The sequence below is a fragment of the Myiozetetes cayanensis genome, unplaced genomic scaffold, assembly GCF_022539395.1.
Source record: "Myiozetetes cayanensis isolate MyiCay16 unplaced genomic scaffold, myiCay2020 scf10, whole genome shotgun sequence".
In the NCBI taxonomy this organism is placed as follows: Eukaryota; Metazoa; Chordata; class Aves; order Passeriformes; family Tyrannidae; genus Myiozetetes; species Myiozetetes cayanensis.
In genome coordinates this window covers 1,514,722-1,803,079 of record NW_026086605.1, presented here as the reverse complement: position 1 = coordinate 1,803,079, position 288,358 = coordinate 1,514,722, and the positions used below count along the sequence as shown (strand labels likewise).

The 288,358-nt window shown below is 43.6% G+C and overlaps 6 protein-coding genes across 13 annotated transcripts; 3 read left to right on the top strand and 3 right to left on the bottom strand.

The window, feature by feature from the left end:
- Positions 1–122,517: 122,517 nt before the first annotated feature.
- SEC23IP (SEC23 interacting protein) lies at positions 122,518–144,526 on the bottom strand. Its single transcript, XM_050334491.1, is given in 21 exon segments — positions 122,518–123,650; positions 125,823–125,923; positions 127,830–127,992; positions 128,933–129,118; positions 129,784–129,886; positions 130,528–130,683; positions 131,159–131,365; positions 131,545–131,640; positions 132,006–132,176; positions 132,765–132,883; positions 133,505–133,713; positions 134,318–134,459; positions 135,096–135,185; positions 135,464–135,584; positions 136,664–136,753; positions 137,072–137,265; positions 138,252–138,441; positions 139,704–140,230; positions 144,111–144,299; positions 144,302–144,496; positions 144,499–144,526. Coding segments are annotated over 20 exon segments (3,243 nt in total). The 5' UTR covers positions 144,512–144,526; the 3' UTR covers positions 122,518–123,650; positions 125,823–125,841.
- Positions 144,401–158,382, top strand: MCMBP (minichromosome maintenance complex binding protein). The gene is made up of 16 exons (XM_050334496.1): positions 144,401–144,567; positions 145,200–145,285; positions 146,332–146,472; positions 146,782–146,823; positions 147,261–147,362; positions 147,872–148,001; positions 149,345–149,496; positions 150,190–150,290; positions 152,063–152,232; positions 153,132–153,255; positions 153,953–154,070; positions 154,783–154,948; positions 156,104–156,237; positions 156,728–156,892; positions 157,223–157,311; positions 158,008–158,382. The coding sequence occupies exons 1-16, from the start codon at positions 144,510–144,512 to the stop codon at positions 158,132–158,134; spliced, it is 1,905 nt and encodes a 634-aa protein (XP_050190453.1). The 5' UTR covers positions 144,401–144,509; the 3' UTR covers positions 158,135–158,382.
- A 1,150-nt stretch (positions 158,383–159,532) lies between these two features.
- Positions 159,533–196,827, bottom strand: INPP5F (inositol polyphosphate-5-phosphatase F). Of its 3 annotated transcripts, XM_050334465.1 has the most exons (20): positions 196,665–196,827; positions 184,266–184,346; positions 177,644–177,780; positions 176,894–177,022; positions 176,035–176,202; positions 175,711–175,767; positions 174,294–174,492; positions 173,114–173,293; positions 172,676–172,743; positions 172,125–172,249; positions 170,759–170,836; positions 169,891–170,011; positions 168,374–168,502; positions 166,867–166,984; positions 166,186–166,384; positions 165,165–165,236; positions 165,002–165,075; positions 163,603–163,731; positions 162,770–162,857; positions 159,533–162,107 (listed from the first exon to the last, which is right to left on the bottom strand). In XM_050334465.1, the coding sequence occupies exons 1-20, from the start codon at positions 196,759–196,761 to the stop codon at positions 160,958–160,960; spliced, it is 3,399 nt and encodes a 1,132-aa protein (XP_050190422.1). In that variant the 5' UTR covers positions 196,762–196,827; the 3' UTR covers positions 159,533–160,957. The 3 variants fall into 3 exon arrangements, with proteins under 3 accessions (XP_050190422.1, XP_050190436.1, XP_050190429.1); XM_050334479.1 differs by lacking the exons at positions 184,266–184,346; positions 196,665–196,827 and adding an exon at positions 183,020–183,113; XM_050334472.1 differs by lacking the exons at positions 184,266–184,346; positions 196,665–196,827 and adding an exon at positions 180,196–180,540.
- A 16,722-nt stretch (positions 196,828–213,549) lies between these two features.
- On the bottom strand, positions 213,550–230,761 carry BAG3 (BAG cochaperone 3). Its single transcript, XM_050340801.1, is given in 6 exon segments — positions 213,550–214,857; positions 216,448–216,548; positions 216,551–216,827; positions 218,849–219,145; positions 230,592–230,695; positions 230,698–230,761. Coding segments are annotated over 6 exon segments (1,614 nt in total). The 3' UTR covers positions 213,550–214,086.
- An 11,805-nt stretch (positions 230,762–242,566) lies between these two features.
- Positions 242,567–262,270, top strand: TIAL1 (TIA1 cytotoxic granule associated RNA binding protein like 1). Of its 5 annotated transcripts, none has more exons than XM_050336756.1 (12): positions 242,567–242,771; positions 249,012–249,108; positions 251,929–252,078; positions 252,373–252,427; positions 252,738–252,825; positions 254,719–254,794; positions 256,187–256,295; positions 256,588–256,683; positions 256,769–256,853; positions 257,131–257,254; positions 257,726–257,865; positions 258,703–262,270. In XM_050336756.1, the coding sequence occupies exons 1-12, from the start codon at positions 242,743–242,745 to the stop codon at positions 258,818–258,820; spliced, it is 1,167 nt and encodes a 388-aa protein (XP_050192713.1). In that variant the 5' UTR covers positions 242,567–242,742; the 3' UTR covers positions 258,821–262,270. The 5 variants fall into 5 exon arrangements, with proteins under 5 accessions (XP_050192713.1, XP_050192728.1, XP_050192746.1 ...); XM_050336764.1 differs by having other exon boundaries at positions 242,591–242,771; positions 251,980–252,078; XM_050336771.1 differs by lacking the exons at positions 257,726–257,865; positions 258,703–262,270 and adding an exon at positions 257,376–257,719.
- A 6,862-nt stretch (positions 262,271–269,132) lies between these two features.
- Positions 269,133–286,900, top strand: RGS10 (regulator of G protein signaling 10). 2 transcript variants are annotated; one of them, XM_050305236.1, is made up of 5 exons: positions 269,133–269,223; positions 273,782–273,900; positions 275,329–275,415; positions 280,186–280,329; positions 283,539–286,900. In XM_050305236.1, exons 1-5 carry the CDS (start codon positions 269,175–269,177, stop codon positions 283,683–283,685), a joined length of 546 nt encoding a protein of 181 aa, XP_050161193.1. In that variant the 5' UTR covers positions 269,133–269,174; the 3' UTR covers positions 283,686–286,900. The 2 variants fall into 2 exon arrangements, with proteins under 2 accessions (XP_050161193.1, XP_050161194.1); XM_050305237.1 differs by lacking the exon at positions 269,133–269,223 and adding an exon at positions 269,945–270,205.
- Positions 286,901–288,358: the final 1,458 nt, after the last annotated feature.

The window sequence follows — 288,358 nt, the reverse complement described above, 5'->3', positions numbered from 1 at the left end:
GACAATTGAAAAATACACATTTTTCTTTTCAAAATCAGAGCTAACAGAGGGATTTAACTTACTCTAATTTAAAAGGGAGGATTAAAAAGAAGGCCACATGATGTGACCACCACAGATCTGTGAACCACAAGTCCAGGTTTCTGAAGTAACCAACATGCAAAGGCCCTCCCAAAATTGTCTCAGAAGACCACAAGAAGCCAATCTAAGCCTGCTCTGTTACCAGAAGGGACTGTCCCATCCTTCCTCTTGATCCTTCTTCAAGAAAAGAAAAACCCCTCGAGATGACAAACCCAGTTATGAAACTGCACCCTGATATTCCCAAAAATGCCTTTATTCTGAGTAGCAGAGCTTTGAAATGTTGTGCATAGCAATTTCATATCCACAGAAAATTTCAGCTAAGTAATTTCTAAAGAGAAGAGATTTTAACACAGAAATTAAACCATTATGTCTTTCATTAAAGGAGTGATAGGGTGTTCTGCCCTGGATCACCTCACATCAGAGTCAGCCATAAAACTTACAGCTGTATATTCCAATTCAGGAAGCATTTAAAATTGTTATGTAGCTTAATTACTGCTAAAAAAATATTATGATGGACATACTGGCTGATTTTGTTTATGCAACAGCTGTGTAAACTCCCTGGGAGATGATCACAATAAATAAACCAATGCAAGGACCAAGACAATTTCCTGAAATGCAGTGAAAAAAATAAAAATAATATTTTGAGGCAAATCTTTGCTTTCCAGCCTTAACTCTATTGCAGATAAAGAAAAATACAATAGCTGCTGTAGCACGTTCAAGATTCCTGTACTCTGAGAGCAGCTCTGAAATATTCACTTTTCTACTGGCAGCTAAAATGTTTCAAGGTTCCCCTGCAGCACCGTGGCATTGTAGACTGCTCCACTTTTCTGCTGCTCAAATTAAAGTAAAGAATTTAATGCAGCCAACTTGGCCCTCAACAGTGACACCACCCTGCTTTGGTCCCACAGAAATGAAATCACTTTTTGGGTTACTGGAAGTCCGTGCTCTATAAAAAATACAACTAATGTGGATTAATCTCTATGAAGAAAAGATGAAAGTGTGTATATATTATTTTCACAATGAGAGATAAATGATGCTTGACAATAACAATAAAAGGGAAAGTGAATCTCACAGTCAAAGTTCACTGGTTAAATTCCAGGACAATATTCTATATTATATATATAGAGCTAACAACTTATAAGGTTAAACCCACATGTAATTTAATATGACTAAAGTAATTAGAATTTTATTTATTAACAAACTGCATAGTTTACTAAATATGTATTCAAAGCCTTATTGTTGTACACACAAATTAATGCAGTTACAGAATGTAGATTTAGTCTCCTGTAGTCCTTGTCAGGTGATCAGGCTGCTCAAAGCAAGAAATGAGACCCAAAATCAGAAAGGACAAGAATTATTATTGAAATCCCATTATGTTTAGAGTTAATCAGGTCCTTGAAATGCATGACCTCTGATAAATTGACTGCTATTTGCCTGTTCCCATTTTGAAAATCCCTCCATACCTTCTGATACCATTTCTCTCTTGTTCAAATGAATGATCCAGCTCTGCAAAGATTTTCTTGTAACACGCACTTTTCCAGTGGCTGTAGATCTCCCTGACTCAAGAGAGATGGTTTGTAGCATCTGTTTCTAAGCTGCAGATTCTTTTGAGCCCTGGCAGGAATGGGGGACATCACAGTAGCTCAGCAGAGCAAACAGATCTTCCAGTCCCTGAACCCAGGCTTGCCTGTCTGGCTTTTGCAGAATAAAAGCAAAGCACCTGAGAAAAAGACAGCAATTCAAGAGGTGCTACAGCATCTGTGATACACAGCAAATTATACAGGGGGGATCTCAGTAAAGATTTCTCATTTGAATTCTTTGCAGACTTCCCTGGCAACTCCTTCAGCCCTGCAGTTCATCTCTCCTGGTGCCTTTGCCCCTCCGAATCCCACCTGGCTCAGTATTTGCTGATTTTCTGGGAAAATTTTGACTGAGCTCCTCACAGATCAGATCAGATCAGATCAGATCAGATCAAATCAGATCTTCAGAATTCTCTCCCTTGATTTCCTGCTTACAAACATGTGCCTTCTTCCAACCCCATTTTCTGTTAATCTGGCAACACCTCTTGCTTTATCCCTTTGCCACTTCTTGTACTTTCTCATTTCAAAGACTCTGCATGTGGGCCCTGTTTTTCTTCAGAAGCTGTCTAACCATCATTTTCTTTTGGGTTTGAGGGGGTTTGTTTGTTGTTTTTTTGGTTCAATTATTCTAACCTTAATTTTTTTTAATGCAGTTTTGATTTATCACAGCCCTTTTGGGAGGATTCCTACCTGCAGTCTGAATTTTAAGATTTGATTACACTGCTGACTGTTTCATTTCCATCCATCTCAGTGTCTTCAACCTGACTCTTATGCTCTGAAACCCAGTAAAATTCTATATTTAACTATGTATTTTAATGCCCTTTGACACCTTGGAGTAAACTTTACCACCTTTGTTTTGTACTTCTCTCTTTTTGACTGACTTGCAGTTCCACTGCAGAGCCTGTCAAGACCTACACAAAGCACATGCATTTTGTGAATTAATATTTATAAAGACAGGCAGTGGAATGTGATTTTCATGAAAAAGGTTTCATGCTAAATGCAAAATATTTTTTGTGTTAAATTGCCCATCAACAGAGAGCTAATGCATCCAAGAATGACCTTTACTTGTTCATCTATGCCATCAGTCTTAATTTAGAGACCCAGCAACACCCTTAAACAGGATAATTACCAAGTTAACCTCACACATAAATCTTCGGTGTAAAAACCAGGCATATGGGCTGAGTGATATTTTAGCTTTCAATTTTCATTCTCCAGCATTTTGTTAGGCCAGCAGGAAACCAAGGAATGGCTTGTCAATTCAGGGGGTGTCATCCTGAGTCCTCGCTTGAATTCAAATCAAGGCCGAAAAATCTGGGACAGAAATACCTCACTTTATTTCCTCAATTTTGCAGAAGTCTGAATATGGTTTTAGTGAAGGTTCATTGCCTGTTCTTGTGCTTTAGAGAGCCTGGGACTGAGGGCATCAGTTCCCATCTCCCAGTACCAATTCTGGCATTCCTGTATCCACCCTTGAGGAAAGAAGGACTGATTATGCTTCCCTACAGCAATAAAATTTCCTGAAAAAGGGAATCTACAAGCAGAAGGGGCTCCTTAAAACAGCGTGTAAATGTTGTAGGTGTGTAACATTTGATGTTTCTACCCTAAAGAATGAGATTGTTACTTGTAAAATATCTCCCTAAATACACATCACTTCCCTACGTGCACTCCACAGAAGCCGCTGTGGATGTGCCAAGGCACGGGCTGTTTGTCCAGGGAATCCCTGGCAGCTGAAGGATTGGAATTCCTCAGTGGTTCACTCAGGGTTATGTCAGTAAAACCGAACTTCATTAGCAGAAATCAAGGTGCTGTCCTGTGCTGCCACGATTTACAACTTATGTTAGAATAGAAAAGCTAGCAAGATGCAGAAATAGCTTTAAATCGCTTTCCCCATCCTTTTATTTGGTGAGGAACCAACGTGGATTTTTTTTTGCTGTAATTACAACCTAAAATAAGTTTAAAAAATTGCCCTAAAACCAGCTGTCCTTTCTGAAAGGTTGTGTGACAGCCAGGGACTGGCAGGATGCAATTTTAATACATCCACACAGAACAATACCACAGGAGCTACTGTCCTGAGAAGATTCCTTTCCTTTCAAAACACACCTGGATAATCTTTCCCAGCTGCTCAGTATTTATGCAGTGATTTCCATTCTCGTGGCTGTGCCTTTTCCTCTTGCCCAAAAGGATCTGTCCATCCTTTGTGAAGGGATTCAGAAATCATTCCAGAGGTGGTGTTTTAACTACAGGCTCAGGATTTTCACCTGTTGCTGCAGGTATTTCCTTCAGCTGCCTTTCCTCTTCAGTAAACTTTAAGAATTTTAGTTTCAACCTTCACATTCTGAATGAGCTGGTTCTGGGGGACTGGACAAATGTTAGCTCTGCAGTGACTCTAAGCTGATAAATTGCTTTTAACAGTAAAAACTTGCTCTTTTCATGCCACAAAGAGTAATATCCTTCCTTGCCCAGCTGAAGCAATAACATCAATACAATCCTACCTGGACTGATTATGATGTTCCTGTGATTATGAAAGGCTGCATTCTGTGGAGCATCACACGATAATCAAGGCAAGGAACTCCCTAAGGGTTAGACAGATTCCCTGTTTTTCTGGGAGTAAACACAAACACATATTCCTTTTAACTCATCAGTGCAAATCCCATTAGATTCCAAAGAAAGCCTGTGCTCCACCTGCACGTTGTGCTGTCCTGCACAGATCCAGCTCCTCCTTTCAGGCAGCAGATTTAATCAGTGAAGATAAATCACTCAGGAATTATCTCCGTGGGAAAAGCTGGCTCAAAAGTGGATCAGTTCTGTTGTTTCAGAAAGCTGGTGAATGGATGGCTTTTCCCTGACAGACCCACGTGTCAGAGGGATGTTGGCTGTGATGGAGCAGGTTCAATCACTCATGTCTTTATAGGATGGGCAGGTTTGTCACCATGAGAGGGGGATAAAACAGGTGAGCTGTGGAACCTGTGAGGGGTCATCTATCAAAATGCACTGGGTAACTTTCCCTTACGTCTTTGATTAAGGGCTTTTCTTCTGAAACTTGATAAATGCTGGAGTATAAATATTCATCAACTTGAAGACAGAGAACACGCTCCAAAATAGGAATTGGGCAGTATATCTAGAGAGAAAACTTCAAGCTTTCAGGAAGAGAAAAAAAAAAGGGAAAAAAAAAAAATTGCCCACGAGGGAGAAGGAAGAGAGAAAGAGAGTTAGTTGTAGCAATGCCGTTATCAGAAGGTTGTAAAAGCCTTGTAGGAAAAAGGTAATTTATTTTAAGATTGCTAAATTAAGCAAAGGATGTAACAAGAAAATGATTTTAGTAGTTGAAATCTGGGGAGTTCCAGCAGCCCATAATATAAATAGGGACCCAATCTGTTTAACAAAGATATCTGCTGTAACTCTGATATTTTCCCCTCTGATTTTGTGTAGCAAATGTCTGCAGCATTATTTAATGTAACAACATGTTGTTTGCCAAAGATTCATACTCTTTTAAAGAGGGCCCTGTAGGCATATTTGGAAAAGTTCCACAAACTGATTGCTGGTTTGTGCTTTTACTCCAGAAACAGAGGTAACCTGAGTGCTGACAATCCTTGTGTTTGGAAAATAAACTGGTTTAGTTAAACAAAACAGAACACAGAGAGATGAGGGATCGAGATTGCAGAAAAACAAGGTCTTGGAACCAGAACTGATACTATAAAAGTCCCCAAATCAGATGGGACCTGCTTTGCTAAAGCCTCGTGCAGAGCTGAATGACACCAGTGGAAAGATTCATTGAGATTTTGGCAGGGTTTGTATTTCATCTCCTGCCCGTCCATAGAGACATCTTGACTTCTTCTTCTGGCTCAAGAAACAACTTCGGAATTTCTACCAGAGAAAACTATTCTCACACAAGTCCCAAAATTTCAGAGTTATTCCTTCCAAATAAACTCCTGACTGTGCCAGTTCTAACTGTTGAGCCTTGTACAACCCATTAAATTTCTCATTTCTTGTCATTACAGTGGCTTTCTTTTTATTTTCTGTTCATTATGTATATATTGTTTAGAAGATAACACTTAAACCTTCCCCTCATTTCTGATAGCTCAGCCAAGCTTTTCCAGTGCAAACTTGATTTAATTTCTTACCGAGGGCCACAGGGAAGTTGAGGAGGTGCTCTTCATTAGCCTCTCTTGTAATGATGTTTCTAAGTCTGCTTTCTAAAATAGCTCTTACATGTCCCTGGTGCTGGGACTGTTTTGAATCTGATCAGTGTCTCATTATATATTTTTTTAAACTGCTGAAACAGGTAGACTGGCCTAACCTGGACACTGCTCACTGGGATTTTAAGTGGGAAAAGGTGCAAGGCAATGGATTCAGTGACTGATTAGTTTTCTGGTACATGAGGGAGACTGAGCTTTGCTGCTGTCCTATGCTTCAAATATAATCGGATTTACCTAAATAAGAAATTCCAGTACTCTTCAAGCCAATCATAAAACTGGATCTTCACTGGTTTTATGCCATAACCATGGCATCCAAAAAAACCCTCCATTCAACAGTGAAAAGGATCAGAATACCCCAACACAAGGCCATTAATTTATGTCAGATTTGATAACTGTACTTGTAAGAAAGGCACCTATTAAGTCAGTGATGACAGTGCTGTAGACAGAAGAGCCTGAGACTATTCCAGGCTTGTTAATAGCCTTGTCAGAAACAGGGTGTGGTAATAGCTGAATATTTGATATGTGTGAAGTTGAGTATAAAATAACTTCTTTAGTCACAGAAACTGTTACAACAACATGCAGAAGATGAGAGGGTTTTTTGGATGTCTGGTGGTAGCATGTACTACATCAGTTCAGTGATGTCAGTTCAGGGGTCCTATTTTTTGTATGACCTTTGAACTTACAGACCCTTCTTTTCAGTCTCATAATGAGGATTTACAAACTCAAATCTTTACATGTGTCTAAGCTACATATTTCTCAGCTGTCTAGGGTGAAATAGTTCTTCAATCAATTAACAAATGTTCTGGTTAAACAATGCAGCTTTACTTGCCCTTCCATTTGAGTTTCTTTCCTGACAAAGGATTTTGATAAACCCATTTGAGGTTTTTCCTCTCCTGATCCCACCTCCCCTGGCCTGACAAATTGGGGCTGCTCTCCCAGAAATACAGAGCAGGGAAAGCATGTGATGCTTGTATGATTCTGTGCAATTTGGACTGCAGCATTTTTCTTAAACTAGCACAGATTTCCAGTCTTCCCTTTGAACATAACCCCTTGGAAAAGGATTGTATTCCCCATTGATGAGCAAATCCAACTTAGGAGAGTGTATCAGGGCAGAAATTCCTGTATGGATGCATAGGGAGATGACTGGCATTAGCAGTAAACTCCCTTTAAGGAAGAGTTCATTGCTGCCCAGGGGACTTCAAACTAGAGAAAAGGAAAAGCAAATGTGAGCTCTTGATCTTCCTTCTCTCCTGGGCTGGTGGAGAGTCCTCTCAGTCAATGCCCCAAGGGTCCTGAGCAATATTTAAGCCTGGCAAGCCCTCAGTCTCCATTTGGCCATGACACAGATTGGATCACTGTCAACTTTCCTATTTCCAAATGAATAGACTTTGCTCTCTGAACCTGCCCAACCTCACGTGATGGTAAAATTGAGGGAGGAGGCAGGGGGTGATCAGTGCTCACATTTTTCTTGAGGTAATCATCAAAACTGGCATTTATCTGTCTCCCTTTGTGACCCTTTCTGTAAATGGCAAATCTCCTACAATCAGAAACTGGGCTGAGAACAATATTACATTCTGCCTTGAGGTGAATCTGTCAGATTAACACCTCCTATAAAAAGGACAGTAGCTCCTGAGCTTACTAACTGCAGGCTTTGCACAAAATGCAGCTCTCCAGGCAGACCTGACTTTTGGTGACCAGTGGTGTAGAATAAATGCAGGGTGCAGCAGTGAGTGTCCAGGTAGTACCTGCTGGCATTTACAAAGACTGTCTTTACATCTGCTTCAGCAGTAAATGATACTGTCCCTCCCCTTGGCTCGTGTTTTCTCCTCTACCTCATCTGACCCGAACTCTCTGACATGAGAAAACTGTGGGTTAAAGAGTAGAGTGAATTAGGTATATCCTATTTTGTTTTCTGCTGGAACTTTTCCACATTCTGATTCAATATTCCCTCTATCTTTGAGATGCATCTCAGGCTCAACTCTCTGCCGTGCCATCCAACCTCTAAGCTGTAAACTTAATTGTGGATATCTTTATTTCGTTCCAAATCAGCGAGCACTTAATTAATTTTAGAAAACCCTGCAGCTATGGCAAAGTGAGCTCTCTGCAATCATGACCTACAACCCTCTGAAAGCAACTTCTTGGGAGGTGTGAAGTGTGGGGTAGACCCTTTTTTCATCTATATTAGAGGAAGACCTTCTCTCATACCTCAAAGAAGTGTTTTAAGAAATATGCCACTTAAGAAAAGGCAGAGGGTCCAGTGTCCCTTTTGACACTCTTTAATGAGTAAACTACACAGAAAGAATGACTCAAGTGCTCACAATCACTTCTGCACTTTCTCCCCATGTCCTGACCCTTTACTCTCATCCCACCAGTTGTATCTCCAAGCCTTGTCATTCCATTGCACTTCTTTCCCAGTTGCTGCACCCATCAGCAATGGGAATGCTAGGAAATCACTGGACTTTGAATTGGACAAGCAGGCTCACATCAACCCTGCAAAATACCCCAACCTGGACCTCAGACCTTCTACCTGTTACAGTCAAACACAGTGAAGGGGGTGATCAGCCCATGGGCTGTAACTGCTGGTTCACCCACACCTGGAGTCTGCTCATTGGTCTCTGTGAGTGAATTTGGACCTCAGCAAAACAAGCACATGTCTCAAAATGCTTTTTTCTACTCCACCAGACAGGTGAATGAATCATCTCAACCCAATCATAGCCAAGAAGATTCTCCCATGTTGATTGCCACAAAAAGGTAGTACCTTTTAATCTCAAAAGGGACATCTATTATTAATTCATCTCCTTCAACTTGTTTTTTGCCTTTTCTTCCACTGGAGGCCTATTAAGTCTTTTATCCAAGTCTCAAACTGCTGTGCTGTTTCCTATCAGCTGGACCTCTGTGTTTCACCATCTGCTCTTCCACATCCTTACAGGACCCAGCCATGCTGCTGAAATGCTGTTCCAGCTGCTGCCTCCAGACTGCTTGGAAATCTGCAGCAAGAATTTTCCTGTCTGGTTACCAGTAGAAGCCTCCCTAAACTCCTGCTAATTTATTCATCCAGCACAAAGTGAAACTTTCTACCACACTGGGTCATAAATATATTTTGGAATTTAAAATGCTTGTGGAAAGGGAATTTTCACGACAAGCTCTCCTGAGTATGCTCTGACATTTCAGATCCAGAGGGGAACAGATACCCAAAATGTGCAAAAACAATCCCACTTCTGCAACTGGAGACAAATTTGGATGTCTTCCTTGTTCTGAAAATTCTGAGAAGTGCAGTTTAATGTGAGTGTCATTTGTGTCTCTCTTGGGTCATCTCAGCTTTTTCAGCTTTTACTTAGCAATGCACAGCACATACTCATTTACAGACATCTCTGGCTTTGGATCAGCAAGAATCTCTTCAAGGGGATTGAATTTATGTTCATCAAATAAAGCAATTAAGTAAAAGCAAAGCATGATTAAGGACAAAGAGCAAAATACAAGGATGGAAGCAACAGAAACAGAAATAATGCAAATGCCCTGTTCAGTCCTCAAAACCTCTTGCCTGTGGCGCTCACTTTTTCCCCCCAGGATTGCCCTCACTTTCCTGTTCTTGGCAAAATCTGTGTTCATGTTTTCATCCAGATGTTAATGTATCAGAATTTATGCCAAGAGCACTCCAGTGGGATAACATGACATGTTAATGCATGAATCCCAAAGGAATTAACCCCTCTCTAGCCACTGAAAACAGAGGGATTCTCCCCAGGATGGAGTGGGCAATGGGAGGGTCAGGATGGATTCCTTGCAGGTGGAGTAAAGGGATGTGAGATTTGTTTGAGTGGAATCCCAGGATGAGGTGCTGGAGGTGCTGCTGTCACCCTGCCACGCTGGATAATGAAACACATCCATCAGCACTCCCTGCTTTGGGGAGCATGAGGGAAGGATGTGCTGACAGTTTGAGAACAGCAAGCATCCCCTTTAATATTTTACATATTTGCCAAACAAGTGATTAAGCTGGTTTGTAAATGTGCTGTAATAACAATAAATATCCAGTGGAAGGACTCAGGTAATGAGAGCCCTGCTAAGATTTAGTGAGTTGTAGATTAAGTCTCTAGAATTCTCTCACTGTGTAAGGGACTGGCAGCTCTGAAATTTGTGTCCTCACGGTGAGAAAGTGGAACAGCATCCTTTACACTCCCCCTCCACAGCCTCCCTTTTCCTGTGTTTCTCAGAAGGTAATTAAATATTTCAGAGGTTAGTCACATTCCACAAGCTCTCTGCAGTTCCTGGTGCTTTCCTGGGAGGTTAACACCTTTGACTGTGCTCTCAGGAATACATTCTTGAATATTTGATGTGCTTGAATGTAACTTTGAGTCACAGCTACATATGTTTTGAAGAGGAGAGACATTTTCAAGACAAAGATCTAACAAAGCTCATTTGAGAAAAGAGGCAGGAGCCCCTGCAGTCAGGAATTCAGAATTGAATGAATGCAGATGCCTCTCTAAATAAAACTGAATTTACTGAAGCAAATCTATGGATAGAGCCCTTGAATATTTCTTGTTGTCTGGAAAAAAAGTCAGCCTGAATAGGATTTGGCAGATGGAGAAGAAAAGGGCTACATGCAAAAGCCATTGATTAAAAGAAGTTCAAAACATGGTAGGGAATAGAATTAATGAAATAATGCCCCCAGTGTGCGAGCTGTTAATATTATTTTAAACAAAAGCATCGTATAAAACATTCATTAGCATACAGAAAAATTCAGTAAGATAGCATCTAACTGATCTATTTACCCTCTAAATGACTAATTAACCTTATTAATATAGTCAACATTTGATGATAGATAAGGGAAATTAACTGCAGTTATTTCCCTTTCTCTGTTTAGGGACAACTGTGGAGTCTTAGAAAGCACAGATATTTTAAATAATCAGCTTTTCTCTGTGTTTGGATATTTCTGTCTTGGTGAAAATGTTAAGAGCAGCACTTGCCTGCAAGTACAAGGAATGGACAGCACAGACAGAGCAAGTTCAGTTTTCCTATGGATTTATTACCTTATTATTGGAGAGGTCTGGAGCCAAAGATACGGCTTCGAGCTTATAAAAGCCAATTGGTTTTCATACTTTCCTTCTCCTATTTATTAAATGGTGATTCTTTACCTGTTTTTCTGGCTCTCCTTCAGTTCTGCTGTGTTTCCAAATAGTTGAAGCTCATGGTCTTGCAGTGCAGCCCAGTCAGAAAAGAGACACAAGTCAGGGTTTAACAGCCCTGACCATCACGTAGGAGATGCTGTTTGGTAATGATTATAAGGAATAAAAAAAAAAAGTCAAAAATAAAATCAGAGCTCCACTAAGAATATATATACTTTTTTTTTTTGGTAAGCAATTTAAAAGTTAGAAATAAAATGTGTTGAAACAAGATATCACAAATCAGCTCAATGAGGTGCCATAAATAAGTATGTGCCATGTAAAGACAGCTACCCAGTGGTTACCTTTGTCAACAGCAGCCCTGTGCTGATACCTTTGAAAATAAGCAGTTGATTCAAAGGAGGATTTGAATGAAAACTAGATGCAGTACCAAACTTGAAATGTCTTTTTACACACCAAAAACTTCACAAACTTCATTCCAGTTTCCCATTTCCTGAGTCATTATGGGAGAAGGACTGCCTTAGGCAAGAAACTTCACAGTTCTCAGGATTTTTCAATATTCTTTAACTCCTCAAAGGTGCTGATTTGGCAAAACAGACGGGATATGAAAAATTCCACAATTCAAAATACTTTCTATTATAACAAATTCCTGCTTTATAATTATCCCTAAAAGTGCTTGGTGTTCATTGTATGCCCTAAAAGAGCCCTTGTTAAAGTTTAGATAATTTCTCATTCTGGGGAGTAAAGAAAGAAATACATTCTGTTAGATGTAATCCAAAATCAATGCCAAAATTTGCCCTCATTGTCTATGGTTTAAATACATTCAGCCATTTCATTGCCTCCAGTGGTGAAAGTATTGTCCTGCTCTAGATGGAATTAATTCCCACAGAGCCTGGGAAGGGATTTGGTTTCCTTGAATACCCTGTGGCTGATGCAAAAGGAAAAGGCAGAACGATGTTGTGTCCCTAAGAATCAGCAGCTCAGGACATGATCCTGTCCCATCCAAATGGTTTTCTAATGGTGCAAAAAAAGTTCCTGCACAATTTCAGCTTCAATAAAAATAAAACTTCGAGCAAGGAATGTTGTAAGTGACTTCAGTGGATTGTTAACTGCCTGAATTAATCTGAGTTAATAGACTTTTTTTGGATCAAAGCCTTAAAAATTTCGACACACTCCTCTCTCTGTAGGAAGAAAACCTGGATTAGCTAATGTACCCTTGTTCTATTAAAAATACAGCTATTAAGAGTTTTAAATTAAACATGATTAGTCAGCTCTGATTTAGACCTCAGCATTTGTAGAGTTTTAATTATAGTACAGTCTGTGAAACCCATATGCAGGTTTTGTTAAGGATGCTCAGGGGCCATAAGTGTCAAAAAACACGAAATGGGCCTCTCTCCTCATGTAAATACTCCAGGAAACTAAACCAGTAACAAATTAAACTAGTAAAATCGTCTCATTATTGACCTCTAATGTAATTAAAACAAAGTAGAACCTCTCACATGTCAGCAAATCTGCCCTCCTTTCTCCAGCAAGGGAATATTTTCTGCATCTCTAAAGTTATATCAGTTCCAAAATTCAAATTCAGGAGGTTCTAGCAAGGTCTGAAGAATCAAAGAGGCAGAAACACTTCCCAGGAAGCTCCATCTGTTGTCAGTCTGCAGGGGAATTTGTAAATTGTGAAAACATGGGAGTGCTGTCTGAAAGGGGGCTGCCTGTGCTGCCTGCTCCCTGTTTCCAAACCCTGCCTGTGAGCATTTCACCTTCCTCTGGGAAGCAATTCCTAATGGATTGTGGGCTGCCCTTGCCAGCAGGGATGCAGAGAGCTGCTGACAGAGGAAAACAGAGGCTCAGCTGTTAACTGCTCCTTCACTGCTCTATGGTGAGAAAACTCAAACATACAGGACAAAGCAACTAATTATAATATTTCTAGCAGGAAATAATAAATAAATTAGCATAAATAATAAGTTAGGTTTTGAGTAAATACCAATAGTGCTTAAAGATACAGTGAAAACTCATTAATGAGATGCCAAACAAGAGCTCCCCAAGGCAGGTACCAAAAGCAGAACCAATATTTTAAGGCAGAGGACTGAGATGGGCCATCAAGGTGGCAGTGGCTGGAGATGAGCGTCATCCAAGAGTTGGAATGAGCTGATTTGGAAAGAACCTATGAAAACCTGCAGGAAAATACCGAGGTGTAGACAAGGGCAAACAAGCAGAACAAGGCCAGCTTTTCAAAATCTTTCCTTCATGCACAAAGAGCCTGTGGCTGAACTAACTTGTTTACAAGGATTTATTTTTTACAGTCGTCCTAATCAGCAACTGCCACAAGTTCCTAGAAACAGGAATGCCTCAATGCCCAGAAATACTCATAAATATTGTGAGTTCATTGGTTTGACAGAGGAGAGAGGGGTTTATTACAATTAGGCTTTTTTACCAAGGGTTGAAGCTACAACCAGAGCTGAAATCCCTGTGCCACATCCATCCCCTCAGGTATATCAGTTTTACATTTTCCATTAACTTCACTGGCACAGGTTTGGGTGGAACAAGGGTTTCTTGGCATTGGAATATAAAACACACTGCGTTGAAAAGATCTCTCTGTGCAGCTCTCAGACACTTCACCACAACCATAAACACCTGAAAACGTCAGTCCCCTCCTGCCCACGAGCCAGGAGGGATTTCAATTTGCCAGTACAACCTGCTCTGTCTCTGCTCCCCTGTCCTTGCACCCTGAGCAGCCACCCTGGTGCCAAAGTGCAGGCTGAGCGGAGCCAATAAAAACATTGTGTTAGGGAAAGATAGTTGGGTTTTACTGGGTGTAATTTCGCTGACATTCATGTAATTACCTCTGATTTACTCTGGTAAAAGGATACAGAACTGTGTGGAAGAGAAAGATAGGAAGCCTCCAAATTAGCACACGAGCCTTTCAGATAAAGCAAAAGGCAACTGAACTATTTCCTTGCTCGTTTTAGGCTGCACATTTTAATAGCAGCTCATGAATATTTATGAAGTTCGTTAAAATACACATCATATTTGGGCATTAATTGTTTAAGGACATTAAAACTTAATTTTAATAGATGCAATATAATTTCTGAATTCTTAGTGTTACCAGCTCTCAAGACTTTTAAAACTTAATGGCAATGATGGGGTTTTGAATTGTGGGGTCAGAGGCATTGGAAAATGTAATTTTCCAGACCCATCTAAAATATCATTAATTCTGCTCTGTGCATATAAAACAATCTCAGTTATCAGAGCCACAGTTTGTTTAACATATGGCAAGTCCTTTAGACTTTCTTCTTAGATTCCTCAAATCAGCTTTTTCAAGTTGACACAGACAATTAAACTGGGACAGCACAAAGAAACTACATTGAAAATTATAAATGAGGTTAATATTTTATCATATTAATGGTTTCATTAAACACTGATAAACACTGGCATGTTTTATCATACACATTAAGGGAACTTATTCTGCCAGATTCCAAACCAAAAGCCATTTTGCCAGTTTTTGTCATTTTATATTTACAGAACTCAACTACCTATTTACCTGCCTGTGCTGCTCTTGAAAGTCAGTGGATTCTCTTCAATTCTTTCTGGGAAAATAGGTCTGTTGTGGTTTATTTATTCAACTGGAGTGGGTGGAAGAAATTTTGATGCCTTGGCTGTATTTTATTTCTGCCAGCAGTTAAAGAAATACGTTCCCTGACTACTTTGGAAAGCTTTTATTGCAGCTGGTTCAAAGAGTTTTAGAGGTGCCGTTACTTCAATGTGCTGTTCCCACAACAGTAAAACAATACAGAGCTATTTCTACCTTTTTTGTTGTTGTTCTTTTGTGGTGCAAAGAGGGACAACATTTGGCAAACTCATTTCAGTGAAGAGTTTCAGTGAAGGAACCCTCCCAGCAGGACTCTCTTGCCCTTGAAAGAAAACAGGAGCAGTGTTTATCCCAAATATTCCACCTGTGTCCCCCAGATGCAGCAGGTTGTACCACAGCCCTGCTAGGATAGCCACCTTTTAAAAATCACTTTGCACTGCCTTTGAACAGTGGTGTCTTTGGAATTTGGTCTTCCTTCTAAAGTAGATCCTTCCACCTCCTTAGTGGGCATTTTTTCTGGACAAATTCTTATTGAAATCACCTATATCTTCTTAGAACCTGTTAAGATCTCTTGGCTGGTCTTTAAATAACCCATGAAAACCTAAAAATGTAGATCTGTCATAAGAGTGATGGCTGTAATTGGAACACAGCTAGGACAGAAATAGTGCTGGCAGTGACATTATGAGTTCTGGAGGATGGTTATATATTAACACCCTAATGTTAATGAGTACATTACTAATTAAGTAACCTACAGCCATTAAAATAATATTGGTAATCCAAACAGCATCTGACTACGAGGGGGAGGCAGAGAGAACTCCTGAGCAGGCAGTGTAGTGAAACTAAGTTTTCCTGACTATGACTTCCTAAATATAGTGCAATGCACAGTTCTGCCTCGCAGATCATTTACCATTGCCACTGTCACAGGGGGGATTGTCCTGCAGCCAGAATCCAAGTCACACCTGCCAGGATGATCACAGCTGAGTCAAGATTCCCTCTCAGCACCAGCCTCCAGGCATAATAAATGTTGAGCCCAAGAAGTGACAGCCCCGAGTGGCACTTTTGGAACACTTTGTTAAGATTTTTTTAAGTAGGAAAGGTGGATGTTGCATAATTAAAAGTGAAGCTGAAATTTTCAGGATATTTTTAAAATTTCTTAATAAATTTAAATTGTAACAAAACTTTTTTCAAAAAAATTAAGATCTCTGTTTCAGTGTTTTCTAGATGAAACAATTTTATTTTCAGTTGAAAGCTGTGCTATGATTTAGAAACTGACAAAATGAAGAGTCAAATGTAGAAACGTCAGTTTAGTTTCAAATCTATTTCTCACCTTTTTAAGGGAAAATTATTATCCCCAAAGTGGTGAATCCACTATTGATACAAATGCACTCCTGATCCAAAATTTAAAGTCTATCAAGCTACACTTCAAGGTTCCAGGAGATCTCTAAGACTCCCAAAAATCTTTTATTACCAGGGTTGTATCATCTGCAATCTCCTGTTTCATCCTCTTTCTGTGAGTGTGATTTTTGTACGTCTGAAAAAGACTGAATATGAGTCAATGACTGTAATGGGAAATTGTTTCCCTAAATTGTAACGAGCTTTCTCCCTTTCAGAACAGATTTTCAGTGTGATTTTACTGGTGCTGTGCAGATTTGTGGGCTCGTTTCTATCTCACACGCTGCACAAGGATTTGAGGGCAGCTCATCTTTGGGAAAACACGGGAACAAGGATCCTCAGGAAGGAGAAATCCAGGTCAAAAAGACAAAGGCAGTGATTTTGGAGCTGAGCCCTGAGCCAGTGCCCCCGACTCCACAGATAACCACTTATTTCTACATCCAGCCAGTAATTGTTGGGCCACAGAACTGCCTGTTCTGAAAGCAGGTAAACCTCATCCTGCTTCTAAAATGGCATTACAGCAGCTTTGATTCTGTGCTGAAGGGCCAGTGTAATTCAGGGTGATGTCTGGCTGACAGATAAGAAATGAAGCAAGACAGATACAGCCCTGAAAAGTAACAACCATGATTATTTTAATGGAGCATTTAAAATCTAAAAAAAAGAAAAAAAAAAGTATTCAGTCTTTACTATAATGGAGCTGCTTCACTAAATGTATTCAGTGGTTGTGTTTAATTGAACTCTTAGGATTTGTCTGCATTTGGAAGTTTACCAAAATAGCTAGTCAAGAATAATTACCATGCTAGGCTCTCTAATTGAGCTTAAAAATGTCTTTTTTCCTGTTTAGTATAACCTATACTGGAACTATGCCTGAAGAGCTGTTTTGGAAGAATTCTGAGAGCAGATAAATCCTGATAATTATGAAAGAGCCACATGATATAATACACAAGGGCCAGGCAAAGAACATCCATCCCAGAAAAGAAATCTCAGATTTGTTCTAAAGAGTCAAACAGGAGCTGTGAGTTAAAAGCAAAACTGAGCTGTGGCATCTCACAAATCTCAGGTCTCTAAAGAAGTTCTTAAAGTCTATGAGTTTTGATTTAATTTACATTTATAAGACTTCATTAATACATGGTAATTACCTTATGATGACACGGCTTTCACTTTATCTGCTGTTCCCTTTATTCAGTTTGGCTGCTGAAGTTCATTTCTTGGCCTGTGTTAAATCAAATACCTTAAAAGATTCATAGGCCATTTTTAAATGACTAAGGCAGTGTTACATCACTGACAAAGAAATAAGTTGGATTAGAAGCCACCCCTTGATGTCTCCTGGAGGCAGAAGAGCAGAGGCCGTTGCTGGCTCGTGCTCAGGTGGAAGCCTCAGACTTATAAAAAATTATAAAAATAGAGACTTTTTTGGGGGGATTCATGTGGCACAAGTCAGATTGGGCACAGAAAAACACAGCCAAGGTAGATTAGAAAAAAAAAAAAGTCAGAAGGACTCAAGTCCATGAAGAAGTTGGAAGACAAGCATAGGTCTCGTGTGTTTATTCCTTGGCTCAGTGAAGGAATAAGAATATTGGCTGCACAGAGGAGCCAGTGCAGGAGAGAAGGATGCTTAATGGAATGCTTAATGCTGCTAAAACTACTGAGGGGAACAGCTTTAGAGCATTTCCCTCCAGTATCACTCATCTGGATCTTCTGTTGGTGCTGTTGGACACCAAGGGGAGTCACCCCCCCTCTCTTGTCCTCGAGAGCTCCAGGGGCTCTTCCATGGCTGTGTGAGGAGCAAGGAGAAGACAACAGCAGAAGGGGAAAGCCAAAACACTGGGAACAGTCCTACAGAGCAGTGAATTTAATGGGCACACACATGCTATTTTAGGGAACAATAAGGAATAAGATCTAGTTTTACGAGAAGGAAAACAATATAAATTTTAGGTGCATGTGTCCCTTTTTTATGGGACTCTGGAAAGAGCAGTGACACTAAAAAAGGCCAAGGAAGTGCTGCCATTTTCTCCCAACAGTCCACAAAAGCTTTGAAATAAAAAGTGACCCATTTCCTTGTCCATCTACATATGTCTTCCTCCTTCCTTCCTTCCTTCCTTCGGGAAAATCAAGCCCTAGAAACAAGTTTTCTAGAAACTATGGTTCTAATTTGCAGCTGGATCACTGCTTGCTAAACATGATCAGCCCCAAAATGCTGCCCCATCTGCAAAGTGAGGGCAAGGAGCTCAGTTCATCCCAAAATACATGGCATGACTGCACTGCTCTACCTCTCACACCCCTGCAGATGAGCCTTGGCTGCTGCCTCTTGGTTTTTCACAGCCAGTGAAATAAAACTATGCAGGAGAAGTTCCAAGAAGGCAAAGGAATATTCTCAGCTAGTACAAATCAGGGGTATTTCACAAAAGGCAATGAACATGAGATAGTTTGTGGCTCCTGCAGATGTTGATCAAAATAATTTTAGTGCAAATGTGTGACTACAGATGTTTGCTCATCACCACTCTAACGTTCACTCCCAAATACACAGGGAAGTTCAAATGTTTCAGCTTTCCCTTTTTTTTTTTTTTTTAAATTCTGGGTCATCTTGGGAATGACATCAGAAAATTCTGATCACTCTTGGTGCTATTCCTGTTTATAAAATGCCAGATCACAAATGTTAAAGACGACCAAGGGATCTGCTTGAAAAATAATTGAAAGAAGTAATTTTGCAGACTACAGAGCTGGCAGAATTCTGTAAGGAGGGTGCTGAGAAAAACACAGCCTTCAAATTTCAGTGCCATCACAAGAAATTGTATTTTTGTGAGATTGCAATCACTGCCAGGCAACAATTCTCAAATGCTGAAAAGGGACATTTATCCTCTGCCTTGTGAATAAAGACATTTCCCTCTGAAGTCCCAACATCTTTCATCTTCCTCCCACAACACTGCAGTAGTTAGATTATTGGAAATTTCTTTCTTCTAAATGAGATGTAGCTTTGATACCCTTATAAATGTCTGTGGGTTCTAGAATAATAGTGAAGATAAACTGAAGATCCTATGGTGTGACAAGGTCCTACAAACAGACACTCAATTAACTTGAAAAATAATACTCAATTAACAGAAGCTCTTGGCTTGGATCCTTTTCCTTTTTACTTCTCATTTTTCCCCTCCTGGCACGTCTTCATTTCAGAATTCATGTAAAAATATATATTAAGGATACCATTTAATTCTCACATTATGCCTATTATATGATATTAGAGAAATTTTGTGGGTCATGAACTGTTGTGTGACCATAATCTGAGCCTACCTAAAAAAGGTTGGTTTGGAGAACAAGCTGTTTTCCTGAAATCAGCTTATTCTTCTTTCTTTAGTGTAAATTATTTGCACTTGGCCCTTGAAATCTTTTATGCTGTCCTGCTTTTGGCTGGGATAGATTTCATTTTCTTCCCAGCAGCTGGTGTAGTGTGAGGATGGTTTTGATAGCACACTGATGTTTTTAGTGACAATGTCAGAAAAACAAAGCCCACCTTTGTGGTGGAAGCTCCAGCTCATGGCTGGTTCTCCTGAGCTCCCATTTTCGTGCCCAGTAAAATCTCTGAGCATTTTTAGGCTGTGCCACGCACACAGAATAAATAACAGCCCGCTCTCCCAGCTTTCACTGAGCACAGAGCACCGGGGAAACGCTGAGGAGAAGGGGAACACCCTGCCTGGATGATGGAACTGTCTCCTAAAGCCATTTTCACACTTGCTGGGGCTTTGGGACTGCTGTGCTGGCTGCTCAGCTAATCTGCTGAAGGATGGGTGTGCCTGGTTCAGCTTTTTTTTACAGGCCAACAAGGAATTTACTAAGTTATTTCCACCTCTTTTGCCAGGAGCCTAAAAATATTTGAGGAAATAAACTGAACATCCAGCCCAGTTCTTTCCTTTTCAACATGGCCTGTTCCTGGTTCCTCACAGCCACTTAGCACTTTATAAAATTTGTACTACATCCTATCCTGCACAGATTAACACATAATTGCAGAAAATATTACTGAAAATATTCAGAAAATATTACTGCATCTACTACTACAACCAAAAAAAAGTTCAACATTAATGCCAAAGAAAAAATAGATTATCCTAAAGATAACCTTTTTGTAGCTTTATATTGCATCTTTCTCTTTCTCCCATTTTATATCTATACTATCAGTTGTTCTCTTCTACAAATCTGTTTCCAAATGTTTGTCTTCCATTTAATTCAAACCAAAGGACTGGTCTGGGCCTAATCACTTCCCCCTCAATTGCTCTAATAATATATGTATTGCATTTGTTTTTCTAAGTTTCCTGCTCCCATAGGCACTCCTAAAGAGAAGGATAATAAATTCTTTCCCATTCTTAATGCAAAGTCCTTCTCCAGGCTTCTGATTTCAGAATATTGGGATGGAAAGTATCCAAAATTCCCACTTCTCTGCAAGTAAACAGAAATTTCCAGAGCCTGAGGGTAGTCAAAGTAATACAATTTTGTTCATATAGTTTTAATTGCCCTTAAATCAACATCCTATATCATATTACTGATTTCCTCTGGATCCTTGCTTTGATCAGACCCTTGGTTATTTTTGATGTGATACTGTAAATACCTGCATAAAAACATCAAATGAAGGTGTGATCAATACTCCCAGCACGAGACAAAGCACCACAAACCAAATTACATGACTTTATAGTAAAAATAAACTACTTTTACCTTGTTCCCTCTACAAGCAAGATATTTAAGCATAGTTAACTGTATGTTAATAGTATTATAATTCAGAGGAAAAATCTGATTAAAAGAAACTGATACCTAAGCTGTTTGACCCTGACACATCTGGATATGGCCCAAAAACCTAAACTAAAAATGAGCCAAACAACAACATCAAAACACATTCTGCTTGTTGACATCAACATCCTTCTCTTCCTTCACAGCCTCCACTCTTGGCTGTGGATTTATTAACAATCTGTGGGAAGTTGTCCCATGCCCTGCCCATTTTACAGATGCTTGTGGAGGGGATTAACCAGAGAAGGCATTATTCTGAGGGAAACTCATTTAATGCAAGGTTTAATGCATTTGTTTCTAACTGCTCTGCTGGCAGAAAGGCTTTTAGGCAGCTAAGCCAGAGAAAGCCACAAAATAACCACCATAAAATCTCACTGACATTAGCAAGTGTTGGGAGTTTCACTGGATTAAAAATGTCCTGGTGCCTTTCCCACAAGAAATCATCGTGGGGTGAGGTTTGCTGGCTTTCTTTTTTGTTTGGTTTTTTTTCAAAACAAACACCTTATTTGTATTAATTCGTTTTAGGAACGAAAAACACGCATGTGAATAATTCCATTTGCAACATCCAGCCTTCAGCTCAGCTGATTATTGTCCTTTTCAAGGGTAGAGCTTTCCATTTTGTGGCAGAGCTTTGACCTCAGCACCGCAAGCCTGAAAGAACTAACAAGAAAAAAATGCCACCTGCTGATCACTCCATCCCCTCTCCAGCACACAGTTTTTAATCACCTGGAGTGCTGTTTTTTTGCCTGCTGCACGCAGCCAGAGTGCTCAATATTCCAATGGGTTTTCCTGGAAATGGAATTTAGGACGGCCCTTCAGGACACCGGGCTGGATCTCATCCTAAAGAATGTGACAGCTGGGAAAGGAGAGACCCCCTGCACTGCCCAGAAACACAGAGCTGGGACATGACAAATCGTGCTAAATGCTTCATTTGGCTGCTGAAATACGTACCAGAGCCTCCAAATTCCTGGGCTGAACGCTGGCACTGAACCAAGTGGTGATTTCTCCCAGCACGGATTTGGCTCACTGCTGCTTCACTCTGGGGGTCCTGTTCCTTGGGGTACTCACAATTTTTTTCAGAATTCACGAATTTGTCCTTAAAATCTTGTCTCTTTAAATATGGGGAGAAAAAAAACCACAACAAAAAACCCTGTTATTTCATGGGCAAGTATTTTAAAACTCTCTTTCCTGGGAAATCAGACATTTTCTTCATTAAAAGAGCTTCTAAGCAGCTCAAAGGATGGGGCTTTTTCACAGGAATGTCTCCCCATCTGTTTGTGTGGTTTATTTTACATCATTTAGTGCCTGTTTAGCACAATTTTAGAGGCTGCTGTGTCTTGTGCTATTGCCTGATGGTTTGCTGGCCAATGAACCCAAGTGCCTCACATTTGGGAATCTGACAGTGCTTATCAATGTGTGCAGGACTTTCAAAGTGGAGAAACCAAAAGAAATCACCAGAACAACCGAGCCCACTATTTCAGTGCTAATGGCAGGAGAGAGGGCAAAAATAGACCAATAACTTATTTTTAAGGTGTTGACATTTCAAATTTGAAGAACAAAAAAATTCCTTCAGATTTGTGATAGGGGTCCCTGACCCTTGCAGTGACAAACACAGTGCTAGATGAGGTAAATCTTTGCACTGCTGCCCTATTGCCCTTGTCCTGCAGCAGAAGTTGGGATGTTTACACAATGCTAATACCAACCTAGAGTTTATAGAACCATCCATGACAGATATTTCAGTTCTTTCTGGGGGCAGCTCAACTCAATGGGTCTGTTGCCAGGTACAATCTGAGGTTATTATTATTTTTTTTATTATTGGTTTTGGGTTATTATTACAGCTAGTTATTTTGGAAAACCTGTGGCCACTAATAAACCCCTCCAAATTCAGGAAAAATCAAACTGATGCCAAGTTGAGAGAACAAAATTCAGCTGCTGGTTCAGAATAACGAGCTGAGCTTTCCACTGGAAAATTCTGCAATCCAGCTGAAAGGCAGGATGTTAAATACTGTGCAACACGTATATATTTCCAAACTGTTGTCAGGTCTGTGCACTCATCCTGTGTTCTATAAAGTGCAGCTCTTCCCAAATGTGTTCTTCCCAACACTGCCTGGCATTAAAGCCATGTCCACCAACTTATTGGATCATGACCCAGTTCTGCTATTGACTGAAACTTTAAAGCTGCTGCTTTTTCGCTCATTTCTGAGGTTCTGTTTGATGTTGTCAGCTTAGTTTTGAGGTTTGGTTTGATGTTATTGGGTTAGCTCGAGTGTGTTATAAGTATATTTTGCTGGGTGGCACAATCTGCCCTGGAAATATCAATAATGGAAGAGCTGCAGTGAACAACAGCACCTTGTTTGTTTTTCTTCCAGCATTTATAAAGCAGAAGCAAATAATTTTTATGTGCTTTAGTTTAAAGTAAATTATAGCTAAAAGCATCCCTTTTATTTACAGAAATACAGAAAAGAGAATGAGAACTGTGCTGGTCATCTCCCTTCCAGGAAAAAAATTAGTCTTCACAGCACATTTTCACCTGCCCAGCCTCTAGCTGGGGATCTCTAGTGCTATATTTCTTCTTTAGAGATTAATAAGCTTTACTAGTGAGAAACTCTAAATGATAGTCAGCCAGGTCCTCCCTTTCTTGGATTTAGCTGATGAGACCTTGATCTGTGCTGCAGTGACTCCAGCTGCCTGCTGCTCCCTCATTCACTGCCCTGCCACTCACACTCTCAACTGGCAAGAAAATCATTTTCCCCTGTGCAGTTCAGCTTCAGCAAGTGATTTTCCAAAGCACACGTGCAAAAACCACGGCAGGCACCCTGTTTTGTGTGAGTGTTTCTCTGACTGGACACAGTAATTTTGAGGTGGGATGTCTAATGGTTAATACTGTCATGAAATTTAAGCATGGGATGCACAGCAAGAAATTGTCCTCACTGCAAGAAATATTTATCACTTCCAGAGGAACTCAGGAGCTCCAGCTGCAGGCTAAGGTTGTGCTGCACAAAGCACTGGAGAGGCAAAGAGAAACAGTCCCAGGCAGCACCATAAACAAACAGGTAAAAAATGGCAGTAGGAAGTGCATAAAAGCATTAAAATGATGTATCCCACATCATGCAGCAAGTCAAAGGAACTTCTGTGACTAAGATGCAGGTTGTCTGATCCTCATTCTTGTTCTCTGACAACAACATGCTGCTTTTCCCAATCCCACAGTTTCTACACTCTCACTTTGCCTGTTTGCCAGTTTAACTTCTGGTCTATGAATTACAGAAACTTTCTGTACTTCCTCCATGCCTGCACACTGCCAACCACCAGATTTGTAGGTGGACTAAGGGATGTGAAAGTTATTTTCTGCGATGAATAGACAGTTAAATTACTTTTAAGAGCAGGCTTGTGTTAAATTCTGAGGCCATAATGGAGTCCCCAGATTTATGCCCACTAATGATGTTGCCACAGAGCGCTACAGATTTTGGAATTGTGTATAATGGCAGATCATTTGAAGCAAACAAACAATTTACAAGTTTGTTTGACTTATTTTCTTGCATCTCAGGTAACAGAAAGTCCCCAGTTCCCTGGGCAATTTATTGTAGAATTTCATGTGCCTTACTCTGTGATATGGAAACTATAATAGAGTTTTTATTTCCCCTGTGGGATGTGAGATCCCAGAAATCCTAGAGCAGGAGATGAAGATGATGGCATCCTCAAGCTGCTAAGAAAGAAGATGGCAAAAAAACCCTTTGCTTATGCCAGTCCCTCAAGTGCTCCAACCTGATATGTGGGTCAGAGGAACTGAATTTTTAACATCACCTCTCTTATTTGCACAGAAAATATTTATATAGTAAATAATTAATTACATGAGATCCTCTTGGCAATTTTCATTATGAAATTAATTATTAAATTATATTTCATGCCTTGGGAAACAGCAAACAATTAACCCAGGGCAAGCAAAGTTTCAGCCAGTCCAGGGGGAAATCTGGGATATATTTGCTAACTAAAAGTCATGCTAAACTGAAAAAGCCAGACACTCAAATATTAAATAATGAGAGAAAGTAGAATTGCCTCCAGGTCAGACTGCAGACAATTCAGAGAATGCAGAAAAAAAAAAATTCCAAGTGCTGGGAAGCACAAAGTTTTCACACTACGCTTTCCTAACTCATGGACAGCAGGGATATGACCCTCAAGGGCTCTTTTAGCAACCCCACCCAGGTACTGACTGCTGGTTCCTCCTGGATGATTTAAGTTGCTTATCCAGTGGAAATATTACTCAGTGTTCAATAATTAACAGTGGGGCTCTTACCTGTGCTTTGAGGTGGGAGTCAGATCTGAGGGAATTTAAAAACACGGATACCACCTGCCCATCCCAGCCCCACTGCCCTCTCTGCTTCGTTTCTGTTGGTCCTGCCCAAATTTTACCAATGCCATCAAGAGACTTTGAAGCTAAAGGATAAGAATTCATCTGCAGAGGACCTAGAAGGCATCAATCATCTCATCACCACGTCCTGGTACCTCTTCAGCTGATTATTGCAGCTGGCCAAGCTCGCTCAAGAAAACTGTTGTGGTTACAGACCTGAAGAATTTGGGGTTGTTTGAGACAGGAAGAATTTACCACCTGAAGAGCTCCAAGGTAACAGTCAGGATAACATTGTTGAAGGGGGGTGGCTCCAGATGGCCCCAGTTTGGTTGTACATCCCACAGATGCACAACATATTCACTGCTGCTGATGCTGACATTATCTCTACTGTTACACTAATTATCAGCTTTGTTATGCTAAACAATCACTTCATTTTGGTAATGCTGGCATAATTCTGGATTAATTAGCTCAGACTTAATGGGACCTAAGGGAAAAGTAAACTGAGAGCACACTGACAAATAAGCATGTGTGAAACTGTAGAGCTGCAGAAATTTGCTGATAGTTGAATAGATTGACTTCCAGTGTCCACCTTCACACTGGAAAAGCAATTTCCTGCCATTTCTTCTGACTTTCTGTGCATAACTTTCTGAGAGGAAGACTAAGAAATTCAAGGAACCTTTAAAAAGAAGAAACTGAGTTATCATACTTACTCCCAACCTAAAAAGGGGGTCTAGCTGTGAATCCAAACCCCAACTGTCCCTTCAAGAGGTTTTTTGGCTCCAGAGACTGGTTCCAGTTTCTCTCTCTGCTCATCAGAGTTTGGTAGTTGCCACCTTTTTCTAAGCACCACCCACTATAAAATCCACCTCCAAGCTGCTCCCGACAATTCCTAAGAAGTGGCAAAACCTTTCTCAGTGAAAGAATTTCAATGTATTTCGAAGCCAGTCAAAATTCAATGTGCTCCCTCTTGCCTGTCCACCTTTTTCCTTCCTCCCCTCCACATTCTTCATTTTTAAGTCAATGCTTAATTCCTCAAGGAAGTTTTCAAATGAGGAAAAGGAAAATAAATTACCTGTAATGAGATTTTTCAGTGCTTTTTGTTCTGGGATTTTTTTTGAGGGGGTGTCTTTTTTTGTGGGTTTTTTTTTTATACCACAAAAAACTAATTGTTCCACAGCCCAATTACCTGGAGCCTTCTACCTTCTGAAACCCCTGTTATTAAATGGTTCAGCTGTCAGAAGGCTTTAATCCCTAATCAGTCTTTGCAATCAGGCTGCCAGACAAAGGCTTCATTTTAATTCCCTGCATCTCACCTCGATGTGTCTGCAGCACCAGATGCAGCACACAGGGAAAAAGCAACGTTCCAGCTGGGACACCTTCCTGCATTTCAGCTTTGCTCTTGCATTTCAGGAGCTAGCCATGGTTTTGTTTCGTTCTGCTCTCCCAAATGAGGCTTCCAGAGTTGCTCTAATCACTGGTTGGACTTGTTAATTTCGAATTTTAACTTATCTGGAAGCCTAAACGAATGCAATGTGTTAATATCATTTTTTCCAGCCAAAGCATAGCACTTCTATTTGAAAAGCTCTTTAATCTTCTCTTTGTGCTGTCCTGCCATTTTCTATATTGCTCACTACCTGCCTATGAGCATCATCATATCCCACCTCCCTCATTTACAGCACTATTTCAGTATTCAGCTGGGGGGGTTCTGGCTTGTCCATTGTTATGAAGTTCATGAGAAAACCTTTTTAATCAAGAAAATGTCTTTACCCAGCCTAAAACCCGAACCAGCATTTCTGAAGTACTCCCAGCTCAGTTGGCCTTTATCAATCAGTTTTCTCTCCCAACCCTACAGCTTCCTCTGGAAGGTCATCCCTTAAACTTTCTTTCATGTGCAGACACAGAACATCTGTCTGAGCCCACCAGTGACCCTGAAGGCAAACATCTATTTGAAACCCACGAGACTTACACAGCTGTTTGCCACATTCCCTTAGCTCAGACCTAATTAGAGGTGGGTTGGGGCACAAACATAATTAAGAGCCTTCTTCGGTGGAACCACTCAGTAGGATGAAGAATTTACGTTTTACGTAGAAATTATTTCTATAAATTAAAATAAACAAACAAAAATTGGCACTGGCCACGCAGAGAACCTGAGAAGGTCCTGATGAACATCAGAGGTATAAACTGTCCTTGAATCAGACTTCTAAAAGTTGCTGCTCCTCCAAGACCAGCTGCATTCACGGGGTGGGTGTGATGCTACTGGAATCTGTGGTTCCTTTCACTTTGAATTGTTTTGATACAACCTACAGCCCTAATCCAGAGGCAATTAACAGTCACCATCATGATGAGCTGTATAAATGCTAAACCGCTTTAAAATAAAAACTGGAGCTGTTTCTAGTTTCAATATTCTTCATTTGTAGGGTCTCTATTTCTAAATCAGCTTCAGTTTTGCCTGCAGTGTTTGTTTTTATCAACGTTATATATATATATTTATATATATATATTTATATATATACCCAGTCTGCTGTGTCTAGTCAAAATTCATCGGATCAGTCAGCAAAACTATATATTTTGCTTTGAATTATTCCTGCAAAAAGGAATCATTCCTACAAAAAGGTGTTTACTTCTTTGTAACAAAAACAACTTCAGGGCCACCCGTGATTTACTACTCTGCGAGAAAAACAGACAAAATATCGTATCAGAAAAGGAAAAAAAATGGATGAAAAATATTGTACCAAATGACAGAATTAATTCCTTTGGTTTTCAGAGAAAACAGCTATTGTGCTTTAAAACCTAAAGGTTTCACTGGGATTTAGTGTCTATTTGAAATTCACTGTAAATAACAGTGAAACTTCCTCAAATTCTACTCAAGATCAGATACAAGTAGACAAGGACATCTAATTGCACACACAACTGGCAGCGTGGGGAAAGGAGAGGAACAAATCATGGACCTCATCTCCCCAGAGACACTGAGAAAATAAAGTGCTTTTGCTTCCAGACTTCAGAGTCAGTTACTGAACCCCTGGCCCATCCTGATGGATACTCTGGTGCTGTTTCCTTACAGATTTAGATCTTTTTTTTTTTTTTTACAGAGAGAAACAGCATTTGCTGGAACTTCCACTATTTCTGCTCATTAAACTTGTGGTGGGACAAAGGAAATTAATTTAATGTTTCATTTGAAATTAATTTAGTACTTTCAGCTTAGCAAGGAAGAGCCACACGGGCTATATGGATCATTTTCTTTTAGTTTGTCTCTCTTCCACCCATTTTTTTTAAAATCATTTGAGGGCTCATACTTTGAATCACCAAGAGATGAAGAGTAAAATTATTTCTGAGAGAACTGGGAGAAAGGTGAGAAAAAAGGTGGGCTGTATGGTAGGATTATGGACCCATGGAAACATGAGAAATGAGTCACTGTTCATGAAACCAAGCGATCATGAAGGGGTGACATAAAATGAAGAGGAGGAGGAGGAGGAGTCAAAAATGTTAGTATGTTAATTAAAATCTGTTGAAAAGCACTACTTTAAACGAAACCAATTAATGATGACTCAAAATTAATTAGGACTATGAGGCACTGTAACTTTTAAAAGTAACATTTCCCCCCACAGGAGTACAGCAGTTTTGTGATCACAAACCAGGAGGGAAATTACCCACAGCAAAATTCTGCCCAGCTGAGAACACCGAGATTGTGACTGGCAAGGGTATAAATCACACACAGGGCATGATTACAGCTTCACCTCTCAAAAAAGTTCCTATTAGTCCCTTTGCCTCAGCCTCTACGTATGGAATGTTTTTTCCCCAGTATGCAGAACTCACAGCTCAGAAAGCTGCGATGGATTAAAACAAAACAAAATTAAACAAAAGAAAACAAAGTGGTTTGCATGATTTATTAATTTAACTTTTCCATTCTGGATTGGCTCACAGGTGAAGTATCTATTGTATCATAATGATCCTTGCTTTTCTCATGGGAGCACAGGGGATTTTTGCATCCCTGGGCATATTCCGAGCCTGCAGCACGGCCATGCCTTTCCATTTCCTCCAATATTCCAAATTTCCCCTAAAGCCCAAGTTCCCTGTTCAGCAGCAGAATTACCCACCCCTAGTCCAGATTCTCAAACCCTCTTCTATTCTGTATCCCCCTGGGCACAGACAGGCTCTTACCCCACCAGGGAACAGCACATCTGAGCACCCTCCTGCTGCTGACCCTGCCAGGAAAGGCAAAAATTATCCCCTCTGGTTTGGAATCGTCTTCTTGGCACTTTGTGACAGTTTTCTCTACTATTAGCATTAAATACAAGTCAAGCAGTTGAAATCAACATGAAACATTTTGAAATCTTAAAAAAAAAACAAAACAACTCTCGGCTGTCCCTGGATGAAGTGGAATTTTCTGAATTTTTGGTCTGCAAACAGTTTGGAGATGAACATCAGCAATTATTTTCCAATATAGAAATTACTCCAGAAAGGGATGCCAAGCTCTACCCAGCAGTGATTTACTCTCTGACGTGACTTTTCTCCCCATGGGCACAAGTAGTAAAGTCCATTTCTCCCAGAAAAATAATAATAAAAAAAAAAAGATGGAAAATAGAGGGACAATGAGGAAGTCCTATGGTTGGCTCAGATTCATCAAGATGCTTAATGAGACTTTTTAATGTACTTTGACTCCCCCATACTTAGAATGAGCTGCTTAATAAAGCATCTGGGATTAGCTCCTAAGCACTCTCTGTACTCAGATTTTATACAGATTGATGTGTTTACTCAGCACACTGAACTTATTAGGACTTAACCTGGTTAATTTCTTCAGAAAAAAACCTGACTACACTTCCACTTCCAAGGCATTTCACAGGCTAGTAAAAGATCTGTAGTATTTTAGTTGCTTAAAAAGACACCTATCCTAGATAAATGATGTTCCTATGTGATGCACAATGAGCACAACAGTGTTCACTACAATAACCCATCCAGCTCTATAAACTGAATGTTGCTGAAACGAATTCTTTTCTACCTTCTAATTCATAAATCAAAATCTAATAGGTCTCTGAACACAGCCTGTCTTACAGAGATGTATTAATATATTTAAATATCAGAGCAAGTTCTGTTACAACTGCTTTTCCATCTGTCACAATTTCTGCTGAAAGGTAGGATATTAATAAAACGACAAACCAACCTCAAAAATGTCACTAAAATGCACAATCTCAAAAGGGTATTGTCAAGATTTATTTATAGATTCAGTGACAAGACTAAACAGCAGTGCCCAGTGCTTCCTAAGCTGGGATGATTGGGAATGACATCGGTGTTCCAGGCCTGTTAAACACCCGAGGCCAGTCTGCATTTCTAAAGCTGACATTCTGAAGATACTTGGAAAACAGCTACTTGAAAGCCACTCAAAACTCACACTCTCATACACTTTTGACATTAACCTCATTTAAGTGGAAAAAAACAATGCATTCCAACTTCAAAAACGTCTTTTCACGCAGCAAACACGCAGGGTTTGGGCATATCTTTTGCTTCACGAGGCTCACTGCTAAATTTCTGATGAAGTACGGGCAGAGCTTGAGCCATTCCTCGTTGCTTTTGGAGAGTTTCCCTCATCTCCACCGATTTAGAGGGTGAGTCACCAGGCACCTCCCCAGCAGAGCTAAATTTCCTTGTGGTTTCTCACACCTGCAAAAGCTCTGTGTGTGTCCACAGGCAGCTCATACAATAAATGACCACTGACATGACACAACATGACATGACGTGACAAACTCCCTCTGTCTTCCCTAACCCTCTTCCTGGTGCAGGGAAGTGATTAAACCCTCCCACACTGAACTCCCCAAATGCTGCTCTGGCACATCCACAGACATTCCTGTGTCTCATCCACGCCCCACCTCACCAGTGGAGGGGAGGAGATGGTTTTGTTCTGAGCATGGACAGATCAGGCAACAACACCTGCTGCTAAAACTCCCTCAGTTCGGTGCCAAGGTGTTCCACAGCTTTTGGTGCTGTTTTTCCTGCAAGTTTTCAGATCTGCTGTAGCCAAGTTTCAGAGCATTTGCTACATCGAGCACTTCCTCCCATTTCAGACCCTCTCCCTGCTAATCTTTGGTGGTTTAAGTTGTTTTGCTGTCAAGGTATCCCAAATCTACTCAGCTCTTTGCTCACAGTTCCACAGAGCAATAATACTGATGGTAACAGAGATCTCTGCTCTTGACATGTGTGTTTTCCACTTTGCCAGAGGTGAAAACCCAGCATTTTCAGCTCTGCAGATCCCAAGTGGTGCTTTAGCTATTGCTTTCTATCTGAAACACTCGCCTGGGTCTCTCACCAGAGCCCAATCTTCCCAAATGACACATAATCACCTGTTACAGAAAATACCACTCTCATGTGGCTTCAAACAACATGTTCAAAATTTGGGTGTGAGAGCAGTACACACAATCCTGCCTTTGTATAAAAACCAACATAAAAGAGATCATTTCCCACACCCATCCACCTTTTCTAAGCATTGCCATATTTATTTAAATTACTTGGTTAGATTTGCACTTGGAGAAGTATGTGAAGGGGTGCAGGAAATGTATTGCCCTAATTTTCTTTCTTGTTTTAGAAGCTACAGAAGTCAGTGGAGTTGTTTTTAATGAATGTCAATAAAGGAGGAAAGAAGTAGGCCAAGCACAGGTAAGTTTTATTAAAGCCTCTGAGCTCCTAGGCACACAGCAGTACTGACAGCAGTGTAAAATGGTATGTGAGATTAATTTGCAAAAGAAAGTTGAATAAAATATATGGAAGGTGGACAGCCCAGATTAATAATCCACACACAATAAGATAGGCATAATTTTCAAGCTGAAAAGTTAAGGATATCTCTTTTTAGGGACAAAAATGGTATAATATCTTCATAAATAACCAAGAGAATACACACTGCTATTGCACTTTTTATTCACATCAAGTCTGATGATAACACCAAATTACAAGAGGCCAGAAGTAAAGCAACAGATACCAGGAAACTGCATAAAACCCTTAAAGTTTCTGAAACTGGACTTGTACTGTTCAGGGCCAAAGGAAATAAAAGAGAATTAACTTCTTTAGAGGACAACATGGATACATCTTATAGCTGGATCCTTAAAGAATGTCCAATACCTTGGTAGGGGTGACTGTGAACACCTACAAGAGCACAGTAAAGTGTGCTTACCTGCTGCTTGAAATGAATCTCTGCCTTTAAAAATGCGATGCTGCCACCCAAACTTCTCTCAGAGTGCGAGGTCGTTGTATCAGCTTCAGGAGAGAAAACTGCAAAAAAGAGAAATTAAAGAGCACGTTGGTACTGCAGGAAAGTTACAGAGACACAAACTGCAGTGGCATTATTTTGGCTGTACTGTCACAGGTTCATTGATTTTCTGCTTTCAGAAAGTGCATGTAATGATTCCATTTTCACTTCACTCTTGCCTCACTAAAATGAGTATTTTCATGTTAGGATGGTTGCAACATCACCTTCAGAGAGTAGGGATTTGGAAATGAAAATACCTCAGCCTTTATGGCTGATGCACGCCCATATTTTAAATAATGGTGCATAATGCATATGGTACCTACCCAAATTTATTCCAAGCTAAGTTGTTACCACAAAAAAATTTGAATAAATCAGGTACGTTAAAAGCCACTTCCCTTTATATTTTTTTGGCTTGCCAAGTCAAGCCCCCCAGAATTAGGTAATATCAAGTTTTCTCTGAAGCCACTGAGTTCATTCTTTCTCATCCAATTAATATGGCAGGACACACCTATTGTGGTACCAGTACATAAGTGTGTGTAAAATAGTAAAGAAAACACAAGTAAACAACAAATAAATCCTGTGTGAGCCTCATGTGCTGAGCCTTTTAGACCAATAGGCTGACAAAATGCATGAAAATGTCTGTTTTACATAAACAAATGGCCACAAATGTAAACTGAGCAATTTATTCAGAATAGGACAGAGCTTTAAATGAATTTTCTTCCACAAGAAAAGTCAGCACGAAAAAAACTAAGAAATTTTAAGCTGGATCCTGATGCATTTCTGTAGAGACACCAGGTACTATCCCTGCAATAGCATTGACTCAATATTGTGGAGACGCCTTCCAACATCAGTCCTGTGATCCTCAGTGAATTTATATCCCTAAGAAGTTGTTTTCATCACACAGGAACCACAAAACTAACCCCACCCCTTTCAAGCCTGCCTGCATGTTGTTTGCTCAGCCCAGTTTTCTCACTCCTGGCTCCCACTGATACTTTCTATAATCCTTTTAATGTATATTTTCCAGTTCAGGGTCACTCTTGTTTTCCAGGTGGGAGCTGCTTTACGTGCCTGCACTCCAGGAATGTGTCCCTAGAAAATGTCAACATTTAATGATCTCTTTGCTATTTAGTTGCTGCACACTGTGCTTTTCCCTGACAGCAGGATTTACAGGTAGTATTCAGTGCCACAGATGTCCCATAAAGATGATGGACTGGGTGATTGCAATCACTGCATCTTGCAAGCGTGGTGTCAGGAGTGCTGCAGACAGGCTGGTGGATAACAGGCTCTCCAGGCACCTTTTACCTGAGCTAAGTGTGACAAATGCCCTAAAACCAGCAGCAAACAGGAGGTGCTTCCCAGTCTGACACTGTCAGTAGAACCCTGGATCGTATTTAGTACTCTATACTTCATGATAAACTGGTTTTCTTTCGTTTTCAGGCTTAACATCACTGATAATGGTTCAAACACAAAATATTCCCTGAGACTCCCATAAATATTACTTTAACAGAATGACTACAATGATCATCCTTAATGACTGTTTTTCTCTGACTCTCAGAATCCAAATGTGATTTGCTATTGAAACACTCCCTGTTTTCTGCTCTGCCAGCACAGCTTTTGTTTCATCTTCCTGGCTCCAAAAGCTCCAAGGTTCATTGCAGCACAAATCTTCTCACAGGCAGGGCTTGAGAGATTCCCCTCAAGATTTCCTGGCTGGTAGAGCTGTAGCATTTGCCAGGATGCTTGGGGCTGTCTCCCAAACTCCTGTTTATTTACAAGGGATTCCTCTTTCTATACCACAAGTGTTCTGTGTTTTATTTTCGTTATTTCTCATGTCTCTCTCTCAACTGTTTAAAAACAAATTCATACATGCATATGTATGTATTTTACTGTGTAAGGTTTATACATGAATGGTATTTGAGCAACCTGCCCGTGGCAGGGAGGTTGGAAATAGATATCTTTAAGGTCCCTTCCAACCCAAACCATTCTGTGATTCTATGGAAGATGTATGAATATTACATCTCATACTGTATAATATGGGAATACAGCTGTGTATAAACCTGAGGTGACCACATTTCAGCATCTGAAGGCACCAGAGTAGGCCTGTGTAGTTTGCTGTGTACAGCACATCATTTCCCAAATCTTACCAGTAACTTTTGGTCTTTTAACTCCGTTTTGGTGAGAAGCTGCCTTAAGGAAGAGAAGTTCCACACATGATTTGTTTGCCATATGAAGTATCCTCAGGCCCATTTTCCCTCCTTTGAAACCTGCCTGCACTTACAGTATAAAAAAGAATACTGCTACCATTTACAATTTGTTTCCCAGTGTGCTCCCTCACTCTTTGCTTCTCAGTGAGATGCTGCTTTTCACAGACATGTTCTGGAATTCTGCATGCAACTAAACCACAACTTTAGCTCCAAGAAGGAAAGGAAGCACATGATGTGAATTGGACTAACCCTTATCCCTCAGTCCCGAACAGTTTATACACATGTATAAAATAGTGTATGTGTATATATGCCTGTGTGTGTACAAGCTCAAAGAGAAAGTAAAGTACAGCAGAAAGAAAAATAAATAAATAAATAAATAAATAAATAAATAAATAAATAAAAAGTGTAAGACTAAGTTTGGAAAGTTGGAGGCCAAAAGCTACAAAATCCAGACTGGTGAGCTGCTTTGAAACTAAGACATGTGGGAAAGAAAGGAATGAAGGAAATAAGACATTCGTCTCTTCTACCCCAGGTGACAGCTCTGCACAGCACCACCACAATACACAACAGACCACTGGGGGTTGGTTCAAAGTGCTGTGGGATGGAGGCAGCTTTATTCTCTCCCCCACGAACCCAAAGCTTCCCTCAAAGGAAAGCAGCTCCTGATTTTTTTCCCAGTGGAAAACAGTATTTGTAGATACGGGTCTAGGTGTTATGGAGCAAACTAGGATTAAAATCTCAGTTTGTGAGAGTACTTCTGCACTGATTTTCTCTTTCAGTATCTCTTTCAGTGACAGAAAGTGTTTAAGTAGCTATGATAGTAAAGCAGGGAGAGAGAGAAGAAACAGCTGCTCCTGTTGGCACACTTCAGTGCCAGTGTGCTGCCGGATGAGGAGCTGGCACTGGGAATACAGGGAAGCATTTGTCTTTTCAGTGGGTAGAAGCTGGCCATTTTCTGCCACTTGCACAACACTGTAAACTAGTCCTATATTTTTCCGTGTCCTTTTTTTTACACTGCAAAATAAATAAGGAAATTGCTTACTCATGGGCAGTGAGATAAGAGCTGGGTTAAATAATGTACTGCATGGGGGGGTAGATTTTACACGTGAGGAAAATGAGGGAGATTTTCAACTTCATCCTGCTCATATATTCATGAGGAGGGCAAAGCAGCAGCATATTGTAGTTAGTAAAGTGTAATTCCTTCAGACACCAACAATTACAAGACAGATGAACAGCGAGGCTCTGTGTTCTGCTCCTGCTGCACTGCACAGAGAGTCGAGGGGTAAGGAAATTAAAGCTTGAGTGCTCTGCTTCCAGAGGCATTCCCTGCAGCTGAGAACAGAAGGGAAAATCTCATCCTGCTTGACGCTAGGTAGAAGCTTTAAAAAAAAAAAAAAAAAAAAAAAAAAAGGATCTTATTCTACTCCTCTTTTCCTCTAAGTGGTTCTTTAAACACAAAGCACCCCAGATCATCCTCATGGCCCCAGCACTCCCTCCCTTGCACACCACAGAGGCACCAGAGGACAAGGGAGAGAGAGAGCAGAGGTAAAACCTCCCTGCTTCACTCAGCATGGGGTTGGGATGTAGTGCCTGCCTGAAGGGAGACCTGAGAGAGCTGAGACTTGCAGGTGACAAGACTCAGCCCTCCTGACCAGCCACAGTCACAGCCACGCTCACCCTGAAATGCTGCCAAGTCCCAGCAGGACCAGCTACTCCTCTCAAGTTTGAGAGGAGTTGTGGAAACTCGTTAAAATTCCTGTTTCAGCTGATGTCAGGGTAACTTTTTGTGAGCCCACATGAACAGTGTTCCCAGTTTGATGTTACCAGCTCTGATTTGCACAGACACTTCACTCTCTAGATTTTCATTTAACTCTTGAGACTAGAACAATTTCTTCTGTCACCACGATTGCCATCAGTTGAGTGACTTTAAAGTAATCCAGGGATGAACCCACAGGGACAAGTGTTGATCCCCCAGTCACTGCCAGAAGTAGAAACAGGAGTAACTCCCCGAGGTCAGTTGAATCAGGCAGGTGGAGAGGAGACTGTGGACTGTTCAGACCAACCTGTAGGAAGCTGTCCCAGCACAGTGTCCATGGGACAGGGTTTGCAGAAGATCTCTGGGAGAAGGTCCTGGATCATTGCCCACTTTCATTGCCCTTCTCTGGTCACACTCCAGCACCTCAAAATCTTTCTTGCAGTGAGGGGCTCAAAACTGAGCACAGAGTGCAAAGACAGGGAGCACCAGGAGGAATTTGGTTCAGGGAAGATGACCAGCCTCATATTTTTCACCAGGGAATGTGATGGAGTAAGCAGGTCTTTTGAATAAGACACAGTTTCCAGCAGTGGACATTTGAGGATAAATATGTTTTGAAAGTGCCAGGGCCCATTTGGATGGTGATGGGAGGGGTAACTGGGTACAACTATTCATCACATAGATCTCTCACCACAGTTTTGTACCTTCAGAGTTTTTTAAATGCTCTGAGTAATGCTTGCAGGACAGAACACACAAAGCACTGCTGCACCTGGGGAACAGCTTTTGTCACCTGAAATTTAGAGTTGCTTTAGGGCTGCTCTGCACTGGGCTAAGTTATAGCAGAGCCATTTTACCAGCACAGAATGCCTGAGTGGGTGGTATTCCCCATCCATAGCTCCGTTTGCTGCACTTCACTCCTCCCATCCTATTTCTCATCCTCTCTCTCCTCTTCTCTTTGCTGTCCTGCAGATTTTGCAGTGACCTGGTAAGAGCCATTGCCCAGGCAACGAGATGTGCCAGGGCCCTGCTGTGCTGGGAGCTTCAGATTGGAATTCTGGAATGGGATGTGTCTCCCTCACCCCAAAGAGCTCTCTCTCATGACAACCCCTCAACCAATGCAGTGATTTCTCTCAGGCAGTTCTGTGTGCTGAACACGTATTTCAGAAAAACCCCATGGTTCCTGTCATACCCAGCTCTCAACGTGCTTGCTAAGTCTTTTCTCTGCAGTAAAACACCTGTTTGCACATTCCTTGGGTTAGGCCTGGAACAAACAATTTTCAGAGAGACTGAAGAGCACCAGCAGAACAACACACTTGCTGCCACCTACAGAAAGCAAGATGAGACCAGGAACGGGGCTGGAAGCACAGAGACAGAAAATAACTCAGGGCTGAGGACAGAAACCTTCAGAGCTCTGCCAGTATTAGGAGCCAGCTTGGATAAGATATTGAGAAATATGTGATTGGCTCGAGACAAAATAATGACACACTCAGCAGCCCAGAGCTAAAGACTATGAAAATTCAGGGGATGGAATGGCCACATTTGAAGATGTTGCATTTGTAGAGCAGCTGTATCACACAGGAAAGGAATTTTCAGTAATGGAACACCCCCCCCCAGCTGTTTCAGAGGATCTGAAAAGCTATTTTAAAACTCTTAGCAGTGTTTGTTCATTTAAGCACAGCTTGGTTTCTTAAATTCAAATGGGTTTGAATGACACCAGCGACACATTTAGCATTCAATCCAGCACAATGCTGCGAAGGATCTTTGAGATAAATGGAGGATTAGCAACAGATTTTTAACTAAGGAAAAATAGACACAACCAAAACGTCCATAAAATCAAATAAACAGCAGAAGATTTTAAAATCCAGAGCACAGGCACTGATGTGTTTATAGCAGGCACAGCTCTGAGGAAAACACTGAAGAGGTGTGAGGAGTTGCAAAACAAGTAAATGCAGTGAAATATGATGGGTTTCTAATTTTTATAAATATCTGCAATACCTCAGTACAGACAGCCTGGGCAAGGTATCCAACAGGACTTCCTACAGATAATTATGTTTTTCACTGAGATAGATATCCACTGACTGTGACAGAAAGGATTTGAAGAACTCTTGAAGATTCTAAGGTATTTTCCTTCTGTTTAATGACCATGAAAAAATTACAGGGCTAGGGCTGAAATAAGTTTGCCCAAATTTCAGAAGTTGCGTCATTTTATTTGCACTTTCTTTTTTTCCTTGACACAATACTGAGTTTTTCGGATAAACAGTACTTTGCATGCAAAACAGGGGATATTGAGAGTTACTAGCAGATAATAAGAAAAATCCTACTGTTCCTCACCATCTCCTCATACTAAATAGGCTACAATCAGCTTTTACTGCAACCAAGAAAGATTGTTTAACAAATCTGTTGCTTTGGGTTTTATTTCTTGCAGGAAATAACTCCATTCCAAAAACAAAGAACATGAACCCATCATCCACAAAATATACTCAGATAAGAGTTATTCTTCTGATCTTTAATAAGTTATACTAGCATTTTATAGCTTAAAAGAACTTATTTTCTTTGTATTGCATTTTCAACAAATGCATTTTATAGCAGTACTCAGTCAGTGCACCGACTGAAAAATCCACAGATCACGAAAATGAGGACACCTGAAGCAATCATCTGCCTCCTCTCACAGTCTGCAGCCACCTTTCATCATTTCAACTCCTCAGAATTTCAAAGAACCTCTGCAGGAAAGTGTCCTTCAAAGGGAGCTTTTGAACTCCCCTCCTGCAGCCAAATCCTTCTCCAGGTGGAGCCCCAGTTGGTGCCAGACACCCCTTGCCCCTGGGGGCTTAAAATCACCAGGGCCAGGAGGCAAAGGAAGAAGTGTGGGTTTAAACCAATTTATTGATTTATTTCTGACTCATTTCTGCTCTTGGAAAAGGGGGGAACCACGGTGGCACCATGGCAAAGCACAGGCAGAATTACAGTTTCCCTCCAGCTATCCCAGGCTGGAGGCATGTTCAGCTACTGTGAGTCTTTGTTTTGCCTCCAAAGCCCAGAACACCTCTCAGTGCCAAACCACAGCTCGCTGAAGGGCAAAGTCTTAAAAATTTTAGCCTGGTAATGAATCCATTGCTCCCACACACACAGATAGCTCCAACTGCCCAAAACAGGGCCAGCATCACTTATGGTGGGGCTCATCACACCTCATTTTGTCTCGTGCAGCAATTCCCAGTAACCTCCTTTACTGTGACAGGGAATTAAATGCTGAGAGGACAGGAACTCTGGGAGAAGTCCAGCTCCACTGAAATGTGCACTGATTTCCCTGGGCTCAGCAGGCTGCTCCCCTCCTGCCCACCTGAAATATCTGGCCCTTCCCTCGGTGCAGCTGATAGGATAGAATCTGATATTCCTCAAACCACGGAGCAGTCTCGCCTCCTACTTCCCTTCATTTAATACCCTGGCAGATATCTGGGGAACTGCAACGCCTGCTTGTTTAATTTGGAGCTACAAACCACTGGAACACCAATTATCAGGCACATCCCTGCTGAGCTGACTTAGAAATCAAATGTCTGCTTTGTGTCACTCAGAACCACCACTGAAAGAGCAGTGGAGGCAAGACATGGAAATGACAACATAAATTCATCAAACCATCGTCAGAGCACCACAGGTCTGTTCTGAGCAGCACCTAAGTGGTCAAAAGGCAGAGTCATCCCCCAGGAACAAATAGAAAAAGAGTTTCTGAGGCACAAAAACATTTTCCATCAGAAATGAGGGCAAAACAGATTAAAAACAGTCAGTTGTCTGTTGTCTTGTCCAGTACAAGCCCAGTCTTGTCCCAGTTCTGATCTTTCATTCTAACAGAAGGTGAGCACCACTAAACTGCCTGGCAAAAATAACTAAAATAACACATAGAAGGATGAATCCTCTGTTATGCCAAGGGAAAAGTATGCTACAGAATTTATTTGTTCTGATTGTTCCATTAATTCAGGGCACCTGACCTGGTGAATTTTGCTGACCAGTTAAAAAGATACAAGCAAAGTGAAATCACTTTTTTTTCCAGAGGAAACCAATCGAACCCAACTGATCAAGTAGCCATAATCAGCACTGGCAAATATGATGTGTCCCAAAGGCTCATCCTATTTTGTGTTTGGAAAGGTGACCTGGCATAACTGAATTTGGCTGAAACCAATATTTTCAATTTAAGTAAGCAACAGGGGTCAAATATAAAAAGAAAATCTCAGCACCATACCCCTGGTTTTTTGTTTGGCAGGTGATGCTGTCACATTTGGTGCCTGCTGCTTAACCCTTGCCAGTTGTTTTTAATTTAGAAAAGATCCAAATCCCCTTTTGGCCTGCTGGTCCTGTTGACCTCATTGTGTTTGTTGTCTCCTCTTTTTTTTATCCCTTATATCCTACTGACAGCAATAAGAATTCCATTGAACATACTGCTCTCTGCAAATAAATGTGACCCAATACAACTGAGGCCAATGCGAACTGAATGAAGGAACCACAACTGCAAGCAAAATATTGACCATTATTAGCCTATTACTTGCTATCATTTCCTTATTGCTTCTGCTATCATTTTCCTTAAAAATCAAGAAATATTAGGTGCAGTATTTTCTCCTCTTTAAAGTGATCAAAAAGATCACATAGTCATATCATAGTCATATAAATAAGTTTCCCCACACTAAATAAAAAATCTTTAGGGAACTGAAGTGCAAAGCAATGAAAACCTTTTTTTTTTCTTCATTTTCAACACCATTAAGAGTTTAAATTTGAATTTTAAACAACAAACCTAGAAATACCTGTTCGCTGGGAGATAAAAGTTCAACTAAAACATTAAATTAAGATAAAAAAAGTTGCTAAAGCTGGATAAGTCGCTTTTATTGGAAAATATTTTGTTAAAACAAGTTCTATTCATCTGATCCCTTCCAGCTGACTTAAAATCTAGGAGTAGAGACATTTATTTTGCTGAATACAGGAGCTTTAGGAAACATGGGTGAATTTTTTTTTTCTTTGAGATTCCAGCCATACTTTTCTTTCCAAAATTCTCTAAAAAAAATACATTCCACCTGTAGATTTTCTCCTGAAGTCGTGATGCAAACTGAGTTTCTTATCATTCCTCTGGTTGCTCTCCACTGCTACTTTTGCTACTCTGGTTTCTCTCCACTGTCCACTGACACCTCCTCCATGGAGATCAGAAAACACACCTGCTGGAGGCCACCTGAACTCCAGCTTAACATATTAAAAAAAGATTTATCTGGCCCCTGGGACACCCCTGTGAACCACAATAAGGCTGATGGGACTTGTGCCTTGGTAACAGCAGATTATGACAATGATAAGGCAGTAGGATGTAATAAGAGCAGGTTAGCAGGAATAAGGAACTGCCACATTCACCAAGCAGCAATGGGAAATTTGTCACACTGGTGGTTATTTATATTGCAGCACCAAAGCAGCAGCACTGTGATTAAAGTCCTGTTATGGAATTCAATTCCAACAAGAGCTTTAACCTTTAGTTTGTTGAAAAAAACGCCACTGAAATGGCAAAAAGTCAGAACACGGAACATGAACTTTGAACGGTAATTTAAACTGTATTTTTGTGGTGGTTGATGAAAAATTTATTGGCACATAAAGCATAAAATCTTCTGAATCTTTTAGAGTCTTCTTAAGTTTTTCGTTGTGTTCATTAAAGGTAGTTTTGTACAAGGAAATCAAACCCATTTTGAACCATCAGCAGTCAAAGAGTGGCTCCATGGGGGTTTCTTCCTGTAGCAGGAGTTATCCTTCACTTTTGTTTTTCTGTGCATTTTAGTCTTATTGAGAGTGTCTCATCCCCTCACTTAATTTCAGAGATCTTAGCTGTGTTAAGAGAAAATAATTTCACAAATGTTTGGAATATTGGGACAGTCAGCCCTGTCAGTGAAATTGCTACCTAAGAACAGTAGAATGATGTTCAAGGTGAGTAACAAAGAACAAGTTTCAGAAGGTAGATATCTTCTAAAGAGGGAAATGAAGGCATGCATAAATCTTCCCGTTTTAATTGTCACACCCTTAAGCACAGAAATGCTCAGAAATTTTTCTATTATTTTGTAACATCACACCCTAATATCAACTGTTATTAAATAGAGCTTTGGATATTCAGTTGTAATTTGGGCTACCATAATGGGCTGGAAACTTGATCCCTAATTTCTACAGCCTAAGGAAATAACACTTGGAAAAACTAAAAGTGAAGGGATATGGCTGGAAATTCCAGGGAAATCAGGGAAATGGGGGAAATTTTGAAATGGTGCAGGGTCCCAGCTTCAGCCCACGTGGGACTGAGTGCTATTCTGATTTTTGCACAACTCTCCCTTTAACGTCCTTCACGATTTACAAAAGGGCTTCTGCATTTGATGTCTCTCAGCAGAGAACAGAGACTCAAATCTCTTTGAATAAAGAAAGAATAGCTTCTATTATACAGAGTCCCAAAACAGGAGTGGGTGTTGAGGAGGAGAACACTGTGACATTCAGCAGCACGGCACTGAACTGAGATACAGCCCACATGCCCTGGCCACTGGCACCTTCAGGAATGACAGGAGGAGGTTTCTAAGACGTATTTTCACCCCTCAGTGCTTTTCCCCACTAGAACCTACTGGTAGTATTACACCCTGGGTCAAAGAGAATAATTTTTCAACCAAATTTACCTAAGACCTAAATACACTTTTGCTCCTGTGGTCCTTCACATCTCTTTTTTCTCAAAATAAGAGAAAAAAAAAAAAGGTAATCATTATAAACCAAATGTGGATTTTATGGCCCAAAGGAGCCCACTGAGTTGCACTGATTAAAGAGGAGGCAAGTTGAAAACTCTGGAGGTCAGGTAGGGTTCTTGCCTTTTCTTTGCCCTGCAACAGGAGCTCATTAACTGTTTGCTTTTAATCAGCCATGCAGCCCTTTTGCTGCTCTCTGTATTATCACATCATCAGGGCCAGAGTCCTGCAGCTCAGCCAGGTCCCTGGAGCCTGAACAGGACTTCCAGTGACTCTGATGTTAATGCAATTTTCCCAGCTCCACTTGGGTTTTGATCTAATGCAGTTGTTTCAAGGTCTGTTTGCAAAATGGAAACAGGTTCCATCAAATTCCAATAGAAAGCTGGGCACTTTTGGAGGTACTTGCAGGGACATAACGAGCTGTTCTGAGCTGTTTGCTGTGACCAGCCCTGTGAGTGATCTGTGAACATCAGTGTTTTATCATTCCCCTCAAACACAGCTGGAAATCCCCTGTTTTCTTAGTCATGTTTCTATTTGCTAGTAACTCACCCTAATGGAACAGGGTGAGTTCTAGGTGTATTAAAAAGAGATTTGTTGAAAACTTGAGAAATAAAGCCCAGAAGCTGGATATTCATTCTCCCCCTTGGAGTGTGCTTGAGTAATCTGGGCCCAAGGAAGTCAACAGAATAATTTGCTTTGGCTTTGGCAGACTAGGAGTGGGGAGTTTTAGTCACTGGTTATTTAGGGAGATATGACACAACCTTACTCACCACATCTCAACCTTAAAATCTTAGTACAGAGCACACTTCAAAGCATTTACAGACCTACAGGAGCAGACAGCAGGCAAAAGAAAAGAAGAAAAGAAAAAAACCTATTTGGAATTTCAAACAAGTAAAAGGTCTTGCATTCTCATTTTGTCTGAATGCAGTTTGTAACAGCAATAAATGTTTTATGCCAGGGGCTACAGCCTCGTACAGCACTTGCTGGAGTCTCTCTCATTTCTTTCCTCTTGACCCAGGCTAACATTTGCAAGGCAGATACTTCAGGGACTGCTCATACGTCTCCAAGCTGTAAAATGATGTCTGGTTTACAGCAAACATCCATCTTCCTTAAAAATGTGTGCTATTCTTCAGCACTATTCCCAATTATTAACTCAGGGCAAAGCTTTACAGCATTTTGGTTGCACTGTGGAACAGGGCTGCAGAATTATGTTCCTGAGAGGATGTGTTGCCTTTAGTGATGTATTTACTATTGCCACTACCTGCAATCAAACATCATTTACACAAACCTTCCCTTGCAAATCAAGGGTTTGTGTTCAGCACCTCTCAGGCTGTTATTGCTGTCACTGTGGAAACATCAGAAGAAAAGGATTCTCCTGGAATAGTCACCCCCAGTGGAGAGCTACAAGGATGATGGGACTGGAGCATTTCTCTTATGGGGAGAGCTGAGGCTGCTGAGCCTGGAGAAGAGAAGACTGGGAGGGGACCTTATGAAAGTCTCTCTGCCCCTGAAAGGAGGGTGGCAGGTGATGGATCCAGGCTCTGCTCGGTGGTGCCGAGCAGTGGGACCAGAGGCAACGGGCAGAAACTGGAACACAGAAATTCCACCTGGATATGAGGAAGAACTTCTTTACTGTGCAGGTATTTGGACAGACTGGGACAGAGTGCTCAGGGAGGGTGTGGAGATTCCCCCACTGGAAATATCCAAAAGCCATCTGGACACACTCCTGAGTGACAGGAGGGGACCCTGCCTGAGCAGATGAGCTCCAGTGCTCCCTTCCAGCCCGAGCCATCCTGGGATTCTGTGAGTCTCTGTTGTTTGGACAGGCATACAGAGGATGACATCACAAGAGTAGGAGGGGTGAATTGTAGGTGAACAGTGAAAAAAAATCCTCAGAAACCTGTCTGGTTTTGCAGAAAGCACAATCCACATGAACTCTCTACATGAGAAAGGAGAACTCAGAGGATGTGGGAATCCTCTGGTTTGTCCTTGTCCAACTCTTCTTGCCTCCCTGTTCACCTGGAGAGGTGTTCAGAGAGGGTGGATGCACTACCAGGCTGCTGGTGGTGTTGCAGACTCAGATCTGCACGGACACATCCACCTCCCAGGAGCTCCAGCCAACTATTTGCTGCTTCAGGATCAGCTACCTGCTCCTGGGATCTCTGAAACGATTCTTTCATTGATCAAAAAAGAAAAAATGATATCTTTGCACCCAGTCTATTAAAAAGTTGCAAGAAACTGTACAGATTTGGAAATTTCATCTGAAGAAGCAGCTTAAAAGAAGTTGAAACAACAACAAAAAAAAATCAACATTTTGTCTCAAAAAGCTCTTTCAACACTGCTTTCAAATATGTTACATTTTATAGCCAGCCAGTATTACTTTATTTCTACCCTATTAAAAATGGTATTCAAACTTACACATCTGCAAGGTGCTAAGCATCCTCAGCACAATTCTGAGTAAGCTCAACTCCCACCAGGTACAGATGGAGAGGAGGGGGCTGAGAAGTACATTGCTGGAGTCATTCTTGAGTGCAGAGAAATTTAATTCCCTTTTGACACGTGCTGTGGTTTGGGGCCAGCAGATCACACTCCCCATTTAGGAAGCTGAGTCTCCTAGCAGATAAAATCCACACTTCCATCTCTCCTGCAGGTCTGTGTTTCTCAGCACTTTGACACTGTGACTAGTTCAGAAGGTCCACGGTATAAAATCCACCATCAAATCCATAAAACCAGGAGATCATAATACAAAGCCTATTTTCATCTCCCTGTAGGTCTGACTTAGCAAAAACAGCCTCCAGCTTTTGGAGTTTAATGCCAGCTCGTGCCAGCTGGCTGGATTCTGCAGGGGTTATTCAGATTTATGCAGGAGGTGGGTTGTTTCTCACTGCAGCTCATTGTTTGTGGATTTTATTGGCTGAATAATGATGGGCTCCTGCCAGATTAAATTGGGGTTTTAGCCAAAATAAAATGCCAAAATAGATACAAACTCTTCTTTAACACAGCCTTTAAAAAGCATGAGAGACGTGTCTCAGAAATGAGTCCTGTATGGCTTAGTAGCTGAGAAATTAAAAACATGGTAACAAAATACCTTTTCAATAAACTCTGTTCAAACAGGCAGGGACAAACCAGCCCACTGTAAGACCAGAGCAATCACAATATTAGCAATGTGAGCAACTCCTTTAGGAAGACACGTGCTTTGTATTCAACTGAGAATTATTGGACTGACAGTTTTGTGAGTCTCTGTAAACCATAAATCCTGATTATACCTTTCCTCTTTAGGATATTTTAGCAAATGCCAAGCATGACATCAGAGCAGAAGCTTCAAGATGCCCTGCACAGTCCCAAGCACAACTCAGTCCTGATCCCTGCCCAGGAAAGGCTGCACTCATTGAAAAGATAATAGAACATGGGAAACTATCTTGTAACAGTTGTAAACAGCTCCAGGAGTTGCACTCAGGTTCGAAGCTTTCTGGAGATCAAAGGAGCCCGAGATATCAAAGCCCCTGATACACAACAGAGGTTTAAAACACTTATCGACATTCTGAACACCAACACAAAGGCTCAGGAGCCAAAATTCCCCTTCCCAGCTCTCAAGCTGCTTTGTCTGAATTTGCTTTCAGCAATTCTTGAGCAGAAGTGGTTTGGGTTTGTTTGGGGTTTTTTTTCCAAAGAGTTTGTATTTTCTTTTTTTTTCCCAGAAACTCAAGCTTGAATGTGAAATTTTATGAATAAGTATTTGATAAAATTACTTCATTAAAGTGAGAGCAGCATGAGTTCAGAAAAAGGTGCACATTAAAAAAAAAACCCTTTTATTTACATCTTGCCTAGAACACTACTAATCTACAACTGACCACTTCTCAATTTCAAATTCTTATGCACCATTTGTTCTGGGTTGTAATTGCACCTCCCAATCCAAAGCAGCTTAAATAAGTGTTGCACATACATCATTAGGTAAAACCAAAAACCCACTGATTATAAATCTCAAGATATGGTTGAAATACTCTTTCTATGATGATAGACTAGCCAGATATATTTATTTAAGTCAAGTTATCTCAACAGGACATCTAAGGGGTTTAGTATGAGGTTTGAGGGTACTGTTCTGTTCACTATTAAGGCAATAAGCTGTGTTTGTGAGATCCCAGTGGGATCTTGTGCAGTTGCAGTGTTTTGTTTTATTGTCTTTTAGCAGAATACTGTAAAAAAAATAAAAGTAACAAATATAAAACACACTAAGTAACAAAACCCATAAAAGCCCCCTCTGAGAGCTCACCCCAAGTGCTTTCTGAGGCTGCACTGTAGGGTCTATCTATAAGTAATCAGTCCAAGGCAATTACTTTGACATTTTGAAAACCCAAAGCCCATGTAAACAGGTGCCATCAACCACCTCGAAAAGCCCCACTATGGGAAAAATATCTCACCACGTTTCCAGTGATTTAAAAACATTATTTACCTGTTAGAATTATGGCAAAGCCTTCATGCTGCAAATGAGATCATAGCCAGGTTTTTCTGGCTTTTACAGCAAACACACAGTGTGCCTTTGCTCCTAAGGGCTAAAAATCAGATGTTGAGACAGCACAGAGAGAGGAAAATAAAGTCATATGTTTTCACTTTAATGATGCAGAATTGGGGCACGGGGAGTTCAATGCACTGCTGGGGTATCACACAGATCTTTGTGCACTGACACCTTCATGTCCCAGACCTCCAGCTTAGCTCTCTTTTCTTAAAGAAACTTCAGAAAGTGCAGGTTCCCCCAACAAAGAACACAGAACAGAGAGAGATGAAGATGTGAGCAGCCTAAACCCAGCATTTGAACAGTCTGGTTTGAAGCAGACTAATTAGCCCCTAAGAATCCCAGAGGATTCCAAGAGTATTTTGCATGGCTAAATAATGCTAAATATCACTCAATTACTTCAAAATGCGAGTTTTTTGAAATGCTGTTTCTCCAGAGTGAGTAGGACGGAAAAAAGCATCGAAAATATTAACGTGCAGCTCTGGCACATGGTTCATTAACCCCAGGGCTGGGCTCAAATTATCCTTCAGAAAAGAATGGTCATTACAACACTCCTGGTTAATTTACCCACTGAAGTGATGTGTGGAGAGCAACAGCTCTGGGCAGAGTGACAGTCATTGCCCAAACTGCATCAGAAGCACAGAAGTCACCTCGGCACAGCCCATCAAGGGTGTTCAGCATTTTGGGAAACAAAATCACTCTCTAAAGGTTTCTTTGGGTTTTTTTGCAGGGCTTAACTGTTTTGGATGCTCTTTCTTTGAGCAGCTGATGATTTTTCTGCCCAGAGATAATGATAAAAATCTCCCTGCGAAAAGAGCAGTTCTCTGGATCACATGGGGCTTTTTCCTTCCACATACCGAGGACAGGCTTTCTATTTATTCAAAAAAAAAAAAGTAAAAAAAAAAGGAAAAAAAAGAAGAAAAAAAGAAGTCTTTATGGTTTTTCTTAACCATCCACCTTCTATTGAATATATGCTCATAGTCATAAAACTCAAAAGTGGCTGCTTTCTGCTCAGCTTTAATCGAATGAGCTGATATTTCTCTGATTCCTCTGCAAACTCATAAAATATTCATACATAAATCAATCACACATTCTATCTACCTGTCTGAATAAAGGTTTAAGCTACATTTTGATACATTTTCTCTGTTCAGATGCTTCAACTGCTGTATTTCTATTAGTCCACTTGTTGAAAAGGTTTAGATTTTTCGGAATCTCTTTTTGGTTTACAGAGGAATTTTATTTGCCTCAGACTTAACATCACTTTCCCTCATCTCTACCACACTGAGGATTTGATTGTTCAATGACCTATAGCTTTTGCATTTACTTAAAACTATTTCAACACTCTAGATCTTAAAAATTATCACACTGGAAGGCACGTGGTCACCACCCCAGGCTGTGATCATGAGGGAGCAACTCCTTTTGTTGAAACTACCCTTTTTTATTTACACCCACGCTGTGTCACACCACTGACCCTTTGAAATGTCTCAGCTTTCTGCCACACACACCAGATCTTCTTGATTCTCACTCTGAGACCATCCCAGTTCCCCCGAGCTCCACCCAAGCTGTAATCAATCAGCACCCCATCTTCTCATCCCTTGCTCTCTGAGTTTCTGATGACTTGCTGCTCGTTTTACTAAAGTCAACTTTTCCAGTAACAGAGCTTTTCCTAGTTTGAAAAGCCCCAAAGCATTTAGGAGGTGTAAAAAACCCAAACATTTAAAAGTATAATTAAAAGATAAAATAATGAAGTGGTTCCAGCCACTTCTGCTGACTCTGGTCTCCAAGTGGAGAATAAAGGCCCAGGTTGGTCTGTAAATGCAGGACTCATTTGCATATAATATCCAGATTATCTGACAGGATTCATTTTAGTCCTTTTTTTTTTTTTTTTAATAGCAGACATTTATCAACAGCACAATTATCTGAATACAAATCAGAGAAGGCAAAAACAACATGTCAGCCATGATTACGAAAGTGTCACTTGCAGGAGTTACTCTGACATCAACAAAAAGGGCAGTGACATCAGAAGTAGCAAGGACTTCATTAGTCACTAAGGAGAAGTTTTGCACAAGAAGCCAAACACTTCACTGTAGCAAAACCTTATTCTTATTATTTTGGATACAGACTCAGGCTTGTAAAACCTACTCCTTAGGTTCCATTCTAGCAAGCAGCAAGGAAAAGGAAGAAATAATAGTAATTTCTTATTTTAACCATTAAAAATGCTTAGGTGCTGCTAAGCAGTGTAACATGGAAAAGGAGATTTAAAGAGATTTGAAAGGTATTTAAAAGACCAGCTAATTGCTTATGGAGTTGTGAAGATCAGCTTAGACTAAATTTAGTTGTTAAGATTAAGCAATTTATGGGATGCAGGGATGCCAAGGAAACTAGAAATTGCAGCTGCTGAGATTGTCCATGGTCTGTAACTTGTTCATTACTTTTGGCAAAGCCTAAAAATGTAGATTTGAGCTCATGCTTGCATGAAATATGGAGTTGTTTGTATGGACAGCATGCAACCACTTGACTTGCACATTTTTCTGAAAAATAGCAGGCAAAGCAAGAAATAGAAGTGTAGAATTGTCCTATTACTGAACCAGACACTGAAAAATACCACAAATCTTCATTTGTTTCATGGGAGTGATGTGCCCCTATTTCCACCTGCCCCACCCTGGGGCCCAGGTAAGGACAGGACACACAATTTCCTGTTGTGACCCTTCCCTCGTGCCAAGATGTGCTTTTGTTCCCCAGAACAACATCATTCTGCCACAGCTCTCAGGAAGGTGTTCCAAGCTGCACCGACAAGCGGTGGAAGAATAGATATTTTATAAACTAGAAGAGCTGCAGTGTCTCAGGGTCAGTCCCAGGGGTCAAAGCCTCCCTGCCTACCCCTCACTCGTGCCCCTCTGTAAATGAGGGGCCAGCTGAGGGTCCTCATTCTGCTTTCTTTCATCTGCCCAAGAGGCAAAGGTCAGCTTTCCTCCACTTAAATTATCACTTTGGAGACAACCTTGTGATCAGTCCCTTCAAAGAGTGGAGCCCAGCTCAGCACTGTGTGCAGCCAGACACTCTCCTTGGAAACAGAGGCAGAGCCAGCTCATCCCCTGAAGGGCTTGGCAGTTGGGATTTCTGTTCCTTGCTGCCCAGACTGACTTGGAAGTGACTCTCCCAAAGCTGAGATTGAGTCATGTCTGCGTTCTGGGGCGCCCTGGCATTCTAAACAAAGCTGACAGATTTCAGGCAGCTTCAAGGTCAGGAGTTCTGACTTCAAAAGGGCTGAGTTTTGAACTGCCTGCTGAAGTTTAATGCAGGATTTGGGGTTTGTCGATTTTAGGTATTATAGGATGCCACCTCAAGAGAGAATTCATGCAAAACAACCCACAGAGGCAAATGCACACGTATGAAAAATTAGATAAATTCTATATGGTCAAAATTCACAACCTGTTTATCTGCATTCAACTTCAGTCATCACACTGACTGCAGCACTTGGCAGTCTGAATGCAAAAACTAATAATCTGAAATTCAGTTATAGTCCAGAAAAAGAAATCACAAGCAAGGATTTTATATCAGCCTGCAATGACAGAGAGGAGACAAAACAGGTACACCAACTGTTGGATAGATTGCTTAAAAACATTGCAAGGGAATGAGGAACAGCATGGGTGACTGACTCCAGAATTTCCAATAGCTTTCTGGGTTTTCCACCAAAATAACACAAATGGTCTAATTCACTGCTCTTTATTATGTGACAAGATTGCAACAGATTTCAAATACAATACAATTATTTCTTTTTTGGTTCAAAATGGGTGCTTCTACTCAGCTGAAAGTTCTGTATTTAAGTCTAATATTCCCCAGGAGCAGCAGATTGGGGATAGATGACAACAAATTCCTGAGTCTCTACATTAACTTATCTGTTTTCATGTCAACACCACGCACACAGCTGAACTACAATTCCAAAATCACACAGAATGAAATAAATACCAGCTATTAATACCATTGCCCTCCATTCCTTTTTTTGATTCTTATATAATCAATGCAGTCTGCTACGGTGGAAGTGTGAAAATGCCAAATTCAATGTATAAACAATCTTGTGCCCTGGAGTTAGTCAGCAGCTGAAACACATGGCTGTGTTTTGGAACATGACTATGCTGAGCCCACACATTTCTGTTTTTAGCATGTGTGGTTCCATCAGATGTGTCCAAAGCTAAGTTTCTGGTGACATTCTGTACTGAGAGCTACAAAAACTAACGACTGTTGGGAACATTTGTGTCACTTATACCTGGATAAATGAAACAATTTTGTCGTGGTGCCAAAGTACCTGCTTATTGAAACCTCCACTGGTAATTTCTAGTAACAGACAATCATAGAATTATAGAATATGCTGAGTTGGAAGGGACCCATGAGGATCATTGAATCCAACTCTTAGCTCTGCACAGATCACTCCAAAATTCCATTGTTGTCCCAACACTCCTTGAGCTCTGTCAGCCCTGGTGCTGTGCCCACTGCCCTGGGGAGCCTGTTCAGTGCCAACCACCCTCTGGGGGAAAAGCTTTTTCCTGCTATTCAACCTAAACCTCCCCCAGCTCAAATCCAAAACAACACCTGATGGCTGGGAGGCAGCACATGGAATTTACTACTGTGGTTATTTTTAACAATCACATTCATCAACCATTGCAACAACTGACCAAAAACCACCAAATCTCCTTCGAGGCACAGACTGCTTCGTGCACGTGTCACCAAGTAAAACCCCACATGCAGCCCTAAACTGATCCCTCCTCACTGGAAAAGCATCCAGACAGAGGGATGACACCCTAAGGATACCTGGGAAGAAGGGAATGTGCCTGTGGGACAGGTTGGAGAGCAGGAACCAGCAGGTAGGAGCAGGTCCTGATGATACTGAGGACACAAGGTCTTTCCCAGCATGTTCAGGACCATCCAGGAACATCAGCCCAGATTGTTAGTCCAGGTAAATTAGCATAGTTTTATTGGGGGAAATTCACTGAAATTTTGGACAGGGAATTTTTTGGAAGTCTCTTTCTTCAACACCCTTTCTAGCATCTCCCTTTTCCTCCTCAGGACACTTCCCTCTTTTCTGCTTCCAAAGATCCCTGTGGTCTGGGCAAAGCACCACCAACCACCCTTTTGTTGGCAGATCTGACAGACACAATGCACAGCGAGGATGTTGTTAAATTTCTCCTTGTTTGTGGGGAGAATCAACAAGCTTATTCCAACTTTTTTCCGGAAAAATATGTCTTGGAAATGTTCTCCATCCTGTGCCTCATGTCACTGAATTTTAAGGAAAACTTATTATGTAGTTCAAATTCCCTGTACCCTGTTGTGTTTAACAATATGGTCATGACTATGACAGTTGCTAAAATCACATCTCAAAATTTCTAGAGGTGACTTGGAAACACTGTTGACATCAGAGAGGTTATTCTGTCCTTGTCTGTCAACAAAAACCACAAGCATGCAAATCACTGAGGATTTAACACCGATATTCTTAAATGTCAGATCTGTTTCATTCGGTCTCTTTGTTTATAAGCAACTTTTTCAAGCACCATAAACGAGTCAGTTCCCAGTGCCAGGCCCAGTTTCACACACTGAGCAGCATTTTATAACACTGCTCTGCCAGATTATCAGGGCCTGATCCACAGAAACCATCACTGGGATCAGATGATGGGAAGCAAAACACCTCCTCTCTGCAGATGTCCGTTCTATCTCTCTGGAAAAGACCTTCCAACCAAGTGATCCTGGTATTTCCCATCTAGAGACACACAGGGAAAGGGTTGGGAAAGGGCTGTAGGTAATCCCAGTTGTCCCAGTCTGATTAACTTCTTGTCCTCCAGGCAGGAACAAATGTAAGCAGTTTGTTTCTCTGGGAGCATTGGAATGTCCATGCAGAACTCAGGGTGAGGTGACAATTCCTCCCCAGTACAGGGGACCCTGGAGCAGGTTCTGTTCAAAAGCCCCCTAAGTGGGTAACACCACTTTACAAAATCTTTTCATTCCCTTGAATTTCATTCCAAAATCCAGATATGGCATTAACCAATGGACCAGTGGACTCTTCAGTGATGTATTTTCAGACATGCAGCACATCAATAAAATACATGTCTCTAAAACATATTCCTATACGTGCATGTAAAGCTATACCAGTCTTTACTGACCTCAAACCTACAATCTCACTTCACTGAAACATGTGTGGGATTTATTAATTGTTAAAGCAACAAGGGGAAGCAACTTCAAATTAAGGAACAGAACATGGAAAATTGGGCTCACCTAAAGGGTAACACTGAACTCATAGAATCATTTAGGCTGGAAAAAACCCTTAACATCATCAAGCCCAAGACTCTTGGCTCTTCTTTCATGAAGACAGGTTTATATTAAGGGAGGTTCTGGACTGTCAAAGGTGACCAGCTTGTTCAAAAATGGGGAAAGCAGGAACCAAAAGATCACTACAAGCGTTCATCCAGTTGGTGGCATCTGAGAGCAAGAGAAGATATTGTTTGTGATACTTTGGCCATTGCATTCCCTCCTCCCACTGCTGCAGTTGCAGATGGAGCTGCATCCTCTATCCCCTCAGAGCCTCAGCATCCAACAAATGCCCCACCCAGCAAGGGGTCCCTGCCTGAGCTGCTGCACAAGCTGCAGTGCCACAGCCCGGGTGAGCTCCACTTTGGCACCACATCTGCCAAGACTGACTCGTCCCTTTGTCCACTCCATTTGGTAATTTAGTCTGGACACAGATGAGCCCTTGATATTAAGTGGCTTTGGGTCACGAAATTCAGGTCTAGAATTCTCAAGGTTTGGAAAACCAGGGGTAAGAATCAGTTTGTGGTAGAAGCTTGTCTTTAAATATCAGCTGTTAAGACTGGAACTGTGATTTTTCCAAGCTGCCTGAGTTCAATATTTTCTAACCTGGTTCTTCTAGATATTGTACATGTGGAGGGTGTAATGTTTAATATCAAATTTACTTATTTGATTACATTTGATGTTCCATGGGGTTTTTGATTTAACAGAGTGGTCCTGCAGTGTACTGAGATCCCCATACAAGTGTCAGTCAGCAAAATATAGGAATTGGAATATTGGATACACCATCCTCACCCATCTCCTCTGGACCTTCTGCCATTGGAGGGGTTTCCTGACCAATCCCACCAGTCAAATCTCCACTACCTAATTTTTGAGGCTAAGATTGGCAATTCTTCTGAATTAGGTGACAGATTTTGGAGGCATACCCGTGGATTAAATCACACTGCCCCAGTGCCTGACCTATCTGTAAGGTACATCTGCAAGGAACCAAACCCTGGTATGAAATGGGTGCTTCTCAGTCAAGCATAGCTGCAAACATCAATTTCTATTTGTCTACAGTGGAACCACTATCAATAATTTCTCTATTTTACAGACTCACAGTCCTCTCTAAAGCTCTGCTTTTCAGCATCTTCTTCTTTCCTGATGGGTGTCAGGAGAGCTTTCAGAGGTCTGCAGTGCCTCTCTGCAAATGTGACACACACTTGTCACATTTTTACTGAAACAAAGTTATTCTGTGTATTTTCATTCATTTTTGTGATGCAGTTAGGCAAAAATTGCAGCATATTTTAATGGACTGGATAATCAAGCTTTGGGGCAAAGTTCTTGGCCTTTTTGCTGTAATGGAAAGGATTGGGATTTCCAAACCCACCCACTCTGATTTCCCTCCCAAAAAATAAAAAAAAATTCAACTTGTATTTAACACCTGTCAAATCTCCAGCTTTCATGCAACTCACAACAACCTGACAGAAACCAACAGTGTCTGTATGTTCTCTTTATCACTGTTTGACACGCAGCTGATGAATAGGGGGTAGTAGGGAAAGTGAGCTGAAATCACTGTCTCCTTCCCTAATAAAAAAAATTATTTTCCAGTGCTTTTTACACAGGCCCAGGAAAGTAATTCAGCTCTATGGTACAGCAGTGTGCTGCTTGCACAGATGTCCCCAGTCTTACAGACACATAGAAGAAAACATCACAGATGATTTCCTCCTTCTGAAGACACAGCAAAAGACAACACTGATTTTTCTTGATCAACTACATATGCAGACAGGACTATGTGTGGACAAAATACATGTTTAAGAAGGCTGACATTAATTACTTTGAAAGCATTTCAGTTTAAAAAAAAAGATTTATGTCCTTCTCTTTCCCCTTTTGCTGCTCTGCCTTCTCTGCTCTCAGAATCCAGTGCTGCACAAAACATCTGCAACACTGCAATGTTTTTGTGAACACTTTATCACATTTTGGATTAGGGGACCTTGCATAAGCACCAGTAGCTTTTGTATTGTGATAAACAGCTATAGAAGCATCTAGAAACACCAACCATGGTCAAGTCCTTGGCAGTCTGTAAAGACAATCATGTCTGTGAAGAACTTAGGATGACAGTCAAAACAGGGACTGTTGAGGGGCACAAAAGGTGTTGGTAATATCATTGTTCCCATTAATATATGGGAAATAAAGAGGAGGGCTCAGATGGCATAAAAACCAGGCAGGTTCAAATGTGGTTACTGGGTTTGGCCTCAAATTGTCCTGAAATGTTTTAGTTGAGGTCACTTGGAAATAAATGAAGTGAAAAAGAGGACCCAGCTTGTCCACAGCCCAGCTGTGCTTTATCCTTCTCAGGCTGTGATATTTAGCCCTGAGGATTTCGGTTGTTTGAACTGTAGGAAGTCAGAGAGGCTTCACTGGTTGTCCAAATACTCATCCAAAAAAAAGAAAAAATTATGAACTTCCCCCAAGAGAAGTCCCTCGGAAGGCTTGGTAAGACAACCTCACTTGGCAATTGTCCCCTTCATTGATTTGTCATGCATCTTAAAAAAAAAAAATAGTCAATTAATTTAGCAATTTGGGCCTTATTGAAAAGCATGATTAAAACTTCAAAGGCAATTATTAGTTTTCTAGCTCTCAAAGAAATAATGCTAATGTAATTTCTTCCAAAATAAGAGCTCAGTGAACAGGACTGTGCTGCTGAAAACAAAACTGAGACTCAGCAGCAGTTCTGCTGAAGTAATAAGGATTACTAAGAAAAAAAAAAAGAAAACCCTGAAGGCCAAAAAGACCTTTAAAAAAATACCATTTCACACTTTTTATTAGGAAAGAAGAAAAAAACACACTAATCTTGAAACCAATTCATACAGTTAATACCAATTCTCTTATCCTAGCAAATAAACATGAATTTAAGTGATAAAACCAGTAAGGTTTAATGCAGGAATTTAGAAGAGATTAAGCACATTTATCACACGCAGGTAGATGGCAAATGGAATATAAGCCATGGAGTCTGCAAATCCTGCCATGAAACACTTCCCACGCTCACGTCACCTCAGTGGAAGTAACAGGTAACCAGCAGCACCCCTCAGACATGGGGAAGGCTGGGTGAGATCCAAGTGTTTTCCACACTGCCCCCATCTCTGGCCCTGCTTTTCCATGGAGAAACAAGCAGGGAGCCATGGTGGACTCCACTAGATCTCCTGAGCATCTGCACTGGAGACATGGACAGGGATATAAAGTGTCTGCAAACAAGAGTCCGGGGTTGAACAGCAACAGAAACACCTAACAGAAACACTGGCTGAGATCATTTCAGCTGTCACATTCCCTCCTGCTGTCTCTTCAAGTGAGAATTCCCACAAGGTGTTGGAAAGAGAATGGAGTGTGATTGAGGTTTGCAGCAAGTCACTTAAACCTCCCTTGATCAGAGTGTTCAACCTCTGCTTCCCTGGGGGTGATGTGAAGGCACTGTCAGCCTGGTTTAAGAAAGATCAGGTGATGTGGAGTGGCTCTTTTTTTCACCATTACTGTAGTTTTGTTTTCAGAGAGAACTGCAGGTGCTTGCTGGTCCAACCAGTCTGGAGAACTTGGATCTCAGAAGCAACAGAAGCAACTGCAGAACAAGTTTTCCCTCGCTGCTTCAGATTCCTTTTCAAAGCACTATTTTAGAGGTGGATAGTTAATTCTTCATGTTTGTTGTTTTACTGAGCCAATCAACAGGGGATAATTACTGTGAGCTGGGTATTTTTAATAATATCTGCTGAGACCCAGTCACTCATCCCACACAGCAGGCAGGGCCCGAACTGTAACAACATCCCCTCAGCAGTAAATCAGGTTTACATCTCCTAGAGATGCCACTCTCTCTGCTCAAAGTGATTTATCTTGTCAGATCAATGGGTTTTCACCCACATATTCACACTGTGTTGTGTGTGTCCCTGCAGATTGCATCAGTTCAACTGAATCATGTCCTGCTAATCCTTTGGGACAGTTTAACTTCTTCTTAAGGGCATATATTTGAAGTGAAAGCAGGAAGGCTCGTGAGCAAATGGCAAAATCTTCCTGACTGGAAGCACCTTTACAAAACACTTCATGCAGACAGCGGTAAATGGAACTGCAAGCAAAGTGGTTTTCCTGCATCCCATCCCAAGGGCAGCCCTGCAGGGACAGCAAGAAGCTGCTGATCAGGACCAGCTGACAAGGTTTCTTTCAAATCTTGAAAGAAGGTTATCTGCACCTTTCATCACAGGAGATATCAAGAGCTAACCTAGAAAATATTTATATATATATATAGCACCATAACCAACTCTACAGGTAGCAATTCAAAGCACTTCTAAAAGTAAATAATGTACACTAAACATAAAGTAGTAGAAAATTTAGGAGTTAGGATGTGTTATGAGAAATTAATATTAGGAAACAAGCAGAAATACTCAATCATGCTCAGTGCTCTGTCAGCTGAAGAAAAAATACAGTCTGTTACTAAAAACCTTAAAGGAAACTGCATTCATATTTAGTACAGGCAACAGATTTGGAAAAATTGCAATTATCAAATTTTCCATTGCCAGCTGACCCCAGGTTAAAAACCCCACCCTTCTGTCTGAAAGCTCCTGGGCAGTTTAGTTCTTTTCAAATCAGTATAAACGTGACTAAAGAATTACATGTGAATATTGTCCATCCTTCCAGCTGCACGTTGAAAGAGCCCAAAGCAGGATTGCAACACCTGCTCCACTGAAGTTGGCCACAGAGAGCCCTGCTTGATCCTGCCAACCCCAGCTACATCAAAGTTCACTGATTATAAATATTTAACTGCTTTTGCAGCTTCAGATGTGGAACACCTTGTGAGAGGGAAAATCAGCCTGGAAGAAAACGTATCCTGAGCAAGAATTCACAAAAAAAAAAAAAACAAACACCAAAGTTTTCTGAGATGGTCAGATATCAGCGATTGCACAGTGTCATAAAACAGTTTGTCACCCCTTTCTCTGTGCTGTCCTGCATGGCTTGCTCCAGCCACCCTTGATTTGAGCTCACTCAGCACCTCATTCCATGGGCTGAGAGGAAGAGGAGGTGGAGACAAACACTTTATTTCTCCATCCAGCACCATCCTCCCTGTCTCAGGAAAGTGAAAGGATTGTTCTCAGCCTTTCACAACTTCTGCTGAAACCAGGAGTTTCAGAACTTTCCAATTCTTGGCTGTGCTTTGACAGCCCTGCTCCTTATTTCAGTTTGTCTTCAAATTGGAAGCTCAGAATTAGAGCAGAAACGACAAAAACCTTGTTTTGTTTGAAATTTAGTGTTAAGCCCAAGCCTAATAAATAAGTTTTGTGACTGTTTCAAGGTATTTCATAATTTATGAAAACAAAATAAATGTCAAAACAAAACAAGCACTGGAAGTGAAAAAAGGGAAAATGAAATATTGCCACTTTTTTCTGTGGTATGATTTATTAGTGTCACTCCCAGACATTGCTCAGTTGAATAAATTGTTTCTGACCAATGAAGAAGGAGATTATTATTATTATAAAAACCCACAAAAGACAGGGAATCTGAGGCAGCAGCATCCATTAATTTTTTAAGCAATGATTAAAATATGCAAATGGCTCACTTATATTCTCTAATGGAATTCAGAAATATTTCCCTGACATGGGGCCTGACTCAGGAATGGACACAACTTCAGCAAAAGGCTTCTAAATATTTTATTTTGACATGCTTAAATAAAGGCTTTGCTGAATAAAATTTCAATAATTTTCTATTTGATGTTACAGTGTGAAATTTAGTTAAGGTGCAAAGTTCAGTACCACACACTTGTATTTTGATTTCCCTTCTGGATATACTGAGTTTGCAAAACGTTAAGAAGTCAGCAAGTCACATCTTCATTCTATCACCTCATCTGCTCCCACCTTCAGGATGGGGAGAGAACAATAATTCAACCTAATCACACTTTTTAAGAATATGCTTAAGAGCACAAGTTAGCTTTTCAATGATTTAGGAATCCTTTAGTGGCAAAGTGGTCTTTTCGCTTCTTATCCAGCTGTAATAAATTGAAAGCTGATCTTGCAGGGGCAAACAAAGAGCAGTGTCACTTGGTGCAGCCTTTCTTTTGAGCATGTACAGGAAGGCTCAGTGCCAACCTCATTAAAAACAAGGCAGGGCCAGTGCCTTTCATGGTGTGGTCTGACATGTCCTTTCTACGTGCCCAGCTGAGGATCACCTTTCCTCACCTCCTGGACTGTGAAACTTTTTATAGCCCAGTAAAAAAGGAAAATGCAGTTTCAACATTTAAAATGAACTCTAATTAACTTAGTGTGGCTTTTGTGTCAATGAGTGTCCTGTGGCTCAAACAGCATTCAAACGTTGTTCTATTTGTTAATTCACCCCACAATTAACTACATGGAGTGGTTTCTATAGCTGCTCTTACAGATCTTCACAAAATAAGTTTATTCATCTGTGTATGTTGTGTTTGGAAACACAACACACAGCACAAATACCACTCATTAACCTCACTACTGTAACTGTTGCCAAACTAACCCTCCAAACTTCTCTACTGAGTGTTCCTTCATCAAAATGGGTGAGTGAGATGAGGAAAAACATTTGTTTTCCTTTTCTGTAAATAAGAATTAAACCTTGATAAGGGCTAGATACCAGAGGGACAGATAGCAATTTTCTGCAGGCAATAGCACGTGGAGTTCAGTGGGTGTAACTCAGCCTAACACAAGTGAAATCGTGGTAATTAAACCCGTTAGTAGAGTGAAGGATCTGCTCCATAAATTCCAGAACGTCTCTTGCTTGATAAGTAAACTAAAAGAAGAGCAATCGTGTGACAGAACAGCAATTTACACTTGCCTTTTCACAGCACTCCACACGCAGTAATTGGTTCTCTGCAATGGTTCATCACCCTCATTGTGTCACCCCTTCCCCCTCACTCTGTGTTCCCAAACAGGAGGAACCAATGAACACAGCTGAGCTCTGCAATTAATCACGACAATTAATCAGGAAACTCGTCACTGCCATGATAGTTTTCATCTCCACAGTAAACACTGCACTGAGCAGTAAATATCATCCTCCATTTACAGCTCAGGTGGGTTCTGCCAGGGAGAGCCCTGCCCAGGGTGGTGATTCCTGTTTGTCCTCAGCCCATCCCAACCCCTCTCCTGCAGTGGTTTAACCCTCCTGCTGATGGGGGCTGTGTCTTCTCATTCCCACAAAGAACATTCAAGGCAAATGGATATCTCTACCTTTTCAAAAGGTGGGGTTTTCTTCCCCCAGTTTAATGATACTTAGGCAAATGACTAGGGAGCTTTATTTCTATTTATTTTTATGATTTGTAGAATCATAGAATAGTTTGGTTTGGAAAGGATCTCTAAATCTCATCTCCTTCCACCATACCTTCTACTAGACCAGGTGGCTCCAATCTGGCCTTGGACACTTCCAGGGATGCAGGAGCAGCCACAGCTTCTCTGGGCAACCTGTGCCAGGGCCTCCCCACCCTCACTGTAAAAAATTCCATTTCTTCCTTATCTCTCATCTAACATGAACAGTTTCACTCCAGTTCCTCATGTTCCCCATCACTCATATTAAAAACAGCCTCTTCATATCACAGCTTTCAGCTTTCCCTTCTCTCAGAAAGGGGTGTCTCGTGGAAATCAGCAAGTCCCTGGAAAAGCACTTGTTAAAAAAACCCCAAAATTAACAAAAGCAAAGTCATTGCAGTACAGCAAAGGTGCTGCAGCAAACAGGAGGCAAAAAAGTTCATTGCCCAGAACTGAGAGAAGCTTCCCAGAGCTCCTTCTTCCAGGTCTCGTCAAGAAGGACAGGTTTTGATTAACAAATGTAACTTGAGAAAGCAGTGTTTTGTTTTAACAGACATTTCCTGTTGGAAAATGTTAATATTGATGATTATTTATTTTTATTTCTAAATTTGAAGGTGCGAGAGGATTTTTGTTTCGTTTTTCTCCAAGTGTATGTTATTTGCTGCATTTTTTAGGATTTCCCCTACACAGTCAGGTCTGCTCTACTGTCCCTATACTGCTCCCAATAAAAAGGAAATATAAAAAAACTGGTTTGTGGGTTCCCACTTAATTTTTCATGTGTTTTGAAAAAACCTTTTCTCTCTTTATTCCAAAATAAGAAAGACTGGTGTGACTCAGACTCCCTTCCAAGCCCTGCTGTTTCACGTGTTCCCACCCCCCTCAGGGGTGTGTTTATGGTGTATCTTGTTCTCAACCATTTTTCTCAAATAAAATCCCTTCTCAACGTTTCATTGAAAGACCTCAACTTTCCTCCCGACTTCAGGCCAAAATTCTCATGTGAAGAGTCACGAAAAAAGCAACGAGCACAAAAAATTCAGGCAAAAGAAGGAACTAAACCTTTTGGAAAAGGAAATTTTTGGGTGGTGTCCTCAGCACAAACACTGAATTAATAATTGCAGTAGAAAACATGAAACAGAGAACACAGAAACTGATAGCAACCTGGAAACTTGCATCCTAAACCTGCAAGGTCTGTCACTGTTAATGAGCACCCTCATTTCCTCACTAATATGTGCACCAAATTACAGCTGATCAAACAGAGCCCTGCAGATAAAGGGTTTGTTAATTCCTTAACCGTATTTAACAAAGCCTTAAAAACTGCAGAAGGAAAAAAAATAGAGCCTAAAGGGATTTAACAGAATGGCAAAGTGATAATGAACCTCACAAACTGCAGCAGGACTTGTGGTATAGCAGTTTACAGACACATTCATGTCATCCAAGATGCCAAGTTTACATAGCTAGGCGGAGTGAGAAATACTGAAATTAAATCACCAAGAACTTTGATTCAACATCCAAGACTCCAAGAATGCTGCACTGGGAATTAGCTCTGAAGATCTGGCCCCCATTTACTGTTCTCATTGGAGAGAAGGAATTAGAAATAACAAAACTGGTGGAAATGAAGCGAATTCTGGAGGCTTCACCCCCCATCAGCTCAGTGACAGACACGTTCAGGAGCCAAATCCTTCCTGGGGTGCCAGAACAGAATTACTGGAATTTGCAGTGCATGTTTATAAAGGAATGTAAGAGTGGCTATGGGAGCTAAAACTCTGTTTAGGGTTAAAAACAAACACAAAACTTCAGCTGCACATCCTGTTCCCTGGGTTGCTGCTAGTGGCATTTTGAAGGATTTTTAAAGGAAATTTCCCAACTTTTTATGGCACCATCCTTTAGATAACACACAAAGAAGCAAAAAGGAAGCAAGGAAAATTGTCTGGGCTGTGAGGAAACTATATCTACTGTGGACAATGAGAGTGTGCTATGGCTCTTATTAGTGGCATTTTATTGTAATTATTGCCACTCTCACAAAATCTAAAATAGTTACAATGTAAGGCACAGGGGTTTTGGAGTAGAAGCAACATTTAGTAATATTAACCCATCAGGTCATATCTCCAGCCACATTCAGTGCCAGATAATTTCAAGTTTCACTTGTGCCACCAGTAGGTTCATTATTCCAATGAAACACCTATTTTTTTTTTTTTCATTTTTTGGTGCATTCTGCATCTTGGCAGCAAGTCAGTGCTTGGCAAACCAACATTATGGGGATCTACAGGGCAAAATCAAACACAGAAAACCTCTTGCAGCAGCTCATCTTAGCTGAGAGAAAGTAACTACCACAACAAATAAACCAGGCAGGAAAAGTTATGATAGGGGGATTTTGTCCATAGAATGTTCCCTGATTCTGAGAAAATCCAGCCCCTGTGGGAGGGAAATTAAGGAATTTCAAAATAATCTCTTTGGCCTAAAATCTGAGCTCAGAGAGGCTGCTCAGATCCTCAGAAATCACGAGTCTGCCAGTCTGTGCTTAGATTTTATACCTCTCAGCCTTCCCCAGCATTCCCTTGGACTGAAAAAGGGATTTAACCCATGGCATTCCAGGTGGTTTCCTGGCTGGAATGTGGCCCTTAGGTGGGCCAGCTTTTCCCTGCCATGACCACCAGCTTAACATACAAAGCAGGATCCCAGTTCCTAACTGACAGTTACAAATCCTCTCACATTTCTCTCCTACGCTTTCAAAAAAATCAGCCTGGCAATAAAAGTGCAATTATATAATTCCACATAACCACACCCGATTTTCCAAGTGTATTTAGGAGCCTGTTCTTCTACCAAATCAGTCTAATTCAAGGCATCCATTGCTCCAATCCAAGCACCAAGAGGCTTTCTGTGAACAGTTTGCTTATTCTCAGCCACTGCCCCGAGCCCACCAGCATTACAATTATGTATTTCTTTTGGTTTTGTTCCCTGAGCCATTTCATGCTATTTAATATGTAGTTTCATTGATTTAAATTTTAGGTTTAGATTTTTTTTTATTTTTTTTTCCAAACAGCTTTTCTATAAAAAGCTAAGGTTCATTTCTGCTCCCTGAAACAGATGTGTAATTTGTTGGAAGCCTGAGAGAAATGAGAAACTTTATTTCTGTTCCTGCATTCTTATCTTTCCAGATCATAAGAGCTAGAAAATTTTCTTTCCCATCCTAATTGATTCCCCATAAAATTCCTATTAGTTATGCTGAGCAGTAGACACTCATAAGCTGATGGAATCGGGCAACTTAATTACAAAAACATTTTAAATAATCACCTACATCTGTGTATTGCAGTGTTCCCTGTGACTGTGACACCAAACATCAAACCATTCACGTGCAATATTGCACTGGGATGGGAAGAGGAAAATTGCAATCTCTTGGCTTTGCCCACAGCTGTGGGAGGGGTTTGTTGGAGGCTGCAATGGTTGGATGTCATTGCCAGCGCTGCTACCAAAGTTACATTCTCTGCACATCACACTGCAAACTCCAGGTTATATGGAATTGCTCTGCATACACCCAATTAATTTACAAGTGATGGTCTAATTCTGTATTCCATATATCCAACTTTCATACACACACACACACACTGGAGCAATACTTCATCAAACACTAAATAAATCCACTAAGAAAGGTTGCACCCTAAATTAGAGAGCAAACTGAGAGCAAATTGGGCACTTCTCCTTGTTCTCATTTAACAGAAAGGATGACAGCTCCAGATTAGCTGAAAGCATGGAACATCACATTTCAATTAACTGGATCCCCCACGAGAAAATCAAATTGTAATTCATTAAATGCTTTTTCTCATAGAATTATATGTGTATATATTAATAACCCATTATAACAACCCATTTAGAAGCTTCCATGTATACCCTTGCATGCCAAATGTAACTTTTTTGAATATAAAATTTGAACTGTTTAGTTAAGTCTAATAAAGTGCATTCAAACCACATTCATTTTTATTTGTGGAAAAAATTCTAATGGTGCTATATGAAACAAATGCAAATTAATTTGTATTTGAACTCACTCGCTCAGATTCAAGGGTGTATTTTATTCACTTATAGATTAAATCCCCTGTGATTACATTTTTTGCATCAAGGTGAAACTATTTCTTAGTCCAACTCTTTAGTGCTCTGAATGTTTTTACAATCTTAGATATATAAAACCTGCTGACCTTTAAGAAATCAAATATTTAATTTAGATATTTTGTGACCAAAGATGTACCTTTAGAACACGTAAGTCCTAAATCCGTTGAAAATGGAAATTCAGGAGAAAAAAAATTGGGCAGTCTGCTGTATTGTCAGATCCATTTATCATTGGTTATATTTTAAAACAACCTTTTCCTAGGAAAATCAAACTGTATTTTGGATGAAAATTACCTTTCAAGAAATATCCAAAGCAAAAATAGCTGCTTTAAATGTTATAAAATTTAAACTACCATGGCAGTGCTGTGACCAACAAAAGAATTTGTATCCCATGACACATTAAATAACTTTCTGTAAATAACTAAAACTCTAGTCCTTTAAATTCTTTGCATTTATTTGGCACGAAGGCAGTATGGTACCAACCTTCATATCCACGCATCAGAGTGGAGCTTTTCATAAAGCTGTCTTTTCCTGCCATCCACGAGGATCAGGAGTTTCATTTCTACTCTGAACCAGTCCCTAACAGCAACAGGAATCCCCCAGGTCAAACTTTGGAAAATTAAGTTGCTTTTTTTTTTATGATGGCCCTTATAGTAAAGGGGTGGGGGGGAAGAAAAACAATAAACCCCTGACACTGTAGGGGTTGTAAAACCAGGTATTTTCCACAGATCTTTCAGCAATATAAATGCCTAAGACAAACCCCACAGCTTACACCAAAGAACACCTTCCCTAGGTCAAAAGAGCTGTTCCTGCACGTTCTGCCTTCCCTGAACGTCAGGTGGGATGAGGAACCGAGGAACTCCATGGTGTGTGCACTGACAGAGCTGGAGCTGAACGGTGCTCACCCCACCTGCATCTCCTGCTTGGTTAGAAGGTAAATATGAAAAGGGCTCTGAACCACTCTCAAATAACCACAGTTCATTCACTTTCCACTTATAAACACGTGTTTTCACGTGTTTCTATTTCTCTTCAGGTGACAGACAAATTACAGATGGTGTGTCTTCTCCATCACCTTTAGAGCACGTTGCCAGAACCAGGATTGCTGGCAAGGAACTGAGGCAAATATTGCACCAATCCTCCATGAAGAAGCAGGAGAAAAGCTTCAGTTCAGATTCCTGAGGGTATTCACCTCCTGGAATGATGCCTTCAACATCTGCTGCAAGGGTCATGGAAAAAGACTGGAAACTTCCCTTGTTCAAGCCTCAGCATTAAACTTGGACCTTCCCCAGGGAGCAGCAGCTTGGCTGCAGGTTGTAACCAAGGGCTGAGATTTCCCAAGTCCCTGGTGACTAACAGTCGAGTTGCTAGTGAATCTTCACATCCCCAACGTGCAAATTTCCCAAATAAGTTGGATATTGAGGACGTGCCAACAATTCACCTGGGGAAACCGGGTACTGCTGGGAGGGGGGCAGGGACTGACTGAGGTGAAGTTCTATGGACAGATATAAGCAAGTGACATGTTTGGTGCCATGGGGCTTCCAGATTAGAGCCAAATGCCTCTTTGCAAGCTGGGGGTACGGGCAAAAAAAGTACAGGGAAGTTTGTATCTGAAAATATTAACGTACAATCCATGCTCCACACACCGAATTTAGCGATGCTGATCAGCCCCGCTCCCTCCCGCCCCAGGGCAGTGGTAACAGATAATTGCACAGCTCCAGCAGCCAAAGCTGCCTGCAACACACACTGACTGAGCCTGCAACAGGTTCATTTTATACATCTACAATGCACTGAACGTAATTATCTGCTGATTTTCCTAAATGAAAAAATGAATTTAAATTACTGAAGCACGAAACGCCTTCTGCACACCAGCTCGCTAAAGCCAAGTCTGCCCCATCTACAAAACAGCAGCACTTTGTTCTAATTATGCCTCAACTAGATGATACAATTTCAGAAATAAGCTTTTGTGACTGCTAAGCCTAAAGAAGTGGCTTCGTAAGGTTTGTAAAACTTGTTTTCTTTGGTTTCAGCTCTGATGAAGCCAGGATTTAAACCAATAAACATTCCCTTTGAGTTAAACCAATAAGCATTCCTTTTGAGAATACTCAGGCCAGACCTCAATTCCACAAACATGATATTCTTTTTTTGTCACATGAATAATTCTATCAAACTGCTCACATGAATATACCACGGATGAAACCTTAATCTTAATTGACAAGGTGATGGTCGGTTAAAGGTGGGACTCAACGTTCTTAGAGGTCTTTTACAACCTAAAGAATTCTGTGATTCTGTAAGTTTTACCAAGTAATAAAATTATATACATGTATGTTACAATTCCATGGCAGTCATGTGGTGATTCACAAGCAGCAGCTGCAATCAAGGTGTAAAGGAATTAAAAGACCTGCAGCCTCGTGCTGTAAATGCTCCCATGTATTCTGAGCCCACACTGGAGCAAGAGAGGGAAGCAAACAGGCTGGTTATCTGCCAGTGACACTGCCAGTGTCCTGCTGCACAGTCACATTGACACCTCAGCTAACACTGGATCCATAAAAGAAACGTTCAGAGTTAATCAGGATTGATCCACTATTGACCCATTCAAAACAGAGCTCGGTATCTACACAGCAGAGCAAATTGTCACATATAAATCAGGTGTACAAAGGCTGCCACTGACAGATTTACAGCAGCAAAGGTGGAATGAGCAAAGAACTGAGTTTACTGATCTATTCAACAAAGCCACTTCTGGTTTGCAGAAACAGTCATTTCATTTGCTTCGTGTCAACTTTGCTGAAAAACCAGGATGATCAGTTTAACATATGCATTTGATTTTATGATCTGCATGATTCAACAAAATGTTTATGCATCTGTAAGGTTAGTTTTAAAAACTGGAAATTTAACATCCTTATGCCTTGTAGCTATTTTATTAACGTGCCTGGTTTTTCAGTTGTTCCCTTGAAGCATGCTGGCTTTACATGAGTGTGTAATTGCTTTACAAATTAATGAACTGAATCAAAATCCACTCTGCAAATTGGATGTGTTACTCAGCATTCAGACTTGGGGAGTGCATCAAGGGAAGTTACTGCTTGGGGACTCGGCCAAAATCATGTTTATATCCACGGGTTATCCTTTCATGGAATGTGAATGTGCCAGGAGGGGTTCTCAAGAGCCAGGGGGGCTTTGTGACAGGACATGTCCCACACCCACAGAACTCCTGAACTAACCCAGTGTGAAAACAGGAGCTATTCATATTTCTTTCATGCAACAGATACCAAGAGCCTCATGTATGTTAGAAGGTTAAATTAGGAATCTAAACTCAGAATTAACTCTTAAAAATGAAACACAAAATTAGTTTCTTTTAAAGATCAAGAAAATTTGCTCACTTTCCTAACAATTTGAAACACTAACCTGTTTTATGACAGCACAGGACTTTGCCTCCATTTCTTTCTGTTTTAAAGTTTTTAGGTTTCTGCTCCAGTTTTGAGGGTTTTTTTGTGGGTTTTTGTTTGTGTTTTTTTTTTTTTTTTTGCTAATAATACACATTCTTCCTTCCTCAAACATTCAGTGAAACTCCTTCAGCACTTTTGCCTCTGATTAATCTCAACCACTGCTCACTCTTTACAACACAATCCATTTTAGGTTTGCATAACTCCTTTTTTTGGGGTTATCCACACCTGGATTTATTCGGAAAGTTGCATTTTTAAGTGAATCTTCAATTACCATTTTGTTTTCTGGTTGCTGCTGGCAGCCTTGAGATACAGCACAGAAAAGCAGTCAAACAGAAATGTGGGGATTTCTACGCTTGATTAGCTGATGTTATTGGCTTCCCCAAAACAGCATCTTTTATGCTCATCTTACATCTGCTTGAAGCTGAATTATCTATTCCTTCCATTTCTATTTCTCAAACCTTAAAGCCAAAACAGCCTGCCTGCTGCTTTCTCTGATGTGTCCAACGAAAATGTCACGTGAAAAAATTAAAAAAATAAAAAGAAATGTCATGCTGCTATACTTTGATGCTTGGTTTATCTGTTCCCCAGGATATTGAAATCTCCTCTTAATAACGGGCAGAAGCAAATTTAGTTGCTTGGTTGCTTACAAGCAGCTTTTAATTTGCTGAAAAGGAACTGGAGTTTACAGGAAAATTATCAAAATTAGTGTGAAACTGGTTTATTTCTAATTTTTTTAGGGGACTACACGGGGTGTAACTTTCATTATCACTGATATTTCACTGCTTGACCTTTTTTGGCAGAGTTATTGTTAATCCATGTCTGCTCTCCTACAAGACAGGATTTCCCCCTAATTCCATCTCTTTAATGTTTACTTGCTTTATCTTTAAAAATTTTTCAGCACTGAACTATATCTTTATTTTCCAGACAAAGTGTCTGGGTCTTTCTTCCAGACATCCTATAAACCTCTTGGCCATCCTTTGGCAACTGTGTGGAATTATCTCAACCTTCCTGAGCATCACGAGCCCCTCCCTTTCCAGCTGGGTGGGACATGGTCCTGAAAGCACAGAGTGGGATCCCAGCCCACTTTCCCTTTTTCCTGTTTTTTTTTCCTGGTTATTTTTAGTGCTATTTCTAATCAGTAGAGGTACATACATTATTTCATACTCTATAATTCTTAGTTTCTCTCCTGTACCATTTAATACTTACTTTCCTGTTCACATAGTCTGTCATATCTGATAGTCTGTCAAACACATATTAAGATTTACTTTCAGAATAACATTCTGTGAGTATCATTATACCACACAGTTATTGCATATTCCTTTGCAGTGAAAACAAATTATTCAGGAACTGGGGCTGCTTAATCTACAGATGAAGAGACTGAGAGAGACAGCTCCAAGTTCTCGAGTTTTAAATCACACTGCAAGGAAAACCAGGCCAATTTACTCTCCATATTTATAATGAAAGAGAAATAGAAAAGCATTTTTGTTGACAACACAGAAAACTTTCTTCTGTTTGTTTTTTTAAAGAATATCATTTTGCACAGAACATGCCTAGTCCATCATTAAAGTAAATACCTTTCTTCAAAGCATTGATTATCTCTATCTGTCACAAATATGGAAAGCTGCCAATAAAAACAGAGGAGTTCTCACTGTATGGGGAATTTGGAAGGAGAGAAAAAGATTGATCTACAGTAAGATTTTTTCCTTTTTTTTTTCCTTTTCCTTTAGCATAAAACATTATTTCACTCCCACACAGAAGTTATATTTTTCTGTAGAATACATTAACTGATTTTTGTAAGGAAGTTAAATACATGACTTTCATCTGTTTGGGTAATAAAGTCAGGAATAAACTACAAAGGTATAAAAAATAACAAACCCTGGTAGATATGAGGGCCTATGTAATAATAAATAAAGCAACTATGCTAAATGTTTAATTCAATTTGTCTCAGAGGTTTGATTTACTAATGCTCTGCAGGCAAAGTTCCCCTCCTGACCTCACTTCTATTTGTTTTTAATTGCATTAGAGCCTGAAGAAAAGGTTGGTATTTATATTCACACACTTTATTCCTTCACTTCTAGGCCAGGAGATCAATCTTTTGCATTCAGGGATGATCGTGGGGATGGAGGTGTTGCAGTGACTGTACAATCACTGCATGGGGCTGCTCTGGTTCTGTGTGGATAGTGTGGAACTGCTCCAGCCCTCTGGGGGTGACACTGTGCCCTAACTCCTCCAGAGCCCCCTGGAAATTCCTGGCACCTGGATCAGGTGCCTGACCCTACACACTTCCAACATCTCACTGAAAAGTCACTTTTTCCTTTTATCTTTTTATGTATTACTGTTGAGGCTGCCAGTTCTTGACTAATAACCCACCACTCCACGGAGCTTGCACAGAGAAAGGGCAGAAGAAACCTTTAATTCACACAGCCACAGTCACTTCAATTCACAGAGCCAATGAGAACTGCTTGTCTGGGTGGGCCTTGCCAAACACTCTTTTCCCTGGACACAGAGAACTTTGGAGTCATTGGGATGGGCACCAGACAACACATCCAGCTGATAGAAATCTGGCCTTCAGAGGGGCAGAGAGCTGTGGGGGCTCCCATCGCCCAGGGAAGGAGTTACCCAGAGGCAGAAGGAGCAGCAACACTGCCCCCAGAACATGGCACAGAAATCAGGGAGGGCAAAAGGAAAGGGGAAAGGGTAATAGATTTTAGTTTATACAAATATATATCTGAGAGTAAGTACTGACTTTCTTTAGTTAAACAGGCTTTGTTACAACTGACAGATTCCAACCTCAGGAAAACTAAGAAGAAAGGAAAGGACTTCCACAAGAGAATAAAACAGCTCACCATTCAGTAGTGAAACATGTTTCAAGAGATTGTGGTTTTCAGGCTTTATGTTTTTTTTTTTAAAGATGTGTCTCAAAACCCTCATGGTTGTAGTGAATGTGCTCCTTCCTCCCTTCATCAGTGGTTCCCTTCTGGTTAAGCAACCACCAAACCAACCCTCCTTCTGGTTGCACAGAGGAACCACAAGCTTGATGTGGATTTTTTTTGTAAGCTTGGAGTTTTCCAACAAATCCTTTCTTGGAGCAAACCTTTTACTTTCTTCAAGTCAACTTTTAATCCTATTCAAAACAGTAGAAAATTAGCCTGATACCAATCTTCTGAAGGGCTGGGTCCACTTTTAGAGCAAGACACCAACCCTGCTGTGAATACTAGAAGCAAGAAAACTTGAGGAATTGTCAGCTGTTGTCTCTAACTCCTCAGGGAGTTGCAAATCACCATTATACACAGCTGATAGATGCCTCTGCAGGAGTTACCTATTATGAAGCCCACATTAGAGACTTATTTATGTCTTTAGCACTGGATGTCTGGCTGATTTGAGTGTCCTTAAATGGAGGATTAATTGCCTCTCCCTTGAATATCTGATTTTGCTCCATCAATCTGATTACATCTGATTCCCTGGTCTACAGCACAAAACTTCATGACAGCCCAACCCCTGCCTGCAACTCTATTACCATGAGAGCAGTGCCAGCTGTGATTTCAGGGGAGCACCATCATTCAAGGTGATTCCAGCTCTAATTTCATCAGTCAGCATTGCCTACCCCTGGGGTTTGTGGTTTAGCAGCCAGGCTTGACATCTCCCAGGACAGAAAGTGTGAGCAGCAGTCAACCCAGGCAGCACCAAGCTGAAGGGAACTGGCCTTAAGAAAAGGGGTCACAGTGGTTTTTGTCTTGTGCCCAGGAAGTGGTCACTCACTCAATAAATCTGGGAACCAAGATCACCACAGAAACAATAAATGTTGTGTGAGGGATGTGCTCTAGAAGCCCAGGAGCTGCCTGCTTACTGCACACTCTGTTAAATTGCTCAGCAAAGAAAGGGTGCAGTGTGTCCTGAGGAGAAAGCCAAGCTCAGAACTGCCTGGATGGAACAGCTTGTGGATGCTCCTGGATCCCTGGAAGTGTCCAAGGCCAGGTTGGATGGGTCCTGGAGCACCCTGGGCTGGTGGGAGGTGTCCCTGCCCATGGCAGGGGGTGGAACAGGATGATCTTTAAGGTCCCCTCCAAACCAAACCACTCCATGGTTCTAGTGATAATACCATCAGATGTCTGCTTCTCACAGCTCTGATTCTCTTCAAAATTAACATATTTAACTCAGTAGAAGATACAAGAAACTAAGGAGGTTCCCCCTTTACTTTCCTGGTCAATGAAAACACATTTATTGCTGTGGAATATCTGATCATTCTAGACCAAGGATACTTTTACCCAATAAGAGTTTAGCCAAAAGTAACACATTTCTATAAAAAGGTTCCACTGTGAAGAATCAGTGATCCTAATTAATTTATCTTGAACAGAAAACTCCCCAAAGGGAGTGGTTTTAGTGCCAGAGTTTTGCATCAACCTGACCCCTTGTTTCAAAGAAAGCCCTAAAGGACACAAAGAAGCAGAGAAGGGAAAGATATTCTCATTTTAGAAGCACACATTGCACAATTCATCCACCAGTGCCCTGCCTGCCACTTCAAAATGAGGGACAGAGGGGCTGTGAAAGGGGCCAGGCCGGGCATTCAAAGGCTGATTGCAATTATTAGAAGTTGTGTATTAAAGATAAACAGGGGCTCATCAGAAAAATCTCACTGAAAAGCAGGCTGCTTTAAAAAAAAAAAAAAAAAAAATCACAGTAATTTCTTCATCAACCCTCCCCCAAAAAAAAAAAAAAAGAAACAAAACTGATGTGATGTCAGATTTTCCCCACTCCCTTTTCACTTCAGGGTTGTTTTTCTTTCCAGTAGCAAAACTGAAAAGGGAAGAATGTGGTAAAGAAAATAGATAGAGAAAAAGCAAAATCAACATACCTTTCTCAAAAATTTACAGATAAACAGCTCCTTCATGAACGTCATTAAAAATACTTGCAATTTTTCACTTTTGTAGATGAAAATACAATTTTTAAAGGGTTGAATTGACATGCAACCAGCAATTTTTGGGAACTGAGAAGACTACACCCTATACATGTACTTCCTACCCACACCTGAAATGTGCTGAACGCTTTGCTAAAGCACTGAAGTCCTAAAAATACTCTGCATTTTTCAAACAGCCTTCTGCTGTTGCAAAGACTTTCACACACACCTCCAGGTCCCAAAATCATTTGAAATGGCTCTGTTCTCTTTTGGGAAATGCAAAGTGTCCTGCAGTGATATCTCCATTCAGATCCTAAAGAAGAGCCATCCACAAAAACAGGCAGGTGAGAAATGGCTCTAAAGCCCCTCAAAATCAGACAACAAGACCTGGGCAGCTCATATGAAGATAAATTAATATTCTGCCTCGGGATCAGTCCTTAGGGTGGTGCAGATATGAGGCTGACAAGAACCTGACAGCCTGAAATGCAGTAGGAGCCTCCAAGCAGGAGAAAAAAAAGGAGGGAGGTTCTCCAGGAAAAGTTGCTTTATTTGTTGATCTCAGAGAAATGCCTGCATCTTTCTGCACCTCCCTATCAACAGCAGAAAAGGGAAAGGTCGAAAAGGAGGAGAATGAAAGACCAGCTGAGGCACAGAAAGGCTTTTTTACAAGGAACTCGCCAGGCTGGAGCAGAGATGCTCAGGGGAGATGTGCTGAAAGGAGGCAAAAATCTGGGCTTCCTCAGAGAACAGGGGCTGTTTGTGCACAGTCTCTTCAGTGTAAGAAAAAAAAACAATCTTAATGACTCTTATCATGTTCTTGTCGAAGAATCTGATGCCCAGAACTCCAAAAAGTAAACACTTGCCATTTTTTACTTAAGAGTCCCTGCTGGAAATTATGATCTGGGTAACTGTAAAGAAAGGGACATTTTTCTCTTGAAATATTTCCCTCTCCCCCAAAAATTCCTCTTCTTCCTCTAGGGAACCCAAAGCAACTTGAAATGCTTGTGCTTTACTTTTATAAATTCAGACATTATGCAGCAGCAGATCTCCACTTCCTCCTGGCTGGCGAGCCAGGGTGTTTATTTATCCCCCTTTTCAGCTATCCAAGGGTTCTCTGCAGCACACAAATTGCTGCCCTCAGGCAGAGGAGACCTGCACTGCTAGGAAAAGTGATACAAAGAGCCACAGCTCTCCAGGTAGATTAAAAAAAAAAAAAATTAACCCCAAGTTTAAAGCAACAGAATAATATAAACCCAAATACCCTGTCAGCCATCACCCTCTCTGCAGCAGCACAGGAGCCCTGGGCTCAGAAACTCTCTTTTCCATGCCTGGACAGAAAATATTCTCCTCTTAGAGATGCCTCAAAATGCTTAGTGCTAATTAATTATATTGAGCTTAAAAATATTTAAAGCTAATATCTTTTTTGGAACGTTTAAAGGGTTGAGGGAAAGAAGGTAATTTGGTATAATCAAGGCCTGAACTTCTTTTGCAGCTAATGAAATATTGAAGCAAAAATAACAGAAAGAATTTTAAAAAATAAATAAATAAAATAAAATGTAGGAGACTTTACAGCTTTCTACAAGGTGATTTTGTTCTTTTTCTAATTCATTGATCCCCCCCCCATTCCTCACTGCATGGGATTTATTGTACGTGCTGTACACTTTGTTCCACAGTGACAAAATTAATGAGTGTATCGAAAAATAGTTCTTTATGGAAACATAAAAATAAGTAATAAACTACAACAGGAACAATTCTGAGTTCTATTTGTTGCTTGGCTTCTGTGTTTAAAGGGAAAGTGTCTGTCACCTCACATTTTGGCTGCTCACTGTCAGATTTATGCTGGTTTTACAGAATTTCAGTACCTACCTCGCTAAAAAAGCATCTCCACTAAACATCATCAGCCTTAATTAACTTCTCACACAGAAATTGGAGACCTGGTCCAGAAAAACACCCCCAGCTCCTGCTGTGAGCATGTCCAGAGCTCTGGAGCTGGACACACTGATCCTCTTTGCAGACCACGCTCCAGGGAAAGGAAAGCTCGAGGAGTTCGTGTTTCCCAAACACCCAGGACCAGCTCCCTGGAGCTGTTTCCTTGCACAGGGTGAGCATTGAGAGCAGTAATGCCTGGCAGTGAGTAAAACATTCTGTGTCCAGCTGATGATGTAAGATCTGATTACTTTCAACACAATAAGACCGCAATATTCAGAAATTTAGATTGAAATAAAAAAGTTCCCATGAAGATCAGTTTGAGAAGGCAAAAAAATCTAAAGATATCTAAAGATATCTAAAGATATACCCCAAAAAACCACTAAATCAATTGTGTTAAAATTATGTTTTTAACAGATACATTCTGAATCCAGTCACTTCTCTAGTAGATGCTGCCACTGCGAGAGAAACCTGAGAATCTTTACAAGCAAAACTAGAGCAAGTCCTAGGAAAGCACTCAGCAGCTGTTTTATTTGCTCCTGTTTCTATCTATTTCATTGCCTATCAGCCTCAGAGCTAAATTCTGTGAGAGTTTATTTAAAAAAATAAAAGATGAGACAGCAAGCCAAAGGAGAGATTTAGAGGGAGGTTTTAAAAAGGACTATAAACATAGCATAGACATTTACAAGGCTGTTGAAAAATGAAGAAACCTTGAGAAAAATGCATAAAGATATTTGTCTGAGCTTGTAAAAGGTAGATAATTGAGGTTGAGCCTACATGAAGGATAGAGAAGTCATTTAATGTGATACTGAGGGAAAGGCAGTTTAAAAAGGTTGTAGCCAGATATGCAAGGGGGAAGCCAGGGGCTGTTTTAGCCACTTTAATCATTAAAAAAGGGGGTTTGTTATAATTCTTGCTCTTCTCTTCGTAGGAGAGTTCACGTCCTGTTTAGTACTACCATGGGTGAGTGTTAAAATTTATTTTGTCATGTCTTGTCACTTCTCTCTTCAGAGAGCTGACACACCAGCAGCTGCCCTCTCATTAACTTACACCTTTCCCTTCAGAGAAAGGAATTGCAAAATTTTAAAATTGTAACATTCCTGCCCTAACATTCACACAGGGAAAAGGTGCAAGCCCACAGTGCCTGGAGCCTCCAGCACAAAGCTCAGCTCCCACGTCACAGACCATCCATCAGCAGGAAGGCTCTGCCCCACAGGGCTGGTGCTGGCACAGAGTGACAGAGAAGTGACCCCAGGCACACAGCTGGGTAGTGCTGACAGCCAGGAGAAGCCAAAGCCTCAGCCCACCAAGAACAGCCCATAATACTCACTGACTTCACACAAGCAGTGAAATCCAACCATTTCCCATCACAGGTGTGAAGAGCAACAAAAAGGGCAGCAGTTCATCTGGCCACCAGCTCAGCTTACAGGTTGATTTGATGTTATTTTCCCTTGATTTTATGCTTGGACCTGGCTTCACACCAACTCAAAACACAACTCTGTGTCCTGTCCCAAAACCCCCACTTGCTGTCTCTCAGAGCTGCCCCTGAGAGGGACGGTCTGTGGTGAACATTTCTCACATCAACACCGGCCCAGTGGGAAAACAACGCTAACAACGGGAGGAAAGATGTTAACACAACATCTCAGAGCCTTTTCCAACCCAAATCACTCTGTGATTCCACAACATCTTGGAAGAGCCAAGCCAAGTGTTGTACTTGCCAGGAGATGAAAAGAGAGCAAACAGAAGTTTGTTCTAGAGCTCAACCTCTACCTGAACCACTTCTTCATCTGCAGGGGGCTGGGGGAGAGAAGGGAGAAATGTCCTCAGGTGGAACAAGATGCTCACTGATGTTACCCACCAGTGTGTGCTCAGAATCCCAGTAAGGGCAAGAATCTCCCTTTTACTTAAATCCAGAACCTTTCACTTCAATTTTTTTTTAATACAAAATATTTACATACCAAAGGTATAAGTGAAGAGAGAGCTGCAAATATCTCAAGGTGACCGAAGAGCAAATATATTGGTAAAGCACTTTTATGCAGTGCCATCCCTGTTCCACTCCTCCCTCTACTCAAATATTGGGTTTTCTTTTAATTTGAACACTGTGCACAAGAGACTTGGTACAAATCTATGTGTCATAAAACTGAGGGGGAAAAAAAAAATCTGTTTCTTTTAAGCACAAGGGTAGCAAGAGATAAGCAAGTGAGATGATCAGTGGCTCTTGAACAGGCACTCTGACTGCCTCCTATTATACAGAATAATTTGAAGGTTGTATGCTGGGTTCTAGTGGAGGGGAGGGAGTGATAATAATTTAAAAACTTATCTTCACTTAAATATGTGTTCTGTAATTCCTGTGGATACACAATTCCTGGAGTCCCACAATTTCGTGTTCAAGTCAGAGTCCAGCCCAGGGCAGGCCAACACCATAATGAGGGGGGTTGGCCTGATTTCCATCTCTCCTGCTGGTTTTTAACAATTGAGTTGCCTCTGCTGGAAACTCTCCAGAGCTCTGCAAAGAGACTCCCACCACTCTGCATATGATGGGTAATTATGAGCTGCAGAGGGTAATTACTGAAAATAGATTATCCTTGCCTGCTTTGAGACACCAGTGGCTGCAGGGAAACCAGCCTTTTGGAACTCAATTGCTATTTGTTCCCACAATGAACCATATGCTGCTGGCAACATGAGAAGCTTTGTCCTCAAGATGTATGATTTTAACTCTGGGCAGCCTCTGGAAAACAACACTAATAAATGTGTCACAGTGAAGCACTCTGCAGAAATGACTGCACATAATGTTGTGGCACACTTTGTTCTCCCTGTATCAACCATCTTGCTGTTTTCTGTGTTTTCACATTTATGAAGTGCAAGGAGAAGTTTGAAGAGCTTCCTTCTTGGAAGCTGCTCTAGCCTGTTCTTGTGTGGAAAACCATTCACATGGAGCTGGTACCAGGAATAACAGAGGGACTCCTGCACGAGCTGCAGTGAGGCTTGGGGCAATTATTGCTGCTTGACTTCATCCAGGGAACACTTTTCTGCTGTTGGAAAAGCTTCTCTTCAGGATGTATTTGCTCTGTTGAAGGACTATTACCAGCATGTCCTTGCCATAGGTACAAGAGAAGCCATAAATAAATGGATTTAGGCTGAATTATGGATCCTGATGGCCATCTCTGCAGGTCCTGTAGAGACAGGACACGTCACACTTCCCTGCCAGCTTACATGAACAACCCCTGAGCTGCAAAACACCACTACACACCCAAATAAACATGCTTTCATACCAGACACACTGGGATATATCAACAAACTCAGGTTTGGTGTTGCAGTGACACAGACACCCATATTTTGGTCATGTGTAACCACTGAGAACACGACACAGGGCACTTCCCCTCTGGCAGGGAATATCTGTTTCCTTTAAACTTTATGCCAGGCATGATGGGATCAGCCTCTTTGTTGGCCTTTAAACACTGGAACGTTAAACAGAATTTATAATGAACAAACCCAGCAATATCTCTCCAAGCACAAGGTGGGCTTGCAGTTGTGGAACATCCTTCTTCTGTTAATAATTAAACCTTGCTCAGCCGAGCTGAGAGTATTGAAGTGCTTGACATTCAAGCTCCATAAACACCATTGCATGGCAATTGCCTGGAACAAGTAGCCTGAGTGCTGCTCCTCTCCCCTTGCTGGTGGAGTTGGAGAATGTCAAGTGAAAAGCCCAGAGGAGGCACAAAATAAGGGAAATCTCTCAATAGTGGTGGGTGAAGGGATGTTAAATCTGAGCATCTCCAAAGTCACCAAGGAGGGCCAGCAGGGAGCAAAGCAGCTCCTGGACATGGGTTTGGAGTCAGCATTATGGCTGAGGTGCTCCAGAGATGAACTGAGTGATGCTGATGAAGAGTAGAGACCTAAGGATTTCTTTGGTGGCTCAGAATATAAAAACTACTGGGTTTGCTGTAATGTTTTGTTAAATGAGGAATTTTGGTGGACTAGAAAGGAATTTGGAGATCTATTTTACACAATGATGGGATATTTAGTAGGATTGCTATCTAACATGTTTAAAATGTTTATGCATCAACTTCTAGAGAAAAAAAAGTCCCATTAAATTAACTCAAGTAAATATGCTTATGATGCCATTAGCACAGTATCAAACACACTGAAGTTTCTCTGTTCTAACTATAAAATAGATTAAAGAGGGCAGACACTGATAATTGAACTATAATTGCAGGGATGTTTAATGAACACAAACAAAAAAAACCATCAACATGGCAAAAAAACAACAACAAACCCAATAACCAAATACTGGCTGTTCTCATGCTGTCCACAGCACTTGTGGAATCAAAAGGGCCCCTGTGGGGTTTAACAGCTTATTCAAAGCAGCAGTTCAAAACTCTGTGTTGCCTTTCAAGAGAAATAAAATCTAAAATCAAGCAAAAGACCTTTTGTGAAAACCCCATCCTTTTCTCCCCTAGGAAATGAGTAAGAGATGCACAATTTGCTCACACATTTGTTTCCTACAGGTGCTGCCCTCAAGCTTTGCTCTCCTGCCAGCAGCACTTCAAAAGAGCCAGGGACAGTGACAACTCCACTCCCATCACACTGGTGGGTAGCTCAGTGTCTTGTCATCTCTAATTAAGAATAGTTAACATTTTCTTCTCACCCTGCTTCTTCCTTTGAATTCATTTCTGCAGTGCAGAGGGATTTTTGGCATCCTGCTTCATCTTCCCTAAACCTGATTTACAGGTCTGAGGTTTTGGAGAGACAGCAGGATTTCAAACTGCACACAAGGAAAGGATATGTTTGAGGTCTGGCAAAAGTAATGAAACAGTAACAGGCCATTTTTACATATGTGTTTGACATTTCCCCAGGTAAAACAATTAATACTGTGTAAAAAATCAGAAATGTAGAAGCTTCCTGCTAATAAATCCCCAACTCACTCGTGTTTCACCATTGTGAAAGCTCCACAGTGTTTAGGACCCGGTTTTGTGTACAATGGTAGCATCCAGGGTCTGGGAGAAATGTTATCCTCAGAAGCTGTTACACAGGCATCCAGAGGGACCTGAGTAAATAATAGTTATTGCTCTGGATGCTGTGGTACTTGTACTTATGAGATACAGTGCAGCTGCACTGAAGGGTAAAACCTCACAGAGCAATAAAGAAAAGTAAGTCCATTATCCCAAGAAGAAAAGCCTCTGATTTCTCTCAGGTTTTTGTTCAGTTCTGAAAAAGCAGGTGACTGAGAAAGATCTTCTAAACTCGTATTGTCATCATCAACAACCTCAAGATTTACAGTCATTCCTGTCTCCAAAGCCCTTCCTGCACATTAAGGGCGGTTAAAACTTGCAGTGCTCTTGTGAGCAAAGTCCATCATTGCCATCCCATTCACCCCAAGGAAATGAAGGGTTTTTTTCCACAGCCTGCCTGCTGACTGACTCAATGCTGACCTCATCCACAGCCCTAGAGGGGCCGTGCAGCAGCGTGATCCCACACTTACACACCCCCTCACGTCACGGCACAGCCTCTTTCCAGCCCCCAGAACGCACCATGGGCTGCACCACAGGGAAGAATCACTCCCCAGGTACTTAGTCAGCAGTTTACTGTGTGCTAATGCCAGGGAAAACTGCCTCCCACACCCGAGAAATCTGCCCCAGGAGGAAGAACGATGCTGGAGTAAGCGAGACAAGAGAATGCTTCCACCCCCACTCCTCAGAGAGCCCCAGCCAGGGTGTCATTCTCACTGCTCTTGCCTCAGATGGACAGGAGGGAGTAGATTGAACATCTGCCTCTGAAGTAGCCCTGTTCCACAGAGATGGATGTGCCAAAGAGTTCCTGTGAGCCACACACACACAGAGCCCACCCCGAGCTGCAGCCACACTGCAGCTTCGTGCCAGTGAACCTCAGCACCCACGGGCATTGACTGCAGGTGGATTACCCACGGTCTGCCTGCAAAACACAAAGGGTTGGGGGGTTTTTAGGGCTCTCTCTTCAGGCACACTGAGTGTCAGCAGAAATCCAGTCCCCAGTTTGAGGGCAGGGTTCATGTCACACCAACCTCCATGCTCTCAGCAATGCAGGCTCTTGTCCCTGCTCCTTTTAGAGCAGCAAGTCCTTGAGCCCTGCTCCTACTTACAGCAGGATCATTCTGTGTGTGCCCTCGAGCTAACAGGAGAGCAAGGTTTGGCTCAGCCCAGTGTGCAAAAACTGAGTGCCCTGGAAGGGTAAAAAGCCCCTGGCCTGGGGCAGCACAACTTCACAGCTCACTCCATGTCATGGGGATGGGTCAGGTAAGCAGATGATGCATGTGGAGCACTGCCAGCACATCATCCCATCCCAGCTCTGTCACCAGCACACTCCTTAAACCTGCCTTTCCAGAGCATTAGAGCTGTTCTTGGAGAATACAGCACTAATGATGTGGGCCTTAAGGTGCCAAGGTGAGGCAGGGGCAGCAGGCTTGCCACTAATTAGAAGTTTCAGGGGTTTTAAAGTTTCATTATAATCCAAGTTAAAATGGTGGTTTCCCCCCTCCTTTTTTCAGAATTTCTGGGTGGTGGGTTGACCTTGGCTGGATGGCATTTGCTCACCAAGCTGCTCTATTGCTCCCTTCCTCAGCAAGACAGGGACAGGAGGAAATTAGATGGAAAAAAAGTCCAGATAAAGACAGTTTAATAAAGGAAAATCAGTGCCAAGGAGCAAAGGAAAAGCAAAAGATTTATTCTCTACTTCCCATCAGCAGGTTATGTCTGTCCATATGTCATAATAATGAATGTCACCCCCATTCTCTTAACTTTTATTGCTGAGTGGATATTATATGATAAGGAATATCCCTTTGACCAGTTTTGGTCAGAGGTCCTGGCTGTGTCCCCTCCCAAAGTTTTGCCCACCCCAGCCAGCTGGTGATGGGGAATGCTGGACAGAAAACCACCATGCTGTGCTCCAAAACACTGCTGTGTCATCAACACCTTTCCAGCTACCAACACAAAGCACAGCACTCTGTGCTGGAAAAGTGACTCCCTCTCAGCCAGACCCAAAATATCCTGTTAAACCCAAACCCCACCCAGATCCCCAGGAAGAGACAATGAGATCCACACCAAGCTTCTCCCAAGGTCTGCCGAGGTTTTGTGTGGAAAGCAGAGCTCTGCCCCGGATTTAAAGCTGTATTTGAGATCACAGTGCCCCAAAACAAAAACATTTCAAGTACAAACAGGCATTTGGGGCTGAAATTTGACTTTGTCAGAAGAACTCTGAGCAGGTCCCCTCAGGACACAGACACAGTGCTCCCTCACAGCTCCTTTCCTCCTTATTCACTGTCATTTCTTCACACCCTTTAATATTTAAATTTTTTCTGCTCTGGGGACAGGAGTGAAAGAGAATCTCGGGGCTGATTCTTTCCCTCCCTTCTTTTACACTGTGCAAACAAAGGAAGAGCAACTTGTAAGACTGAAACAATAAGTAATAAGACTGAAACTACAATTAGCACCAAGAGCTGGAGCTCCAAACTAAGAGGCAGGAAGGATGAATGTTTTAACACTCCCTGCCTTTGGTCTAAAGACAAACAGATTGATTTTTAGGCTTCACCCCCGTGGTATTTCAAACAGTAACTTCATTAGTATGAGACATTGATCTAACAGGCCAAGAAAGGTGTCTCCATTGTCTGAGTTCTGCTGGCTGAGCCACCTGGGTGTGAAAGCTTATTTCAAAGCTCTGCACTCAGGGGGCAGAAAAATATATTGCTTGGCTTCTATGATTTCATATGAGCCTGTGCTTTGTGAAGTAAAGAAATTTAAATCTGGAGTATTTGCAGTGGGCTGAGAAGGATTAACCCCTTCCAAAGCCAGTCCCATTGCTGTTCTTACGGACAACCAGAGGTTTGCAGAAGGAAACCTGCAAATGCCAGATAGAAAATATCCCTTCTTTACTCTGTCAAGTCCTGAGTTCTGTTGCATTGCACTGTGCCACAAATAAAGATATAAAACACTATCATCAGATTCTTTATACTGAGATAGAAACTAAAGGAAACCCTGTGCCTGAATGCTGAATACAACTGAGGGTATGGAAAAGAAATCAGAAGCTTGATATTGGCTACGTTAGCAATTTTCTGCTCAGAGTTTTCTCTGTTTCAGATTTATTCACTGGATCTGGGCTCACAATGGAAGATGATCTTTAATAACACAGCAGTGGAGGAGGTTTCTCCTTCTCCTGTTAAAGTTGTGATGTGCTGTTCTGTTCCCACTTTGTGTCTGCACAGCCTCTATTTTTTGGCAAATGTCTTATCTGTGATACTGAATCTGCCTGTTCCACACTGACAGGAAATTTACTTTGCCATGGGAGAAAAATCTAGAAGGAAAGAGATAAAAATTTTGGATTTCTAATTTTTTTCCCACACAGGGCAGTAAAGTAGGGGCAAAAGTTCTGTCTTTAGCACTGTGAATTCTTCATTTTCTTGAATACATCTCTCCATGAATGTCCAATTAAAAAGTGTAAATCCTTTGCTATTCTCCACCACCTTGACAGAACAACAGTAACAACCTTAAAGGTCCCTTCCAACTCAAACCATTCTATGATTCCACAGTTTATCTCAGATGTTCCCATAAAGAACAGTGGCATTTTCTGACTAGTTATAACAATAATAAAAAAAAACCCCACACCTTTGATACTCATTAAAGAATTTGCTCCAATTTCATCTAACTTCCTACACAGACACATAATCTTTTTGGGATTCAAGTAAACATCCTATGATTGGTTTATGGAGGACCTGTCTGACTAAGGAGGCATATTCCAGAAAAAAAAACACTTAACTTTGGTTTGGACTGTAACACCTGCAATGATTGATGTTCTACTGTGATTACTGAGAAAGTCTTATACTGTGAAATAGATAAAACAACATATAATTACAAGTTCTGTTGTCTGAAATAAAGCCCTCCCCACTCTCCCCCACGCAATCCAATTTGTTTTCCTTGCAGCCTTTGTTCCCTGCCCAAATATCCAAATTAATCATCCCCCTTCAAACCCAAAGAACAGTGTGAAAATCACCACGAGGCAGAACCTGAGAAATTTTCCTGCTGGCATTTCATTCTCCAGATGAATTTATCAAGCCTCAATGCGAGACACCGAATCCACCGCGCTTTGTGCAATGAACTGCACAAAACAATCAGCAACAAATCAGAACCACTGCAAGTTCTTAGGCATATATTTTTCCAGAAGACACAGTGTAGCTCTCAATATTCCCAACATTCATTAAGCTCTTTCAGCTGGTAACAACTGGAGAACAAGTTAAATTAGCACAGAGCTTAAACTGAAATCAGCCATTCCCCTGACCCTCCACAGAGAACTCAAAATCACCACCAATATTCAGGTTTTGGGAAGTTTTTATGAAGCTAAGATTAAATTTCAGCTCTAGATGAGTATGGACTTCTGCTTTCCAGCTGCACCTGGTTACAACAGAATACATTTACACTATTAACCTGTTTACTTACCAACAACAGCAATATGAACAGAAAAAGTCTACCAGAAACTCTAAGTTTTACCTATGTGGTTTTCAGGCACCCGTGGCTGAAAGGGAATTGAATTGTGGGGATATTTCCTTCTATTTTTTTTTTAATTAATGTTGTTATTTTTTAGCAGCAGTGCAATCACTCATTTATCCTTTCTGAAGAGCAGAGTGTGTTTGTGTCCAAGGCTGGCTGAAGCTGAGGAGCAGCTCAGCCTCCATCCTGAGGGAAGAAGTGGAGCACTCAGGAAGGCCATTAAACAGATTTCCCAATGTCCAAGATTCTATGGATGGAAAGGGCATCAAAATCAGCCTCTTACCTGGGGGTCAGGTTTGAGGCACTCGGTGGCACAGTTTGGGAAACACCCACACTGCTGCTGCTGGTGGAGACACAGAGACCTTCTGTGCCTCCCGCAGCCCAGCTGGCATCTCCCACAAGCACCCAATTCACTCACCCTACACAAATGAGTGAATAAGCCCTGTGTGCTTGGTACTTCACAGAACTTCATCTTAAAGGGAACTGAGAGAAAAAAATTAGGCAGGAAGGAATCAGACTGATTATTTCTACAACAGACTGCACACTGTTGCTCTTGGTCAGGGCTAATTCCAGGCACTGATATCATTATTTGCATGCTTTGCTGATTGGCAAGAGAAGAGAGACACTAACTCACACAAATTGAAACTAAGTAAATGAATATGGGTGTTTTATCTCCACAAAACAGAATCAATTCAAGTGGTTTACTCAGCTGAATACTATTATGCTGGCAGTCACACCTCAGTGACTAAATACTGTCATTTGGGAAGAAACACGAACACATCTTGGTCATCAAGCCAGGATTCCTTTAAAAAAAGAAGAAAAGCTTGATTTCTTTTTTTTCCCCTCTGAATTTTCTTTGAGTGGCAAGCAAATGAGCTAAAAATAAACCTTGCTAATGTATCGAGGTCATCTAGTTGGATGATACATTCTGTCATAGGTGCCTCATATTCTCTTTTTATGTTTAAAATCCTTAACCACAAGTTCTTCAAATTTTGGGAGTTGTTACTGCAACTAATTACTAATTATTTGTTACTGCAAATAATTACTGCAAGTTACTCAAGGAAAGTACAGAGGCAGACTCTGCATGCAGAGCATCCACTCCCCATTCATTCACAGGGCACAACGAGCTGATGTCTGGGATTATATCCCAAAGATGCTGCTGTAAAAGCTGCTGCTTTACTGGGAACAAAACAGTGCTTGCACAAATTTTGTCATCTCCACTGAAACAACACGTGCATTCACAGGCCAAGTGCTGGATGTCCTCAGTTTTTTTGAGAGGTTGTGTTCCTCTGGAGGATTAAATCACCTCCCAGAGATCACAGATTAACACTCCACTCACCACACTGTGAGCATGCTGGGGCCTCTCAGCAGGACTCAATCCTCAGTGTATGGAATTAATTACATTTATTTAAAGACATTTATTTGGCTTTACAAGTTAGTTTGGGTGGGGTTTTTTTACCATATTCACATCAGACTGTTCCACACAGTTTGGTATAAGATGCTTCTTAACACATAAATGCAGTGATCCTACCCCAGCCATTCCTGATGGGCCACAATATCATAAAGGACTGGGTAAAGTCAAGTTATCACGCCTGTAAAAGCATGAAGAGAAATCAAGGTAGAAGATCTGGCCGGGCAGGAAAAAACCCTAAATATTTATTTTTAAAACACAACAGAAAACATGACCAAAAATAACAAACATACACCAGAAATGTACGTTGAACTGCAGAAATAACTGCTTTGGCTCAGGTTAGCAAAAGCTTTAACTCACACTGTGCAAATGGCACCTCAGCTGATGGGGCTGGCAAGTCTAAAGCAGTTCCATAGGTAAAAGAACACATTCCTTCTGTATTAACAGCTAAATCAGTGCCTTGTACCTTATTTCTTGTAGCATTATATAATCCCCTCTGACTTCATCACATGGCCTTACAATCACCATCATTAAGTGAGTACAATTAAAACTTTAGAGGGAGAACTTTCAGCACCAGAACCAAAGCTCCTCTGGGATATTTGTTATTTGCAGTGCAGCATCAACCATCATTTCAGCCATCATCACTCCTCTGTAACGAGGAAGCAGTTTACTGACAGCAAATGAACTGGGACTCATGGTTGCAGTACATGGTTTCTAAAATTTCTTCTTCTTCCCTACTAAGTTACAACTTTCAAAACGAAAGCTTTAAGGAGCTGAAGCTCTAAATCTCAGATTTCATGGGAAGTTGGCCAAGTTTATCCCTTAAATCTCCTCAGGAATCCCAGGCTGCATTTTATTTTGCTTTGTTTCCCGTTGCTTGCGTCCATCCTTTGATCCATTCCTGAGCCAACTGCGTGGGGGTCATGGAAAGCTACACAGAGTAGAGCTCTGGAGCTGACAAAGCCCAGGTGCTGGGCAGGCTCTGGAGAGCTCCCACACCAAGGGAGGCAGGTGAGAGAACCAAACACACCAGAATGTCTTTAAATGAGCCTGTCACCAAAGGCAAGAAGAACCCACAGCACGACACAAACCAATCCATCATCACCCACTCTATGCCTGGGTGGGTTCAGCTCAGCACAGCAGCTCTGCTAACACAGCACAGGGTCTGGGCTGCCCTGAGCAGCACTGAAGGTCTAAGTGGCACCACTTTCTCATGGCTGGCTCTGTCACTGCCTTGTCACATCCCCTCAGACCTTGTTCTGCTCCTTTTCCTAGTGCACAGTTTGCCTCTCTTGGTTGTAAATCTGAAACCCTCTGGGGCAGATGTGTTCCTGATTGCCTGTTTGTGCTGGCAGAGACCTCAGCTGGGTTCTCCAGGGTCTTAACTCATCATTCCCTGACTGCCTTCTCCTGCCTCGAGCCTTGCATTTTTCTCTCAGTCAGCGAGCATTTCAGAACACGAATCTGGAAATCTACATATTGCTTTATTACAGAAGTGTTTATGCTTCCAGTTCTTCCTTCTTGCTGTATAATGGAATCACAAAGCAAGAATCTTTCACAATAATAAAATTTGATGCAGACATGCCTGGAAAATGAAATCAGGAGGAGGCAGTGATGGGAAAAGCTGCCATCAATCATGGCAGGCAGACTGTTCCCCTTGACAGCAGTCAGACACAGAGGTAGAGAAACTCAGTAATTTAATAACAGCTGCAGGAGAAACATTGTGATGCAAGTCACTACATATTTAGTGTTATGTGTAACCTGCACATCAGACTCACCACTGGTGACTACAGCAAAGAACTGCACTCCAGTTACCAAGCTGCAGCTCTTTAGGGCTGAAGAGTTCTTGTTCTTAGTTTCCCTGGCTGAAGACACTGATCTAATGCTTTCTCTGGCACCTCTTTTCATTCCCCCACCCCCCCAAAAAAAATAATCCAGGGAGAAAGGCACAACCAGAGGATGAGTCACCTGATTTTGTCTCTGGATAGAACTGAGTGCTCTCAGAAAGGGTTTGTCATTTGCCACTGACTGCAGAGATACCTCAGATTGGAAGCCTGACTTGAAAATAGGTGGTTCAGAGACAGAAGCTTCCTCCAGACTTCAGCTCTGATTTTAAGTCTTCACTGGATACAATAAATTTATGGAATTCACATTTTAAACGCTCAACACCACACAACCATTAAGAGATTTAGGTCCTTGTCACATCCTACATTTAACAAAGCAGGAGAAGTGAGTGCCCACCTCTGCCTGGGGAAACAGCTCTTTCTCCACACAAATCTTGGATCAGAATAGAAACTCTGGCTTTTTATCAATTTACAGTCACTAGCACAGATTGCCTACACATTTTGTTCAGGAACAGGGAGATGTGCAGTGTAGCAAATTACTCTAAGTACCCAAATTTCTCCAGTTCTCTTCAAACACAAAAGCTACATGAAATCTTGACAACCTTCCTTTCATTCACAGAAGAGAATTAAAAGAAAAAAAGCTAATTTAAACCCCAAGTTCTGGACTTGAACCATGATTTATGCTATTTTATACTATATAAGACAAAATAAAAACATCCTCACTGAAGGAAATCAGTTATGTTTGCAGGTTCTTGGGTTTCCTTTAAGAACAAAGGATAAACACTCACTGGTAATTTTATAACAAGCCAAAGCAAAGTCTAGTATACATATCATAAAATTTTAAAAAATCGTTTGTGTAAAAAAAAAAAAGTGGTTTTAATTCTAATTTAATCAAGTAAATAACTCTGAATGCACAGCCTACTAAAAGACAGCCTTATAGCTCAGAAAAAACCTTCCAGTGGCCTTCATGAATAACCCTGCAGACCAGAACTATTAAAAAAAAAAAAGAAAAATTAAAGTATCAAACCAAAAAATATTTCACTGCCATGTCATGTGAATTCAGGCAGCTAAAAGTCATTTTATGGAGAGATGAAATGCCAGAGTTGTAAGTTATGATTACACGTTTTTTTTCCTCTCCAAAGATCTCTTCAATTCTTATTTTTCAACTTCTTTCTTTCTGTGAAAGAGTGAAAAACACGTTGGGAAAGCACTGGGTTTTTGGGAGAGGAAAGTAGTTTTCCTTGTCATTAAAGAAACATCAGTAGGGTTGTAGGTAACCTCTGAAGTGAGAGCTCCAGAAACTTTAGGTCAGTAAATGTGAAAGATAAAATACCAGCATGAAAAAACCCAAATATTCTGACCTGGCTCCTTCCAGTCCATGAAGATATTTGTCACATGCAGATCTGACCTCTAATCTAAGAATGAAAATAATGCCTCATTTTGTGCTGTTGCAGCAATTTAAGATTTATGCCCCCTCAACAAGAAAAAGTAGATTTCAGTAAAAAAAAAAACAAACAAAGCTGTATTTAAAAATCTCCATTCCTCCTCACCACTGGGAAGGAAAAAAGAAAAAAAAGTCACTGTTTTATCTCTGAATTCACCACTCACACCAGTTCAGCCACTCCAGAAATAAATCTTACAGGCCTGATTTCAGCAGCAGCCAAGCAAAAGAAACCAACTAGAAATGTGTTACAGGAAATTTTTGCTTAATGGAGGAGGAGAATTTGCATTTTATGGCTGTTTCTGTCTATTTGCAATACATTTAATACGCTGTGACCTTCAGAAGTAATAAAATTGGAGGGTTTCATCCCATCAGCAACTCTTTGGCATGCTCAGTTTGGTAAGACCTGCCACCACTCCAGACTGGGAAGCAATAAACTCATCTGCCTTCTTTGCAAAAAGCAGCCAAAATATTTCTGTTCAGCTTTGCATATCAAAATACAGAGCAGAATTGCCACTGCTATAAATCCATGAATGGCAAGAGGACAAGGCTGAAAAGGAGGAAAAATAATATTAAAAGTAGTGTTTTATAATAAATAATAGTTTTAATTTTATTTGTAACGTCTCTAGGCTGAGAAGTTACAAATAAAATTAAAACTATTATTTATTGTAAACCACTACTTAACTGCTGTTAAAGTTTACAGCAGTTATATTCCACTTACTAAATGCAATGGATTAAGACCATCCATTCCAGCTCTGTGCCAGTTAAATATGACATCTAACCAGAGTGATTCGTCTTAGGAGGACACAAAGACAGAGGAATGGGAATTGCAGAAAAAAAATCACAGAATGGTTTGGCTTGGAAGGGGCCTGAAAGATCATCCAGTTCCAAACCAGCTCCATATCAAATCAAGATTTATCCTGTTATCAAATAGAAAAATGAATCATATAAAGGATTACATCACAAATAAGGGAGGAACAGCATAATTAGCTGACACTCCCAGCACTCAAACAGCCTGGCATGGTACAAAACATCTCATAATTGCTTTGATCAAAATGTTACATCCCACAGAATACCACAGGTGGATGATCTGCTTGTATTCCACCTACTGACAATATGTAAATAAAGCACAATGACACACAGAGCCAACATGCTGCAGAAGGGTGGGAAGCACCTTAATTCATGAAACATTTTTCTGCTGGGTTCAAAGCAAGTTTTATTCGTGTTTGGAGCGCAGAGCCTGTAAAAGATATGATACAGGATAGCAAAGTGTTACAGACACACGAAAAATTCACCATACAGGCTCTGAGCAAGTCTAAGTGTGCATGGAAGTGCCTCTGACACTGCAAAGACCTTCCTCTGGCAGCTGAGGGTGAATCCCTCAAAGTCAGAGATGCCTTTTTCACATTTTGACCATCAAGAGAAAGGTGCAACCCTGATCCCACAAAAACAGAAGGAAAAAGGAGTTTGGGATTGACCAGAAAGCTCCCAAGGTCCAGTGATCAGGAAGGGGGTGTTCAGCTCCCTAACAGAAAACCTCTTTCCTAAAGCCTGAAATCTGCTTTAAACTGCAGCTGGACAAGGTCTTAATGCTAAGGATGTTCTAAGGCTATTATTTATTTGAACACAATTTCTCTTTCCAAGTTAATTTGTTATTCTCTGATCAAGAATTTTAAACAATAAGACCTGCTTTAGTAAATAAATAAAAAAAGCAAAGCAAAACAAACAAGCAAACAAAACCTCCCAGATTTTAGCTTGCACATACAAGGGAAGCCAAGCATGTGAGTCCCAAGAGACTGAAGGTTTCCCCTGTCAGCCCTCTAGAATTTGGTGGACAGGATTTGTTTTAAATGTAAGTTTTCTACCCTTCACACCCTTGACAGCCCTAATTTAGTCAAGGAGATAGCAGAGGACTCAACCTCTCCATAAAGGCAGAAATATCCTCCTTATTCCCAGTACTGGTATTCCCTCTTTCCTTCACCACAAAATAAAATGACCTCTCTTCCAGGTGATTCACATCATACCCAGCACCAAAAAAGACAAAACCAGCTCAGTATTTACTCGTTCAGTGTTCTTTAGGGGGTTGGCTATAGTTAAAGGCGCTTTTTTTCACAAGAAGAGGATGAGAGAAACATTTCCTCAGCTGAAAGATCCAGAGAGGCAAAGTTCTGTCATTTTGGAAGGGTTTTTAGCAGAGCCTGATTAATTTGAGATAGACTTCTTGATTTACAGGGGACAGAGGAAAACAGGCAACATTGCACTCGTTAGTCCTGCTGAATGGGATTGGTTTTCACCACCCACAGATTTCATTTGCCTGGTTAAAAAAATAATGACAAAGCCTGGAATTAAAAAGTTCTTTTGATCTCCTGACACCTTTCCTTACACCCATACTGTAACTCAGGGTAATGCCTCAACAGGCCAAAAACTAGATACTTCTCACTACTCTTACAGTAAGTGGTTTGATCAGCTGAATAAGGTATTTATTTGAAAACTGAGATTATTTAGGAATCTTTTCTTCAGTTCATCAGTGTTTTGTTTTCTTCTGTAAGCAATATCGTTTTCCTACAGCAAAAAGAGAACTAGCAGGTATATAGGACAGTCATAATGTGCATTGTATATATTTTGTTTGCACTGATTTCTGTTTATAAAATTAACTCCTGTATCTGTAATAACAGATTCTATGCAATACAGAAAGAAACCTTCACAAGGGTCACGTGTAACCTCTCTGGAAATCCCAGGGGTCATTTAACAGAGAATCAACAACTTGGTTTTCAGAGACACATTTAACTTCCACGGGGTCATCAGGGTTGGCAGAGACCATAAGGATCACCTGGTCCAACCACCAACCCAGCACCTCCATAACACATCCCTAAACCATGTCCTCAAATGCCACATCCAGGTCCCTCTGAGCCTCCTCTTCTCCAGATTAAACTCCCTCAGCTCCTTCAGCCACTCCTTACAAGTCATGTTTTCTAGACCCTTCACCAGCTTCATTGCCCTTCTCTGGACAAGCTCCTGAAAGTTCTTCAAATAAGTCTATAAATTTCTGCTCTAAATCTTAAAAAAACCATTCCCCCTAAAAACAAGCATCCCCCTCCAAAAAAATGGCAAACATCTCTCTAAAACAAACCAACCAACCAACTCACACACCAAAGAAACAAAAGCAGCCAAAAAAAAAGCCCACCACAAGAGCAAACACCCTCAATCAGCATCCCCCCCAAAACCATTAAACACCTTTAACACATTGCCTTGATCCCTGGTTTGTCCAGAAACCAATTTTCAGCACTGAAACCCATCTCATAGCTGTGAGCTGCTTCAATAATGCAGCAGGTAAATCTGTAACCATTCACAGATCTTTTGTTTTATCCCCCCCCCCCAACCAAGCACATGCAATTTTAAAATAGGGACTGAAAGGAATAGTGATTGCTTTGTTTCAGGAGTTTGCTTATACATTGGAATTTCCCAGAGCTCTGATGGATTAGAGCAGGTGCCAGGAGGAGGTTGAATAGTTTTATTCCTATAATCCACACTCATTCTTTTGTCAAATGTGTGCTGGCAGTGCTCCCCTGGTACATTATCTGGCCTCTACATTAATATTGCAAAGAAATCATTCCCCCAAGGTCTAAACTTCTTGTTACTGCAATTTTTGCTTTATTTTATTTAGAGAAAAATTTATAAAAACTTCCACTGTCGGGATTATTTCATGACACAGTGGCACAGGTTGCCCAGGGAGGTGGTGGATGCCCCATCCCTGGAAGCACTCAGGGTCAAGTCAGATGGGGTCTGAGCAACCTGATCAAGTTGTAGATGTCCCTCATTGCAGGGGGTTTGAGTAGGTGGCCTTTAGAAGGTCCCTTTCAACCCAAGCTATTCTATCTTCCTAATTTACTGAGCTGGGAGGCTCCCAGTACCACTGGTCATACACCAATGCAGTCTCCCAGCTTTGAACGTTCTCACCCCTTCCCAACCCTGTTGAACCAAAATCGGTTCTTCTCTGGGCCCAGACATGACCCTGCAGATCCCAGGAGGCACTGCCAGGCTCCTCTCAATCAATTCACACCCAACTGCTTCTGTTTCTGACATGAATTAATACTCAGCCTTTCTCCACACTGACAAAGCTATCCCAGTGGCAACCACCACCTTTTTCAGTGCCCAAACCAACACAGTCAAACTGGAAGGGCACATTTCATCAGCAGAGCCCCACAACAGCAGGCAGAACTAATTAATTCCTACAAACCCCTTCTCTCTTTATCTACCTGTTTAATTCTCTCATTCAACTCCAACACCCGTGCACAACCCTGATGATTTGACAGTTCTTATGTCTTGCTAAGAATGTATTGCTAATAATGAGTTATCAGCTAATAATTGCTCTGCTCACCTCTGCCTGGGGGTGTCTTGAGCTCACACAGCAGCACTGGTGCTGGGAACCAGTTTATGGCACCAACCCCACCTCTGCTGAGCCCCCAGATGGGCCCTTTGCAGCTGGATTGCACTCTGCCTGTGTTTGAAGGCACTCAGAAGTGGGTATTTGCAGGTTTCAGAGTTATACTGGCAAGTTAACAAACTGTGCAACGCTGCCTGCTGGATCTTTCTGATTTTTCTCAGCAAGAGAAGGACAAAAGAAGAACGAGAAAAACACTCTGAACAAAGCTGTGCTACAGTGGCCACTGGAGAGCAGAAACACAGATGTTTGGGGGGGAATTCCCTTCCCTTTTGCAGGTGTTTCTGGGTCAGAGCCCTGAATTACAGCTCTCTGTTTGCTCTCAGATGAGAGCAGCATCCCAGGGTTATTTAAAGCCTTTCTCATCAGCTCCTGTCATTCAGGCCCTGGGCTGTGCAATCCAGTGGGATCTTGGCAGACCTGCATGGAAAGCGAACCTTTGGAAGGATTTTATTGCCACCTGTACAGACAAAGGAAGCTTGGGCTCATTTTTAGGAGAATTGTACAGAAATGCCATGGAGATTGGAGCAATATGGTTCTTTCTGCACGTGTATTTTATTTTTTGCAACAAGGGCAGAACAAATGTATCATACACCAGAGCCAGCTCAGAAACTGTCAGCAATTCATTTTCTTCAATAGACATTCTGCTTTTTCTGTGGCAATAAAACCCTGTGACTGTTATCCCTCCTAGCAGATTGGGGAGCATCTCATGTGTAAATTCCCCAGAGCGTCAGTGTGTGTCTGTGCATGGTACTGCAGTGAAAATGTGGAATGTTGTGAATGCCTAAGTCCACCTTCCACCATCTGGAGTCCCTCCTTCACTAAATTTGGGTTTAGTTCTTATACACTCTCCTGGTAATTAATTTCAGAGACAGAGCAGATTTGTCCCATCTTCAGAAGCCTGTCATTCTTCAGGGTAATGACAGCTGGAAAGATTAGAGATGGAGCAATACGTAATTATAGCCAGTATATTAATATAAAAAAATACATGTTTATCTGAAAACCCAAACACACACAACCCACTCAACAACAAGAGCTGAATTTTTTGATCACTTTATCGGGTGTAGAGGAGGGAGATGATTTTACCCACACTAACAAGGAGTTCCAAATCAGCCCTGAGCACAAAGCACGATCCAGAGAAGAGCAAAGCTGTCACCCCATCATCCCTGATCACACAGGGGCTGCAGACACAGAGGACCCTGGAGGAGCCATCAACCAGCCCTTCCCATCTCCAGCAGCATGAAGAGATCAGAGGTGCAGAGGCCTTGAAACCCATCTAACTTATTAAACTTATTAACATATTATGGGTTTAGTGGTGCAGTTGCCAGCACCTCAAATAAAGCACAGACTGGGAACTGTCCCCCAGCTCTGCAGGATTGGGGCTGGAGCAGTTTACAAACCAGAGACAGGTAGGGAGGTTTCTTATTGTTGTATGATGATTTTATTCTTTTTTAATAGAAGCTTGAATTGCATTTAATCAGGGAAAGGGTTATATAATTACACCACAGCCTGGATGTGCCATTAAGGGCGAAGTTTTTTTCCCTTTTAATTTCAGTCAGTGATTTCAAGCATTAATAACCTTCCTAATTTTGTCCAACTAATGTGAGCACAGATGCTAATCTTGCTTATATAAGCAGCTCCTCACATCACTCTTTTCCAGGGACTAAACCAAGTTCAGCCAATTCACCAGACCCTGCAATGGAATTGGTCAAGCTGTAAATAAGATTGATCACTTCAAACTCCACCAGAGCTTCTGCCACCAAACCCTGTCTGAACCAGTGTCCAAACTGGTACCAAGCTGGTTAGGACAGCTGGCACTCACACAGGATGCTGTTCCTCTCCAGAGAGATTTTTTCAAGCCCCCAGAAAGGTGCTCACCAACAGCAACTCCATCCTAAAGCACAGTTAATTGTGGACAATTGATTATCAGCTGCCATAAACCCAGAACCACCTGCACTAGATGCAGAACAGTTGCCTGCACAGAAGTGAATCACTGTGCACTCTCTACAGAATTTAGGTCGTGTATTCTGCCATTAAATTTTAATTTCCTTTTAATGAAAACCAACTTGCTGATTACAGCAAACATCCCAAGACTAGTGCCTTATTAAATTCTTTTCATAGTGATACAGTTTGAGAAAAAACAGAGTTTTATTATGGGCTGCCTCATTTTGTTCACTGGGAAGACACAAGAACTGAGAAAACAGGATGAAAAATATGTCAAGAGCATTTAAAAAAAAAAAAAGTCAGTTAACAGTGGATACATGTGAGAATTAAAACAATCTACTGATTCCACAATTTATCTTTCAGTGCCTCTCTTAGGGAGAAAGAACATCTGTAAGTAAAAATAATTAAATCTGTTTTTAATATAAGAGAACCCCAGTGAAATATGTGGACACACTCCTAGCAGAATTCCAGGCCTGAATTCTCCCTAAAACCACAAACCCATTACCCTGCAAAGGCAGAACAACCTTTTGGGTGAGAAGAAGGATGTTTAGAGACTATTGTTTGTTTTTGTAGATTGAATTAAATAAAGCAAAGTAGACTCTCCCAACCCTTTATGGGGCTACCTGAAGAAATATTTCAAAGCTAAGATATTTCTGCCCTCCAATCTAATTTATAGTTTGGGCTCACACAGACATTTGGCTTTTTCAGGGGGTTTTTTATGGGCCTTTTTGAGGAAATACTCCAAGATCTAAATAATAGCTGGGCTAGTTTTATTTCAACACCATGAAATATGCCTGAATGCACATTGATGCTATATATCACACAAGGTGTGGGGAAAGAAGCAAAAATAAATATATCACTCACTATTCAAACTTTTCTAAAGAGCATTCCTAAAAGCCACAACCTTGTGGAAGGATGAATCACAGGCAATATTTCCAAAGACTCCAGAAGTAACAAGATTAAACCTCTGTGGCAATTCTGTCTTACCAAGGAGAAGCTGCAGAGTTAAAACTTTTAACAGCAACCCCCACCCACACACCAGGGAGACAATGGAATTTATTCTTTTAGAGCTGCTTCTTCACAACAGATTTTTTCAAAACAAAGAAGGTGAATTTATGACAGTGGTAAAAATATATCCTCTTAAAATTAAAGAGCAAATACAACATGAAAGACATGAAATCAGAGTTGGTGCCACTGCCCTGACTTTACTGGCCAATGATCAGTGCAAGTCTTTGTAGAATGGAATCACCTGTTGGAGCTTAGAGAGTCCATCAGCTACTTCACAAACAACCATTAGCAGCAATATAAACAGACCTGATGCCAAAAAGGCCACCAAAGTTATAAGAAATAACAGATTGCGAACTGGAGAACACCCTTTTCTCTAATTGCAGTCAAAAGGTTTCATGGAAGAGAGCATACTTTGAAGAGTTTAGAAAGAAGTGCTTAGAATGGTAAAAAAAAATGAAGACTGTGGGTCAAGAACCCAGAACAGAAAGCTGTAGATGGATCTCTTTTGATTGATCTCAAGCACTGAGTAAAACTAGTGCTAGTAAAAATAACCTTAAACAGAGGGAAAACTGTGCAAAGATGGAGTTCCACAAAAAAAGCTTTCAGAACCTGCTTTGGCATTGTGGTATTACAGAGTTCCTGCAAACCTGAATCAGCAGCAAGGCCCTACCCAGACATATTCAAAAACAGCCCTAGGGAAACAAAATTTCCACTTAGATTCACTCCAACCAAACAGACACCCAGTCCATCAAATGATAAAACTGCCATCTTTATATTCATATAAAAAAGTGGGGGAAGTATTAAAGCTTATCACTGTTTTCAGGCATTCTGTGACTCTTCAAAACTCCATTTCAGGGCAGCTTCAGCTAAATATTCTTTTTGGCCCTGGAGGACTTTCTGTACTGGCTGCTCCAAGCCTGCCAGTGTCCCCAGTAATGCTCTGGGAAAGCAGCTCCCCAAATTCTCCCAGAGCACTTGCAAGGACATCTCGAGTGTCTGTCACACCCAAGCCATTCCCAGTGTTTTTTGGGACTGTCCCAAGCACCCTTCCTTCCCTCACCCTCCTGCATCTCCCAGGCCACACACCCTGGCTGGAGGAAGTGGGTTAGCCACTACTTTCTAATGAGACACTAATACCAATTTATTTATCTTTTAAAGAAAGGAACAGACAACATAAAGGCGCCCAGAAGAATCTCAGAGCACTGATTGAAGAGTCTCCTGCCACTCTCCTGTTTTAATGCAATGCATAAGGAAGACTGAGGGAAGGACAGCAACCCAGGAACTGCTGTGACAAATGTCTCCCTTCCAGCCCTGCCAGCCCTGGGGAAGCAGGAAATATTTCTCCCAGAACATCCAGCACTCAAACTGCCAGCCTGGAGCTCAGGGGGAAAGGAGCTGAACTGGGGACCAGTCACTCTGCCTGGTTTATTCCCCCAGCCACAAACAAAGAGGTTTTTTTACTTTAATTTTTCATTAATTTGTTACTTCTCAAAGCCTTCACAAAACGAAGCAAACGTTGAGCCTGCGTTTCCTAAAGCAGCTCAGTTCACAGGGTGAGAGGAAAGCAAAGAAAAGGTGGATAAAGTGGAAAAAAAAAACCTAAAGAGATCAAAACTACACCTGCACTTGAACTAGAGCCCCATCCCTGCCTGTCCTTGCCAGGACAGAGCTTGGCTCAGCAGCCCAACAGATGCAGTGACTGCCCAACAATGACTAACAAATTCCTCATCAACCTCCACACAGCACTTCAGAATTAATTTCTTTTTTTTCTTAAAATTGAAAATATTAACAGGTAAGATCACCACTGACCTCTTCTGAGCCGAGCCATTCAGACTTTCCTGCTCCTTCCAGCCCTCCAGCTCCCTCTCTGCTTGCCTAAACAGCTCCTAAATCAGCTGTGGGGAATCAGGGATAATTATGATTATTGGTTTCACCTTGCCAGCAAGGCTGGCACACAAACCAAGCACCAGAGTGCCAAGTTGGAGTGGGGAATGTCTTCTGTCTCAGGGATTGCACCTTTATTCTGATTTGGGTTTGGGATTGAAAGGTCCTCTTATGTCAGACGCCTCATCCCGTGTGGTTCTGCATGTTTGAATTAATTTTATTAAAGTTCCCCTATAATTTTCTCTCAGGAATGCTGGCTTTTAGAGCAGGAAACAAACATCCAACTCTGCTGCCACGAACTGCAGGGTGGCTGCACTGCCCTGAGGCAGCAGGGCCAAGATCATCATGAAATTCTAATGCTTATTATTCACCAAATCAAAGTGGATCCCATTTTCTTCTCGGAACAGAAAATTACTTTTTGAGCTGAACTGGGCACCAAAGAGCTTTATAAATTTTGCCTTGTTTAGAAATGACTTTCAGCGAATTTGTCCAACGGCAAAACAAAAAATTTAAACTATGTGAGATATTTTCTGAAAATATTTCTTTCTCTCCAAAATTCATTAGAGGTTAAAAAAAAAAAAAAAATAAAAACCACGGAACCACCAGTCTTGCCAGAAAGATTTTAAGAATTTTTTGGCACACTTGAATTTGAAAGACACACAAGATTATCACTGGAACCTTTTGTGGCCTATTCACATATCTGTGAGTGAGGAACCCGAGGGCTTTTTTCTAGAATTCATATTTAAATAATGGTGTTTTTTTCCTCCTTACTGAAAAGAAAATTCATGTGCCATTTCTGTGCAGTCTTGGCTTCAACTGAAAGTGTATTTGAGCAAATAAATCTGGTTACATATTTGGCACAGAGACATTTCCCTGCTATACCCGTGTGAAATGATGATACTTTCAGACAGGAGTGTGTTGGGTGGGGGTTTGGCCATGGCACAGTGCCTGGCAAAATCCAAGTGAGTTATTATTAAAGACAAGTCTCCCAACCTGTTTTAGATGCTTATATTTGTCATTCAGACAATTTTGCTTCCAGTATTGGACAGAATATCAAGAAATGCAAGGTGCAAACAACAACTGTGTGCAGTGCTGGCATGAATACATAAAGGCAAACCAAATAAATGGAGTGGAAAAACATCCCTGAAAGTGTTTCCCATCCCATATTGCATTTAAACAAATGGAAGATGCTGTGGAAAGCACAGCTTGCTTTGCCCTTGCATACTGATGGTTCTATCAAAAGCATTTTTTTTTCCTGAGCAGATTATATTTTGCCTGTTTTGAGCAAGCAGTTCCATTTCTGTTAGATATTTTTTCAGTGATTACCTCATATGACCATCTAACTCACTCCAGCTTTAGCCTTGATTGCTTAGATCAGCAGTCATTTTCATTTAAGTGGAAAAGATTCTGACTTGAGACAAGCAGGGCAACATTTCTGACATCTGAACCATCTGAAACACAACCTTAAAACTTAAGTGGCCCTATTTCATTATTTTTCGGGATGTTTCAAAGAACACCACCTTTTTTGTCCTTTCTCCACAGGCTTCCAAGATTTTTCAAGGGAGGTATAAAATCAATCCTTGCTGTTTTTCAAAATAATTTCTCTTTCTCTCCCTGTTTTTCCCCTCTGAGCTGCAAATGAGGACAGCACTCCCAAGCTGATGTGTAAAAGGAGCAGCAGGAGCAGGGTGGAGGAAGGGCTGATCCAAGGAATTCCAGGGATTGTGTTCTGCTGTTCCTCTGACCAGGACTGAGCCAGCCTCTCCAGAGCTGGGACTTGGATATTCACACTGTTAGACCCAAACACCACTGCCCAACACTCCTCAGTTTTTCCATTTCGGTGCAGCAGGCTCCTTATCCCACCAGGATAATTTAGGCTGAAGTTGCCTGACTTTTTTTCCAATCAGCTTCCAATGGAATTGGCCACTTAGTCACCCCCAAAAAATCTGCACTACTGCAAAGCAGCCCAGATAACAAACTTAAATAAATTAGGAGATGTGGCTGACGTGCCTTTAAATGAGCCTTAATAGAGTAAGGGAAGAGTTGGATGAGATGTTAATTTGGAGCAGTTTTGATCTGTGTGATTACACATTGCTGCCAGGAAAGGGGATGGCACAGAACCAATAAAAAGGAAAAACACTAAGCCCAGAATGGGGGAGCAAACAAGGGCAAAAAGGGTTTTAATGCACTCAGTTCTATCACGCGGAGTTGAAAAGTCAGACTGTGAACAGCCAATTAGTGCACCAAATCTGAAGAGCACTGAAATGAAATATAAAAAACATCATCAAAGGGAGCTGGAATACAGCTGCTCCCAGCATGCAGACATCAGGACAGTGCAGATGAGCATGTCAGAAAATGGTTTTAAAAAGAAATGAAAGACAGTGGGGATTCAGTAAAAACAAGCCTGTAATGGGCAGATGATAGACTGTGAAACGAAAGTATAAAAGCCAAATCTTTGTATGTTTGTCTAACACCAACCAGACACTTTAGGGTTGAGTTTGGGAGGTCCTGTGCCAGAAACATCACAACTCAGAAAGCTGATTTGTTACTTGATGCGGGTTTTTATTTCATCTCTTCTGTTCTTGGAGTGATAATGAGCAAAAAGATGGGTTCTTGTATAATACCCATGTTACAAGAACCAAAAATAAGAACCAGCATCAGCACCGATGTTTTGAATGATTAAAAAATGTTTGGAAAATAGTGTCTCCTGTTAAGCAACTTGGCTGCTCCTTGTGGTCTGACCGTATTGAAAACTGCTTTAATATAAATATTGAGTTTGTAAGTGATTTGGTTTTTTGCATTTCGAGTGGTCACCTGCTGGCTTTTATTCACAGGAGATCAAACAGGGAGGTTTTCTGCTGGTCACCTTCCATTTGGATAAAGGAAAGTATTAGGCAGTACAGGATGCCAACGAAATATTTGACAACTGCAAACAAAAGTTGTTTGAGTTTCTAGCAAGTCCTGACAAAAACGGGTTTTAAAACCCCATCTAAAAGGAGAAAACCCCTTGGCAAAATATTTACATGGAGATTTTTTTGTTGCATTGATAAATTGTACCTTTCAGTGGTTCAAGAAGGTTTTAAGTGTGGAAAGTGTGGGATGTCTGCTCTTCAGATGAGGATTTTTTCTCTCTAATAATGCATTCTCTGCAGTTGGAGACCAGCTTTGCAATCTTTATTCAGAGTACAGTAAATACCAGATTGCTACAAAACCTGAGCACTGGCCTAACCTTTGGGATGTTTTATTTTTGAATGCTTTAACTTGGTGGGTGTCACTGCAACCAGGGAGGTTTTGCTCAAGCTTCTGCCCTACATGGCTAAAATCTACCATGCCCATTACTTTAATTGACAATTTTGTAATTTATTTTCTATCACTTGTGAGCTGAAGACAAAAATTTTTGGAAGCAAAAACTATGCTTAAAATTCCATCTCGAACTCTATAAAAGTAGAAACAGCTTTAGCACTGCCTGCAATTTTAAGGCCAATTATGCAATTAACTTGAGCCAAGTATAGAAACAACCTCTCCCAAAACCCTGCTATTAAAGCTGCCAGTGCCACTGGAGATGGGATAGTTTCTATGACAAGAAATCTGCCAGCAGCTTTTTATGTTACAAAGCAAAGGTTATAAAATACAACAGCGAGACTCTTTGCATGAGTAAGAACGATAGGGAACAGTAGGGGAAAAAATATTATTTAGTGCCACAGGTATTTAGTGCCACAAATATAATGATGTCCAAAATGACCCGTTTTTGCAGCCTTTAACTGAAACCCCACTTTAAATAAACATTCAACAACTGAAAGGTCACATAAAGAGTCCAGAGCTGGGAACAAAACTCAGCCTGCACATGATATATAAATGTTTTAAAAAACAACGACAACAAAACCACAACAAACAACTTCCCTCAGGTATTTTGCTTTCTCAGACCATCTCCCTCCTCTGTCCTTGTCCAGAAGGGCACCATTTCACCTGGAGGTGGAACAGGTGACACAGCTGTGGCCACAGAGCCACTTTCCATCGGGTCCTCCATTCACACAAGCATTTCTCCCGACTGGCACCACAGATTTGTCAGGAGTCACTCTGGAGCAGCAGGAGCTGTTTGCAGATCTCTGAGCCCGCTGCCCATGCAGGGCCAGCACCTCCCTGGCAGCAGCAATCACATTAAACCTCCCTCACCCAGAGCAACTGAGCAACCTGCTCTGCTGGAAGATGCCCCTGCCCTCGGCAGGGGGTGGAACTGGGGGAGCTTTAAGGTCCTTTCCAACCCAAACCACTGTGAATGAACTGTCTCACTGATCTATCCTCCCTCTGACACACCAGAAAGTGCTTTTCAATCCTGCCTCAAAGCTCGAATGATGAAACTCGATGAGAGACCCGGCAAGCCTCGGGCTCTTGCTTTGCACAACAAACCCCAGGATCGAAACAGGCTGGATATTTGACTTCCCAGGGAAAGCAGCTCCTCAAGATTCCTCAGACAAGTTAATTCCGGCTTTGAGCTGAGATTGCACAGCTGCAGGTTAATGGAGACCTCAACAGGTAATCAGTGCTGAAGGAATGAGCCTCCTGCAGCTCAGCCTTCCACAAAACTGATGTTCCAGCTGCAGACAGGCCAAGTTTGGCTGCCTGAGAAATGTGCTACCCAGCCGCCTCTGAAACTTTTAATATTTGATTTTGCAGCTTTTCAAGTGTTTCTTTAAAGCTGTTGATTAAAGACTGTGTTTAGGCTCCTGCTGATATGTCTTTCCATTCATTCAGTGTGTAAAAAGGATGGAATTCTATTTTTCTGTGGCTGGTTTTTTAACCCACTAAAGCTCAACAACATAACAAGCACACTGGAGAAATCTTTGTTAATCTTCTAAAGAATTAATGTGTTGTGTGCTATATATATATATATATAAAAATACACACAGAGCCTCCATGCCTACGAATGTTTTTGGGGATGTTTTTCTCTCCTCCTGGAAGTCTATTTTTTTTTTTTTTCTGAACTCAGTATTAATCTCCCTGTGTTTTACAGAGCAAATAAAACCCCTAGCAGATGGCTGGCCAAGGCTATTACAGGCTGTCATTGCTTTCCACACCCACTTGTCCCTCCAGATTAGGAAATACGACTGAAGAGCTGGTTTTCCTCCTGCACAGATGATGCCTCACAGTTATCTTCAGCTCCTCCCTGAGCACTCTGCTGCCATTCCATGAGGGTGCTTTGCTCTCCTTTCCCAGGGAAGGAAAATGGAAGTTTTAAAGATGTACTCCTGCTCAGGGCACAGTGGAGCGCAGCATTTCACCACACAAATAAAATCTGGTTGTGACAGAACTTGGAGAAAAATCACATTTATGCCCAAAAATAGTAGTTTGCCCCAGAGCCAAGGGTATATCGTGCCCACAGCCAACTGGAGACTGCCATCTCCCCTGACTTATTCATTTACAGAATGGACACACAGGTGGCTGTAACCAGACTCAGGGATTTCTCACCAACCAGGCATTTGTCTCCTCCTTTCCTACTCCTTCCTCCTCCCTGCCTTGCAGGACATTGAAGCAGCAGATGCACATCCAGTGTGGGGGGAAAGCCCTCAGGTGCTTTGGGAGTGGATGTGACATCTCTGTCCCAGCCTGAGCAGCAAACTGAGGTGCCAGGCTCAGTTACTCAGTGTTAAAGGAGCGTGGATGGTGCCACCCGAAGGCAAACCTGCTTTGGGTTTGTCATCAGTAACAGAGATGGATTTCCAGTCGGGTCCTGTTTGCCAGGACTGTGTTCCCAGGCAGTCACTGCAGATGATGTCACATTCTAACCTGTCCTTTCAGCTGACAGCTTAGGGAGTGGCTCCATCTGTCATTTTATGCACAGATTTATACACGAAGCATAATTTAACCCTTCTTTTTCAGAGTGCTCTGAGTGCTGTTTGTTAATTTTAGCACACACAGCAGGGCTGTAAGTCCTGGGAATGTTACAACTGCTCCAGCTCAGGCCTTGCTCCACAGAAAACACACAACCTTTCTGGCTGCTGGACAGTGCTGGAAGCTTTGGGTAACTCTGCTGTCAGTGGGACAAACCAAAGGGTGATCAGTCCCTGCTGCCCCCAGGTTGCTGCTGGTTTCTGCATCACCACGCAGTAACTCAGTGTTTACTGGGAGGTAAGAGCTGCCCAACTGCCCTCAGGTGCTCTCTCCTCCTTGTATTTATCTTTTCCCAGTCAGACAGTTTTAAAATCCGAGGTACTGTGTCACTGCCAGGGGTTGGTGAATGTGTGGGTCTGTAAATTATCTGAATGTGTTTTCACTGTGTAATTCCAGCAGCCCTGAAGGGATCCTGAAAACTCTGGGAACAGTTTCACCCGGGGGAATGGCAAGGGCAGCTGTCAGCAAAAGACTGTGCTCTAGAGGAACTCAGGGGTGTGATGGCTAATGAAAATAATTTAAAATATTTCTTCTGTCTTTCTCCACATTGCAACCCTTTTGCTGTCACAGACCCCATACAAATTAAGGACTAACCACCTCCAGTTTGACCTAAAACTTAGATTTTTACTTTAAAGAACTGTCTTTGATCCAAAGAAATGCAAGAGTGTATTTGCAACAGATTTGGAAACCAGACTGAGATACAATGTCAGAATTAGAAGGAAATGGGAGCTTTTTCCCTTTTTCCTAATTTTTTCTTTCTTTTTTTCTTTTTTTCTTCCTTTCCCCCCACCCCAACATCAGTTCCACAGCTACAGCTTACAAAAGCGGTGCAAAATGAAAGAGCTGGAATAATCAGACTAGAGTGGGCTTCCCCAGTGAATTTTTCAGCAGGAGGATTAAGTACATGTATAAACACTTTCAGAATTAGCTCCCAAACGCCAGATGGAAAAGTAATTGCAGTCAGTGTGGAACGCTGTGCTCCAAATCACCGATATATCTTTAAGTCAGGGTTACAACAGGCACCTTTCATTTGCATTTTTTATCTCAGCTGGGATCTCCCCGGGCTTTATCATGCTCGGTGATGATGAATCACAAGCAGTGAAGGACAGGGTTTAAATTCCCTTTCAAATATGCCATTGACAGGGTGAGTGATAAGGCAGGGAAAAAAGGGATGTTTTTTTGCTTCTGAACTGAGCAGACTCATCTGGGAAGAGCAAAGTGACAACTAAATATGCCATTTCCCAGTGCCACTCTTAGAGTGACTTTCCAGAACAGAACCATACTTGAACTTGAAAGCAAAAAAAAAATATCTCTGCCGAGTAATACGTGGTAAACAATGTGATTTTAACTACAGCTCATTAGGGTTTGTTTACTGTGTCAGGAAGGGCCCAGGAGACACAGCCTGGCCTGAGGCTCATCAAAGCTGCTGGGTAGATTGGCACTGATTTTAATGGGCTAAAAATAATCCCTTGCAAGGCATGTGTTTTAAAAATTTAAGGTGTGCTTTTCGATTGCTTTGGTAGCAAACAGATTTCTCACTTGCACGGTTTTCTAGACCCAAAAGACTTGAGAATAATCCTAATGGAGCTGAGTTTAGTGACAGGTGCTGCAAAAGAAATTAAAACCTTGAGCAGCTGAAAGACAATTCTGACTCGCTTTCATGTGCAGAAGGTCACTAAAGTGAATTTGAAGCTGCTGTGATAGAAGTGGTTGGCTTTTAAGTAAGAACCTGACACAAAGTAGAGTTTGACAGGGAGTGTCAAACGATTTCTGCAGAGCTCAAAACACTCATTTCTGATTATTATGGGAGAAAAGTATCGTAAGAATATGGAAGTGCTTCTTCAAAGTCAGCGAAATAAGCTTTAATATTTTCGGCTCATCCACGCAATAAATGCCAAGCAACTTCCACTCTGGAATTCCAGCAGAGGAGAGGAGGCCGACAGCAGCTCAGCAGAAGATAACACGAGCTGAAGGGAATGTTTTTGATAACAGTCGTGGCCTTTAAAGCTCTAGGGACGCTCCAGAAAGATAACATCAGCTCTTAGGAAGTGTTTGACTTCAAAGCAATTGCTGTCACACAAACCCGAGAAGCGGGGATCCCAGTTCTCTATCTTGCCCAACTGGGTAGTTTGGAGCTGCTATCGCTGCACAAGACCCTAAAGTCATGTTCCCAGTGTCCCACCAAGGGGGAAATGTCCCCACCTGAAATATCCCCGAGTGAAAATCACCACACAAAATATCCCCATGGCAACGGGAGAAGCTGGAAAGCAGAACACACTCCACTGTCACACAGGCTGCACCTCATTCTGGCTCGTCCTCAACCGTGAAAGGCCAATGCCTGAAGGCTGAAATGAGCAGTTTTTTCCCTCTTTGCCGGTCTTGCTCCAGCTGATGGATCCCGAGCCCTGTCACAGCCAGCTGCTGCTTTCACCTGCCTGCAGGCTTTCTCATCATTATTTTTCTTTTGCCAGTAGAAACTTGAGTTTTTCCTATCTTCTCCCTCATTGCCCAGTTGCTGGGCAAAAGTTACGAGGTAGGGGTGCACCCCCTGAGGGAAGAATAAAATATAAAACAGTGACATGCAAAAAAGAGTGATTTCAGTTCCAAAAAGAATTTGATAGAACTGAGAATTTTTCCTGTTTTGGTACACATTACTCTTAGCTTTTGTCCAGCTACTGGGCTAGGAGGGCCAGCGCAAGCTGCTGACACAGAACTGCATCACTGACATTTGTGTGCACTCCCAAAAACTCTCAGTGTCTACATTGGAAGGACTTGGATTCTTCTGCTCTCTTTCCCTCATTTAGCAGTGTTAATGATTCCTTCTCTCAGAAATACGGAGGATTATCTCAGGGTTTGCAAAATACACTTAACTTTCAGGCTGCTTGAACCAGCGTCCTAAAGGGTGTAAGAAAACAGGAAGGGATCAAAAAAAAAAAAAAAACAGTAATTACAAAAGCCCGGGCTATTACAGGGCTTTTTAAAAAGAAACAAAACTTCTGTGAGCATCACTCTCTGTCTGGACTTTAATTAGGGCTCTGTTTAAAGCATATCAAAGAACAGATGGTTTTCAACATTAATAGGCAGCTTGGAACTCTCTCAGTACCAGTCAGCCAGCTCTGAGCTGGTGTCCCCAGGAAGCTCAGGAGGACAGAGTTTAAGGTCACACCACCTGTCCCTAATGCAGATTTGTTCCTAATCTGTGAAAAATGCCATCTAGGAATAGAGAAATATCAAGAGAAGAGGCAAAGTACTGGGTTGATGTAACTGGGACTTCCAGGTTTTTCCATGCTGAGGCCATGCACGTCCCCCCTCCCAGTGCAGGAGCTCAGGAATTTATAGAGCCCATATGAATGAGATGGCAGAACTCTCTTCTTTTGAAAGACATCAGGTGTGGGACTTTGGAGCAAACTCTACCTCAAGTACAAACCCTTAATTCCAGGATCCTTTCCTGGGCTCTGCATCTCATCCCTGGGATGGAAGGAATCTCAGAAGAAGCACCCAGGTTCAATACCTTGAGAACAAGGAGTTGCACTTGGACTTTACTTGTCCTTAGCAGGTACAAACTGCATTGCTGAGCTATACTAATGACCCTCTGGGTTTAATCCCTGTATTATCCACTAACTTTGTAGGAAAGTTCTCTCTGAGTTCAATCCCCGTTCCCTTAGGTGAAAATTCTTACTCCAGGATTTTTTATTGGGCTCTGACTTTGGTGCTACATCAGAACCACCTCCCTCTACCCTTCAAAATCCTGCAGACCAGAGTGGAAATTCTCAGCACCAAACAATTTCTCCCAACATTAATCTGAAAAGGTTCAAGCCAAGGACTCAAAAATCTCAGAGCAAATGTTGAATCCAACATTTCTGCTCACCCACCTTGGGGTTTGAGCCTGTGACTGATGCAGGTCCCTGGGAACTGTGTCATTTCTGGGTGCTTACATATTGGAGGGGGGTGTAGATGGCACATGTGCCCCATGCAGGTGTGGTTGGCATGTCCCAAATCAATATTAATGCAGGCACAGAAAGAGTATTTTTGCACATTATTGGCATTGTGAGCAGCACAACAGGAAACAGATAAACCAACATGAAGATGGAAGAGCAAAAATCTACAGGGAATACCATCATGAGATTTCACTAGGAGATTTGGTAGTCAAATTTAGAGCTGTAAATGCCATTATTTCCTGTTGTCCTTTATTTTTGTAATTATTTTCAGCTCCAAGTCAGATTTTAAATGGGCTTCATTGATTTAATTACTGTTCAGTGTATCCAGTTTTGCTTAGAGAATCATAAAGTGATTTGGGCAGATGGGGCCTTAAAGATTATCCAGTTCCAGCTCCCCTGCCATGGGCAGGGACACCTTCCACTGTCCCAGGTTCTCCAAGCCCTGTCCAACCTGGCCTGGGACACTCCCAGGGCTGGGGCAGCCACAGTGCCAGGACCTCCCCACCCTCCCAGGGGAGGATCCTTCCCAGTATCCAACCTGAACCTGCTCTGAACGCTGATTGTTGATTAATTTTGGTTCATTGCCTTGAGAGGGACATGGGAGCAGGGTTTGGATGAAGACTTTGGCTCACAAAAACAGGTGACCACACCGTGATGAAATCCTCACCTCATTGGTGCCTCCCAACCCCCAAACTGCCAATTCCAACATGTTCCTGCTCTGGACTCAAACCAGAACCACATCCCAGCAGTGACAGGCAGCAATAACAAAGCTGCTACAGGCACTCCTTCCTCTAAAATTGGAAAATAACAACAGAAATCGGACTTTGACTGATTTCCCTGAAATGAATAAAAATCCTGATGGCTTGGAAATGTAACAATATACAGCTTTGGAGCTGTGCATTTATTTAACTGGGCAAACCCAGGGTTCTTAACCTTTAGAGGGAAACAGAAAATACTTTAGTTTTCAAGGTAAACTCATGAAAGGCAGTATTTAAGACTTAAACACCTAACCTTTTTTGCTACAGTGATGCCATAGTGGTATATATATACTATAATGATATATATACTATAGTGATATATACCACAAATTTCAATTTGTTCCATTTGCTGATTCTGACTCTCTTTTCTGTAAGCTGTGTAGACTGCACCATCTTAGAGACTGGTTTTTTATATATAGATACAGGAAAGAGATTTATCCATATTTAGATTTTTGGCCCCTAATCCTATGTCCTAGCAAAGCAATGACCAGGCATTTCTGTGACTGGAATTTACCTTGCATTTAACAATAAACCAAAGTGTATTAACTGGCTTCAGGTGATCCTAATCACTTCTTTTAATAGTTAAATATGCCAGATGGGCATTTTCCCTTCTGAGAGCTGAGACTGTTATTGCTGGTAATGTGCACAGCCAGTCCCAGCAGCCTGGTGAGCACCGATGCTTTAATGAAGTATTTGAAAAGGAGCGCTCTCAGAGAAGCCTTTCTGCTTTCCTCAGGGCTCAGAGGGAAATGCTGACGTTTGACATTAAAAGCTGCCATCAAACAGCTGAACATTGTACCATAAATCTGCTTTTGTGCCTGGAAATGGCCAGCTCTGTCGTGTTTCAAGGTCACTTGCTGCCTGAGTGGGCTGCTGTGTGGTTAACTGAGCTGCTCGTGTTCCAGTCACAGCAGGGCTGGGCACACGAGTCCTTGCCTGCCCTTTTTGCTGCTCGCTGGAGCTCTGGGGGTCCGTCTGAGTCCTTGCCTGCCCTTTTTGCTGCTCGCTGGAGCTCTGGGGGTCTGTCTGAGTCCTTGCCTGCCCTTTTTGCTGCTCGCTGGAGCTCTGGGGGTCTGTCTGTGCCGCCGTGGCAGGGGATGAGAAATGGAGCCCAACAGGTGGCAGGGTTGCTGCTGGCAGCCCGTTTGTTATCATTAGCTGGGAGGAGGAGCACGGGGTTCAAGTGAAATAAATTTCAAAATAAAGTGCTGGGGCTCCAATCCCCTGACTTTGACACGATTCTCAATTTAAGCAAAGCCTCACAGTAACCATTCATTAAGTTCCTTGCCTGGAGTTTTTCTCTGTATATACATTTGCAAAACATTAAACTGATATGGTATCTGTTTAGAATGAAAAAGGAGAGAGTGATTCCTTCCTTCCCTTCCAGAGTAAATCAAGAGGAAGGCAATCACTGACACTGAGTTACATCAGACTGAGACTAAAGACATGCAGCAAACACATCAGTTTTTAGCACACTGGAGATAAAATCCACCTGGTAGGAATTTTACTGATGTTAACAAAAGACACTCAACCCTGGTAAGTATGATGTAACACACTAAGCCCTTGACCCAGAAAAAGCAGAATTAACCAGCCTTCTAGGCCATATTTTCATCTGAATCGTGCTAAAATCATCAGACAGAGTTTTGCATTTATTTTCCTTCCTTTTTTTTAAGCCTCGCAGTTGCAAATAAGCAAATACTTCGCTCATATTTCCCTTCACTTATAATTGCAAGTGGCAATAACGACACTGGAATGACCTCAGGGTGAATATATGCCAAGTGTACAGGCAGGCAGGAGTGGCATCCTTTGGAAAATAAAGATCATTTCATCCTCCTGTGCTCCCTCAGGTCCTTCAGGGAAGTGCAGAGGTTTCTCCCCCCGTGTGTCCCCAAGGAGGGGACAGAGAGCAAGGCTTCACATCCTCCCAGCACCACGGGGGGCTGAGCCGCAGCCCAGAGTTTTGAGGGTGGATCAGCAGAAAACAACACCCCTCACACAGCCCTTAACAGAGTCACTCCCACCCCGCACCTGAAGAGAGCAGCAAGAGGAAAATGCAGCCCGTGACCACCACAGGACAGCAGAGCTGCTTTGGGCAGCTATCTGATGTAAATGGCATGGTGTTGTTTGTGACGCTGTCAGAGGAGAAAACAGGACCCTCACTGGCACAGGCAGGTGGGGAGTTTATCAATCCACAGTCACAGGATTGCCTGTAAATAAACTACAGGAACGTGAAGATGGAGCTAACAGAAGATTGAGAAGCTGGTGTGTGGTCACTTTGCTGCACTGACTGCAGCAGGGTGGGCTAAAGATGGGTTTCTGATGAGACACCACCCCTGTCTGCTTTAATCGAGTGCTGTCTCCACAATAACCTGTGCAATTCCAGCAAAGCAGGCAGTGGAAGAGAGCAACACCAAATGGGTTTGGAAACCAGCCACTACTCCATAATTCTCCAGCTGCACCCCACAGCCTCGATGCCAACCTGCAAAATGCCCAAGTCACCTGAGAAATCCAGGCTGCTCGCTCCGTGTTCTTCCCCTTGCTAAGTCCACTGCAGCTGTGAATCCACTGCTGGAAACCTCTCCCTCCTCCTGGACTCATTAGCATGCTGGGGTGGTTGGGATGTCAGCAGCAGGACATGCAGTAGATGAGGAGTTCAGAGAGAATCGGGGAGAGGGCACTAAACGAGCTGTCACGAGTGGCACAAACATCCATTACAGCAATTCCCTACTGCCCTAAATCTCATCCCCCAGGCTGTAATGACACTGGGGTACATCAGCATCATTATCCAGGATAGTTTGCTGACACTGTTTCATTTTAATATCTTCTTCTATCACGTGGTCTGGGCTTTGGGGCAGCTTCCCACTTTTTGCTGCTTTGGGATAACACGACGCTTTCTTCAGTACTTAAAATTTGACTGCAAGTCAAAGCAGCTCAGTGGGGTTAGAGACCTGCTTAAAATTGTTCCTGAACGAGGAATTCTCATATTTCATTCACAATAACTTCATTCTTTAGGCCCAGGCTGAGCTTAAATAGAATCCCTGAGCCCAGAGCTGAGGGTACAGGTCCCAGGTGAGGCTGGTTGGTGTCTCTAAGGCTCTTTAGTGCCCTCAGGATGGTGACACACACAGTTCTGTTTTAATCACTCTCCACTGCCCTGATCTGCTCTTTTTTTGCAGGAGGTGAAAGGTGGAGGGGAGGGAGAAGGGGTGACACAGGCTGTGCATGTGTTCCTGCAGGTGGCAGAGCACTGGTGGAAGTTACACACGAACTCACCCGTTGCAGAAAGGACAGGAGCAGTCAAAAGAGAGAAGTGAAGCTGGTCTGGGATGTACTTTTTGATCTTTGTGCTCTCACATCAGGGAGTCACAGCTGCAGGTTATAAGGGCACCCATACAAGATGTGACTGCCACTGAAGCCCCAGTGAGGGAGACTTCACCCCCTCTCTGGACAAGCTGTTCCAGTGCACGCTCACTGCCCAGGAGGTTTTTCCTGCTCTTCAGGTGGAAGGTGCTGTGTGCCAGTTTCTGCACATTGCCCCTTCCTGGGCTTAACAGGAAAGAGAATTCAAAGAGCAGAGTAGTGCTCAGAAAGGGGATGCTGGTTGTTGGCACAGCCCATGGGTACTTTACAGCCAACTCCTCTGGTGGGTCAGGGCACTGAGCACAACTGGAGTCACCCTGGAAGGGCCAAGCTGCTGTTTGAAAGTGCAGTTGTTGCTCCCACAGAACCAGCAGGACTGAAAAAGAAGTTTAGGCTGAACTCCTTCTCAGAGCTTCATTTAGGAAGGGGATTGAAGGTGCTGTAAAACTGCCTGATTCTTTCTCATGAATTAAGTTTGTATTTAACAGGTTGGATTTTTAGTGCTGTCACTTTGTACTGGTAGGTTTATAGTTTTATGATTCAGCTGCACTGGAGAGGAAACATCACCCGTGCTGACTGGTAATATTAGAAGCTGTACTTTCCCCACCAGTGTAAACATATTTGGGTGACAATTTTTATTTCCAAACAGTTTAAGGACCTTATTCTAATCCTTTAGTTATATTTTAATGAGGTATTTTGGATGAAGTTCAATCTTAATGTGTGTTGAGTTTGCTCTGTTAATTAGATCCCTTCCATCTATTTTATATCAATGTTTTGGATGTAATTCGATACTTTCTCCAAGAACACATTGCAACTACAACATCTTAAGTCTTCTGAGATAATAGAAATGTCACAATTTCATGTTGTGTATCAGATATAAATGGAGCTGTCATGCAATGTTCCATTCCTGACAAGAAACCAATAAACTAAGAGAAGAAAGAAGAAAAGAAAAACCATTTAAAAACCATCCAAAAGAAGGTGTGATTGATGGGCACATAACTGAGTTAGGGCTCCCATGAATAATGCTGGTTACACAACATGCCAAAAACCAGAATTTCAAAGGGAGTGATTTTATGATTAGATGTAAATTGTAATCAGGACCAGAATAGTTCCAGGAATTAAATGCTGCTAAGCACAGAAATGAAGAAACAGGATAACCATTCTTATTTTAAACAGGGGTTTGTTTTTCTTGGCACCATATTCTGTGACAGCTGTCCTGCCTTTAAAGTATGGATTTTATTTTTTTTTTAAATTGACAAGTGAAAAATCTCATTAAAACAAACCCCTACATGTGCTGCTGCTGATATTCCATGTTATTAAATCCGAAAGAACTTTTCAAAATCTGATTTAGTCTTCAGTAATTTACCACTCACACACTGGGTGTCTCGGGCAATAAAAGCATCTGTCGTTACTTTGCTTTCTGGAATGCCATGTTTGAACAGGGCTTTGCAACATGGGAAGTGCTCAGAGAGGTTTGCAGGTAAACCACTCGTTTCATTTCAACAAAATGAAAATGCGAGAAAACAATCAATATTTGAGCCCATAAAATGAATTTTGCCTTCTCCCAAAACACAAGTTGTCTGACAACATTAGTAGATATAAATGAGGTATTTGAGAGGGAAAATTCTCGAAATTTGGTTTTCCAGACCAACATGATGGAACAGTTGACACAGGCCATGTCCAAGCTTAAGAGTGCTGCACGTAGGGCACGTGCAGGCACACCAGGACCATGCAGGAGGAAGCATCTGCAGGTCAGCAGAATTTCACCCTGTGTTTCTTTCCTCACTGCTTGGAGTTAAAACTAAAGGAAGGAAAAAAAACCCCAACTTTTGGTTTCCCAAAGCATGCCAAGCCAGACCCAAATCCTACTGAAACACTAATAAACTAACTCCCATTCTCTTTCAGCTGACTTTCCACTTCTGATGTGATTAATCATCATTTGATACAGTACTTCTCACATTCAGCACTGGGCATGAAAAATAGCTCATTAATTTCTGCTCAAGCACACTCAAAAAGCCAGAATTAAAGCAAGATAGATAGATAGATAGATAGATATTTTTATATAATGGCAAATATCAGTAGAGCTCCCAAAAGCCATTGTTCAGAAGCAATGGATTTGGGGCTAATATTAGCATTTTCTAGCTTTGGAGGGAATGCAAGGGAGGGTCTTGCCAAGATAAACTCAAGGTTTGCTTTTATTGCTGGCAGGCACTGCTGGAGGCTCTGTTGTCAGGGCTGGAGTCCTGAAACACCTATCAGCAGAAAACTCTGCCCCAAGTCCTTAACTCAATGCTGTGCTGAAGGTGAAGCCCTTAATAACCTGCACTGCAATTCCCTCACTAAAGAGAATGTAACAAATTCCTTCCCCTCCTAAGGGAATCCTTTCTTGAAACTCAGCACAGAAAGGTAAAGACTGTGCAGTTCATTGTTATTTTAAAGGGCCCTCAAGGGAGCAAGCAGCGAGACATTTATCACCTTTGCATCGCAGGTTGCCACTGGCACATCAAGTTTACCAGTGGATAATGGGCAAGGCTGGACAGGAACACTCTTTATTTGTAGCAAGCCCTCGTTAAAACATTGCCAGCATGTTCTTGGAGCCACCAAAAAACTGCAGGGGACACAAAGGAAATTGTTACTATCCTTGTCTGTCCTCACAAGTGCTGGGTGTGACTCCTGGGGCTGATCAGATTCGAGGAGAGACTTTTCCCCCCTCTATGGGAATTTCTGACCACTCTCTTGGGTACCTAAAAAGACATTCATCCCGAGGGTCATGCTCTTCACACAGCCCTTTTCTGGGGAGCTCTGGAGGTGGTGGAGCTCTGTACCAAACCTTGGCAAGTGGCACATATTCACTGCACTTGGAACTCGGTGCATTCCTAAGGGATGCTTACAGAGATGACAAGCCATCTGTCCCTGCTCCTGCTGTTCTCTCTGCTTCCACGTCCATAAGCTGAGGCAGAAATAATGTTTTCAACTCAAAAGCCTAATTATGCTCTGTAAGTTGTAGATTTGCAATGACCAAATCCAGTTTGAACCAGACAGTCGGGTTTCTTCCATCAATCTGCCCACAGGGATTCCTTCTTCCCAGTACTGATGGCTGGCATGTGACTGCTCCAGGATTGGCATTTCCTGGGGTATAACATCACCAGGGCTGTGCTATGGACTCCTGCTCGTGGATCTCCCAGATTTGTGGTGATTTAACATTGTGCTGCACTGGCTGCTCCCTGCCAGTGGAAATTCCATCACAACAAATGTGGGGCAGCATAAAATAAACCCAACGTTGCAGAATATTGCTTGATTCCAAGGTGCTGCAAGGAAGCACTGGGGAGTTCCACGTGTGAGGAGCTGGGATGAAGAGCTGTACAAAGAAAATATGATTTCATTTCCCTGCAGACACGTGGGGAGTGGGTGCAGGCCCTGGCACAGGGTGCCCAGAGAAGCTGGGGCTGCCCCTGGATCCCTGGAAGTGTCCAAGGCCAGGTTGGATGGGGCTTGGAGTGACCTGGGCTAGTGGAAGGTGTCCCTGCCCACAGCAGGGTGCTGAGGAGTGTCCAGCTGCTTGCACAGACCAGTTTTCTGCAAGAGGTTTTGCAATTTTTCTCCCAAATCTATCCTTCATACTGTTTTTCTTAACAATTTTCAGCAGTTAAGGTATACTAAAAGCATAAACTTTTGCTTTCCTTCCCCCTTCTGCCATCAGCTTCAAAATCCTGACCCCTGGTAGTGAAAGCACAGGATCTTTCAAGTTTTCCTCAGGGCTGTGGCTGCGAGAGCACTGGTGTTGAGCTCACTGAATTAATGCCTGGCTTGAAACACTTCTGCCCTTCCTACAAACTTCCAAAGTTTCACTGGTGGCCAAGCTCAAACCCCCAGTGGTTTCAGCCTACAGATGATTTTAAACTTGTACTAAGCTGAGCCCTAATTGTTTTACCCTCAGTATTTGCAGTGCAACATCTGATGTGATTAGCTAGGCCATTAATTATCCTGCACTTTAATTATCAACCTCCTGCAGAAATACAAGGAAAGGTCAACGCACATCCAGTGAAAGTGGTACCTAACAAGATACATTCATCAGCAAATTAGGCACAATGTGAGTTCAGCACACATATGCAGTCTAAAGGACTTTGATTAGTGTGCTAATGGTATTTGGTGTTTTTTGCTAGGAATATGTGCTTGTAGTCAACAGGATATTGTCTGTCTAACACCTCCCATGGACTTCAGTGCACAAAAATCCCTAGATATTAGAACAAGCAAGCCAGGGTGAAGAGTGCAAAAGATGTTTGGTGATCAGTACAGTCAGTACAGGCACTGGTCATACCTGATGAGCTCTTGTTACAGATAACAACTGTTCCATGTTTTTACCTAAAATAATAGAAAAAGGCCTCTGGAATGTTCACACTTCTCACCTAAGTATTGTCACACACTCTGTTCTCTCCTGAGTGTTTCTTAGCTCAGGCTGTAAAACACAAGGACTCCTGGACCTGCATTTTTGTTCTAAAATGCTGTGGCATTTGCACCTAAACACTGCAGGGGCCAGTTTTCCTTGCAGCGTGTTTCCCTGTAGCTACACAGAGGCAACCCTTTTGTTTGGAGTGTTTTCTGTTTCCTTTTTCCCCTGGTGCTCCATTTTCCCTTTCCTTTAAGGATGTTTAACAATACAGCGTTGCAGTTTGTAAATATTTTTCGTAGAGTCATCCTTCTCCAACTTTACCTTTTCTTCTTTTCTCTTTAATCTCCCTCCCAATAGATCTTTGTGTATCTCCAAAGGCAGTAGACATTGTTATCTAACTAACTGCCCACACCTTATGTGTATCAGCAACATAAAAATATCAGAGTGGAGATGTGCCAGAAGCTTCAGCTGATAAGGTGATAATGCCAGTGCCTTTCCCATGGGTCAGATGTACACTAACAAACGTGGGTTGTTTTGATAAATACAGAAGGATAAAAGGGATATTTTGCAAAGTGTGGGCAACTTCACTCAGGGATTTGGGAACTGGCAGTTGCTGCCAGATAAAGCTCCCCAGGACCAGCCTTTCAGCAGTGCTGCTGGCCCAGGCTGTGTCCTGGTGGGCTCAGCAGAACCAGGAACTGAACCAGATTTAAAAAGCTCCTTGTTTCTTCTGCACTGCTTTTAACCCCAGCCCAGCTCACCAGGTGGCCTCACGGACACAGAGCAAAAGTGAAAGCAAGGACAGAGGCTCATAAGGGTGATGTTGCTACTTAAAATACGTCAAAACACCATCTGAGTGCTGGGAGAATTAATGAATAAGTTCAGCTCCAGTTAAAGCAGCCTTTTGAACACAGCGCAGATGCATTTCTCCCCTACCTTGGACCCTGCAGTGCCTGCTGCAGCTGGAATCTCGAACTTGGTGCCATTGAAAAGGAAGGCACCACCTCAAGGTCATATTAAAACTATTTTGGGGGCATGGTAAAGTAACTCAGAGTATTTCAGTTCAGTATATCTTCCAGGGTTTATAACTTGTGTAATTTCTCCTGGAGGAAAGGTTAGACTTAGGATCTATCATCAAAATGAAGGACAAGAGGCTGAAGGAGCAGCCCACGTGTGTTTGGCACTTCAGTATTGCATCTTCCAGCTTATGAGTAATCAAACTCCTGGGTGCACAGAGCAGTTTTGCACACATGGTTGAGCTCAGGAGGAGAACCAAAGCCAGTCTATTTATTCCTGCTCCAAAGCTTACCTGGTTTCCAGGGCAGAGAGGTGATTGTCCTCTTTGCAAATCAAGCATTCACGTTCCAGGACAGATGCCTCTTCCACCCTCAAAGCCAGGACCTGTCCAACAGGTGCCTCCTTGCATAGACATGGAATATGTACATATTTATATCTATCTATTAGTCCTGTGGTCGCTCAGTTCAGGTTGTAGTTTTTGTTCCTAGCTCTTTTGACACTACTGTCAGACACCCCTGTTTTCCAAGTGTGCTATCTCCTGAGAGATCACTCAATATGAGGTGTCACCACATCTCAGTCAATAAACCTCCATCATGACCCCATTAGCAAAGGAGCTCCCAGTGGCTAAACCCACATATATTTGTGCAAAGGACGGCCTGAAAAGCAGACCCAATCTTATTTACTAACAGAGCTCATACCTGAACAAAAAACGGTCTCTTAACAAATCATTTAGCCAAGACCTTTTGCAGAAATGCTGCCACCTTCCTGACAGAGTTCTGGAGGTGATTTGTCTCTCCTCTCCAGATCCAGCTCCTGTTTTGCACTCAGCAGCACTGTCAGTATTTTCTCCACTGAGGAGCTGAGGGATAAAAAACAGAGAGAAGGGATTTGTCCCGACTGAGCTGAGCTCTTTGTATTGGCAGGAATCTGAGCTCTGTCTGTCCCTCCCAGCCCTTCCACTGCTCCCTCCCACACCACTTTAGACCCTCCCTGGAGGCTGCTGGAGCTCGTTATTTAGACATTCAGAGCTGGATTTTCTCAGTCCTTGGTGCAGACAGAAAAGCTGGGGAAAGGACAATCATATCTCTGCAGAGAGCACCCTGAATCCTCTCAGCTACAAACAGATGAACAACTAAATGATTCACAACACCCAGAACAAGCCTTGGCTTAGGAAAACTTGACTTCAGACTACACTCAAGCGAGCTACTTCTAGTTTGTGAGTAAACTCTTTCCCTGCTCATGCACTCAGAGCAGTCTGGAGCATAAATATTCCTTCAGGTGTATTCATGAGGCCATTTTAACAAGAACACTTTTTTTTTGGCAGAGGGAGATACAGGGTCAACTGCTTGGTTTCTTCTCCCCTCAGGCCTTTGTTCTCCATTACCATCTCTTAAACAGACACACTCCACTTCTGACTGCCTGCATTTACACAGATCTGAAGCTGGTTTATTGGTATATAAAAGGTGTTCCTTTTGCAGCCTCCATAGGTAAAGGAAGCCTGCAGAGTGCTATATTTTAAGAAGCACTGAGCTGAAAGCACCACTCCTGATGCACACTGGAGAACTGCATCTCACCTTCCACACACTGCCCCACACGAAGTCCTTGTACCCTCCCAGCAGCTCAGCTGAGCACTGGGAGCAAAGCCTGCTCAGCTCACTCCAAATTCCCACTGCAGGAATTAGACAAAGACTTGGCACTTTGGCTTCTGCCACAAAGGGCACAGCAGATCATGCTTTTCTGTCCACAGGTGGGTTTACAGCTGGGAATAAACCCTCAAGGTGCAGATGATGAGTGCTGGGTGATGGTTGTGCTGCCAGGCAGGACCCAACTGTGGAAATGCTGAGGCCCAGCAAGCCTGTCTGTAATTGTGTTTACACTGGAGAGGTTCCGTTAGCCTTTGGGATGTTAACCCTCATTTACAATTGGGAAAATCAGACAGAAATCTAAAGCCAAGCTTAAGGTTTTGTACAACAAAGCCCTCCTATTGAATCCAAGTAGCTACCAATGATTGTCACCGTTTCAGTTAAACACAGGCACACCAGGAAATGGGAACAGGCACATGAAATGATATTTCCTATTTTTAAACATATCCTAATTCAAAGGCATGATTAAAAATAATAGTCCAGTAATGCTCAGCTTGGTCAGAGAAATGCAGCTCTGCAAAGGGCTGCTCTCCAACACCCACTCCTCTAATATATGAACATCCAACCCAGGAGCACCCTGGCACTGGCATTTTTTAGGAAAAATGAAATCTTAGATCTCATTATTCATCACAAGAAAAAAAAAATCACCTACAGAAAGAAATCAGGGAGAATATTATTATGGAAATAGCATTTTAGACAGTTTGTAACACGTCTGTCCTGCTGCAGACCAAAGTTATAAATATTAACATAACATTCCTTGGGAAAGGACCAGAAAAACTCTAGCAGAGTTACTGGGAATTTTCTGGGTTATGCCAGGCATCTCCCAGCACAGGGAGAAATTATTTGAGTGTGCTACTTTTATGAACAGATGTGTGAGGAGGTTTGTTCCCAGGGGATAGAAACATTCCTGCTGATGGAAGCAGTGGCTCCTGGAACGGTAGGAGAGGAGCAGGGGATAGAAAGTTTTCCAAAAGAAAAAAGTCTTCCATGAAAGATTTCATTTCATCCAAATGGGGATCTTTTGGGAAGGTGCTGGATTTCTTAGGGATGCTCTGATTACTTCATAAAAATTTCCACCTGGAAATTAATTTTCCACACGAGGCCTCAATGCAAAACTGGGCTGGATCAGAGTGTGAACTGGCACGTGAAAGGAGCATCCAGACAGGTGTGACCTTTCACTGGACAGTGATTCCTTTATCATTCTCCTAGGTTGTTTCTCATTTCCAATTTACCCTGTACACTGTCCTTGGTGCCCTTCACTTCTTCTGGGGCTTTGGGGACCACCCCATCAACCTTTGGTTCCTGCACGTGTTCTCTCCTGGAATGCTCTGAGCATAAAGAGCTCATGGAAGAGAAGACACAGTCTGAGCACTTCCATCCCACAGTGAATTTGCACTTTAACAGATGTGCAGATACAGACTAAGATGAACACATTACACAGCTGCTTACCTGAGAGCAGTGCCCACCCTGCACACAGCTGGGCCCCCACAGGAGGAGTGGGAACACACTTGGCTTTCTGGCACTTGCACCAAACAAAGCACCTGCAGATCTTCCTCAATGCCTTCAGACACTGTCAGGGCAGATCCCCCCAGGTCCAAAGGGGGGGTTGGGCTGGGCCAGAGCAGAGCAGGGAGAAGGCAGCCTGTTCTGAGGATGCTCCAGAGCCCACTGGCAGGACGGTGTTAACTGCAGGAATATTGATCTGAGCGGCTCAGCCAGCCCCTGCTGCTGCAATGAAGGGACCAGCTCACCACACACTAAGGGTGGCTGACAGAGATCTTCTGCTTTTTAAAAAAAACCCTTCTGGATGATCTTTTTTTCATTTTTTTTTTAAATGTTTCCAAAGGGAGCTCTTTGCCAGGCAGGGACCCCAAGGAACAGCATTTCTCACCCCCCCACATGATGTCAGTGCTCCTTGGTGCTGCTGTGCCGCCCCAGGGGGTCCTTCCCAGCAGCTGCTCCAAAAATGCTGGTTAGGCAGATTATTCAGTGTTGCACACAGCTGATAAATATAGATGTACAACCTCCCACTCTATGGTACTTCAGATGAAAATAAGGCCAGTGGTTGTGGGGTTTTGTTGGTTTTTTTATATATATATATATATATATATTGTATTCCAAGTAACAAAACACATTGTAAAGCTTAAAAAACTTTACCTTCAGAGGTTCATTTTACACCTACATTGGATATTTCGGATCCAAAGCTTCCTTTGGCACTCTTGCTTCCCAGCACAAGATGAACTTGGGAAAACTGAAGTGAGCCCAAGATGACCATGGAGGGGTCACAGCACATGGAAAGTGGCTGGGCTTGGGAAGCCAAACATGAACACCACGTGTTGTCCTCAACTACTGAACGTGAGAGTCCAAGGGAAGGCAGAGACCTGACTCTGGAAGATGCACAGAGGAAGGATAAGAGGCAACAGGCACAATCTGCACCTGGGAAATCTCAGCTGTGCATTAGAAAAACATCTGCAATCAGAGCAAACTCTGAAATAGGGCCCAGAGAAACAAAGGATCTCCAGCCTTGAACCAGGCCCTGAGCAGGCAGGTTGGACCAAACAGCCTCTCCAGAGGGCTCTTCCAACCTGTTTCCTGAGGAGAAATACAAAACCTTGCTGTAAAGTCCACTGGAAATAAGGTACTTTTAATTAGAGCAATCAAACTATGTACATAATAATGTGTATTTTACACAAATCGAGGGAAAAAAAAAAAATCAACATACTGCAGTAACAGTAGTAAGGTTCAATCACTCAGATGGAGAAAAGCCACACCGTGTATGGAAGGTGGAACCAGAGGGCAGGGACAGCAGCTCAGGATCCAGAGACACAAATTCCAAGGATTTCACACCACCCAACTCACTTCAACTTTGGTACAAAAAAAATGGAGCTTGGCTTGCAGGTCTGGATCTGGATTGTTATCCAGCAGCCATGAGCTTCAGGATCCTGTTTACATGATCTCTTTTGAGATGTCCAACTGCAAGCTCAAGGTAAGTGTTCCAGATCTCTCTTGCTTTAATTAACTCAGAATAGTCTCTAATTCTGTAACTACCAGATCAAAATGTTATTTCAAATTGTTCTTCATTTCAGGATATGTAACGCTGAACTAGTTGTAACAAACTTCTAACATTTTTTCAAAGTCAAAAGTTCATTTTTACTTATATTAAAAAAAAAAGCAACAATAAAACTCTCAACAGAGGCTTAAAAAGGTCTTTATAAAATAATCTCCAGCACACTTACAATAGTAAGAAAATGATTCTGGGTTGCTAATTGTTAGTAAATATGAACTGGCTTGTGTAATCTGGATTAAAGATGGTCATAACTACAGTTCCCATTTGATTTTTTAGAGGTGGACGAGCAAACGTGTCAAGAAAAGCGGATTATTGCTGTTTGTCCCCAGGTCCTGTTTGATGAGGACACGCTGCCTTGGCATGTGTGACAGCCAGCTGAGACACGAGAGCTGAAGGACAAGGAATGATCTGCATGCCAAAATAAACTTCTTCCCTTGGCAAGTGTCCAGTTCCAGTGATTTAGGAGCCAAACTGTGCCATTCCATCCATCTCCCCAGTGGCAGTGCTGAGCAGCTCGGAACTGAAGTCTGCTTGGAGGGACACAAGAAGGTAGAACGGGAGCAAGTTCTGCACTGGCAGAAAAAAAAAGAAGTCTGATGTTTTATCCTGTCATGTGTAAGTATGAAAATAGCAGATGTTTTCCAAAGAGGTTTTCACCAGGTCTGTGGGAGCAACAGGTGTGGGCTGTGCAGAGAAAACACAACATGGACAGATTGGAAATAGGAAATAGATCAAGTTTTCCATTCCTGCAGCAGCACTAATAAAATTAAATATGCCAACAGTCGATTTCAAGAGGATTCAAAAGGATCTAAAAACCCATACACTTTTTTTTTTAATCAGATTTTTAATACAATAAACCTCTGAAATGCACTTCCTGTGGACACAAATGGGCAATTACAATCACAACCAGAAAAAGCTCCCAACAGCTGCTAATAGGATGTCATTCACTGGGCATTTTAATTGGCTATTGGATTCTTTAACTTAGGGTAACAAAAGATCCTACTCTAACCAGAGATAAACACGTGATGTGATAGCTTACACATCAAAATTAAACAGCCAGGAGATGAACCTGGGCAGCAAGAGGCAGCTCTGCACACGAAGGCAGGGAAGGGGCATTTGCTCTTCCCCGTGAGCAGCCCACAAACAGAGAGGCTCTTTCTTCAGATAATCTGCTCCTGTGTGGGTAAATGGATGTTGCTGTCACAGGCACTGCTGGCTAATCCATCACCTTCACATTTGAAAGTATTAAAAGAACAGTAGAGAAAAAGAAAAAACCCAATGCCCACCTGACTGCTAACACTGGGGGAGAATTTTCCTCTTCAGTACTTCAGATTTATGTGATAATATTTTACACAGTGCATGGAAAGACCCCTCTGGTGTGGAAAAGATGCTGGTCTCGTGGTGTGCAGCATTCCCGAGACAATTCCTGCCACTCAGTGCCTGCAGTGGGCCCTGCTGCCCTCCCCCTGCAGCCTCTGGTACCTGGATCCCAGTCGCAACCACTGCTCAGTCAGCCAAGCTGAGGGGTGTTCTGAGCAATTCCTGATGGAATTCCAGACTTCCCTGGCCCTGCTCACCACAATTATCCCAGATCTGCTGGAGCTGACAACAAACCCCTTTCAGCTTTGCAGGGATAAATCACCACATTCCCTTCCCCTCCTGCAAGGAGCCTGGAAAGGCCTTTCCTTCCCAAGAAGCTCCACGGGATTTCAACCAAAGTGGTCATAAAGAGACAGGAGGAGAGAAAAAATCCTGCAGCTGTGATTTGAGACACTGCCTGAGCCAGTGAGAGAACTGATACAGCCCTGTCCCAGCTGGGCAGCCAAATGGTGCCTCCTCCTCTGCTTGTCTGTGCTTTGAAATAACGCATTTGATCAGCCCTGACATTTCATTTTACAACAGATGTTATCAACTGACCATCAGAGGCATTCTGTTACAAAAGAACTACTGAAACTGCACGGCAGCAGTGAAAGATGCCTAAAATATTCCTCTGAAATGTCAAGTATTTCTCTTCATGCTGGGTATTTATGTCTCTTGGCATTATCAGTTCTTCTGAAAATGGAGAAATACATCAGAAACCCTCTCTTTGTCTGATTCCAGAAAGGAAAAAGGCACGTTATTGCCTCCTTTTCTACAACACCTGGTGATGTAAACTGGTATAGTGCAGATCCTCAGTCAGGAAACACACATCTTCAAATAAAAATACCTGCAGGAATATCTCAGTCTCAGATACTCAGTCATACTGTGTATTTAATTTCTTTTCCAGATGAATCGACTTCCATGCTATGTCCTTGCACTTGTTCTACTGAAATGCTTGAGCTCTACCAAGATAACAAAATCCTGACCTCTGTAAAGGTCTCAGTAATTTATAATATCAGTGTTTGAACACTTTCCTGGGAGACAAGCAGCTCTTTTGCTGGCACACTTGTGCCCCACTGGTCAGCAATATGGACATTAAAGACGTGGGAACACTGTTGGTGTTCTTTAATCTACTCCACTGTAAATGAAGTTTCAACAGATCCAACTTCTCCAAGTTCTCCTGTTGTTGAACATTCACTGAACAATGAACTGAGGGAGAAGGATGATGAAGAGAAACCATACTTTGCTCATATTTGTACTGATGATTATCATCCCATACCAGAACTACTAACATCAAGTATATTTTGGGAATGAAGAGGGAAAAGAACTGGAAGAGACCCCCTGCATTCAAGTCCAGAAATTGTTCTTGCAATCCAAATGACATTTTATGGCTGCCTGCCTTGCCATTCAAACTTCAGAGGGAAAAGGGGAAGTGAAGACATTTCTGCTGCAGCTGAATTTGGCATGAGTAGGTAAGTTCTACTGGAGCAAACTTACACATTCCTGTTTCTGGGCATCAGTGCTGGGGCTGCTCAGGACTGATGTTCATGGTCCTGTAGATCTCTTTGAGGAACAGCAAGGCAGTGTCTTCAGAACCCCTAGAATGAAAAAAAAATAAAAACGGAGAAAAGGTAGTTCAGTATGGCCCATCTTCTAATTCTTGAAGCCATTTCATGCCATCTCAGCTCTCCAAAAACTCTGCACGACCTCCTGCCATGGCCTGACCCTCCCAGCTTCCTTCAGGGGACAGTTGTGCCTCAGTTTGCCCTGGTTCTGCTGGCAGTCCTAGCCCATGCACTCACCTTTCTCTACTCCCTTTCCTCCTCCTCTGTCCTCCCCAACTTGCTCTGCTGCAGCTCTAAATCCCCTTCATCCACTTCTCTGATGTTACTTGTCTTAAACCTCCTCAAACAATGCATCACTTTTTGTCTGTGATCAGCTCCTGAATGTATTTCCACACCAAGAATGCATTCTACTTGTCCAGATTTTCTTCCTCTCTTCCTTACCCCTAAAATCTAAGATAGTTCTCAAGTAATTTAATGTTTAATATAATTCAAGTGCCACATTTCCAAGTGGCTGTTTTCCCTCCTATTTTCAAAACTCAGAGCTTCAGGGTACCTTAAGTTTAACATGAATAGACTTAATTTTCTGATTCATTTAGAAAATGCTATTTAAACACATATAGACACCACCAACATAAAAATGCAAGGAGCAGTGTAAAAAATAAACACCCTTATTTTAACAAAGTTTCAAAGCTGTGGGGGTTGTTAGATGAGGGCAGCCCCCTGTGCTTTATAAAATAAATGCCAGAGGGAGACAGCAGAGGAGATTAAGGTGCTCAGGACTGTGATCCCCCAAATGGGAGGAACACAATTTACAGGACATCAGCACAGAGTTAAACATGCAAGCTAAGGGACTACAGGTATTTTCCACAATTGAGCACAGGCACAGTAACCACAACTGTTGGTGGCTTCAGGAGCAGCAACCAAACAAGCAGCAGGATCAACACAGCAGCTCTGCTCTCTAACACAGCATTTCATTCCAGGCTTTCTCACCAGTCCACAAGAAAGAGCTCTCTTTGGGTCATTATTCACCGTGCTTATCATCCCTAATTGAGTGACAAACACCAGCGAAGTGCAGCAAGTTTTTAAAGAGCTGCCAGTGAGCGGCTGCCACCCTGTGGAACAGAACTGCCCGTCCTTTAACCCAGCCTGTGGAGCGACAGTGCCACCCGCGGGTCACCCTGACCGAGCTCAGAGCTCCCTGCAGCCTCCCCAGGCAGCCCCTGAGGCTTTCAGAGCCACAGTTTAAGCTCTGGGGAATACACCTGCTTCTGAAATCATCAGCTCTTCAGATCAACCCTTCAGAAGGAACGGAGAGCACTGTTTGTGCAGCACCTGCTGAACTCAGAGCAAGAGAGCAGTCACTCCTCCCTCCCCAGCACCAACAGGTCAATAGTTACTACTGTTTGTATAAATGGAATGGTATCCTCCTCTGTTTGAGATATTTAAGCACCTGAAAAAAACCAAATCCAAATCCAGGTAAGCAATTTTGCAGTACAGCACTGATTACATGATGACACCAAGTGGGAAATCATAACCATCCAAATTTACAACAAGTTCCACTGTGCCTTCTTCTTCCTCTTTTTTTGTTAATATTTGATAGCAGAGCATCCAGCAGTGTCATTTCAACATGAAGAGGCAATTAGGTTTTACTACCTATTGTAGTCTAATCCAATTCCTTCATGAAGAGTTTTATTTCAAAAACTACAGTTGTCAAAGTGCTTCCAGAGCTCTCCTTGTTCTGAAAATGATAGCAGCTAAAAATGTGTGTTTTGAGTGTCAAGGAAACAGCAGGCAATGCCTTGACTACAAACACACTGACAGATTGGTTCAGCCTGCACTAACACAGAGTTTGGAATCAGCTGAGCCTGCCACGCCTGCACATTCACACACTCTGTTCACCTTGGGCAATATTTACAGGATCACAAGTAGTTCCTCTCACCAGTAGCACAGATGGCTCTGCAAAGCAAAGAGGTATTCATTGAAGCTCTCTATTGGCTTCTCCTGCAGCACATAATCGATCCGCCGCCCTCCATTGAGCATTCCAACCTTCACGGAGGAATCCTCGTCCTTCGCAGGCTCTGGGCTTTCAGTGATCTTCTCAGCTGAAATGGCAGAGTTCAAACTATTTTCAAGCACAGCCTGCTGGATTATAATCAAGAAATATCCCCCATTCTCCCTGCTAAAGTTTCCAAGAGATTGAGATAAGACAAAAACAACAGAACTGGCCAGAAGTGCACAATTCAGAAAGGTCACTGGAATTCCAGGTTTATTCCTTTCACAGCAGTTTAAACAGTTTGTTTAATAAAGGCCTCATGCAAAGTAATAGCTGAGCAATTTTCAAAACAACCCCCCCTGTTTTACACAAACACAGATCAAGTCATTCCGTGAGTGAATAATCTGACATCATGTATTTTTACATCTCTCCTGCACAGTGTCCATCACTATCCTCAGTTTACACTAAGAGGAATGATTTGTCTAAGAATAGACAAAGCCAGCATTACTAAACACAGACAAGTAATTCACAACTGGCAGTCCTGCCTTTGCTACCACTAAGGGTACTATTTAAGCCCGAATTAAACTTGTTTTCCTCAACAGCATTTATTTCTGTTGGAGAACACACCTGAGTGCTTCTAAGCTGCTCCCAAAAAACTCAGCACAAAACTACTCGAGAATAAATCACCAAAAGATTTATTCACATTAACTTGCCCTGAAATAAAACACACCTGACTGAGAAACCTGTCCTTCTAACAGAAGGTTGAAAGACTGTGCAAATTAAAGCAGTGTCCCCCAGTGGAGTGTGCTTTGCCCATGATGACAGCTGGGTGATCTCTCCCTCTTCTGATCTCAACCCTCAAACCTCTCACTGCATTTTCAGCTGAGGAGGGGAGTGACAGAGCAGTCCTGGGGGAAGCTGGTGCTTAGCAGAGAGGCCTCTCTTAAGCAGGGCCAGGAAAATCAATAGCCAACAGTCACTGGGAGACTCCAGCTTCAATTAATTTGAGATGGATAAGTCAGAGGTAAAACAACCATGTGCCCACATACCTTCTACCACTTGCTTTTCTTCTTCCTCTTTAATCTGGTTGGCTACCTTCTCCAGTTCTGCTTGCAGCTGAGTTGAAGATGTGTGGGCACGAGCAAATTCATTGAGGGTCTGCCAGGCACTCTTCAGGGAGCTGATAAAGCCCTGTTTCAGATCAGAGCCCATGCGAGACAGAGAGTCCTTCAGCTCTAAGAAAGAAAAAAACAACAACAAAAAAAAAGCTCACTAGAGAAGGATTTAAAATTACAACCTAAAACCAGAGTAATGAAACCTGCTTCAAACATCTCAGTTACCAGGAGAAACAGGCCTGCTGTGTCATCAGTGTGTGTTCCCTGCTTCTCAATTCCATTTGAAAAGATTAAGGGAAATGCAATTAATACACAACTGATTTCTCACTGAATGGGTCGATGATTTCAAACCCACTAGCACAGGAAACAGCCCAACAGCCTCCAAACCCAGAGGGGTCCAGTAAATCTCATAAACAGCTGCACCACCCCCCACACTCACTCCTCACACCCTACACTCAGGGAACAGTAAAGGAACTCGTTCCAAACTCCAGTTTGTGTTTTACATCATCTCAGAAATGAAGGGGAACAAGCATCGTGCAGCAATTTTTAGGTGGAACTTTGCTCATGAGAAGCTCAGGTCTGGAGGAATTATGATTATTACTTCTGAAAGAAATTGTGATTGCCCAACTTATGGGGCTGGGTGGAATCACCTCTGATGTTTAGGAGAAATAGGGAGTCAGATATCCAGGAACATTCATCAGTCTCTTAAAATGTTATAATACTCCAATGCATCAAATGAGTAAATAAGAAAAATGAGATCCATATGAAATAAGTTTTCTTTTTACCCAGATGAAGTCTTTTTCTGCCTTTATGATGTGGAATGAGAACTGGTTTTAAATCCATGTCTTCAATGATCATTGGTTCTAACCTGTAAGCTACTGGATCAAGCTGTTGAGAAACAATACATTGACATTTAGTTATCTTAGAAATTATTCTAATTATCACATTTCAGTGAAACAAAAAACTCCCTATTTGTGATTAATAGAAAACCATTTTTTAATTCTGTACTATTTGAATTTACAGAAACTTAGTTCATGACAGTTTAGTTTAATCATAAGATTAAGCAGATTCATTAACTACTTCAGTTTTGTTCTACAGAGACTCTAATGAGGAAACACAACAGCAAGATTTTCTTGCACTCTGATGATCTCTATCAACATATCACTGTGGAACTGTCAAACAAGATGACACAGGACAAATGCACTGAATGTAAAAACACAAACACTCCATAAAAATCTGTAAGAGTGGCTTGAAATTAATGGGAAAAAAAAACGTTCCTTAGCTCTGAAAAGAAACAAGGCCAATATTTTCAAACCAACCCACTGGAATGCTGAGTATGGAACCTACAGCCAGATCTACTTCAGTGGTGCAGGGGAGATTACAGATGTGTGGAATACACATTTCAGATGGGTCAGGGGGTTGTGTTTTGGGAACTGTATATAAGGGAACAAGAGGTGTAAATGCCCAGAAGTTAAAACTCCATATTCTACATCAACCAAAATCAGATCTCAAAAGCTCTGCTTACTCACTGGGTGATAGATATTGAAGAATCCCTTGCAGGTGGGAAGCCTGTAGTTTTCATCAATCTTCTCCACACCCCTCACAGTGAGGAACACACCAATAGGAGAACCCAGAGCAAAGAAAATATCTGGTTCAAAGTCCAGGGCACTGTAAACCACAGAAACCTAGCAGGGAAAAATCAGACACAGAGTCTCTCAGCACTGCCAGCTGAGTAACAGAGACCAGGAAGTTTTTAAGTTCAGTTTGAGATAACCCTTAAATATGTCAGCATAAATGGATCAGTTTAGCTGACCATGTTAACTGTAAAGCCACAGAAGCATTTGATGTGATGTCATTCAATCCTATCTCATTGACACAGTTCTGCTTCTGGAACACAACTCTGTTTACAGCTCCCTCCCTGCTGCAATTCAAAATCAACTGCAGTGACAGCCTTGCTATAACAAGTTTTGCTTTTCAGCAATCTAAGCCACTGTCCCAGCCCTCCCTCCCACCAAAGGGCCAAGTTCTACCTAAACATTTCTGTATAACAACCAAGGGACACAGACCAAAGTCATAAATATTAAAAAAACCACAAACCACAAACAGAAAACCAAACAAAGGACAGGACTGTCCAAATCATTTCAATGTCTGCAGTCTCACCTGGCCAGTCCCAACTTCAAAATACTCATAGTCAATGTTCACAGAAGACACAGAGGCACCAACTGGAAGTCTCCTCTTTGAGTGCAGCTGACCAGAGTCTGGAGAGGACACAGAAGTGACTGATTCTTTTGACTTCTGGGTGTCTTCCTGAGTTTGGAGTGTGGCAGCCAGCACTGCTTTCTTTTCTGCTATTGTTTTCTTCTGTTCCTTTTGAGAAAAGTTTCAAAGTTAGGGCAAAACAAAACTTTATTTCACAGTCATCAAAATCTCTTTATTATGCCCAGGATGTTAAGAACAGTGTTCAAGAATAGAAGCTACTCCACAGCAAGGAAGTTGGTTACATTTGCCTGATAACACTTTATTTCATTCCTGAAAAATGTATTTACCTGCTTGGCTGCTCTGTCTTTCACAAAATTAGCGATTTTCTTTCTTGGTCCAAGAGGTATCCCCATTTCCTTCAGGTCATCAACTGTACACATGAGCTAAAGGAACAAACACCAAGCACACACATCAAAGCACACTTTAGAACTTGTCTAGTAACACATGTAATTCCTTAATGCCAATGACTTAAGAATTTGCTAAGTTATTTTATAAAGCTGTAGAAAACACAAAAATTTAAGAAGACATGAAACAAAGTGCTTTAACAAAACGGGGGGGGGATGCACCACACCAAGAAAAAAGGACAAGAGTGACCTAACTTTGTCTTCAAGTTGTGCATGACTATCTTATCTTTGCAGCTGTGGTCACTAAAGTGAAAGGAAAACCAGAACAAAAGAACACCAACAAAGCCCCAACACAGCCCCATTCCCTGGGCAGTCCCCAGGGGGCAGGTGAGCAGTTACTGTACCAGGGACTCCATGTCGATCTGCTCCTTCTCCAGCGTGCTCACGTACTCCGACAAACCCAGCACTTCCAGCGCCTTCTGCAAAGTGGGAACGTCCTCATCCCCCTCAGCCTCACACAGGTCATCACCAGATGTGGCAATCGAGGAGCCCAAGGAACTGGTGTCTTCAGTCACCTTAGCAAAACAGCACAGAGACAGAATCACAGCCTCTGCTAGTGAAAAATCAACATGCAGCAAGCCAAACCAAGCTGAATTACTTCCCCTTAAAAACATTACCAGGCAAGCTCTGTAAAAACACATTCATTTTTAGTCAGGAGGGATACAAATTTTCCTCTAATAAGAGACCAGCAAAATAAATACTTAAAAATTACTAAGAAAGACAAAAGTTTTGTCAAGTTTTCTGACACTTGAAAATACTTTTATTCATCAAACAACTGGTCAGCATTTCTACCCTGAGCACAGACAGATTCTCTCCCTCTTACACACCTCCCCCACCATTCAGATACAGTTAGGACCAAGTTAGATGTTCACAAGGGTCAAAGCTGATGTTCATGATCAATACCAGCCTACTTGGAACTTGAGCAAGATGCAAACAGTTTTTCCTGAGAATTGACAGTACTTACAAAACTGCAATTCCATGGACGTGCTAAAATGTACTATCAGAACCCACAACTATTTTTCAGCTATAAATTCTGAAAAGTTAAGAAAAAAATTGCTAACAATATCAGCTCTATTGGGCTGGAAAGACTAGCAGTAATTTACCTGTTTATCATGAACAGCCACATCCTTTCCAGTCCCATTAACAGCAGAGAAAGGCCCAGGACTCACTGATGAAGCCAAGTCCTTCTGGTTAGACAATATGTCAAATAGAATTAGGGAACCTGGAAACAGGAATTAAAGTTGACTCGGGAAAAATGCCAGGTATTCCTGTCCCTAAATCTCAAGGAAGATTTATATGGAATAACATTGGAGAGATTGATCAAAAAACACGGCTGAATTAAAATAAAATACCCACCTCTTAATTTGAACATAATCACTCTCAGCTGAAAGCAAGCCCTTTTCCCCTCCCACCTTTGTGTAGATACCATGATTAAATTATCTTTCCTTAAACACCTGAGACCGCTTGCCAAGCTGGAGGGAAAGTTCCAGCCCAAACCAGCATGTCATTACAACACTTATTCTATCTTCCAAAAAAAGTGTAATTTAACTAAGTGGGGGTCCTGAGACACAGAAATCACCCACCTAACAAGACACCAGATAAGCTGACAGCTTTGAAATGCAAATTAGACACTGAGTCTTGAAGAAGGAAACTAAAGAGGGGGAGAATGTACTCATGCATGAAGTGCTAATTTCCTCTCAGAGCTTGGTGAGCTCAGCTACTGGGAGGTGTTTGTTAGTCAGCTGTACTGACTGACAGCTGATTGGAGCCCTGTGCTTGAGAAGGTTCCCTTTCCCCGCTGCAGGAACGCTGCTTTGCTCCCAAGCAGTGCCAAAGCCATCACCTAAGCTGTGCCCGGCCACAGAGACTCCTCCCTTGAAGTCGGGGTTGCGGCTCATGAAGAGCGCGTAGAGCCGGTTCATCTCCAGCCCCACTTTGTCCACGATGGTCTGGCAGTAGGTGGGGCTGTTGTAGAACAGGATGTCGAGCAGCGTCTCGTTGGTGAAGTGCCGCAGGCGCCCGATGCTCGGCAGAGTGATCTTCTTGATGTTCCTGAAGGAGCACAGGTAAGGACTTAACATATAACACTCAAAACACTCTCCTTTTAAAGAAAAGGCTTGGCATCCCCATCTGCCTGCTGGAGCTAAGACAGCTGCCATGGAATTCCTGGAGAATGGAGACTGCCTAACAGAATTCAGCAGCTCCTCTAGCACCGGACAGAGGGCTTGATGCCTTCCTCAGAAACAGGATCCTGACACCTCCTAGGGTTAAACCCGGACTGCAGGAAGGGAAAGAACAAAACACTCTCCATTCTAGATTGTACAGCCTGTTACTGGACACAATATCTCCATGTTCACCACCTCATTGTTACAATCACCACCTCTCCACACTCATCATTATGTGTCATGCACTGGCCACTTGCCCGAAAAGTGTGTGTGAAAATAAACAAGAGAAAATATTCCTCATGCCTTGCCAGCTTTCCCAATATGCCTAATAAAAATGCTAATTAAATAAAATCAGCAATTCTCTTTTGGAACCCACTCACACATTTACTCATCCAGCCTACAGAGCACATGAACTGCTCTTTTCCTCCACTTTCCAAACCCCCTTAAATGACAGCTCATATGAAGTTTTCAGCATGAAACAACATCCTCACCTGTCCACACCTGTTGCATCTCCATGCAGAGAACTGTGCCAGTGAACTGGAAGGAATTCCACCCTGCTCACTTTACCTTCCTCTAAGCCTTTCTTAAAGTGAGTCTGCAGCAGCTTCAGAGAAACAGTCCGGAAATCATCAACTGCAAAGAGAAAGAATAGTGAGAGTCTGACAGTAGCAGTGCTCAAATAACACCCAAATAGTCCCTCTTCCCCCCTAATTTCACACACAATCAGAATACAAATGACAGAAACTGCCAACTGGAAAAGTCTTGTCAAGTATTACCATTCTAAGAAAATACACATTTTTGTTAAAATGGATTTTTCTAGCAAGCAAATGAGATTTTCACTCCATACCCAGAAAGGGCTTTTTAAAATTTTTCAGTTGTACTAGAATGTATTAAAAAAAAAAAAAAAGGCAAACAGAAAACCACTCCACACACACAAACCACACAAAGCAAACACATTCAGTCACACCACAAAAAGCAAAACACTCCAAACAAACAAAAAACCCATCCCACAGATCCCAAAACCCAAATCACTCTGCAAGTCTGATATTGAGGACTAGTATTGACAGGTAAAGCTGCAAGTCTGACAAAACACAGATTCTGCTTTTGGAAAATAATCATGACAAAAATTCTACCAGAAGTCGAGCATCTTAACATCAGGGACTTAAAACAAAAACAAAACAAACTACTTGTTTATCTGAATATGAGCTAGAGAGAACCACATTTAAATAGTTAAGAACACAACTACTCACTATACAAGCCAAAACTTACCACATTCAACAATGCTTCTAAACCTCAAGTCACACACAGGACCTATGCCATGAACCATAAATACCAGATGGTCAATTTGGGACATTTCTCCTGTAAAAAGAAAAAGAAAATGAAAGGTTCAGAGTGCAAATATGTACTGCAGGAGTGAAGGTTGGAGCCAAGCAACTCCATAAAGCCTATTATAAATAATCAGAACATAACAGGGCCCACAGGACATTTTTGATTAAAAAAACCAAACCAGATAACCTCTTTCAAGCAGCTTAGCTTAAGGAATAACTTCAATCTTTAGATTGTAGGGCATTGTCCACCTTGTGCACAGACCCAACCCAAGTGCTCACAGTGCAGATCCACCCACAGGCATCACCTACCATCAGGGATCTCATCATGGTCATCCTCAATGCCTCGTTTCACCAGCCTTGGTCTTGCCTGGCCATCTTGAGAGGTGCCCCATTCATCTGGTGTGGCAGCAGGTTGGAACTGAACTATGACCTGCGGCAAATACGTTGTTATAATTTATCAATTACAGACACAAAAAACGTTAAGATTTGTTATTCTGAAAGAACTTCATAGTTTAACTTTTCCATTGCTTTACCTTGCATCTGAAACTCAGCTCTTTTCTTCAGCCAGCATATTTGCAAAAAACCCCCAAAAAGCCCTTGAACAACCCTAAGACCATTCCCCACTAAAACCAGACTCCAAAACCACACACAATCCTCTTTAGTGTGAAAAGCAACCAGATAACTCAGGCAAAAGCAGACACTTATTTGGAGAAGCTGGGCCTGCTGAGGGGTTCTGAACAATTTTAGCTCCTCTCTCCCAGCCCCAGTGTCCACTGTCCCTTCTGTGAGGAAACTGAACACTGCCTGATTTACAATAACTGTATCACAAGGAGGAAACAGAAAAAAGAAGTGCTTCTCAGGGAATGACAACAGCATTTGAAGTAGTCCAGAAACTCCTCACTGGGAAGTGAGGAATTCACTGGTACAGCTGCTTACAGGCTTTACACCTGTGGTCTGAACTCATATTTATGACACTAACTGGTTTAAATGCTTCTTCTCTGTTTTTACTGGATAAAATTCCTTAACCAGCATTATTAAATGCTTCAGGTAGGAGCTACCATGATCCCTTCTGGCCCTTGGATTGTTCTATTCATTAATTACTACGCCTGTGATAAGTGAACAGGTAACAGCATCAGTCAATAAGGCTGAAGTCCATGTTTTAATAACATGAAAGCTCTCAGCTTAAATTACCTTTCATTAGGTACAGACTGTGTGAGGTTAAACTAATTCAAATGGCCTACCATTTGCTGCTAGTTGTGCTTAGTCCAAACATTTACCAAGCAAACCCTTGTTCTCCTTAGGTCTCAAAGCTTTGTCAGTTAACCAGGAGGCAGCACACTGAACCAAGGAGAAGCTGAGTGGGCTGTAAACTTTGTATCTTCAATGCACACATATCCAAAACAGCCAACAAGTATCAACCAAGATTAAGATGCATTCAATGGATGTTTCCATCCATTTGCTTATTCCCCCCAATGACTCCTGCGAGATAAAAGTGCCAAAATCTGTTACCTTGGGATTATGCATGACAATTGTCTCCCCATTTGGGAACTCAAGTCTCCGGTGCCACTGATTTGTAGTCACTGCCCTTTTATATTCTGCCTGAAACAGTAAATAAGTTACACAAAATCAGGATGTCTTCTTCTCGGCAATTTTTTGGCCTTGTGCATCATCTGTAATGTTAGTTATAATTTACATAACTTTGTTTATATAACAGTGCCACATGAAGAGCTGCCCAAGTTGATTTTAGGTCACAGCAGTGCAGGACTGATCCATGAGCAATGTGGCCTCTCCAGGATTTGCTTCCTTATGTTCCACAAACTGCACTGTGGCAGCCATCTCAGTGAAACACCGAGAAGTGTTTCTAAGGTTCCTAACACCCCAAGGGCTCTGTGCAGCGTCTGTAAAGGCAACACCAACCTCCAGCTTGTCACTGAAATCCTCGGTGTAGGGCACGAAGCGGCTGTCCTTGTCCCCCTTGTAGAACCAGAGGCAGCGCCTCACCTCGGAGGGCTGCTCGTCCCAGTACACGGCTCTGCGCAGCCGCTCGTACAGGAACACGTCGTAGCGCCCGCCGTCCGTGCTCAGCACCACGCTCTCGGGGTCCGGCTGCACTGTGGCACACACGTCACACCGTCACCACACTGACACACAGCCGTGCTTCCCCTCCCACCCCACTCATGTCTGGGACAGCATCAGACCAACATCCAAAAATTCTGGTCTCCAGAATTCTGGTACACCTCAACACCGACAGCGTCGAGCGACAGGTAACGGAAGTGAAATAAATTAAGTGGCACAAAATCCATCTTCAAAGATATCATAGAATTATCCTAGACTTAACTGGGTTGGAAGAGACCTCCAAGATCATCAGGTGCAACCCTTGATGCAGCCCCACTGTGATTACCAGATCATGGCACTCAGTGCCACATCAGCCTCGTCTTAAAAACCTCCAGGGACGGTGAATCCACCACCTCTCTGGGCAGGCCATTCCAACACCTGATCACTCTCTCTGTAAAGAACTTCTTTCTAATATCCAACCTAAACCTCCCCTGACAGAGCTTAAGCCCGTGCCCTCTTGTCCTGCTGCTGATTGCCTGGGAGAAGAGACCGACCCCCACCTGGCTACAACCTCCTCTCAGGGAGTTGTAGAGAGTGATGAGATCACCCCTGAGCCTCCTCTTCTCCAGACTGAACAACCCCAGCTCCCTCAGCCTCTCCTCATAGGACTTGTGCTCAATTCCCTTCCCCAGCTTGGTTGCTCTTCTCTGGACCTGCTCCAGCACCTCAATGTCCTTCCTGAACTGAGGGGCCCAGAACTGAACACAACACTCAAGGTGTGGCCTCACCAGTGCTGAGTACAGAGGAAGGATCACTGCCCTGCTCCTGTTGCCACACTGTTCTTGATCCAGGCCAGGATCCATTGGCCTTCTTGGCCACCTGGGCACACTGCTGGCTCATGTTCAGCTTCCTGTCAATCAGCACCCCTGGATCCCTTTCTGCCTGGCTGAACCTTCCCTATTACTGCCATATCCCTCCCTCCTACAGCAGTGCCATTTCCCTTCCAGTCCTTCTGCTCCCCTCTGGATGAGACAGCACTTACCAGAATTGTAGACTTCCTCCAGTTTAGCCGAGTCCAGGAGGCTGAAGGGCATCCAGATCTGCTTGTCCTCCACCTCCTTACAGTAGAACCAGTGGGGCTGGACTGGCTCGTACTGGTTGTGCAGCAACACCGGAGGGGCTGGGACCAGGGGACCTGCAGGCCTGGGAGCCTGGAGCTGGGACTGTGGAAACTGAGAACATGTGGGCAATCAGAACTGGGTATCAGCTCACACAGCTGCAATTTTCAAAACTCAGGCTGAGCTTATTTCTTACAGCTGCACATGAAAATAAAAACGCATTCTTCTCGTTATTCATTTACATGTAATTACACTTTTGCATCGAGATTGTCAGGTTTAGCAAGTGTGCACTTCAGTAACAGCTCTCACCCTGCAAAGTGATCAGAACAGGCAGATTTCTAACTCAGATGCAGCCAAGTAAAAGTAACTGATTTTGAAAGGGCCTCCATAAAGCTGATTTTGTGCAAACTGTATAAAAATCCAGTTAGTACAACAACAAGCAAATGACATCATCAGTAGCAACTGCTTTGGTTGATGATACATTTAAAGAAAGAAAAAAACCCCACAAAAATACTGTACTATGTATAAATCAAACAAACAGAAGTTGTGAAATTATATAGTCCAATACTCCAGATTGTTTAGGTTCTACTGCCTTTGTCATTATGTAATATTTACATTCTCTATTCACGATAAGGGAAATACAGCAATAGCTCAGGCAAAAGAAGAACCATTTTTTGCCATTTTCAAGGCCAACATGTCAGGTTATTACTAACCCCTTTGCATTATTTTAATCAGTGTTTTTGTGCAGGTAAAAAGAATGGAGATTAATGCTTTATTATCACACAAAATCCCCAAACAGTGTGTTTCACAGAATTTGCTGACAATTGTACGCGACTTAGTCTCAAAAAATTCTGGTTTCACCAACAAAACCAGCTTGGAAAGAGATTTTAGGCCGTATCTTGCAAAGGACTGAATGACCCCATTTCCAGCAGAGGCACCAACAATGCAGCAGCACAGCTGAGACTCAGCAGACTCAGAAAGCCCCAACAAAGAGTACAGAACTTCACAACCTGCCTTTGTTTCTGGCCCCAGAAGCTCACGTGGCTACAGCCTCAGGGTACGCTCACTTCAAAAATCAGGAAGTTTTCCTGAAACAAAACAGTTTCAGGAAAGAAACCTTTCTAGAGAAAAGGTTTTGCTGTTAGAAATGGTTCAAGACTTTGTCTGGGTTTTTTGGTGGAGAGGAGAAACCTTCAAAAGGTAAAATACAGAGTTCAAAGAGGACAGTGACTTCAGTGGCTTTGTTCTGGTACCAGGACATCAGGAATGATGAACACACATGATCTCCAGTGGTTTTGCTCTGCACCAGGACATCAGGAATGATGAACACACATGATCTCCAGTGGTTTTGCTCTGCATCAGGACATCAGCCTTACCTGTGTGAGAGGCCCTGGGGGTGCCTGGTACATCTGCACGGGTGGCACAGCGGCTGGGGTGTGGGCAGGGCCGTGGCTGTGCTGCAGCTGGGGTGGGGTGAGGTAGGGGTTGGCTCTGCTGCTCAGGGTGGTGTGTCTGTAGGGGTTGTATCCTTGCTGAGGTGTTCCCGGGGGAGGTCCTGACGCACTGGTGGGCGGGGGACAGCTCTGCTGAGGGCTCTGGTACAGCGGGATGCCCACCTGGGGAGCGGGTGGGGCACTGCAGGACTGGGAATTGGGAATATGAGGTGGAAAGGCATTGTGCCCATCCTGCGCCCCAGACACGAGTGGCAGGGAGGTTGGGGGCCTGGAGAAGGCCGGTGCTCCGGCAGGGCTCGCAGCAGTTGTCAGGGGTGGCTGCCCAATGCTTCCGAAGGGATCGCTGCTACTGGGCACCTGGGAGAAATAGTTGAAAGTCTGTGGGGGGTTGGGGCTGGCAGAAGTCTGACCCAAGAAGCTGTCCTCTTCCCCAACGTCTGCAGAATCATCTGCAAAGACAAAAGGACCACCAGAGATACCGTGAGACATTCAAACCAGCTGCTGTGTGTAGTCAAAATGTTCTGCAGCATTATCAGCTATTGCCAGAACTGTTGGTCTGCAGAAAGCCAGAAGGACTACAAAGCTTGCACAACCTTGGTGATTAGGCACATCATAAAACGAAATAAAAGACACAGAGCCTTCAGGAACATTCAGAATGGACCATAAGTCACTCAGGGTACACAGAATGAGCAACAAATATTAAAAACAGAAATAAGAGACCAAAGTATAGCTGGAGTCAGGACCTTCCCAAGGCAATTTGGCAGGTACTAAAATCCCTCCCAACTTCACTTATGCCTCCCAAATGCAAGGGCAGCCTTGGTTCATATCCTTTCACCATGTAACCAGTTATTAAACATAGAGCTTTATGCTCTAATTTTCAGCCTTCCAAGATCAAATAAAAAATTAGACCTTAAAAACACTCCCCAATAAGCCAAACCTACTGGTTGACCAATCCACTCTTGCCTGCTCCGTTAGCACAGCCCTCACAAGGTTTCTCCTCTGACTTGCAAGGTGCCCATAACTCATGATCCCAAGTCACCTGAGGAGCAGGACTTACTCCAGTTCTCCCTAAAAATCCTACTATAGCCTGGCATAAAAGCTAAATTTCTGCTGCAGAAAAATCACTCTCCATTCTGCATAAGTGCAGTAGAGGGTTTAAAAAGGTACAAGGCCACTGAGAAAATAAACCAGCTTCTGGACAATCACAGTTTTCTGCTTGGCAGTGATTTGGCAAGTGGAAAAAGAAGAGGTTTGACATTATTAGAGGTCTCACAGTGAGCTCAGCTAAACCTGTGATGACTGAGCACCACTGCCTGCCTGCTGAGGGAACAGCACCTTGCAAGGAGTCAGTGCAATCTGCAGAGGCTGTAACTGTTTTCACCTGCTCTGGCAGTCAAACATCCCCAGGCTGTGGGGAAAACACCTCCAAGGTATTGCTGCTTCTCTGATACTCAGTCCCCAGAGCAGCCAACAACAAATGTCTTTATCCACAGCCAGCATAACTGCACTAGAGAGTATCATGGGAGTACAGGGGAATTCATGGAGGAGTCTCCCTAGGAAGCCGCTGTTCTAATTAATTAATCATAAAAGAAGCAGCTGCCAAGATTAAAAAGAACTATTTTAACCACCTTTTATTTAGCAGTCTGTGCAGACAGTGCCAATTTGAGGCATCACCTGCCTTATCAATTTCTCTTACTTTCACCTGCAGTGCTTTTGAGGAACTACCCAACACCTGTGTGTGTAGGCCATCATGAGGAGAATGCTGAAAGCATTTACAGGCAATGACCACTCTGAAGTCAGGCCTGGGGACTATCTCCCAGCACAATGGCCACTTATGCTAAATAAAAGGTCTCAATTTCTACACAACAAAATCCACTTTCCCTCCACATTTCATAACCACTATGGAACAGAGAGAAGCTACTGCACACCACACTCTCCCCTCAGCTTTCCCAAAATACTGGCAGCACAGCAGGCAATTCACCTCACTGTGTCAGGTCACCACAAATATGTAGCAGCGTGCTGAAGAGTTCCCAAGGCCTTTACCAAATGCCAATTAACAAAACACCTGCTGTTCTCCAATCTCAACTAGGTTTTGGAGGTTTCAGTCTAACTGCAGCTTTCCTTGCAAAATGAGACGGGCAAAAGTTCTGCTAAAACAAAAATTCCTTGTGTGTGTGTATTTATATATAATATAAATATCTACGTGCTGGTTTACAATACAACAGACTACTTTCTGTGTTGCCTGTTTCGAATTTTGCAAACACTGCATTGGAGCGTAAGCCCAGCCTGGCAGTAAAACAAGCACGTGCTGTAAATTTAAAAAAATGGATGGACAGCTCTGACAGGCAAGGGCAGTGCTCTTCCCATGTACAAACCAGTCTTTCTGCAGCTGTGACTGTGTCAACCTCCTGTTCCTCCCTCCCTCCTCATTCACAGACAACCACAGGCGACATTAATCCACTTCCCCACCGGGAACACTCCTCTCTACCTGCAGTAAATACACTGGCTACGTCACCCACACCTGAGCCAGAGAATGTGTCTTTTATTCTCAAACTACACGGCTCAAACCACTAATTATTCACTCTTGGAGGCAGCCACAACAAATCAGTGACTGCACACAGCTCCTCAATGTTGGCTGGCAGCTGTCAAACAAATCCTGAGATGGATTCTTATTACATTTTGCACTACTTAAAATTCAAACTCCAGAGCTTGCTCTTTCCTGCTTCAAACTGTGAGTGGAGACACAAACCATTTACACAGGCAGATCCCAGCAACACCCTGCTGCACAGATGGGGAGTGCAAGTGAGGATGGACAGAGAGCCTTTAACAGGACGTGGGCCTTCCTTGGGCTCACGTGGAACACGGCACAACCCCTGGCACTGACATTCACTCCAGCTGCAGAACCGTGAATCCCCATCTGATCAGCTTTTAAGCGAGATGGAGAGTATACAATTCACCACATCAGTGGAATCCCATCAGATTTGCTCCCTGGCTGGCCCCAGAATCTTCAGGGAAGTGCCACAACAGTCATTTGTGCAAAGCTACTGGAGTGACGAGCACTTAAAAGTTACTTTATTTGCTTTGATAAGAATTAACGTGTATTTGCAAGAAAGAATAATTGTAAGGATTGCACAATGGAATCAGTAAATGTATTAACCAATTCGATATTTCATGTAAGTAGGGATAATATTCTAATGCTTTTATCCCTCCCACACAAAAAAAACATAGTTCATCTAAAATAATATTTCAAAGCTGTGCTCGGCAAGTATTTTATTAAATCTACAGAGATCAATTGCACTGATTTCCAGCAATATTAACACTTATTTTAGCTAAGATAAAACAGTGTTGAAATGAAGTCCTGGATTTTGGACTCAACATAGAACAGTTTGGGTTTAAAGGGACCTTTAAAGGTCATTAGCCTAACTGCAATGTGTGCAATGCAGTAGAATTTGAAATATCTGATTTCTAGATGCATTTCTAACATTCAGGGCTTTAACCTCAGACCGAACACATTCCCAGAAAAATCCGTTCCTTCATGTGAAGCCGCTGAAGGAGCAGATTTTAAGTTGCGCTGGGAACACAATCAGGGCTTTAGAGCGAAAGGATAACAGAAGCGGGATTAAATTAGCAAGGGTATTTTAGGTGCCTGCTTAGCACGCTATTTTCACACAGGGAAAGCGGAAAGCAGAACGGGAGAGGAGCTTTAACACAGTAAAATCCCTCAGTCCACCCTGAGTGGAAGCACTGAGACCTTTAAATGGCTGAAACGAATACTCCGAAACATCGGTGAGCTGAAAACGCGACAAACACCCCCTCTCCTCAGCCACAACACTGAAAACCAAACACACAATCACTCATTGCAAGGAAGCACAAGCAATTAAGCGTAAGAAAGCGGAATAGGTGACCCCAAGCAGCCGGTCTGCGCTGAGGCACCGCTGAGGCTGGCAGCGGGCTACGAGAGGCCCGGGCCGGGTCGAGCGGAGCCGTCCGTGCCCTCAGCCCCACCAGCAGCCCCGCCCGGCTCCCGGGGCTCCCCTCAGCCCCCCCGGCAGCCCCGCCCGGCTCCCGGGGCTCCCTCAGCCCCCGGCAGCCCCGCCCGGCTCCCGGCCCTCAGCCCCCGGCAGCCCTGCCCGGCTCCGGGGCTCCCTCAGCCCACCAGCAGCCCCGCCCGGCTCCCGGGGCTCCCCTCAGCCCCACCGGCAGCCCCGCCCGGCTCCCGGGGCTCCCCTCAGCCCCCCGGCAGCCCGGCCCGGCTCCCCCGGCCCCTCAGCTCACCCCGGGGGCTGCGGCACCACCGGGACCCCTCACTGCCCCTCCCTCCCTCCGTACCGGCGGGCAGCAGCGCGGGCCCGGGCGCGGCGGGCGCCTGGCTGACGGGGATGAAGGGCACGCTGAAGCTGAAGTCAGTGGCGGAGGAGGAGAAGAGCAGGTTGGTGCCGGTGCCGGTGCCGGCCGTGCCTCCCCCGGCCTTCGCCGCCGCCATGGCCGCGCCCCGGCCACGTCCCGCCCCGGCCCCTTCCGCCCGCACCCAAGATGGCGGCGGGCGCAGCCGTGAGGGGCAGGAGGCGGTGCCGCCGCCATTCCCGCAGGAAGGGGAGGAGGAGCGGGAGGAAGCGGCAGTGCCCGGGCAGGGCTGGCGAGCGGCAGGCGGTGGCCGCAGGGAGCCGGCGGGCAGGCAGGCGGTGGCCGCGAGGAGCCGGCAGCCCCGCGGCGAGGCGCGACCCCGCCATGCCGTGCGTGGGCGACTGGCTCAACAGCCCCCTCAGCATCGTGCAGGGCTTCTTCGGTGAGGCGGGAGCGGCGTCCCCGCGGCCCGGGCGGGAGCGCCCTGAGGGCGCCCGGAACCGGACGGGGCTTTCCCTGGCGGGGTGGTGGCGGGAGAGCGGCGAGGCTGCTTGTGTTGTCTTCTGTACCTCGTACATATCTCACGTACCTTATATATCTCTCATCTACATCTCCTGCATCTCACGTATCTCGTGTATCTTTGGGTTTCGGGAACAACGCGTGCTGTCCACACGCGCTGCCGATCACTGCTATAATGTTGCCCGTGCCATCATCGCGGCTGTTTCTGTGCTAGGCTCGATCTGAACTAAACGGATATCGAAATAAAAACCTTCCGCGAGGGAAGCGGTACCTCAGCTCCTGCCCTTTCTCCCTGAGGGGTTGTGGAGCTTTTCCTCGCTCCCAAGAACGGCTGTGTGCATCTTGGTTGGCCTGGAAGCCTGTAAAATGGCAAGCCATGAGTTACAAGAGGCGTAAATTGCACTAAAATGCACTCATCCGTGGTCTAAATTGCATCTGTTTCCCAGAAATAGAAGTAAAAGTTTGCTTTGTTTGCTGTGTTGTGAGAATGCTGTGGGAGAATGACAGAGGTCTGCTATCGGTGCTAATGCACATGTAAATGTGGTTTTTTTGTAGCCCAAAATGTTCCAAACTCTGACTGGGAAAAGAAGGTAACCGAGTACTTCAAGGAAAAATTAAAAGAAAATAACGCTACTAACTGGGTAAGAGCGTTTGATTCTTTTACACTTCCACTTTCCTCAAGTTCCGTCATTGTTTACATTTTATTGCGGCCACTCTCGCTGGAGAAGTTCTCCCTTCTCATGATGAGTGCGGGGCCGAACTTCAGGCCCAGCCTTCAGGATGTGTCGTTTCCATCTGTGCTGCTTTAACCTGTGTGCAGAGCCAGGCTGGGGAACCCCGGCTGGGCTTTCAGCCCCTCATCCCCTCTCCTCAGCACAGCCCCTGCCCCGGGCCGGCCCTGCGGCTCGGCAGCACAGTCAGTAGATGGCAGGAGCTGGCAAATATTGGCGTTTTGGGAGTGCCTGTCCCTGCACTCTGTGCACCACGAGCTCCTCAGCTGCAGGTTGTAAACCTCTTCTCCCGGGAGCTCTTGATCTCCGTGCTGCAAACCTTGTGTGGGTTGAAGAAGTAGCTGGGCTTTCAGGTTTTAGGAAAAAAGAAAAACGCTTTTTCTGCTAAAACTGTGCTTTGCTGGGCTGGTTTGTGCAGTTCAGCAGGGAAGCTGTGCTTAAGGTTTAAAAAAAAGTTCAAAAGCTGATACTTTTTTAAAAGGCTGTAGCAAAAATGGCAAGGTGGAACATTGCTAAGGGGACTAGAAAGTTTCATATCAAATCTGTTCCACTTATGGCTGAGAAAACAAGTGAAAATTATTTGATTTCTTTTTTTCTTTGTCTGTCAGTAAGAGGATCCCATACTTAATGTTTCAGTTATAGTTTTAATCAAAGTGCAAATGGGAAAAAATCAAGTCAAATTGACAACAGTAGAAGGAATTGAAAGCACATTTTCTTACTGAAGAGAAACTTGAGGAGATATGTTAGTTAAAATGCCATTCTCTATAGGGAAACTTCTGGTTTTTGTTGTATTTTAATGTTGAATGTGAGTTTTTTCAACAAGTTGATCTTCAGATTTAGAAAACGCTATTCATATTGCAAGTCTCATTATTTCAAATTATACCACCTGATTTTGGCTGAGTTCAGTGCATCAGTTAACATATCCCAGTTGTATAGAATAAACTGGTTTTTCCCAGGTGCCATCACTGAATGATGTTCCTGTACATTACCTGAAACCCAACAGTTTGGTGAAATTCCGCTGCATGGTCCAAGATATGTTTGATCCGGAGTTTTACATGGCAGTGTATGAAACAGTTGACCCAAACACAAATGCACGTGTAAGTGAAACCCTGATTTATTATTTTAATAAATGTTTATCATTTTACCCGTTCTAGTTTCATATTTCTCTAGTTCCTAGGTTAAACCTATGGAGTCTGGGCACTATTTAGTAAGAGGTGTGTTTGGCTCAAATGGCATCACTAATACATCACTTGTTCCATTTCTGTTGAGGAAAGGAAAGCATTCAATTAAAGCAAGCTTTGGCAGTGTGTCTGTGTGGGGGGTTGGACTGCAGTGATTTTGGGGTGATTCCTGTTCAGGATGCTGTCAGAAAAGGAATGACTGCACTGCCTTTTCCTTCTTGACAGGTTTTGCATTTTGGCAAATACAGAGATGTGGCAGAATGTGGGGTAAGTTATACAAGTTACACAGATTGAAATATTAGCTGGAAAGTTGCCACTTAGAAGTGTGATAGAACTTCTTTGGTGCTTGCCAGTGGATTCCTGAGGATACTGCTGAATGCAGAAATAATCTCAGGTTTGGAAAGCAAAGTATTCATAACTGCTCCCTGGCATTCTAATTCCAGGAGGCTTCCAGCTGTCCCTGTTGTATTTAAAATTTGTTTTGCTTGGTCTGAGGGGGGAGTGCCCGTGACTGAGACTGCTGTGGAAAACAGCTACTCCTGGCAGTGCAGGGCACTTGGAACCAAAGCATTAGAGACTGTTTGGATTCCCTGTTCCATGAGTATGTTAGCTGTAACTTCTGGCTGAGTAACTGAATCTGTGGGGTTGGTTTAAAAAAAACCTGCAATCAGATTTTTTGAACAGAATTTCCCTTGGCATCGCAGCCTCAGCAGGAAATCGATCTGAACTCCTCACAAACAGTCACCTCGGAGAGACAGACTCTCTACTGCGTTCCAGTGCCTGGGGAATCTGCATGGGTGAAAGAAATATCCTTTCTGACTCTGTTAGTGGTTGGTGAGCACTGATTGTGTTAGATTTAAGGAGACAAGTTTACTTAAAGTGGTTTGGTTCTTTTCCTGGGTGGATCAGGTGAGGTGGTAGGTGTAGAAAGAGAAGAAAGGGAAAATTGGTGGTGTGTTATGTGCACAGAGGGGATGCAAATGAATGAGGTGTGGGAGAGAAGATTCTTGCTTTTTTAATTTGTTCCTGACCACAAGCACGTTCTCAGGGAAAAAAAAACCCTCCCTCTTTTAGAGACTGAAGGTGCAATAGCACTTGGTGGGTTTTAGTTTCTGTTGTCATAAAAAGCCACTGACTCTCTAGACTCCTGCAGCAGGTTATTTATGTGTCTGAAGAGGTAACAGTTTGATTCATTATTCTAATGTCTTGCTGAAAATAGAACACTAGAATTTTGTTTAAAAAAACCCCAGACAAACCTTCCTGTGCCTGAGTTGTCCCTGCTCAGTGAGTGGTTGTCCTTAACCCCCAGTTTCACGCCTACATCAGTGCCAGCCAAGCCCGGGTCAGCCCTTCAACTTCCTACACCCCAAGTCGCCACAAGAGGAGCTACGAGGAGGATGAGGACATGGATCTGCACCCATCCAAGCAGAAGGAGCAGCATATGGGTAACAGTTGCTATTGATGAATAGTTAGGATATCTTTCCAGAAATTGTAGGAATTTCAGTTTTAAAACCCGAAATATTTGCAGCTGTTTGTGTTGGTGGTGTTGGTGCAACCTTCAGAACTAATTTGGTGGCTTGGTTGAAGTCAGCAGTGGTTGATTCAAAGTAGACTGGGACAGTCTGTGTTGTGTGATTGTTGGCATGGCTTTGTGGAGTTAGTTCCTGAGAGCAGCACTTTGTGCAGCAGCACTGCTGTAGTGCCTCTGGTGTGGAACAGCACACAAACCATTTACAGCAGCAGGTGGAACTTGAGCAGTTTGTGTTGAATTTCCCACTGCATCACAGATTTCACAGTAATGGGAGGGAAATCATGTAGTTTGGTCTCTCACACTGTGTGTGGCTCTTCCTGCGTAAATTGAAGCTGAACTCCACGTCAGTCAGCGCTGCTTTGCTGCAGAGTTTGTATCCAGCAAATATCTTCCAGCCTTCCCCTTCTTCCAACCTGATTTACTAATCCAGCTTCAGAGAGGAACAAGATCCATGCCAGACACTTGCAGCATCCTGAAGAAAGCATTTTAACCTTTTCAGAGGGGGGTATTTCCAACACTGGCAGTGTGCAGCTCTTACTTCTGTTGCAATCAGCCTGTGAACTGTTTGGTTTGATGCTCAGCCGTGGAGATGCCACCTAAACTGGAATGGGGTTCTTCTTGAAGATTTTGGCAAGTTTTCTTTTCAACAAGAGAAAGTGGTTAGTTTAAGTTGTTGGTCCTGTTAAAGAAAAAAAATGTAGAAGTTCCTTAGTTCAGTGTTCTGTGTCTGTCAGGTTCATTAGCTGGCCTCAGGATTTTCCTTTTGTGTTCTTACCAGTTTGCAAGACAGCATAGACTGGATTGGCTGTGCACCCAGGACTGATCAACTGTAGATCAGATTTTTATTGCTGTATTATTGCTGAAAATCTACAGAGATTTTTAATGTAAACTGGTTCTTTATGCATATCCTTACCTTTAAGAGCTCTCTGGGATTTTAAAGTTGAAGTGCAGAAATATATTACTTTTGTAGTCCTATGGACTTCAGAGAAAAGTCATTCACCCACTGTAAACATTACATTTTGAAAATCATATCTGTAGCAAAGACACATAGATCTGTACTGGCACTCTCACTCACACTTAACTTGACAATATAAAATAATTCATTTGTGAGACTTTTTGGATGTCAAATATATTGCATTGTTAAACGTTTTTGTCTCCAATGTCTTGTTAAATTAGTTTAATTCTATGTTGCTCCCTGAAGAAAGCTGTTCAGTCTTGCACTGGTGTTTAAAGAGCCTACAATTCTGTATTTTTCAGGAGGTGGAGGTGATATCCATGGATGTGTGGAGCCAAAGAGATTAGAAACAGAAGCTCCTGCTGCTCATCATCTCATTTCTCCCAACTGCTCCCCTCCACTTGACCTAAATTTCCCATTGCCAGGAGAGAAGGGACCAGCCTGTCTTGTCAAGGTAACACAAGTGGAGAGGGGATGATGAGCAGGGCCTCAGTGAGGAGCAGAATCTGAGGTTACAGTGGGACTAGTTGGTCTTGCAGACAGCTTTATAGGCACAGAAATTGTCTCTCCAGGCAATAATTTTGTTTCTACAGATCTTTGCATTCTTTCTTTTCACTGTTACATTGTTTTTCTTCTTGAGTGCTGCATTTGAACTGCTGAAATCCCTCAGCAGCATTTATTATTACTTTGCACCTTTTCAGCACAGTTTGAAAAAAAGAAACAGTCCAGTACTAGATGCTTGAGGGTGTAGATGGTATTGACTCTGGAATTTCTGCTTTTAGGATTTTTCCTCTAAGGGAAGAAAGTTGTGATGGAACAAGCTGAGAAAACCAATAAACTACACATTTGTTTATTGGATTTAAAGTAGTGCTTGGTTCACTACTGTGCTGTACTGACTATCAAACTTCACCACAAGATTTCTGTGCTGTTTCTGTGTTGACTTGTCTTATTCAGCAAATCTGGATAAAACATTGGTGTGGAAAGAGTGCTAATATTAAAAAAAGGGAATCACAGAAACTGCCTTTTGCAGTGTAAGCTGAGTTACACCGAGGGCTGGGAGAGACCTGTTCACACAGGCTGCTCTCAGGCCACACTGAGAGGCTTTTCCATCCTGCATCTGCCCCTGGTTTTGTTTCTCTCTGGGCAGGTCTATGAGAGCTGGGAGAGCTTCAAAGTCAACGATGTGCTGGAGGTTTATGGAGTTCTGTCCGTGGATCCCGTGCTGAGCTTGGTGAACAGTGAGGACAGGTAAGGCTGCCCTCAGATGAAGGCTGTGCTTGTTCCCATGAGCAGATAAGGAAAGGTGTAAATCACAACAGTTATGCTCAACAGGTCAGTTTTGCTGCTTCAAAAAGCTTGATAAGGGAAGTGTTAGGTCAGTGTCTTGTAAACTCCAGTCCAAAGTGCTCTGGTCCATCCACACCCTTGGATATACAGGGCATCTTTTTTTTTAGGTTGTTGTACAGTCCATAAAACACAAAGTGCTTCTATAGCTAAATGGTTTGTGTTCTTTCATGCCTATTAAACTTCCAGTGAATGAGTGAATAGTGAACAAGCTTTCAAATAAGCTCTAAAAGTATAAAATGCCCTTTGGCAGTAACTTCTAAGTCCGTGAAAGTTGTTACCATAAACATTTCAGAAGAGTATAAAAAAAAAGTTTTCATATTTGCATGGAGAGAGATAGTGATCAACTGGAGGAAAAATTGGGTTGATATTTTCGTTAATTAAGGTGTATTATCATGCTATGCCACTGATAGAAACCTCCCCTTTCACCTGCTGCTCTGCAGTTACTTGTCTGACAAAACACAAACTAATCCAAGATGTGAGAAGTCAGGTTTTAAAACAAAACTCTTGACCAGTCTAACACAAATACTACTGATGTCTTGAACCACTGCACTCTGAATGACTTCTGGTGGTGACTTTGTTTATCTTTCTGATCAGTACAATATCCAGAGTGCAGTGTGAATCCTTTATGGTGCCACCTTCTTAAAAATTAACTCAGCCTGGCCAGCTGCTCTGGGTTATCATCTGACAGCTCAGCCCAGACTGGCAGCTCAGTTGCTCTGTCACAGGTTGGCTCTTTTTCCCCTGCGTGTCATTCTGTCACAAATAGCCAAAATGTTGGCATTTAGCAATGTTTTGAGTGCAAACAAAAGAAATTTAGTGGAAAGGGTGGGCAGTGTGTGGGTGAACTGCTGAAGTGCCTTTGAGGTTATAAAGCCTGTCAGCTTTTAGAACAAGTGGGTTAAATTTGTGCTAAACTTTAGTATCATCTGATATACTCACTTTAGGGTCTTTAGTTTCTATGTGACAGATGAAAACCACCTGGAAGGAATTTTGTAAGATGTTCAGGGAGAGCAAAGCTCCTCCATCTGAACTTTTAAATGAAGAGGTAAAACTTGCAGGTTCCAGCTGAGCTGCATTTGGATCTATTTACTCATAGTTTCTTTACTCAGCCAGTGACTGAGTAACTGTGTAGAAGATCCTGTCAGGCTCCAGAACCCAGTGGAATAAGAAAATCCCCCATGTTCCTACACAGACAAATGTAACAAATCATGACCTTATTTTCCTAGAAGTTACTGTTTAGACTTCATTCTGTACATGCTGTACAGAACAGCGTGTAACATTTTACTTGAAGCTACAGATTATGAAATGATGCAGCAAATAATAAATGTGGGTTTGTTTGGTTTTGGGGGGGTTGTTTGTGTTTTGTTGTTTGGGGTTTTTTTCCAGAAAAGTTCAATTTGATTATTTTCTGAAAATAACAGAATCCAGATTTTTCTGGCCAGGCCTGCTTTGGCATTTCTGTCCCATTATATAACTGTGATTTGGTGTTTATGGTGTCTGTGAAACTCCTAGAGGGGGTGGTTTGCATGTGGGAGGAGTTCCTGGGAGCTGGGAGCGGATGTCGGTTGTTCCGACCTGCTCCGTTCCTGGCCTGGTTCCAGCTGCCCTCAGTCAGACGGGGAGGAATTCCCGAGGAATGTCTGTGAGCCCAGCTTTTCCGTGCCCTTTCCTAGGGACAGCTCAGCCCTGGATCCTATGGAGTGCATGGACACGGCCGAGGAACAGAGAGTGCACAGCCCTCCTGCCTCCCTCGTGCCCAGGATCCACGTCATTCTGGCCCACAAGTTACAGCACATCAACCCCCTGCTGCCCGCCTGCCTTAAGGAAGAGGAGAGTAAAACCTGTGAGTAAAAACCTGTAAAACCCCGGGCGTGGCCTGGCTCGTGGGAGCAGACATGGCTGGCTCTGAGGCAAAGGCCTCAACAACAGGCTTTGGATTAAACTTTGGATAATAAAATAATTATTCAATTATTTGTTGAGCGGAGGAGCCGCTCAGCACTGCGGGACCGGACGAGCTGCCAGTGCTTGTGTGTAGTGTGTTTGTGGCTGTACTTGGCTGAAAGAAACAGGATTTATATCAAACTTGGGTTTGCATTTGACTTTTGGATTGCCCAAGGATTTTACCGAGCTGTTCAGCCATAAGATTTGATTAGTTTTCAAATGGAGTTGCTGGAAAATTAGATTTCCAAGGCAGTCTGACAGTGGAAATAAGAAACGTGCTGACAATATAAAGAACAATAATACTGTGCAGAAAACAAGGCAATTCTGCTTTTAAGTGACTGTGCTAGTCCCTGTGGCCTGTTTGACTGTTATGATTGTGTCATTGAATTATTGCTTGCAAACCTGTGTATTTATCGTTTTGTTCCTTGAGTGCCTTGTATTGGTTGTCCTGAGCTGTGTCACATGTAAGAGGGTTTTTTCTGCCTCTAAATAAAATGGGTGGGCTATTATTTTAGAAACTTGGCTCCAGTTTAGAACCTTGTAGCCTTCTGCAAATGCATTACACAGTATCTAATTTTAAAAAAAAGAAAAGCATTTCCAAGGAAATGTTGAGTGATTTGGGTTATCCAAAGCCAGTAATTGCTCAGCTGGAAAAAACAATGAATGTTTGTTTCTTTTTCCTCGACTGCTTTGGAATAAACATTTCTCCTCATCAAATTGTAATAGAAAGTAAGATACAGAGGGAAGGGGGTGAGAAGCAGCCCCTTTCCTGACATTTGTTGTGTTCTGGTTTTTTGTCAGTTGTTTCTAATTTCATGTCTGAGCTGTCACCGGTGAGAGCAGAGCTGCTGGGGTTCCTCACCCATGCCCTCCTGGGAGACAGTTTGGCTGCTGAGTACCTTATACTGCATCTCATCTCTACAGTGTGAGTATTGTCATCTTTGACAGCTCAGATAACTCAACACCTAACAGACACCTCTGCTTATGGGGTTCTTCAGCAATTTTGTGTTGATTTTAAACTGTCAGTGGATGAAATGACTCATTAAAATCTCAGGTGTGACGCTTCAGACAGTGTGTTTTGCTTAGATTAAGTGTAGTTGTCAGACTCCAATTTAATGTTAGTCCTTTGAGTCTTCAGAATTAAAATGGGTTCTGTTTTCATTCTTTTTAGTGGGACTGAGTGCTCTGACACTTAGACTAGAATGTATTTTCTTTCTTAGCTGGTATCACATAAAGGTTGAGAGTTGTCCAGGATGGGGAGAAGATACACAGGAGAAGAGGGAGGGGAAAGCTGAGGGCAGGTAAAGGAGGTGAACAGGTTGATAAGTAGGGAAATGGAGGCTGGGCCTGAGAAAGGAAAAGAATGAAGTGTGTTTGCTGAGTAACAGTAGAGTGCCAGGAGAACAGAACGTCTGGAAGGCACAGGGCAGGATCCCAGGCACTGGGAGGGCACTTTTGGGCAGTGCCAGAGCCTTGAGGAGCAGCTCCAGCCTGGCTCAGCTCAGATGTGTTAGCACTGAATGCTGCTGGTTCCCAGAGGTGCCACACAACACTCCAGCTGAGTGATACCTGTGTCCAGTGTTACTCAGAGGCTTGGCTAACCTTTGTTATTTTTGGTGCAGTTATGCCAGACGAGATGTGCTTCCTCTGGGAAAATTCACAGTCAACTTGAGCGGATGTCCCAGGAACAGCATCTTCACCGAGCACATCTACCGCATCATCCAGCAGCTGGTGCCAGCAGTAAGCCTTGGGGTGCTTCAGTGCTTCTGGGGGTTGATGTTCTCATTGTTTCAACCCAGAAACAGTACTTTAGTTGATTCTTTAATTTCTGAGGCAGGCTGTTTAAAGGAAGGCTCCTGCTGCCCTCTGAGGGAGCAGCTAACAGCAGGGGTGTATGTTCAAGTCTCTGTGCCACATCATCGAGAATGAATGTGGAGTAAAAGCCTCTCCTCAGAGGCACTGAACTGACAGACAGATGCTGCATGCTTTAATTTATCTCCCTGGAATCGTATTTTGACACTTAGTTAGGGTGTCATTGTGGTTTATTCCCAAGCTTGAGGGCACCGCTCTGCAGAAACCCCCGGTGATTCGATGTGGGGTGGCAATAACGGTACTGCTGCAACCACCCCTGTGTTGTTCAGCTCGTGCTGGGTGTGCAGGGCAGGGAGGGGGGTTGTGAGCAGCGCTGTGCTGCTGTGGGCAGTGTGGAGTGCTGCTGTGGGCAGTGTGGAGTGCTGCTGTGGGCAGTGTGGAGTGCTGCTGTGGGCAGTGTGGAGTGCTGCTGTGGGCAGTGTGGAGTGCTGCTGTGGGCAGTGTGGAGTGCTGCTGTGGGCAGTGTGGAGTGCTGCTGTGGGCAGTGTGGAGTGCTGCTGTGGGCAGTGTGGAGTGCTGCTGTGGGCAGTGTGGAGTGCTGCTGTGGGCAGTGTGGAGTGCTGCTGTGCTGCCGTTGCAGTCCCACCGGCTGCAGATGACCATCGAGAACATGAACCACTCGCGCTTCATCCCGCACAAGGACTACGCCGCCAACCGCCTGGTCACGGGCGTGCTGCAGCTGGCCAGCAACACCTCCCTGGTGCTGGATGAGACCCAGCTGGAGCAAGGACAGCTCGACACAACAGGTAGGCACTTCTTGGCATTTGGAATCTCAGCTGGCAGGTTAGAAGTTGCTGTGTTTTAAGAGTGATGCTGATTGTGTGCCGGTGGTGATGGTCTTACAAAACTGTCCTCATTTCAGTGCTATGAACAAGCTTCCTGCAACCTGCAGCCTCCTCAGTCAGCTTAGGACAAATGTGGGTAATTCCTCAGTACCCAAATAACTCTGATTAATTAGAATGGCCTTTCAGTTTGCTGTGGTAATGTTTGAAGTGGGAAGCATGTGCTGCTTCCTTATGCTCTGTCCTTTTCCTGTACGTATGGAAACCATCCCCTGAGAGCCCAGCCAAGAACTGGAAATTAAAAGATTGCTATTACTGTGTGCAAAAAGGGATGGTTCTATCTTAGAAGCTGATGTAATGTTCTTTCTGCAGAGCTTTAGACATAAATTAATTAAATCTATTTCATTCTAACTTACATAAAAGGTGAGTTGCACTTACTGAAAGTTCAGTGAGTGGAGAAGCACAGTGCAGGTACCTGTGGTGCCCCTGGGCTGAGCTCTGCAGGGCCTGGAGTTGGACTTCACTGATCCTTGGGGGTCCCCTCCAGCTCAGGACATTCTGTGATTCTGTTAAAGAAAGCACTGCAAGTGACTTCCTTTTAAAATAAAAAATGCTCTCTTGAGAAACCTGCTCTGGTTTTTTTAAATTACCGCTTTTATAAATGATTAATTGAAATTATTCTATTGCTCTTGAGTCTTCAGTGGTTTTTTGTTACTCTGCTTTAGGGAAGTTACAAAATTTCACTCAACTAAAACAAGTAACAAATTTACATTGTCTGTTTCCAAAAAAAGAAATCAAAACCTGAAAAGCTCCCATTGAGGAAAACTTACTGTGCTGGTTTGTAGGTTTTCTAAAATGTTTGTCCATAATGTCTAAAACAAACCTCAGCATCTAATGAAAAATAATATTGTAGGTATTAAAAGTTGCAGATGAAAAAAAGCTTGTTAATTTTATTTCCTTTTTGATGTGATGTTATCTACTGAATTTGGAGTTAAAAAAAAGTAAACATTTTTAACTTCTTATAGCAAAGTTGGGAACAAAAGTTAATCCTAGAGAAGTGTTTTCAGATGCAGTAGTTGGTTTGGAACTCTTGGAGGTTGCAGTTATCCACTGTTGCAGGTGTCCACAACGTGACGGCGCTGGGCAATCTGATCACCTGGCAGAAGGTGGATTATGACTTCAGTTACCACCGGATGGAATTCCCCTGCAACATTAATGTGCTCATCACCTCGGAGGGCCGCTCCCTGCTGCCGGTACGGGAGCAGGGAATGCTCTGGGATTGGGAATGCAGGTGGCACTGCCTGCCTGGAGCAGCCCTGCCAGGGCCCAGGGCAGACAACCCCTGCCCTGTGGCAGGGCCTGTGTGGCACTGGCAGTGTTGCTGCCTCCTCCTCGGAGAACAGGGGTGTCAGGCAGTGCCAGTGCCAGGGAGGGGCAGAGCAGGGGCTGAGGGGGTGGCACAGGAGCAGAGCCCCAGAGCTGGCACTGCCCCTGGGGGAGCCTAGGCTAGCAAACAGCTGATCTCTGCACTCCAGCTCCATCAGCTGAGCCTTTGCTCCCCTGCCTGAGTGAAGCTGGCTGCTGCTTCAGTGAGGCTGCATGCTGGGAGCAGGGGAACACTCAAAGAACTGTCTGGCCTTAATTCTGGACAGTAGGGACTTCTGCTGGCTTTGGGAGTAAATTGGTTTGGGAATAGAAAACAATGGGATGTGGCAAGAGATGGTGTGTGATTTTATCTTCCAGTCAGATTGCCAAGTCCACCTACAACCCCAGATAATCCCACCAAACATGGAGGAGTACATGAGCAGCCTCCTGACAGCAGTGCTCCCATCTGTGCTCAACAAATTCCGAATTTACCTGAGTTTGCTGAGGCTGCTGGACTACAGCATATCTGATGAGGTGACCAAGGTAGGGAAGACTCCACTAACACATTCTCAGCTGCATAGTTGGATAGAAAGCACCTTAATAGACTGTTCCTGTACTTTCCCATTGCTCTCCCTGTCAGTGAATCTCCTTCAGGTATTCTAAAAACAAACCAGAAGTGTTTTCATGTCAGGGATTTGTAAAGCATCCACTGAAATGAGTATAGTACAAACAAGAAACAGTACATGTAACTTCCATGTAACCAGTTCTGTTCCAAGATGAGAATGTGATGTAAAGGCAGTTGAGGTGTTGAGCTCCTTGCCAGCTCCTCTCTCCTTGGGGTTGTGTTTTCTCCTAACTCCTGGCCGTGCACAGGCAGTGGAAGAGGACTTTGTGGAGATGCGCAAGAACGACCCCGAGAGCATCACGGCCGACGACCTGCACAAGACACTGCTCGTGGCGAGGTGGGTGCTGCTGCTTGTCCTGCCTGAGGCTTCCCACAGAGCTGCTCTTTGCAGCTGCACGCTCAGTCTGCAGCTGGAGACTTCTAGGATACTGCAAGGAAAACATACTGCCTTGAGAAACCTGCAGTGGCTTTTTTATTGTTAGTTGAAATTACTCTATTGCTCTTGAGTGTTTTTTTGTTACTCTGCTTTGGGAAAGTTACAAAATTTCACTCAAGTAAAACAAGTAACAAATTTTGCAGTGTCTGTTTCCAAAAAAAAAAGGAGTCAAACCATGAAAAGCTCCCATTGAGGGAAAACTTACTGTGCTGGTTTGTAGGTTTTCTAAAATGTTTGTCCATAATGTCTAAAAAACCCCTCAGCATCTAATGAAAAATAATACTGTAGGTATTAAAAGTTGCAGATGAAAAAAGGCTTGTTAATTATATTTCCTTTTTGGTGTGATGTTATCAACTGAATTTAGAGTAAAAAAAGTAAACATTTTTAACTTCTTATAGCCAAGTTGGGAACAAAATTTAATCCTAGAGAAGCGTCTTCAGGCGCAGTGGTTGGTTTGGAGCTCTTGGAAGTTACAACTTAGAGATTTCAAAGTCAACCCTACTGTTAAATTTGCCTTTTTTCCCTGCCTTTGCCTTTGTGTGGGGTGGGATGTGCAGGTTTGTCCCTGCCCTGACCCACCCCTGTGTGTCCCCCCAGGTTCCTGTCGCTCAGCGCGGGGCAGACGACGCTGTCGAGGGAGAGGTGGCTGCGAGCCAAACAGCTGGAGGCCCAGCGCAAAGCCAGGCTGCAGCAGCAGAAATGTGTCAATGGCAACGAACTTTAACACCTTGAAAACTCGTCTAATCCTAGATGGAGCCCAGACTAAGATTGGAATATTGTTTATACCAGTTTTTGTAGATAATTTATACCAAAAAGTTATGGATATTTACCCTCGCAGCCTGAACACGCTTAACTCTGTTCAGCCACTTCAGCATATTTTATGGAATTTTTTTGGACCCTGTTTTGTAATTGAAAATTGGTAACAATGAGCAAATTGTTTGATATTAAACTTTAATACTGAAGTTGCATAAACTTATTTCCTTTCCTAATGAGAAAATGTAACCCCGAGCCCTTGGTCCACAGCTGTGCTGGGCTTTGTCCTGGGGTTCATCTGTGCTGCAATTCCAGAAGGCTGGACTGGGAGGCTCAGAGCTCTCAGCTGGCCGGCAGCTGCAGCTGCAGGAGGTGCTGACTTCAGCATGGAGCCCTGGCTGCTGTGAGCTGAGGCAATGGGGATCACACCGGGGGACAGAGAAGTGGTTTGATCTCAGCCCTGACCAGGTCAGCTATGAAATACATCTTTGTTGTGCTTAGAGCAGAACAGGTCTCACCTCTCAAATATCTCTGATGAGCTTTATTTTGGCACAACTTCTTAAAAAAAAACCACATTGACTGGAGAATGATGACACATCCTTGTCCAAACCATACCTTCCTTGTCCCCCAGCAGCACTGGGGGAATTATGAGGGGGTTGCTGTACAGCCAGGCTGCACATTTTGTCTCTGCACAAAGAGTATTATGAAACATAATATTAGTGTGTCCTAAACTTGAGCCAAGTTTGATGCCCTTTCAAAACACTTACTTAAAGCTTATTCCTTTTTTAATCACTAAATGAATATTCATGGCTTCATCTGCCTTGTGCTGTGAAGTGAAGCACCTGAGCAAATCCAGGAAGGAAATGAAGTGTCTCTTCCAAAGGCAGCAGGGCTGGAATGCAGAGCTGTAAGATGGGCTTAGAGGATGGTTCTGTGCATGTTGCCATCTCCAGGATTCCATGTGTAAATAGGGGATAGTTCATAAGCTGGAAGGAGGGATTGTGAGAGGACAAGAGGGAATGGCTTTAAACTCACAGAGGGCAGGGTTGGGTGGGATATTGGGAAGGAATTCCTGGCTGTGAGGGTGGGCAGGCCCTGGCACAGGATGCCCAGAGCAGCTGTGGCTGCTCCTGGATCCCTGGAAGTGTCCAAGGCCAGGCTGGATGAGGCTTGGAGCAAGCTGGGACAGTGGAAGGTGTCCCTGCCCAGGACAGGGGTGGCACTGGGTGATCGCTGAAGTCCAGTTCGGGTGGTCCTGCTTGAGCAGGGGGATGATGCCCTCCAGCACTCCCAACTGCAGCCACTCTGTGACTCCTGACAACCCCCAGCCCTGGAGCACATCCCTCAACACCACATACCAAACCCAGCCTTTGATTGCGCTTTTTTTATTAAAATATCTCATGTATATTGCTCACATTAAAATACAGCAGTAGTTTAATTTTAAATATCGCCACAAGTATAGACACTCAAAAAAAAAAAACCCAAACCCACATCACTTTAATAAAATAAATAAATTTGTTTATCAAAGTTTCAGGCTGTCAGGGTTAGATGATAAGTCGTTTCAGACACACTACACCTCCTAAGACACAGAACTCCCCTCCCCCAGGACAGGAGGCTGTGGGGACACCACGTGCAGATTATCTACAGCACAGGGATGAGACAGAGGCACTGGGGCTGGGGGTGTTACAGTCACAAACCACAGCACAGGGAGGCCCTGCCTGGCAGGGCAGGGCAAGGCATGTCTGGGAAAGAGCATGGGGCTGGATTTTGACACACACAGAGGAGGGGAGTTTTCATCCCAGCAGGAGTTGATGCTCAGCTTTATCCTGCAGAGCTGCAGCAGGGAATGAGTTTGGTCTGGAGTGGATGCTCACAACTCTGCTCTAATGCAGCACTGGTTATGGAAGCAGGACCCTGCCTGCTGCTTCAGATGTTGTCTGGACTTGGCAGTTGGAACAGTGTCAAGAGGGACACAAGGCCTGAAGGGCAGGTGTCTTGTCTTGCTTTAACAGACACAGAAAATTAGAGCGAACTGGCAGAGTTTGGAATTCAGAAAAAGAGGAAATAAGAATTGCTTTAACGTGGGCAAAACAGCTCAAGGGCATTTGCTTCATTTCCCCTCACCTCAAGGGAGGAAAAAAAGAACCAATCTGCAGAAGAAATCTGCACTGCAGGATCATGGATAGTTCAGATTGGGTCTTTAATGAAAGTGTTCCAGGATGTGTGGAAAGAAAAGGATAGCAAAGAAATCTCACTTTCTGGGTAAAGTATTTAAATTCAACAAAAACTCATCGGTTCCCGTTGTAGAGGCACAATTCAGAGAAAGCTGCATCTAAAACCTCAATGAAAACAAGTAAAAACTCTAGTCCAAAAATAAAGAAAATGTCATTTACGGGTAGGTTATTTTGCTGGTGTAGTGCAAGGTAAGTAAGGTCAGAGAAGTGCAGTATCACCTTTGTAGTATAAATACTTTCTACATAATTCAGAAGAGCTACAAAATTAGTCTCCAAAAAATAACTGTGCAACACATCTAAGATAGACAGCATGCTTACTGAGTCCCAGTGTCTAAGCTACCTGTTTAAATGGGGGGTTCACCCTTGTGTCTCACCTCAGGAGGGAATTCTGCAGCTTGGTCACAACCAAATCCATCTGCATCTCTCAATGCCTGTAAACAAGTTACCTCTTATGGATCCCAGTATCCAGTAGCTGTTCTTGCCACCACAAGTCCTGCCATCGTGTTTTTGTAGCACTTTATTGAGAGCCACAACCAGAAGAACACTTCCTGAATCAGCAACTAGATCTGAATTATCCGGGTCTGGCATTGCGTAAACATTTCCCTCAGTTCTTTTTGCTTGATTTCATTTAAAGCTTCTGGTTCCGCAGGGCTCTTCTGGACCTTTGCCACGGCAAAGTTGATCCCTTGAGTCAGTCCTGCCTGGGTGATGTTTGCAACCTGGACCATGGAGCTGCGGATCTTGGCGAAGGGGGACACGGCCCTGCTGCCACCCTCGGCGGGAGAGGGAGTGGGGTGGAGTCCTGGCTCGGGGTTCCCACACACAGAGCCGGGGCTCCTGTGGGATTTACCGCAGTCGGTCCCACCCACAGCCAGGAGCTGAGGACTGGGCTCAGCAGAGCGGAAATCCAGCTTGGAGGGCCGGGAAGGGACGTCCCCCACAGCTTCAGCCGTGCTTTGGGCCGCGTTATTGCTGCTTTGTGCCGAGGGGCGAGGGGGCTCCTGAGAACCAGCCTGGGCCTCCAGACCATCCGAGCCCTTGCTCTGGGCATCCTGCACGAACCTCTGGCAGTACACATCGATGGGCTTGGGGAGCTCCCCGTGCGCGCTGGCACCAGAGGGCGCGGCCGTGTCCTCGTCCTGGCAGTGGGAGCGGCCAGGCTGGGAGCCCTGCCCCGCCTGCGATCCCTGCCCCGCCTGCGAGCCCTGCCCCTCGGGCCCGGCGCTGTCCGGCCCGCTCAGGGACTGCGAGCGGCTGGCCAGGCGCGGGGCCGAGGCCAGGATGCCGCAGCTGGGCAGCACGTAGTCCGTGGGACCGATGTTCTCCAGGGAGTCCGTGAGCTGGTTGTCCTCGTCCGACTTGGAATTAGTCAGGAAGTCGTCGGAATGGAATGAGTCGTTATCTGAGCCCTCTGTGTCAGATTCGGTCTGGGCTTTGGGATCTGCCCCTGGGTTCTCCAGAGTTTCAAGGCTACTGTCTGATTTCCAGAGATTCACTTTCAAGTTTGGCTTCAAAAAATTGACTTTCACTTCTGGTTTAGCGAAGCTGCCCAGCTTGCGAAGGTTGCCGATGTTTACGTTGGATTTGGTTTGCTTCACTTTCTGATTGAGGGAGGAGAACTTGCTCAGCAAATAGTTCTTGCCCTGGGCCAGGGAGCCTCTGTTCTGAGAGCGAATGCCAATGATGTCCTCGTGGGGTTTACTGCTCCTCCTACAAGAGAAAACTGGATTTCTAATGTACAGCCAAAGCAGTCATTTTTATAAACACCAAGTATTCACTGATTTCCAGTCTATTTCCACAGCAGAGATGGACACTGAGTTACTAGGTTATTCTTTCCTCACATAAATAAAGGAAATTAATCCTTTCCTTACATAATATTGTACCATATAAGCTAATCAAGCTCAAACCAACAAAAAAAGGAGGGTTGATACAGAACAGTAACCAAACGAGGAACAGCCACTTTCTGCAGGCACTTTAATTTTAGAAGAAAAGAGATTTGAATTCTCTATTTTTGTAACCCTGGCTTTGTGTATGCTGTACTCAACACATTTCTAGCAGTTCACACAGCCTGAACTGGAAGTGTCCAAAATAATGCGAGAGATGGCACTTGAAGGGTTCAACAGGAGCAGGTTCACAGCTCCCAGGCTGAGCATGTGGTCTGCAGTCTGTTCTTTACAGCTGTGTCCATGAGCACACACACAAAGCGCTGTTCTGGCCTGCACCTTTTGCTGCTGTCACTGGGAGCAGCGCAGGGAAATGTCACCTCAGCCCCACACACAGGTCAGACATTTCCTGCAGCCATCCCACACTGTGCTTTGCCCCTGGGAAGAGCAGAAGTGGATACAGGAGGTTCCCATCCTTTATGGACTCACCTTTCCAGCTTCTTCTCAATGATGGGCACATCCAACCCCATCGCCTGCTTTGTGATTCTCAGCATCTCTGCAATGCACTGGAGAGTGTCTGAAATCCAAGCAGCAGCCTGTCAGACCCTTCAAAACACCCCTAAAATCCCACATTCCACAATCTACAAAGAAAGAAGTCTACTTTTAACACAATTAAGTTTGTTTGGGTTTTTGGAGGGTTTTTTTTCCTTTCACCCTACGAGTTGCAGTTCAGATTTCGAGCTTTCAAATAAGCTTAAAGAAGAGACTCTCCTTGATCCCTAAATGCTGGGTTTTAAGTGAATCACTGCCACACTGCTTCATTTGTGGGAAGAAGAGAAGCAATTATATTTATTCTAATCCTTGCTGACAAAAATCAGTGCTCCAGGTAAGAAGTGATATTTTTTTTCCCTTATTAGTGGTCATTTAATTTAGTTAAACAACAAGCAAGAACATTTCCAGACACTGATTTCACTAAAGAAATCAATTTCTTCAGCTCTTTTAGGAGCTAATTTTAACTTCATTTTAGAAGGTTTTGGAGCAGTAAATGGACAGGGAAATGTCTCTAGTTCTAGAGAGACATTTTGCTTTAAAGCTGCATTTGGAACTCATTTTTCTTTCTATTCAAACAGTAACATCCACATGTTCACTCAGGAAGCCAAACAGAGGGGTTTTTATGGTTCCCACCCTGCCCAACTGGATTGTATCAGAGTCACTTCTGCAGAAGGGTAGGTTTTAGGGGCCATGGAACAAGTGTTTCCTGGACAAACAGTGGAATACCAAACACACTTTTATGTCTAAAGCTTTTCCACAGGAAAACAAACCTTTTCCATCTTCTTCTGGGTTTCTCACCACAGCTCTGAGGGTGTGAAAATACCCACTCAGCTCTTTGTACTTGTAATGCAGCCTCATGCAGGAGAACTTGGGTTTGCCAAAGAGAGTAGGCTCGGGCCCTGAGAGAGAAATCAGATTAGACATCTTCAACCAGACCCTGAGAGAGAAATCAGGTTAGACATCTACAACCAGACCCTGAGAGAGAAATCAGATTAGACATCTTCAACCAGACCCTGAGAGAGAAATCAGATTAGACATCTTCAACCAGACCCTGAGAGAGAAGTCAGATTAGACATCTTCAACCAGACCCTGAGAGAGAAGTCAGATTAGACATCTTCAACCAGACCCTGAAGAGACCCTGCAGAGACTCTGCCTGAACAATCAGCACAGACTCTCTGTGTGTCCAGTACAGCCCAGCCTGATGGTTTACAACACATCACCCTTTCAAACACCACCTGCATGCCGTGGTTTTTTAGGGAATGCTCTGGCAAGGATTACAGGGAAGGCTGACACATTTCTACCAGGTGGATGCAATGAAGCTGTCAGTTCTCTTCAGTGCACTGCTTGCATCTACAGCAGCAAACAAGCTGTAGATGAAGGTGTTTCTGTATCCTGTGCATCAGGATGTGTTACAAACCTCCACATGCTGTGTAAGAGCCCTTGCCACTGAACTCTTGCAAACTGCACAGGGACAGGGACAGTTACAGTCAGGAGATGATGAAATCACTGCCTATTGTGCAATGGAGGGTTAAACTCTATCAGGAGGCCACACAATTTCTTCTCTCCAACTAGAACAATCTTTTTCATCTGCAAAGAGTCAAAGACATCCCATCTTTATTGCTTTCAGCAGCAAATGCTGGATTTAGCCTGCAGATGGTACATTCTATAGGCAAGTTAAATGAGCATAACAAGGTGATTTTGTAGCAGCTTGTTTGTTATCAAGCCTTGAGAAAGAAGTTTTAAAAACCTATGGAACAGATTTAAAGTACAATTCCCAGCCAGGTGCTGCTTTTGGATCAAAGAAAGAGAGCACTGAATGCACAAACCTGTGACTCATTACAGAAGTTGATCAAGTTGTTTGATAAATAATGAAATTGGTTTTGATGATTCCGTGGTTCTTTTAAGAGTTTGAAAGAGGGAAAACTTTAGAATCCTGGCAGTGATCAAAGTTTCCATTTCTAACAGCAGCAAAAGCCGTTCCTGGGAGGGAACAGATAACTCTGGCACCTGTCATGAGCAAGAAAGGCCATCTCCAGCCCTGGTGGACTGCCCAGCATTTGTGCCACACATCAAGGCTTGCTGCCTCAATGCATCTGCAGGATGCTTTGATGAGGGCTCAGCTATTGTTCAGAGCATTCAAAAATGACACAGTGTGACTAATTTTCTTACCTATTTCTATTTTTTCCAGAGCTTCAAGGCCCAGCCTTTGGTACTGATTCACCTTGTCGACTTCATCGTCATAACTAAGAGAAAAGAAGCAGAATTTGATGCCTCCTGCTGATCCAAATCCAAGCTCCCAGAAATAACCCACACAGGGAGAGCAGGGACTTACTAGGCCACGTAGTAGGCAGAGTTGGAAAGTAACAGCAGAACATCCACGTCCCTGTGAGTGGCATCAATGAGGCTGAGGAGAGGAAGAAAAACAAACAGAGGGGACAAGGTTTTATTTGCAGAGCTGTGTAACCCATGCCCGGTGTAGTTTGGGGACACTCCTTTAGAATTCAGCACTTGTTAAACACGGCACATTATCTCGTGGGCTGCTGCTGCCTGCCCAGAGTCACTGGAAAACCCAGGCAGGTGGGTCAGTTGTTGGGTGGCCACTTCCCAAGCCCAAGTGTGATCACCTACAAGAAGTGGATCCAGGTAAGCAACACTCTCTCCTAAACCTGAAGTTGCCTCATAGCTCAAATAGGTCAGCAGAAGGCCCAAAAATAAACAGAAAACCCTCAAGCTATTACAAATGCCAGCAGATATATGGAAAAATACCTCAGACTGAGTGAAGGTGATGAGTCTGTGCCCTGAATAGCTGTCAGAACAACCTGCCCTGCTATTTTTAGATGCTGAAGTTTAACCTGCAGAGGATCTCAGCACTGTTTCTCTTTTACAAGCTAGTGAACTCTGAACTCGCTAAGGAGGGGAGAGTTAGTTCATGCCCACTGTTCACAAAGAGAAATCCAGACTGTCCTACTGCTGACTCATGCCCCAAGAATGTAATCTGCCTCCAAAGTCAGGCCACACTTTCTCTATGCAGCAATAAGGAACAGCAGCTCCTCAAACAGCCCCTTCTAGAACCAAGGGTGCTTAGAAGTTCCCTCTGTGGTACTTCCAATTCTGGCAACATGAACTGACTGCAGGCATTTCCACATGATGTTCCAAAGGTGCACCACTTTTATGGCACTTTGAGAAAAGCACATTTGAGAGGAGCTTTTCTTCTACAACTGCAAGTATTCAGACCCTCCAAGGACTTGATCATTCTGTGTTGTGCTGTGCTAGCCCAGCCACCACAATCATTTCCCATCAGCAGCGAGAGGCATGGCAGAGCAGCAGCTGAGCCATTCTGACCGTTCACACACCTTGGGTCGCAGTCAATAAGTGCCCAACCTCCATGGAATTTTTCATCCTCTGGCAAGAGCAGCTTCATGTAGCTCTGCAGCAGCTGGCTGATCAGCTCCTGGTGGCTCCTCAGGTTCTCCTTGTGCAGGGCTTCGTGTTCCTTCTCTTTGGTAAATATGGAGTACAGATCCTCTGTCACAGGGATGCCCTGCATCAAATCTAAGTGAAACCCATAAAATACCAAACAGGAAAGGAAGTTAGAAGGGATAGACAGCAAATTCCTTCCAAATGTTTCATATTTACTGATGATGCTCTTCATGGTCTTTCTGAACACAGTGTTGCCTCAGGAGGTTTTACACTTCTTTCAGTGAAAAACATTTTAAGAGACACCAGCTACATAAATTTAATTTAGTCTAATAAAAAGAGACACAAAGACATTTACATGCTAAAACAAAGTTAGGGGCAAATTCCACAATGAGTCACACTGCATGCAAACCCTCTGAAGTGAGGGCTGTTTGATCTCCAAATGGAGAATCACTGTTCCTTATGGCCCATCACACAGACATGAACATTACACACACCCAAGGTGCTTTTAAGCTTCAGGATGCGGAAAAAAAAATCAGTCAGAAGATAAAGCCAAGATGATTTTAATAAACTCTTCTAAATAGCACAGCTCAGCTTAGTTGCAGTTGTACTCTTACCTATGACTGCTTGCCTGTAGGCATCCCTGAAACGGTTCAGGTAGTATCTGTTGGCAGAATTCACTCCATCCTTCATCACCCCTGCCAGCTTCCTTTCCCCGGTCCTGGTGAAGTCCCCCTGTCACACAGAACATGCACGTCATGCCCAGATGCATCTTGGAAGCAGCAGGCTCAGCTCACAGAGCTTTGGCATTCTGAGACTCAGAGATGAACAGGTGACAGCTCAGAAATTATCCACAAGCAGCTCTTTCATAGAGAAGTTGAAAATACCGATTTTTCAAAGGGCATCTGGCTTGTGGCATTGACAGAAATTGGGACGTGCACATCAGATAACATTAAAGCAGAGCATTCAAGAGGTCAGTCACTGTGATGCTTGAATACCCCAAAAATGCCCTTTATTTTTGGCCTTTAACCTAGCAGGAACACCACTGGAACAGCAGAGAGACTGCAGCTCACTCAAACAAGGTTTTATGTTTTTGCTACCAGAACAGGACAAGCAGAACATCCCAAAGGAGAACAGTACATACCCTCCCAACCTCAGAAACAAAAGCCAGTTTCTGGGCCACAGAAGGCTTAGAATTTAAATAAAAAGCTGTTTTGGTAGTTGCACTTCATTAGAGGGTTCTATTTTCAGAGACACTCTGAACACTGGCACAAAGCAGTTCTAAAAGCCATGTCAGCTACTCTGAGGAACATTTCAAGTGGGTTTCACTTTCAAACTGAAAGAAGTACCCCAATTAAAAAGAATTTAATTCATGAACCTCAATGGCAATTAGAGAAATCATCAAACAGAAGGCCTGAAAATCTAGATCTATAAATGGAGGTCTATGCTTCAGATTTAAAATTAAATATACATAATGAAGACAAGCATGTCAGGCTGGTTTTTACTATTTTTAAAATTAATAAACTAATCAAATTCAGTAGAGATATTTAAAGAGGGATTTCAGAAGCATTTCCACCACAATCATTTTTCTCATGCCAAATACAAAGAATACTAAAAATGTGTTCCACCAGTGACTAAACACACAGCAAGTACCTCAAATTCTGTGACTTTTCAAAGCAGCAGGAGTAAAAAGTAAGGAGTTTCAATCCTGATCTTGGCAAAGAGCATTACAACTAATTAATTCTTTAGAAAGCATGGGTAATTAGTATCACCCCACTAGCTACATACTGTGATCTTCCGAGCATTTCTGAAGCACTGTGACTGCTCAGGAGTGCTGCAGCCATGCCATAATTTACCTGGGGGCAGTGTTTGATGGCTGTCCTGCTCTCAGCTGTGCTGCAGACAGGAGGGGTGCAGCTGAGGGCAGCCAGCAGTGCCCAGCACAGCGGGCAGGCACAGTGCCCCTCACCCCGAGTGACAGAGCACTCTGCTGCGAGGCCTCACAGGTCTCCACACAGACCCAGGCACAGCTGTGGGCTTTGCTGCACATACAGGAGAGTATCCCAGAGCACACCAAGCTGTGCCAGCCTCCCCCCGTCCTGAGAGCAGGGGCAGTGGCGGTACCTTGAGGGCGGCGGTGCCCGCGTACTGGCGGCTGATGGCATCGCCGTTGTTGGCCCACATGATCTGGTAGATCCTGTTGCACTTCACTGGCAGAGGCTGCTCAGGAGGCATCACACCCAGCTTTTTGAGCTGCAATTGGACATGTGCATTAGTAAAATGTCCAAGGTAAAAGCCATTCCCCGTGTGAGAGCTCGATAACGGAAGGGAAACGCCTGCCAAGCGTTTGATTGTTAAAGTTGACACGATCCAAAAAGGGAACTCGTTCTGCTGATTTGTCAGAGGAAATTAATTGTGAGCAATGAATCACTAGTTCATTGCTAAGCATCGTATCGCTGGAGGCAGCATTAACATTCATATTAATTATGAATGTAGGAGCCAATCATCAAAAAAAATGAGCTGAAGTTACTGTAGATTACTCAGGATACAGGACATTTTTCAACAGAGAACCATCAAAAGGACAGGCACCACAGAACTTTAACGTGCATAAACAAGTTAATATGTCCTCTATTGCAAAGGCATCCGTGACCTCAAGGGTCTGAAAATAAAAACCAGCTTCTTTTGTTGGTTTATTATTAATGCTTGCACACTTTGGATAGTTACTGCTTAACACTGATACTGAAAGTGAGATATCTTACTCTTCAGGACAACCAGCACTTCAGTTTCCCCAGGATAAAAGCCTTGGGTACAACACAAACTTTAGCCACTGGATTGGTAAAGCAGCACAGCCATAACTGCAGTGCAGTCACCAAATCTTAGGCCAGCTGCAGGGATAACTTGGAATAGATCACAGGCAAACAATTCCCAACCAAAACCAAATGCTGAAGCACTCTCTGCAAGTCAGAAGACAATGGAGGCAAGGCTGTTCATTGACTCTGAAAGCCCTACCAAGTTTCCAGAGGAGAGAAGGCAAGTCCTGTGGTTCCAAGGAAAGCAAAGGTAAGGCACACGTAACTCTCAGTCTTACACTCCATGCCATTCACCCTCCACGAGGGAAGACAATCCCAGATTCCAGAGCAAAAAGCAAATGGGGGCAGGGCAAAGAGGAACATGACTAAAGAAAGGACCCTCAGTCTGCTTGGAAATCCCTTCTCTAACCCCATCCCACAACAGTCCCTACTTGCTGCATCACAGTGTTTCACTTCAAAGCAGCTAAAATAGCATCCAACTTCTAGCTGGATTTTAGTCCCTTAATCTCTTGTTTCAGGGAGGGATTTTAGAGGGTGGTGTTTTGTTTTTAAACTTTGTATTACTGCATAAAATTACTAAATCAGAACACGACAATCCTCTCCAAGATGTGGACAGTCAGTCCTTCCTGAAGCAGGACAGCAGGCATCACTGTTCTGCAGCGATTTCCAGCTTTGTATTTGTACATATTACCCCTTTCAGCTTCACAGCTCTCCAGTATTTCACAAAGATTCTTTTCAGTAGAGGTTAGTTTAGCATTTTTCAAGCCCACAGATTTCTCTGTGAATCACAAGAAGTTCTGAGGTCCTTGGCAAAGCCCCCAGTTGACGTGCCTGCTGCTCCATGACCACTCTGGCAATGGCAGCCTGCACAACGTTGGTCCGGTCCAGGCAGTCCATGCAGTTCACTCGGAAGATCCCTTCCTGTTTACAGATCACTCCAGCCTGGTCAACCCTTTCAACAGGAGAACAAAGGCACACTGAGACACTTCAAATGAAGTAATTCATCAGCTTCTATAAACAGGTAGAAGATTTTACACTGTTTGTGGTTGCACTCACCACCCAGGCACGCCCCACTCTGAATTAACTCCTCGTGTTCTGACCTATCCTCCATTTAATCCAGCCTGGATATCAAATAAATCCTAGTGGGGCCATAAACTCGGCATGCAATCAGCTGAATTCAGCTCTGGCATATGTCATACAAGCTTTCAAGAGAAAAGGCTTTTAATTTCAGACAGAAAAGCCAATAGAAATGGCAGCAGCATTTCACTGAGCAATCAGAGTAACAGATTGGAGGCTGCAGTGCATCCATCAGTTCACTTTAACCAGTGCAAACCAAAGCTCAGACATGCCTGCTGAGTTCAACACAGGGCTGCTGTTCCAGGGTTTGTGGGTCAGGTACAGAGTGTTCCACATTAAATACAACCCCTGAAAGTGTCAGATGAAGCAGGCCCTGGGCAGCAATCTGAGGATCTTTTGTTATGTGTCTCGAGCACCAACACTTCAGAACACAAGCTGGGACACACAAGCTGGGTGTCAGAGAAGAAATACAAAGCATACCAGTTGTGATGAGATCAAGGCCTCCAAATATCTACTGTATGTTGATTGGTTTTGTTTGTTTGGGGTTTTATTTCTGTTTGTTAGTTTGTTTTGGTTTTTTAACAAATTTTCCATGCTAGTTCAAGAAGAGTTAAATACCTACCAGCACCACTTCATGTCAAGAATGATATCGTGAATGGCATCAGTCAGTGTTTGGACATTTTCAAACTTCATTCCTCGGCTAAAATGCAGAATTTCACAAAAGTTAGGTTGAATTAGAGCAGTGACTTTAATTATTTTATCTTATTTGTAACATTAACAAAGATAGTGCTTTGGCTAATCCAAGCATTCTCTCCTGCAGCAAACTCAAAACATGAGCCAATATTCAGAATTTTTTTTAAAGTACAGTTCACCATTAAATCCAAGGAAAGAGGTTAAAAAAAAATAGTTAAATTCTCAAGGCTTTGCATTTCTAATGCTGCTTCCATAAGGAAGAGTAAGTGTGCAGCATTCCATGCAACGTGCTGTTCTCACCTCAGTCCCAGTGTCACAAGGAGTGACTACAGATGGAGCTGGGCAGGAGGATCCTGCACCAGTGACTGTACAAAAAACACCCTACACGTATCACCCCTCCTGCCCCACCCAGCAGGTTGTTTTGGGGATTGCTCTCGATTCACTCACGCTCACGGTGCAAAAACAAACAGTCCTGGTAGCTATAGAAGTTTTTAAGGAGGAAAGTGAAGGAATGAAAACAAAAGCTGCCTTAAACAAGAGATTAAATATCAAATCAATTCAGGGAGCCACAGGCCTAGAGAAGTCTCTCTAGGCCATCACTTGGTTTCCCTTCCCCCATCCCCTTCTGCAGTGTCTACTGATGACACACTTTCTCAGTCAGTAATGCTCTCCCAGGCCAGATGCAATCCTAGATTATGGTTGGAAATGAAGATTAAACCAGTTTAGAGCCTGTACCGACTCCCACACAAAGGCAGCTTGAGGGAAGCAGAAATGCAGGCCTGTGGGGCAGATTAAATGCTAGGGCAAGTGACGCTGCCCCAGGACATGGCAGCATCAGAGGGGAGCCAGGAAAACACAACTGCTCAGGCTGCAATCAATTAAAACCTGGGGTATTTTCTAGTGAAAAACCATTGGGTCCTGAAAGAACCCATCGTATCTTTATAGAAAAAATAAAGAGAAACAGAAGTAGAGAAGAATTCAAAGCAGGTCAGCCACAGCTTTACATTCACAGCATGTCTGAGGGAACTCTCCTGCTCAGAATGTGTAACAAATTAGATTTGCCCAATAAATAACTGCAAATTTAACAGGTCAGAGACACAAGATGACAAACAGCAGTGCCTGGTTACCCAAACTTCACATTTTATCATGCTCTAGTTTACAAAAGGTATTCTTCCTGTTTAAAAGTGTTCCATGCAGAAATAGAAACAATAATAACAGTGTTTTCTCCTCCTTTCTACTCTCCTCTCATGCTAACAGAACAAGATGCAAAGGGTCATTTTCCAAAGGTTTCTTACCAGTGCTCGTGGAAGTCAAAAGAAACATAAGTCAGATTTGCATTATTGTAGAGAAGAACTTGTTTAAGGTAAGCATCTCCAATAATCTTCTCTCTGCCTGTTTGATCCACCAAGTTAATAATAACCTGTTCAAAAGTTCAGTTAGTTAACATTTGTCATCTCAGATGTGTATACCATGCAATAACAAACAGCTCAAGAGTCATAAGATTTGCAGGTAGTCTTGCTGAAGTTACAGTCTTTGCTGGATTGTACCCATGACAGATGAGCTCTAACAGTTACCTGCCTACACAAACTTTAACCCAGAGAAGCTCTGAGTTCCCAGGACAGGAACACAGAAACAGGGTTTACACATTCCCACAAGTTATTGTTTTTTAGAGTGAGCTTACAAGGACACTTGCGAAACCTAATAAAGTTCTATTTACATACAACCTTACAACTGTCGACAGAGCTTCTAAAAAAACAAAACACATCACAAAAAAAATCAAACTAAAAGCATTAACCTTCATCCCCTGCATTTTCATGAGATGACTATTTTATCAGGCAGCACTCACCTGCTTTTTGTAGTTTTTCAGCTGTTCTTCAAAGTGTGCACGAAAACAGGCCACAGTTTCATTTTCACCTGCAAGGCAGAGCAGTGTCAGACAGAAACAGCCTGTTCAGCACTAACTCAAGTCCTGTTTGATGTATTAAACTGTGCCCAAATCTGCACTCTGGAAAACCAAGACAGCTTCACTGAAGACACATTGTACAAAACTCCTTTCAAAGGCGTTTCAATCTGCTCAGCTTCAACACTGCTGTTCTACCACGGTGTGCAGCAAACACCACTGCTAAATTCTGCTTGTTGTGCAGAGGAGATGGGACTAAAATGTAATTTTTAATAAGCCTGCTTAATCCTTTCAGCTGTGCACCACACCCCCACGTCAGCAGCTCTTCCCAAAGCTGAGTCCCAAGGGAACTCTGACCCTGTGGGGTCCCACCCAAACACTTACTCTTGTCCAGGCGGGGCCGTGGGTTGTATCTGTATCCCACCTGGCTCCAGAAAACAGGCACAGAGCCTCGGGTCTGGATGTAGGAGAGAGTGTGGTTGTGAACGTGAATCAGCTGCTCTGTCTCCACGTAATTTGCCACGTTTCCGTTTTTATCAACACCTCTTCTCTTATACCGCATTCCTGGGAGGAGGGAAACGGTCAGGGCATATTTAAGTGCTTGTCCTAAACATTAGTAACTTTTGTTGCTGGTTTTGACAACACTAACACAGGACAAAGGCTCTAGCCAAAATCCATCATCAGTGGGAGAAGTCACTCCTGTCCCAGTTTATTCCTCGGAAGTTATTTTGACTGTATGGATAAAGTTTATTTCCTGACATATTATGAGCAGCACTACAAAGTCAAAGATAATCTCTAGTCCACCCTAAATGATACATTTCTCCTGTTCTGTCCCATTTAGCATAAAGTTTTACTTTAGTGCTCAGTATTTCCATGAGCCTCAAAGGCAACTGGTTTGGGGGTTTTTTGGGGGAGTTAACTACAGTATTTCAGAAATAAAGGCACATTGGACTCTTGGCTAAAAGTATGTACTAGAGAATTAACCAAACACACAATCCCATAACTATTCTTCAAAATATTGCATCAATTAATCAAAAGAATCTTTTAGTGTCAAGAGAGAAAGTTCTACACAGTTTGTGCTCTGGACTTGCAATCAGATGAGCACAGTGATATTAACAGCAAAAGCAAATGAATAACAAATTTCCCCTCTGCAGTTCAGTTCCTGTATCTGTGTGACAATTTAGTATTAAAAAGGCATACTGTAAACTAGCTGCTACCCTGAAACTCTGAAGGATTTACTCCAAGTTGTTCTGACAAATAATGTTCCTGGGAACTGCATTAAATAGAGGTGAGCAGTGGTACAAAGGTCAGTCCCATACCAGGGTAAGCTTACCACGGGTTTTTTCTTGGTTTTTTTGACATGCTGAAAACCTGACTGTGTAGGAAAGTTGGACACAATGGAGTGCTGGGGCACTGCAGCCTTTTGCTCCTGCAGGCTGGGGGGCTGCAGTGCACACCTGACAGGGGCTGTCCATCTGCTCACCAGCACAGCACTCTCAGGGTTTCCCCTGTGCATCCCTCTCCAGATTCAGGAACACCCCAAGGCCTGGAACTGCTTGCCTACCAGCTCTGTGCCGGCTGCGGCGGGAGATGAGCGCCACCAGGAAGGTGGGATGGACGTCATCCACGCAGCTCGGCTCCTGAGGAGGGGTTTCAGGGCTGCTCTTATCATCATCAGAAGATTCGCTGTAGTTTACAACCAGTTCTTCAATCTGCACAAATCCTTGAATGATGGGTATGATCCAGAAGTCCACCTCAGCATTCTGGAGGTTACAAAAACCACATTTACATTCCTGTTGGTTCTACATCACCTGCAATTATTTCTGCCCTTTCTCATGTTTATAAAACAATTGCTTCACACGCTTTTCGTATTTTAAGAAATTTTTGCCATGTCCTTGACTTATTTCTGTAAGTGGTACCAGCATTTTTCCTCCATCAGAAGGAAGAAAGAAACAACTTCAGATCTTTCTGTGGAGATGGAGCAAGCTGAATCAAGGCAAGGCAAAAAGCCCTCCTATGCTCTCAGCTATTTATGGACAGAAGAAAATCATGCAATTCTTTAAAATTTCTTTTTTTAAAATCAACTGGTTCAGGGCTCTGCCACCCTAAAACATCAGTTTCTTAAATAGAATTGAAATCTAAGTTCCTCAATGGTCAGCTCTTTCCCCAAGGTTATCCACTGATATCTTAGAACATGAAAAACACAACTAGCAAAACTCCTGCATTATACACAACTTTTCAGAGGAGCCAGGTTTACCCTGCAACCATTTGATTATGTTAAATTATTACTGAAAAAGATGCAGGGCATAAAGGAAGATGTCTGCTGTCATCTTTAAAGAACATAAGACTCGGCCTAAACTGGCAAACTGTAGTTAGTAACTTAATCTTTATCTCCAAGTTTAGTTTCAAATGAAGGAAGATCATATATTGAGGACAGAATGGTGGTTCTATGATCTGAAATGGAAATGTTTTCTTTACTCTGAATAGCTGTTCAGAACAACTTGTTCTACACTGTTTTTACATTGATCAGCTGCTCTGTTTAAGGAGAAAACACTATTCCCCACCATGGAAAACAAAAGTCTTATCTCAAGGAAACTCTGAAATTCATAGTTACTTCTTTTCTGGCTGCTCCTTATTATCAAGCTCAGCTCTGTCCAGGGATCATCCCTTCCACAGATAACTACAACTTAATTTACCTTCAGAAGTCAGCACAAACATATCACACCAAGTTATTCTACATTGTTTTACAATAATAAAATTCTAAATTCAGTTGAAGTTCATTCATTAGCAACCATCCCAGGCTAACCAGAAGGCTGGGGGAAGAAGGCAATGCCAGTTGCTCAGCTTAAAGAAGGCACAGTCCTAACCCTGACCTGTCTGCCAAGCAGGTTCTTAAGCAAACTTTCTGAGGCCTTAAGCAAACATTTCAACTAAAACTGAAGAATGATTCTCATAACACACACTAGAAATAAAAAACTCACATCAATGCTGATGAGATCTTCAATCATGTGCTTGTTCCAAAAGAATCTGTCATCAACCTGTTGAAAACAAAAAAGGGCAGGTTTTGGAACTCCTTTGGTAAGAACACCAGAGCTCTCTTGTTTATTCTCTGCAGGTGGACACCCAGGTCTCATCAGAGTTCAGCTCAAATCACACTGCTGCAGATTTTGTTTCCCTTCCTTGCCCTGCAGCTGTTACAGGGCAGGATGTTCAGCTGCTTTAGGCTGCAGCAGTGTGAGTCTGGACACAGCCATCGTGGGACAGCACATCCACCTGCCAGATGGAAGAACAAACAACACACTCACTTTTCTCCACAGGGATAGGTTTGCTTTCTCACACGTGCTCTGTCTCTGCACAGAATTTGTCAGGTCATAGGTCAGGCTGTAGTAAAAGGAGTCGGAATCCATGAACATTTTGAACAACTCCTCCAATAACCTCTTCTCCAGCCTCTCTTTCTCTTTGCTTTCCTTAATCTGAAAGAAAAAAAATGGCTTTTTATTTCTTTGTGAGTGAAAAAGACTCCAGGCCATATCTGCTAAATGCTATTTCTAACTCTGTAGGACAAACCCTTTCCATCGAGGAGCAGGCTCTTAAAAATCCCAGCACAGATAATAAACACAAGGGACATCCCCAGAAATACCAGGTTATTGCTTTTACCATTCAAAGCTGAACATTTAAGCAGTCTGTTTCAATCTCAAGAGTTTAAGAAATACTGCATCCACCCATTCTAATTTTAATAAATATTGTTTGGATTTCTTAAGCCAAGCCATTATTGTATTAAAAGCGTTTTGATGACACTGTATTGTGTGGTGTTCTCTGAGGAACTGGGCACCAAATTTTGTCTCCAATTCTATGTTGTAAGAGAGATGCTTCTGCAGAGCAATTGTAGAAGCTGAGAATCTCAGTAGAAGGTAATCCTGGTAAGAAGTAACTCTATCAGTAATTCTGCCAAGATTAGGTAATTGCAAAATGAAAAATCATAGAATTGCCACAGCTCAATAAAATCAAAAAAATTCAACTGAGCATTAAGATAGTAGTTCCACACTGTGCAGTTTTTCACTAGTTCTTTAAGGTCTTAGTACTCCACTGGATCATCCATCACAACCTTGGAATTATAAAGCAAACATTATGAAAAAAACATAAGGCAACAGTGGAAAACTTTACCTTCTTTTTATTTGGAGCAGACACATTTGATTTAATTTGGGTAAGAGTCTTCAGCAGAAATTTTGTGTCATCTGGGGACTGTGTTATCTTCTCTGGTTTGTTTATCCCAAAGTGGTGCTTTTTGCAAAGCTAAATAATGACATTGAATTAAAGCCAATAATTAGATACTCTTTACAAAGTTAAAAAAAAATTTAATTAAAGTCTACAAAAATCAAGACCTGGACATTCACAAAGCTAAGGGACACACTCTGAAATACAGGGGAACACACAGTTTTCTATCCAGAGCCCAATTCTCACTGTTTTTTATAAAGGCACTTTCTCCTGTGATTGTGAGGATGCCTCAGTTTGCCATGGCCTGAGTATCCAGACCCACCTCAGTTTCCTTACCCAAGTTACAGTGCAAATTGGGATTACTCACTTGGTTATTCTATAACCAATTAAGATTCTAAAACTTGAGGAGAGCAAGAGCATCTATTAAAAAAATCCTTTCTCCTAGTTCAGTGTTGTATTCCCAATAAGCTTTGTGAAATTGAGGTGCAATTTTACTGTAACTTCCCTCCATAGCAGAACTTGTGATTTCTGTTTAAAAAATACTTTTAATCAAAAAATGTTATTTAAAAAAAGCACAAAATGATCAGTATGCCTGCTTATACCAGGAATAACAGGGGAGAGGCATTTAAGTTTTATTTGACATTCAGATTTCCCTGAGGCAGAAGGGGGAAGGTCAGAATTCCTTGGGGACAGTCATACCTCCAGCTCCAGGTCCTGAGGTTCTGTTTCAGAAAGTGGAATCACGGCAATCTTTGTTATTTTGCAAACCTCGTGATCTCCTGGGAGTTTGCCAATCAAAGCTTTCTGACGAATTAAAAGGAGCCACCATGGTAGATCTGGGAAAAACATGATTAGTAGATGCTTTTATTTGTCTTGTCAGGCATTTACTTTGATAAGTTTGCCAGAAGCTTCTCCCTGGTGTAAAAGCCCTGCCAGGAACCATCTGACCAGAAGACCCCAGTGAATGATGATTCACCATTGCTGTGATTTGTCAGTATGCATTGCAATAAAAAAAACCTAAAAAATACTTATTCAGTCTGTAATACAGTAAGATTAACTATTTCATAGACTTACTCACTAGAGGTAAAGCTAGCCCTGCTTCATCTGCAGCCACCAGCAACCTCTAGGATGAAGCACATCCCCACCAATGGCACCAGTGGCAGTAAAATCTGAAAGGAACAGCTGGAGCTCAGACAGGAACAAAAGATTTTGCCTTTACACCCTCTGTTGTGTATCAAACAGCAAACAGCACAGACACAGGCAGCATCTGATTGCAGGGCTCGTGAGTTAAGAAATCTGGAAGGCAAACAAGGGCTGCAGCAGGAAGAGTTTATGTGTGTTCAAAGCCTCAGGAATCATCCCTGCAGTGACATGCATGAAGTGGCACAGAAACTCATGGGATAAAAATGACTGAAGATATTGGTAACTGGTGCATTTCATCTACAACACTTGCAGTTACAGCATCAGCACTGCAGTGAGACAGGGAACCAGAGCCACAAACATCCCACTGACTGCTGAATGGTGCCTGCACATTCCTAGATTTGAAGCCCTTGGCTGCAGCAGCAGCGTGTTAGTTGGATGCTGGGCTTTCAGGAGTCAAGAGTTCTGTGAAGAGGGATGGAAAAGGCACAGAAAGTCTTCAAGACAAACATGCACACTTAACATTTCTCCCAGCTGAGAAGAGACCAACTGGGTTTAACTGCAAAGGTCATATAAAGACATAAAAAGCCTGCTGTGGCAGACTTGAATATGCTTCCACACTTGTGGTGGCAGATTGTGTCATGTACTATGCCTTTGAACACGACACACAGCCTTGGAAAAGTCTATTTAGCAGCTTTATAGCAAATACAAAGCCTGTTCTCCTTGCTCAGGAAATTCTAAACAGCATTTTATCCTCTGAGTGCTTGAGAGAAACACAGAAAAACCCAGCAGTGCCTTTTAATCTGGAGGAAAGGAACAGTCATTGCAAACACACAAGTGTGTGCTGTGACACTCCACTTGCTCTGATTCCACATTGCTATCTTTAGAGGAAAAGCCTTACTTATATTGGGCATTAGGAAGCCTTCAAAAATGTCAGATCCTCCCAGTTACAAATGTGCTGTGAGAAGCAGAGGGTGCCTCCCCACCAGGGAGGAGGGGAAGGGGAATGAAATGCACTCTTCCCAAACACATGACCTGCAGAACACCTGCCTTTGCCTCCAGCCACCACAGGAATAACATGGAAATAGGAAAAAGGAAGCTGAGGAAAACAGGACAGGTTCTGTGCAAGTGAGCAGACCAATAAGAAAATCCTTTTTAAAAGGAGAAATTGAAATGCTGCCCAAAACACCAGCAACAGATGAAGATGCCCATCACTTCATCTAAAAAGATTGCTTTTTAGGAGGCAAAAAACCAGTCTCTGGAAGCCCAGGGCAATCCAAGCTTAACAGAAGGGGAATACAATAGGGCATCCAGACAGATATTCCTGGTGGGGAGTCCTCTAATCTCATCTATTCCCAACTACAGCAGGTTGGCCACACAACTTGCTCCTGTGAGATCAGCAGTGTATGTCAACAAACCAGATAGATACTCTTTTAAACAAGGAAATCATCTAGAGCTCCAGTGAATTAACCAGTAGAGCTCTACTGGAAATAAGCATAAGATAAAGAAAGGCATTTCTAAGCAGATAGTAATAAAAGTGGAAAAGAAAAATCTCTGCCTACTCTTCACTTGACCTCATATTGACAAACCCTGGTAACAGCAAACAAGAACTGAAGAGCTTAATACAGCCAAGCAGTTCTGTAGCCCTTTGTCATCTTTTAAAATGCACTCAAATGTCATCCTGGTGTGCATTTCAAAACTCTTTATATCATAGCCAGAGCCACAGAACATTCAAAGAAAACAAGAATTCCCCAGCAGATCAAAAGCAAACAATCAGGAAGTAATTATGCAGATAAAGTATGCCCTGAAGTAAAAGCTTCAACAATAGCCATAAAAGCAGCACATTATAATCACCAGCAATATCTAAATAAGTGAGTCCCAGCACAGAATACGTGCTCCTGCAGTACAATAAAAAAAGGCAGTTCCACACAACTCAATTGCCTGGTCCATGTGTGAGGGATGGGGTGCACAGAACACCACACCTGTGTGCCATTCCAGCGAGGTTTAAATCACCTCTTAGAATCAACTGTTCATCTGTAGTGCTTTATGAACTATGGCAGAGCAGATGGCAACAACTGCTTTAAAATAGGATATCTCAAGGAAGCTCTTACCTCCCATTCCACTGAAATGGAAATGCAGTTCCTCTGTTGCTTCCACACTGTCAGCACAGCACTGCTGTTTTCCTCCAACACTTCCCAAACAATCCAGCATTTCATTTCTCCCAAATGCCTTTGCAGCAACTTTTCTTAAACCGTCCAGGAGTTTACTAAAAACGCTGCTTTTTGCAAGTATTTTGATTTTAGCCAAGAAATTCTGTGCTACCAACTCCACATTCCCTTACTTGAACAACTGCAGAGCCGGCAGCGTGCCAAGGAATGCCTGAAGCTGCAGGAGCCTCAGTCCCATCTCCCTGGGGACGTTTCCCATGCTCAACAGTTGTTTCTATCAAGATTCACAGGCATGCTGACAAAAACAAGCTTTCCTTTCCTGGGGCTAGGGAAGGAAGAGCTCCACTTGCCTCCTGTTTACAGGGGCTGTGGAACCTTGGCAGCAGCACTTAACCTGGGCTTCATTAACAGCCCTGGAAAAACTCGTGGAATGGATACAAGGAGAGACATTCAACTGCTCAGGAGTGTCCTCTGACCAAGAAACAGGAGAACTGGGGCAGCAGGGAAGGAGTTAAGTGGAAGCTGCTGGAACTGGCTAGGGAATCCAACTTTGGTTATAGTTGGATACACAACTGAGCATATTCTTGCACTGCAATGTTTGATCAGCTTGCTGAGAAGTCTCTGCTCAACAGTGATTCCATTTCAGGCTGCCCTGACCATTTTAGTGGATTGACTTTTTATTCTAACAAAAAGGAACACAACCTTCTTTCATCAAAATCCCAGTCCAGAATTAGAAAGGAACTGGGCAGCTTCAGTTCCATTGTGTATGGATGTGCCCTGCCAGGACCACAAACAAAATTAATATTCTGTACAGCAGACACTTGATGCAGGAGATGTGCTGGCCTCTAGCTGGGAAGATCATGCAAAGATAGAATTAATTGCACATCTTACCAAGCAAATGTGCAGTGATCTGTTTCAGGAACATCTCCACAATACATCCTAAAATCCTTTTCCTGCTATTCCCATTGTTACTCTGCATTTTCTTACAAGTTAGGAAGGGCCAGAAAATGGCAAGCAATCACATCCTTACATTCAATCAAGGTTTTATTGTTTGGGTTGGAATTCTGCCCCATCCCCCCCCCCAAAAAAAAACCACAAAAAACAAAACCAAGAATCATCCATGTTTAAGGAAATTCAGTTTGGGGAAGAACCAAGTGGTACTTTCACTAGACTTTCCTCTCCAGTGTGAGTGTGCAGTTATGTTGGGTTGTGCAACTGACTCTCTCATGTCAAAAATTCTTTAAAGAATTAAAAAAAATAAGCTTGCTGGTTCCTATGAGACTGCTTCCCTGGCAGAAGCTGCCCTACAGATTCTTTTGCACAAGGCAAGCAGTAAAACCTGCAAGATTAAGAGTCAATTAAATCCCATCCCTAGTTACAGCATGTTGGCAAGGGTGTTTCAATGGTGAATTACAGACAGTCCAAGATGGCTTGCAGGGACATTCCAAGGGTGTGTCAGAGCACTCCAGCATTTCTGCCATGAGCACATCTTTCCAGAGCATGGAAGGATCTGTGCCCAAGACACTGAAGTGTGTGCAGCTTTAGTGACAGCTTTACTGGTAGCAACTTCAGCACTTAAAAAGGCATTTCAATTTTCCAGCATTAGTCAGTATGTGCTGAGCATTCTTAAAACACACCAATATTCCTTTCCAATAACAGCTAATGACAGGACTCCTGTTCACCAATGAACTTCAAATTAGGTTTTCTGATCTTAATAACCTGAGGGCAGGGGAGAAGAAATCAGAGCAGTAAGTCCTCCTGTTGCAGGTCAGGTCTGTGAAAAAAACATTTCCCCAGCTCCTGCAGCTCAGTGCTCCAAGTCTGGAGATAATGGTCCAGCAAGGTTAAATATTTATACAACTCCTGCTGATAAAGTTTCCAGGTGACAAAGATTGAGACAGGAATAAGTAATGAAGACAGGTTACTGTTACAGACCGCTGGAGGATTCAGCCAGAGGAAAACATCAAACCACATTTGAATATGAGCAAGTGGGAGTTCATTGACAACAACAGGCTCCGAGAGATCTCTGTGAGACATCTCAGCCAGCCCCTCGTTGTGTTCACCTAACAGAGAACACCTCTCAGCACATGTCAGCAATTCAAGGCAGCAGAAGAGAAGGACAAATAGCTGCAGGCTCTCTTTCTTCAGACACTGAATGGTAGAAAATAAACATCATTTCCAGGGCTGTTGCATCACTAAATAGCAGAATATCACAACGGTTGGTGATGGTGTCACCTGAACAAGGCAGGGACCAAACCAAACATTTCCAGACCCCAGCAGCAGCTGAGTGGAATGCCTGGATGAGCACAAGTGATGCAACAGCTCCACAGGACACATGGAAAGAAGAGCAGATATCAGGCTTATTACCTGATAATCTTCATTTGCATGACAACAGTAAGCTGACACCTGTTACAGTGTCCCAGCTGGGGAAAGTTTCAACTCAGATTTCATAAGCAGAGGAAGCACCTCACAAGAAGCACACATGCAAGGGCATTCAGCTGCCATAACAAACAATAAACTAAAACCTTCCAAAAAGCACTTGGTCTCCCCCTTGAAAGGCTTTTCCACCAGACTCCCTTGAGAGAAGGGGGGCAAGGCTTTTGTGCACCTGAGGGCTTGGTTTAAAAAACAAGACCACCACACTCCACACAAACAAAAACACGTTCCAAAACCAGTCAGTGAGCATTTCCCCAGAGCAGGAAGAGGTCACTACTGGAGCTCAGCCATCATTCATCATGGACAGCACATGCTGAACAGCACAGAGAACCTGGGGGAAGAGGAGAAAGGGAGATGGCAGAGTCTGAAGCACTTCTTGTCAGCGGATCTGAAAAGGGTGGGTGAACAGCTCTGTGGAACGAGCACAGACAGAAATATCAGTGAAATTCAAAGATGGAGAGGTGCAACTGGAAAGAGGATGTGATGGTGAACTTCCTGGAGAGGTGGGCTCTGAACTAGCACTGTCAGGAACAGGCCCTGGGGTGACTGGAACTCTGGAGCTGGGATTCCCAGAACTGCTCTGACCAAGGGCACTGCTGGTGTGTACCAGTGCCTGCTCTCCATTTCTGACACTGCCACCCTGACTCATCTGTTCTGTTCAACAGAGCACAAACATCTGATCCATTTCAGCACATCCTGCTCTCCTGGAACACAGCTGAAACTTTACCTGTATTGCTCATATTGCCAGGCACTACTTTAAATGCAGGTCCAAGCACTCACCAAAGAATGGTACCCAGCAAGTGTTCGTGGCTCCCTTTCCTACCTGCCAGGAAACAGCCAGAACTCCACTGGCAGAAGTGTCAGCTGCTATATTTCAAAATAAATATTTACTGTGGCTACAGGGATTTGCAGCTGATAAAGCTAAAGGAGCACTGACCTTATTTTACAGGAAAACATTACTACTATCAGTTAGAAACAGGCTTATCATTAAAATAACAATGAATTCTACATCTGCTTTAATTTTATAGCTCTGTCATTTACCTACAAACAAGTTTAAGTATTCCTTTTGCTTTCCAAAATTCATCTAGCAACGTAGCAATTTTGCTTCAGGTTTTTATACAGCATTGAGAATTCAAGCCTTATACTTTTGTTCAAACTTCCATCATTAGTTTCTGTACCACAGTAGAACAACAAGAATCTCCTCGAAAGGATTATTCAGAAAGGCTTAAGAATTTTATAAATCTCACACTGAGCCTCAGATAGGACCTCAAATACAAGTTTCTACTATTTGCAAATGCAGTTCTCTATTTTTACATCCAGTGTCAAACCAAAACACACAGACTGGAGAACAGAGGGAATTTGCACCTGCAGCTATAATATAATCACTGTGACAAGTTCAGATATTTGGGGAGTACTCCTCCAGTGTATAAATACCACATCATTCCATTTGAGCTATGCACTATTATTTGTAATACCACAGACTTTAAAACAAATATAGCAGTAAACAAAATAAATTTAAAAAAAAAAAAAAACAACCATAACAGAAAAAACCCATCAAAACAGAACTAACCACATACCTGTGTGAAGCTGAACTTTACCAATGACTCCCTCTACCAGGCCCAGACAAATGGGATTCCAAGCCAAAAGAAGATCAGTGGCTGCAAAAAAAGAACAAAGTTCCTGTATTTAAAAAGCAAACTCAACAGGACAATTAATCCAGTGATGGTCATCCTCTCCACTCTGCCCACCTTAGAGGGTAGAAAACACACCACAATTCCTACAGTAAGCTGATGCACAGGCTCTTCAATTTGTGGTTAGCTATGACCAAATTACTAATTTTCTACATAAAGCCCTACCCCAGATATTTCCCAGATGTTTGGGGGTGGGGGAAGTAGCTTTGAGCTACAGTAACTCATTTAATGGAGGTTTAATTCTTTTAACATCCGTTTGCATTTGTAATGTAAGCAGAACTTTACAAGGCTCTGGTGCAATGGAACACAGGTCACCAAGTTATCTGCAGAGCCTCAAACCCCAGCAGATGTGAACTCTCCAGCAGTCCCTCCCAAAGGATCCCAGCCCTATTGCTTTCACATCCTCTTTCTATAAACATGCACACACACACACACTTCCTCTTCTGTTAAAAGGCTCTCCACAATTACATGGAATACCAAAGTACAAAAAGTTAAGGGTTAGGTTTCTGGTTCTCCTGCTGTTAAATTCCAGTGAAATAAATAGGAAGGAGAAGAGAAAGCAGAGAGTGATGAGAGTTTCTAATCGTGTAGTGCCTGTTCAAGGATTCAAGAGTCGGGGAAAGAATAGAATTCCTAATTCAAATCTTTAAAGTGAAAACAAATCCTTAAAAGCAAATGATACCTGTGTAGGAGAGAAAAAAAACCAAAGGAGAAGAGGTTTTCTGTACCACAAAGGACAAGTTTATTCTTATCCACCAAAATGCACTTGTTCCAAGGTAAGAAGTGTTCCTCCAGTTTTAACCTCCAGACAAATTAAGTATCTTAGGTATTGGTGTAAGTAGATGAATATTTGAAAGAAAAAACTCATACAATGCAAGAGTATAGATCATCTACCTATATACACTTTATTTACAAGACCTTGTTTCTTCTTGGAAGTCTGAGATCTGCAGGTGACAACTGACAGTCTGATTATTTTTACACACTTATTTTAAAGCACTGTACCCTCCTTGAAACTTTGTAATTGAGAACTTGATCTTCCAAGAGCATGCTTATTTTTTCTAACTTTTAGCACAACCTTTAATAACACAGCAGACCCTCATTAAAGAGAAGCATCGACATGAGATCACCAGAAACCACTGAGGTGAGGGTAGATCTGGAATGAGCTGATTCAGTGGGACAGATCACACGTGCCTGTGCACAGGCAAGCAAGAGCTAAAAGCCCCCAGTGGCAGAATTTAAAGCAGTGTTTGCAGGAGCAGGGCAGAGCTGCAGTGAGCATGTGGAACCAGCCTGGACCAAACTCCTGTTCCTCCCGTTTCACTGGAGCAGAGCTACCGAGTTACTTGGGATGCACAGGATGCAGGAACCACATCAACTTCTTCAGGAGACCAATGCAGAGAGCTGAGCACCAGGAAAGCAGGGACAGTGGGCATGACTGAACAGTTTGATTTGCCCTCAGTGCCTGCTGAAGGACCCAAACACATCTTGTATCCCCTGACAGAGACCTGAGCAAATATTTTGGTCTGATTACAGGTGTGAGGAAAGAAGAGTGACTTGTCTAAACAAAGGCCAGAAGAGAGCTGGTATCAGGGACTGTGCAGACAGCAGAACAGACACAGCGCTTCTCTCGCTCCTGGGGGTTCCTCTGACAGAGGCAGCCCAAGATATAACACACCAACTACCCCAGTAGCAGAGGCACGGTGAGAAATGGCTCTAAACTTTGACTTACAGCACAGACAGGCTTTGGAAAAGAAAAGCATGTATTTGGAGTTAAATGCACATTCCACTTTGAGAGTTTAAAGACAGCAAATATGGATCCACCAGCTGGGCAGCACCAGCTCTTGAGACAAGTGTGATTATCAAGCTACTACTGCTGAAGGCTGACTGTTTTAAGAAAATTTTCTATGGGGGAGGCAGGACATATGGAAAAAACCCCACACATATTTAGCAACATTTGAGGAGATTAACATTTTTTTCAGTGTCCAAGAAAACTGAGGTGCAAAGAGAAATGCCTGTTGGCTGTGAAAAAATGCCAACTGTGGAATCACACTGACTTCCTTCGGTGAAAGTATCACAAAATTTATTTTTTTTTCTTACGCTATTTCTAGAGAACTTTCTATAGGAAAGTATGTGTGATAGCATCAAAGCAAGCAAGCTGTTTTAACTAAATAAAAACATATCTGGTTCCAACCTTCTGATTAGAACTTTGTTACTGGTTATAGTTCAGCTTCCTGTGTGAGAGCCACATCTCAGCTCAGAGCCAACACCCACTCGTGCTGAATAAATACCACGACAGAAAATACCCACACGAACCTCTTGCTCTTGAAGAGAGCACTCTGGAAATGTAGGATGGATGAACCACATGAATTAAAAGGTTTAACTATCATTCCTCCACACACCCCCAGAGAAGATGGGGTTCATGTTGAGTGCAGTCCTATTTACTCCGGATAGGAAGAAGCTGTCTCTGACTTCTAACACTTGAAATTCTTCAGGACTGTTCTCTTGCAACCATTGAGTCTGTCTGGCAAATCTGGCAGCAGCAACCTTCAGCCACCACCTTGCATCTTTGAAAATTATAACCGCTTAATCTTTGCTCATGTAAATGATTTCAAATATACAGGGATCCAAGAAAGTTAACTGCAAGCCTGCAGGAGATTAGTCTTTGACTGTAAAATTTAAGAATTTAAGAGGCAGCATAAGTTAGTAGACAGTGATATGTGTTACAGAAGGTATCCACATCTTTTTAAAGCCAAGGGGGAAAGTAACCATACAGAAATGCCCATCAATAAGAATTAACTACCCCAAGGCCCTACCAAAGGAAGCACCAGACCTTCCTCTACAGCCAAAACAGACTGAATGTTTTGAGATATGATGTGAAATACAGTTTTTATCAACACAGTTACTCTTGTTTCCCCACACAAACTTATCTTCCTAGAGATGTCGTGCTGGTTGTCTCTGGAACCTCAAATAGCCAGGAACAAAGACTTATCAACATTAAACTGCAACACAGTGTTGTTGAAACAGAGTCCTTACAGTGCTGTGCTGGTGATAATGAGCACTGTCCAAACAGTCACTGTCCTTCACAGCAGCGGTGTCCAGAGAGAGTCACTAGGAGAGGAGCTGAGCTCCTTGGAAGATTGTCCCTGACTCGAGGAGCTCTCTGCTGTCCTCAGTGTGTTTGAATTTCAGAACTGCCAGTCTGCCAGGCCTGAACACATACCCATAATACTCTGAGGTATGTACTTGCTTACTAAGTGTCCATCCTGAAGTACAAACCTGCTCATTCCTTCCCTTTCCCCACTGACTGAATTCACGTCTTTTTGCTGATTGCAGTCAGAGATTAGAGATCCCTGACAATACATTTACCGCTCACAGTGATTGTATCAGCATTGTAGCTGCAGCACAATGGAGCTTCCGTCACAAATTCTCAACAAAACCAGCTTTGATGCGATTCCTTCCCCACCCCCCTCAGAGCTCACCAGCAGCCATGAGAAGTTTCTTTAATTCTTTGTGGTTACACAAACATAACCCCGATAAAGGTGATACAAAAGCAACTTGGAAGTGTATCAAAAGCCAAAACTGCTGTCCGGCTCTTTCTCCATTCTACCACCAGCTGAGCTGATCCAAGGCCAGGCCCAAATTCTGATAAGAAAACCAAGTGCTGCTTTGGGATAAACCACTTGCTCCACACAGGACTGTCTGGAGAGTTTCAGGAGGCAGCAGGAGGAGAAACCATTTCACTTGTAAGCACTTGAGCCCAGCCCTACTCCCGAGCTGGTGCTTGTCAGTCCACCATGCAGCTGAGCTATCTTTCCACCTCGCTGGAGTTCAGGGGGGATACACCTCTGATCTCCCTCAGCAATGGACCCCAGCTGGGAAGTGTTTCCTGTCACTGTACTCAGCATACAAATCACACAGCACAGCCCTCAACTGCCAGCCCAGGTTATGGGTAAGTGCGTGAACCCACACACAAACACAAACCACTGCTCAAAGGCTCCTCCCACGATCTGACAGAGCAGCAACCCTCAATCATCTTCACCACTCAGCACAGGCAATAGATATTTATACAGCAAAAGCAGAATAACTCGCTGTACAAAGCCAAAATAAATCATTCTGCTCTGCTCATGTAACTTTCAACACCGGAAGGGTTAATTTTCAGGAAGAAAACTTCAATACTATTTTTAAATAGATTTGATTTTTTTCTTTAAATTGTGTCTGCTTTAGATCAAAGACAACGGCAAGACTTTATTATTAGTGTTATTTGACCCTCATGACCTTTTGTGGCTTTTCAAAAGAAAGTCTGCTTCCAAGTTCCAGTTCATCTTTGAATAGTCTTCTGAAATATTAGCCAGGATTAAGAGATTACAAGTTAACTGGGAAGACTTAAGAGTATAAAGTTGAACTTCTTTCTCTTGGAGGAAATAAAGTACTACTTATGCAAACGAAACTTAGGCTAATTGCCTTTTGCTTTCAACACAGATTTCTACATTTGTATTTAAGCTACTTGCAAAAAGATATTTAGTATTACAAGCTCTTAATTGTCACAAAGTGTCAACTTTAAAGCAGTGGGGATGGGAGCAGAAAATACAAGTTTGGATTTGTATTGCTGCAAAAGCAGGATGCGAGTCCCAGAGAAAGCACCTAACAAAAAGGAATCCTCACTACTCATCCTGAGAGAGAAACACTTCTTTGTATTCTGCTGCAGCCACAAAATCCCCCGAGTCACCAGGCACTGCTTGGGAAACTGGAAAACATGTGGGAAATGTTCCCTTGTCTGGAGAGTATCCAGTGCTCCATGTAATGGCACAAGGAACTCCTGTACTGCAAGTGGCAACAAACTGCTGCTCCCAGTTGTTTGCTCCAAACACAACTTGACCCTGTGGATCAGGGGCCTCCAAACTTCATCAGCTTCCACACCAGGAAAAGCAATATTTTAGCAGGCACACCAAATAGATGGATATTTATTTATAAATTAGTTACATGCTCTACTGGACTAATATTAAACACATTATAAAACATACAAAACTCAGATGTTTTTGATGGATGAAATAAAACAATTTTAAAATGCTGTTTCTCTTCTCTTTTTGAATGGTATAAAATATTTTCTTCCCACACCCCAATGGATTGCACAGTGCCCCCACGGGGGTGTGCACCCCCCTTTGGAAACCACTGCTGTCGGTGGCTAAAAGTGTGCACCAAGCTGTTAGATGCATTTCAACTGCTTGAAATTAGGATCAGCTCCTCACAGCCCTTCCACAAACCTGGAAATACCGCTCAGAAAACTGCCCAGCAGGGACTCTCAAATGCAAATGCGTGCCAAGCCACTGACTCAGAGGGTTGGTTTTTTGGTTGGTTGGTTTGGGGTTTTTCTGTACTTTAGAACTTCCCTTAATCCTTCACACTGCTGAACTGCACTAGTAAACACTCACTTTCTCAGAAGCAATACAGGAAAGGAAATAATATCTTTTACCCTTCTAAAAGTAACAACAGTGCACTGATTAATATTATTATTACACACCAACACACATTCCCATTTTCAGCCAAGCTCAAGTTGCTCGTGGGCATATCCTGAAAGCCAAGAAAGCAGGAGGTTGTCCGCATTTTTTTTAATCCTATTTACTCTGCAAGAAGGAAACTGTCAAACAGGAAGGAGAAAGATTTTATTCAAACCTACTTACCAACCTGACAGCTTAAACACTGTGTTCACTCATTCTGCAGACACTCTATTAAAAGTTTGCTCGGTTGCAGCTTCCTGGAGAAGAATGCCAGAAAGCTATCCCATCCTCAGAAAATTTAAATATAAACATTCACTGAGCAGGAGGAGTTCACAATTATGGAAATTAGTTTGTTTTGCTAATCACTGAGCTGACTTACGTTAATGCTTCTTAAGAGCCATGAGAGAATTACTGGCATTGGTGTGGTGAGCCAAATCTACTACGCAAGGTAAAGTTTTCCCTCACTGTCACCTGCTCTTCTGACACCACAATTAACTGCCCACTTTGACTGCCCAACTAATCAGACTCAAAGCACAAAAAGAATCAGGGATTGGAAACAACCAGCACTAACTAAGGGACTTAAAAACTTGGCAGGTGTGTTTCAGGAACAAGAGTAAAGGATTTATGTCACACACACCACAAATATCCTCCCTCTTTATTTTCTTTTCTTTTTAAACTTGTTAGGGACAATTTGACTAGTTAATCAAGTCACAAGCAGCAACACAGCATTTCAACATTACTGGAAAGCACATCAATATAGGGAAGGACTTAACCATCAGTCATACGTAGGAAAGTTGCTCTTTCTCCTAAACTGAGCAACAGAGAGGAGAAAAACTGAAAGTTAACAATTAATGACAGACCAGCATATTTGCCATTTACGTTTTACCTCTGGGGCAAAGTCACATACATTTAAATTTGGCTCAGGATTCTGTTGTGCACAATGCTGGCATCTGTTATGCCACTGACTTCAGCACCTCAGCAGGATTTTGCCTATTATCCCAAATACTTTATCAGAGATAAAGACTTGCTAAATTGCTCAAAATAGAACCTATTTTTCCAGCAAAAAGTATGTTCAAGAGCCTTGTTTTCAGTTTTTCAGAGACACAGCAAACACTGCTTCAGGTAAGACTTCTTCCTTAAAAGGAAAACCTAAGTGTTCCACTGGCATTTCATTCATCTTGGTTCAGCTTTTCAGGAACACAGTTCTCTCCCAGATTTTATTGGGTAAGTAATTAGAGATGTTTGGAACAAGAAAACAAGACTGAGGATTAATGTTCCTCACTCTAAATTTGCATAAAAACCTCTATGTATATTAAAAATTCATGTTCTCTACAACATTAAAGAAGTCTCTAAATACCAACAAAAAAAAAGCTTTAATCAGAAGTCTCAAATCTTTGAGATATTTGAGGGTAAAAAGTTCATTCTGTCAAACTCTGGGCTATGATTGTCAATGCACGAACCTAAAGAATGAGTTTCTGAAACCCACTCAGTGTTTAATTGAGATAAATCTGAGACACGTTTGCTACTGCACTGAAGAATTTACTTCTAAATAAAAACTCTAACCTCCCATCTGAGAAGTGTCACAGGGAAGTATTTAGTGGAAGTTGCTCTGGAGTCCCTGGAATGCCAGGGCTCCTGGGGCAGCTGCAGCTTAGCCCTTTGGAAGAGCAGCAAAGGAAGATGTTCTCCTATTGGCAGTGCCCCACAAATGTCCCAGGTGGCCAGCAGATTGCTTCCTCAAGTCACACCAAACCTTCAGCAAGCGTCTTAAAGAACTCTCACCTTCAGAAGCTACAGCGGTAACTTCCTTTCTGCAGCACAACTTCCAGGTCTCTCCTGGATGTTTAACAGTACCAATTTAAGACCATTTAAAAATCCCATTTCAAGCTACAACAATTGTTTTGGAAAGCCACAGGTAGCAATATCAAATAAATGGCTGCCTTTTCATGCAGTTTAGAGAGTTTAAAACTTAAAACCACTAAAGTTCTAATGTTTCCTAACACATCCAGCACTGAAATAGCACCCACACTGTTAAACTGTGAAAGAACCTAATAAGAATAGCAGCATTGCTCAGATGAAAAAAGGCACAAGCCTTTGGTACAGATGCAGACCTTTCTTATTTGAAGTCAGTATCTTCTGTTTTAAATATTTCAGTTATGTAGTTAGTCTGCAATTTCCCATTCAATATTGAGTTAATACTAACCCATGAGATCAAAGATGAGCCAACCTTTGCTAGCAAAATTCAAGGCACAAAAATCCACTTGAATTAGATGCATTTTAATTCTGGGGAAAAAAGAAGGAACCAGCAACACCAGAATATCAAGCCTGAGAAGTTTTTCATGTCCTTTAAACCTAAAGCCATTTCAGCAGGGGCAGGAATTCCAAGACATCTAAGCCTCTGACCTGGGACAAGCTTGCCATTTCCAAACTCTTTTACAGAAGGAAAAGAAGAAGAAAGACAACTTGTCACCTGCTAAGATTCAACAGGAAAGTAAAGAAACCCCTCAGCTCAAGATTTATTGAAATTCTCACCAGGTTAGGCTGTGGCATACTATTAACCCAGGTTAAGTCTCAGTTTCAGGTTTAGAATGCTCTGTAAAAAGAATCATGGGTAAAATTTCCCAGTAGACCGTACTTATTACAAGTAGAAAATAATTTGTCTCTCATAAATACATTTGAAGATCTTGCCTCACAGTCAGCAACTCCAACCCTGACTAATGTATGTAATATTTAACCTGACAGAGGACACAGAGCAGCCCACCCCAGTGCCCTCTGTTCTCTGGTACAAGGAGGAGGAGGAGGCAGCCCCGGGGTCCCAGCTGCTCAACATCCCAGCACACTTTCCTGCTGGGCTGCAGCTCCCACAGATCAGCTCTGACATCTGGTTTGTCACATCCCCACAAGGACGTGGTGCTGACAACTCAGGAAGAGCAAGGAAGGGAGGGAACAGAATGAGCAAGCAAGGGTGAGAAGCAGAGCAGTAACCATCGCAGCTAAAAAGGTGTCAAAAAACAGCTTGAGGTTCCTTAGGAAGTAACTCGGAATATGGAGAGAATTTTTCTAAGGCTACACCTCCTGTGGAATTCGTTTCCCAGAATAGACAGGCAGTTTCCAAGACATAGTGCTGAAATGCAGGAAGGCAATCTTCCATGGAATCATTCAGCAGCATGAGTTAGCACTCAGGCCATCCCCCGCTCAGAGCCATGCCCAGGACCCCTCTGCAGCCTTAAATCTGCCAATACATGTATTGGCAGCAGTGGTTTCACTCCAAACCATTCATTAGCAGTTCAAGGCCTTCACTGGAGCGTTTTCAGGCATCAGACTTCACACAAAGGAACTCCTCCAGTCTGTAACCATGAAGGACAGCTCAGGAATCCTGACAAGTGATTTCTACACAGCTCCTGTAATGCCTTTGAGGAGAAGGCAAGCACACAGCTAGAATATTAGATGGTCTTATGATTTGTGCCTCAGAGATTTCACACTATCAAACTGAGACACTTATCCTGAAATCTGTCCCCTGATACTCTGAAAATACTGTTTGGCAACATGTCCCTCACTGGAAGTACTTAAAAGGCATCGCTTCAGTTGCTGGTTCACAACCATTTTCAACAGATGAAAATGAATATTGTAAAAATAAACTCCTAAAGTGTTTGTTTAAAACAGACAAATGCTCATTTGCCTCTATCTACAGTTCCAAACTCAGACACACCTTAACATCACCTTGCTCTTGCAGGCAGAGGAAACGGTGGAGTCTCTGAGCGTGACATCCCTAGAAGTTGTGTTAGTTACTCCAGTCTGGGGACCACTCAATATCTGATAGGGGATTTATTCCAGGGTGGTGGGAATCAGCACAGCTCCTAGGAAAAGTTTTAGTAGCAGCTATTCCCAATCTTATTTATCATGACATTACTGTCTGGAGCATTACCAGGGCCAACACAATGATAGCAGAAGTTTCCAAGACACAACACAGTCTCATTCCTCTTTCCTACTGATAAGAAAACACTGAGAAGAACTGAATGCCCTCAGTACTTTTGCTCCTTTCTATACATGTATACACAGGCAAATATAAACACATAAATTATACCAACACCTTCAATAAAATTCTGTGTATAACCTGGGTAGAGCTACCAGTCAGGAACAGCCTGAGCATAAACAGAGTAATTCAAGAGTGAAATCCTGACCAAGACCTGATGGAAGGTATTTAAGGCATGGCTGAACAACACATGTTTTTTCACTCCACTGAAGAAAGTACACTGTAGACAGCTAAACTCCTTAAAAATCCATGATGCCGACGTGATTAATGGATTTCCTGCAGGTGACTCATTAGTGCTTTCATTTTAGAGAATAAAAAAAACTCCAGAAACATCTTGTAAACACAGGCAGACATCCTTCAAACTAGGGCCAACCTCACACTCTGCTTATGGCAAATATTTAACAAGATTTTTTGCCTTTTTTTTCATTCAAGCTGTTACCTCCACGATTCAAAGAGGTCCGAAATACTGCTTTTAAGATTAGCAAATTTCTGAGCATGCCTTTATAGTTGAGGGAGGAGAGTGTTCCAAAGCTTAGCACCAGCTCTTTAGATTCAGACCTGCCATATAAAGCAACACTTCGCAAGGTTTACCAGCATTATCTATTTCAATCCATGAATGCACAAAGATTAACTCAGAGCAGCCTCTGTGGGACAGAATAAAACCAAGGCCTCCAACAACAAGCAGAGACACATAGTTAGATTACAGCCTTTTGACAGATTATTAAACATGTCAGTGAACACAGGTTATGACTTTGTTTGTTTTTTCTTAACATGGCAATGACTCATCACACAGAAATCCACTTGCTCATTTCCGGACAGTGGCCTCAATTATAAATGTAATAAAACTGTAAAATTGAGGATGTGCAGCTTTGTCTCAATACAAGAAAGAGCTATTGATCCAAGAAGTGCTTCCTGTAAGAGAACTGTTCCTTTCTTGGTTCTACATTTAACACACCAAGGCAGTTCATCTCCTAAAGTCTGCTGTCAAGAAGATGAGCCGCAGACAGGCTTGGAAACACAAAACTACAAACACGTTGAAATGAGATTGTGACTAACAATCAAGAGTTTCAAGCACACCAAGACACTCCAATATCACGTTACCTTTGGTTAATCTGCAGGTCACACACAAGAGGGATCACATGGGACCTGGCTGAAAATGGAGAGGCAGGCTAAGGGCAGAATGCTGCTGAGCAGCACAGCCAAACTGCTGGGCATAGCAAAGCCTGCCGGGGGTGAATGGACACCAAGACAAAGTAAACAAACACAGACACGGCTGTGTGAAAACAAGGGATTGATGCTGGTGAAGTATTGGAACACCAGTCTCCAGAACTACAGCTCATTAGTTTGTGCCTTTCCTACTCTGGGTCAAGTAAGAGCTTTTACGCCTATGCAGATGGCTACAGCTATCACAAATCTAAACCTGAGGGGCTGGGGTTTTTTCACCCTCTGAAAGCATGTACTTCATTGACCAGCAGTGCTTTTTGCTAGCTTAACACCAAGTGTTTTGTAAGATCGCTTACCAATCAGAGCACTGCTGGGTTAGCGAGCTGATGGACTAGAATTACTCATGCTAACTTGACACACACTGTAATTTTGTCCAAGAGACACAAACAAACAAATCGCATTGACAAGACACAGCTCAAGGATGAAAACACAACACGAGAAAGTGCAGCATGAAAACCAGTTCTTTGGGAAAACACAGATAACAACAGCATTTGATGATTCCCTATACATTTGTCCAGCCTTTTTAAAAAAGCTCCCAAAGCACTGGACTGGGACAATCAACCTGGCCACATGTACACTCAGCCACCACTTTTGGCAGAGCATAGATCCCAATTTTAGAAAGCTGTGAGTAACATCTGCGCAACCTGCCACAGGTTTGGTGAAACCCACAGCTATTTAGAGCATCTTTAACATGTAAGCAGGGTCAGTATGATCCTTTACAACAAAGCTACATATGAGAATCCCAGAGTCATAGAATGGTTGAGATTGGAAGGGACCTTAAAGATCATCTTGTTCCAGCCCCATGCCATGGGCAGGGAGCCCACATTACTCAAAGTCAGACAGTTTCTAAGGGATGTATTTTGTTTTATAGACACCTTTACCGACCGAACTCCCAGGCAGGATGGGGTAATCACGACTGTTTCAAAATTCCCATTAACACAACTCCACCTCAACTGTTGTTCACGTTACCGTCTCTTCCGCCTGATATTAACACGTAGCATTGCAATTGTCATCGCACAGCCACTAAAAAATTTAGGGGCACTTCAGAAATCGCAGAATGGCAAGGGATCGGAACGGACCTTAACGATCACCTCGTCCCAGGCCAGCGCAGCCACCTGTTCGGTTTGTCCTAGCAGGGGCACCACGGGGCACACCGGCTCACGGACGCAGTGCCCACCCAGCAGAGCATCCCTTATGTAAGGCGGACACCACCCCAAACACGGCCCTTCGCGCCCGCCGGTGCTCCCCGGGGGGACCACACACCTCCCAGCACCGGGAACCATGGGGGTCACCCCGGCAGCGCCGCCGGGCAGGGGCAGCGCTGCTTCCTTTGGGGCACACACCAGCACACGGGGAGGTGCGTGCCCGGCGGGACCCGCCACACGCACCGGCACACGCGTGACCCGCAGCCCGGGGGCAGCGGGGCCGGTCCCGGGAGCTCCGGGCACCGCCGGGGACAGCCCGCCCTCAGAGGGGTCCCGGCCCGCCTCTCCCCGCCGGGCGCGGCCCCGGGGGGCTGCCCCTGCCGCTCACCGGCTCTCAGCTGCAGGCTGCCGTCCCTCCGGCTGCACCACAGCGCTCGCTCGCCGCTCTGCAGGATGTAGTGGTCCTTGGCTTGGAACAGCTCCATCCTCGGCGGGTGCCGCCGGCGGGAAGGGCGGCGGGCGCTGAGGGAGGGGCGCGCGGGGCCGTCCCGCCGCTCGCGCCGCCGCGCGCGCCCCCCGGCTCGAAGGGGCAATGGCCGCTGCGGCGCGCGGGCACGGCGCGGGAGCGCGCGCTGCCTCGGCCGGCGCGAGCGCGGGCTCCGGCCCGGCCCCCCCGCACGTGACACCGCGCGGCCCCGCCAGCGAGCGCTTAAAGGGGCCGCGCCCATCCCGCAGCACCGGCTGTCACCTCCCCTTATCCCGATCTCCTTAGCACCAGACCATCATCTCATACCAGCCCGATCCCCTCAGCACCAGCCATCACCTCATACCAGCCCGATCCCCTCAGCACCGGCCATCACCTCCCCTCAGCCCGATCCCCTCAGCACCAGCCATCACCTCATACCAGCCCGATCCCCTCAGCACCAGCCATCCCCTCCCCTCAGCACAAACCATCGTCTGCCCTCGGCACCGGCCATCACCTCCCATCGACACCAGCCATCATCTGCCCTCAGCACCAGCCATCTCCCCTCAGCCCGATCCCCTCAGCACCAGCCATCACCTCCCCTCAGCGCCATCTCCCTCAGCACCAGCCATCACCTCCCCTTATCCCGATCCCCTCAGTACCAACCATCACCTCCCCTCGGCACAGCCATCATCTGCCCTTAGCGCCAGCCATCACCTCCCCTCAGCACCAGCCATCACCTTCCCTTAGCCCGATCCCCTCAGCATCATCCATCTCCTCTCAGTCCCGATCCCCTCAGTACCAGCCATCATCTCCCCTCAGCACCATCTCCCTTCACCCATCTCCCCTCATCCCACTCCTTTAATCTCCATCTCCCTTCAGCCCCATCTCCCCTCATCCCTCTCCCCTCAGCCCCCTCCCCTCAGCCCCATGTGCCCTCAGCTTTTCCCATGGTGGAGCGACTGTAACTGTTGGTGGGACCCGGCAGGAGCTGATACAGCAGGTAACCAGTGGTGAAAGGAGTCGTTTTCATTTTCGATGTTTATACGGAAGGCAGCACCTCCTGGTACAAGGACAAACCGTTCCCTCTGTCCCCTCTCCAGGCAGCACTGGGAAATGCACCAGCGAACCTGTCACTGCCCCGGCCCCTTCCCGGCCTCACTGACGGCTCCACGGGCTTCCAGAGCTTCTGCTTGATTACAGGAGCTGAAGTTCCACTCCCTGTAAAACTGAGGTAGAAATGGACCCAAACAAAAAGCATCCCGTCCTGCATCCAGGGAGGTGAGTGACAGAGCCCTGTGGTGGCATCCCAGGGACGGGCTGCTGGGCAGGCTGGCCTTTTCAACTCACAAATTAAAATGCTTACCAGTTATTATCAAACCACCCACAGGAGTAGAACAGCACTACGTTCAAACCACTCTCTGAAAGGATGGTTTTCTCTCTCATACAACATTTCTCCATTAATGTATTACTCATGTAAGTTATGCTATAAAACATGTGGCTAAAGGGCATTAAGAAATGAGAAATCTCCTTATCGAATGTTAACATCCAAGACCGAGGAAAGAGCTTGATTTTGGAAGGTTCTGAGCAGCCAGTCTAGAAAAACACTCAAGTGCATGCATGACTTTAGATGTATAAATTAAATATGTTCAATCAGACTTTAACATCTTTAAAGATAAGCACGTGCTTCAGAACCTTTCTGGTGTAAACACTAAGAACTGAATGACTCAGTAGGTCAAAACACAACCCTTTGTTTTTGCTCCCCTCTCTTTAGTCTGCACTATCAAAATTCACTAAATATTTCTCCTTTGCCATATCATCTCTATTCTGGAGGCGTTTCCTGAGCAGTTCAGTGGTGGAGTGCGATGTGCAGGGTTGCCGTTAAAATGCTTACAGGGATTTCAAGGGCAGACTTTGTTTTGCCCTTGATCACACTTTGATCAGGGCTTTTTTTCCTCCTCCCCCCCCTTTGGGTAGTTTTCTGTTTGCATTCAATGTGTTTTCCACAGATTCACAGCTGGGTGCTGGTTTTGTGAGTCTGTTAGCATAAGGGGGAAAGAACTGGAAAATGAATTTTGCATGTTTGCAGTTCGCTGTCCCTGGCTGATGAACAGTGAGGAAATGCGTGGGCTGACAATTAGTCAAGCAGTCTTAGCATTACCTGATTGCCCCCAGCTTGATTTCAAGTGTCAATGCTGATTAATGGGGAGGGGTGGGATTTAGCAACACTCCGTACTTGGAAGTACAATTGACCGGATAGACTGGACAAATACACAGTGTGAGGAACTTTATTTCTATATGTCTGTGATTAAGAAGTTGTGGAACTATTTTTTGTCCACTTACACCTTCCATGTGCTTCCTTTTGGCGCTGCAGCCTGGTGAGTTTCTCCCCATCCAGCCTCCTTTACACCTCCTCATTTCCCTGCAAGCTGGGGTTTATTTTTTTGCAGACAAGACAAAGTGGTTTGCCTGTTTCTGTCACTCAGGTGGCTCCAATGTGTTCCTCCTAACACAGGAATGGGAATAATAAATCTGTGATAGTCACATCCATGGATCAGGGCTTCTGCAATATTCCAATCAGATTCCAATCTCCCTGCTGTGTGAGATGGCTGAATGAACTGTGATGCAAGAAGGGCTCTTGAGTTACTTTCCTCTTCTGAAATACTTTTTTGAAAAGGCTTTTGTGTGCTTTTTAGAGGGGTTATGTTATGCATTAAATAGACCCTCTGAAAGGCCTGGCTTTGAGAAGGAACCTCCTCAGAACAGAAGTGTCCTGATTGGCAATATAACAGATAAAAGAGGTTTGTTTGGGACAGCCAGCAGTTGCCACTAGAACATTTCTGAAGTACCTGTAAATGTACTTTCAATATTAAATAACTCTGGAAAATACTTGTATGTTGTGTTTTATAACAGAAAAACACAAAACTCCTGGTGTGAACATTAGCTTTTGGCATGGAAATGAAAACTCCCTCAAAACCAGGGAAAGCAGATGAGCATAAGAATTTTTGCCTGAATTTATTTTTAGATTTCTTTCCACTGAAATAACTGTTTCATATGGCAGCTGTAGCTATCTCTCAAGGAAGAGCTGCTCTGGTATCTCCTCCTTCCCCATGAAAATCTCGTTTTTGCAATGGGAATATTCCATTTCACTGGGCACCAGGAAAACCATAACCTTTTCTCTTCAAAGCCATGTGTGTGTGGTTAATATCTGCAATATTCTGTATGGCTTATGGACAAGCTATTGATTTCCCTCTGTTGCACTTGCTGTTGAGAGCAAATCAATGAGACCATTTTCAAGAAGTAAATGAGAATGTTTTGACTGCCTATGATTCTTTTTTATTCTGCCTTTCCAAATTGTGCTTTGCAGGCTACCAGGCCAGTGCCCATGAAAAGATTCCTCACTGTGCTGTTGATCTGCCTTTGTCAGTTCAAATATTATTTATCCCATAGCAAGGCCACATTGAATTCAGAATTTCTCCACAGTAAATAGCAAGCTGCTCTTCATTGTTTTAAAATTTTAAACATCAATTTTGTAAGTTGCTTTCTTGGAAGCTGCTTTGCTTTCCCTGATTTTTTTTTTTTCTATTTTAATATTATAGAAACAAAAATCACTGTTATCTTTTTGGTGTTAGCAGGATTCACTGGATCTTGCTTTTCCCCCAAGATTTATCATCCTTTCTGTTTCTATTTCTGAATATGACTACTCAGTTTCTTAGTGTTGCAGCAATTAGGTAGCAAAAGAGCAAAAATAGCAAAATATCTGTGTTCCATTCTTTGCATAAGTAACTTCCTGTGCTGTGAATGCAGCTGAGACCCAGCATCAAATAAGGCCTGAAGAACAGCCAGAGTTGCCAAGTTCTGAAGTGTTATACATCCCTTTTTGTCACTTTTCCCTGGTTTGGGCTGTCATAGGAAAAGGAAATGTATTAGTTATTCAGTGCAAAAATCTGTCACTTTTAAGTGATGGAAATAAATGCAGGAAAAGTGTTTTGTTTTTTTTTTTTTTTTAAATCATTTTCCTCTTGCTCCACATTCCCCTGGCACTTATTACTGTATAGAATATTTATGAATTATGAGGCATTGTTTCCATTGGTGCCATGCCTAGGAACTCTAGTTATGGATAAGGACCCCCCCTGTGCCACGTGCTGTGCAAAGCCAGAGCAGTTCAGACTCCAGAGATTTACAACCAGCACCAAAGTCAAAGGCAATAACAGAATCAGATGTTTCAGGGATGGAACAAAAGATAACAGGATATTTTTGATCAGCTTGGAAGCCAGTGGTTTCAGCATTCCATTTTAAGCATTACCAGGTTGTGATGGAAAACATACTTTAGTACCCCCTTCAGTTAATAAAGCTTTGATACAAATTGTTTATGTTAATCACTCTGGTTGACTTCATTCTCTGTGTTGTGACTGTGTTTTTCAAACAGCACATGTACCTGTAGAGCTGCAGCAAAAGCCCATGCAATAAATTAACTTGGGGTCAAATCCTCCAGAAATTGTTCCAGAGGGAACTTTTCAGGGTTTGACACGCAGTGACATTGAGCAACAATACTGCTAAAACCAGCTTAAATAATCCTCTCCTCCTCCCCAGCTGTGTGTTTCTATTCCTGTCCCAGGCCTGCACTGGATAGCCACGAGCATTTGGGCAGCATGTTGGGAACTGAATGTGCAGATGCAGAATAACCTACTGAAACACTGCTTATGAAACTGGCCTTCAGATCACAGTGACTGGAGTAGCAGTGCACTCACCTGTCCTTACTGAGCAGAACCCTGCATTCCTAGGGTCAGGACTCGCTTTAGTGTCACTCACTCTGCACTGCCAAGCAGAACCTGATCCTGTCTGCGTTACAAATCCACCAGAGCCAGCCTTGCCTCCTCTAGGAAGCAGTGCTGTGGAATAGCAAAGGATGTGGAGGAGTAAACAGCTGGCACTGAGGATGCAGCTCCTGAACTATCCCCATTCCAGGGGTTTATTTAAGCTTAGCTCTGGTTTGCCCTACAGACCCCTTAGCAACTGCAGCACACCTGAGGCAGGCCTGGAGTGCATGTCCTGGTTTTTGTCTCAGCTGTAAGGAGTCCAGTTCAGCAGAGCCCCGTGGTGACACTCCGAGGTTGCCATCCAGAGCAGCTTGTCCAGTGGCCATCCCTTTCCCAGGTGAGCTGGGACAGTAAGTGGTCTTCTGTACCTTGCTGTACCTCACCCAGCCTCACCAGCACAGAGCTGATGGCTGAGGAGGTGATGGTTTTTAACACTGGCAGTGAAGTTATTCTGTCAGACAGACAGAGCCATAATGGAACCTCCCTGACACACCTGCCCAAGGGTCCCTGGCAGAACTCTGTTTGCAGAACCTCAGCCTCCATGTAACACAGCATTTACACTGCATTTACACTGCAGATACTGCCCTCAGTACTTAGGAGAGGAGCAGGGATGTATGACATCTGAAGAGTGACACTGAACCCTTCCCTCCCTAGAGCAGAATCTCTGGCTTCTGGGCAGTAATTTAGGTCAAAAAGCACTTACCAGCTTTTCCTTCATCTGTGGCATGTGGATAAAAAAGTCCTGTGTAGATTTTGCAATCCTCGAGCTCTTGATGCTCAGTTAAATACTCCACCGGTAATTACAATTCTCATGACTCTCAAAGGGCTAAACCAGAAGATTAAAAGAACTTTATTTTCCTGTGAGATTATATGTTCTGTACTAGAGTAATTGGGATAGATGATCATTGCTGTATGCAGGCTAAAAGTGTTTATTGCTGGCTTTGCAGTTCTTGGGCAATGATATGTAGGTCACTGTAAAACCTAGGGAAGGAGGACAGACATGAAACGGAAGAGGACTGGAAATGTGTCCTTGCCCTGGAATAAATAACAAGGTCTCTGTACCTCTCTTTTACATATATGACTAAAGGCAGCATTTGTTCCCTGCTGTGCACAAGTGTTAGAGCCTGACTACATTGACAAGTGTAAAATGTCTTAAACTGCCATGCTGAGAGAGTTTACATTCATATTTATATGCAGATAAATGAAAACAAGTTCTATCTTTTCTAGAAATAATAATAAAATTTATGTGCAATCATACCTCAGACAAATCAGGGAAGTTCTGTACTGTTTAGTTAGAGTCAGTCAGGTTTTACATCTGTGGAGGGAAATGCCAGTGAGAAGCAAGATTGGAGTGGATCAAGGTGGAATCAGAGCCACGTGCAACACTTGGAAACTTGCCTTTCACTTTGTGTGACATTTTAATTAAGTTACAACATCTATCTATCCATCTGTCTGAACAATTTAATACTGCATTTCTGTACCAGCTTTATACTCTAGCTGCATGACTGTGTGTGATAAATCAGAGAGCTCTAACACCATGACACATATGAGTTATGCAGCTACAGGGGTGACTCAGCTTTGCCAGATGTTTCTGAGAAAAGGTCAAGGCCATTCCTAAAAAAAAAAAAAAAATTTAAAATATCCTAGAAACTCCATATAAATAGTGAATTACCTCTTTGGGGGAAGGCACATGAAGAATTGCAAGGCACCATCTCATTTACTGAGGTAACCTAAGCCTGCCATCTACAGCATTACAGCTTTTAGGCTGTGGGAGGAACTAGATCTATCTCAGTAATTCCTGAAGGCAGAAATTACAAGCATGTGTTGTTGCAGCAGTCTGCAGCATGTCGTCAGTCTGGTAGGACCAGGTGCACACAGGAGAACCTGAGAGAAGTAACTACAGATCTCTGAAAACAGCAGAGGATGAGCAAATCCCCAGAAAGCAGGAAAAGTATCTGGACTTCTGATTCACCATTGTTCTTAATGTCTGGGAAAGCACTGGGAGGTTATGGCTTTATACATGACTGAGGAATCTGTGCCAGCATCCTCAGCTTCCCAAAGGAGGAGGAGGAAGGCTCCCAGAATTTTAGGTCAGTCAGACCCTTTTCTTAAATGAAAAAAAAAAAAAAAGAATAGAAAATACTTGAAGTGTGTACTTCCAAGTACGAGCAAGTGTTGAGAATCAGTCAACATAAAAATGTGAGATTGAATCAACATCCTTTCTTTTTTATGACAGTCCAGAAGTCCTGGGCAATAGGGTGCATTTGCACTCAATGTGGCCCTTGATCCTGTTCTTTGTGACTTTCCTTAACTATCTAAGGAAATACAGCCCAGTTATGACACCTCCACAGTCCCAATAATTGGGAATTTTCTCCTGTAGAGTGGTTACTAATGCTTAGTGCGTGAGTTTGGTACTATCCTATATCCTTATCAGTGGCCCAAATAATGGAATAACAAGGGTACAAAGTAAATTTATCAGGCTGGAAGGGTCAGAAAGCCCACTGGGTACTGAGATTCCATTATGAGATTATTGTGGCAAGTTGAATAAATTACCTGAAACAAATGAAATGTCTGGCAAGAGAAAAATATCCAAGAGCAATAATCATCTGTATAAATACAAACACAGGAGCAGTTGGTTAATCAGGAGTTCTGGGGTAATCCTAGATCATAAATTGATCAAGAAATCAGTCACAAAAAGGTTAAAAAAAAGCAATGTACAATGAATGCACAGGAGCACTGTATGTAAGACCTGTCAGTAATTCTTTCACTGGGCTGTGAGTCAGCCTCAGTGGGAACACCACATCCAGTCTGATACAATCATTTCAAGGATTACCAACAGAAAACAGGCCAAAGGAAAGCAAGGGCAATCTGAATTGGAGAAGCTGGGATTTGAGATTTGAAGAATTAGGATTCTTTACACTGGTTTCTCATGGGAAACAGGAACAGTCTTGAAATACATAAGAATTGCTGGAAAGAGGACAAGAATAACTGGTTTCTTTGTCCACTGCGGCTGAATCACAGACTGGTGGAGGTTGGAAGGTGGCTGTGGTTCAACCCCTCTGCTCACAGTGGCATCTGAGACAGAAGGTTGCCCAAGGCCATGTCCTGGGGGGTTGAGTATCAACAAAGACTGTGACTGCACAGCTGCTCTGGGCAACCTGTGCCAGTGTTTGACCCCCTTCACACTGACAAAAATTAATCTTCACTTTAAATGTAATTTCCTGTGTTCCAGTCTGTGACCATTTCCTCTGATTCTTTCACTGGGTACTCCTGAGGACGAGTCTGGCCCCATCCTCTTTTCTTCCTCCCATCAGCCATTTACACACATTGAAAAGATCCTCCCCCAGTCTTTGTGAGGCTCAACAATCCCAGGCCTTACCCCAGCAAATACAGAGCAGTGAGCATAACCACAGGCAGAAAGAGTTAGAACAAAGCCTTTGGGTGAACAAGCCTGGGAATGGACTGCTGGTGACATTAGCAGGGCACAATCCACCTCTGGTGTTTAACAGGTTAGGCAGCAATGAGGTGATGTCATCTCTTCCTCATCTCAACCTGTGATGGTTTGTTACAATCTTATTTTCTTGAATCTCAGTCTGTTTGCCCATCTCCACATTTCCTCCATCCACCCATCCTCCATTCCTTTCCATCCATCCTCCCCTCTGGTTTCCTTGTCTCCTGCATGGACCTGTTGAGGAGCAGTAGAAGCTCCTGCCAAGGTGTAGCAATACTTGCCAGCCACGAAGAATTGCAGCACTCATCCTGCTGAACCCTCTTTGCTTTCTCTGCCACTTCCAGCTGGGTTCTGAGTCTTCACAATGACAGTCTCAGTGTTGGGGGGGCTTTTTTTGCCAAAACCAAAAAACGCCCCAAAACCCAAGAAAACAAACGTGAGCAAGTCCCCAAATGACTTCCCTGCTCGACTAAAAGAGTTTGAAATGAGGTTTCTGAGACCAACTGGTGCATTACACATGCAGTTGTTCTGTTTGGCTGATTTGATTTGCCTCAAGCTGGAATGTTAATTACAGAGAAAAAGATAAACACAGACTCCAGTTAAATTTGCTAACAATCTTAAAAATAGATGCTACTGCCCTACTCTTAATCAAACACAGCATCCAAAGGCAAAGGCAATTTAACACTAACAAAACCAGCTCTGCTCACAGATCTGATTCTCAATTGAAGCATGTAATTTGAATTATCAGTTTTGTTTAATGCATTTGGATTCAGTTTATAAAAGATAAAATAAAAACTACATCCTGCAATGGCTGTATAATGCTCAGGGGAAAAAGATTTGGGAAGCACTGGGAATCAACACCTTTATGTTATGCTATTGACACTGCAATTAATTTCCTGTGGCTCCTTGGTGGCTTTTGCTGGTGCCATAAGTCACTTGGAATGCACAAGCAACCACTGCATCTCGGGGGAAAAGGGGCTTATATGAATTCTGACCTGGGCTGGCTTGGACAAACAGCACCCTCGACAAAAGATGGGTTTACTCAATAATTCATTGGGATATCAACATCTTGTTCCTTTAAGATGGGTCTTTCAGAAACTGAAGTGCAGATGGATCAGAAAGGACCTCTGGAGATCTTTAGTCCAACTTCCCACTCCAAGTGGCACTTTACTAAAGAGCAGGGCTGAAATGTTGTATTTTTCTGGTGCTCAGAAACCTCACACAGAGCTCCCCAGGGCCATAGGAGGGAAAATCACGGATACAGCGTGCTGGCACTGCCTAAACCCCGCTCACTTTTTGCAGTCGGGAGGGTTGAAGGGTTTCAGCCACTCTGCACTCGTAAGTGACTCCTGTACTGAGCCGACAGTGATGCTTATGTGCCACGAGACCAACATGGCATTACGTGCCGTGGCCAGAAGGGCCGGGCAGTGACTGTGGCTGCCCTCTGTGCTGTCTCAGGTGGCATTTCTCCACTCTATCCCAGTTTTCCCCAAGCCGCGGGGCTCTGCCGCCATCCGCGGGGCGCTGCTGCTCCCTGCTGGCCCGGCCCTCCCACGGCACCGTCCGACCTTCCATCGAGGCTGGGAGACCTTTGGGATAGTCCAACCATCAACCCAGCACAGCCCTGAACCACTAAACCATCAAACCACCTCACCCAGCTCCTCTAGAACCCCTCAGGGGTGCTGCACCAGCTCCCTGAGCAACACGTTCCAATGCCTGAGCACCCTGACAGGGAGAACATTTTCTAATATCTAATCTGAGCCTCCTCTGCCTCCAGACCTGTATGATTAATACTAAATTGCCATTCTCTGGAACTGTGAGTTCTTCCACTGGGTGGGTTTTGCCTTTATTGGAGCATTATTTAGCAAATCAAGTTAGTTAGGAACAAGTTTCTTTGCTCAAGGCCAAGTAACTTCAGGGGCTTAGATTTTAAATTTGTCAGACTCTGAGAGCTTGGTTTTGCCAAGATGTGCCTTCTGCACAAATGTCCATTTGAACTGATACAAAAATTGAGTCTTTTCTTCCTCTGTCATCTACCTAAATGTCCTCAGGTTCTGTTCCAACTTTAGAAGCAAAGAAAGCTTTGGCTGTCCCATCCTTGACAGATAAAATCCACCAGGGAGGACAGGGAATATTGTAAGCATGGAAAGCTTTGTACCTCTCAGCTGAGCCAGGTGTCTGCAAACACCTCTGGGAGTTATGCACTCGTGCACTTCTCAAGAACTGACAAAACCAAGACAGTGTGGCTTGTGGTGGAGAAATAAAGAAGTGATTTAACAGAGGGAAGCTCAATACACACCCACAAAGAATAAAGGTGTGGCTTAATTCCACATTCCTCCTTCAATAAAAGCACAAAGTCAAATGAATGAGTAAAATCTGTAATTTTTTTATGGATTCACATTTCAGTAGAACCTGGTGTGTAGTGAGCCTATTGAAAGGCCAAGCCCACCACACTAACCTGTTCAATAATCTCAAAAATGCCAGTGAGGATAAGGGGTTTGAAACTGCACCTTCACTCAGTTCTTTTCCCACTTTGATTTGCCATCCTTTCCCTCACTTAGGTTGTGCTCAGTTTGAAGCTTGCAGGAAATAAGGAGCTGCTGCCTGTGTTCTGTTCAGAGGTGCTGCTGATAGAATTCTGTTCTGAAGTCTGCAGGCTTGCATTGCTTTTGAGGCAGGCAGGGATTGATGGATTAGGATTGTTGGTCGAGTTAAACTCTGGAATGAGGATTAGAGCTGTGGTTATGGAATAGAGAGGTGCAGGAATGAGCCAGTGGCTCTCTTTGGGGTTTATAGACTGTTAAACTGGCTCTTGTGCCTGTGCTGGGGGATTGCTGTCTTCGTGTAGGTCCTGCACTGGAAATGGTCATTGGTTTGTAAGAAGCTCCAGAGTGTCACGTACAAGTAGAGTTCTACAAAACACAGTTTGGAAGCCAAATCTGAGTGTCCTGGCTGTTAAAATACTGGATGTGTCAATATGTGTTATAGCTGGAACATCAGGAACCCAGGGCCTCCAAACCTGCAAACCTGCATTAACTTGACACCCTTTACAAGCTCTGAAATGAAATCCCAGGAATGCAGGCACATCCCAGAGCCTGCCACCACAGCAGCAAAGCACCCTGCCCACGTGTTTACTGCCTGCTGGGTGAGCACACCCAGGATGAGAAAGTTCCCTTACCCAGGACAGGAAACCATTTTCCATCACGGTCCTTTGGTGTTTCACAAGCACGGCAGGAGGAAGCTCTGCCTTCGGGAACTGGGAAGAACACCAAGGGCACACATCCCATAATTTCCCAGCCTTACATCCTTTCTTAGTGTAGTCAAGCACAAACTATTTAAGGGAGGGATTCCCTGTGCATGTAATTGTATGCTATATAAGAAGAGTTATGTGTCTAATTGTTACTGGGAAAAAAACAGAAGTATAACAATTGCTGTGATTCCTGCCTTCCCTGGTAGTGCCTGTTTTCCTTGAAGTAATCAGGGACTTGTTGCTAGGTAGTTAATATTAAAGGTACCTTAAATATTTTAATGTGTCTATGCCAGCTGTTTCTAGGCAGCAGTATTTGTTTATGATATTGTTATCCAACCCTACCTTATATCCTTTATTCAGTGTAATCCAATATATCCATACAGTTACTTCGCAGTCCTGATACTTTTTTATCCACGGAGTAGCATATTGAAGTAACTACTGGTAAGAATTATAAAATACCTCTAATGTGAAAGATTTAATCTTTGTCGGGATGCACTGATAGCTCCAATATTTGCAACTGCCTTAAATACTGAAATAACACAATTTGAAATTTGGCAGTGCTTCTGTGCACTTTCAGCATCAGCAGACGCTTACAGAAATCCAAAGTTTTAATGTAAATTCTATGATTTCAGTTAAATGCCTAATTAAGAGTACGTGTCATCATTTCATCAGTCCTTTGGAAGTAAAAATTGCCGTATTTTTGGCCATTGGGCAACACTGCTTTAGGTTTTCCTTGGTTTAATCTCATTTTTATTAAAATAAAATAGAAAAACTTGCCTCGGTTAAAAATTATGGCTCTCAGTAACAGATTGTGCACTCTGAGCTGTGCACGGAGAGGCGAGAGACTGCTGATGACTCCTGTTCTTTGCCACAGATCTGTATGGGCTGTGGGAAACACATTATCTGCCTGCCCAGCCTGTGGGAAATGCGGGAGGGAATTGAATTATTCCAGACACTGCTCATTTCTGCAAATGGAAGGAGCTGAGCTTTCCTGACAAGACAGGAGTGGATGGGAACTCAAAGTTCACCAAATGATGAAAAGCAATAAATCAGGGCTTCAAGTAGATGATTTTGCAAATCTTCTCTGTTCACTGTCAGGGGCTGCAGAAATACAGCAAAGCCAAGCTCAGATCCACACCCCTTTGCTGCTAAATTCAGTGTATTTCTTTTCGTGTTTCAAAACTCAGATAACCCCCCATTTTTGGAAATAATTTTCTATTTGTGAAGGCAGGTGACCAGCCCTGCAGTCAGATCACCTGCACACCGAGTATCTATAACAGAAGCAGTAATACTTGGAAGTTTGTGACAGTTTCTTGCCTGCTCACCTCATTCCTAGAACAGGTCCCATATTTCATTGGGAGAAGCTCATTATTTACATCTCTATCTCCAGCTTTTTTATCAAGACTTCCAACAATGTTATCCAGTAGTGCAAACACTACCAGGGATTTCTGTCTGTGTTGTGAACACGTCAGAGAACATTCCTTGAATAGATGTCAGAAGAAGTGGAGATAAATAACCCCACATTCCATGTTTAATTCTCACACATGAAATGTGTTTCCACAGCTCAGTGCCCTTTGGAACTATTTCCTGAAATAACGTGGTGGATGCACTTTTCTCCTTATAATCTGAAATTTAACAATAAATTCTCCACTTCTGCTTGCCCTGCAGTTTGCTAGTGCAAGGACACATGGAAACTAAAGCTTCCTTTTGTCTGGATTTCCAGCTTTGGGAGACAGCAGCGGAAATTCCAGTAGGAAACAAGTGACCCAGCCTCTTTATTTTTAAAAACTGCTTCTTTATAAATTCTGGAAAGGTATTTGACTGAGAATTGGTATGCTCCCCTGCTTTGTAACCAGCTTCTTGCCCATCTTAAAATAACTGCAGCCTTGGCTGGCAGGGCTGGCATACAATTACACTGTCTCTAGTGTTACACAGCGTGCACTCGCTGGTTCTGCTGTGCAGATTGACCACTCAGTACTATGGAACCCCAAATCACCCTCTGGGCAGCAAGGCTAATGTACCTCAGTGTCCCCCATTTATCTTCAAACAAACGCTTTACCTGCAGAGAAAAATAAACACTCTCGTTCATTTGGCTCTCCTGCAGCATCAGAATGCTTCTAGCCACACAGATAGAAGTGAAAGTGCCAAGGAAATCATCGTATCTGTTGCTAAAATGATTGTGTTCATATGTCACTAATGCCAATATTATATTGACATAACCAGAGAAAGTTGGGGCTTGAGTTTATATTTATATTTTATGGCTTCAGGAAAGGCTATTTTGTATAATTAAAACTGAGCTCAAGTTAGTTATTTCTAAAGGCCTCCTTTACCCCTGTGGCCCAAAAGGGCCGGATTTGTTTCTGTCAGGAAAATTGTGGTACTGATAGCTTTTCTAACAACCCCCAAGATTTATATAACATTAAATGTTCACAGCATTTAAATCCCTTTGCTAATACACCTGCATTTTATTTCTTGGCCACAACAGGACCAAAAGCATGGACATTACTGCCCATAACTAGTCCTTTAGTCTAAGCCCACATTGCCCTCCTGTTTTTGTTATGTCTTAAGTCCATGATGCAGTAGTGCCTTCTATATTTAAAAAATCAATACATGCACATCTAAGGAGGGAGACTGAAAAGCCAGCAAATTAAAACCTTCCCACAAGCATACCTTGATGGAGGTTTGTCCTCTTCAGCAGCTATGTGCTGCTTTCCTGCCTTCTGGGTGGAGTTTGACTTATACTTTCCTTCCCAAATGTGTCTGTAAACACAGCTGAGCTAACGTAAAGCTGGAGGGCAAACATATCCCAGATAAAGAGTTTGTACCTCCTGCTGAAAAAGGGAGGAATCACTGCACAGTTGTCTCAGCATGCTCTGGGGGGCAATGGAACTTCTGCTGCCCCTTCCTCAGGGCAGGGCATGATTTGGCTGTGTGTAAATAAATAGTCAAAATGCTATATTTATAGGAAACACAATGCCTTGCTGCTGTGAGAGTTTAAATATAGAGAACAGGCCACTAGTGGCATTTAAAATATCACAAGCTGGACAAGATAGTGCACTCAGAAAATAGCCTAAGCTTTCACTGTGCTTCCGTGTACAGGCTTTTCATATCCCTCCTGCTACTTGTAAATGAGCTGAAACAGTGCCTTTCACTGACTTGGGCATTGTTTGCCTCTTGAATAAATTAATTGCTTGACACTTATTCGATTTTTTTGAAATGGTTCCTGCAAATGCACTTTGTATTTGAGCATCTTGCACTCAACAGCACATTTGCTTTTTGCTGTGCACGGCTGCACGTGAAAAGTAATGAACATAACCCTCATCCTGAGTACTGAAACCCTAAGTACTTTCTACCTGAGTTTCAAAGCCAAGGTACCCAGGCTCAAGCCACAGACCAGCCAGCCCCACACCACAGAAATGCAAGGTAATGAGGAACCCTCCTCCCCTGCTCTGCCAGCTCCCCCAGCACTGGTACCAACACCAGGAAGCAAACAGGCTCTGCAGGGAACAGGTCAGGAGCTTACAGGGAATGGGTGGGAATCTTCAGCTGCTTCCTCCTCGCAGCCCTCACGCAGATCTGGAGCTGTGCTGATGTGTCAGGACACACGTGCTGGCCTGGGCACAGTTCAGTCTGGAGCAGGAGAGCAAACCCAGCGGGCGATGACTCAGAGCAGCAGTGGCCCAGCCCGCCGCTCCGGGGCAGCCACATGGACTTTCCCTTATTAGGCCACATCATGAAACCTTCATTTCCAGTTGTACCTAATTCTGCAGGAGTAGCACTGACTTTAATCACCGAACTTTTAGAGTGCCACTTGGCAGAGTGTAGCTCTACCTCCAGCTTTGCTTCTGGAAAAGAACCCCCTCAGTTGTAATTACGTTTGACTCCACCTACTCTGACTAACACGGACTAGTATAACATGAATCAGGCTCCATTAGCAGCAGATGACATGTTTGAAAAGCTAGCACCTGTTTAACTTCCTGTAAATAGGACATTTTTATGACTATAATCTTAATTTGTACAGGGCCACCTCAGCTAATGAGGTGGTTTTGATCTGGATTGTTTTAGTGCACTACTGAACAAACCCACACCGAGACAGGGCCTCATTCCTCCAGACTCTGCTTAGAGCTCAGTCCTAAAAACCCAGGGCTGCTTTTCCTCGATTTAAGTATTTTTGTTACATGATGTCAGGGATGTGTGTCCTCAACTGAAATGTAATCCTGCATGAGCAATATGCCACTGAAGTGAGTTCATGCAAGAATCACGCAGGCAGATGAACTTTCACACCTCTTCACTAGAACGCCTACAATGCTGCTCCCAAAGCCGGGGGAGCCAAAAGGTTACAAGACATTGTGTATTCTTACATGATGATGTTGACTATCAAAATGAAACTAAAAGAAGCATCGCCCTTCTACCTACAACTCAGCAGACAGTTCACAGTCACACTGTTATTTCAAAAACACACTTTGCACTACAATTTACATGTTATTGGAAAATAAAGAGTGACAGTTCTCAATGATGACTCTCAAACTGCCCCTTAAAAACAGATTTTCAGATGGATTTAAACCCAATTCCCAATTCACTTTCAAGATTCAGAGTGTAGTTCAGTAAGTAATCAACTGGCTTGAGCAACTGAAGTTTTCCTCCTATGCTGTAAACCCACTATCAGGTAAAAAAAGATTCATTAATTTTACAAACACAAATCAAGGGTAACTTCTGGAGTTTGGTTAGGAGCCCTTCCTCCCCTGCACACCTTCTGCACTGGTCTGACTCTGCTGCTTTCATTTGACATGGATATACCTGAAGTACATCTTATGGGCCTTGTTTAGGTGTAAATTGCCAATTACTTAGAACAAAGTATCGCTTAAACTGTTCACAAAATGAGAGGAGTCATATTGGACCTAAGAACACAGATTGTGTCTGGCTGCAAAGTCAGAAGTAGTGCTAATAAACAACTAATGACTTTGCAGAAGAAGTGAAGATACTGTACATTTGTGTAAGACAACCACAGCAGAAACAGATCTCAATGTTATAAACATTTCTGTTACATGGTGACTCCTGGGGAGAGAGGGAAATGCTAAGTCAAATTTCTTCCTGGATCCATAGATGGGATATAGCAACAACATCAAAAGGGAGGAAGGGAATTGAGAAAGACACAGTTTGGTCTTGGTGAGAAAACAGCTGTCAGACTTCAACTACAACGCTGCTCTAACACATCTCTGTGTTTAGAAGAGTGTTTTTAAATCCAACTACTGCCTTTACACTTCCACCTTATAAAACCACAAGACTAAATTAGGCTTCCATATTATTTTATTTCCCTCTTAAAATATAGCATTGAAGTCCTGCACACATATAAATATCCCTACAGTTTCTTACACGCTTTCTATCCATCGTTACTTAAAGTGCCCAACTGTGAACATTAAAAATAAAAACATTACTGTTAAGAGTGGCTATACTTGTAAGAGGACTGGTATTCTGACAGTGCAGGCCACTGATTTTACAAAAATCACCTGCAAAAGAATACACCCTAAACAACACGCATCAATATTAACCCTGAAGTCGTTTGGTTTCCTCCACTCAGCTGATCTAAAAGCAATTAATGCACAGGGTTTATTTTTGAAACATGTCTTTTACATAGTGTAAGAATAAAGGATAAATGCATTACTTTCTTTCTAGCTCCCTCCTTTCCCCACAAAGTGTTTACTGTGTCCCAAGCTGCTACGTTGATTAAAACCAGCTGAAAAGAGCTCCGGAAATGCATGCAACTTAAAATTCACTTAAACACACTTTAAGTTATAGAGTCTGAGAGATTTGGATTTCAGCACATAGCTATGGTTCAGTTGGGTTATTAGATGTGTTTGTCGTAGTAGCCAGATTGGTAAACACTTCTTCCTTAGTTTCAGGCTGATGTCCTTCCATTTTGGTTTCCTCTTTAGCATTTTTATTACTGGTATCTCCCTTACTCTTGACTACCACAGGTTCAATCTCCATGATTTCCTGTGGTGCCTTAGGCTCTGGACAATTTGGCTGAAGTCCATCAACAGGTTCTGGGACATCTTCCGCTTTCTGTTCAAGTTTTTCCAAAATGGTCTGGACCTTCCTTACACCATCTCTCCTGGCCTGGCGCACATCCGCACGACCCTCAGGGTCCACCGAGTCTAGGGCTAGCAACTCTTTGGTCAAATACTCTTCAATCATCAAGTATTTTTTGTCAGTTTTCTTGCCTTCGAAGGAGTTGACCGCCTGCTCAAGCATTTGTACTTTCTCCAGGATTGCTTCCACTTTCAGAACACCGGGATGCTTTGGAGGTTCCCCCGTTTCCATCGTCTTCGGGGGCGGCGGCGCTTCCTCAGGAGGAGGCTTTTCCTGGGGGGGAGCAACCTTAGCAGGGGGAGGAGCCTTTTTATCAGCTTTCTCTGGCATGGCTGGAGGCTTCTGGGGTGGTGCTTTAGGCTCTGGTTCTTGGTGGGTGACCTGAATCGGGATATATGTTGACGGTGCCTCAGTTTCGGGGGCTGGGGCTGCCTTGTTCTCAGGCTTCACTTCAGGTGCAGGGGCTGCTCTTGGTGGCTCCTGAGGAGGGACTTGTTGCTGAGAAACCTGGTGAGCAAGGCAAGTTTTGTGTTGAGACACAAAGCTCCTTTTTTCCTTCTAAAGAACAAGTAACCTAACCCCCAGTTTCTGTGCTCCCAGCAGTGCCATTTGCACACACGGGATGATTAACCATTCTTGGGCATTGCTGAATTTTACTGTTCTCAAAACCAGCACTGTGCTGGAAAGCATTTTCAAGCTATTGCAGACTACAGGCACAAATCAACTCTCACAAACACCAAATCCTGCCTGTGCCCAATAAAATCAGCCCCACGAGCAGTTCTGTAAGATGGGATCTTAGAGCAAAGCCTTCCCCTGACTGAAGTCAGAGCTTTCGCAGCTGACAGCAGCACAGTCAAGATTTCATCCTGTGGGTCACTAATTTAGAGCTCACCCTTCGTGAAAAGCCAATTACTTTGAGTTTCAGTCCCATTTTGGGCTATTCTCATCCCGTTCCTGTTTTCAGGGCATTCCTTTTTTTTGCTAGTGCTTATTTTTACTGATTTTATCTTTAGCATATTTACATGCAGAGGTTACTGTGTCAATCTTATTATACTGGAGCGATTAGGGACAATCCTTGGGATTACTCCAAATCTATGGCATCAAATCAGAAACCTCTTGAAATTGAGATTAGTTGGGAAATCTTAGCAGAAAACTGCATTTTATGAGATTTGTGTTTTCCTTTCCCTGGCACCTCCTTTACTCGTTTGTGCACATATACTGTGATTTTGAAAGATACCAAATCCAGCTCTCCTGGATTTAGATGGCTGAATTAAAATATCTATATTTTATTTACACCAAATAAGTAAGTGGTCTGCACAGACAACCTGTTACTGCTTTGCCCATTGAACATAAAAATTATTAGGGAGCACAAACTCTCACTCACGAAAATAAATTAGCACAATGACTTAAAATATGCTATTTAACCTGAAGTCTTCCTTGTTTTGTCACAGTACATGGGTATTCAAATATGTTAACCTAATTCTACTCCTCTCCTTTTCCTCTCCAGAGAGGAAATCAAGGCTTGTACACACCCACTCCACACATTCACAGCTGTCTAATTCCCAGTAGTCTTTAACTGTAGTTTTAGTAAGAATTTTAACATGGAAAAAGTGTTCAATGAGCAACAGGTTCTACACCCAAGAGCGTGCTTCCAGTGGAAGAATAAAAGACTAGATTTTGCTGATACTTTCTCTTCATAGCTAAAATGACTTTGTGCATCTGATGCTATGCACTAAGTGGCTCTGAGACATCTGAGAAGTGTATTTACAGAGATGTCACAAATCCCATGGACCTGATTTTCATCTCATAAACATAATGCAACATCAGTGACCTCAGTGTAATTACACCAAATTATACTCTGACGAGAGAAGATCAAATCAGGTCTTAAATCACATTTCAGTGATCCAAAGACTCCCCAGTCCTGACATGTGGAAAGGCAACTCTCTGCTCATGTTAATCTCAGTATCTCCCAGTCTGAGTAAATCCAGAAACGGAGACTGCTTTGCGTGCTTTCATCTACGTGTTGGTACAAGCTCATCTCCAGCTCCAGCCACACTGGAGTCCCTGGGAGGCGCTTCCCTTCCCCGCTCTACGTACCTGGGGTCTGTCCACAACTGTCTGCACTCTGATGGGAGCTGGGGGCTGCATCTGGGTGGTAACTCTGGCTGGGGAGCTCTCCCGACTCGAAGAGCCCTCTGAGCCACCCTGAAGGGAGACTGAGCCCGCGGCGCCTTGGGCTCCCTGTCCTCGGGCTGGATCTTGTGGAACACCGGCTGGTGGGCCTGGAACTCGCTCTGCTGGGCAGGGTAGTGTGTCTTCTGTGCCTGGTGGTAGGCCTGTGTCGGCTGCCGGGGCATGTTCTCGTGGATCACGGGAATCGGAATATAGCCACGAGGCAGCTGATGGCTCCCTGCGTTGGGTCTGCCAGAGGACTGAGGGGGAACTGTTGGAGGATCAGATGCTCCAGGAGGCGGAGGCTGCCACGAAAACAAAATCCATTAGTAAATTTTAACCATTTTGCGCTCACAATACTTTTCATTTCCAAAGAGAAACAGAGGCAATCATCACAGAAACTGAACTTGTGTTTCCGGCACGCAAGGGCTCCATTTCCCTGTCTTTTTGGCCAAGGGCCTCACTAGACAAACCACAGAAGTTGTGAGAGCATCATCATAACAAGTAGAAACCTGAGCTACAGCATTCCCAGCCCTCAAATGAGCAGGGAGTGGATGCTCAGTCAGAATGTGTGCTGCTTTTGCATGGCTGTTCCTGTCTAAACCTGTCAAATTTGAGGTAAATTAGGCTCAGCAAACAAATTCTAAGCTGGAGACAAAAATCTAAACTAACAGAGGCACACAACGTTTGGACTTCTGATCCCAGTGACACTATCAGATTTTGTGTGTTTTGTTGGGGTTTTTATGAAGCATGTTACCAATCTGGTATCAGGCTATGGCAATACATACCACGGATAATGCCCCTTTTTCCCCCTCTCCTGGACCTTCCTGTGCCTCAACCCCTCGGCACCAGCAGCAAGAGCTGCACTGGCTTAGCCATGCCCTTAGGAACAAGCAGTGGGCTGAGCTGCTGCAGAATCCAGTTCTCAGCATGTTCCAGGTTGTGGGTCTGCAGTTTGGGGAAAGGCAGGTTGGTTGTTCCCATCCTCCCACCTCCTGCTCTGCCTGTCCATCCCCTCCCCCTCTGCACCAGCTCCAGCAGCTGATGCCCTGGTGGGTGTGTGACACAGCTCAGGGAAAGGCCAGGTCAGCCTGGAGCTGGCAGAGGAGAGGGCAGGACAACACTGCCAGAAGGCAGGAGAAGGGCAGGCAAGGCAGGAGGGAAGGGAGCAAGACCCCTCTTTTGGTGCTGGTGAACACTCAGCTGCCCCTGAAACAGCACCCCTAAATAAACAAGTGCTGGTTTGCATTACAGCCCCCAGCACTGGCACCACAGGCAGCCTTGCTGACACGCAGTTTACAGTCACCAACACAGGCTCTGCTCTTTGGTACCGTCACTGCACTGCCCAAGCTTGTCACATCAAGGTCTGAGTCCCCTCTGCTTATCTCTGAGGACTTCAGTAAGTGGCACAGAAGACACATTCCTGAAGCCACTCTGCAGACGAGACAAAGCTTGGAAGAAGGAAAAGCTGGGCCTCTTGTCCTGGTACTGCATGGACAAGGCATTGTTAGTCAAGACAGCTGAGAAACCTGCCAACAGGATTTTAATTACATTCCTCAGACTCCAAATAGGTTTCAGACAAGATGCCACTACTGCTGAATTACAGACCTGATATGTTTTCAGCTTGGTGAAGGCTGAATTTCCTGCTCATCTTACTCTGAATAAAAATGAGGTTGGTATTTCCATATATTACAAGAATACCAATCTGCTAGTTCTCCACAGAGAACAGGCCAACCAAAATCCAACCTTCTCAAACACAGAACAAGCAGGGTGACTTTTTTCAAAGAAGTTCATCGTTTGGAAATATTTTCACATGCCACTGAAGGACAAAAGCACCTTACAATAGACTTTTAAATCTGCATTTATGTAAATCCACGCTCTTTATACAACCGAAATATTAAATTAAGAAGCAAAGGACTTCTGAAGTGGCCTGGGTTGTTCGCTGACTGGACACTTTTATTTTTGTCTCTCCCACTTTGTTCACTTCAGTTTGACTCATGGGGCAGAACACAAGAGACTTGTCTTTATCCTCCACTTGTGAGGGAACCTGTCCAAGCCCTGCACAGCCCTCCCCTGCTGCAGGACCTGCTGGGCTCAGCAGAGTCCCTCACACATTTACCTCTGCAGAGCCATTCCAGAACGGGAGCAGGTGACTCTGGAAAACCCAGACGTATTCCTGCTGCCGTGACTGTGCAACTTTTGCATTTCAGTACCGGGAAAGTATCGGGAAAACGTAATCCCGATGGCAAGTGTGGCCTTCTGAAGCTCAGCTCCCCGTGTGTCACGGGGTGCCCAGCAGAGGCGTCCCCGCGGTGCCGGTGGTTACCTCGTGTCCGTGCGTGGCCGGCGCTGGTGCAGCTGCCGTTGTCTGTCCGCTCTGTTTATCCGCGGGCGCGGGGGACTCGGGGCCGGGATAGGCCTGCCCCGCGCCGGGCACGGCTTCTGTCTTGTACCTCTGCGGGGCAGAGAAGCAGGGGTGCTGCTGCCGGCCGTCCAGGCCCTCGTGGATGACGGGGATGGGGATGTAGCCGGCCCGCAGCTTGGGGTATCCCACGCTTCCTTCTCTGGCCGGCAGCTGCCGGGGGCTGTCTCGAGATGGGCCGTTTGCTGAGGACTGGCCTTCCTGCAAGTGAAAAACATCACACGGTGCTTATTGGTAGCTCAGAGAAGCCGTGAGAAAAAGCTGCCCTGAAGGTCTGTCCTAAAAGCAGCATCAGCTGTGTATGAGGAGCTGAGCCCTCTCAGGGCTGTGCAGGGCAGCGAACAGCAGGTGCTAACACTGCACCGCAGGCAGCACAAGGGAGGAAGCTAAAAAATCTGCTTATGTGTGGGGCCTTCAGCCCCACTTCTCAGAAATACTTCCTTGGGCTTTAAAATACCTGCACAAGCACAACAAGATTTCTTGTTTAGCATGCATCACTAGCTTTTAGCCACCAGCCCACCCTGTTCAGTGGAGCTCATCCAATTCAAACAAGCCCATTTCCTTAGCACCTCTCAGAACACATCCGTGCTACGCATAACATCTGAAAGGACACTTCCAAGGAAGACTAATCCCATCAGAAACACAATCTTGTTGGTATTGTTCTGACTGACGCTGCACACTGAACAATACATTCACTTCCAGCAAAGGGAGGATTCGTTCAGTAAACATTGAGGGAGAGGGGAGGGGAAGACAGGACAGCCCAACAAAGGGGAAAAGGCTGAAAAGCAAGATGAAAAAATCCCTGGGTTGTCTGAATAGGCTCCCTGGACAATGTCAAAGCCCTGGCAAGGGTGGAAGTGGTTTGTACTCAGAGCCCTCACAAGTCCTCTAGTAAGTTCTTCCTGCATCGGTCATTCTATTTTGAGACCCCGCGAGGGCCAAGTTCCAGATGTATCTCTAAGTCAGATCATGTAACAAGCACCTCTGTCATTCAGAGGGTAATGTCATTATTCAGTAAGAGGAGAATTTAATAAGGGGACATATGGTGCAAGTGTTGGAAACCCTATTTTTAAAGAGTTGTTTAAGCTGCAAAAATATTTCATGTTGCTTTTGTACACGTTGATATACCAATTCAATAGGAATTAACTATTTTACCAACCAAATTACCAGTAATCTTTCCATATGACAGTATCCCCTTAAAAAGCAATTGTGAGAATTCCTGTAAGCAATGAAACTTCAGAGAATAAAAGCCATTATTTAGGGAAACCAATAAAGATAAAAAAACATGGAAAGGAACAAGTTCAAAGTCTGAGCCCTGATGTTCCACTTCCTTTTACTTATTAAAAAAAAACCCTCCACAAAGAAAGAATTCTGGAAGAGGCCCAGAGGAGAGCCAGGCCTAGAAAGTTCGCACGGAGCAGCAATCTGAAGTTGGCTTTTCCAGCTGCAGAACAAGGATGATCTCGTGCCAAGGTCTGCACCGGGATCCACCGCCGACAGATGAGTCATCTTAAATTCACCCTACCAGGAAACCACGTTCCTGTGCTCAACACAGGCTGGCCAGGGGCTTTCAGAACCCCACGCACACCACAAACATGTGCTTGTTCACCTCCCACCAGCATAACCCTGCACACAGAGCCCTCCCAGCAGCCTCCTCTCCCGGGATCCGCAGGGACACGGTTACTGTAAACTGCATTTACAGCTAAATAAACCTGAGGTGTGCTCGGCTGACTACAACACGAGGCCCAGGCAGAGCCAAGTGTCCACAGGGCGAGCTGGGAAGGAAACTGATGATTCCAGAGTGGGAAGAAGCACCTTGGTGCTCTGAGCTGACTGCAGGCATTCTGTGCCCAGCCTGCACCAGCTGCTCTGCACAGTCTCCCTGACGGAGTAACCCGAGCATTCCCCAGCCACCCCACCTACAGCCACGGCTCCCACTGCTATAAAAAGGAGATGCCCTCACTTCCAGCATCTCTGTGGGAAGGGTTTAGGAGCTGGGTGGGCCAGGAGCACCTGCAGATGCCCTGACATGAGAAGGCTGTCAGCCAAACCAGCTCCACTCCACTTGGGTGTAAAGAGCTCGAGATTAGCTGTCAGCTCCTCTCAAGGCATTTTTGGGGTCTGCAGTGTTTTGAACAGCTTCATTTGGGAATAAGTCCTCCAGTCATCTGGAACAATCCACAATGACAAACCATTGCCAAGGATTCAACATGGACAGTGTCCACCCCTCCTACCCTACATGAACCACCCCCCTGGGAGTCCAGCCACGAGCTTCCCCTTCCATGTCATGTTCAGACCTGTGAGGCTGTCCTTGTCCTGAACCTTCCTAGCAATGTGAGACATCTGCCACAGCAACTTAAGCCCTGGTAAGAAATACAAAAGCAGCAGCCCAGAACCAAAGCAAAATCAGGTTGGACTGCTTTTCCAAACCATTCATCTTGCAACTGAAGTAAAACTTCTGGCAATACTTTATTGGGTGGGTTTGCTTTGTTTGGTTTTAGTTGTTGTTGTCTTGGTTTGTTTTTTGTTTTTTTTGTTAATGGAAACATTGGCCCTTCTACTAAGTGCCACAGCATAAACTATACTGCCATAACTTCTCACGAATTCTCACAGCTTCAGACAAGCTGTGCTGCCTCTGTGGAAAGTTAGCATTGAGTTGGTCCTTTGTCCCAGGCTGTTTCTGCCCTGTAGTCAGGTCCAGCCCCAGAGGAATGCCTCTCACCCATGCAGTCACACTGGAGCAGCCCCCAGTAAAGGAACAAATGCAGTGGCCTTGTTCTCCCCACCAGCAGTAGCTCTGAGGCAGAGATCAGGTTGAGAAAAGGTGCTCTCCTCACAACTGCTCTTCCTGATCTACATTGTTCCCTTCAACACTTCATTAAGAGTTACCTCTGTAAACAGTTGCTTACATTAGCCAGTTTGTGTCACCACATCTTAAACATTCCTGTTCCTTTCCCTTTCCTTCCCACTGTCATACAGTCACAAACACGGGCAATCCACGGCCCTGGGTTCAGGTAGATGCTGCCAGTGGTTTGGGTGCCCTTCCAGTGACAATCCACCCAACAGTGAGTACGTGCAGATCCCAGTGCCCCCACGGCCAGGCTTGCAGCCCAAGCAGTTCTGTTTTGAGCAAGGCAGTCTGTGTTTCCAGCCTGGCCAAACAGGTTCTGGAACACGGCAGGAGAAGCTCAGGTGTGCCTGGGGACAGTGTGCAAGGGGGAGGAATGGAATCGAGCTCTGGAAAACTGCTGTCATTACATGACAGAGAAAAAATTCATGGATTTGTTCTGAATGCTTTGTGTTCTAGAGCACAGCCAGCACCAAAAAAGCCATTTTCTGGCTTTCTTTGCCTTCTATTGCATACAGTTCTTGCTTGTTATATTAACAAACATGTTGTCTGGAAAAGTGCAGAGCTCACACTGAACACAAATCTGCACAGAGAGAGAAATGCCCAATAAATGAATCACTAGTCTTAGTCCATCATCCTTCCCAGTTTACACATAAACACCAGGAACCCAATTCAGATTTCTGCATTAAAACAAACTGAAGGAAAATTCCTCTGCCCTCATCTACAGAAACAATAAATTCCTTAATAACAAAGTTGAGAGTAGCTACAAGCAGCAATTTTCAGTATTAATCAATTTTCAGTAAGTAGCAGGACTGAGTCCCAGCAGTGCAGCAATCCCAGCTCTGATCACACACCCAACTTACATTTAACAGTCTCCCCAAAAAGCAGGGAGCACAAAAATGCAAAAACCCTCCCTTGAGCAGCTCAGACATTTTGACAGCAGTCCCAGCCTATGTTTCAGGGAGGCTGCAATACCCCCAGGAACTCAAGCCCACTGCAGCACGTCAGGAGGTGCTGAGGGAACAATCCTGCCGTGCAGTGAAAGGGGAGTGCTCTGGCCCAGCGGGGAGGGCATTTGACAGCTCGCTGGGGACCAGGCCCTGCGTTTCTGTTGTCAGGCCATCACCACGATAAACAAAGGTGCAGCCAGCACGGGTTGTGCAACTGGAAAAAACACTTCATACCCCTCCATCCTTCTCCTGGCTTCCTGTGGGAAGGGCATGGTCAGGACTGACACTAAAATCCTCCAACTTGCCTGGCTTTTAAGTGAGTTCTGAAACCAAGAGCCCTTGGAAGGATAAAAGCAACAGCAAGAGAAGAAACACAGCGTTGAAACAGAACTCCTAAAACAGCTGTACTATCTGGAGTGGATAATGGCATAACTCCCAGTGTGCCCCAGCTCAAGTATTATTCCAGACTGAAACACAGACACCTGCAAACTCAGCCTCTGCTTATGCCAGCAAATTGCCATTGCAGTTTCCAGGTGGCTGTACCAATCAAATTGAATTTGTCAAAACATTCTGTGTGCCTGCTAGATGACTGCAATAGTTGTACTGAACTCAGAATCTCCCTTTTGAGACTCCTTACATAATACATTTTTCATTCCCCTTATACTAAAACGGTCTACAAAATAAAGTTGAAAAGCAAGTCTTGTTCCATTGCACTCTTGCATTCTTAACCTGTACAGATGTCATCTGCAGTACAGCAGCCAGTTCTCTACAGCATCTGTGTATTAAACTCACATGGAGCACCTCTGTAGCTCTGCAGAGCAGCAGTGCACGTATTTAAATTGAACCTGTTTTGTAAATATCTAAAGCAAAGGGAAAACAAAATTTACCAACGTTGCCAAGAGGTTCAACATCTTTCTGTAAGCAAACAGAGGGTCTGCTGACTTCAGTGGTTCTGACCTTGCAAGCTGCTGCTGTGGAGTACTATGCACACAGAAGTATTCTAGTTGCTCAAATGACTGAGAAAATGCTAGTACCTGATAAAAATCTAACTTCAGATCACATTTTCCATGATATTAAGCCCAGATCTTAAAAATTTAGGAAGAAGGGAATAGCATGATTCTGTTCTTTCACATCCAAATACAACATCTAAAATGAGTCACTGAAATACAACCCCCAAGTTTCCTTTGCCCATATGCCCAAATGTATTTATCAGAAATTACCATGAAGAACCAGAAAAGCCAGTAGTACCCAATATTGAAATCTAGGAGTGATGTATCAATTCTCTTTATTAAAAAAAAAAAGAAAACAAAAAAGGAAAAAGAAAAAACAACATTTTGTCACAGAAAGGCAAAACTAAGCACTAGATTTGGATTCCAGATCCATTTGTATTTTACTTCTGGCCAGACCTTTTTTCCTCCTCTGTTGTGTTAACTGAGCAGAAGTACTACACTAGCTTTGCTATCAACAGAAATCAGCATGTCCAAGTATTCCTAAGAAGTTTCTCAGCAGTGCTTTGTATTTGAACATGTTAATAGCACAACATCAGCATGGAGTAGGTTTTATTACCAGTCCCCAGATAACTACACAAATTGGAGGGTGCAGAGTGATCTGCTCTCCGTGCTGACTCCAGCCTTCTTAGGGCTGCTCTTCAGCTGCTGGAGACTTTTGCATTCTCACCCTTTTACTCAGTATTCGTGCTTAAATACATGGACTGAGCACACAGGCATTTGAGCAAGATATCATTAGCTGCTGACTGCAGGAACCATGAACGAGCTGGGCTGCATGAGCTGTCTCAGTAGGACTTGGTGTCAGTCGCATCATGTAACCCAATTACAGCCCAAGCTGCTTTTGATGTTCCACTTGTTGAATGCTGAGCTTTTATTTCCCAACATACACATGTGTAGGCAAATAGGCCTTTTGTTCCCTCTTGTAATTATTGGGCTGTATTATCCAAGTATGACATTAACATATGCTCTGACTGAGGAAGGCCAGGGATGCCATTAGGAATAAATAAACACCATTAGAAACCAAAGGAGAAACCTAATCCTGAGCTTTGCAGCACAGAGAGCCCGGAGCAAACACATCTTGCAGATCAATCCTGTTGCAGGAACAAACAAAAAAAAAAAAGCCCTCTTCTGATCACTGAGATGATTCTTAAGCTAAAGCACCTCGGTGCAGACATGACATCACCTGCCTTTTGTGCCCACGAGTGGAAGTTAGCCCGTTGTGCACCCCAGGGACCAAACTGAACATGTTTGAGAGAGAAGCAATGACTACTACAGGGAGCAGAGCACTCTTGGGAGAGCTGCAATCACCACCCACCATCAGCTTTAATGGACAGGGTTAAAGAAGAGCCCTTTGGAGGGCTAACAGAAACATCCTCGTCAAGGACGATGAGAACGACACACTTTATTCAGTTATTTCTGTTCACTGCCTGCCTGCCTGAGAAGCAGGTAGCCAACCTGCTGCTCTCCTGTTAGCTATGAACCAGAAATCTGGAATAATGGAGAAAGCACAAGTCTCAAGGATTAGCAAAACAATGCCTCATTAAAAAAAAATGAGAATAAGGAAATAATGGTTGAAGAGAGGGCTGTGAATTCCACAGTTTATCGTCAGGCTCCACATTTTCACCTAAAATTTCATTTTGCGAGCAGCATTTTTGTGACTTCACTTCCTTAAACAGCAATTTCCAACACTAAAACCACTTACTACACTGCACCTCATTTATTAGTTATAAGGCTTTGCCATCAGCCATAAAAAATACACACTTTCGTGCTACCTGACCTACTGGGTGATGACAGACGAGTCACTCACTCAAACACATGCCTGATTTTCCTGTCTGTGAAACCAAGAAGGAAAAATAAGAATAATCAAACCAACAGCTCCTGCAACATATTTAAGATACAGCATTTTTCTTTCAGTCTGTAATTAAATAATGTGATCTGTGTGAACAAGCCATTTCTTCTAATTTACATTTGCCTTTAACTTGGCAACGAAGAGAGACCACAGATGCCCTAGAAAGCTCTGGAGACAGAGCTCACCTAGAGAGTGATCCTGTCTGGATACCCCACAGCATGCTGGGCTGTTACCTGCCTTATCACAGTTCCAGTGGGAACAATTCTATTTTTGCCATGTGATTATGGAAAAATCCTGCCTGTGTATACAAGTGTTAAAAATATGATTCCTAGGCAAGAACGCTGCCACCTGGCACAAGGATCCTTCCTTTGTCCTTTAGGTAAGAGGCACACGGTGCCAGGACTTGCACAGAGCTCTGCAACCCCTCCTTTGCTTCTCCTCTTGCGTGGTTGCCCAGACACTGCCATGATCTCCAGCGTGATTTCTTCAGTTCCTGTCTCTCACTTCTGGTTAGATCCACCTCTTGTTTTCAGATTAACCGATATCCCCGTAAATTAACTCCCTGCTTACCGTGTAAAGGGGGGCTTTAAATAACTGCACAAAGCAGCTGCAGGGAATCTGGACAGAGCCAGTCACAATCCTCCAAAAACCCCCTACTGATAATTCTGCCACTGCTACACATTCTGCCTTTTACTTGCAGTCCCTTTGTAATCCAGTGACTAACCTGCTAACCTGACAGAGCGCACATCAGCATTAGTGATGTAAAACACCGCAGGTAGAAGAGGCCCTAATTGCCAGCTAAGCCAGCCCTACATTCCCTTCCCCTGATGTGAACCAGTGCGAGAGATGAAGTCTCAGAGAGGCCGGACTGAACTCACAGTGCAATTTCTAATTTGGGCTCCCAAGAATTGTTCGGTCAACTTGAACGTGAGCAGTCAGTGCTCAAAAATAAATCCACTGCTAAAGAGATGAGAATTGAGTGACTTCAGGCTTATTTGGGGAAGCTGAGAGCAAGGAGCTGCCACAGTCAGGAAGGGGGGATGGAAAGTTAGGTGTAGTTAGTTGTTCCCCAGACACCAGTGAGGCACCAGCAGGAGGGTAAGATGGCTCCTTCTTCCTTTGTTCCTGGTTGCAAGCAGTACTCGTACCCCAGCTCACTCTTATGGCTGTGTGCCTGCCTGCTACAGCTTTCAGCTCAAACCCACGGCACCAGCGAGCTATCGATCTCTGCAATATCCAGCCAGCAAAGCTCAGCACAGTCAATTCCTCTGCTCTATTTTTAGTGCATCATTTCCCAGGGGCTTTACTGCATGGGGAGACAACACGTAGAAGGGGCATCAATAAATACCTATGCAAGCCTCGGTTTTGTTTTCTTCTTTAAGTGCAATCAAATTTTTTCAGTGTTCAACGTTTACAGTTTAACATTATAAGACAATCTTGCAGGAAATATGCACAGCTGTGATGCCCCAAGTTAACACAGAAAATAACAATAAATTAGCATAGAAAATCAGTAGCTCTACCAAAGGAAAAGAGGAAGAGTGACATGGCTAGAAAACATGTTTTCAGTAGAAGTATGTATATACTGCTTCACAGTATTGATTGTACCTTACTCCTTGAGTGTCTTACTATTAACTAATCAGAAAATCATTAGTCTACCAAGAAGTTTCATTAAAAAATGTTTTTTGGTCATTTGCAAAGCTGTGCCTTATTTCTCACTGGAGCAGTAAGAGACTTTTCTCTTTTTCTCAGGAAGGTGTCCCTAATTCAACCTTACACTGCAATGATTTCTTACAAGTAAGAGGCAAACTTGCAGAGGAGGAACACCCATCCTTCATGTGAGTAAAAAAACAAAAAGGCTAGACTGAATCAGAAAATAACAGAGTCATCTGAATTCACAAATGCATCTAAGCTACAGAGTTAAATGCAACATCAAGGTCTGGTTTCGTTGGTTTAAACTGGCTCTGTCATGGGTTAAAATTTCAAAGGAGCCACTTCAACTTTTACCTGATTATGTATCTGGCACAGATCACTGCAGTCAGCATGGCTGCACTGATGCTAAGCCTGGAGTAAGTGAGAAGACCAAGATCAAGCACTTGGGAACACCAGGACTTCACTCTGATACTGCCTCAGCTGGACTGCTGAGCTAGGAAAGCTCAGTTAGCTCTAGATCTGTGCTCCACTCATTGTCCACAGACAGTGTAATACCTCACTTTGTAGCCAAAAATCTCTTCAGAAAGGGAATAAACACTCACTGAGAGGATATTGGTAGATACAGTGTAAGACCACCTTAAAGGGGGTAAAAAAAATGCAAATTTCACTGTCTGATTTCAATGAAAACGAAGCAGCAATAAAGTCAGCACAAGTTTGATCCTTGGAAAGGTAAGTGAAGCCTGACACATGCAGTCAGGATTTGTGATTCTCAAATCACTTCTAAAAGCCACAAGTTCTCATTTGAGTTAGACTGAGAATGAAGGAAATCGGGAAACTCTTCCCATCTAGTCTCTCTTTCTGCCTGCATCTCTGGTTTTGTCCTTGTTTAGGCATTAACAAAAGTCTGATGTCTTCAAAAATCATTGCTGGTTTTTAAATTCATTGTCAGTGGGTAATTGGTCTTCTTTGGCATTGTCTAGCTAAAACATTATTTAGGAAGAGACAGTTTCCTCAGGCTTGATTCTATGACTCTGTTGCTAAATAGTACCTATCCTCATGAAATACACTGGAACTCCATCTAAATTTCAGGAATTGTCCATGAATTCCAGCAGATACACTTAACTTAGGGCTCTGACAAATGGCTGGGTGACAGGAGCTACACACAATTTCTATCACCATAAACTGGAGGGTTTTTCTTTGAACAACATTAGACAGGAACTCTCAAAAATCAGCAGTTTTCCAGATTCATCTCTGGAGGCATTTCTGTCCCTCACTGAACAAACCCGAAGCATACACACATTATAGAAAGCAGTAACAAGTTTTCCTGTTTGGAAAAAGTGCATCCCACAAGAGCTGTTCAAAAGCAGGTGCAGCTTTTTGTACCTGTGATAACCCTTCCAAGTTGGCAGGAGGGGCACTTCTCATTACCACAGATTTCACATGAGATAGGGTGAAAATTTGCTTTGTTTCAGGCACCCACTCAAGCAGAGAACTGATCCATCAGAGGACTCCCAGTCACTTCACACAATTATCAAAGCAGCTTAAAGGGCACTGTTCTGTTAAATGGGTTAGTCTCAAGTGGTATTTCTGTAACAAAAGCCCTTGAGTAAACAGCACACTTTCCTTCTCAAGTACGTTTTATGGTTATAAAAACCCACATTATTTGTTATTTTTATTACCATAAGAGCCAGTGTTAACAGGTGCCCCATTAAAGCTGGAAGATGGTGCCTCCAAAGAGGAGATAAAACACTTTTTCCTACGATAACATGAATATTGAGACTAGCAAAGTACACTTTCCTAAGACCTCTTTACATTATTACTAGAATTTATAGACCAAACGAGCTAGAACTTAAAGAGCTGAAAAGTGGGTTAATTTGTGACAGAGAAGTCGGTCCCTTTCCTTCCAATGCCAGCTGCTCTCACACGGAGCTTTCAGTCACGGCCCGCGCTCACAAACCGGGCAATTACTATTTTAAGAAACGTTAAGTTCTTAAAATAATTAACACTTCTTGAGCGCCTCGCAAGGGCTGCAAGAGAAAAAGTTGCGGCAGGTCTGTGGCATCCCGCAGCCCCCTCCCCGCTGCCCTCGGGCTCCGCACGGGCCGAGAAGGCGCACCGGGGGCTCCGCAGCCCCCCCGGTCCCTGCACAGCCCCCCGGTCCCTGCACAGCCCCCGGGGCCCTGCACACCGGTCCCCAGGCCCAGTCCCAGCCCCAGGCCCTGCACAGCCCCCGGGCCCTGCACAGCCCCCGGTCCCTGCACAGGCCCCGGTCCCGCACAGCCCCCGGGCCTGCACAGCCCGGGCCTGCACAGCCCCCCGGGCCCCGCACAGCCCCCCGGGCCCTGCACAGCCCCCCGGTCCCTGCACAGGCCCCCGGTCCCTGCACAGGCCCCCGGTCCCTGCACAGGCCCCCGGTCCCTGCACAGGCCCCCGGTCCCTGCAGGCCCCGGTCCTGCACAGCCCCCCGGTCCCTGCACAGCCCCCGGGGCCCCTGCACAGCCCCCGGGGCCCCTCCCCGGTGGGCTCCGGGCCAGCCCCGCGGAGCGCCCGGGACGTGTCGGAGCCCCTTCCCGGGAGGAATTCCGGCAGGGCAGGGGAGCCGGGCAGGCTGCGTGCCCGGGGATAGGCGGTGCTGCCCGCGGAGCAGCGCGCCCAGACCCCAGGGGAATCGCCTTCCCACCGGGAACTCCTACTCCGCTCAAGTTTCCAGCACTTTCTGCCCGCAGCCGTCGCGCTGCTGGGTCAGAGGGCTGTAACCCCCGAAGGAACGGGCTGTATTCCCCAAAACCCGGGCAGCTTGACCCGAAAGGGTCATTCCTCAGGGCCCCGGCAAAATCCCGGCCGCTCTGCCCTCCGCGTCTCTCCTTCCATGGACATATTTGGAGTGAGACGCGGCTTTTCCCTGAGCGTGCTTCGGAACGAAACCGGAGCGGGCAGCTGCCCGGAGAGTTTGGGACCAGGGAAAAGAAAAAGGGGGGAGAAAATAAGAAAAAAAGAAAAAGAAAAAATAGGAAGAAAAATGAAACTTGATCAGAGTCCGTGCTGGGTTTCTTTTCTTTTTTTTTTTCCTTTTTTCCTTTTTTTTTAAGGCATTCGCGATTTGAGCCGTTTCACAGCTGAAAAATAAATCAGGTTCTCCTCTCCGCTGGCAGGCCGGGCGGACTTCGCCAACTTTAAATAAACATCAGAGGGCCCAAGTATCAAATGATTTAATGCACAAAAAAGGGACTGCAGTGCGTCAGAGACAAAAGGCAGCTCCTGCCCTCTCCGCATCGCCCCGGGCGGGGGGAGCGCGGCCCCCGGACCCCCCCAGCCCCCCGGGCCGGGCCCCCTCCCGCCGTACCTGCGGCGCTGCCCGCAGGCGCGGGTCGCTCCAGGTGGTGGTGCGGCTGTTGTGATCCACGAAGAAGGGCCATCCCGTCTGCGGGTCGATCTTGATCTCCCAGCCGGGGGCAGCGGCTCGGCGCTGCCCTCCATCTGCGGCGGCGGCGGGGTCTGCGCGGCCGCGCTCATGGCCGGGCGGCTGCGGGGACGGTGCGGGCACAGTGCGGGGCGGGGGCCGGGCCCGCCGCTTTATCCGCCGGGGGCCGGGGGCGGGGGCGCGGGGCTGGAACTGTCTGGAAACGGCGGCGCGGGGGGCGGCGGCGGGGAGGGACGAGAGGCGGGACGCGGAGGAGGAGAAGAAGGAGGGCGGGGGACGGCGGAGGAGCAGCCGGCTGGAAACTTCTGGTTGTGTCCAGCACTGCCCGGCGGACCCCCGGGGTACCGGGAGCGGCGCCCTGGGAACGCCCTGGGAGCTGCAGCCGTGTCCCAGCCCCGCAGGCGTCCCCAGGCGCGTCCCGGGACGGCGTTCCCGGTTCTCCAGGCGGGGGAGGGAGTTCTCCGAGACGGGCACCGCGGGGTGAATGGACCAGCCGGAGCTGCCGTCCTGGGCCACCTCCCGAGCCCCGCACGGCACAGCCCATCACCGGGGAACCCCTCCGGCACCCTCGCACGGACACTCCGACCCCCGTGCAGCGAGAGAAAGCACAAAGCTCCTCCCCAAACCTCGCTGCCCCGTGACTGGTAATTCCAGGTTATAGCTGACAAATAACAAAAACAATGTTGCTTCCCAAATGAGGGTGTGGGCAGGCGTTGTTCTTCAGATTCGACTGGTTTGAACTTTCTCGCCTCTTTGCAAATCCGTGTCTCAGTCCTCAGTTTCACTCAGAAATACACCTGAAGGCGTCTGTGAGGTTTGAAACCATCCCTTTCTCATGGGTGCATTATCAGCACGTCATGCACTCAATGGGTCTAGCTTGAGGTAACTGTGCTTCACAGTGACGCCACTTGTAGTCATCTGATAGTCACAGGAGCAGCCACAGACGCCTGTTGATAGTTCAAGTAGCAGAGTGAGTGCACAATATCCCTCAAATGCAGAAGTTACCTTCTGGAAAGCTATTTGTTTCAAGGAATTCAAAGCATGAATTCCTCGGAGATGGATGCTCATTACCGACCTATCTCTTGCTTCAAAAAACCCTTGTCTGTTCACACCCCTGAGGAGAGCCAGAATCTCCTCCTGCTCGAGGCAGGATCAAAGATCTCTGGATACTGCTTGGCACTGATAGTCATTCATCTTTTGACAGAAGAGTTTTACTTATCACACTGACAAACCAAGTAATTGCTCAAACTTGCTCCTTCATTCCTGCAGCTCTTCCATCCTGCGTGTCCCTTGCCATCAGAACCACACTGTCATCCATCCCAGACCCGTTTTCTGCCCTTGCTCTTGTGTGCCTTTGACTCGTAAGTTTTGTGAATGGATCATTTCTTCCCAGAGCCTTTACTTTCAGATGTCTGTATTACCACCCCCATTTCTGACTTACCTTTTTCTCTGAGCAACAAGTCCCATATCTGGAGCATCTCACATCAGTCCTGGACTGTGCTGCCTCTCCCTGGGCAGGTTTCCTACCTCTGCTACCTCTCATGTTCTCTCTGTGGCATAAGAGCTCTGCTCAGCCCCCCCAGTGCCAGCAGTAGCCTCAAAAGGCACAATATCAGTGATTTACTCTGCTTCCAATCTGCAGAGGAATTTCACTCTCAGTTTCATAACAAAAACACACGCTTGGACCATATGTTCCCTGTAGCATATGCCAGAGCCTCTGCCAAATCAACAAAAGCAGCTGATTCAGGCACGGGGGACACAGATGTTCAAAAGGTCCTACAGGAAAATTACTCTTGTAAGTTGAGGAAGTGATACAGATGGGGTTTGTAGCTGACAGCCAACCATGCACCCAGCAGAGGTAATGAATAAGGTCAGCAAGTAGATGAAAAATTAATAAAAGGAAAATTCAAAGGGATATCTAACAGGCTTAACTTAGACATTTGGGGGGGGGGCATGCTCTGCTAAGAAACAGAGGGGACTGTATTTCACAAAAATTATAATGGGCTAATGGTTCAGGATTCACTTGAGCTGCTGCAGGGCTGACAAGCATCCAGCTGGAGAGAGAGCAGTCTGGGCTGACAAGGAAAAGCATTTTAGTGATTGAATTTAGCTGGCAAGACATCATGTTTTTTCTGTTAATTGAATTGTCTTTCCTGACAGGTAGGTTTTAGCCTGGTTTCCTGTGCAGGTGAAAGGACTCCCAGCTAGGCAGGTTATTCAGGATAGCTGTCCAGGGATTCACTGTTCTCCTGGACTGTGGTGTCTCTGGGCCATAGCTGGGACCCCAAGGCCATTTGGCTTCTGGTCTATGTTGTCATTAGCCCTCCTGCAGGTCAGAATGATTTACAGAAATGTTCATGTAAAGGATACTCCAAGCAAAAATCTTGGCTTCAGAGAAATCTGTTATTAAGATAAGTGAGTTTGTGGTGTCTGGCTAATCTCAGATGGGGCTCCAGGCTCCAGGTCTATATGTTCTATTTCAGAGGGGGAAACAATCAAGAAGCATTTGCTGCTTTTCTTCCTCTCCATGTCGGTGCAAACACAGCACTCCTGACTCGTCCAGGTGTTCACACACCCAGGAGTACCAGGCTGATCATCTGCTCCAGGCTGTTCCACTACCACCAGAAACCGTGTGATTGTGGTTACCCAGAGTTAATAAACTCTACGGGGTCTTCTGTGGGTTTTTGTCTTGAAAAATGGGCTGATTTTTGGTAAACCACCTGGAAAACCATTAGGCTTGTATGCACAACAGGATTTCCAAGGAATAACCCAGGACAGCAAAGCAAAGCAAAGCCATTCTTTTCTCAAGCCATCAGCTGCATCATTGCTCAGTTTTGACCCCAGAACTGTGTAGAGAATTGGCCTCAGTTTCTGAGTTGTATGATGGTCTGTGGTTACTTGAGTCTGTAGGGGGAGATACTTGCCAGAAACCTCAGGACACCGGGAGAGTATGGACCACCCTGGGGAGCCACTGCCTGCTGCCACATCTCCCTTGGTGGATGGATCATAAATGTCTGCAGAGGTGATTGCTTCATCTACAGTTCATACACGGTCTCTGGTCACAGATCCATCCATCTGAGACGGCCCTGCATGATTGTGAGCTCCCTCCCAGCTGCATGTCAGCTCTAGCTCAGGTTGTACAACACAGCAGTGCTGTAATGTAATTGTTATTTGCTGTGTTAATCGGGCAGATATCTCCGGTGTGTCAGCAGACAACATGTCTCGTGATAAGATCTAAAGTGGCTTTTCCCTCCTGAGTGCCTGGGGCAGCGTAGCAGGTCACCTGCTCACAAAAGGCCCTGTTGGCCAGGACTGGGGGTTCAAAGGTTTGCTCTGGAGCAGGGATTGCAGCAAAGCTGTTACTGATGGACCTCGTGGGTAAGTGATGTGTCTGGCACGTGTCAGGCACTGCATTTCTAAGCAGGCTCCAGTCCAGATTCTCTGCTGGATGTATTTAAGATCGAGTCATATGAACACTTTGTTAATAAATGCAGCAAACACACAGTTTCTCAATCTTCAGATTCCAGAGACGTGGTGAGTTTGACCGGCGGGATTTCCATGGCCTGGTGTTCCATCCAAATCCAGAGTATCCCTCCTGAATAGCCCAGAACTTCACTGGCTGATTTTGAGTATCCTGCTCCAGGTGTACAACCATTTCAGCTGAAAGGAAAGAGGTCTCACCTACAGATTCTCTGTAACTACAAGCAGAGAGGTGGAGATGTTTGGCTTCACTGCTTGTCCAGAGCTGTGGACTCGTTTGCATCAACAGTCCAAAAAAAAGGGCCACTGATTCCGTTGGATCCTGCCTGTCAGAAAATTAAAAGTGCAAACCCTAATCTTGTACCAATCTGCTGCTTTATGGTACAGACAACTTTTAACTTGATTTTCAGTGTTTGGTACATAATTCACTGTAAGTGCTGATGGAGGAGAGAGCAGAAGTATCTGGATGAAGCCACCACAAGTGGATCTCACCCTGCCTGCCCTGAGGTGCAGACATTGGCTCGTAGAGCTTGATCATGCCATCAGTTATTGGAGTCACAGCATTAGGTAGATTATTTGGATTTCCTGTGAACATTAATAGAAAATTCAAATTATTAATGAGAAAATAGAGTGCTAAAAGTACCTTCTAAATGGAGAAAAGCTTTTAAAATGTACCTGTTGCAGTCACACTGCAACTATACTAGAGCTGGACATTCACAAGGCACATACTCAGATTTCCAAACTTCAGATTCTTTGAACCTGAAAAAGATTCCAGAAACTAATTCCACTACCCTTTTTTCTTCCTTTTTATTTCCACCTGGAATGCAATTTGCCACAAACCAGGGAGGAAATGTGTCTGTGAACACAGCAAAAATCAGCTTTAATTTCTGTGATCTATGTGCAGCAAAAGCGAAATTCCATCCTGACCAGAGGCAGTAGAAGACAACTTGAATATTTAGAGCTCCTCACTCTCCTAATATGTTATGAATGGCACAGGGAAGGTAAATTAATGTTTCCAAAATAAGCATTTTGGGTTGACCATTCCCTGTTCTTCCTGAGCCAGTCAGGCAGAAGCTGAGGCGTCAGGTCTTTGGTGTAAGAGGTGCCTGGGCCTACCCAGGGAGCAGAATAATTTTATTTTCTCTAGAAATCCGGAGGGTTTTTTAGAGAATTAGAGTCACTGCCGGCTGTTTTAATTGCCGCGGTGGCCGCCACTCATCAGCACTGAGAGGTTTCCACCTAGTGGATGATCTGCCCCGCTGTGCTCCAGCCTGCCAGGACCAGAGTGTGCTTTGGAACATCTGCGTTACTTCTGCCGAGCTTTAACAGCAAATCTCGCTCCAAAGCAGAATCGTTTCCAGAGCTGAGAGTGCCCCATAGCAGGCACAGCACAGAGTCTGGAAAAAACAGCTGGAAAGGGAACTTCAAAACCCTCTTTCACCAGCAAATTGATCCTTTTATAAACAGAATATGGCACATGTGTTGGCAGAAGTATTTCTCGGTTTCTGTGGGTACTGCAGCTGATTCAGTGATGTTGGTGCTCTGTCTCTAATCACCCCTTCCAAATATTTTCATTGCCTCGGATCGAAGAAGCAGATCAGAGCTGACAGCATCTCTGGCTCTCCCCTGGCACAGTGGAGTCTCAGAGGAGGCAATGGACTGAATGGAAAGAGAAACAAATGCACGTCCTTTACCCTCTGCTCCTCCGGCTCTCCCTGGAGCAGCGTCTGCCTGGGAATTCAGCTTTGGAGGTGCCAGCATTTCCTATCCATACCCAGAGCTCCTGGGCTCTGTGCCAGGGATGCAGCCCCTCCTGTCAGGAGTGCAGATGGCAGCTCCAGGCTGGCTCACCGATGGGAGCAGTTGAGAAGAGCTGGAAGGAGCATTGGTGTCTCCCCCCACTGTGTCCTGAGAGCTCCTTCCCGCTGAGCTCTCTCTCCAGGCCCCCTCCAAAGCTACCCCGGGGCTGCCCTGACATCAGCACTGTTTACCCACCTGGGAAATCCATCACTGGGGCTGGACAGCTGGGCAGGACAGGCAGATGTGAGTTGGAGAGTGTCTGGACAGTGTTACCTGTCACATCAGCTATCTGATCCAGAGATGTTTACACATCCACTCAGTGCTGAAAACAAGCAAGAAGGACTGAAAACCAAAACTACAGGCTGAGCCTTGTGGGTGACACAGAACATACACGTTATTTTAACAGAGGAATATCCCCCTGTCTCTGCTGAGCTGGGAACGAGCCGAGCAGCCAGGACAGATGTTCACGTGCACAGTAACCTCCAGCAGATGTGGTTCCACACAAACCCACCAGTACAGGCACACTCATGCCAAAGTGAGTGAATTCTAACACACAGTCCTCAGCAGTGAAGAAATCCAAGTGGAAAATCTCTGTCTGCATACTCTTGAAGAAACCAAAACCCAGTGAAATGCTCCTGATCAGAGGAGTGAATCCTCCCCACTGTAATGATTTCCCTCTAATCTCCTTGCTGCCACGTCTTTCCTTTCTCCATCCCTGCTGCAGGGTCAGTGATGCCTGGCAGGGCAGAGGGCTGGGCAAGCAGGGACTCCACTTCTGCTCAAGGGGCTGAGTCAGAACTGCAGCCCCAGAGTCTAAGGGGGAGATGGAAAATGCATCAAACCTGCATCAAACCTGCAGTTCAGGGCAGCTGGAGGGTAAATGCAATCAGTTTTCTGAAACAGAAGATTAGATGATGCTTATCTGAGTTTACAGAACTGCTGTTATTAAATGGTAACCAGTCCTCCCTGCATTTTGTTTTGTTTCCAATCTTTGGCTTATTTTAACCAGAACAAAGCTGTTTTTCTTTCCCAGTGTTTATATTTCTAAATAGTTCAGGTTATTGGAAAACTAGTTTGGTTTTTTTTTCTAAATACATATTGCAAATTTTCTCGTAACTTTCTCAAGTCTCATATTTTATTTTATTTTTATTTTTGGCTGAAATCATCTATTCTGTGGTTTAAACATCACCTCTATTGTATAAAAAAAATGACAGACAGTGCAAAACACAAAACCAGTGGATGTGATTTCCAGAGGGTTGTGCTGGCATGGAAAGATCCTTGCTAGGCTGTGGGACAGCCCAGCCCTCCTTGTGTTCCCTGGTGCTGGGAACGTGGCCTGGCAGTCACCTGGAGCAGATCACTTCCAGTCTGCAGCAAATCCCGAGCTGCCACAATGGTCTGCCTTGGCAAGGTGAGCGAGCCAGAGAAATGCTGCCCTGCTTTCTTACTCCATCACAAAAAACTTTCTGAGATTTCTGAATTGGCAGGGATCTTCACTGAGAAGGAAACCTTTACTTTTTTTTCTGACTTTGTGTAGAAAAATTAAAATACCATCCCAGAACGATCTCGTGCTTCGGGCAGCGCAGGGCTGTGGTTCAAGTCTCGTGGCTCTTACCCAAACCAGAGCCTAACCTTTACTTCTCACAGCCCAGCTGAGCTCCACACCACAAGATCACTGCATGTGGGGTTTTTTGTCTTTTCTCTGAAAATTGTGCCATCAGAGCTCGTAGTCCTGAGGACAGTTTGGTTTCCAGGAGTCAGCACATTCTGCTGAGAAAGTCTGTTGTGGTGGGGTTTTCCTTTGATTCCCTGGCCCCTTGGGAATAAATCCTTTTCCTTCTTTAGCCCATTCCCAGGGAAAAGGTGCTGATGCAGTCCTGCTGCCTGTCTATCAGAGCTCTGAATCCCTGGCCTCTTTGCCATTAATCTGAGCAGGAGGAGCATTTCAAAGCCATTGCATCCCAACACACTCCATGGAAAGCAACAGCTGGGCAGGGGAAAGATCTCCTGCTGCAGAAAGATGAGGAGGAGCAGCTGCTCAGTGAAGATGTTACAGGAACTTGGGAGAGCAAAGCTGACTAGAAACAACCAAACAATCCTGCTCGTGATAATCTCAATCACAGCCATATTTTTAATGGCAATGCTGAGGTTGTCAGGTCAGGGTGCTCCCTGTGTATGTGTTTAAGGAATTTCCTTTCAAGACATCAAAAGTGGAAATATATGCAAAGAGCTGGCTCTGTATCTGTGTTTGCTGAAGTCCACCCTGCATTAGGTACAAAGTTTTGTTTGAGAATGATGTCTGAAGCCTTCACCCTCTGCTGCTTTAATCCACGGCAGCAGAACCAAGCAGCTGAACCTTGCTGTTTCACCAGGTTTTTCAGCTCCACATCTTCACTGGGAGCAATGCCAAGCCTGAACATCCAGGAGGAACTTGCAAGGGAGGGAGAGGAGACAAAACCTTTGAAAGAGTTTTTGGTGCCAGGTTGTGCATTTGGTGACAGGAAATCATGGTGTAACTGTACAGTCAAGGGGAATGTAAAGAAGGCACAGGAACCCACTGCAGTATTCTTGTTCAGCATCATCATTTATCATAATTAAACAAAGATGTCGAGTGATTATGAAATACTCATAATGGGCAGAAATGAATATTTAAAAAGTTAGGTCTTGGGTCAGTAGTTTGGAATAACATCTCTTTTGGTTCTGAACAGGCAAATAAAGGCATATCTTACACAGTTCTGCTCCAGGGCTTTGGTACAATAAACTCTTGAACTGCAAGCATCAAAACTGGGGTAATTGTGATAAGCAGATTTGAGAAAATCATCACGTAGTGCAGATGGTGGGAAATTTTCAACAGATTGAAGGTCCAGCAACTGTGTGTATTCTCAGTGTAGGTTAGAAAAACAAAGTAACCCTTGCCAGTACATCCCTCAGGAGCCTGTGGAAACTCAAGTCCTGCAACTTCATGCTGAATGAAGTCCTGAGTGAAAAAAGAGTGTTGGAATTGGCTCCTTGGGTTAAGCTGACCAGAGCTGAAGAGCAGTAGGAGAGATGTTGGGACCTGCTCCATCTTCCACTCACTGCTCCTCAAGATGTCTCCTCTTATGTCTGGGGAGTCACTTCATCTTGGCTTGGTTTTGTTTGGTTTAACAACAGAGACAAAGATGCTGTGAAGTTTCCAGCTTCTGGAAGCAGCTGCAGTTAAGGCAGAGGGATGGTCTCCAGAGTTTATGTTCATTCACATCAGGAAAGCAGCACTGCATCAGTTTATTTGTGTATTTAGCTGACTGACTTCACCAGGTCCCATTTTGCTCCTGCTGGCCCTGTGGGATCACATCCAGTGCCTTTCCAGAGCTTAGGCTGTGGTCACACAGGAACAGTGTGACACAACAGAGTTCTCTTGGATTTAAGAATACAGGAGTGTTTTCCTCTTGCAGACAGGAAAGCTGACAGATGACAAATTCTGGGTGGCATTTGAACTAAACTTTCATTAGACTGGCAGCATCTTTATGTTTATTTTTGGCAGAATGACCTTTTGATGTGTAAAGGCCCTGGATAATTCCTGATTGAGTTATTCTTCCACGTGAGAAACACCCACAGTGGTCTGAGGTGATGATTGGGAACTCGAGCCTTTCTTGTGTCTTGATATCCTTCATAAATCTGTGAAATGCAGGTTCTGTAGAATAAAACAAAGCAAAAAAAAAAATTTAAAAGTGTTTGGTTTTAGAACTGAGGTGAAGACAGGTTGGCAAACCATCTCTGCAAGATTTCACTGCCACAGCACAGCTGCCAGCCCTGCCATTCAGAACAAGGTATGCAAAGCCAACAGTTTCTAGGAGATAAGATACTCTGACAAGGAGATAAATGAAGAGGCAGGTCCAAAAACAATTCCTTTGCTAGATCAACACTTAGTGAAAACTGTTTCCAGGGAATGTTGTTGTGCCATCAGCTGCCCACTGGGCAACCCTCTGGGCTTTGCCATCCACCACCAAACAGTGCAGCTGTCCAGGCCTCAGCAGAACGCTGTGGGAAGTGGTGTCAGGGGCTTCACTGCTGGCCAGACAGACCAAAGCCACAGCTTTGTGCTCATCCACCAAGCAGCTCACTCTGTCACAGGAGGACGCGAGGTTGCTCAAGCAGGACTTGCCTTTCCTAAACCCACCTTGGCTGGGACTGATGCCCTGCTAACAAACCTGGAAAAGGCTCTTGTTAACGGGAGAACACAGCTGCAAGGTGGAGTTTCCCGAGAGCTTCTCCTGGGATCAGTGCTATCCAACACTCTGAACACTGCAAATCTGTCACTCTTTAAACCCAGGAGGTAAACCCTTTTCTTTTACCTCATTCTCAGTTTTGGTGAAGGTTTTCTGCCACAGCCTGGGCTGGTGTAAGGACCCAATGCTGGGGTCCTACCAAAAACCTCTTTGATTTTAGGGGTGGAAAAACATGGTGTGGTTTAAGAAACTTCTCAGGCATTTTTTGCAGTCATTCATTTTGGAGTAGTTTGGCACAAAATTACCTCTGTTACCAGCCCTTCGTGCCATTCCTACACCCTCAGATGACTAACAGAGTAAAATAGAAGCTCCAATGCTCTGAGTTTTGATTAATGCAATGTGAAAAGTTTGAATCAGGAAATCGTTTTTCCTGCTTTTTAAAAAATAATGCCATTTATGGCTGCATTAAACAAAGATCCCTGCATTGCCAGGGACTTGGCAATGCTGGGGACAAAAAAAAAAAGGCAGAAAACCCCAAGGTTTAAAGGGGATGAAATGAGATTTGGGTGAAACTTTACTGAAGCTCTAGTGCAATTCTTCATTATGGTAAGAGGAGAATAACATTTAGTGCTTTTCTGGTTGTTTTTTGGAGGTAGCTGGTCACTTTGCATACGGCAAAACAGTTAAAGTATGTTGTTAAAATTACCTTTATGTCACAGAACCACAGAATCATAGAATCAGAGAATCATAGAATGGTTGGGGTTGGAATGGGAGCTTGAAGACCATCTAGTTCCAACCCTCAATATGGAATTAAATATATTTATATATATAAATGGTACTCTCTGGTTTCAATGACTTTTTTAGCCCACAGACTTCACCAGCAGGCACTGCTAATCCAGACATGCTGCACCCAGGCTCCAGCCTGCCAGTTATGGTTACACAGATGCACCAGTGATGGTGGGACCTCCAGGGCAGTGCAAACTCCTGCAGTGCTGGGGTTGATTTGCAGCTCCCCAAATCCACATGGATGGTTTGCATGCAGATCTTTGGCTGTTCACAACCCGAGATCAGAGTATCCCAGTAAAGTCCTCACATATTCAACCTTTTGTGGGTTTGATGTATCTTAAAAAAGTTGCTTAAACCACCTCTATCTGCATCCATGTGCTGGAATAATTTCTTCCAGAAGTCTGTGCCTGGCAACAGTGTTGCCTGTTTAAATTAAAGAGGGGAAAACATTCCCGTGTGAGCAGCAGGCATGCAGATATCTAGTTTGATAAGTATATAAGCAGTGTTCTCTGTGATGTTACTATTTTGGAAGAGGGGGAGTATTTAAGAGTGCTTGAATATTCAGTGTGTGTACAAACTGAATTTCTTCCAGAATAAGAGTGCTGTGATTAATCTGCAGCAATTGCATGTGAGGATGCTCCTACTCTGCCTGTGCTATTCTGATCCATTTCCTCACTGACAACTCCCAACTTAGCTTCTCACCAGCTAAAGAAAAAGAAAAGTTGCCATAAAAATTCTTCCATTTAGCTTTTTTTTTTTTCTTTTTATTTTGGTGGCAAGAGCAGTTTAATGATGTCAGCAAGGATTTTTGTGCTTAATATAAAAAGGAGATCGCTTCCAGAGGAGTCTCCAGAAATCACTGCTTGATGCCTGTGCTGCGAGTGCTGGGGAAGGATGAGGCACACGGGGCTCCCTTTGGATTTACCCCGGGCATCGGCAGCGCTCTGAGCCCAGAACCGAGGAGCGGTTTGGAGCTCACCCAGCCCCATCCCCTGCCCCGGGCACGGACACCTCTCACCGGCCCGGGCTGCTCAGACTCCATCCCGGGGCTGGCACTGCGGATGGCAGCGGCACCGGGCTCGGCTGGGCTGGGCTCCAGGATGGCATTAGCGATGGAATTCGGAGCGCGCTCGGGGCTGGGGTCGAGGCTGAGCTGTGATGGGCTCGGGATCAGGGCTGGGCTGGGCTGGGATCAGGGCTGGGATCGGGATCAGGGCTGGCCTGGCCTCAGTGCTGGGCTCAGGACCAGGCTGAGGGCTCGGGGCCGGGCTCAGGGCTGAGGGCTCGGGGCCGGGCTGAGGGCTCGGAGCGCGGCGAATGTTCCCGGGCTGCCCGGGGCCAATCGCGGCCAATCGCGGCCGCCAGGACCCGCCCCCCTCCGCGCCGCCGCCGCGAGGCACGCCGGGAGCGGTAGTTCTCGTTCCGCGGCCCCTCCTGTCTCCGCCCTGGGAGCAGAACTACAACTCCCAGCGTGCCCCGGGCCCCGCCGCGCCGCTCCCGGCCGTGCCTACGAGCCCCAGCGCGCCCCGCGGCGCGGCCGAGCAGAAGCGGGTCCGGGAGCGCGCGCGGCCGGCGCGTGCGCGGAGCGCGGCTTCCTGAGCGTCTGGTGGCGGCCGCCATTTTGTGGTGCCGCCGCTCGCCGTCCCGCTCGGGCTCCGCGGCCGCGGGTCCCGGCGCGGGGCACACGCCGAGCGCCCCAGCCCGCGCCCTCCGCGCCTCCCCTCGCCTGCCCGCGCCGCACGGCACCCCCCGCGCCGCCACAGGGCCGCGGCCGCCCACAGCGGCGCTCGCCCACCATCATGGAAGACGACGGGCAGCCCAGGACCCTGTGAGTGGCGGGCGGGCTGAGGGACGGGGTGCGCGCCCGGGGGGTCCCGCTGGGCCCCGGGGAGCGGAGGGGGCTCGGAGGGCCGAGAGCGGCGTCCGGGCGGGAGCGCGGGGGGATCGCGCTGCAGCCATCCAGGGGAACACCGGGAAAACCGGAGCCGGGCCCGGGAACCCACCGGGCCCATCCCGGCGGCCGGGGGGCCGTCCCGGGGGCTGGAGGTGCCGCGGGGCTGCCGGGCCGCCCCCCCGGGGTGCCGGGCCGGGCCGTGCCGGGGCAGGGCAGGCTCTTTGTGCTCCCCCGGGCAGGGTGGGCTGTGCAGCGCCGGGCGGGATCGCCGCTCCTCCCGCGTGTCCCGCGCGGGGCAGGCGCGGGGGGCGGCCCTGGCCGAGGAGTCATTGCCGGCCTCGCTCGCTTCGGCCGCTGTCACCTGCTCTCTGCTGAAAAATAGAAACCGGAGGGCTTTTGTCGGAGCGGGCGGCGTTGAGTTCTTCCCGACTCCGCAGGTGTGGTTTTGGTGCGTGTTCTTTGTGCTGGTGGCTCGCACGCGTGTCCGGGCGCGGGAGAGCCCCGCGATCGCGCTGGGCAAAGCTTGGAGCAGCCCCTGGGTTTGGGGTCCCGGTTGCCAGAGGGTGTTCCGGGCTGTGGGAGCCCCGCTGTCCCCGTCGGAAAGGCTGGGCTGCCCAGGTGACGAACACAGCTCGGGACGGCGCAATTATTTCTTTGCCTGTTTAGTTTTTGGCACAGTAGCCTTCAGAGAGGCGATCAAAGATAGTCTGGATTGAAGGGCACTCGAAAGAAACTCCTGAAACGAGAGTAAAAGGTCTCATCGTTTTCACTCCCAAAATGATGACTTGGCATTTAAGGCTTCTCCGGGCAGTTCGTGTGTTTTCTGCTCTCTGTGTCTGCAGAAGTTCTTTTAGCTTGTTCATGGTGTGGTGTGAGCGCTCAGCCCTCGCTCCCTGAGGTGCACAGTTTACATCAACAGATCTGAAATGCTTTTTGGGTGGATTACCCGGGTGGTCCGAGTTTGCTTGGCCCTGCTAGTGGACAGAGGTTTGAGTGTTGCTGTAGAAGGGGAGGAGGGAAAAGGGCAGAGTCACGGAGAGTTTTACTCAGTTTTATTTTCAAGGTTCTTTTCTTCGTGATTGGCTCCTTTATTTTATTTTAATAAGTGCTATATCTCCACTAAGTTTGAAAATGTTCTGTTACTGCTGACAAGTTTTGGTGCCACACTGGGAGTGGGTTCTGCTCACTGAACACATCCATCAAGGATGGATCCCTCAGCCCACTTGTCACCAACAAGGGAAAAACACATTTGTACTGAGATGTCTGAAGTGGCAGCTCTGCAGCTGCCCAAAATGTTTTACTGCACACGTGACTGTTTAATTTGTCAAACTAATAAACAGCACATACATTAATTTCCTCGTGGTTCTGCAGTAACCACAGTCACATAGGGTTGCATTCCTGTAATTACCTGAAAGCTTCTTGCATGAGAGACAAAAATTTCGCTGTGACATTTCTTACATCACCCTCTTGTCCCTACTTTTATCTGAAATATCTTTAAATTTAGAATTGCAAGTCGTGTTTTAAAGATTATTATCCTGAGTAATGCTTTGCATGTAGAGCAGTTGTGATTTCATAAATAAAACCGACTGTAAATATTGTGAGTTGAACGTCTAAGTTTTCTTTGTTTGTTTTTTTATTTTGGGGGGAAAGGGAAGTGAAGAACAAGTTGTCTCAGTAGCTGTTTGACCATGTGCAAAAGCACTTGATTGATGGTTAAAGCAATACATCATGAATGTCTTTGGATTTGCATTTATTCCTTCAGGGGTGAAAAACCAACCTTGTAAGTTGGGAAGGAATTTTCTTTTTTAACAGTTGCAAGCAATGGTTTTTAATTATAGAAAGAGAAACCTACCCAACCACCTCACATTTATGCCCATCTTGAATACCTCAGGAATAAGGATTGTTTCCCTTCGCAGTAGTTGTGTTGTTTCCAATCATGAGAGGTCTGTCATGAACCTCTAAGAATTCAGAATATTTTCTCAGCCTTAGTATAGAAAATAGACACCATTTACATTTTTGTTTCTCACATTTCATAACCAGTAGGCCTTTATAGAATCGGGAAGAATAACCTTCCGTATTTTCTGCCAGGAAGCTTTCCAGAAAGGAGGGCCTTTTTGTAGGATCTGTCACATGTAGTTTTTTAGCTGGTCCTAAGATGAGCTGTGGGCTTCTGATTTTTATTTTTTTTTTAATAGAACACTTGAAAGCTCTGTGTTCTGAGTGCTATCAGATCTCACAGCCTCTATCCAAGTCCTGCTTCTGCTTTCAAGTGGAAACTAAACTATTGGAAACCTGATGTGCTGCTGCTGTGATCAGCTCTCACTGATAACCAGAAGAAAAGTTCCAAATTCGAATGTTCCTCTTGTTGATGGTTTTAGGAATGTTTTGTACGGTCTGTAGGTGTTCAGTGACTTCACAAGCAGTCACTGAATACCTACCAGTCGTTATCTATCTCATCAGCCTTGCCAGGGAGTATTCCAAGTGTCCTGGAGTGTGGATGGGGTGCAGAAATCAGACTTCACTGGGATTCACTTCTCTCCCCCTTTCAGTTCAGCTCTCCTGTAGAGGAGTGTTGGCTGCCTGTGGAGGCCACAGAGTGGATTTTCCATGGCAATATTTTATTCCAGTAGCTCAGCAGCACTAGGCAGAGATGCTGCTCTCCATCACTGACCTTACTGCTTATCGTGGTTCCTTCTTTTGAATATGGGAGCTGCCATTCCTTGCACGTTGTCTGTGTGACAGTGAAATCACATTTACTGTGTTTCCTCAAAAAAGTATGTAGGGGACTTTTGTGGACCTAAAAGTGGTGGCTGTAAATGTCCCTTCCTTCCCTGCCTGTCTAGGGTTTGGTACAAACCCCTGTACCTTCACAAAGAGGATTTTTCTGCTCAGGTAGAAAGAGTTTAATTCTAAAACTCATTACTTACTGATAATGTGCTGCTTGTATTCTTTCCATAGTTCTCCAGGGTCTCTGAATTGCAAGTAGTTTGTTATTCTAGTGTAATATATTGAAATTTGCATCAAAATATCTATCTGTGGGTTGGGTTTGCTTTGTGTATCTGCTGCTTAATTGGTATTTAAGTGCCTCAGACTTGCAGAAGGGAGCAAACACCATTGCCTGTCTGCAAAAAGGCACAACTTTTGCTGCCCTGTCACACTGACCACCACAACAGCCTGCAAAAGTTTATGGTAAATGGTTCTTTGTTGGGTTTGATAATTTTTTGAAGCTTGCACAATATATCCTCTAGACTGTATCAGTCCAGAAATACTGAGAGAACACAGAGCAGCGTGTTGAGAGTTGTATGCCTTGTTCGGGTGTGGTTCTGATCGTTTTGGTTTCGTGCAGCAGGACACAGTTAGGAAAGGGAAAGCTGGTGCAGCAGCGGGCTGGCTGTGGGGGGAGGCGATAGCATCAGCCCAGCCAGGGCTTGTGTTTCCAGGAAGGTGAGGTGTCTGTTCTTCATGTCTTGAATATACATTCTTCTCCAGTTCTGTGATATTCCAGCATTTACACTGAAGGTGTTTGCTTGAACGTGGGTTATTTCAAAGTCATCTCTGACTGTACTGAAGGAAGGGATGTTACTGCAACCTGCTTAAAGACATGGAAGTAACCATCAGGTCTTACTTTTCAGTGTACTGTTTCAGGTTGGTAGAGCTTTGTTTTCCCATATTTTACATGCATTTTGAAAGCTTTGGGTCTCTCTGGGTGCTGTCCTTGTGACACGAGCCGTTGGTGTGCACTGCTCTCAGCCTGTGTCCTACTCAAGGTTTAGAGTGTTAGCACCTTGTGGAAGGTGGGAACGCCTCTGCCTGTGGGATATTAAACACCAAGGCAGGATTTATCCTTGCATTTAGAGAACTCCTGCACCGGTAGGATTTCACATCCCCTCTGAATGCAGCAGGCAGGTGGTCCAGATTTACCCTGCTGATGTTTAGGAAGAGGCAGCCTGTTCCATAGCTAAGGTTTATGATGCAACAGTCTCACTCCCAGCTCTCTTGCTGAACACGGAGTGGTGTTGGAAAACAGCTGGTAATCTCTTCTAGCAGTTCGTGTCATTTATCTACCCTTGATTGAGTAGATTTCTGAGGAATGACTTTTCCTGGCCTTTTTATTCTGGATTTTTTTTTTTTTTGTCAGACCAAGAATTCTTCAGGTTGCTTTTCAGACTTCGTGTGTTTCCAAAGTACTATTAAGCAGAAGAGGATGATATTTGGGGTTTTGGTAGTATTAATTTTACTTACTGTATCTGATTTTACAGTAGAAATAATGCTAATAGGACTTCACTGTATTTAATTCCATGTCAGTGCCAGTGTCCAGGTGCTTGTTTCAGTGTGCTGTGAAAGCATGGGATTAATTAATACTGTTCTACAGTGTACAAAGGAAACAAGTAATAAGTTCACAGCACTGCTGACCCTTTATATGGGAACTCCCCCTGGTAATTATATTTTCCATGTGATTTTTGTCATATCTGCAAAACTTAATATTTCCACTTAAAGTTATTAGTTTTTTAGGTTTTTTTTTAGTTATTTAGTTATTTACAATTCAATCTTGGTGAATGATTAACAGAAATTTAGTTAATATTTCAGAAAGAAAGCAGGGATAAATGTTTAACTGCTAAGTTTTCAGAACAGAGAACTGAAGAGTCAGTGAGATGGACAGTTTGTCCTGTAAGGGGTCTTACAGAACTTTGCAGTTTTTACCTTCTGTGCTGAAATGCTTCTCTTACTGACTTGTGTTAACTCTCATGTACTTAGTAAGCAAGTACTGGGTGTGTGAAAGGTTTTAATGGCTGTTGTTATCAGGTGATGTGATACGTGTAAGGAACTCACTCTGGATCTTGTGTAGTCCTGACTGAGCCACTGCACAACTGTTTGTGGTGTTTAAAGAAGGGCAGCATAAACACACGTGTGTTGATAACCTTGTGTGGCTTCAGATGAAAACAAACAGTGTCCTCTGGAATTCTGGAGCGGGATGAAAGTCCAGTTGTCCCCTGTCAGAGATGCTGGAGGTGCCCGTTCCAGCAGTTGCAGTGCACCCTCTTTACCTGCTCCCAGAACATGGTGTGTGCACACACTGAGGAGCGCCGGCTCACACTGGTGTGCACTGGAGTGCCTTCACCTCACACCCACTTCAGGTTACTGTTGTATGGCTTTGTCTGACAGATGAGAGTAAAGGGAGTAAAGTGTGTGTGCTCCAACAGCTAAATCACAAAAAGGTCTGCTCACCTTACTGGTTGCATTTGAGTGCTTTATGCCTTGACAGGCTTGTTTGTGAGGATGATGAATGCCCCTCTGCTGATGGCTTTGGACATCTGCTACTGGGACAAGCCTTTCTCTTAACTGATCACTCTCATTACAATTGGATTACCAATTAGTCACATTTTAGAAAAGGATTTGGTTTTGCATTCATGACTTTCTCAGCCATCTTTGACCTGGGAAATCTAGGAGTCTTATCTGAACTTGGTCGGTATTTCAAAACTTGGAATTATTTCTCAAGATTTACAAATATGAAAAATCCAGAAGTGTGTGTGATATTGAAATAACGCTGTCAGAATTCTGGGAGGATAACAGAGGTGGGAGCTGTTCAGATGATGCTGTACAGAGCATTCCTATGGCAGAATGCTGCATAAATTGCCGTGTCTCTTGGTGAGTGGGCTGGTTTTCCAAATGTTCAGGAAAACACAAAAGTTGGTTGCTTGCAAGGCAGCACAGTTTGTCCAATAGCTGCTCCTGAGCTCCTGGCAGTTGGGTGTGGGTTCATCCCCAAATTCAGAAGTGCTCTGGATTAGATGTTCAGTGGGAAGTGAAACTTAAAATACCTTTGCCCAGCTGGTCGCTTGTTCTGCCCAAGGTTCTTGAGCAATGTTCTTCATGCCTTTTACACTTCTTTGCCAAGGAAATGACTGGCACTAGGTATTGATGTCCAGTATTCTGTCTGAATCAAACTTTGTGTTCTCAGTTGTGTTGCCAACTTTAGAAACTATATGAATGTAAAAACTATAGGAAATAATTTGTAAATACTGTCCTTAAGATGTCTGGGATGTTTAAAGGGAGATTTTTTTGTTTTCATGACCATTTAAGATTTTAAAATTGTAATTCCATTTTAAAAGGTGACAATTTCTGGTTTAAAATATTGATTGATTGTTTATTTGTTTGTTCTGTTTCCTTGTGTAGCTATGTAGGAAACCTCTCCAGAGATGTGACTGAAGTTCTCATACTTCAGTTATTCAGCCAGATTGGACCATGCAAAAGCTGTAAAATGATAACAGAGGTAAGGCCTTCCACATCTAGGGGGGTAGCAAATGTAGTGTCACTTTATCCTAAGTTGTCCAAAATAAATGGAGTGATTTGAGAGCTTCTTCTGACCTGACTGGTGATGGGTTTGTGTAGGTTGGTTGTGCTGGGCTCTGGGGATAACTTTGCAGGAGGGACCTGTTGTGCAGTCCTGTGCTGTTCCTGCAGCCCTGACATACCTGGGGATGAGATTCCACTTCATCCAAGAGATTGTTACCACCTCTTTTCACAACCACATTGTCTTGATGATCAGAAACCTTGTTGTATTAAGTGTTATTTTGGTTATTTTGTACATTTCTCTCTTTATTTGAACATGACCCTCAGTAATTCTTCTCCCTCTTGAATAAATGCTACTTTGCTAGGGATGAAAAGTAAAACATCCTTCAAAATAACTTTGGCTCTTCCTGAGCCTCCTCTGTGCCATTGAAAATAGCTCATCTGCACCTGTCTGTTCTTAAATTAATTTTTTTCTTGAAACAAAGTGACAAAATTTCCATAGGATTCCAGATAAGTTCTTTTGTACAAAGTGCTGGTAAGTATTAACACTTCCTTTCTCCATTGCAAATGCTCTGGTGTTTGCAAGGGCTTGGTGACCATTTCTGTGACCTGTTGACACATCCTAGGAGACTTCTGGCTCCCTGATATTTTTCCTTCCTCCTGCATTTATAACTGATAAACTCAGAGCAGGCAGGGACTGATCAGAACCTCTGCTGGGTTCAGTCTTTGGTCCTTCAGCCCTGCTTTCTGTGCACTCTTCCCACTTTTACTACTTCTTATGCTTCCTACTGACTTGTAATTACAGATTTCCCGAGGACAGTCACATCAGTTTTTTGTTAACATTATTAATGACACTGTTAGAAGGCAAGTCTCGTGTCTAGAGTTTTTTAGGAATGCTGCTGGAAACTCCTCTGTGGACTTGTTCTCCTTTCACTGTGACACACAGATTTTTGTTTGTTTTTAGCTCCTTATTATCCACTTACTGCCTCTTTATTCACTCTCATCTTTGTCTGGCCTAAGAATTTCCCATGTGACACTGAGCTGTGCCACACTCACTGCAAGTTTACTGGGAAGGTGACAGAAGGCTGCCAGAGCACAGTTGTTTTTCTCTGAAGAAACAGTTGATTGTCATGCTCTACAGAAATAAGGTGCTGCTGCTCCAACCTCAGGCTGATTGAGAGCTGGGAGATCAGTTTGGTTTCTTTTCCAGTTTTTAGCCAGGTGTGTCAGCTCATTCTTTTTCATTCACAGAAACGCAGCATGACCAAGTCAAGTGTTTAGAGATTCCAGGTGTTTGTTTGGGGGATATAATACTCAGGGGGCGGTGGGACACAGCATCTGCAGGTAGTTTGAACACCAGAAGATCTGAGTGTCTGCAGACAGGTTCTCAGTGCTAAAGACCTTCCTGCAGTCTAAAAGCAAAGTTGCCCTTCAGTTGAAGCATGAACTGCAGTAAATTTGCTAGGGAGGCCTTAAATGGGTTTCCCAAAGTGCTGTGGGGACAGGGGTGAATTACTGCTCTCTGGTTTGGGGCAGCTGAGGTGAGTTTGCTTGAAGAACACTTGGTGACTGAAACTCTTTTTTGATGATCTCAGGTACATTTTCTCCCAACTGTTCATTGTGTGCATCAGGTACTGACAATGTTTAGAAGGTTGACTTCAGACTGCTTGATCATTTTGGGTGTATAAAGGGCTTGTGATCTCTTCAACTGTTGCATCTTCCTAGGTTGCCTTGTTCAGATGTAGACAGAACTATGTTTGAAGGTGTACAATCCACTTTTAGGGGAAGGATTAGAACCTCTTCCTCAATGGGAGTGTGTCAGGGTTGTCAGCAGTTCCACAGGAATACTGGAAAAGGCCTCCTCTCAGAGCTGTGTCCAACCTGGCAGTGGGGAGGTTGATAGACATGAACACTGATGCCAAAGCAGTTTCTCCAAGTGCTAGACCCTCCTCTGTCCTTGTGAGAAATAATTTGTTTAGTTTAACATTAGTGTTTATCAACTTTTGGTGTAGCTGCAGAGCAGTTAACGGAGATGTTTTGGTGTGAGTTTTTCTATTCCTTACATCTTTGGGGTAGATCAAGTCCAGTGTTAATGTTGGCATTCCAGTCACCCTTTCCACTTCATCAACTTTTCAGCAAACTCTCCTGTTCTTTGCACTTTACACTCTGCTCCATTAATGCCTTCAGTGATGTCTGTCACTTGTTGTTTTAAAGGTGATTTGATAGGCCATCCTGCAGGAACAGGTTGTACCCGAGGTTTAACAGGGTTAACAGGCAGTTGATTAGTATCTTTTTCCCTCAGTCAAACTATTTAGAGGGTATTTTTAAAAGATAATTTTCCAGTTGTTGGGTATGGCATTTTTCACTTGAGCCTGAGAATGTGCAACTTCTGGGTTGCTGCCTGGCAGTGGTTTTCAGTCAAATAAAAGGAAAGACTTCTTAAGTAGGACAGGAGAAAATTGGTGAGAATGTACCTGGGGAACACACCTTTCAAGCTCTGAGTGTGTACATGAGGCAGTTGACCATTTTTGTTCTTCTCTCCATTCTCCCCCTTTCTTTCCCTCCTTCCATCCAGTCTGCAGATGACTTTTCTGGTAGCTGAATTATTTTTAGCTCCGTAAACTTCAGTCCTCATTCAAAGTAAACTCATCTTCAGAAATTGCTAGACCTTTAATAAAAAGCCCACCTTAATAATTCTTGCATTTAAGTGTAATGTCAAAGGCAGTTTCATAAATCTGATGCAAATCACTCTGAAAGTTTCTAGCTATAAGTAATATATTTTCCTGGATTTTCTTCTCAGCAACCCGATAGCAGAAGGGTCAACTCTTCTGTTGGATTTTCTGTTTTGCAGCATACAAGCAATGACCCTTATTGCTTTGTGGAATTTTATGAACACAGAGATGCAGCTGCTGCATTAGCTGCTATGAATGGGAGAAAAATTTTGGGAAAGGTAAGTTGCTTACATTGTAATCTTAGATTTAAACAATGTAGATTTGTGGGAAAGATTAATGAAGCTGTTGAAGGTGTTTACCAAGTTTTAATACTGTTAGAATAATGTTTTTAAAATACCGACTTTAAAAAAAGTGTCTTGTTTAGGAAACATTTTGTTTGTGATGTTCTAGTTACGATGGTGCTTTGTATTGAATGATGATTTGTAAACATTGACAGTTGTAACCCACCCTTGAATGAACTTAATGATGTAATAATTTTGTGAATTCATACTAAATCTTATACTTGTTTTCAGGAGGTCAAAGTAAACTGGGCAACAACACCAAGTAGCCAGAAAAAAGATACATCCAGTAAGTAATGTAATGCCACAGTATCACTTGTACACAAATACTTCACAGCCTGGTAATGACTTGCCATAAATGCATTTAAACAGAACTTCTCTCCTTCCCATCTTGTGTTTAATAGAGTTTTGCAAACTAATTCTTCTGTTTCTGCTTTACAACTGGGGAAACAGGAGCGGACAGATTAAATTGCTGCTGCTCATCCAGTGGACTCCTGAGCGTTCCTGCTTCCCAGTCCCGCCTGCAGAACGTCACCTTCTCAGGAGCTGCAACTTTGGATAGCAGTTAAATATTTGATTAGTAAATTATTTATTTGCAGATCACTTCCATGTGTTCGTTGGGGATTTAAGTCCAGAAATAACAACAGAAGACATCAAGTCAGCATTTGCTCCTTTCGGTAAAATATCGTAAGTATCATCATAAACATTTCCAATATCAGTCAGCAAATAGGAGAGAATTTGTGTTCTAAGATGAAATGTTGTTTCTTACCTAATGAGATAATTTTTCTGCTGTTGATTTTGCCCTGGTGGGTGGGTTATAAAGAGGGGTTGTATCTCAGTATCTCGTGGTTGTAAATACAGTAATGTAATTGTGCTCTGGTTTGCTGAAAGCAATGTGCTTTTAACCTAATTTATATGCTGATGTCCTTCAACTTTTTATTGCAATTTAATTACTGTTCCTAAGTGTGACTTTTTGGTGTACAGAGTAGTGACTTGAAAACTGCTATCTGTTGTATCCTGAGTGTGTTTCTTATGGGTTCATACTGCATTTCATAGGCAGTGTGGAAAACTGGGCAATTGGAATATAATTCTGTGAAGCAGCTGGTTAATAACTTGGGAATGTTTTGAAAAAAGCTGATACTTATGAGAATGAAATCTACTTTCTTTGGATAATTATGGGCTGAATTAAGATTATAATATCTTAAAGAAGGGTGGCTTTACAATATGTGCACATTTCTGCCAGTTAAGAGAACGTTTCATTAAACTTCTCATAGACAGTTCAGGTGATGCTGAATCACCTGGTGTCCTAATTGAGCATATTGAACATTACAAGAATCCTTGTGAGTGCTAAAATATATTTATGCTTAAGCGTTCTGGGAAAAAAAAAAAAAAAAAAGTGTTAATCTTCTATTACTTTACCTTGATAAAAATCTTTGAAAGTTGCACATGAAGGTTTTTGTACTACTTTACAGGAATATATTTCTAAGACCAAAATTCTTATTTTTCTCTTGTTCTGTACGCATATTTTGAAATGAATCATAAATCTTATTTCTTACCTCTGCTGTTTTGTTTACTTTGCTTTTTGTCTCTTTAATGTGGTAAGTAGTACTGTTTTAAAAATCAATTTAAAGAGAATAATTCAGGTTTCTGTTTCTCGATCTATATTTATACCTGAGACCTGCAGTTTTTCTAAAGTCCAAGTCACAATTAAAAGTAATAGCATTCTGGTTATTTTGCAGAATTGCTCATAAGAATGGACAGGATCTTGAAGGCTAACTGCAAGGAACTGTGCACACTGGAACTCAGTTGTAGATTTTTTCTCATTTCTATTTATTCTTATTATACATTATTTATATATACATATTTTAGTATTTACATTTTAACATTCTATATTCAGTGCAGTTCTATATTTCCAATCATTTTAACTTACTCACTAAAATTTCTGTGTAAATTTGTTGTTTTCGTACTGGTGTGCTTAGCATTGTTGTTAGTTTTATTCTCCTTTCTTAAATTTCTGAAAATGTCAATTTTTCAAAATTTACAGCTACCCAAACTCCAAAATGATGGTAGAGAATTGACCAAGAAAAATAAAGAAATCTGTTAACAGGCCATGTATGCCTTTTAATTCCTATTTTTTCCTCTTTTTCGATTTTTTTAATATTTCATATATTTTGTATCACTAGGCAGAAGACATTTAACTATTTAGAAAATGCATGGTAAATTAGATAGAATTGTTACAGTAATTTATAGAACAGTAAACCTTAGAGGACCCTAGCCAATAGAATATTAGAAAAGGAAACTTTGTTTCTCTTATACTTCAAATTTGAACATTCTAGTTATAGCCAGCATAGGTTATGTGCATAGGTTGCATGTTTATTACATGTTATTTTTTTTGTCCTACTGCTTTTTTCTAACAGGTAAAGAAGCAATAGGGGAGAGTTCAGGAATGACTGTAGTTTTAGGGCTAACTGAATTTATAAGAGAAAAATTATGCTCACAATACAGTGTGTGTGGTTCCTTTTAGTTTTTATTTTGCAGGTTATTAATATTACCCTCATATAGCTGTGCTTCTTTTCACAGGGATGCACGGGTAGTTAAAGATATGGCAACTGGAAAGTCAAAAGGCTATGGTTTTGTATCTTTTTATAACAAACTGGTGAGTAATCACAGATTTGAAACAGTTCCTGCTTTCCTGTTGTAATATTGCTTGGTTTATGTATTTGCTATTTATTAACTTCACCATGAGAAATCAATTTACATGTAGGGGAGCTGTATGGACATTTAGGACAGCATGGGCAAACTGAAGCATTTTCCTTAAATGTTCCATATGGGAAAAACACCCACAGTTGAGGATTTTAGCATACAAAGCCTGTTTGTGTGGCCAGCAGTCTTACCTACCAGGAGTCTCTTTGGGTCTTCTTAACTGAAGAATTGCTGTAATCAGACAAAAAAGTTGGAATTTGTTTCCTTCAGATTTGCAGATGCCATGAGATACTGCAGTTGGATGCCTTGGTGTAGTGTATTTTTCCACTTATGCTTTGTTTACTCTGTTACAGCTGAAATAGATAAGGAATAGCTCTTTTATTTCCTTGTACCTTCTCTTACCCTACAGTTGAGCTCAGCTGGTGTGACTGGAGGGCAAATATTGGAATGAAAGTTAGTGGATACTTTTCAGACCGAGCCATGAAAGCTCCAGTATAAAATTCGTGTTTATTCTGCAGAATTGCTGCGTGAATTCTAAATGTAGCACTAAAAAGCACTTCCAGATCTTATGTCCTGGTTGCTCTCCTTTCACACAGCAGCTGTACCTGGAGGGTTCTGGTACAGCCATCCTGAGCTCATGGTTTAAGGCCTGTTTTTCAGAATTTATTGTCATTCTGCTACATTTGGGGAATTGGGCATCTTCCCAGACTCCAGGTACTCCAGCCTGAGCTTGTAATGCATTCCCCAGTTAAGAACAAATTAAACTCCTACATCGAACAGGATCAGTTGTGACTTGAGCTCTGTTCCATTTTTGTCATATTTTTTGTGATCCTCAAAACTACCAGCAAGATTCATTAGGGGTGGTTGCCTTTCCTACTCAGCTTGTAACTTATTCACTATGTTTTGGGAGATCAAGGTGATTGAATAAATAGGGGGTTTTATTGTCTGGTGATTTGGTTTTATCTTCCAAACATTTACTGTTTGCTCTGCCTCTCTTCTTTCAAAGCAGTTGGGGAAAAAATGGCTTCATGCAGGTGTTAGCAGACTTATCCCTTGCTTACTCACTGTTTCTAGCTTCCAGAGTGAACGGATAGTTTTCTAGTTCATGGTCAAAATAATTTAATTACTCTCCAGAGAGCAGAGACAGAGTGTGTGCAAATAATAAATAAAACCAAAGTTAATCTCAGTCATTTGTATGTCAGCATTACAACTGCTTTGTAACTGCCATTCAGCCCTCCTAGAACTTAAAATTTTTCTACCTGTTATGTTGAGTGCATGGTAAGATTCTTTCTTAGCAGTAGCTTGTTGTTTGGCAGTGTTGTCAGCTGTGTTTTGGTGTCCCCAGGATGCAGAAAACGCAATTGTCCACATGGGAGGCCAGTGGTTGGGAGGCCGCCAGATCAGAACCAACTGGGCCACGCGGAAACCACCAGCCCCCAAAAGTACACAAGAAAGTAAGAGCCTCCTGTGGTGCTGTGCTGTGTTTGCTTCATGTCACTGCTCAGGGGGGGACAAAACAGAGGCCAAACTCGTGTCACTTAAATTACATATCTAGCTTGCCTTCCAGATCTTTAAGAGTAGATTTTTTGGTGTATAAAGTCAGCATAGTGGTGGCACTACAGGTCTGTCATAAAATATTGAATGTTTCTGTTAAATGTGAAATTCTTACTGATGGACAAGGTGAGTGTTTGGGACTCTTGGGTCACTGTGGTCCCACTGCTGAAAACCAGCCTTTTCTCTTTACAGATAACACAAAACAGTTGAGATTTGAAGACGTAGTAAATCAGTCAAGTCCAAAAAATTGTACTGTGTACTGTGGAGGAATTGCCTCTGGGCTGACAGGTATGAATGGTTTTATTGCTGTTTTATTCTTGAAGCTTTTTGGACACCGAGACAGTTACTAATTCAAAAACATTTTATGTTGTAGATCAACTTATGAGACAGACTTTTTCCCCATTTGGACAGATTATGGAAATAAGGGTGTTTCCAGAAAAAGGTTACTCATTTGTCAGGTATGGACAGAGAAAAGTCAGACCTGTAGTAATGCTTCATCTTCTGTACTTTCACTTGATTTCGAGTTTCTCCTGCACATTAAAAACTGTCACCATGTGTTTATAGAATAACTTAAAAATTTTAAAAGTGGCCACCAATCTTGTTACCTGAGAAGGTGAATGCTTGTGACAGCAGATGCTTTTCTCTGGATCTCCTGTATGTATGTGGTCACTGTGTTTTCGCAGTAAGGTGCAAGTACTGGAAAGCATAACATTATTTTGTTTTTCCATTCTTTAGATTTTCAACCCATGAAAGTGCAGCACATGCTATTGTTTCAGTTAATGGAACCACAATTGAAGGACATGTTGTTAAATGTTACTGGGGTAAAGAATCCCCTGATATGACTAAAAACTTCCAACAGGTAACTTCAGTTTAACCTTTTCTTTGTGTTACAAAAGCAATCATGTATATACTGTAATGCCTTCCGAGTTGTAATGGGTGCATTTTATGGAGTTCTTATGAAATTCCATGTTCTGTCTCAGTTATGTTCCAGTTGTTCATCAAATTGGGCTAGTGATTTTGATGGAATATCTGTTACTGTCTTCTGGATATGATTCAAGATAGGGAGAAACTTTGAGGTAATTCTGATTCTTGCTGTTTCTCTAACTGCAGTCCAGGGGGCTGTCCATGCAAACAGTCTCTGGTGTTTCCAGCACACACAAATCACTGTTCAGTACAAGCATCTAATGAAGTCGGAGCGATGTCTGATTGTCCTGATCTCACTGTTGCCCGTTTTAGCCCTGTGATTGATACAGGCAGAGCTTTGCCCTCAGCAGCACCCGGGCAGCCCAAGGCTGTGCCAGGCTGAGGTGGGTGGTGGTTGTCTCCGCAGGTGGATTACAGCCAGTGGGGGCAGTGGAGCCAGGTGTACGGCAACCCCCAGCAGTACGGGCAGTACATGGCCAACGGCTGGCAGGTGCCGTCCTACGGCATGTACGGCCAGGCCTGGAACCAGCAGGGCTTCGGAGTAGAGTAAGTGCTTTTATTTCACTCTCTGCAGTAGTCCAGGAATGCACTAGGTGAGTGTGGGGCTCACTCAGCCCAAGGGTTGCACGGGGTGTCAAACCTTACGTGGGCTTCAGGCTTATGTGTGGTGACTTCCGTGGACAGACACGCGGGTGAGTGGCTCTGACTGGTACCTGATGGCACATTTCATGGGCCTGGGGGAAGGCACAGCCACCACCTCCTGGGGTGGAGATTGGGGTGGTCCTGTCTGATACCTAAACACGATGTGGATTCTGGCTGGAGTGGGGAGTGCTGCAGAGGGTGAGCCAGGGACCCTGGGTACTTACCTGAAGGGAGAGAAGAGGCTGCATACAGACACTTGGACTTGTGCAGTTTTGGAATTTGAGTGGGCTTTTAATCCCTGATCTTTTAAGAACTTCTGTTTTAACATACTTTTAAAATAACTTGTTTACTCAGTTCTTCATTACCTGGTGACAATTAAACATCCTAAGCCCTGATAAACCTGTCACTGGTGTTCATGCCAATGAGGCACTGGGTATTTTTTGCATTTCTTGATCACTGATGTTGGCTTCCAGACACTTGTGTGTGTACATGGCTTTGGAGGTGGGCGCCCTGTGCAGCCAGTGCCCAAGGTTTGTGGGGCTTTCATCCTTTGTTCTTAAAATGTTCACGATATTTTCAAGTGCTTAACCTGAATTACTCATTGAAGAGAAGAAGAAAGTCTTCTCTTTTGGTACAAAGAGTGTGTGGGAAACATGTTTTTAAGTTTTGGGGGGTTTTTTTTGGCATGTTGTCTAGTATATCATTTTTCCCCCTTTTTTAACCATCCTGTTTCTTTTTAAGCCAATCTCCATCTGCTGCCTGGATGGGTGGATTTGGTGCTCAGCCTGCCCAGGGACAAGGTGCTCCTGTAATACCTAACCAAGCTGGATATGGTATGGCAAGTTACCAAACACAGTGAGCTGGGACTCTGTTTCAAAGTGTGTATTTCATGATAGGCTGCAGTTTCCAGTGACATTCTGAAGACTGGAATGTAGACAATGAAAAAAAAGAAAATATTTATTTTAAAAATGGAAATGTTTGGAACCTTTAGCACAGCTTTGCTTTGGTGAAGGACACAAATGTCTTCTAGTTCTGCCTTTTTAAGTTTTTGTTCATGATGGATATGAACATGTTTTTCTTTGTGTACAAAAATTAAAAATAAAGTCAATAAAGACACTTCTGACTACAAATTTTGATATAGTAGGAGAAATGGCTAATGAATTTGATCCTTAGGTTACCATTCCATTTTTTTGTTTGTTTGTTTTGTCTTCAGTGTTTTATATCATTGTGCTTTTAAGAGAGATGACGTTGGAAAACAGCAAGTTGCTTTTAGCTGAACACACCCCCTGAAATAAGCTGTGGACCAATCACCACAACCTGGGAGAGACAGTATTGAATAGTTCTCAAGAAACCTCTGGGCATAGCTCAAAGTGTATGTAGGTCTTGGAATAATTTTTAAAAAAAAATATTTAATTTTTTCTACATGCTTAAAAGAGAACAGTTTGAAATGGCAACAGTACTGCCTGAGAAATTTCGCATCACTTTTACTGTCCACGTTCAGGCACCCGAGGAAACTTTTCAGAGCTGGTTTGCTTGGTAAAACTGTAGTAATTTACTTTTAATTTTGAGGAGTAGAAAACGTTTTTACAAGTATGTTTGTTTGTATTCAAATCAGACAGTCATACTTGGGCTTTTACATAAAGTTTGAAGGCTACACCTTGTAAATATTTCATAATTGCAGTGTTTCAAAAGCATGCTCAAACCTAGAAGTAGCAATGTAATTATTCAAAGTAATACTTAATATACTCTACTGCTTTAAATGCAGTAGATTGACAAGAATGTGCAAGACTGACATTTCCAAAGTTGGCTAATATGTAAAGTTACATAAAGAACTATAACAAAGAGCCTTAATTTTAATTTCATAAATCTTTAATGCATCACCTTTTTGTCATTAGAAATACAAATTTTTTGCTTTACGTTATTTGGTATGTAAATACCTTGGTTAACAACCTTGTAAACCTCTTTCAAGGTTATTATAAGTTGTATAGTATCTTGAGTGTTTTGGAAAATCTTGATGTTTTTTAAGTCTAGAAATATTTTGCCCAAGAATTTTTTAACAAGATTGTTGAAAACATCTTATTTTAGAGAATATTCAATGTGCCATTTGGTAAACGGAGATGCAGTTGAAACAGTACACTGAGTTGTGACTTATTTTTAATTAAAGTTTTTGTCTTTATGGGTGGTTTGCATGTGATGAACCTGTACAGAGGCTGGGTTGTTTGTGTACTGGGTGTGTAAATGGATAAATCATGAAGATGTTTAAATGGTATACTTGGGTTATTTCTGAATTATTTTATGGATACATTGATACAAACTGCCTCAATAAATTTGAAGTTGAAAATGAATGTAAGTTAGAAACCAGTACTGTGTCCTGCCCATGACAGCTAGAGGGTGCAAATGCCTCAGCTGTGCTCTGCGACACGCCGAGGCAGCACCCTGGGAACAGGAGGAGTAGGATTTGCAGTGACAGTTCAGTGCAGCAAACTTGCATTTGAAAAGAAACAAAGTTGGATTAATTTAGAGATGATAGTCCTAGGTGAGTGTCTGAGGAGCTGTACATTTCACCTTTTCTGTTGTGAGTTAGAATAGTCTGTTTTGAAATGGAGACTTGCGGTGATGTCAAACCCAGCCAGGCTGTGCAGGTAACTACACTGATTGCTGTAGCAGGTCACGCCAGGGGGCTTTTCCTCCTCTCCTCTTGCCACGGGAAGCAGTTCTTGACTTTCAGGGGGCGTGGAAAGCGAGATGTGTTGAAGGGCAGTTCAGTCAGCGGGCTCAGCCGTGCCCAGAGGGCCCCGTGCCTCTGGCACCTGATGCAATAATGATGCAGGTAGTGCCGTGGGGCCAGAGCTGGCCCTTTGTTTGTCCTCTCTGCTGTACCTGGCGTTGGTCACTCCAGACAGGGCCTCTTGTTTTTCTATCCCTTTTGTACATATGTGAATATCTGTGCGAGGATCGGCCTGTCCCTCGTGGTTTGGATAAAAACCCCCAGCGAGTCTGTGTTTTTGGTACAGGATCACGAGCCAGCAGAGCTATGAACTGCGAGTTACTTTAGGCTTTCTTAGACTTCACGTGAACTCTGGGGTTTCTCCATAACTGTAGGTGTTTGGCATCGGCTGTGCTCTGGATGCATGCTGGGATATGAGCAGTGTGTTCTTACTGAAGACTTAGATGATGCAAGTACATTGCCACAGAAATGCCCATGTAACTGGGTGTGAGATTAAGGCAGTGATCTTTCAGGTCTCAATGTGTAGATCACTTTAAATCTGATTATTTAATATGCCTGCTGTAGAGCTGGGCCGTACCTGACCTGTATTTCAGGATGAAAGATAGGATATACCTTCTGATTTCAGTCTTTTGTCATTGATTTTTATACAGCTTTTCTGTAATGGTGATATTTCTTCGCAGATGTTCAAGGTAGGGCAGTCTCCAGAGTCCTTTAATGTTTCTCTAGCACTGCGAGGAAGAGTTGTAAATTAGATTGCTTTCTACTCAGTAGCATTCATAAATGCATCACTGACGAGTTTTTGGCACCAAAGAGCCTCTTGCACCGTACTGCTTTTATGAGTGACACTTCCACTGTTGTAACTTCTCTAACTGCAGAAATCAACCACTACCTAACCCTCACCACTAGCATTTGGATTTCACAAAGTATTGATTTCTGATGGCTTAAGTTGATGCGTGCAACCTGAACCAGGGTTGTAATCTGCGTTGGCAGAAGATGTTCAATAAAAGTGAAACGTGATATAAAGGGCTTACCCTGTATTGTCATCTGTCAAAGCATTGTCCCTCTCTGCTGTAAAACTGACAACAGGCAGACAAGGCTGAACTTGTAAACTATGCACTTGCAACCGTGTAAAAGATGTTTTATTTGAAACTTTTCGTACCGAATGGTTTTGTATTTTGCAGAGTTGCGGTGGTGAGGCTGTGGATCTGAGGTCACATGTAGCTGCTCATCAGTCCTGCCTCCTTGTGTATGTTTTCTAACAGTGTCCAGGCTTACTCTCCCTGCAGAACCTCCTTCCTTGCTAAGATAACTTCATGGGAAGCCGTTCACTGTCCCAGAACCATTGCCTTCATTTCACTCAGAATAAGTCTCACAGTGAATTTAAAGGCTTAGTTTTGCCGAAAAAATAGTGATTTGTTTTTCTTGTGTTTGTACACAAGGAAGCAGACTTCAACTGTATGGACATGATTAGTGTCTGATACTTCTGAATTATCTGACTGTTTTTGAACAAGGGCACAAGTGTTTGTTTTAATCACGTGAAACTGTTTCCTGGTCAGCAATAAAAGATTTTGTTGCACTGTTCTTACTTTGCAAGATACAGGCAATCTTTTGTTCGGTATCCTTCCAAAAAATGGATGGGGTTTGTGAAGGACTGCCTTGTTCCAGCATGAATCTCTATATACAGATGCAGTCTGGGGTCTGGATTGCTGCTGTGATAGCAAAAAGAAGTTGTTCTTTTGAAAAGGAGTGAGAATTCATTTGTTCTGATCATATGTGGTGCCTGTCCAACACTGATTTAAGGATTTCACTGTGTAATGAAGTTTCTGTTCATAAAAAGGCAACTGCAAGGCAGTAGCTGCTGGGAAGGTCTAGTTGTGTTTCATTTCAGCAATTTTTGTGAATCCAGCTGATGGTTTAAAAAAAAATTTAAAAATTGTTGTTCTTTTCAGTATCACCTGGATAATGTCCCTCCCTCTCCCTTTACTGTAACTTCAACTCACGGAAAACGCTGAGGTGTTTGCTGGATATTTTACTTGAAAAAGAAACAGGACTTTATGTTGATGAGCGAACACTGGTTCTGTCATCCTTCTGAGGCTGTGTGCTCAGCTAGACCATGGATGTGACTGACATGCTCTGCTCACTGACATTTAAAGGGTAATGACTCACAGCTTTATTTGACATCAGTAATGATTATTTGAATACAAGCTCCTCTTGCTTAAATACACAGCTCCTCCTGCTTTGATTAAAGCTAATCTGAATCTTGCTGGGTATCAAAGTGTTCCTGAAATGCAGTGGGAAGAAAGATGGCTTTGCCTTCTCTGTCAGTGTTGGGGCTGTCAATGAGGCAGCACGGTTGCACAGCCAGGATTGTTTTGTTCAGAAGCCAAACAGTGGGGTGGTGTTGGGGAATTCCATGTAAGCCGACTTTCCTGGGATGATGGCTGATAGCATTTGAATATTTGCCTCCTAAAACAAGGGCTCAGTCCCCATTCCTTGTGTGAGCCCAGCTTCCCACTGATCCCAGACACTCAGCAGCTCTCCCAGCTGCTGGAAGGACAGGAGGAGAGGGGAGGCTGCTGAGGGCAGGTGGGACCTGTGCCAGCCCCGTGTGTGGTGCAGCACCAGGGCCAGGTCAGATGGCTTACACAGATACCACAGCAGTACCCAAAGTGCTGTGGCCATTCACACACAAACCTGCTTTATCTGCCTGCTTCAAATAAGGTGGCTTTAAAATGACACAAGTAGAAACCACACCCCCTCTGGCCATTCTCTGAGAAAACAGATGCACATTAAAACAGCCCAGCTACAACTCCAGAGGTGACTAAACAAAGAAACTTTAAGGAGCAAATTGAGTGAAGCACTTGAATTTATAGACCCTTAGTTAATGTAGACCTCTTAGCTTGGCATTCTGCTGTGTCTGTATTGACCCTTCTGCTCGGATAATTGAAGTAGTTTCAGGTATGCACAGCTGCTTGTTGAACATCTTCCCGTTCCTTACAACTTCTGGAACAGGGGTGGGAAGGAATTGGAGAAGAATCCTGGGTCTACCACATGAAACTGGATGATGCTCACATTTCCTGGATGGAAAATGACTTCCTAGAGCCAACTCTGAAGAAGAATAAATGTTACAGGGGATGATGAAAAGCTGCCATCCTCATTTGAGGATTTGCTAGTTCTTTGACTTTAATAAATGGGGAATTATTACTGGGCTGCTGTTCCATGAAAAAATACTCTTTGTGGGTTTTTTGGCCCTTTCAGTGAGGCAGATCTTTCTCACTCCATTAATGATTTGTTTCCCTTAATGCCGGGTTGTCCAGCGTGATGGGAAAGACCAATTGATACAATTTACTGCTTAGTTCAGATCTTCCAGCTCAGGTACTGACTGGGGGGGAAAATCACCCTCTTAGTTATTAAAAGGACTATTTAATTTTGCAGTGTGTGTTTATGGAGCCGTTTCTAACTGAGTTTTACTCTCACCTGAAAGCACGAGGAAGGCACGATGCTGTCTCCTCAGAAGTATCCAAGTGTGTCCAAAGCTTATTTTACAGAGGCTTAGAAATAATGATTTCACTGTGGAATGAGTTTCACTGTAGAAAATGCACGTGGATACTTGCATTGGGATTGTTATGACCATGTACCTCTCCTTTCCCATACCCTGTGTGTTTTGCTGTGTTTCTCACTTTAATTATGTGTGTTTGTAGTCAGCAGAGTTGTGCTTGCTTTTCATGCACAGACTGTTACATTTGCCTCTGGTTCTTAGCAGAAACACCCTGACCTCACATAGAATTTTTAATATTCCCCTGTACTGCAAAAGTCTTTGATTTCTGCTGTCTCTACTTGGTTTAATATTTACAGGTGGGTGTTAAAAGCATGTGTTAAGTACGTTTTGGGGTTTTTTGTATCTTCAGGTTCATCCCAGACTGAACATAATTCCCAAAAGCTGGGTTTTTTTCACTGTGCCCCCTAGTCAGTCCTACCTATGTGTAGTCCAGAGGGGCTTAGAGTGCTTTTAAGGTTTTGATAACAATTTCATAATTCATGTCTAGTTGAATATTACCAAGCTTTTTATTGCTGTAAAATTGGCACTCGAAAACTGCATTTCTGCATCTCAAGATTTAATTCATGGTACGGCTTTATCTTCTGAAAGCTGGTTTTAAATCTTGTGGGTAAAAAAAAAGTACATTTGCAATATAAAAGGATAATAAAATTCCTTCACCATAATTCTTTCTTCTTTATAGAACAAAGTTGAAGAAACTCCAGAAGGCTGATTTAGCAGTAAGGTTTTTATCAGGCTCAAATATACATGTCACACTAAACTGATGAAACATTTTTCCTCCTTCAGTGGCAGATGCAAAGAGCACAAAACTGGTTTTGATAAAGAAAAATCACTTAAATTGCAAGCTTTGGAACACTTTTTTATTTTCTGAGTGCAGTTTGTGGAGAGGTACAGATGGGTGTAACCAGTGTAAGGTGGGAGCAGCACTGCAGTTATTCAGCCTGTAATTCAGTCTGTATGTTCAGATGTCGCTGCCAGAGTTCTGCAATCTGTATCTGGCGTGCATAAAGCCCTGGAGTTGGAGGTACTGAGGAATGTTCCACAAGATTAGGGATAAAAGTTGACCCTGTGAACCTCCTTGTACTAGAAAGTATTACAAAGGAGTGAGTCAGAGCTTTCTCTGAGTTCAAAGTGAGGAGTGCTGGACAAATTCCTCTGATTTATTTGGGCAGGCCTGAAATAGAAGTGCAATTTTCTACCAGAATTCTCTTCAAGGCTGTTTTATGCTGTGCACCTTCCAGGAAGGTTGTGTTTAAGTTTGCTCTGTGTGTATCTTGTTAAAAAGATTTAAAAGCTTGTTGTATTATCTGCTCTTTTACTCTGGTATCTGTGAATCTTCAGCCAGGAACTGCATTTAGCTAAGGCTTGCAAAACTTGGTTTGAAACTAAAGATGGCTTGTTTAAGGTTAATAAAACTAAAAAGTGGCTTTGAACTGAAAGAACTACCCCAAATCTTAACAACATAAAGTCACATTGCTTTCTCCAGCACGAGGAGCTTTCACCACCCCAGTGAGTTCTGGCAGCACGGCCCTGTGGTTACACTGGCAGAACCTGGGTGTGCTGAAATATTTCGGGTCAAAGGCAGGAATCTGAGTGCCTACAGGTCTGGGATCAAAATGCCTCATTCTCTGGCCAGAATGCCCTTTGCAGGGCAGCATCCAGTCTTAATTTCTACTGTTTCTGTTAACACGTGCAGTGGAATAGGAAAATAAACTTGACAAGTCTAAAATCAGGTTTTGAAGGGCTGGGGTTTTGTTTTGGGTTTTTTTTGTTTGTTTGGTTCGTTTGGTTTTTGTTTTGGATTTGTTTGGTTTTGGTTTTTGTTGTTGTGGTTTTGTTTGTTTGTTTGTTTTTCTCTCCAGAGAAATGAGAGTTTTCCTGCTTTGGAGGCCTCTCCTCACTGCTAACATTTCCAATTTCAAGTTCCCATAATCGTGTAAATAAGTGCCACCTCTGCTGAAATCAGTTGCATTATGTTGGTGTGAATGAAACCAGAGCTTTAAACCATGAGTTATGGTTTTTTTCCTAAGTCTGTTGATTAGTTTGGAGTCTTTTATTTGCAGTTGGGCATTGAAATGAGCTGTGCATTTTATGAATTTTCTGTGGTGTTATTCATAGTTCAGTATGTTCCAGAATAGATTTTTTTTCTTTTTGCAGTGGCAAAGCTAAGTACAACTCCTTCCATTTCTTTTCAAATCCAGCTATTTAAATTTAAGCTAAATTATTCTTCAGAATACAAGTCAAATTTTAAAATAGAATCTTTGTCTGAAATCACATTGTCAGGCGTGTTTCTGCCTTTTTGGGTGTCTTGCACATTCTCATTCCTCCCCACACACCTGTTCCTGCCAGTGGCACTGGGAAATCTGCTCAACTTTATCCCAGCTGTTAAACCTTCCAGTATTTGGAGTGGTGAACAGTCCAGAGCTTGTGCCACACTGTGCTGACATGTCCTGGAGTTATGGGATGGAGCAAGGCATGGAAGGCTTGCAAAAGCTTTCCTGTTCAGTTCTAAGGGAGCTTGGCTATTTTAACATACATTTAATTTTTAATGGGGCACAGTTCTTTAGGTGGAAGTGCAGTGACTCGGTAAGTACTCAGAGAACATCATCTGTTCTAGATGGCCTGGCCTGGCTGCAGCCAAAGGTAATGAAACACATTTATGGTTTGTTTCTTTTTTTTTTTATTAAGGGAAGCTTTGCCCTGTGAAATTAAGGAAAAGATGGTAAAAATTCATGCAAGGTGGAAAAACCTGTCAATGTGGCATGTGGACACTGGCACAGGATGAATTAAGGCATAAATTGCACGTGGTTATATGTGGGTATTGCAGGTGATTTGGGGAAGAAGGGGCAAAAATCCCCAGCAAAGGAACTGCATTTGAGTAACTCCACCAAGTTCATCTGGAAGGAAAATTCCCTCGTGCCGTTGTGTCTGATGGAGCACCGAGCCTTGACCAGTGAGAGCAGAGCACGGAACAGCACCAGGAACGTGACCTGGCAGAGCAGGCACTGCTGTGCCCACCTGGCAGTACCCTCTGCAGGAACTGCCCCAAAGTGCTCATTTACAAGGAAAAGGGGTGGAAAGGAGTCTTGGAAACGAAGTTTTGTATCTGGAGGAGGAAAGGAACAGAAACTTAATTTGTTAGCAGGTTGATTTGTGGCAAACCTGTGGGTCAGGTTTCCCAGGAGATGCGTGGACAGAGATGGGCTCCGTGGGCTTCTTGGAGACACCAGCACAGGCACGTGGAGCACGGGCACAATGCTGGCCTCCTTAAGTCATATTCCTTAAGTACTCCCACCTCCAACTCCCATCATGTTAAGTTTTAAAACTGCTCCAGTTGCCTGTTGTCAATACACTGGCTTGAAGAGGAGGGGCTTGTCCTAGGAGCACTAGTTCTTAACCCTGACAATAGAAACTTGGATCTGTGACCCGATTCTTAACAAAAAATAAATAAATGAAATCTGGTGGTGTCTGTACTGCTTCGGTGTGAATGGGCTGCCCGAAATACCTGGCACTGGTGGATCTGACTAAAAGGTTGGGAGTTCATGGCCAAGCTGTCTTCTCCCAGAACTGCCACCCTGTGGGTTCCTTTCCCGTGTTGCTGTCCCTGTGCCTCCGCTGGCCCTGCTGCTGCCGTGCTGTTACCCCCTGCTCCTCCAGTGCTTGCACGGAATTTGCAGCTGTATTCCAACGTTGTGCCTGCCTCACACATCTGCTGGGAAATGCCGTGTGCAGCTGTTGTGCTGTTCCCTCGGCAAAGCAGCAGACTTTTTTTTTAAATTTTAAATTTTTTTTTTTTTTAGTCCACGCCAAAAGCCAAGAAGTCTTTACCAGCTAACGCAGCTTTTGGCCCTGGTGCTGAAGGCAGAAGTCCAGGGATGCTCAGGCCAAATCCCTTCAGCTGGAAGGTATTGTGCTGCTGTTTGTTTTGGAAGCACAGATGCAGTTGATTCTTCTGCTGAGTCTCCTGGTGTCACCATTTCCCAGGAATGAGATCTTGGCCCTGTGCGTGTAAGTGGAAAATATCCATACATTTCAGTGGGATGGGAGCCCATCCAAGTTCCCTCTGCGAATGGAGCTAGTTAGCTCTGTTTGTTCAGGATGGGATTTGGCTTAGGTGGAAATAGAACAAGTGTTGACTTGTCTGCTTACAGTGGTTTCTGTGGCTTTTTGTGTATCGGTGATGCTTCCAGTGGGACTTAAACACTCCCATTGCCTCCTACTACTGTTGTTTTGTGCTTCCTGAGTTGATTGCCTGTTTGATGGCTTGCCACTTCGTTGTCAGAATTGCACAAACTTCTCACATGCTGGATTTTTCATCAAATATTTTGGTACAAAAGATTATTTCTGAAAGTGAAAATACCTTTGTTTAAAATTGTAAATGTGCTTTTCTGTTAGGAAAGAATTTTTCTTCCAAGCCTTGGAAGAGCAAATGAGTCACCCCAGCACAAAAGGCTTGGCACGTCTATTTTGGTAGGAAAGAGCACGATTTCACCGAGGTGACCGCGGTTGGGGAGGTTTTTGTTTCTCGCACCTGCTCGGCGAGGACACGAGGGGTGCTGGTGGCTCGAGGCTGGCGGGCATAGCTGCCCAAGGGGTACGCGGAGGAGCAGGAGGGATGAGATGGATCTGGGCGAGCTGACATCGCAGCGTGGTGTGCCAGAGGGGTGCAAGTGGGGATGGCTGGGACAGCGGGGCGAAGGGGAAGGAGGAGGTGCCGCTCTGCCCCGGCCAGGGGTGAACCCCCGGTGCCGCCACGTCGCGTTCGGTGGTGCCCGAGCCCCGGGTGCCGCGGGAGCCGCCGCTCCCAGGCGGGGCAGGTGCGGGGCCGCCCCGTGCGGGGGGAGCGGAGCGGGGCGGGCCGGGCCGGGCGGGGCGGGGGAGGCGCGGCCGCCCCGGGGCTCGGGCAGCGCGGCCCGAGCGGCGCCCGGGATGTTCAACCGGGCCGTGAGCCGGCTCAGCAGGAAGCGGCCGCCCTCAGGTAACGGGGCCGGGGCGGCGGGACCCCCGGGCCGGGAGGGTTGCGGGGCTCCAGCTCCGCCGAGGGGAGCGAGGCGCTCTCGGGGGCTCCCCGGGCCGCGCCGCTGCCCCGCCGGCCCCGGGAGCTGCGGGCGGGGCCGGGGCTGTCCCTCGGCCCCTCGGTGCGGGGAGCTGCGGTGCCGCTGCCCGGGATGCGCGGGGGGACCGTGCCGGGAGCGGAGCGGCGCCGAACGGGGAACGGGAGCGGGGCTCTGCCGGGGTTCTGCCTCGTCAGCCGCGTTCCGCTGCCCAGCTCCTGCGGGCTGCTCTTACCGGGGGCGACGCGACAGCCCGGGGCACCAGGGCATGGTTAGTCGGGCTGTGAATCGACTTGGAGGAGTTTGCCTTTGGAGGGAGCGTCTTAAGCTGGAATGGAAGTTACCAAGGAGTGACAATGTGGGACTTCCCAGTTCCCTGTGCAGACGGGCGCTGTGGCGTGTTTGTTGCCGTGTCCGCGATGCTGTCAGTCAGTCTGGCGATTCCGAGGCGGTGGGATCTGATATCTGTCAGTGCTGAAACAACTGGGGCAAAAGTAGCAATCTCCGAATCTTAGAAAATGATGCTACAGTTTATTATGTGCAGGAAGAAGTTGCAATCTTTCTAAGAAAAGCCAGATGCGGTGTTTGTCTAGACTTGATTTGGGTTGGGGTGTTTTTTTGGGTTTCTTTGGTTGTTTTTTTTTTAAGGATATCTGTCTGGTGAACGCTTCCAGAGATGCTACAAAAGCGGAACGTCCCTTTAGCTTCCTTCCTTGTAGTTAAAAGTGGAGTCCAGGAGCCATCTGTTGCTGGAGACACTCAAAAGAGGATGTTGAGGCTCCTGCTCTGAACAACCAAAGCGTGCGAAGGGCAGCTGTGCTGTGAGGAAAAGGTCTAAACCTCAGCTGCTGCTTGGAAAAAATTGTTGTGCGAGGATTCATCTGGTGATGCTTGGCTGCATGGAAAGTAAGGGAATTTCCCCCTTTCAGCCGCTTACTTGTGAAGTTTCCCGCTGTTTCGTGCCTTGGATTTATTAATTCTGGACCGGTGGTTGTTGCTGGACAGGCATTCTGGTGAGCGTAGGAAAAGGCAAGGTATTCAGAGTACTTCTGAAATAATAATAAAGGTTCATGGCTTGCAGATTTTGTGATCCAGGTGAATAAGGGCAGGCGTGGTCGGAAGTTCTTCCAGAAGAAACTGAGGTGGCTTTTCTTGTTTTATATTAATGCTTGAATACAGAATGAGGAGGGTGCTGTTTTCGTGGGGCTTTTGTCATTTGGACTGCTCGTGTGCCATTTATTTGTCGGGGAGTTTGCACGGGGTTTGTGCAGCGGGCATTTAGGAAGGGATGTGCCCCGTGGGGTTCTGTGAAGGGTGTGAGTCTGTGCTGCCTGATATGGGCCACGGTATCAACAGCTGGAGAGTGGCAGCAGCTCGGGGACCGTTGCAGTGCCTCTGGAAGGCAGAGGGATCAGCATGTCTAACTCAATTAGCCGTGAATGAATCACTCACGGTTTGATGGGTTTTCCACAGGTTTTTTTTTTTTTTTTTTCGGTCAAAAACAAGGCCCAGAACTGGGAGTTTACACCTGCAGCGTTGTACATGTCGATGTTACTGACACTTTCTGTGGTTTCAGTCCGAGTTCCTGATTGGAGAATGCAAACATTTGCCATTTTTGATAGCACTCTTCAGCTGATAATTACAGCATTATTAGTGCTGCACTTACCCTGCTCACACAAAGAGCCTTTATCCGCAGTCTGGGGCTGCAGGGCTATTGTGTGATGGGAAGGCAGCTCCTATAAGAGCCTCCTGTGAAATAATGCTGCAGCTAATGTAACTGCCTGTTTGTTGGCTCAGTATGGAGCCCTCTGAAGTTTGGTGATGTTAAAATGAGCACTCCATCATTTGCTGTGCTGGTGGAAGCAGCTGGCTGCTCCCTGCACATCATGAGAGCAGTTGTGTCTCTGAGGCACATTTTCGACTCAGTGGAGGGTTTGTTTCAGCAGAAACTCTTACAGCTGTGCCCTGCTGCGTGTGCTTTGCTGGCTTTCCCTGCCTCTTGGTTCCTGACCCCAATAAAAGCCAGCTCTGCTGTGAAATGTGATTAGCATATTGTAATTTCTGGCAATTGCAATGTAAGAAATGTAGGTAGTGTATTTATCATCTGTTGTACATCCTGTGTGTTACTTTGACAGAAATACTGGTGGAAGCACTGCCATTTTGTCATTTTAGATGCACAAAATTATCTCCCAGTTTTCGGTGTCAGCAAATGTCTGCTGCCTTCCTCATCTACATGATCATACAAATGTATATATGTTGTTAAACATTGGGATCAAGCTTGTTATTTCCAAGCATATATTACCTAACTGTGTCAATAGAGGATTTTAACAGGAGAAAGTTCTCTTTATAGATATCAAACAGAGCTGAATGGGTTTCAGGAGAATCATTCATGTAACTACAGTTATTGCTGTCTTGCCTTTTCAAATAGATCATTTTAGACTCATTAATTTGTACTTCAGTGGAAGTATCATTTTTAAGGTAATTTAGTAATGTGTTAGGGGAGATGGACTTGGGGATCAGCTCCTGGAGTCATTCGTGGGCAGCAGTACAATGAGAGACCAGTGAAAGCAGCTGAGGAGAAGGAGATCAGTGTATCCTGGGTATATGGAGCACTTGTTCTGGCTTTGCTAACCAGAATTTATTTTTTTAGGTTCTCAAGGCCCTGGCTCTGCCCTGTGGTGCACTGGCTCATTGAAATACACGCTTTTCAAAGTAATCATTAATGTCCACTAGAAGATATGGCTGGAACAGAAACACTGGAAATGAAATCTCATTTCCATGTGTTCTGTGCTAAATCCTGTATTAAATAAGGGAAGGGCCTGGTTCTTCAGGCCATGGGCAGCTGCACACACAGAGCTGCCCTTCTGCTTGCAGGTGACGAGGCTGTAACACGAGGTTCCAGCTGCTTAGAGGTTCTGCTCCAATGTGCTTGGCCATTCCCACTTAAATCTCACCCATTTGACTGAGATCAGAAGCCCAGATACTTTGAGTCAGGCTCCTAAAATAAATGCTGCAAGTGATAATCAAGAACCACATCCTTTTGCAAGGGTGAGGGGGGGCCAAACTGAGGCAGCGTTGACTGGCGGTGCTCGTGTCACAGCTGAGGTCTGCAGGACTGCCTTGGAGACAACCCCCTGGCTGTGACTCCTGCCCTGCAGCTCACAGACTGTTTCTCATGCAAAAACCCCTCTCCTATCCAGGGAGAAGGGATGCTCATTCATTTAGCACAGTGCTCCTTCTCACTTTTAGGAGAACAGCCAGGTCCCTACAGCTCAAAGTGGTGCCAGTGTTGTGCAGGGCTTTAACCTGAGCATTTATTCCAGTTACCAGCTCTAAAGGGCATCTGATAGGACAGCTCTGCAGAGACAGTTTTTGAGATGCTTGCTGAGGTTTAGTTTCCTGGTGGAAGAAGGACTTTTTAACAGAGCTTAAGCAGAAGTTGCTGTGATCCATACTTCCAGAAAGGTGGTAGAGTGGGATGAGGGAGTTATTAAAATAAACAGAGGCTGTATTGGTTACAGGAAGAGTTTTGTGCAGCTCTCCAGTGTGCAGTGACCTGAAATGGAGCTCCTGTCCTGACTTCCCATGGCCTGCCCTCCTGTCTTCCCAGGGCGTTCTGTGTGTGAGAGAGAGAAGGCCAAGCACTTTATGTCTGTTTTAGAGTTTTGCAGATGAGCAAACCCCTGGAGTCCCTCCAAGCAAGAGATTTTTCAAAGGGTAGATGGCAAAAAAAGTTTTTTTCCATCACCAGCCCTGAATGCAATGCACTTGTCCTGGGACAGGGAAACACCACCTGTGTGCCAGCTCTCCTACCTGGGAGAAGGCTGCTGGCAGAGCAGATGTGGGCACAGCCCAGTGCACCTTATAGAAGGAGAATTTCAGCAGACTTGGCAACAAACAAAGAGAAAAACCACCCCCCTGCCCCAAACCAGGCTGACTCAGCTGCAGGGAGGCTCTTGTGCCAGCTGTCTGTCCTCCCAGTTACTCTGGGTTAACATCTTGGGCTGCTTCTCCTGCTGAACAAAGCACTGTGTTTCTTTCTCTCTTTGCTTTTACCCACCCTCCAGCCTCCAGTGATGATTCTTTTCTTAAAAATAAATTTCCCACGTGTGGCTGACCAGGGATTGCTTTCCAGGAGCCCACGCTGTAGGCAGTGTCAGAAAAAAAGCAGATGATCCTTTCAGGACACAGACTGTGGTCATTGTGTTCCACAGGCAAAAGGTGCTTGACCCCCTATAAAACAGTGACAGTGCCTCCTTACCTGCTCATGAATTATCTGCTGGAAGGAATCTTTGCCTCCTTGCAGGCAGAGCAGAATTCAAGTGTGTGTTTGTGTGTTTATCTTCAGTTTTACGGTGTTTCCTTTAAAGACAGCAGCTGAAATTCAAGGGTGCAGCTGAAATTCAAGACACCCACAACACTGCCACTTGTCATTTCTAAAGAAGGTGGCATTTCTTTCAATTCTGTTTGTTTTTTTCCCAGAGATCAATGACAGCGAGGGTCACCCCAGCAGCAGCCACCAAGCCTTGAAAGGGACCTCCAAATGGGCCACGTCGCTGGAGAACCTCCTGGAGGACCCCGAAGGAGTGAAGAGATTTAGGGTTGCTTTATTAACTATGGGTATTTCTGGAGAACAGAATCAGGATGTAAAGCTGCTCCAGTCTCAGCACTAAAGGGTGCAGCTGTGCCAGGCTGTGAGCACTGAGAGGTGGCTCCTTCTAGGTCTGTGCCCCGAGCAGAGGTGGCAGATTTGGAGCTGTGCCCCTGGCTGAGCTTCTGGGCCAGCACCTTCTGCCACTGCAGCTCCCTCCTGCAAGGCACGAGCAGGACTTCTGCTCCATTCTAATCGGATCTATCTGCTCTTGACAAGTCCCTGTGGGACAAACTGCAGTCCTTGAGCCACTGCTGTCTCCTGCCAGGCGTTATTTGTCACTGAGGACTCATCCTGGGCTCTTTATTCTCACACATTCAGCAAAGAGTTACCCCTGACAGTCTCTGGTGACTCTTATTGTGTGTTTGGCAGCTGTACTGAAAATATTCCCTTTCACTTTACTACCCAGTGTGGGCTGGTGCAGCTCAAAATGGCTTGAGGTTTAATTAGGTGAGGGTGGTGAGTTGGTTTTCCAGGGTTTTTGCCATGGTAGGTGTAAGAATAGGAGCTACCTACTTGGAAGTGCTTTTGCCATGCCATGCTGATAAAATGCTCTGGGATAAAATGGTGACCTGGCAGACTGGTTTAATGAGCGATGTAAATTAGAATTACAAACCACTGATTTTGAATTCTTAAAAAAAAAAAAAAAAAGTAATGTTGGTGCTATTTAATTCTTGGCATTACTTGATTTCTGTTTTCTAACACTTGAGAGGGAAAACTGATGATCTTGGAGCTATAAAATGTTTCAACCATTATGTTTCATAAATAAATTTAATGCACATTTTCCCCCTTTTGAAGCATGCCTCCCTTTTGGAGCAGTGTGCTGTGTTTAAACACTGTGCAGAATGCAGATACATCCTCTGCTCTCCTTTACTGAAGTGAATTTATTGCCACCGCTGATCCTGTTTAGAAACACTTGTATTTGTAGAGATTTTACTCATCAGAAAAATCAGGGAGATACTAAATGAGACTCTCAGGTGATCTGTGACTCTCACTAAAACAGTTCATTATGCTCCCCATATTTCTGGCCTTCCCTTCGAGCCGTGGCTGTGAAAGTGCTGGAGTTATTTAAGGGAGGCTGCAGAATCCACTCCTGTTGGTTCCTGGTGTGCTCAGGGATCCAGGGCAGCCCATCATCCTCCTGGATGTGCTTCCCAAGGGCCTGGTGTGTGTTCCCCTGTGTGCTGGTGTGTGCAGATGCACCAGTGCAGAGGTTCAGATGCACCAGTGCAGAGGTTCTGCTGCACCGGGCTATGGAAACCCGAGGTGAATTCCCTTTATTAAAACCCTGCTGGTTTTAATGGCTGCAGCAGGACGAGGGAAAAACAGCCGAGAAATGGAATTCCAACCTTTGTGTGTTTGTTTTCCTCTTTCCCAGGAATTTTTGAAGAAGGAATTCAGCGAAGAAAACGTTTTGTTCTGGCTTGCATGTGAAGAATTCAAGAAGACACAGGGAAAAAAGCAGGTACGTGCCCTGAATGAGTTTTGGTTGCCAGCAAAGTTTACTCAGCAGAGCTGGAGCTGAACCATCCCTGTTGTGTAAATGCAAACAAATGTACTCGAAGAAACTGCTCTAAAATTGGGGTGGAATTGTTTGGAAATGAAGCTGCTTCCACTTCAAATCCAAACAAATGCTGAAATTGTCAAGTTTCCCATGTTTTGAAACCTTGGAACTCTTTGTCATTGCTTGGGAATTGCAGAAGGTTTATTAATTCAGTGGTGTTGCATCATCATCTTGCTTGCAAATATAATAAAGACATTTCATTCAGGACTTTTTTAAAGCACAGCAGTTACTGCATGGCAAGAAACACCACTGTGATTCTTTAGTGAAACACAAGAACAACACACAGCACAAACAAAACTATGTTCCAGCACCAAACTGTAGCATTTTGCCTTATCAAATTACAAAGTTACTAAACAAATAAAATTGAGAGTCTGTTTAAACTTTTTTATTATTATTATTTAAATATATTATCCAAATCATTCTATACCTGCAGATAATTTTCATTTTCCTGAAAGCTGTATCTTTCTAGTAGTAAATGCTCTACTAGAAATTTTTGAAGCAGCCACCTCCAGTAAGTTTTTTTCCCACTGCTTAGACCTTGGTTTACATTTAGATCCACCAGAAATGTGGGGTTTTTTTGTTTGTTACTTTTGTTATTTTCTTGAGAAATTTCAGATTGTTTTGGCCTTTGAGAGGAACATTTTGGAAGGCAACAGGTACAAATGCACGCTCTCCTGGCCAAAGTACATGGGGTGAGGAGGTGAGGCTGGGAAATGCCACTTCAACCTGCTCCAAACGGGACAGTTTGTGCTCTGAGCAACATCAGAAATTCCAGGGAATAGGAATCAGGTGGGAGAACTGGACTAGGGGTGCTAAGACAGGCAGGTGTAAGAGAGTATTTATTTTCTGTGAATATTCTTTGTTTTGCACCGAAAAGGCATTCCCCTCAAAAAGGGTTGCTTGGTTTAGTTGTGGATATTTTTTGGTATTGATAAATCTGCAGAACCCCCCCAAAACAATGTGTTTTACAATAAGAGGAAAATGCCCAGTTTGACTGAGCACTTTGTAACCTTTAGCACTGTCTCAGCCTGGTGGATTGAGCTGCTGCCCTCCCTCATTAAAGGCCCACAAATGCAGACAGGCTGCAGAAAAGAACCACCAGCCAGGCTACTTCTCTGCAAGATCCCATGCCTTGCAGGGGGATAATAATTGTGTTTTCCCTTGCTAAATAATTTTCATATTTTTAGCTATTTTAGGCCTGCACATCCCAGTACAGGAAATGGTAAAGTGATGTACAGAGATAAGAGCTTAGTGAATCCTTGAATGAATTGCCAAATGAATGGGCAGAGACTGAACTAGGTTCTGTTTGGATTAATTACTCAGTACCAATCATCACACAGTGCTGCTCAAACTATTAAACACTGGCTGCAATAAATGTGCTTTAGAATGAGACAGACTTACAGTGAGTTTTTATAGCTACTGCCTTTGTTTAGATCATTTACAAAGCTGGGAAAAGCACTAAAAATAGAAATATTTCCAGAGTTTATGATAGCACGGAGCATGAATTTGTCTTCTGAAAGTAACTCTTCTGTAAATCAGGGCTGGAGCACCTCTGCTGTGGTATCACACCGAGAGCTGGGCTTGTTCAGCCTGGAAAAAGCTCCAGGGAGATCTTAGAAACCCTTCTGGTAACTAAAGGGGCTCCAGGAGAGCTGAAGAGGGACTTTGGACAAGGGCCTGGAGGGACAGGACGAGGGGAATGGCTTTAAAGTGAAAGAGGGCAGGGTCAGGTTGGATACAAGGAAGAAATTCTTGGCTGTGGGGATGGTGAGACACTGGGATGTGTTGCCCAGAGGGGTGGTTGATGCCCTGTCCTTGGAAATGCTTGCTGGGTGGAACTCTGAGCAGCCTCATCAAGTGACAAGTGTCCCTTGTCCCTGCAGGGGTGGGAACTAAATGGCCTTTAGTGAGCTCTTCTGCCACCCATATGGCCCTCATCTTAGGGCACAGATTTAATTATCTGAGATGGGAGCGGTGGGGATCAGTGAATAACATCGAACTTTAAGTATTTCATTGGAGTTAGTCATATGTTGTTGCATTTGGGACTGTTAAGGAAACAAACAGCATGTCCTTCGTGCTGCTTCCCGGGGTTTCAGTGTTTCTGCTCTTGCAACTGAGCCTTTAAAACAGATTACAGATTGTAATAAATGCTGCCAGCAACGGGGAATGTTTTCAGCTATTGCTAAAACCCACCACAGTATCCCCGTGGAAGTTTTGTAGGGAAGGATTTCAGAACAAAATTACATATTCAGGAGTTCCTGCTGTCTCTTCCCACGTGGAATGCAGCGAGGGTTTAGCAGGGCTGGGTAATGCTGCACAGCTGCTGACGGCTGGAGCCTGCTCTGAGCAGCATCTGGGGCTTCCATCCACCTCATCTGGGAGCCACACATGCCTGAGAGCTGAGTGTGACCTTAGGAAAGGAAGTGGGGAATAATCTTGAATCCACTTGAAACAGCGAGGGGGGGTTGGTGCAGACAGAACTTTGTGCTCCAAAGGGGAATTTGGCAGGGCTGTTGGGGAGAGCACACAGATGGGAGTGAAGAGTGCCAAAAAAACCCTCCAACAACCACCTGTGAACAAGATCCCAGTTGAAGTGCTGTTTCAGTTCCAGAGCAGAGTCCCCTGTGCTGGGGCATCAGCTTCAGGCTGCTGCAGAACAAGGGATGCCACTGACTGAGCCTGCAGGGTTTAGCTGTGCATTTCCATCTTTTCCCATCCCTATAAAGTCAGGTCCCCCGTGCCTCTCCAACAGCCCCCTCTCCCTACCACAGCTCTTTCACTTCCTTTCTCTGTTATTCTTCCTCCCAAAATCCAGAGAGCCTCCCTGTTTCCCCAGCCTCCCACGCAGTCCTCTTGTTCCCCTCCTCGCTCTTCAGACTTCCTCACAGTTACTTCTGGTTTTGGGTTTCTTCTCCAGCCTTTCTCTGCTCTCTCTCTGCGGTGCCCAGCCTGCTCCTGAGTGCCTGGGCGAGCAGCACCTTGTGCTGTGGCTGCTGTGGAGCCACATCTGCCTTGAGTAGCCAGCAGCTAAGGGCACCCTGGCAGCTGGAGCAGGGCAGATGACTTTGGAGCTCATGCTGCAGCCTTTCCCTGGCTGTGTGTGCTGCTTTTCCTCTCCCTTTGTTTCCTCTTTTCCATTGACTCAGTAGGAGGGAGATTTTTTTTCTCAGCCCCTTACCATTCTCTGAGATGTTGAAATTGGACAGCAGGTTCAAACTCATTTAGGTAGGACAGGCAGTGCAATCACTTGCTCATGCAATATCAGCTCAGGCAGCTTTACTGTGGCTGAATTAGGGCATTAACTTTGCCAGTTAAAGCAGTCACACCTCTGATCAATAGGACTAATTGTTCATTAGAACAGATATGGCTGACCCAGTCCTCCCTGATCCGTGAAACTGGAAAGATTGGAAATTGGTAAAAGCAGTGTCATTGTGACCTAATGCACCTGACGTGTAACGTTCTACCCATCAGATGAGTAATCTGTTTTAGAAATACTGGAAAATATGTGTCCCCTTCAGCAGTGAGAGAGTTAACTCTTTCAGCCTCCTCAGTTCTCCAACACATGCAGCTTTTCTTCTAATTATCCCCAAATGTAAATGTATCTCGGCTGTAAAACATGAAAGAGATTCTGTGGCTCCTTCATGGGCAAGGGTTTAAATGCTTCCTTCTCCAAGCCCCCTTCCCATCCCAGACACATCTTTAGCTGGTGCTGAGCTGTGGTTGCTCATCAGAGGTGCAGTGGGAACACTGAGGAGCCCCCAGGGCTGGGGGTCACACAGCTCCTGTTATCAGAGTGCAGAATTTGGGTTGTAGCAGGCTCTTGCCTGCCTTGGCTCTTTTCTGCCCCTCTGGCTTTCTCTTATCCAACCTTCTGGTCAAGGAGCAGCTTGCATTCAGAGGATTGTGACCACTCACTCACTGCTTTGAAGTTTTAAAGATGCTGGCTGGGTCAAGAGGTTGTTGCTGTTGCTGGTTTGCCAAGGGAAGAACTCTGGAATCTGGGCAAGCACCAGCAATCAGCTTTATGCAAGTCCCACCTACCCTTATTCACCAGCTTTCAGAGGCTGTTGGGAGTTCTGTCTTCACCATTTAGTCAAGTTGCTGGTGTTTCCTTTGCTCATGCAGTCAGTGTTGCAGGTGAGCTGCTCTGAGGTTGTAAAGACAGAGCCTGCAGGATGACAGGGTGATCCACCAGTAGCACAGGTTATATCCTACCTTTACCTGGGTTTGCCTTGCAGTCACTTCCACAGTGCTTTTCCTCTGGGTTCCTTGCACATACTGATGAACTGCTAGTAAAAGTAGCTCTTCTAAGTAGTGAGGACAAGGCCTGGTTGATGGTGCTGAGCAATTTCACACTGGTTGTTCAGCTTCAAACATCACATCTTGCTGTAACCAAAGTGCTCACTACTGGTAGTGGTACTTACTGGTAGCTTCCCCTGCTGTCAGTACAGATGTTTGCCTGCAGAGATGGTTTTCTTCCAGCACAAATGAACACACACAGGTAAGCTGATCTATGTGTTTGGTTACTTTTTTTTTTTCATTTAGAATATGTTTTAATTTTAGGATGTGAACGTCAGGAAGTGACCTGGGTCTGTCTCCAACAAAACATCAAGCAATACAGAGATTATCTACACATCGAGTAATGCTTTAAATAAATGTGTCCTTTTGCAGATGCAAGAAAAAGCTAAAGAGATTTACACGACTTTCCTGTCCAGTAAAGCCTCCTCCCAAGTCAACGTGGAAGGGCAGTCCCGTTTGAGCGAGACCATCTTAGAGACACCTCACCCCCTCATGTTCCAGAAGCTCCAGGACCAGGTAAAGTTCTTTTGTTCAGTAACCCAGTTTCATCAGTTTTTGTGTGGTTTTAATGCCCCCTGCTCTCTGAGCACAGGTTACTGTAGGAAAGCTGGGGATGTGCCTGCTGCTGGCTGTGCCATGAGCGACCAGAGAGCCGGGTGGCTGTCATGGGATGTGAAATGCAGCTGCCCCGGGGTACCACGGGCTCTGGGCCCCATCTAAAGCCACTTAACCAGGACATTCTGTGCAACCACTCTAATCCCAGTTCAGGACACCCCTGGAGAACTGGGTGAAGTTTTCTCCTGGGTTCCTGTGCGGGTGGTTTGAGACTCCCCCCGCTGAGTAACTCGGTCCTTGGTTTTCCTGCGTGTTCACTTGTGCTGAGTCACTGCTGATGTTTGTTTCCATAGTTGCCACTGGTTTCCTTGAGAGCTCAAGATTCTTCGTTTTGCTTTGTTTTGGTATTTATATTGACAGGAGCATAACACAATTTTCTGAAAAGCCTCCTCTTCTGTAGCTCGGAGGAGTTGGTACCTGCTTTGCCTTCTCCCAGAGAACTTGGGAGGTCTGGTAGAAATGAGGTGACATTTTGCAGGCATGTCTTTGGGTGGTGAATTTTCCTGATATTTAGCTGATTTTAAAGCTGAAGTTATGAAGTGAGTCATTCTTATCTGCAGCTTTCCAGCACTTGCAGTACTATTTTTAATTCCTGTACCATCCTCAGGACTACCTGCATTTTCCATCTGGCTCGTTCCTTTTGTGGGGAAACAGCACAGGGACTTAAATAGTGTTTTCAACCCATTTCAGTCAGGGACTGAATATTTTAGCTGGGACTGGCTGGGTCAGTTGAAGGAGTCTGAGGGGCAAAGGCTCTGCTGTCTTTCAGGCAGGTTCCAAGTCATTAGCAGTGGGAATGTCTGAAATTCAATTTCCATGTGAGGAAAAAGAAGAGTTTCTCATGGAAAAACTTCTGACTGGGGGCAAAGGGAAGGAAATGTTCTGGTACATCTAAGCACTGCAGTTCAGGGTGGGTGATTATGAGGGTGAAGCTGGAGAGACTACTGGAGACAAAATATTCTGCAGTTTTACAAATAACCACCAAGGATTAGTAATACCTGAACTGGAAACATGCTGCTCCAGTGGTAGAGGAATCCCACTAGTGTGGGAAGAAAGTCTGTGAACTTTTACAGACAAATGCAGAACATTTGTGGGTCACTGCAGGATTCCACTGCTTGAAGCTACTGTTTATTGCAGTTAGATAATAGTTCACAAGAGTTATGGTCTTCTCTGGTTTTCAATCCTTATAAAGCTATGAAGAGTGGCGTAATTTGTTCTCTAAAGAACTCTGTTAACTGCTGCTGGTCCTGCGTGTCTGAAGGGTGAAAAGGCACAGCTTGAAAGCCCCAGTCTGTTCTCCAGCACTGCTGGTAACCAGCACGTTGGTTCTCCAGACCTACTGGTTTAACTGGTGCTGCTGCTGGGCTGTGGTTTGTGCTCACAGGGTGGTTTGCAATGGCTTGGGGGCAGTTGTTGGTGCTGACTGAAGTGGTGGTAGAGTGGTTCATGGAAATGTGTGTGTTTAAAAATGCTTAAGGGCAAATGGTGCTGCTGCACAAAGGCAGTGAGAGGAGGGGAGGGGGAGAAGAGGGTTCTGCTTTTGCACAGCATCATAAAATCTGTCTGCTCTGTACACTTGGCTGACCAGGCTGGGGAAGATACTGATCTCACAGTGCTCCTTCTCTCTGGGAGATGCTTGAAGTGATACCAGGAACAAGAGGGGTCTAAGTTCTTAACACTCACGTGATGTTTAAACAGGCAACGTTTTCCTTGCTATTTTTTTTCCCTTGAGCTGCTTGGATAAATTTAATGACATTGTAGTTAGCCAATGGCAGGAGGTATAATTTGGCTTGGCTTTGCTTAACTGCATTGATTGGGGTCTGCATTGATTGGGGTCTGCATTGATTGGGGTCTGCATTGATTGGGGTCTGCATTGATTGGGGTCTGCATTGATTGGGGTCTGCATTGATTAGGGTCTATGTGCAGTGGGTGCTTTGGGATTTTTCATATTCCAAAATGTAGCTTCTAAAACAGCATTTCCACAGTTCTAAACACGAACTTAAATATTTAAATATGCAAATGAACAGTGGTTGGTAAAATCCACCATGTAATTTACTTGTAAGGGAGCTATTTCAGCAAACACACGGACAAGAACAGTCAGGTTTTGGGTGTTTGCCTTTATCTGTCCAGGTTCCTCGAGGATGCAAAATGAAAAAGCAGTTTAAAGTTGTTTTCTTCCTCCTAGCAAACAGTTGTGTTACCTGTCAATTAGAAGGGAGACTGTAAAGGTAAAGCTGCAGTTACCCAGACAGGGATTAGCCACACATGCAGGTCAGAATGCAGAAATTTGTCTTGGAAATTGAGTTACTCTGAGTACTGTAAAATGTAATCAGTCCTGAAACATGACTCAGAGAGGCTCCAGTGAAATAATAGGCTGAGGGTGATGTTGGCTTTGGTTTTGCCCCAGTTATAGTTCTGAGGTTTACTTTTTTTCTTCCCCTCTGTTGCAAGACCAGCTTAAATATATATCCTGACCTTGACACCTGAGCAGTTGCCAGACTCCTCTCCCAAGCCTTTCTGCTTCCAGAAAACTCCAAAGGAGTTGTAGCTTTGTTGTCTGTGGTGGATATAAATAGAAAGGCAGAAGTGCTGTTGAAGGACGAGTCTGAACTCAAGCCCTGGGAGGGAAAAGCCACACTTGGAGCTGAGTTTGTGCTTCCATGCTGGCTGAGTGCTGGCCACGAGAAGGGCAGCTCTTGGCCTGGTGTGAAGCATTAATGGCACTGCTTTAGTCCATCACCAATTTAAAACCATGTTTTATCTGGTAAACTACACCTGCACCAGAGCAGCTCTCTGTGGAAGGTGGGAGTCTAAAAAGGATGGGAATATTGGCAGAAGTTTAAGAAACCTCAGTTAGACCAGTTGTTCCAGCCTGGACTCAGTTTGAAGTTTCAGTATTTGTGTAAATTATTTAGAGGCTTTCCTCAATTATCCAGTGCTCTGCAGCCCCTTTGAGATTTGGAAAGTGTGTATTTTCAGTGCCTTGCCTTTTCAGTGATGCCTTAGTACAGGCAGAACAAAAATACACTGGAATTGATACTGCCCTTCCCATTCAAAATCCCCTTTGCCTTGGGTCACTGGATTTGTGTTCTTCTCCCCTCTCTTCCCAGATATTCAACCTCATGAAGTACGACAGCTACAGCCGCTTCCTAAAGTCAGACATATTCCTAAACCACAAGAAGAGTGAGGAGCAGGAGGAGAATCCCCCAGAGGCTCAGACTGCAGCTAAAAGAGCGTCGAGAATTTACAACACATGATGCAGTGGATCCCTTCAGGAGAGGCAGCCCAGTCATCACATCACACTCAGGAACAATCTCGGTTTAGAGCAGTCGCATTTAGGGCTTGGGAAGCTCCAAACCTTTTTAGGAGCTACTTACCTTCTTAATTGCTTGAATGACTAATTGTTTTTTGCATGATAGCTATTAACTAAGCACCCATGGGAAGAGTGTTTCCTTGCTAAGAGGCTGGGGTGTTCCTCCACAGCATGAATTGCCAATATTTCACAGGGTAAAATGCTTTCAGTTCTTGTCTTCCCTTTTGTCACCACGATGATGAGAAATGGGAGACAGGGTGGTTGTTGTTTTTATTTTTTGCCTTGCCATTTTTGTTTGTGACTGGCCTTTGCATCCTGAGGCGCTGGGAGAAACTCCTGAGGAGTGCATTTCACATTGCTCTGTGGATGAGTCATTCAGAGCAAACCTAATCACGAAGGGACAGCATCTTCCAGGTTTAAGCTCAGTAGAATCCAACCCCTTCCTGTGTAACTTTGTTCTTTCAGGGTGATACCTGTTTTGCTTTGCCTTCAGTGTTCAACCAAAATACCCCTCTACTCATGGTTTTAATTTCTGTATTTCCTAAATTCCACCCCCCCCTTTTTTTTTTTTTTCTTGCACTAGACAATCACTTTGTTCAGAAGGTGGAATAATCTTTATTCCCTTGGGAACAGAAGCCCTAAAATAGACAGAATCTCTGAAGAGCTTCTGACTGCCATGGGGAAACAGGACAGTGAGCACCCACTAGGGCACACTGCTGTCAGCAAAGCTTGGCTGGGGCACGTCCTGCCTGTTCAGTGTGACATCAGTGTCACTGGGAAGCATCGTCTGGTCTCTCCCAGGTCTCCAGGACAATCCTGCTCTTCGCAGCAAGAGCACTTTGGCAAAGGACCAACAACCCAAATCTGGTTTTGTTTTACTAAAATCTCCCCGCTGAAGTCACCCTGCCTTAATTTGTTTGCTCCAGAAAAGGATTTCAGGGTGGTTTTTTTTTCCTCATTGTGGCTTTGGAGAGCCCCAGTGGAACAGGGGGTTGGCACTGGGGTTCAGCCATTCTCACACCAAGCTGGAGAGGAAGGGGAATTTATTTCTGCCTGGTGCAAAGATGAAATGTCAGGGAGAGAAAAGGAAGACACTCTCAGTGAGCTCCCATGTTGTCCTGGGAATGTGTCAGAGCTGCACAGCACATCTTGCCATACAGTTTTTCATGTGTTCAAATATTTTTTTTAGTTATTTCACTGCAGTGTTACTGAGTTGCAGTTTAAGCTGGGTAAGTGTATTAACTACTCGCTCTATTTACAAGCCTCTCAGTTTGTAGTTTAGCTGTTCCACGTTCTCTCATTATTTACTTTTTCATTTTCTGCATTGCTTTGTCTTGAACTTTTGTTTATGTGCTGGTTAATCTCAATGCTCAGTTGGCTTCTGAACGTTTTATGCTTCTTTTTTGTCAGAAAGGCCAGATGTGTTTGAGATGTCACTGTCACCATCCATGTTCTAAACTAAATCTGGGCTGCCATGACTGAGGATGCAAACTCGCTTTCTAGACCTGGTTGTTTCTCTTTAACTCTGAGCCACCCTTTCAGGTGATGTACAGAGAAAGTTGTTTCCATGGCTTTTTCCCTAGTTAGATGTAGAAGTGGAAGTCCTGATTCTTCCCCCAGAGCTACATGCCCTGCTGGTGTTCAGAAAATCAAAGGAGGGGTCGATGCCTCCATGTGCTTGTTGCAAGGTGTCATTCTCATGCACTGAGTTACTTTTCCTCTCATGCTCTCAAAAGGTTTGATGGTGAAGTCATGTTGCTTCAGGCACTTTCTGTGGTGTTTGACCTCATGTTTAAGCTGTAGTTCAGTGTTTTGTTGAACAGGGATGAGTTAAACACATGCATGAAGCTTTTTTCTTGTTTTCTTTTGTTCTGAGGGGTCCTAGGAAATGGGACCATCCAGTTCTGGACTTGCCAACTCTTTGTAATCTCAGGATTACCTCTTCTGCAAACCCACTGTAATGACAATCTCTTAATGCCTGCCACAGCAGAGGGTGGAACTTCTGATAGCACTGAATTCCTTGGCAGAGAGCAGTTTAACCAGTTCAGGAGCTGGGATTTGTCTCCTCCCAGCATTTGCTGCAGAAGTCTCAGTGATACTGAGAACTTCAGCATGGGGACCCTCATGGGGAAAATGCAGAATGACTCTCACCACATTCATCACATGGATGCACAGCAGATCCATCTTTAATCATATTGATTTGAAAAATGCATGAGTAAGGGAGAAGAGTCTTTGACTATCATGTTTTTAAAATAAATATACAGAATAAAACCAGCAGCTGTATGAACAAAGGTAGGGCATTAAGGGGAGAAAATATTTGTTTGTAGCTGCTTATAAACAACATTTTTTTCTTGGCAATATGCTGCCTACCAGGTACTGTCTTTGCTTGTTAAGAGCAAGTGCCCCATGAGTAGACACCAAGGTGCTTTACACTGCCAGGCAAAGGCTACTCAAATGGAAATGTATTTTTTAGCAGCATTTCAATACCTGTGATGTTTATTTCAGTAGCTGTTATGATTCCAATCTAATGTGCCTAAATCCACAAAATTCTTAATCTTTGAATTGCTCTTTTACCTCAGAGGTAAAAAGTGGATTGTCCCACTGGCTGCCTTGTTTATGGTATCTGGTTTTGTTTTATTTTTCTTCAGAACACCAAGAGGTGGACTTGCAAGGTACAGAAATCAAAGATCTTTTCCTATTAATTGGTTTATCTGTATTTTTCAGTAGAAGAGCAATCAAATTAAAACCATGCAAGCAGATATCTGTAACTGCAACATGTATCTATGTGGAGAAAGTTATTTTACTTCTGTTGATTTTTGTCACTGGTCAGACTTACTTTGGGAAACAGATGGCATTTGCTCTACATGGCATTAGAACAAAATCCCCAGAAAGAAAAAGAACTGTTTCCCTACAAGCAAATCCTGCTTTCCAGGAACAACTGTAAACATTGCATAGAACCTCAGGCTGTAAGTGGGTGCTCGGTTGCTTTATGTAGAGATTAAAGATAGGATCTACTCCTCTTCATGGAACTTCCACTGAAGGTGTGAGCACAAAAAAAAACGAGCAAGAGAAGTTTAGTGCCTGATTGCATGCCTTGAACTCTACCTTGTTTTGTGTTTCTCAGCTAAAAAAATTAAAATACTCTACAAATACACCGTATCTGTGTGCTGACCGCTGGTTTATGTTTTGAATGCGGTTTGGGCCGAGATTGCTCCATCTCCCCGTAGTTATCCCATTTTCTGCTTTCAGCCCCTGTTAGCACAGTTGTCCACAGCCTGTCCTAGTGTGTGTTTCTCCTGGAAGATGGGATGGCACAGTGGGGCTCAGGTCTGAGCAAGCCCTTGTCTGAACAGCTCGCAGAAAGTCACCTGAGCAGTGAAAGATGCTCCTTGTACCTTCTTCATCCCTGTTTGTTTGTTCCTGCTGCATTTCTTCCACTGCACTTGGCAACCCATTGATGGGGAGAAGGAGGGTTTGAAAAATCAGAGTGAGGGAGGGAGAGAAAAATACTTGAGTGTTCAGGTTTGGATAAGAGACTGGAAGGTGCTTATATTTTGCTGAAAATTCAGGCTTATTTTAAATTGGGTAGCATTTGCATGTGGATTAAATTAAATTAATTACATTAATAATTTAATGCTCTGGGGCATCCTTTACCCCCAGGATCTGGGTGACTTTACTGGGCTGCCCCACAAGTGCTCGGCAGCTGCGGCCTCGAGTCTGAGCCCTCCAGTTTAGGGGCTTGACTGTAATTAGGTGAAAGATGCTTTTCATCAGGGCTATTAAATCTTGGCTGATCAAAGTGCAAATCCATTGCAGCCAGGAGTTAAAAAGCAGCCGATTGGAAGGGGTGGGGAGCAAACAGGGAAGGGCAGCATGTGGCGGCTCTCGGGGGAACGGAACGATTGCCAAATTTAACAGCCCCCTCTCCTGGCTCCGGGCACAATAACGCGGGTGTCGGGCTTGGGGAAGGTCCAAACTCAGGAGGGTCAGGGCTGTTGTTCCTCAAAAGAGAGGGGTTTGGCCACCCTTCTGCCAGGAACAACCGCGGCTGAGCCAGAGCGCTCCGCGGAGATGCCCGATGGGCTCTGTTTGCCACCCAAGGCATTGGTGTTGGCTCCCACCGAAACCTGGGGGCATCCCCGCGTCAGAGAACACGGATCAGAGCTGCTTTGGGAGCTGGCCCTGCGGAGCGGACACCGCTCCCGAGCTCTCCCCGCGCCTCACGCTGCAGAACCGCAGCGATTGTCCCTTCCCCCGCCGCCCGGGGCTGGCTCATTGGAATCCCCCAAAGAACGGGATTTATAAGGGAGGCAGTGACCGGCACGCCGAGTGCTGCAGCTCCTGTACGCTCCCTTCTACCGCACTGAGCCCTGCCTCAGCTCTGCCGGAGGCACCCAACCTAAACACCCAAACCATATCCCCCCCGCATCCCCGTGTCGCTCCTGGGCTCTGGAAATCCTGTTTCAGTTTACAGGAAAATCTGTAAATCAGAAAGAAAGGCTGGCTGAGAGAGGCAGTGCTGCACGGGCAGGGCAGGGCAGGGGGAGCATTACCCCCTGCTCTTTGTTTTCTTTGCCATTTAAGTTTCCAGCAGAACCCGGCAGCTTGTTCCCACAC

What these genes read in the sequence shown, in the direction of transcription:
- TIAL1 (XM_050336756.1), top strand. Translation starts at nt 242,743, where the DNA reads ATGGAAGACGACGGGCAGCCCAGGACCCT. An exon ending in GGAGAAAAATTTTGGGAAAG is followed by an intron (nt 252,079 to 252,372) that starts GTAAGTTGCTTA and finishes ACTTGTTTTCAG; the next exon opens with GAGGTCAAAGTAAACTGGGC. An exon ending in GCTCCTTTCGGTAAAATATC is followed by an intron (nt 252,826 to 254,718) that starts GTAAGTATCATC and finishes TTCTTTTCACAG; the next exon opens with GGATGCACGGGTAGTTAAAG.
- RGS10 (XM_050305236.1), top strand. Translation starts at nt 269,175, where the DNA reads ATGTTCAACCGGGCCGTGAGCCGGCTCAGCAGGAAGCGGCCGCCCTCA. An exon ending in AAGGAGTGAAGAGATTTAGG is followed by an intron (nt 273,901 to 275,328) that starts GTTGCTTTATTA and finishes CCTCTTTCCCAG; the next exon opens with GAATTTTTGAAGAAGGAATT. An exon ending in TCCAGAAGCTCCAGGACCAG is followed by an intron (nt 280,330 to 283,538) that starts GTAAAGTTCTTT and finishes CTCTCTTCCCAG; the next exon opens with ATATTCAACCTCATGAAGTA.
- MCMBP (XM_050334496.1), top strand. Translation starts at nt 144,510, where the DNA reads ATGCCGTGCGTGGGCGACTGGCTCAACAGCCCCCTCAGCATCGTGCAG. An exon ending in TTGGTGAACAGTGAGGACAG is followed by an intron (nt 150,291 to 152,062) that starts GTAAGGCTGCCC and finishes GCCCTTTCCTAG; the next exon opens with GGACAGCTCAGCCCTGGATC. An exon ending in CTGCATCTCATCTCTACAGT is followed by an intron (nt 153,256 to 153,952) that starts GTGAGTATTGTC and finishes TTTTTGGTGCAG; the next exon opens with TTATGCCAGACGAGATGTGC.
- INPP5F (XM_050334465.1), bottom strand. Translation starts at nt 196,761, where the DNA reads ATGGAGCTGTTCCAAGCCAAGGACCACTACATCCTGCAGAGCGGCGAG. An exon ending in CTACAGGCAAGCAGTCATAG is followed by an intron (nt 166,385 to 166,866) that starts GTAAGAGTACAA and finishes GGTTTCACTTAG; the next exon opens with ATTTGATGCAGGGCATCCCT. An exon ending in ATTGAGAAGAAGCTGGAAAG is followed by an intron (nt 162,108 to 162,769) that starts GTGAGTCCATAA and finishes TTTCTCTTGTAG; the next exon opens with GAGGAGCAGTAAACCCCACG.